Source organism: Magallana gigas, chromosome 8 (genome assembly GCF_963853765.1).
Source record: "Magallana gigas chromosome 8, xbMagGiga1.1, whole genome shotgun sequence".
Classification (NCBI taxonomy): Eukaryota; Metazoa; Mollusca; class Bivalvia; order Ostreida; family Ostreidae; genus Magallana; species Magallana gigas.
In genome coordinates this window covers 24801145-25089502 of record NC_088860.1, presented here as the reverse complement: position 1 = coordinate 25089502, position 288358 = coordinate 24801145, and the positions used below count along the sequence as shown (strand labels likewise).

The 288358-nt window shown below is 33.9% G+C and overlaps 13 protein-coding genes, 2 long non-coding RNA genes and 3 other non-coding genes across 39 annotated transcripts; 11 read left to right on the top strand and 7 right to left on the bottom strand.

Moving 5' to 3' along the window:
• Positions 1–11204: 11204 nt before the first annotated feature.
• Positions 11205–23081, bottom strand: LOC105344237 (uncharacterized). Of its 4 annotated transcripts, none has more exons than XM_011451957.4 (12): positions 22830–23081; positions 22115–22498; positions 21218–21365; positions 20687–20786; positions 19837–19956; positions 19323–19379; positions 18890–19057; positions 17320–17635; positions 14467–16222; positions 13686–14367; positions 13126–13355; positions 11205–11808 (listed from the first exon to the last, which is right to left on the bottom strand). In XM_011451957.4, exons 2-12 carry the CDS (start codon positions 22473–22475, stop codon positions 11784–11786), a joined length of 3963 nt encoding a protein of 1320 aa, XP_011450259.3. In that variant the 5' UTR covers positions 22476–22498; positions 22830–23081; the 3' UTR covers positions 11205–11783. The 4 variants fall into 4 exon arrangements, with proteins under 4 accessions (XP_011450259.3, XP_065924212.1, XP_065924214.1 ...); XM_066068140.1 differs by having other exon boundaries at positions 13200–13355; positions 22830–23080; XM_066068142.1 differs by having other exon boundaries at positions 13200–13355; positions 17359–17635; positions 22830–23080.
• A 286-nt stretch (positions 23082–23367) lies between these two features.
• LOC105344236 (DNA-directed RNA polymerase II subunit RPB1) lies at positions 23368–35769 on the top strand. Its single transcript, XM_011451956.4, has 25 exons — positions 23368–23541; positions 24190–24459; positions 24573–24737; positions 25893–26174; positions 26417–26578; positions 26730–26950; positions 27074–27206; positions 27432–27556; positions 27756–27966; positions 28156–28365; positions 28542–28790; positions 28915–29004; positions 29126–29254; positions 29441–29663; positions 29819–30029; positions 30157–30407; positions 30497–30702; positions 30821–31045; positions 31289–31535; positions 31629–31729; positions 31835–31939; positions 32053–32235; positions 32430–32633; positions 32979–33165; positions 33260–35769. Exons 1-25 carry the CDS (start codon positions 23461–23463, stop codon positions 34573–34575), a joined length of 5787 nt encoding a protein of 1928 aa, XP_011450258.1. The 5' UTR covers positions 23368–23460; the 3' UTR covers positions 34576–35769.
• A 1113-nt stretch (positions 35770–36882) lies between these two features.
• Positions 36883–41272, top strand: LOC105344235 (serine/Arginine-related protein 53). Its single transcript, XM_034473819.2, has 9 exons — positions 36883–37028; positions 37185–37258; positions 37950–38276; positions 38404–38457; positions 38786–38810; positions 39286–39337; positions 39753–39904; positions 40253–40381; positions 40766–41272. The coding sequence occupies exons 2-9, from the start codon at positions 37188–37190 to the stop codon at positions 40856–40858; spliced, it is 903 nt and encodes a 300-aa protein (XP_034329710.2). The 5' UTR covers positions 36883–37028; positions 37185–37187; the 3' UTR covers positions 40859–41272.
• A 4778-nt stretch (positions 41273–46050) lies between these two features.
• On the top strand, positions 46051–61279 carry LOC105344234 (DNA ligase 1). Its single transcript, XM_066068139.1, has 15 exons — positions 46051–46075; positions 46210–46270; positions 46481–46586; positions 46909–46961; positions 52289–52723; positions 52945–53037; positions 56224–56337; positions 56573–56710; positions 57075–57121; positions 57252–57267; positions 57602–59155; positions 59304–59397; positions 59773–59817; positions 59966–60002; positions 60945–61279. The coding sequence occupies exons 2-15, from the start codon at positions 46226–46228 to the stop codon at positions 61186–61188; spliced, it is 3021 nt and encodes a 1006-aa protein (XP_065924211.1). The 5' UTR covers positions 46051–46075; positions 46210–46225; the 3' UTR covers positions 61189–61279.
• A 1169-nt stretch (positions 61280–62448) lies between these two features.
• On the top strand, positions 62449–77682 carry LOC105344252 (TBC1 domain family member 12). Its single transcript, XM_066068138.1, has 13 exons — positions 62449–62587; positions 62717–63899; positions 64174–64386; positions 64824–64906; positions 68024–68141; positions 72894–73000; positions 73341–73421; positions 73783–73880; positions 74433–74504; positions 75809–75937; positions 76294–76403; positions 76679–76782; positions 77205–77682. The coding sequence occupies exons 2-13, from the start codon at positions 62821–62823 to the stop codon at positions 77402–77404; spliced, it is 2394 nt and encodes a 797-aa protein (XP_065924210.1). The 5' UTR covers positions 62449–62587; positions 62717–62820; the 3' UTR covers positions 77405–77682.
• Positions 77683–79772: 2090 nt separating this feature from the next.
• LOC105344232 (fibronectin type 3 and ankyrin repeat domains 1 protein) lies at positions 79773–100215 on the bottom strand. Of its 2 annotated transcripts, XM_034473822.2 has the most exons (11): positions 100068–100215; positions 97504–97669; positions 94813–94937; positions 91624–91705; positions 84851–84925; positions 84289–84309; positions 82619–82684; positions 81584–81798; positions 81077–81249; positions 80561–80605; positions 79773–80238 (listed from the first exon to the last, which is right to left on the bottom strand). In XM_034473822.2, the coding sequence occupies exons 1-11, from the start codon at positions 100072–100074 to the stop codon at positions 80167–80169; spliced, it is 1047 nt and encodes a 348-aa protein (XP_034329713.2). In that variant the 5' UTR covers positions 100075–100215; the 3' UTR covers positions 79773–80166. The 2 variants fall into 2 exon arrangements, with proteins under 2 accessions (XP_034329713.2, XP_034329715.2); XM_034473824.2 differs by lacking the exon at positions 84289–84309.
• Positions 100216–104376: 4161 nt separating this feature from the next.
• On the top strand, positions 104377–181392 carry LOC105344231 (peripheral plasma membrane protein CASK). Of its 12 annotated transcripts, none has more exons than XM_066069931.1 (25): positions 104377–104517; positions 107528–107602; positions 122938–123050; positions 124089–124194; positions 133276–133353; positions 133718–133893; positions 134425–134481; positions 137626–137801; positions 139449–139568; positions 141034–141114; positions 143228–143324; positions 143699–143820; positions 160153–160230; positions 161935–162021; positions 167872–168075; positions 168260–168338; positions 172929–173014; positions 174031–174123; positions 174596–174694; positions 175077–175224; positions 175695–175835; positions 176225–176305; positions 177252–177454; positions 179614–179715; positions 180524–181392. In XM_066069931.1, the coding sequence occupies exons 2-25, from the start codon at positions 107544–107546 to the stop codon at positions 180698–180700; spliced, it is 2763 nt and encodes a 920-aa protein (XP_065926003.1). In that variant the 5' UTR covers positions 104377–104517; positions 107528–107543; the 3' UTR covers positions 180701–181392. The 12 variants fall into 12 exon arrangements, with proteins under 12 accessions (XP_065926003.1, XP_065926005.1, XP_065926004.1 ...); XM_066069933.1 differs by having other exon boundaries at positions 104435–104455; XM_066069932.1 differs by lacking the exon at positions 104377–104517 and adding an exon at positions 107123–107193.
• LOC136270927 (uncharacterized) lies at positions 144861–146031 on the bottom strand. Of its 2 annotated transcripts, none has more exons than XR_010708795.1 (3): positions 145685–146031; positions 145379–145506; positions 144861–144959 (listed from the first exon to the last, which is right to left on the bottom strand). It is a non-coding gene; the product is annotated as an uncharacterized lncRNA (long non-coding RNA). The 2 variants fall into 2 exon arrangements; XR_010708794.1 differs by having other exon boundaries at positions 145379–145494.
• Positions 181393–187368: 5976 nt separating the features above from the next.
• Positions 187369–197593, top strand: LOC105344229 (suppressor of fused homolog). Of its 2 annotated transcripts, none has more exons than XM_011451932.4 (9): positions 187369–187738; positions 194324–194458; positions 194644–194792; positions 195043–195344; positions 195517–195700; positions 195825–195903; positions 196060–196333; positions 196568–196636; positions 196827–197593. In XM_011451932.4, exons 1-9 carry the CDS (start codon positions 187530–187532, stop codon positions 196896–196898), a joined length of 1473 nt encoding a protein of 490 aa, XP_011450234.2. In that variant the 5' UTR covers positions 187369–187529; the 3' UTR covers positions 196899–197593. The 2 variants fall into 2 exon arrangements, with proteins under 2 accessions (XP_011450234.2, XP_011450235.1); XM_011451933.4 differs by lacking the exon at positions 187369–187738 and adding an exon at positions 193524–193681.
• A 7069-nt stretch (positions 197594–204662) lies between these two features.
• On the top strand, positions 204663–216589 carry LOC105344228 (uncharacterized). 2 transcript variants are annotated; one of them, XM_066068827.1, is made up of 10 exons: positions 204663–204682; positions 207596–207677; positions 210050–210294; positions 212517–212856; positions 213113–213220; positions 213494–213734; positions 213832–214016; positions 214172–214285; positions 214735–214920; positions 215191–216589. In XM_066068827.1, the coding sequence occupies exons 2-10, from the start codon at positions 207605–207607 to the stop codon at positions 215223–215225; spliced, it is 1527 nt and encodes a 508-aa protein (XP_065924899.1). In that variant the 5' UTR covers positions 204663–204682; positions 207596–207604; the 3' UTR covers positions 215226–216589. The 2 variants fall into 2 exon arrangements, with proteins under 2 accessions (XP_065924899.1, XP_011450232.3); XM_011451930.4 differs by lacking the exon at positions 204663–204682 and adding an exon at positions 205958–206058.
• Positions 216590–220383: 3794 nt separating this feature from the next.
• Positions 220384–228104, top strand: LOC105344227 (uncharacterized). 2 transcript variants are annotated; one of them, XM_020073686.3, is made up of 3 exons: positions 220384–220441; positions 220631–220719; positions 226909–228104. In XM_020073686.3, the coding sequence occupies exon 3, from the start codon at positions 226910–226912 to the stop codon at positions 227876–227878; it is 969 nt and encodes a 322-aa protein (XP_019929245.3). In that variant the 5' UTR covers positions 220384–220441; positions 220631–220719; position 226909; the 3' UTR covers positions 227879–228104. The 2 variants fall into 2 exon arrangements, with proteins under 2 accessions (XP_019929245.3, XP_065924898.1); XM_066068826.1 differs by lacking the exons at positions 220384–220441; positions 220631–220719 and adding an exon at positions 220881–221011.
• Positions 228105–231656: 3552 nt separating this feature from the next.
• On the top strand, positions 231657–241181 carry LOC105344226 (uncharacterized). Its single transcript, XR_010708386.1, has 3 exons — positions 231657–231866; positions 234705–234836; positions 240246–241181. It is a non-coding gene; the product is annotated as an uncharacterized lncRNA (long non-coding RNA).
• Positions 241182–243348: 2167 nt separating this feature from the next.
• On the bottom strand, positions 243349–251969 carry LOC105344225 (uncharacterized). The gene is made up of 5 exons (XM_011451922.4): positions 251799–251969; positions 250597–250751; positions 246677–246823; positions 243871–244113; positions 243349–243473 (listed from the first exon to the last, which is right to left on the bottom strand). Exons 2-5 carry the CDS (start codon positions 250745–250747, stop codon positions 243451–243453), a joined length of 564 nt encoding a protein of 187 aa, XP_011450224.1. The 5' UTR covers positions 250748–250751; positions 251799–251969; the 3' UTR covers positions 243349–243450.
• Positions 251970–256250: 4281 nt separating this feature from the next.
• On the top strand, positions 256251–267110 carry LOC105344224 (ras-related C3 botulinum toxin substrate 2). Its single transcript, XM_011451921.4, has 6 exons — positions 256251–256390; positions 262104–262249; positions 264241–264355; positions 265416–265533; positions 266220–266380; positions 266895–267110. Exons 2-6 carry the CDS (start codon positions 262134–262136, stop codon positions 266970–266972), a joined length of 588 nt encoding a protein of 195 aa, XP_011450223.1. The 5' UTR covers positions 256251–256390; positions 262104–262133; the 3' UTR covers positions 266973–267110.
• A 4838-nt stretch (positions 267111–271948) lies between these two features.
• Positions 271949–286686, top strand: LOC105345866 (arylacetamide deacetylase). 3 transcript variants are annotated; one of them, XM_034473842.2, is made up of 7 exons: positions 271949–271999; positions 283699–283853; positions 284134–284229; positions 284595–284718; positions 284988–285051; positions 285392–285513; positions 285950–286686. In XM_034473842.2, the coding sequence occupies exons 1-7, from the start codon at positions 271954–271956 to the stop codon at positions 286615–286617; spliced, it is 1275 nt and encodes a 424-aa protein (XP_034329733.2). In that variant the 5' UTR covers positions 271949–271953; the 3' UTR covers positions 286618–286686. The 3 variants fall into 3 exon arrangements, with proteins under 3 accessions (XP_034329733.2, XP_065924692.1, XP_065924693.1); XM_066068620.1 differs by lacking the exon at positions 271949–271999 and adding an exon at positions 282332–282458; XM_066068621.1 differs by lacking the exon at positions 271949–271999 and adding an exon at positions 282486–282651.
• Trnaf-gaa (transfer RNA phenylalanine (anticodon GAA)) lies at positions 272807–272879 on the bottom strand. Its single transcript has one exon. It is a non-coding gene; the product is annotated as a tRNA-Phe (tRNA).
• Trnat-ugu (transfer RNA threonine (anticodon UGU)) lies at positions 276595–276667 on the bottom strand. The gene has a single exon. It is a non-coding gene; the product is annotated as a tRNA-Thr (tRNA).
• On the bottom strand, positions 281053–281142 carry Trnay-gua (transfer RNA tyrosine (anticodon GUA)). The gene is given in 2 exon segments: positions 281053–281088; positions 281106–281142. It is a non-coding gene; the product is annotated as a tRNA-Tyr (tRNA).
• Positions 286687–288358: the final 1672 nt, after the last annotated feature.

The following is a 288358-nucleotide window of genomic DNA, read 5'->3' as shown; positions in this document are numbered from 1 at the left end:
TACGCCACTAGTCCGCACAGTCCACGCTTCGCGTCATTTGAAATGTTTCTAAAACTAAATAGATCGGTCTTGATATAAACTTTTAAAATTATCAACCTTATATATTTTGTTTGCATTTGAATAAATAGTCGAATAATTACCAAGGAAATTTATATGTGTTTTCATGACTGTCTTAACTGACAGGTGTTTATTTTGTTCGTCCAGGTGATTTGGTGCGTTTGTTGTTGTGTGTTGATGCGGGGGAGTTGTACGTACAATTTGCAGGTATCAGAATGGTTGGATTCTGTGTTTGTTATTGGCTTTTTTTTCTTGAGAGGACTCGGTGGTCGTGGAAATTTTTAGACTGAATTGCTCTCTTTACGAAGAAGAGCTCCACATAAAATTATAGAAAAAACCCTAATTCTAAAGATAAGATATATGTATTTTTACTACTTAATAGTTTAAAGCAAAACAAGGGGTAATTCAAATAACAAATTAAAATAATCAAACAAAATTGCTTTTCTTAGGTTATTGAACCATCTGCATGTTCATATGCTTCTGTCAGCAGTGTATTCCTGCGGCATTAATCTTCTCATGCAAATATATACTTATAGTACATGGAATATTTATGTAAGTGACAACGCCATGTATTTATCACCTCCCATAATCATTTAATTATAGATGCGATACAGTTATGTTTATGGTAGTTTTATGGCTGAACAATTCTCCTTAGGCCAAGAGCGGTCAGCAAAACATATCTCGTCCTAGAAGAGGAGAGCATTGATTGTACGCACGGTCTGTCATCTAATGAAGAATTTCGTTTGATCCTCTTTGTACCACCTAGATCTGGTTTGTTTTGGTTTTTTCGAAAACATTATATAATTAACAACTGTTGCTGTCTGTCTCGACAAACGGACATTGTAATTTTTAAAAATTATTGCTTACAGTGTCACCAGTTACGTCACGGCGACATAAGGAATCATTAGAGGTGTTTATAAACTTGCTAGGAACGGTGTCTCTTTAGCTATGTTGGTTTTTCAGTTCCAGTTAGATCTTCTTCGTAGGGGGAGTAACGCAGGGTGAGGCACTTTCTCCATTCTTGTTCACTTAACATATAAATGGTTCGAATGTGATCTTTTTCTAAGTGTACATTAACCTATGCCTATATACACGATTGCACTGACATATATCTAGTTGTTTCTTTTGACGCATGCAGACAATATACTGTTCCATTGCGTAAACCAAAGGCATCTTTCTAAGTCAAGGGTAAGGAGTGTCTTCAAAACACTCCATGTAATTTGCAAGTTTACTGTAGATGGAATACTAGTATCAATGTTAATTATTACTAGTAGGTGGCTTAAACAATTTGTTTATCTCGCAAAAAAATATGAGGAAAATGGTTTTATGGAGAAGTTCAACATGTCAATAGCTCTAATTATATAGTTATGACTTTGACTTTCAATGGTACTAACACAAAAATATTAGTTCAGCAACAGTAAGATGGTAAATGCATAACATGCAAAGATACCTTTTAAATATGGGGGTCAAAATTAAAAGTTTTTGACATGTATGCTGCATTTGCTCTCAATTACGGGGTTTTAATTTATGAAAAAGTGTTGAGCAGGATTGTATTTGCGGTTTTTGTAAATTGACACTGGGAAATTTCGGCTAATACGAGTTTATTTATAACATATGTATAGATTATTATTTTGTTTTTATAGATAAAGTTGAAGATGGATTTCATTTTTTCTAAGAATGACCAAATCATTTGATTCATTTGCGCTTTATGTAATTATATCAACAAGACTTAGTATTGTTGGCCAGGAACAGAAAGATGTACAACCTGCGTATTATTCTGGGAAATGACATTTCGTTTGTGTTGATTGTAATGCAGCTATAATTTATGCTTATGAATTTTATTTGTAAAAATGCATATGTTCAGCAATGTATTGTCTATATATAGTAAACATGTCTGTCTGTTTGTATTTAAAGGCTGTGTTTGTACACAAATTATGTGTTTACATGTATTTATACTTTGCCTGTAAAGGTCTAGTAAGATTAAAATGATTACATGTAACTAAGAAAAGTTATATGTTATTTTTGTAATCAATGTTCAGGTTTGACAGTTAGGTCGCGCAAACCATTAACTGCATACATATTATATACATGTACACACATAGTGAATGCTGAAAGGTATTGAAATATGGGGGACAGTCTGTCCGACTTGTTTTAGAAATAAACATTCGTTATCTTTTTTTTTATTTTTTGGGGGGTCATATAGTTTAAAGTTGAATTAAGTTTACAAAATTTGGAAACATTGGTGACATACAGTATCGTCTATACATGTATATACACCGGCGATTTAGGTATTGCATTGCAAAATAAGTGACATGTGTCCTTAATTACAAAATTTGCACAAACTCTTTTATCGAGTGAGATTTTGTACCAAAATGCAAAACAAGAAATCATATTGACGCAAGCGTCAAATGGGCCGCAAAAAAATAACTGTTGTATGAATCATTGGTTGTTTACATAAAACACACCACAAAAAAGAAAATAAAAGTTGATTGTACTAATTTTTATGGTAAATTCTAATATACTTTCAGCAACTTGTTTTGAAGTTTGACATTTTACTATTATCATAAAAAATCGAGTTCATTACTGTATGAAGTAATGGAGAACACATTGATTTGTACATTACTGTAATACAATAAATTCAAATTTTCCAGTCAATTCAAATTTTCATTTCTGTCATATTTTTGCGTAAATAATTGATATGGATATAATTTCATGATAATTTCTACCACATTTTACATGGAAATATAATAATTACACAAACAAAGTAATTTTATTTGAAACGGCACATAAAAATTCTAATATATCATTTATATTAAATTTAATGACATTCAGGTCTTTAGTATTTCGGGTCTATAGTATGTCCCGCATACCGATCCCGATGCATTGTTTTGAAAAGAATGAAGAACTCCGAAATTTTCCGAATAGATTATAGTCTCGATAAAAACGCGCCAAACACGACAGTCTACTAAGTATGATCTATTTTTCATTTACGAGTAAAACCAAAAATATGTGATATTTTTTATAAGGCATAAAATATATTTCTACATGCAAATTTACTTTCAATTCATAAAAAGAAGCAAAATATTAATTCTATTAAAAAAAAACTATCCCGCAGAAACGCAGTAACACTATTTAAATGTATATCAAATAACGGACCGCCTTCCGGCGGCCCGTAATAACGGTTCATATTCTCCAAATTGCACAGAACAAGGAAGCATCTTTTTTAATTGCTGACCGAAAGAAAATTAATTGTGAATCGCGTATCCATCATTACAGCTAGAGGGTCAACGTATTTGCTGGCTAAATACTGCAGAATTTTAAAATTCTAAAACGGTGAAAGTATTTTGATTATAATGTCTTCTATTTCATTTTATTTCATTCCCAACTACTACTGAAATAATTTAGAACCATTTTAACAAGACCTTGGATTTTCGGTAGGACGTCACTATCTATTTCTTGCATCAAAACAGGTTAAAAATGACGCTACTTTCAAGTGAAATACATGTATGCTTAGATTGCGTAGTGTAAGATCAAAAGCTAGAGAAATCTTGTTATATATAGTTTGAAAGAGCCGTGGCTGAGTTGCCAGCAATGAAATAGACAGGCCTACGTCACATTACTATTTAACACAACAACCCCAAAGTCCAAGCTCTTATAAAATGGTTCTTTTTTAATAGTGGCTGTATTTCAATATTGGTTATATACGCCTATAAATGTTAATACTATAAGTGTACAGAGTGGAGATGCCAGGGAATTGGCGTGACTTGTTTATGGAGATTATTATTTGGTACACAACACGGGAATGTAAACACACCCACACCAATCGAACAGATAATAGTCAACGTATAATACCATAAAGAAGATGGAGGACAGAAATATCCTATATAATGCATTAATGGCTTAATATTTTATTACACATGTTGGGTAATATTTCCTGCGTCTTTTGAATCGTAAAATTTAAAAGATATTTTTAAATCATATCAACTTCTCATGTAAATCTTTTGCAAGCTGTTCCGGCTCAAAAGGGCTGAGTAGTCGAGGCCATTCTGAGACTATATACAGCTGTATATTTTATGTTTTCTACAAGAAGAGCTACAAGGAGCTATAAGGAATTAAGGATATCAGGAAATGTTCAAATCTTAGGGCTTAAAGCTAACATATGACTAAAACTATCATATTTAAATTTTAGGGTAGAGCTGATGGGTTATTTGTTGACTATCAAGCCTCCTTAATGAAATCAATATTTTTATGAATGTGGATGAGCATGGCAGATAAATCCCTCAAAAATGACATTTTCTCGTTTTACATGTACTTTCAAAGATGATTTTATGCATGTTAAACAAAAACAATAAGAAGAGAAGGATCGGCCTAAATATATTTTTTTTGTTTTTTTCTTAATAAGCGCGATTAACCCATTTGTTTAAAATCAATACACGTACAATGTATGTATTTTTTTCAGTTCCAAATGTTCTTGTAAATAGAATATAAGTGATATAAAATGCAATGTGTGCCAGACGAAAATCATGCATCATGCAGGTATAGGTTTTTTGCCACTCTCTTGACAACCCAAATGATATTGTCTTGACATTCCATATCATAATAATACATAGCGGTCTATGAAATCGACGATGAAATTAATCATTTTTTTTCGTACATAGAAAAAAAGAATACGTTATAGAACTGCGTTTTTCCTAATCGATTACAAACTATCAATAGAGAATCTTATCTATTGCAAACATTCACTTTCTACGAACAATTATGATTGAAACTTTATATGTACAATATCCTTCTACAATGTAATATTTTTAAAATTATAAATTGTTCTAATTTACCAATTTTGAGCTAACTTAATCATGTACATTTAAATATTCAAGCATATCTTCTACAACACACACCACAGCATAGCATATCATTTAAATCTCATACCATAGCATACAAACGCTTACCATAGCATACAAATCTCATATCATAGCATACAAATCTCATACCATAGCATACAAATCTCATACCACAACATACAAATCTCATACGATAACATACAGATCTCATACCATAGCATACAAATCTCATACCAAAGCATACAAATCTCATACCATAGCATACAAATCTCATACCATAGCAGACAAATCTCATACCAAAGCATACAAATCTCCGTCTCATACTATAGCATACAAATCCCATACCATAGCATACAAATCTCATACCATAGCATACAAATCTCATTTGTTCTAGCGTACCATGAAGCTTATTATAAAAATTGCATACCATAGCATAATATAAAATTGCAAAAGATATATGCATGAAATGTACATGTGTGTATTTGATCAAACGATTTCCATGCGATGTGTACGTCTAATCAAAGTGTATATGCTACTGCTATAATAATTTTTCTCCCCTACAACTGAAATATTAACTTGAGATTTACTCAAATTATTTAAAGGCGAGAGGTGCCGTAATGGCATCAATCGGTAGAATGGCTAGATGTACATACATATCTAATATAGTAAAAATTCTAGTTATGGATAATTATGTACTTTGAAGATAAAATTGTTATATATTTTTCTTCACTCTACACGAAAGGGTTTTAGAAAATAGACACAATAACATATGGAAAACAGTTTACCACATTTATTAGTGGTCATAGGTGTTGGGCCAGTAATCCGCGGGTTCAAGCCCCGCATTGGTTACTTGATATTGTGTCCACAAAGAAGGCATGTAATTAATCTAAATTATCTCAGTCCATCCAGCTAAAATTGAGTTCTGACGGCTTACGATGCATTGGGGGGGGGGGGGGGGGTAACCTGCGTTGGACTGGTGTCCCATCCAGCATCAGAATCAGAAATCAAGCATAGTGTTGCATATTATATATAATATCAACACTTCAAGTAATCTATATACCCAGTGATTTAGCACAATACATGTTTTAGCAATCAGTGTGAGTGGATCTTAAGATTTGATTTTTCATTTACATTGTACATTAAAAATTTAAAAACAAAACTAAAACCACAGAAAACCAAAAACACAAAAAAAACAAACTAAAACAAATGATTTCTTCTCTGTTCAGTCTGATATTTGACAATGTTTTACACCAAGGGTTTGCGTAAATTTCGCGGTAAAACGCAAAACAATTACTTTTTGGTATACCAAAATTATTGTTATGTCAAACAAGTACTTTTGTCAAGAACAGTGATTGTAGACGTGATCAATTTTATAACTATTTTTGTTTATTTATCATATCGATTAAAAAGATTTGGTGTTTGTTTTCCTTTACGAAGATATAGACCTAAACATTAAATCAGAAGCTTTCTATGTCAGTAAATAATACGCATGTAATATTTTGCGTTTTCCTTTGATTTCCATACTGTACGTGATCCTCCAGTGAATTTTCTTCTTCTTTTTTCCTATATATTTACATCTACCGATTATGATTTCCTCTATTTTTGTTTGCGAAAAATTTTCAATTCATAGCTCCATAGAAACAATCCAGCTACAAGCTCCGTTTATCGATTGGTCGAAACCTACACGCCATCACGGACTGCACAAAATAAACATTATGATGTCAGACTCAAAATTCCCATAGGAGACGTACGATTTGGTGTATATCAACAGTAATTTAGTTAATTTAACTAACTTTTTACAATTAATTTATTAATTTGTAAAAAAGAATATGTAAATATAAACAATAAAATGTTTTCTTTGGTGATTCATGTAGGTTATGAAGGTAGGGATCATTGCAAACGCGGGTTATGTATTTTTTCTGCATCGTCGCCACCTTCATATCCCGCATGAATCACCAAATAAAGCATTTTGTTGTTTAAGTGTTTCATGTTATTTTTAAAATGGGTTAAGTGTAAGGAACGTTCATATAAAAACAGCATGGGGGTGGCGGGGGATTATAAGAAAATAAGAAATTGAACAATGAATTGAAGTTATAGGTGCACTACTCTACCACCCTCACCCCCCCCCCCCCACCCCACACTTTTTTTTTTGCTTGTCAAGACGTCTTGGATGAGTCTGCTCCCTTTCAAAAACGATGCTACTGCTACGTGCCTGAACAAGTTTTTTAGAGTAACAAAAAGCAACATTCAAAGTAGTATAACCGCGGATCGAGATTTGTACGGCGCTAGGCAAATCTTCTGGAACTGCATCCGTCGTGCACAGTATAAACAGGGTCACCCCTGCGAATGTGTTTGGAATGTTTTCTATATCGTTGCTAAGTACGTAACAAATCCAGAGGTGCTCGAATGAAAGTTCACGAGACTTCACCGAGATTTGTTTAGTTCCTGTGAAATTTCGAGCGGAAGTATAAGTGTTCGGATAATATTCTCAAAATACGTAAGTACTGGTCATTTTTCATAACATATTCTACTTTGATTTTCGTTAAAACATGAAAATCTATTGAGATCTATTTCTTATTTCATTTATTAGAGAATATTTACACTAAACGATGATATTTAGAACAGAGTTATTGTTCGTGTTCAACCACTCTACACGTTGAAAGTATGAACGTTGGGTTGCTTAATGAAATCATAGCCATGTTTGAAGCTTTTGGCATGCAATACCATGCTTTTTGGAAAAAAAGAATGGGTATCTGTTTTATATAAAAACTTAGTATATCGAGTTATTTTAAAGAACATTCTGCATAAAATATTATCGTCTGTTTCGCTTTTGATGCTAATACTAGGTCAGGCGCGGATCAACAATTAATTCTAAAGGGGGTTCGCTACTAAGCATGTTAATTGTTGCAATAGCCGAAAAAAAAGAACTTATTGTATCCACCAATTAATGAAGATAAAGTTTGAAATCCATAAACGTCTAGATTTTATATTTGACTACAAGTATCTAGATTCTAAGAAATAGACTATAAACACGAGGCACGATTTTTACCGCGAAACTGAAAGGGTCAAATAAAACCACGTGGTCTAAATTTAAATGACAATTACATGAGCAGGGGTGAGGGTGAGGGAATGTTGGCGTAGAAGGTACAAGGTATAAGGTTGAGGCGCGCTGTGGGCCGTAAGGTATGAACGAAGGGAAGGTGTGCCGTATTTCCGAGGGTCCACCAAAATGCAATTCCAGGGAAAATAAAAGACAATTGATGCAGGATTCCAAATTTATTTGACCAGACTCAACGATGGCAACATTACAACAATTTCACAGACAGACTTGTTACAAACAAGTCGGATATGGTCAGTAGTGGCCTCCGGACCCAAGACTCTGGGTGAATCGGACGTTGCCGAGGCTGGCCGCCGTATTCCAGACTACCGATTGACAATTGTACATAACTATATGTAAGAATCTGAACAATGAATGATGACATTAAGTAAGCTGAGTAAACAGTTCACAGATTCAGGTTGAATTCGCGAAATTTTGCGTAATATAGCATATTATATATTTTTGTATAAAACGCTACGAATATGAGCTTTCATATGCAAAGATAAATACACGATAGAAAAACACTTTTTTGTTTTATAAATGCATATATATGTTAACAAGAGGTAAAATAAAGCATGTTTTGCGTTTTGGGAGGAATTTTCAGCAAAGCAGCAAAATGCGTGCCAAACTAATACTTACTGCCTGCTCAATACCAGCGAAACGATGAAGAAATAAACATTACGAAGCATTTTTTCAATGCATTTCCAGATATTGAAACACGTGTTAAAATTACATGTACATTTCTTTTATCACGGTGAATGTTTTGGGTTATCTGAGGAGAGGAAACACATGCAGTCTAAACCACAATGATGACAAAGTCCGTGCCATAGTGTCAAAGTTGTGACCTCTGGTCAATGTATATCATGATTTTTTTTTACTCTGTATTAACTTATGGAGACATTTATCGCAATGGCTTCAAACTCGTGGTAAATGGACGAAACGCAGTGACACTAATTAAAGCTTATGCATTGTCTGGAAAAAGTAGAAGGAACCCCTTGCATGTAGCTCCATGCCTCATATCCCTAAGTATTTTTTTTTCTGCGACAGAGTTTGCTTCATTTGAACAAGAAAATGTTTTCTTTGGCGATTCATGCGGGTATGAAGGTAGCGACATTGCAGTAAAAATACGTAACTGCGTCTGGAGTTGTTTTTAAAAAGTTCAAAGAATGCATGCATATAAATTGTTTGAAATACTAATAAGCAAGATTGTGATTTGGTTTCGTCTGTAGCTGTATTAAGGTCAGACGACACGTCCCTCGGTTTAAGATAACTTTATCTAGGAATTTGTTATTGATTTACTACAACTTTGACAAGCTTTCTTGCAAAAAAAAGGGTACCTCACCATGCATTTGCGCAAGATACTAGAGAATTCAATTGCTTATAAAATCTTTTTGAAAATGCACTTGAATTGCGGATATAGAACTTTTTGGTATAAACATACATATTTTTAAAATTTTAATCATTTTTAAAATGATAATGAATAATATTTGTATTTGGTATATTATCAGGCAGTTGAAAAATTGAAAAATAAATATCTATTTTTTTTTTTTAGGAACGCGTCGTCTGACATAAAAAAAAAAATAGCCTCTGAATCCGCGCTTGAGATATTAATGCAAACCTAATTATGTGATGATATTGACAGGTTTTATGTACAAGATCTAACTAAACTTTATAGTTTATAGAACCATCGAAAACTCCAGCTCAAAAAAGAAATCACGGACTGCATGTTATGATCATGATGACATTCGACTCACAATCTTAGAGAAGAAGCCTTGGCTAATTCTTTATTTAACGTACTGATTATAAATAATTTTCTTTTAAGATGTAAATATAAACGATAAAATGCTATCTTTGATAATTTATGTGGGCTATAAATGTAGCGATCATTACAGGAAACAAGAGGACCATGGGCCACATCGCTCACCTGAGCAACAATAGGCATGATAAAATCAGCGTCATTGAGTCACAATACATTATCCTTAATTTTCACAACTTTGAATCCCCTTAGTCTAAGGATGCTTTGTGCCAAGTTTGGTTTAAATTGGCGCAGTGGTTCTTGAGAAGATGTTGAAAATGTGAAAAGTTTACAGACAGACAGACAGACGGAGGACAGACAAAATGTAATCAGAATAGCTCACTTGAGCTTTTAGCTTCAGGTGAGCTAAAAAAACCTTACAATATCGTACCATATCATATGATAAAATATTGTGTTGAATCATATGATACAATATTGTGTTGCATCATATGATATACAATATTGTGTCATGATTCAAAACAATAATGTATGTAATATAATACGATACTGTATCATACCATACAATACGATAATGTATCATGATTACAATATTGTATTATTTCATGATAAGATACTTTACCATACGATACAATATGATACTGTGCATGATGCAGTATCATCAAAATAGGAATTATATGATATATCATATATCAACAATCATGTTCATCAAGCAAGCTTGAGTGAGGCAAGATCAGGTTTTCTTAGCATCTTTGATAATGATGATCAGGAGCCGTATCTTATGCTAGCCTTCTGTCTCCAATTCAAAGTTACATGAACCATGGAAGTTGTCAGGACAGCGTTTTTTTCCAACATTCAAACCTATTTTGAACTTCTCAGAACACAGCACCTGCCCCACTCTCTGTATCTAAAGTAGTCCGTGATTCGTTTACATAGGTAAATCTAAGTTTTACCAAGAACCATCATTTATCTATATATCTAGGAGTAGTAATAACTTAGATACAGGTCTATACAGGAATTTAACCAAGTATGGGCGCAGACGCTAAAGGGTATAGCATAAGCTCTCCCTTAGTGGTGTAAAATGAAAAAGAACGAGAGAAAATTCTGCTGCATCTGCTTAGTCTTTTTCTTTAACTCATCACAATTCAGGCATTATTTTTCCAAAAATATAAGGCTCTCTAGAATGAGGATCAATATATCTATAATTTAGATTCCCCATCTCCAACAAATGTTGCGTTCCAAACTTGTTTCAGAATTTTTAAGTAGTGATGTGCAAATGCTAATGCATGGCTGTCCAGACAAAAAAGACAAATCGTATTATAAATTATGGATAAGGATTAAGGACTGATGAAAAAGGCCACCTGAGTTGCTCAGGTTACCTCATTATATGTACATGTGTGGGGTCGTCTATGCAGCAATCAGTTGGCATTTGATCATAAACTGAAACATAATTAGAATATCAGGATTTTCACCTCTTTCCCTACAGGAACTTTTATTCTCTGCAATATATCTGCAATGTAATGACATATCATTCGCCTCATAATTTCCTCCCTAACTGTCCATCATAATAAACAGTAACAATTTATCCACTGGTGCAAACATTTATTGATCAACAATTGCTTGTAAGTTTCTAACATGTACATAAAATAAAAAACAATTAATACTAAGGGAATTCCTTCTCATTTTTTTGTCTCTAAAATTACAGCACTATCTCTTCACTTGACTCACATAACTACACAACTTAAGTATGAAAAGAAAACATAAAAAAAAAATGGACATAAATTTAAAACACTGAAACAATTTCAGAAATTGGAAATCTAAAGCATGTTGGACTACATGTAAATCAAACAATATTTGCAAAGATGTCCCCCAAAAGCATGTTGGTGTCTAGGCGTAAATCATGCAATGTCTGCAAAGGTGTCATCCTTCAGAATGAGCTGGAACAGATCCGGACGCTCCCTCCTTGGACAGTTCTGGCAGGTCATACAGTACATCCGGATCACCTGCATCAGCTGTTTGACGCCCCACTTCTTGTCCTTTATCGCCGACACAACCTCCTCAAGCTGGTAAAACAAAGCAATTTAGACCTTTTATTCACAAAACAATGTACTGTGGAGTACCTAAATGTGCAGGAGTCAATTATTGATGGATTATCAATGCTTAAAAAGGTTTATTGGGACGCAATTATATTGATCCATGTATAATGAATAGAATGTTTTACATACTTAATGTGGGATGCTAGTTTGTAAATTATAATTCTTGATACTTTTCAAAAGGCCATTCCTTTCATAAATTTTATCCAGTGATGTATGCTGAAAATGTATGCACATTTCAATTACATGCACATAATGTAAAATTAGTTGCTTATATACATGTACATTGTACATGTACTTATGGAAAATCATTATACTATAAAATTTTACACGAGTGTTTAATAGACATTGTACTTGAAATATTTTTTTATCACATATGCGATGGATATCACTCATGTAATAAATTTTTGATATTACACTGTGTGTTCTTATGCCACATGACCTCATATTATAAAACATTATGTAGCTTTAGGCAGATGATTGATGTAATGTAGAATGAAAAAGTAACAAAATAATTTAGTTGAAAAGTGTAGAAATATAATTGTGAAGCATTCTTATTTTTTCATTAATTGACAAAAATATGTTAGAAGAAATGATTCTTTAATCTTCAAGGAACTTTTTTCTCTGTGTATTGTTGTTGACATCTTGTAGTTAACATGTGCTGTGCAGCTCACAATGATAATGTTTGCAGAAAAGCTGAGGTTTTACAAAAGTTGTGGTAAAACATGTGATAAGAAGAATCCCTCATGATTTGCGATGGTATATAATATTTATCCAACTCGTTGTGTGTTTTCTATCCCTTCGTCAAGGCTCGGGGATGGAAAACTCACAACTCGTTGGATAAAAATCATATACCATCGCAAATCCTGAGAGATCCTATTTAAATCTTTATTCAACATGAAATATAACCTGTATGATAGCCTTATTATGAAATAAGAAGAAATACTTCTCCAACCTGATTTGATCCATTCTACTTCAATAAGATCTGTGTGATTAAATGTAGTGAAACATCCGTCTTTCTAACCTATGCATACATGTATCTTGTAATGAAATCTAGAGAAATCTCTCTTAGGTTCTATGATTTTTTTTGTGACTAAATGTCCATCTTACCCCTAATGATGAAACTTGATGAAATGTCTGTTTAACCTGTGTGATATTCATGTCATATGTGTAGTAGAAAAGAAAAGAAATGTTATCATCCTCTTGATGATGAAGAATCTGTGATGAAATGTGGTAAAATGTCAGTCTCACCATACGAAATCCTCGTGATGAAATGTATAATCTCACCTGTATGAGTTCCTCGTGATGAAATGTATAATCTCACCTGTATGAGTTCCTCGTGATGAAATGTATAATCTCACCTGTATGAGTTCCTCGTGATGAAATGTGTAGTAGATAAGGTGAGGTACACCTGCGTAGGAGGCGGCCACCCACTGTAGTAAACACTTCAGATGGACATCCCCCCTGAAAGCTCCACAACCCCAGTTCCCTGTGGCAATAGGGCTGCCACTGTCTTTCTGTAAATAAATAAAACCCTAACGCTTTATTGGTGTATATCTAAAATGCCTTCTTTTTGTTCTTTATGGACATTCCATTATAACTGATACCAATTTAAAATACAATATCATGTTTTTATTTTGGCTTTTTTTTCCAAATTAAAAAGTCTGTTTTTATACATGCACTGTCACATGTAAACAAGTTTCTAATTTAAACATTTGTAAGTTTTAGAAATATGCTTCAATCCTTCAAAAGTTTTTCTTTGCATAAATCTTTAAGAAAAACATAAAGTTATGCTGTTGGGCCTTTAATATCAAAATCAAACTGCACATACAACAAATTATCACTACCTTTTTGAAGCATTCCATTTCTCTAATGATGAACTTCACTGCAGTCTCCAGAACCCTCTTGGCCACCTCGTCGGCAAACTCCTCAACTTTGTGGCATTGCACATCCAAAGCATCACTGTATTCCTCTGTAGAGCAGGACTCGGTGTCTGATGAAATCTCCGCACGTTGTCGACTTCTGATTTTGTCAGACACCGCAGACATGGCTTCCTCGAGGAATAGACTAGACAGGCGATCAGCCAGATTGAGGAGATCATTTGGAATAGGGGATGATGTTGTGAATGGTGCATCTCTTGGTGAAAATCTGGAATCCAGCGAGCCTCTTAACACGGTTTCTATCGACTCAAGGACGATGCCTTGAGCAAGTCTGTCGGCGAAATCTGACACAGTTTCCTGGAACATCTCTGTGAAATACATGGACTGTTGGACCCTTCCTGCAGATGTTACTCTACTTCCTGTGCTTTTCTTTCTCTTCTGCTTGATACTGGAACTTTTGGTGGAAGACCTACCAAAACTTGTGGACAGGAGCTCTTCTTCAAAGCTTGAAAGCATCGGGTCCTTAAATCCACTTTTACTACTGTGGAATGATGTGGATGACCCGCTAAGACTGCGGTTTGATGTTGAGGACATTGGAATATGTAGTGTTGGGATTTTGCACTCAGTTTTCATCAGTTCTTCAGCAAATCTGGCAAAAAAATACATATACATATATTACCCTTACCTGCACATTAACTACCGTAAACATGCGTTTAAGCAAGAAAAAAATATTCTTTAATTAATCTACCTGGAGAGTGTCGGATCTTTGAATCCACATGATCCTTTCCTTTCCCGCAAATCTTCAATAGCCCATCTTCTATCGAACTCTCTGACATAATCAACAAGATCATCTTCTGTACAGCTTTTGGATTTCTCTGTGTAACGGCGGACCCCCTGTTGGTTGTCTTCCACCAGCTGTCTGGCTGCCTGGTTGGACAACTTCATAGGTTCGCTGCTGCGTCTGGCGTAGCTGGAACCATTGGGGACTCCAGAGCTCTGCTGGACCTCAATGAATGCATTGGTGAGTAGGTCTCTGGGTAGGGAAGAGGCGCAGCAGTTAATATCACTGGGACTTGATATGTCTTCATAGGATTCTCCGCGCAAAATCTCGCCGGGATGAATCAAATTATTCCCTTTCACAATTAGGGTCTTCTCTGGCTGATACCCTGATGCACTGAACTTTAGTGCAGAACCTTCAAACGTCTCACCAGTTTCTTTCTGAAGATCTTTTAAAGCATCTGCAAACCCAGACAACACAATGTTCTCTGCAATATGACTATAAGCACCACTGAGATTGTTAATTTGTGAGACATCATCTGTCACAAGTAAGGTTGGTACAGAAAATGAGTCCTGGCTGTTGGATGATTCTGACATGGCCCTTGCAACAATGTCATGATCATTTTTGTTCAAAATAACGGTGTCATGGAACTGCACATTTTTGGGAGATTTGGAAGGACTTGAGGACAGCTCCCATCGCTTACCAAGACTGTTGCTCAAAAGAGACATGTTATCGTCTTTTTCGCTGGAGGAGTCTGTGACACCATTGGACAAGTTGAGTTCTTCGTCTCCTATCGTTCTGCTCTGGGATTGAGGAGGAGTCCGCCTCCCCTGCACTATTTGTACAGCACTATGTATGGCAGAGTCCACTAGATTGACCGCAGCGATTCTCAATTCTGCTTCATCCACCAGTGGATAATTATCTTCAACGATGCTCCCTGGGTAAAAGCCGCCCATATATGTATCACAATTGTTCATATCACAGTTTTCATCGGAATCAGAGTCAACAGATTCTGCTCTATCCAGTGGAATGTCTAGAAGTGAAGATTTCTGCTTGGGGCATTTTTCAGAAGTCAAATTGGAAAGTGTAGAGAAAGCCGAGGGAAATAATTTACTGATGAAATTGTCTGCAAATTTTTGAGCAGCCAACTCCAAAACAGTGGATGTAGAATAATTGGTCCTTTGTGTGCTGTCTTCCATGTCTGGTTTATAGGCAATTGGCCTCATAATGCAAACTTGTGGTAGCCCATCGTTGAAGTTCTGAACAGCACTGTGGGCAGCCAAGGCAGTGCTTTCTTGTATAAGCAATGTGGCTAAACTATTGGCGAAATCACAAATAAATGGACATCCCTCCTCTTCTGCAATAGTCTTCCGTATAATCGATTGGTCCCTTCGTTGATAATTATCATAATACTCTTCCAGCTCTGAGCTAAAATCAGAACTGTACCTCGTGCTACAACTGCTACGCCTGGATCCGATGTCACTCAAGTTTGAGCTCCGCCTCCTGAATCGGCTCAACCAATCCTGGCAGTCCAGGTCCGCTTGTTCTAGGCTCTCATCAAGCTCCTCTTGTCTCTGTGAAGTGGATGAGGCGGATGAGGTCGGATCATCCAAAGTAGATCGGCTGTCGGATCTCTCGTATCCATGGCTGCTGCATACTTCCTGTATGGCTGAGTACAGAATCCTGGTCACCAGACCATCCACCATTTTATAAATCTCGGGCATCTCTGTCAAAGAAAAACACACCACTTTATCATATAATGTTCACATAAATAGTTAGGCACAATGCAAATGATTTATAAATTATATGCTTTGATGATTATGTCAAAGTGATCCAATCATTTCTCAATTCAACTATCTGTTTTGAACAAGAATTATAAGTCATAAATCCATACAACTCTTTTCTACTTTGTTACTGTTAGTATACATGCTAATAAATTACAGCTATGGGCGACAACAGTCAGTTAATACATGTGTATAATACTATATAGTAACAAGGATAATTTCATACACATTATAGTGGTTCAGAAATCAATGAGGTTCTCTCACCAAAATGAACAGAGGAGTTCAGCTGAGTTCAGTAAAATAAACAGGTATACATGTATCTACTGGTACTACTGGTCAAATAATTGAAAGGTTGGTGGGAATGAAAGGGGGGGGGGCTCATTCAAAATATACTAGTATTTACATATTTAAAAAATTTCTTAACATTACACACCAATATTACTAGAATTGGTCAAGTGTTCGGTTAATACGATTATATCATGAGTAGTAACTCAAGCAAGATGTTAACTATATTTCCATGGATATTTGTTAGTACTTAGTCTTTACTTAAAGGGGCATGTTCATGATTTTGGTCAAATTCTATTTTTATTATTTACAATGCTTTAGGAATGCATTTCTTATGATCAAATGAAATTTGAGAGTCAGTCGTAGATACACAATTCTTTATCATGTAGACATGTTTTTGTTTACATAGGTTCAATATACCTGTAAAAAAAATCTTTATCAAGCTGATTAATCTATCTTCTTATTCATTTTAAGCATAAATAAACAATTCCTAACGTTTAATACATTCATCTTAGGTCTAAAACTGGAATTTTTACTCAACACTCAAAATGTGTTTACATAGCAAAGAATTGTAAGCTCTGTAACTCGCTTATAACTCAACGAATGACACTCAAATTTTGGTTGCCTATTAAAAAATGCCTTACTGAAGCATTGTAAACATCGAAATCCAAAAAATAAAATTTGACCAAAATCATGACTATGTTCCTTTAATAAGCATAGTTTTCTCTATTTACTAAAAGTTACAAATAACTACCTGATGCACAGTTTACAACATCACTGTTTCCATCTTCACCTTCTGAGGCTGTAATGTACTCCTCACTGTCAGCCCTCAGCAAATCAACAGGCCCGTTACAACCAAACTCTGTCCCACTGTAAGAATGTTTCGACTCCTCTGATTGGTGTCTTGTCGTTGCAGAGCTTTTCTTGACCTTTGCACTGAAGCCTACAAAGGCTTTGTTGAGGTCTCGCAGGAAGTGGCTGTCCTGGTACTGTTTGGAGGGGGAACCACGCCGGTAGGAAAGAGCATCAATGGCACATAAAGTGTTCTCTAATACTCCATTTTCATCAAACTGTAAAGCAAAGCTTATTACTTTACTATATTTTGAATTAATTTGATACAATTCTGAATTTTTATGATAAGATGAAGTATCTTACTCTATGAAATATCTGGATTATATGCAATAGCTAATTGATGACATTTTTTTCGTTCTTTTTAATAATAAAATCTAGGGGATTTTTTTAACAAAAGTTAGAAAAAGTTTATTTTTAAGGCAAAGGATTCCTTAGATAAAGCCATTTCTCATTTTGCATTCTGTAAATTATAATCTTGTAAAGACACACAAAAAAGAAAAAGATTTCAAAAGAAAAGTGTGGGTCTGAAAGCTAGTCAATGAGTAGAATGTCTACAAACTTTAGGTTACCTTCTTGCACCTGTCGAAGGATTAATACTTTTACATGTACTATAAAGCTGAGTTACCCAAACTTTTTATAAGAAACATCTAAGAATTCAGAATGAGGTACAATAAATGTTAGAATCCCACAACTACTCTAGCATTCACTATCTCACCATGGGCAAACTCACTGAACTTCTCTAGGTTTCATGAATATTCAAATATTTTTATTCCACCAATGAGAAAGTTATATTCTTTTCTTTATGGCAGTATGAATTAGAGACTATATCATGAAATCAAAATGTTTTTCTTTCATGTCTTAGCATTTGCTGAATTGGTGAAAACTCACAAAGTAAAAAGAGGAATATTTTTGGACATTAAATATTCTTGAAAACTGAGAAGAGTTCACCAAGTTGGCAGATGATCACGAAGTGTACGCTAGACTGGCCCTGGGCTTCTGACAATGCTGCATTTCTTTATTGTGTTTTATAGGCATAACTTCATTTTATATGATAACCTTATTGTAAGACAACTTTTCTGGAGGTATACAGTAATTAACTTTGAGGGTTTTAACATAACTATGATCAGCTAAAACCCTATTAGTCAAGATTTTAAGAGACTTTTGTTGAAATTATGGTGAAATAGAAAATTAAATGTTAGATGAAATTGACATCAGTTCTATTTCAGACAACAACCATGTATATTACTTCTTAGTAAGACTTCATAGAATTGTACACATACTGTACATGTATTCAATACTTACTAAGTACATCCATATCTCTAGAACAATTGATATTTAATTTGTAAGCTTTTAGGTAATTTATGAGGACAAAATGCACTCAATATATTTAGTATATTTTTCAAAATTCATTCTCCAAGAGAGAGAAAAAGAGTGTTCGTTAGGGAATGTTAAAAACAAATTCTTCTTATTACCTGAGCCATATCCTTATAATCTCCAACGTAGGTCAAACTTTCTCCATAACCACTGGTCTCCGAGAACTGCTCATAGCCCTGTACGATGATGGCCTCGTTGTCGTCCATACACTCCATAAACAACATGGCAGCTATCAGCTCCGGACACACGGTGAACCGGATTTCCTCCTGAACCAGAAATAAGACACAATTTATGGGGAGCGGAATGGACTGAAGAAACCCTTGGCTAGCGAAGATGTCAAAAGGAAAAAAAAAGAGAAAACATTGGCAGTCTTCTCAATTGTTTCATACTAGGAAGATCTACTGGAATCCTTCAAATTGGTTGGTTTGTTTGTTTGTTTGGGGGTTCGGGGGATCGGGGTGGGGGTTCTATTACTGAGTCAATACAAACTGTTATAATTATACAGCAGTTGGTTGTCTATTCATTTCTTACCTGAACTCTTCCCCTTCCTAGCACACCTCCACCTATGAATCTGTTAGCAAAATCCACCTAAAATATATCAGTCATGGCAATGAAAACTTTGTACGTGTAATTGCAGCTCTTCTTCTGCTAATTGCAATCAGCAGAAACATTTCTGTTGCCATTTTCACAACAAATTTTAAGAAAATTTGTGGAAAGCTTTTTCAATTAACATAAGAATCCTGTTGTGGGAACTGATCTCTGAGCTAATTTCCATTGAAAATTAACAAATATGTCCATGCAATGTTCACATGCCCATATATTCCTACAAACTGACTAGCCCAATAGTATTTTTGAATTCATCTTTGATTAATGTGACACTTTACCATGCCATGCAAATTAATTTCCTGATCTGCTGGTCAATAGAAAACCTGACAAAAATTCTACACATTTTTACTTTTGCAAGTGACCATTTTAAAGTACCATATAAAATTTCAAAAGCTATGCTTATTTAATATTCCTGTAACATCTGTGCATTAATTCTTACCTCAATTGCCTCTGGCACTGAGTCTTCAATCTGCCCTTCATATCGTGTATAAAAAGGGCAAAGTTCACAGTCACTGTTAAGCCATGTATCAAGGGTTGGTAACTCATCATAAGCTACCACCTATTCAACCAAAAAGAAAAGAAGTTTATTTAAGCCAAGATACTTGTAAACAGTAACTTCAAAGTTAATTTAAGCCAAGATACTTGGCTTAAGTGTGTAGTGTTATTATTTTAGAACATGTTCTGTTTATTTAAAGGTCTAATAATCACAAAAGAAATATATTTTACATATGAAGAAAAATCTATTTCTTATACAGCATTTTGAATATCTACATGAAAACGGTTTTGTTCCAGGTCGCTTTTGTCATCTATGGTAAAAGTTAATTATCATAATGATTGTTGATAGAAAAACCTTGACTTATAAATTTTTATAGTTGTCTGTAATAGGAGTTAGGGGTACCCGGTACATATTGCTGAGGGATGATAAGCAAAAAACACTGTTTTAGCAGAGGATTTTCCTTATGTCTATCCATTTCAAAGATGCATGTCTTTCATTTAAAATCAATTTTTTTTAAAGATTAAGTGATGAATACAAGAACTGTCATAAAATTCTTGCTAAAGTACATAGAGGCTATGACCATTTTGACTCTGTGATATATATACCTGTATTTATGGATTACCTAAAAAAAAGCCCATGTGTACATTATAATCTTGGAAAAGTAAAGCCTTCTCCCTGTTGCTTACTTGAATTTCCAATTTTTCCCCCCCTTTTTACTGTTTAAAGTATTGACAGTTTTACAGCAGTAAATTGAACTGTAATTGATTGAATGCCAATGTAAATACCAACAAACCTGACGATAAAACCGAATGTTTCCTTTATTACTGCTTGGATTGTTCCCAATTCTTTCAAAATAGTTGAGGAAACACAGAAGCTTGGCATTTTGTGATGGACTACAGAAAAAAATAAGAGCACAGATTATCCAAAAATAAACCATTCTAATCAATTTCTTCTTATCATTTATACTGAAAAAAAGGTTAAATCAGAGAGTCATAAAATGCCTTGCATTCAGAAATGTTTTGCTGAAGCATGGAAATCCCATTAAAATAAAAGTCATATGATTGAAAAAAAAAATTAACAATTCAATTGTTAAATAAAAAAATACTTTTTCACTCTTGATTAATATTTATAAACTAGCACAATGTCGACAATCTTGGACCTTCTTTGAAAATGCTGACAACAATTTTTCTGGTATTAAACTGTGAAAATTAAAGTTGAACAGGCAAAGCAAATACAAAACAGCATATGTTATCTCACCAACCAATAGCTGTAAAATGTTAAAATTTTCTGGAAGAATATAACAAAGGTAATACTGATAGAATACCTTGGAAGATGATAGAAAAATCTGGAGAAATTAATGCTGTTCAGGTTTGTGTTGGTGTATTGCGTTGTCCTGCGTCCCTCAAACAAACACAAAAACGCTGATGCCAAAATTGATCCAACAAATTGACGACTCAGTACGAATTCCCTTCCTGATAAAAGAGAAATGACAAATCCTTTATTTAATCATTTTTGTGTATTGTCAAATGTATCTTGGGGATCGCACTTGGAAACCATGGAAATAACACTATATTAAAAACATAAAATTAAAACTACGGTAAGCCATAAATGTCTTTTAATTCCTCAATCCCCCCCCCCCCCCCCCCCAAAAAAAAACCCTTTTCATTACAATTCAAATGTAATTTCATGCTAGGATCCAGAAAAATTTTCCTGGGAAGGGGAAGGGAAGTGTCAAGGGATACTGTACAGTATCGTCCAGGCATAACTGAACACCAAAGCAGACCCCAAAAACTAACCCCTGGTCTGCATTGTGTCTGCTTATGGTCTGCTTTTTAAAATTTGCATCTGCTTTGAGTCTGCTGTAAGTTTACATGCTTTAAGCTCTTGTGGTCTGCTTTACATGGTGAAATGTGAAGCAGACTCATTTATTTTCTTACTGCCTGTAATCCCACCCCTTGTATATTCCAAGTTATGTGTATAGACATTTGGTCATTTTTCAGTAGTGTTTTAAGGGTCTGCTTCTGTAATGTTTCTTTATAAGCAAAGGGGCTCCAAGGCTATTTTTAGTAAGATTGCTATGTGAATTTAACAAGATAATTTTATGAATTCCCCGTTCCCTTAAGTTCTGCACATGAACTGAAGGTTGCATTAACTCCATAGACTGAAATTTAATTTCTTTCTTTATCATTTCTTACCCGAAATGCATTTCAATCAATTATACCTTGTTGTTGAGCACTTATTTGAAGAATGTCCTCATCAGTTGCATACTTTTCAATCTCTAAAGCTAGGTTAATAATCTTTGGTAAAGTTGACTGAAGAATATGCAATCTTTCAACCTCTGATGCATCTTGTTGAAGAAACTTTATAAAACCGTAAAAAGTGGTGTTTTTAAAAGCAACTTCTCTGGGCTCTGTATCATCCCACGCAAGAATGTCCACAATCCGTTGATGAATCAAGGCTAATTCACAAAGATCACATGATTCTTGATTTGACAGGTCTTGTAATTCTTTCAGGTGATTCTGGATGTCAGGCCAGCAGGACTTCTGAGACGGAAATACAATGCATTCAAAATCATCATTCATGGTCCCTCAAACATCACTCATCCCTAAAAAAGAAAGTACACATACAGTAAAAGATCCAAGGTATAGTGACCTAATATGAAAGTAGTTGTAAAAAAAAAATTCATAGCTCAACATATATTTCAATGTAAATTCTTATCAACCAAATATCAAGCTCTGTGGGTTTATTGGATTCAAAGAGAAACCACAAAAATAACTTTTGCTATATCTCAACATGTTCAACAATTTAAACAGAAAATAGTCGATTGGTTTTCGAATTAATGCAATGCCATCCTGTAAAGATTGCTCGAGCATTTCGCGCTTAGATGCTTAGATGATCGAATAGATCATGTTTTGATAAATACACGTGTGATTTACCTCTAAATGTTGTAATTCAGTTGCTTCATACTTGCAGAGGATATTGTAATTTTCCAGTTAGTTCGTTCTTGAAATACTAAATATACTGCATACATTTTGATAACGAAATGTGCTTGCAGTGATGAACATCATCTTAATCTGATAAGTACAATTCTGAAATTATTTCATATCATATTTTTTAATGAAGAATACAGAAATTCAGTAACACGAAGAATTTTACTTTCGGAATTGATCTGTGTGCATCCATCGATAGAGATAAACTCCGATGAAATCCGAAAGTAAATTATGAATTGATTTTAGATGAATTTTAAAAGAAAATGCGTTGGGGTTTTTTTCATACAAGTAAAATAAACATTTGATGTTTTTAATAATTTTCAATACTTTATAATTTAAATCTGTGTTAATTAAACTCAAAAATAAATAACCTTTTTTTCCGAATAGAAAAACATACAAATGACTCAGAAAGTTGTGAATGTGACGTCAATCCCGTGCACCTATATCTGTAAACCCCGGATATTGTAAAAAGTATAAATAGCGAGCAGATTTTTCAGTAAAATCCACAGCTGTGGTTCGCCATACTGTTTTGGCGAAAAGGAAATCGCGCGTAATAGTTTTACGCCGATTGTAAACAATGGCATATACGGCTGATTCCAACGCACCTTTAAGAGATGTTAAGAAAGTACAGTTTGGGATATTAAGCCCAGATGAAATTGTACGTTTGTATAAACATAGATTTTTCACTCGGTTTAAATGTGACATAATCATGATAATAATAAAGACGTAAGAATTATAAATAACGTAAAGCTTAGCAGTCAGTGATAATACGTGATATTGTATGTTATAACAAATTATGAAGGAAAAAAATGCTATATATATATATATACGAAAATCGAAAATATACATATAATATATATATACATATATACTATTTAATTGTTCATATCTGTCTTAGCTCTTTCAATCATCCAGCTCTTTCCCTCTTGTATATGTTTATTGAATGTTTTATGTTCATTGGTTGTTGTATGTCAACAGTCTTCATGTTGCCCCTTGAGGGCCCTTAATTGGTTAATAAAGAAATTGAAATTGAAATTATAATATTAAATTCAATGATTTCAAGGAGAGTCGTCATAGTTAATTATTTAGTTTATGAAACACATGCCAATGAACTGTGTTGTAGATTTCATTATGACCAGTCCACAGTATGACATATCGGATAAACTAACCTGAAAAATGATTTAAAAAGATGTTGTTCTCGTAAATGGTTAATAATCAAACTGTCAACCCTACTTTTTTGACTGGTCATATTTTTATCCTGGTATAAGCATCGATTAAAAAAAAAATGATTAATTTTATATCATAGCGGCGCATGTCAGTTACTGATGGAGGGATCAGGTACTCTGAAGTCACAGAAGGTGGTCGGCCAAAGCTTGGGGGACTCATGGACCCCCGCCAAGGCACCATAGATAGGTCGGCCCGATGTCAGACTTGTGCTGGAAACATCTCGGAGTGCCCTGGACATTTTGGACACATAGAGCTGGCCAAGCCAGTCTTTCACATTGGTTTTCTGGTGAAAACCATCAAAATTCTTCGATGTGTTTGTTTCTTCTGCTCAAAGCTGCTGGTTGACCCGGTTTGTACTTTTGTGCAGTGTGGAAACTTTTGCATTTTGTATACAGCCATTAATTTATATACCTCTCTATGAATATCGGTTAGAAAAGTTATATTCTTAAAAAATCATTGCAGACCAATCCAAAGATCAAAGAAATATTGTCAAAGTCCAAAGCCTACCCACGTAAGAGATTGGTCGCAGTGTATGATCTGTGCAAATCTCGAAAAGTGTGTGAAGGTGGTGATGAGATGGACAATGCTAAACTTGGAGAAGAAACCCAGGAAGGAGATCAAAAGAAGGTATGGTGTATAGGAATGTATAAGATCATAAGTATTATGATCAACTGAATGTAAGCCTTTTTGTAAGTAAGATATTTACATTTATATCAATTTTATACAAAAATGAAAAGCATTTCCTTCTTTAGTTTCGGACAATTTTAGATGATTTTCTAGACTAAAGTTTATAGAAGTGAATAGTGCTGAAACGAATACCATAAATCAGTATTCGAATATTCGTTAGTACTATTCGATTCGTATTCGAATATTCGTAGACGTCATAGACAATGTATTAAGCATACTAGTATATGATAGTTTGTATTACGAAGTGGGTGTATGTGTAGACTGCTTAAACATGTCAGTTCGAAGTTGACACTTAATGCATGAGTATCCATTGAATTGGGTGCGCATTTAATTTTTAAGCAAATAATAATATACTGATTTTTAAAAAATTTCCATCAACTACAATCAAAAGATTTATTACTTCTTTAATAATATACTGCAGTCCTGACTCCTGGATGAGACCGATACGTAACTTCGTAAGTCAGTCCAAATATTTCCGCCATGTTTGATATAGTATTAAACAGAAAACTGATAACGCTCATATCTCTGGAAATGTTTTGTTTATTTAAAAAAAAAAAAAACTAATTATATCGAGGTATCTTTTAGAAAAAACTTTCGGTGTACCTTTCGATATTAACTCTCCGTAGCTCACATTCGTTCAAACAGTTAAGCAATTTTTTTCCTCAGCGTCTGACATGAATTGAACAATCCAGAATGTTTGTCTCCGTTCGATGTAAACCCTGCTTTTACTTTCAAGGTAAACAAGCATGGCGGAAGAGTCTATTACTGGGTTAAGTAATAGACTCTACCAAGCATAGCAGTCATAGATGGCTTTATATTTACTTTCGTTCCGAGTAAAATGAAATAACACGATGTTGCATAGTTTACAGTGCTTGATATGGGTGTTTAACATGTGATCAAATATTCGAATGCTAAATATACATTGGAATATTAGAAATTTACTATTCATTCGCGAATATTCGAACATTCGTTTCAGCACTAGAAGTGAACATCATAGAGCTTAAGATTTGTTCTTTAAAAATTTCAGTTTATTAGTAGTGAGGTATTGATTAATCATATTGCTTTTGCATGTAATAGAATGATATTTTTTTGTAGGGGCATGGAGGATGTGGTAGATACCAGCCCAAAATCAAAAGAACAGGCCTAGAGTTGATTGCTGAATGGAAAGATACAAATGAGGATTCCCAGGAAAAGAAAATTGTCTTGACGGCCGACAGGGTGCACGAAATCTTCAAGAGAATTTCTGATGATGAATGCCAGGTGTTGGGAATGGATCATAGATACTCCCGTCCTGATTGGATGATTGTCACAGTGATGCCTGTGCCACCATTGGCAGTCCGTCCCGCTGTTGTGATGTTTGGCTCGGCCAGAAATCAGGTAAAACGGTCATGTCATTATTTCGAAAAATTTTACCTAAATGTATTTCAAATCACTTTGCTTATATGTGTCAAAGACATATCAATTCAGGAATCAAAATTGGAAAATTGAAGTCTTTCTAAAATATTTTGTCCTTGGTTGGTCTCTTCAAAACTTAAAAGATGACTAAGGTTCAAATTTTGTGTAATCAAATACCATTTGTTACCTACATGTACTGTATCAATTTTCTTTCTTGCTGACAGGATGACTTGACACACAAACTGGCAGACATTATAAAAGCTAATAACCAGTTACGACGGAATGAACAAAATGGGGCTGCCTCGCACATCATCTCAGAGGATATGAAGATGCTGCAGTACCATGTAGCAACTTTTACAGATAATGAACTTCCGGGTCTACCAAAGGTAAGAGAGCATCATTTGTGCATTAGAGTTTGGCTAAGATTTTGCAGTACTTTTAACCATCCTGTATTTTCTATAAGGTGTTAAACAAACATATTTGAATTCAAATGTATTAACAGATATTTTGGCTTACTTTGTGAAATTTGTTTTTTAGGCTGTACAAAAATCTGGCCGTCCACTGAAATCTGTCAAACAGAGATTGAAAGGGAAAGAAGGTCGTGTCAGAGGCAATTTGATGGGAAAGCGTGTTGATTTCTCGGCCAGAACTGTCATTACTCCAGACCCCAATCTAAGAATTGATCAGGTTGGAGTGCCTCGCTCCATTGCACAGAATATGACATTTCCAGAACTTGTCACACCATTCAACATTGACAGGTTTGTTGAATTGATAAAGATGTACAAAAGTATATGAAATGTTAAAGTAATAGAAATTGTATATTAAGCTTACAGCAAACTGATAAGGCTGAAATTCATTTTACATGTACGATTTTCACATAGAATGCAAGAGCTTGTTAGGAGGGGAGCCAATCAGTACCCCGGGGCCAAATACATCATTCGTGACAATGGTGAAAGGATTGATCTGAGGTTTCACCCCAAAGCTAGTGATCTTCATTTGCAGATTGGTTACAAGGTTGGCATTTGTTTGAAAACAATAAACAGCTATAGTTCATGTGTAGTAACGGAGATTAATATATTGTTTGACTCCAGTCTTGTCAGTTGAGTATTGATGTTATTGTCATGTTTCTTGTAAAACAGTTATCGAATGCTTCCAAGCTAATTTATATTATATCAACATTAATATAAATATTTAAAGGTATATTGATATCATTTATGGACATTGATGTTTTTTTATCAGGTGGAGAGACACATGCAGGACAATGACTACATTGTGTTCAACAGACAGCCTACCCTCCACAAAATGAGTATGATGTGTCACAAGGTCAAGGTTCTTCCTTGGTCCACATTCAGGCTCAATCTCAGGTAAGCACAGAATGCTGAGAGATGTTGTTGGCTAATGCAAGAGGTGTTGTAGTTTTGGCTGAAATTTGATTGGAGGAATGGAATCCTTTTATGAGATTCTTTTATTTATTTTGAAATAGATTAAATGAACTATTGTAAATTCAATCTGATAGTTAGAAGACCAAGAGTTCTAACGCCATCATGTCCCTTCATTTCATAGTGTAACCACTCCATACAATGCTGACTTTGATGGAGATGAGATGAACCTCCACTTGCCCCAGTCCTTGGAAACCAAGGCTGAGATCTCTAACCTGGCCCTGGTACCCAGGATGATCATCACCCCTCAGGCCAACAGGCCTGTCATGGGTATTGTACAGGACACCCTGACAGCTGTCAGGAAAATGACCAAGAGGGATGTCTTCTTGGACAGGGTAAGTTGGAAATGCTGGTGGGGGTTGGGGAGAATGGTCATTGTTTTATTTTTCCTTAGGAAGTATTATTTTCTCGAGTAAATTTAAAGCTTTGTCATATGCAAAGAGAAAAATTGCAATTTAAACTTTGAAATACAGTTGTCTCTTTGAAGCATTGAATTTATCATGATCTCAATCTTTCATTTTTAGGGTCAAGTCATGAACCTGTTGATGTTCTTGCCCAGATGGGATGGTCATGTTCCTCAGCCAGCCATTCTGAAGCCTAAACCTCTGTGGACAGGGAAGCAGTTGTTCTCGTTAGTCATTCCCGGACGAACCAACTGTATCAGAACCCACAGCACCCACCCAGACGAAGAGGACAAGGGGCCGTACAAGTGGATCTCCCCAGGAGACACCAAGGTAAAGTTCTATTTAACAGTCAGATTGTTATGTGTTTTCAGAGACACCATCTTATCTACTAAAACAGTAGCAATTACATAACGCATGCCATGAAAAGTATTTATCGAACTCCTCCATAATGTGTGATAAAAAAAATAATTTAGTTTTGTAACTTTACATTTGGAACTCTTTATTAGGTTCTGATTGAAGATGGTATGCTGATCAGTGGCATTCTGTGTAAGAAGACCCTGGGTACTTCCAGCGGCTCCCTGGCCCATGTGGTGTTCATGGAGTACGGCTGGGTGATCGCCGGCGAAATGTACGGTCACATCCAGACCTTGGTCAACAACTGGCTGCTGTTGGAGGGACACAGTATTGGTATTGGGGACACCATTGCCGACCCCCAGACCTACATTGATATCCAGGACACTATCAAAAAGGCTAAGGTAATTTACCCAAAAAAAGACGTCACAGTCCTTAGGATGAAGTTTATGTAACCTTCATTCTAAAATTTTGATGTATTATAGGTTAAGATCTCACTGACAGTTTGTTTTTGTTGCATCTTCGTAGCATGATGTGATAGAAGTCATTGAGAAAGCCCACAATGATGATCTGGAACCAACTCCTGGTAACACACTGAGGCAGACCTTTGAGAACATGGTAAATAGAACGTACAATTTGTTTGACATAGTTAAAGGGCTAATTTGCTATTTGTATTTTATCTTTTTAGAGTTAAGCTATGTTACAATACATAATTGTTTTGAAACTGTTTCTTTAACAGGTGAACAGAATCCTAAACGATGCCAGAGACAAGACAGGAAGTAAAGCTCAGAAATCTCTGTCCGACTACAACAACTTCAAAGCTATGGTGGTGGCAGGATCCAAGGGATCCAAGATTAACATCTCTCAGGTCGGTCTACAGAAGTTTTTTCCTAACTATTATCTTGTGCAAAGATTTAAGCAGATCAGCTTGTAATGGAAATACATGTGACAGTGAAGTGTGCTTTATTAACTTTTACATGTGTATCACTATTAGGTAATGCTTATAATTTTTTAAATGAAATAAATATTTAGAAATGGTCTGGCTCTTTCTTAGGTTATTGCCTGTGTGGGGCAACAGAACGTAGAAGGAAAGCGAATTCCCTTTGGTTTCCGTCACAGAACTCTGCCTCACTTTATCAAGGATGATTACGGTCCAGAGTCTAGAGGGTTTGTTGAGAACTCGTACCTGGCTGGTCTTACACCCTCAGAGTTCTACTTCCACGCCATGGGAGGTCGTGAAGGGTTGATCGATACTGCTGTCAAAACAGCAGAAACAGGTAGGCTGATTCTGTTTACAGTCTCTGTAAACTGGTTTAACACATTTACATGCAGTTTATTTTGTTAGACTGACTTTAGGAAAACATAAGAGCACATAAGAATAAAATTGCATATTCTTTTGCTAAAAACTGAAAAAATCTTTTGGCTATCCCAGGTTACATTCAGAGAAGATTGATCAAAGCTATGGAAAGTGTGATGGTGAAATACGATGGAACAGTGCGTAATCAGGTTGAACAGTTGGTTCAGCTGCGTTACGGAGAGGACGGACTTGATGCAACGCATGTGGAATTCCAGACAATGCCCACTCTGAAACCGTCCAACAGAGCTTTTGAGAGGCAGTTTAAATTTGATGCAACAAATGAAAGGTATGGATAAAAAATGTGTCTTTTAAGTATTAGTTTTTTCCCTCCCCATTTTTTTCTCCCCATTAATTTGGATCATTTGTATAGAAATGTAAAGATTGGATCTACAATGTCTTGTCAATGGTTTTAGGAACATGAAAAAGTGTTTGTCAGAGGAAGTGATCAAGGACTTGATGGGAGATGCTTTGGCGGTCTCCCAACTGGATCGCGAGTGGGAGCAGTTGAGGGAGGATCGAGATATTCTGCGTTCCATATTCCCAACGGGAGACAGCAAAGTGGTGCTGCCCTGTAATTTACAGAGAATGATCTGGAATGCTCAGAAGATATTCCGTATTGACACTCATAAACCTACTGATCTGCATCCTATTAAAGTTGTCGAAGGTAATATATAGGATATTAATCAGGCTTTTCAATGTAAGATATATGTGTGTATACGACACTGTTGACCAAGAATTCTTATGATATTGTAGGAGTTGAGGATTTATGTAAGCGACTGATAGTGGTGGCTGGAGGGGACAGACTCAGTATCCAGGCCAATGCTAATGCTACTCTGCTCTTCAAGTGTTTGATAAGATCTACCCTGTGTGCCAAGCGTGTTACGGAGGAGTTCCGTCTCAGTTCAGAAGCATTCGAGTGGCTCATTGGAGAAGTGGAATCTAGATTCCAACAAGCTCAGGTAAATTATAAAAAAAAGATATTAGCATCATTTTCATATGCCCAAACTTTTTGACTTTTGTAGCTATTAATCATCTGAAGTTTCTTGGAACCTTTTGAAATATTTAACATCTTTGCAGGCTCATCCTGGTGAAATGGTGGGAGCTCTTGCCGCCCAGTCTCTGGGAGAACCTGCCACACAGATGACATTGAACACTTTCCATTATGCTGGTGTGTCTGCCAAGAACGTAACCCTTGGTGTGCCCCGTCTGAAGGAAATCATCAACATCTCCAAGAAACCAAAAACACCATCTCTGACTGTTTACTTGATTGGACAAGCTGCAAGAGATGCTGAAAAGGCCAAGGTAAAAAATAATAATTCAGGATTACTTTTTTTAAAAAATCGGTAGAAAACTTTACACTTAAGGAACATAATGCTATTTTATGCAAATCTTGTTTAAAAGTGTGTATGTGTTTTATGTTTTAATTTAAAATGAGACAGGTAGCTTTGAAAATCTTAACAAAGGTATTAGGATTTTGGTCTCTTAAATTGATGCTTAAGAAAGTTGAAGATAGGTACTTGTAATAAAATGTTTTTCTTTTTAAAGGATGTACTGTGTAGATTAGAACACACCACTCTGCGTAAAGTGACGGCCAACACTGCTATCTACTACGACCCTGACCCACAGAATACAGTGATCTCTGAGGACCAGGAGTGGGTAAATGTGTATTACGAAATGCCTGACTTTGATGTGTCCAAAATATCCGCTTGGCTACTCAGAATAGAACTGGACCGAAAAAGAATGACAGACAAAAAACTTACCATGGAACAGATCTCTGAAAAAATTACAGCCGGTAAGGAGTTAGCTTTAAGAAGAAGCTGTAATTGTTGCGTTTTGGTGTCTTATTTTAATTAGATCATAATCTGCATGATGTTTTATCCTGTAGGATTTGGTGATGACTTGAACTGCATCTTCAATGATGACAATGCTGAAAAACTTGTCCTCCGAATCAGGATCATGAACTCTGACGAAAGCAAAATGCAGAATGTGAGTCATTCTTTTGTAGAGTAAATTTTCTTCTGAATTTTCTCACAAATCCAAAATAAAGAGAAAAGAATACATTTAAAAAAAAAAAAAACAATCATTTTACAGGAGGAAGAAATTGTTGACAAGATGGAAGATGATGTGTTCTTGCGTTGTATTGAGGCAAACCTGTTGTCAGATATGACCCTTCAAGGAATTGAAGCAATTGCCAAGGTTTGTACATTGATACAACTTTTAGTTTATTTGTTTTTGTTAAAAATTGTTTAAAATTTAAAAATTGCATGACATCAAATGGCATGTGTAGTGATATCTGTATGGTTATGTAGGTGTACATGCACTTGCCCAATACAGAGGACAAGAAGAGGATCTCCATTACAGAGGAGGGCGAGTTTAAGGCTGTAGCCGAGTGGATTCTGGAAACTGATGGTACAGCTCTGATGAAGGTTCTCAGTCAGAGAGACGTCGATCCAATCCGAACAACAACCAATGACATCGTAGAAGTCTTCTCGGTAGGTGGTCGAGAAATGGTTCATTGCTTTTATAGAATTTAAAACAGAAAATTGTGTAGCCTTTTCTAGATCAGGATGGTTGCTTTTGAAAAATAGCCAGATCAAGAATTGCAATAAATGTCCTTATTTGGTTGCTGACTGATTATATTGTAATGTCAAAAGAATGTATATATCATGTATTTTGTTATTTACAGATACTTGGGATAGAGGCTGTAAGAAAGTCTATAGAAAAGGAAATGAACCACGTCATTTCCTTTGACGGCTCCTATGTCAATTACAGACATTTGTCACTGTTGTGCGACTCCATGACAGCAAAGGGTCACTTGATGGCCATCACAAGACACGGAATCAACAGGCAGGAAACAGGAGCTCTGGCTCGTTGCTCCTTTGAGGAAACGGTAAGCTCAAATCTCCCTTTGACCTTGTTCAAGAGGAAAAATTTTACTTTTTGTTTACTGTCGATTCCTAATTAACCGAGAAGAATTAATATCCGCGTAAAATCGCGAGAAGCACCCCTCGCGGGTTTTAAAATCCCGCTATTATTTTCTATAATAGCGAGATTCTGCTATTTTTTTTATTTTAAGAGTTGAAAACTGTAAGAAATAAGGATGGTAATTCCGTGTTCGCGATTTTATATTCTCGCGATTTGATCCTAAACTGCTAGATCACGGAATTAAGTACTCACGTAATATAAGGAATAAACAGTATTAGATTTTATTGAAAACTAACTTCTCTTCTGTTAGGTGGACATTTTGATGGAGGCTGCCTCTCATGGAGAAATGGACCCAATGAAGGGTGTCTCTGAGTGTATTATTGTAGGCCAGCTGGCTAGAATTGGAACAGGTTGCTTTGATCTCTTGTTGGATGCTGAAAAGTGTAAATATGGAATGGAGATTCCAACTGCTATTGGAGCAGGAATGCCAGGCGGAAGTATGTATTGCAAAGGATGGATTTTGATCAACTTCTCAATATCTCTGCTCTATAACTAACAGTTTACTAATTGTTGAATTATTTGTTGTTTCAGTTGGCACTGGTTTGTTCTTTGGAGCTGGAGCCAGTCCTGCTGCTGGAATGTCACCTCAAATGACCCCATGGCAGCAGGGAGCTACACCAGCATATGCCAGTGCCTGGTCACCCGGAGTTGGCAGTGGAATGACCCCCGGAGCTGCAGGCTTCTCACCATCTGCTGCTAGTGAGAGTGGGTACAGCCCTGGCTACAGTCCTGCCTGGTCACCCCAGCCAGGTTCCCCGGGACCTGCCAGTCCATACATTCCTAGCCCAGTAGGGGGAGGCATGTCTCCTAGCTACTCTCCAGCATCGCCTTCTTATGTGCCGTCATCTCCTGCTGGTACACCACAGAGTCCAGGGTATTCTCCCACAAGCCCTTCATACAGTCCAACAAGTCCTGGGTATTCTCCAACTTCTCCAAATTACAGCCCGACAAGTCCATCTTATTCTCCGACAAGTCCGAGTTACAGTCCGACGTCACCCTCGTACAGTCCAACCAGCCCCTCCTACTCTCCAACTAGTCCGAGCTACAGTCCAACTTCACCATCATACAGTCCAACAAGCCCATCTTATTCCCCAACAAGTCCATCATATTCCCCAACCAGTCCATCATACAGCCCAACAAGTCCTTCTTACTCCCCTACCAGCCCCTCTTACTCGCCTACATCCCCTTCATATTCTCCTACAAGCCCCTCTTATTCTCCCACATCTCCTAGTTACAGTCCAACTTCCCCCAGCTACTCTCCAACTTCCCCGAGTTATTCACCAACAAGCCCAAGTTACTCCCCCACTTCTCCAAGCTATTCTCCAACAAGTCCTTCATACAGTCCTTCTAGTCCATCATACAGCCCGAGCTCTCCAAGCTACTCTCCAACTAGCCCCAGTTACAGCCCAACAAGTCCAAGTTATTCTCCGAGCAGTCCAAAGTACAGCCCCACAAGTCCTTCCTACTCCCCAACTAGCCCCTCTTATTCCCCCAGCTCACCACAGTACTCCCCATCATCTCCCAAATATTCCCCCTCAAGTCCTTCTTACTCCCCAAGCAGCCCAAAATACACCCCCAACTCTCCCTCTTATTCTCCCTCTTCTCCTAACTACAGCCCTACTTCACCTGAGTACAGTCCAAGTTCTCCAAGGTACAGCCCCAGTCCAAAGTATTCCCCTACATCTCCAACCTATTCCCCCACCAGCCCGAGACACTCTCCAGCTAGTCCTTCATATTCCCCTTCGAGTCCACAGTACACCCCCACTAGCCCCACATACACCCCAACGTCTCCCCAGTATACCCCAACCAGCTCACGCTATTCTCCTGACACACCAGGGTCACAGTAAATTCAGACAGGGAAAGAGAAATGCTGCAAAGACATTTTATATATGTTAATACCGTACTTTGGAAGCAGGAAGTTTGTGTAATGTTGGAACAATTTTTTCACATTCAAATGCTTCTGTGAAGTGCTTTTGATTGTTGAGTGGACAGAATTGTCTTTTTCATTTTCTCATGTGTAAATAACATTCATTCTGACAAATTGACAGGATTTGTTAACATTTTTTAATTGTTACCATTGGAAAAAAAATCATCCATGTTTAAAAAATATATTGTTGATCATAAGAGCTTTATCTTTCATTGTATATATTAACATTGAAACTGGTATTTTTATATCCAAATGAAGAGAAATGTTGCAGACTATTTATTGTGTATGTATATTATATCAAGGTTGATAAGTTACTGCTATTGTATAAAAAAAAAGTTGTGTACATTATTCTGTGTGAGTTGTTGGCTGCATTATGGATTTTTAAAAATCTTTTTGTAATTAAATTGTGTTCAGGAAGGACTTGAGTATGTTGCAATGATGTTGAAATCTTTATATTGTAAATAGGCAGTTTTTGTACATATAAAGAAAACAAAACTTGTACAGCTATCATGCTTGTCATGCAATTACAGTAATTATTCATTTGATTAATACATGATGGTTAATTATGAATATAAGTAATCTCATTTTTGTAAAATTTGGTGCATTGTTTTTATTTCATTAAAATTCATTTGTCTTGCATATATTTTGCACAGTTTGTCTAAAAAAAAATAAAAACTTGCGGATTTATAGTTGTTTATTGCTGTATGATAGCATTGAATGTGTTTGAACATGTATATTTTTTTGCTTTAAAAAACAAAAGTTTGACATACCTATAAAACAGTTTAGTTCATGTGATCTACTGGACTTTGGAAATGTTAGCAATTTTTTCTAAGCTACATGTACATGCATGTTTACTGGTATGTTCAGTACTTTGATATTGCACACAAGTTTTGTTTTTGAATTACAACAAATCTTTAGTTACAAATCTGATGCATTATTGAGTTTTGATCATTTTGTATGATTTTATAAGAACATGTGAACAAAACTAAGATGTAAATTGCTTGGAATTCATAAAACAGATACATGTATTTACTGTATTATCTTTCAACAAAGTGTTAAATTTGATTTGAATTTCAATAAAAAAATGTTTAAACACGCATATTGATTTCTCATTTCTTTGTGTTTTCTTTTATCGATGCTGTATATATGATATATTGTTGGACTATAAACATCATTTTGAAAATGAAATTCTATTTGAAAAGGATTGACACTCTCCCATTATCAACATGGAAAACTTTTTTAAAATCATTGGAACTGCAACATATCACATGTAACAAGAGGCCCTTGGGCCAAAATGCTCACCTTTAAATCTGAACACCGCTCGTAAATGAGAACCGTCACACAGATACCTGGTATATAAACCCTTTGATATGTTACATCTGTAACGGGATGGGAGAAATAATGACGGACCAGACCGGGTTTTGAACCCGGGCCCCCTGAATCTCCAGTCAGGTGCTCTACCAACTGAGCTTTCTGGCGCCAGTATTCGAACCGGTCTGACCGTCACATTCTTCCCCCCTTAAATGATCTTCGTCCCCGAAGATCACCCCAGGCTCTTCCCCTGGCAGGAGTTCACCTGTCAGTTCCAGGGGTTGGTCACGGCACCAAATGTAACGGGATGGGAGAAATAATGACGGACCAGACCGGGTTTCGAACCCGGGCCCCCTGAATCTCTAGTCAGGTGCTCTACCAACTGAGCTATCTGGCGCCGGTATTCGAACCGGTCTGACCGTCACACACCCAATTGCACTCCTGAAACTTGTGGCCGACATGTACCGGTAATATTCCTTTCATGTTCTTTCGATTTTATGCATTCATTTCTTATTCTGTATGCATATTCTGTTTGTAAATTATGCATTGACCAACTTATTTGATGTTGGTACTTACCTGGCTTGAAAAAAGTGCGTAAAAGTTTCATCGCAACCGAGTAACACAGCTCTTTCGAATCTTATATGTTTATAGATTATGACTCAATGCAAACTAAGATTTTGCTGAACTTCATCAAAGAGGAACGTAAATTCATTAAATATATTTCTATAAGCTCTATTGAACAAATATTTGATGTGTTGACCAGTGTGAAATTTACAGCCTCTGGAGCCATTGACATCATCATTGTGACCAAGGTTCACGACTTTACATAACAGTAGAGACATAAATAACTATAAATATTTATGCCTCTCATAACAGTCTTGAAAAATGATATTTAAAAAATGTGTAACAAAACTGCTCTACCATTTTAGAAAATTGTCTCAGTATTCCCTACATGAGAATCGAATACATCTACGTATAGCTTAACTAACACCGGTAAAAACAAACATGGCAGTGCAAGAGGAAAATGCAGATTGGTTGTAGCATTTTTTCTTTGTTTACGTGGTGAGTTTAATTACCAAACAGTTTATCTTCATTTAATGGCAAGCAAACAATATGATGTATTGTAAAGAAGTTTAGTTACAGCCCAGGTTTGTGGGAATGACTCATAATTTTTCGACAAGTTGAGGAAATTCGAACTATTAAAGAATTTTGTTGTAGACGATGCCTCGCTACGACAGTGATGAGGAAAAAAAGAAACGAAAGAAGAAGAAAAAGAAGCGTTCCAGGTCGAGGTTTGTATTTAAATCAAACAAAAATTAAACTATACTATTTGCCTATTTAATTCCTCCAATATTTTAAAATGCATTTTCAATTTTCTAACTCACACACTGTTAATGAATTAAGATAGTTAAATAATATTCAAGCCATACTGGCAAAGAGCCATTTCTCACCAATGATGCATTGTTATGTCATTTTATCAACACATAAAATTATATGTGAAAAATGACGTATCAATGCACTGGCGAGAATTGGTACTCAGCGAGAGTTGGTCGCACAGCAGTATGTATCTTATGTGTAACCAATATCACTATGTTGCATAGCAGTTAACGTTATAGACCCCCACCCATGGACTGAACACTAGTCTATATCGCATAGTAATTACCGTTAACCGTTTGAGCTTTTGAAGCAAGACAAGGCCTCGTCCAAGAACACACCCCATAGCATCAAAGTTATTGACCTATGTCATCTGACAATTAGGCCATGTAATTCTTAAACAATTTGATTTGATGTTCACATTGTTCACATCATCCAGTCCTTAAATTCTTCTATACTTTCACAAGTCAAACTTGTTTGCTAAAATTGATCAAATCAAATATTTCAAAGAAAAGAGAATTGTTTTGAAAGTTATTCTAGATTAATTGAGTGGCAAAAACTGCATTTCCATGCAAAAAAAATGTATATCATGAAATTCATTTTATTCAGGTCTGTAAGTAGTGGAGACAGCAGATTGTCATCAAAGCATAAAAAATCAAAGAAGTCAAAGCATCATCGACGTTCACCATCATTGTCTCCAGAGAGGTCAAGACGAAGATCAAGATCAAGGAGCAGGAGAAGGTCACCTAGCTTAGAGAGAGGGAGATATAGGTCAAGGTCAAGATCTCGCAGCAGAGATCGTTATTCAAGACGGAGATCTAGAAGTCATGACCGAAGATCCAGAAGTTACGACAGAAGATCACGATCATCCAGTCGCAGCAGGCGAAGATCTCGTTATTCAAGGTCATTAAGCAGAGACAGGCAAAGGTCAAAAAGGTATGATATTAACATGAATAATGATCAATATTTTGAAAGATATGAATTTTCTAGAAATATTAATTTTATAGTTAATTCATTTTGAGTTTACTGTTTTTAAAAATGAAAGTTTTGTTTATTCTTTTAGATCCCGTTCAAAAGAGAGACGTAGGGATAAAAGTCCCAAAAATAAGGCAACAGAGTAAGCTCTTTTACACATACAATTCAAATATTAATATGAAGATTACAGTATATCTGTTTGAATTTATGAATTGAAAATATATTTTGTGATTTTGTTATTGAAGTTGAAGAAAATTGTATATGATACACTGTCATATATATTTTTTATGATAAAAATGTAAAACTGTCATAAAATGTTGTAAAGATTTATGTAATGAATATCCAACCTGAAGACTTAAGTGATCTTTGATTTCTAATTTTACTAAAATAAAATCTCTGACCAAATTGTTGTGCTTGTAATTTATTGAGCAACACTTATTATCTTTTTCATTTGTATTTTGTATTAACAGGGATATTCCTGGCTTTGCCGACATGGTAAGTTTTTGAAGTTTAGTATGATTCTTTTTAACTACATATTATCGCCTTGTTTAACTAATGGATATTGCATACAATGTCAGTTTGGAGAGCAATTGTTTTTTATTAATGCATGTAGTTCACTTGAGCAGAATTCTCAATAGAGCCTTTCTGATCCAAATTTATCCAGAGTCTTCAATCGGCATTGTTGTTGTTCATGTCTTTAACTTTTCATATTTTTTATATTCTTCTCGAGAACCACTAAACCAATTTCAAGCAAACCTAAAAGGCATCTTTGCATTATACAAATCATGCTAATTATATACCATTAAATTTTGTTTTTCTACATTTCTTCGAGAAAAAAAAAGTATGCACTCTGGACATTCAGATTGATTTCCTTGTACATGTATTTTAAATGATAAAAACTTTCCTTTTGCTCTCTTGCTGTTCAGTGTATTCCAGTCTTATAAATTTCTCCTCATTTTGTCACTCACAGACACCAGCAGAGCAGGCACAGGCCAGAATGCATATGGCCCTCAAAGCTGCAGGTATGCAAATAGTAAAAGCATGTACAAGTACACCCTGTACTACAGTAAAACATGTTTACAGCAAGTACACTTATAATGAATTCACATTAAATTGTATTGAGGTCAGTTTCATTCCTATAGCCTCAAAATGTTTTATAAATGTATCAAATATAACAAGTTATGTATACATGTACAGGTACAAACGAATTAAAACAAAACTGTGCCTGGAACTTCACTATAAACATAGTTTTACACATCTTCACTAGCCATGGGTGACGATCGGTGGTGTTTCTCTATTCACCATGGATTGTCACCCCTGGCTTGTGAAGATGAGTTTTACAGTTTGTGTTATCAGTCTGAATCAGGAAATTAATTTGCTTCTGGTCTTCTAAGAATTTCAGTCTGTTGAAAAAAATATTTTTAAATTTTTTTAAAGCTGCAGCAGATGAAAAGATCAAAGAGCAGCTGACTGGTTCAGGGGCAGGGACAGGAAGTAAAACCCACCAGGAACAGCTGCAGTTCTCCAACGCCATCAAGGACATTGAGAGCTCCTCCTTCATCCAATCTTCATTTGTCTCCAACAGATATGTAAGGGGTTTTGCTTCAATATTTTCTCAAAAAAAGTGGGTTTGCTTTTATAAAGATTACCATCTTGAACCAACTCTGTTAAAACACTTGTCATTACAAATTTTTTTTCACTGTGAACCTGTCTTAACACACCTTTAATGGATTTGAAACTAAAGCTTAACTTCAATATCTCAAACACTCGAATACAATGGATATGTAAGTTTGATTTTTAAGTCCCAATCACACAATTTTTAAGTATTTTTACCCTCGATATCTCAAAGTTTTAACAAGTCCTATCTAATTTGAGATAACAAAGTTTGACTGTATCTAGGCTCAATCACATGTCTTTAAAAAAAATTATTCCTACAGGATAAAGAAAAGACAGGATCTAAAAAGGAAGAAGAGTTTTCTTTTGGCACTGCTGCTGAGTTTAAGCCTGACATGGCAGTGAAGAAGATTCTGGAGGTGGATGATTTGTCTAAACTAGCTCATTCCAATGTAAGTCCTTTTATGTTATTGTGGTCTGTCTTTTATTGTGAAAGAATTAAGCAGAACAATATCTGGGGTTATCAATATTATTCTTTTCTTTTTCTCACCAATAATGGCAATTGTTGGATTCAATGTTTGAAATTCAGTACCAAAAGATTTCTAGACATAGTTGACATTGTAGACTTAAAGTAATGTTACATTTATTGCCCAATGACAAACTAAATGAGAAGAAAAAAAGAAATGTATACTGATATTACTGTATACCTAAATGATTCTACATTCTTTAATCTATACTATCACACCATTATTATGGAGACTTATGCATTAATAATTACTATATAAAGTGTTTTTGAACAAACCAGTATGTTTGAAATCATTTTCTATTCATTGTAGCTGTGTGTTGATCCTGAAGTCAAAATGGACCAATGGGTTGAGCGACTGAAGTCACTGAGGCAGAAAAAATTGGAGGGTGAAGTCATCAAATGAAAAATGAACTTCTACATGTTCTAGTACATGTACATGAACTTTGAAGAGAATTGTTAATGAGTGGAACTCCTGTTTCAGTTGTTACATGTTCATCAGAAACCTAACCATCAACAATCGTGTTCTCCAGAAGACCTAAAACTCTGTTGAATTTGAAAGTTGTACTTTGTCAAGTGCTATGGTGATTTGAAGAAAATTGATATATATCATATATCATAGGACATATGTCCTACAAAAGTTGTGTTTCATTAGTCTTAGAAATGGACATGTTCATGTAAACACTTGGTTCAACATTTTTTGTATATTTTACTTACCATATTTTGTCCACTTTTCATCACAATTCATACAGCTTAATAGGATAAGAAGAGAAAAATAAAATACCACGATAGTTAATTAAAATTTTTAAAAATATCAAAATGTGTTTTTCTACAATACTAGGTAAAAAGATGTTCAATATGCTGTAAAAGAAATTTGATTGTAATCTGAAAGAACTTGACTGTGACAGAGCATATTTCTGCTTTTCTAGGGTTCGGTCTTCTAAAATATGAAATTAACCATGCATTTAGCACATCAGTACTTTATAAGAGGAATTACAATTCAAGACAAAGACTTACATATTGTCAATTTCCAGAGAATTTACTTTTTAGCTCACCTGAGCTGAAAGCTCAAGTGAGCTATTCTGATCACATTTTGTCTGTCGTCCGTCTGTCTGTAAACTTTTCACATTTTCAACATCTTCTCAAGAACAACTGGGCCAATTTCAACCAAACTTGGCACAAAGCATCCTTAGCTTAAGGGGATTCAAAGTTGTGAAAATTAAGGACCACGCCCTTTTGCAAAGGGAGATAATTAGGAATTTATGAAAAATTTTGAGAATTTTTCAAAAATCTTCTTCTCATGAACCATAAGACCAGGAAAGCTGAAACTTGTGTGGAAGCATCCTCAGGCAGTGTAGATACAAAATTGTGAAATTCATGACCCCCGGGGGTAGGGTGGGGCCACAATGGGGGGTCGAAGTTTAACATATGAATATATAGAGTATATATTTAAAAATCTTCTTCTCAGAAACTAATCAGCCTGGAAAGCTGAAACTTGTTTGAAAGCATTATCAGGTAGTGTAAATTCAAAGTTGTGAAAATCATGGCCCCCGTATATATTATGTATAATTGTACATTATTCAGATAGTTTGTATTATGACTCCATTAAGCTGATTTTATCATACCTCATGTTTCTCAGGTGAGCGATGTGGCCCATGGGCCTCTTGTTTGGTTTTTACCAGTGCTGGAATACCTGCATTGAAGTTAATAACATTTGCTTACACTACCCAATGAAAATTCAAGTTATAGCATAATTGATGCAGCAAATATAATAAAGCACCACTAGACAAATTATTAACTGAGAGAGTTCTCTAAAATACTGGCTTTTTTTCTTTTATGTGTACAAAACACCAAGGGTTATACCATGATGGAGACTAAATTCTGAATATGTTTTATGATATTAATACATCAACATATACTTATATTTGAGTACTACAGACTTGTGCCAGTGTGATTTAGATGCAATAATGTAACCTTCCACAATTTTTTATTAATCACCAGGTAACCCCCCCCCCCCCCCTCCAACTTCAACCCACTCCACTGCTCTCAAACAAGTGAGCTGATTTATTACAGAGTATATGTTCTATCCCTGTTCAAGAGAGATTTCTGTTGATTTGATCCAAACAGCTATTAAATTTACATATATACAGAAAAATTACATGAATTCTGAACGTATTGCTTGTCCCCTTTTTTTCATTGCATGTTAAATTATTTTGGTAGGACTGTCCCCTTTTTAAAATGATATTATGCGCCTGATATTAAAAGTAATTTATTCAAAGTAAACATGAAATTAATTGAAGGGTTAAAGGGGCATGGTCACGATTTTGGTCAAATTTTATTTTTCTGTTTTTATTATTTACAATGCTTTATGAATGCATTTCAAATAATCAAATGAAATTTGGGTGCCCGTCGATGGGTTTTAAGCAAAGTACAGGGCTCACAATTCTTCGTCATGTAAACAAGGCTCGTGCCCTGTTTTTGTTTACATAGGTTCAATATACCTAAATCTTTTCCAAGATGATTTGTCTATATTCGTATTATTTTTAACAATGAATAAACAGTTCCTAAGGCCAGCATTTTTTTATTTTTAGGTTTACAAACCCGCCGCTGGGTTTTCAGAGTTTTTAGAAAAAAAATAAAATTACAAAAAAGATCTTTTTTTTCTCCCCGACAGCAAATTTTTCCTAGTAGGAAAAGTGTATCGTCATTGTTATCACAGAGGCATGAAATCTGCTCTTTTTGTGTCATGATAGCCTAAAAATTTCTTACGCATCTTTTTCTCGTGCTACATTCTTCAGAGAAGCTTCTACAAACACTCTGCTGTAAGTTTCATACTTTGAAGTTTTACCGACAGTGTTGACCAGTGGCTAGACGAGATAGTCACACCTCACTGAACCTGGCTTCGATAGTTACCTGTGTAGCTGTTTTCAAGTACATCACTGTAAAATGAGTTCCTTTCTTTTTGTGTTGAATTGGCATACACGTATTCATTGGCCTTTTTGAAAATTTATTTTACAGAGAGAGAGAGAGAGAGAGAGATGTATTAGATATATTATAAATTTCTGCAGTAACTATCTCATGAACACATTTTAAAGTGACTTGCCTAGTGAATTAAAAAAAAATATCATATTATTGTTTGTGCATTTTCCGTTATTTTCAATTAAAATTTACCATTACACAATTAATTGCATAGTTGTACTTTGTACATGGAAATTCAACAGGATAAAATACATGCACACATATAGTTGCAGTGATTTTATAGAGTCTGTTCACATTCACAATGTTATGTTTGAGTTTTCTCACATATAAACACCCAAACCAATTTGGAAATAAAATGTGAGAGATCAATGAAGTTGAATATTTTTTAACTGCAGAAAACATGAAAGTAATAAATATTTTGTGTATTAATAATTATATACTAGTACATGTATCAAACAGGAGAAAACATTATGACTTTAAAATAAAATTTAGGGTTTTTTTTTAAATGAAATGTTGACATGTCCGACAATAGTCTGACTAGTAACTTTGAATCTTGGGCTAGTAACTTTGTGGCCAAATTTTGTAATTGCACACCCCTGACATTGCTATATGTACATGTAATATCAAAGCTGTATGTCTAATATTCTATTGTACTATTTCAGTGATATGTTACACAGATGATATACTTTTCACATGCTACACTTGATGCAGTTACACACCACTATCATGAAGTTGTCATTCATTATATTATTAGAGTAAAGATGATGTCATCAAAGGTTTTTTTTTCTCCTACAGAACTTTACAATTTTGTGGTTCGTAAACCTAAAAATAAAAAAATTGTAGGTCAAAAGAGGTTTTTATTTTTTTTTTTATTTCCTCCTCCTACGGAACTTTATCATTTTGTTGTTTGTAAACCTAAAAATAAAAAAATGCTGGCCTAAGGATTAACACATTCATTTTAGGTCTAAAACTGGAATTTTCACTTCATCATTGAAAATGTAAACAAAAGCTTTGTTTACATAGCGAGGAATTGTAAGCTCTGTAACTCGCTTACAACTCAACAAATGACACCCAAATTTTGGTTGCCTATTAAAAATGCCTTACTGAAGCATTATAAACATTAAAATCGAAAAAATAATTTTTGACCAAAATTGTGACCATGCCCCTTTAATTCAAGAATAATATCACGTGAAGCGCAACGCCCTTCTCATAGGCGCTGTATTCTAAAAAAAATATATCAAAATATGCACAATCATGGTTTAAATTTGCATTCAATTCTTTAATTTCGTTGAATATAGAAGTGAAATTTTACAAATTTAATATCGCCTTATAAGTCTAGTTCGACCTTTTTATTTCACAGTACAGTAAAACACGCGTAGAGTAAACACGCTTATGATGAATTGACGTTTATAATGAAGTGATTTGAATTCCTTGTGGGTTTAAAACATATTGCGAAGCTAGCGGATAAAATGAATTATGATTATAACGAAGTGAAATCGTCTGTCCCTGGCCCTTTGTTATAATTAAGCATGATTTACTGTAACTTGAAATTACACGTTAACGATTAATAAAAAAAAAAGTTCCAAACAAAAATATTTGTATAACAGATTTAGCATGAATCTTTTCTACAACCGATGTTAAAATTTTGAGGATGTTACGATTAATTTTAATAACACAGCGTTAGACTGATACCCCACACTCTATATTTGTTATGCTATCTTCAGAAGCATTCAACTAATTAATAGTGATTTTGTGCTGAATATTTCAGATCTGAATTAAAATATGTATATAGGTATTATCATGTGACTAGTATATCAAACTGCGAATTTTTGTCCCTTGCAACGCCAAATTTTCATATACTCAGTGCACATGCATCTATGGCATTATACTTTGGATCAACCCTCGTATGAATTCAGTCACCATCCAACAATGTTATTAAAACATTCACATCGATATTTCAAAACCTTTCTTATGAAATACTGATCCACGATTCGAGAGCCAATCTATTAAACTGAAAGGTTGAAATAGAAGCTTTCCGTGTAATAAATTTACATTGTCAGAAAAAGGAAGAGGGGAATGCTGGAGTTCTGCGCGGATCTAGAAGGGGTCAGGAGGACCAGATCCCACTGCAAAATTCAAATTTCTTAAATTTAAATTATAAATACCAAAGATATGCCTCTGCAACCCCCCCCCCCCAACCCCCCCACCCCCGACAAATTCAAATACCCCCCCCCCCCCGAAAAAAAATTATGGATCCGCGCATGAAATTTATATTTAAAGGAGATCCAGATATGCAAAAAGTGGTATCTGTTCATATTATTCCAATATTTTGATTTATACACATCGACACTGCGGTAATTACCCCTTAAAGGGAAGAGGGCAAATTCTTTCCGGAAATTCAAACAACATTTTGGGGTTTTAACTTTACGTATCTCCCGCCATTTTTTAACCAATGTTTTGAGAAAGATACGTGGAAGCCTCCGAAGATATTTTTATCAGTGTGTGTTTGGTGTTTAAGACGTAACGTATTTAAATAAGTAAGTTTGTTCTCAAAAATTTGATTATTTTCAGTTAATATATCTACCAGGTTCTTTTTATTTTCATTTTTATCGGGCGAGGAAATTCGGTCGAATAAAACAATTTCGTATGTCACTTTTATTAACGTATTGTCTCCATGATTCATTGATTGTCAAAGTTTCAGTGTCATGTCAGGCATACACTAATGATTTTTAAGTTATCTTACATATGCTTTCCTCTATTTGCTTATTATTATTACAGGTCAGGGTTCGATGAAATGGAGAACAGGCAGCGGAATCATGAAAGAAAAGCTAGACAAAAGGTTTGGTCCTATTTTATTTTCGTATACATTTTATTCCTATGTGTAGAGGAGTATCAAAATATCTAGACAGATGTCTTTTTACCAAACTGCCTACATCTAGAACAGAATTATTCAAACAAATGTTAAATGGGCATATTTAATTATTCTTTCATTCATGTAAGATAGAAATGTTCCCACTTTTAATTTTGATATCTGATTTTTTCCTGATAGACCTTGACAGCAAATGAAGATGAAGAGGACTTTTTATCACTTCAACGGAATTACAAAATTCCAAAAGTCTCAGCAGAAGAAAGAGAATGCAGACAGATGTTGAAGGGTATAAAATAGTTTCAAGAAAACTCAATTTCTAAAAAAAAACATATACCGGTACATGAATTTGATCAAACAAAATATTACCATATACATGTAGCCGCTTTATTTTTATTTGCAATATTCTTTCCTTTTATGAACCCAGTAGTTTACAAACAAGTAAAACCTTTATGTTTTATTATGCATATGGTATAATCTTATTTGTGTATGTTCAAATACCTGTAGACATGGTAAATGTCAGTGACAATTTTATAGATTTTGTGGTTTTTGACAGTTCATGAGATGATTTTTTTTATGAAGTAACATTATTTTATTTGTGTCTATAACAGATAGTGGATTTGATACAAAAGGGATGACAAAAGAGGAAATGTTTGAAATTGTGGTGAGTGTAAATCAAATATGTTCTTCATATTTTTAACAGAGTCTTAACCCTTTGTGTGCGGCGACCCAACATATTGGGTATGGAATAGCCGACCTTACCGTGCGGCAACCCAACATGTTGGGTTTGAGAAAGAAATCAGCACTTAGTTACTTTAGCCTAAAATAAAATAAAAACGGTCGAGTGTTTTTCTTGTGAATCAATAAATTTAAAGACAATAAATTATTTCTGTTTAAAAGATGAAAAATATAAGCCTATTTTTAAAAGAATATAGCTTAAAAGACGAATTTAAATTCGACATCTAATTTTGGAAATGGGGAAATTCCGCGCCATTACTAATCTCTAAAACAATCGGTCAATCTAAAACTGTAACAAAGAAAACAAAATTAATAACATATATAATCAAGAAAAAAACTATAATTTTGATAGAAAAGTAAAAGATTACTTAAGTTAATGTATAAAAAAGAAAGAAGAAGAGGAAATTTGGAGACTTTCTTAACATTGACCTTAACCTTGCGTATTTCTTCCGGTTAAAAGTTGCAGGTTGTTTTTGTTCATTCGTGATATTTTCTCTAAAAATGATTACACCAATGTGATTAATTGTTTTTCGGACTGTGTGTACATTTGATTGTTTCATCCTTGCTGTAAGTACGACATATGCCTTCATGGTAATTATATAAACACGTTCGAAAACGCACGAGATATCTCCAAACAGAAAACGCGAGTTATTTACATGTTATCAGTGTTTCAAAATAAAAGTTAAACCACAATCCTTTCATCAGCTGTTCATCGTTTGTCCTTATTATTTGTACTCTTTTTCAGTGAAAAGTTATTATTCATGAAAATATTATTTAAACCTAGTATGAACACAGCAAAAATCATGGAAAATGTAGCTATAATGAATGTTGCAATGCATACGTCAACAACAGCACTCGGGTGCCAAAAGTATGTCAATTTTTTTCCTTTTCATTATATATTTCATTGAAAGCCAACACTCTTCAAAGAATCATTAAAAAGTAACCCCTTGACCGATTTTGAAAAGACCCGGATTGATTAATTCAGAATTTCTTTAGCTTTTTTGCATCATATTTAAAAAATTTTTCCAATCTTTTGTTTCTGAGATTTGGAGTTACATGTAATAATCCAAAGGCTTGCATATTGCAAAAGATACAATGTATATAGTAGAGCTCTTAAAAAATATCTTTGTGTTGTGTTTGAAATATCAAATTTTACAAATGAGTCATCAAAAAAATATTTCAATGAATGTCAAAATTTGCGAATTCAATCTACTTTAATCAATATAAATTTCTGGCAAAAAATAACAACAGAACACTTTTTTAAAATAAGTCTTGTTTTCCATGAAATATAGAGGGAAAAAAAAAAATTGACATACTTTTGACACGCAAGTGTACATGTAAATACTTATCTTCTGAGTGTACTAAGCAGAAGATAATTTAATGGCAACAGCAAGGAGTATTGATTTTGAAGCATTTTTGAATGAGTTTGCAGCAGAGGACTGTAATTTTGAATTTGACGATTTTGATTTGTGAGTAGATCTACTGAAAACTTAGAAAATTTTATAGATTCAGACAACTGGGTGGCAGGAGAGGGGGAGCCCCTATCCCTTGACTAGGAAAAAACTCCTGGCTTAATACAAGCAATTAACAACAAAGGTTCACCTCAAGAATATTTAAATCATTTTTCAATTACAGTGTTTTTGAATTTCTTGCACAACAGACATATCTGTATGCACAGCAATTCTTGAGCTCTGCTCAATTGACAACATGTAGTAGGTTTCACAAACAGTATGAAACAAATTCCTCAGATATGAAGTAATTCATATCACTTCTCATGCTGGTGGGACTTCTGCATCAACTAGACATCATGAAGTACTGGAAAACAGACCTGCTGACTGCAACACCCTTTTTTCCAAGTGTCATGTCAAGGGACAGGTGTTTGTCTTTGATGGCTGTTTTATCATCTCAATGACAACTCCGATTATGTGCCACATGGGGAAGATGGCTATGATTCTCTCTTTAAACTGGGTCCATTGTATCAAAAGATTTTGGAGGGGTAAAGAAAATGTAATGCATGTAAAAAGTCTGATGATATAGAACTTTATTTATTATGATACCAACCTGAAATGGAATTTAGGGGGTTTTAGAATCACCTTGTCTGTCTGTATATTTGTCAGAGGACATGATTTGTGCAGACCACTTCGATATTCTGTCCCAAGTTTCTACTACCACTATTTTTTGCTTAATATTTAGATAATCAAACAAATATGTTTGTGCCCTTCTGGTAGATAGAGATGGATACAATATGTAAGATTTACCCATTATAAATCCTTGTAAGAAACATCAAATGTTGTGGAGCACGTATATGTAGCTACGTGGTCAAAAGTATTGTATCAGTAACCGAATGGTCATTAGTTCAAAACCCTTTGGTCAAACTTGACCTGAGGATGCATCATGTCCCTAATCCGAGTTATTGATCAAGTCATGGTCACATCACAATCAAAATTCAATTTCACAGAGTGTGTTAGTCCGTTTCTTTAAGATATATACTTTAAAAATGGTCAATTAAAAGAATTTGTTTACTGAAATAAATACTGATTCTGTGAATATATTTCTGTTAACTTGATTCTTTCAAGGTTCGACATTGCATGTGTATCAGCCCCATCAAAATTTATGCATAGATAAAGCCATGGTCCCTTGGAGAGGAAATCTACATTTCCGAGTGTACAGTCCAGATAATTGAGCCAGACAAATATGGGTTTAAAGCTTACATACTTTGTGATGCAGAAAATGGGTATTGTTTGAAAATGAAGTTGCACACAGGGAAATCTTCAGACCCCCCCCCCAGTGACAAAGGTGAAACTTACGACTTGGTTATGTCACTTTTATGAAACCACTATGCTTTTGGACACATTCTATACTGTGACAATTACATGTATTATTCAAGTCCACAACTATTCATGGATCTATGGTGTCTCGTAATGGGTGCTACTAGCTGGCACAGTCCGTTCTTATTGACGTGGGATACCCTAAGAGGTTTCCAAACTATTTTCAGATAGTCATTGCAGCATTCTACTTTCCTATTTTGCATTTGCTATAAACATTTATTTTGTGCTCTGTTGATCTGAAATGTTTTCAACATAAACCAAACTTTACCAAAAATATAGTTTATTGATAAGTAGTTTTAAAATGCATGAATTGTAATCACTTTCCAACCATGCATGTGGAAAGTAGAATGTATTTATTAGGACTCTTGAATTAAATTGATCTTTGCTTGCAGTGAAAACTTAAATGGTGGAAAAAAGTATTTTTTCACATTTTGACCCTCATCATTTTAAATACTTATGTCCTTTACAAGGAAAATTGTGAAGAAATCATAGGCTTTTTCAAAGAAAACTGATCGATAAGCTCCTGAGCAACTCTGGTGGTAATATTTAATGTGTGGTAAAAAAGGAGGAATGAGCATATAAATACAATTAAAATCTATGGTTGGACAAGGAATCGAACCTGGGACCCCTGCAACTCTAGTCAGGAGCCTACCATTGAGCTATCAATGCCAGTATCCACTCTCATATCATATAGCCCCAACTACTACATTCCTCTCTCCTTAAATAGTCTTCGACCCCGAAGACGCAACACAAGTTCACCTTGTCAAGACTTAAATTTATATTGCCTGAACAAGGAAGGTCACAACATCATCTGTAGTAGGAAAGGAGGAATAAGCATATAAATACAATGAAAATCTATGGCTTGACCTGGCAACATGTGTTTGACTTCAGGTTGTGTTCAAGTTAAATATGTTTTAATAGCATCAAATAATGGAGTATAAACAAATAATCATTAAGTATAAGGATGTAACGATGACATAGGTATGCCATTTCATAATAAACAAAACCAGTTTTCCTACAAACGCATTAAAATGCATACAAATAATATAATAATAAATTTAGCTACATTTATATGATATAGCTTTATCATACATGTTTGGCCATTTAATCAGGTGCCAAAAGATGGGCTTTGGTCAAAAAGAAATACTGTAGATTCCTTTTTTTACGCGAGTACTTAATTCCGCGATTCAACGATTTACCATCAAATCGCGAATGCCGAAATCTTATCTTAGATTCATGTTGTTTACATGTGTTCCAAAATAAAAGCGAGATTCTAAAATTCGCGAGATGGGCTTCTCGCGATTTTACGCGGATATAAATTCCTCGCGTTTAATTAGGAATTTACAGTATTTAAAATGAAAAGTAACCTTTAATTATCTAAAAGCGTGTTAACAAAATAATTAACAGGCTCCTTGCCTCTTGGTTCCCACCATAATAAAAACATAAAATATAATAGAGTTTCACACAAAAGTAGCAGGCAGACCAGCAACTGGCAAGTCATGGAGTCAGGCATAGTGGTCCCACTTTTTAAGAAAAATTGTTGTGACCAAGACTGTCTGCAGACTGTTTTGTATATGCAGCAACGCGTGCAGATGAGTGGAAGGAAGAAAAAGGCCAGGAATTAGGCAGACGTACTTTATATGAATGTAGCCAATGCAATGTGGCATCGTGCATAGAGCCATGTTTTGCGATATACCACACCAAGCAAGACTATGTTCTAGCTTATAAGAGGCCATTAGGCCAGCCCACTGAGAGCTGGTGAACTCACGTCACTATTTAACTGTCCACATTTTATCGGAATTTATAATTTATTGACATTAATTGACATTTGATATTCATTCATTTAATGCATGCATTGAAATGAATTTTTTGAATTGATTTCTGATAATTTTGCCAGCAAATCTTTTTATTTTCTTGATTTAATTTCTCAAAAGTACTTGTATTAATTTTTTTTTCATTTAATTATGGGAAGTTTGATGTTATCCCCATAATAAAACATTGAATATCAAAAAATCTTCATTTTACTTAATTTTTGTTGCCATGGTTACCGAAAAAATGGGCATAAATGTAAAAATCCATCTTGATTAATTTGTGTCAGAGAGAGCTGATATTAAACAGTATCTGTGACAAATTTCAACAGCGTAAGCTGACAATTACTAAAATTACTTCATGTTAAATATGATATGCTACTAAATTTGCTGATGTTCTTAAACAACTCAGTACTGGGACATAAGTTGCCGTAAAACAAGTCAGCACACAAAGGGTTAAATGAAACAACACAGAGTCTAGAATGCCACAACAGAACGGTAAAGGGGTGGGGTGCTGTTGGCATACTTGTATATACTAAAAGCGTTAACCCTGTCATGAATGAGCTTTTCAATTTTGTTATTTTGAGTGCATTCTCAATATTCACAATGTATTTCAGCAAGCAATAAGACTCTCTAAGGAAGACGCACCAGGGAGAGGCACAAAAAACCCATATGATATGGACACACAGATAGATCACAATTCTCAGGCAGAGTCAGGTTATCCAGAAAACAACCAATCAGGACACACATCACAGGAATTTGGCCAATCAGGAGAAAGAGAGGAGACTGTTGCAGCAGCATTAAGCCAATCAGATGCAGAGAGTATTGCTGTGGAAAATGAGGAAGAAGATGAAGAGGATCTTTTCAAAGAACAGAGGGGAAGACGGAGGTCAGCAGGAAGAATAAGTTTTCGACTGTCACCTCCAGATGTGGAAGAGGAATTGCTGGAAGATGTTCATGCTAAGACTGATAAAAAAGAGAGCACTATAAAGGAGGAGAGATCTAGAAAATTGTCAGAGGCATTCAAAGATTCTGATAGCATATTTGGCAAGGTATTACTTTCAAATTGTTTCAGTACTTTTTTTTGTTTTTGAGTTTCAAGCATTGAAAGATATACCAGTAAATGTGTTTGCTTGGTTTTGACCCCACAATTTTGAACCAATTTGTTAATGAACATCCTAAACTTCTTTAATATTACAAATGTTTATTATTTTTCACTTGTATTTGAACAGTTTATCCATTGTCTCATATTATTTTTTTCATTTTGATAAAGGTAGTAAAGACATGCAAAAAAGCAGCTGCATTTTTGTCACCTGGGAGAAAGACAACTGAAAGTCCTGTCATCATTCCAGATTCCCCAGAACATGTGAGCTACTGGGATTTAATGGCATTTGTTTTTCAGCATCACATCAAGCATTATCTATATGATATTGAAACAGCACCTTGTATGTCCTTCCAAAACCACTTATCTGAATTTAAAATTCCTGGACTTCACTGGTTCAGACACTACCCATAGCCTGATAGAGTTCTTTTAGCCAAAGAATGTGCAGTTACAATTCCCAAATTCTGTGAATGGTCAAGTTCAACAAAAAATAAGGTTAAACCCATGAATAAGGCAGTTTCCAGATTAAGGTCAAAGCAGATCTTTAAATAAAATTATAATTTCTCTCTCCTTGGACTCAGCTAGCTTAAATAAAGAGTATTTTGTAGGTATAAATTTTATAAAGCCAAAAGTTGTCCTTTCCTTAAATTGTAGCAGTTGGTAAGGCTACTGGTAATCGCAGTATACAAAATATCAAGGCATATTTTGGGTTGCTATTTTTGTTGGTAGTTTACTATCAGAGATGTACATGTATCTTTCACTTTAGTTCAAAATTTAACTTTTATTAGCTCACCTGAGCTGAAAGCTCAAGTGAGCTATTCTGATCACATTTTGTCTGTCGTCCGTCTGTCCGTCCGTCCGTCCGTAAACTTTTCACATTTTCAACATCTTCTCAAGAACTGCTAGGCCAATTTCAACCAAACTTGGCACAAATCATCCTTAGGCAAAGGGGATTCAAAGTTGTGAACATTAAGGGTCACACCCGTTTTCAAGGGGAGATAATTAGAAATTAATGAAAAATTTCGAGAAATTTTCAAAAATCTTCTTCTCAAGAACCAGAAAGCCAGGAAAGCTGAAACTTGTGTGGAAGCATCCTCAGGTAGTGTAGATTCAAAGTTGTGAAATTCATGACCTCCGGGGGTAGGGTGGGGCCACAATGGGGGGTCGAAGTTTTACATAGGAATATATAGAGTAAATCTTTAAAAATCTTCTTCTCAGAAACTAAACAGCCAGGAAAGCTGAAACTTGTGTGGAATCATCCTCAGGTAGTGTAGATTCAAAGTTGTGAAAATCATGACCCCCGGGGGTAGGGTGGGGCGACAATGGGGGGTCAAAGTTTTACATAGGAATATATAGAGTAAATCTTTAAAAATCTTCTTCTCAGAAACTAAACAGCCAGGAAAGCTGAAACTTGTGTGGAAGCATCCTCAGGTAGTGTAGATTCAAAGTTGTGAAAATCATGACCCCCGGGGGTAGGGTGGGGCCACAATGGGTGGTCGAAGTTTTACATAGATATATATTGTAAATCTTTAAAAATCTTCTTCTCAGAAACTAATCAGCCAGGAAAGCTGAAACTTGTGTGGAAGCATCCTCAGTTAGTGTAGAATCAAAGTTGTGAAAATCATGACCCCTGGGGTTAGGTTGGGGCCACAATGGGGGGTCAAAGTTTTACATAGGAATATATAGAGTAAATCTTTAAAAATCTTCTTCTCAGAAACTAATCAGCCAGGAAAGCTGAAACTTTTGTGGAAGCATCCTCAGGTAGTGTAGAATCTAAGTTGTGAAAATCATGACCCCCAGGGTTAGGTTGGGGCCACAATGGGGGGTCGAAGTTTTACATAGGAATATATAGAGTAAATCTTTAAAAATCTTCTTCTCAGAAACTAAACAGCCAGGAAAGCTGAAACTTGTGTGGAAGCATCCTCAGTTAGTGTAGATTCAAAGTTGTGAAAATCATGACCCCCAGGGTTAGGTTGGGGCCACAGTGGGGGGTCGAAGTTTTACATAGGAATATATAGAGTAAATCTTTAAAAATCTTCTTCTCAGAAACTAATCAGCCAGGAAAGCTGAAACTTGTGTGGAAGCATCCTCAGGTAGTGTAGATTCAAAGTTGTGAAAATCATGATCCCTAGGGGTAGGGTGAGGCCACATTGGGGGGGGGGTGTTAAAATTTTACATAGGAATATATAGAGTAAATCTTTAAAAATCTTCTTCTCAGAAACTAATCAGCCAGGAAAGCTGAAACTTGTGGGAAGTATCTTCAGGTAGTGTAGATTCAAAGTTGTGAAAATCATGACCCCTGGGGGTAGGGTGAGGCCACATGGGGGGGGGGGGGGTGTTAAAGTTTTACATAGGAATAAAGAGTAAATCTTTAAAAATCTTCTTCTCAGAAACTAATCAGCAAGATGATTCTTTATAATTGTTAAGACTTTGGCTCCAGGACAATTCTTCGGCCTCACAAGAAGGTTCAGAGTTTGATGTAGCGAAATATCCCATATATAAACAATTGTAAAGGATCTTTTTGAGAACTGCAATACTCAACATGTGATATGACTATAAAATTGAAGCAGGCAGCTATTTTTTCAGTAGAATCTTTTTGTATTACTGTTTTGGGTTATTGCCCTTGATTTATTGATTCTTGATTATTTTAATTAATGCATCCACTGTTAACCAATTATTGTGATGATTATTTTTATACAATAATAAATATTCAATGTATATAAGTTGTTTTGCATAAGTAGTTTTGGGTTAGGCTGGATTAGTTTGTTTATTTTTGATTTCCAATTTTTAGATACTATGAATTATTTTAGGCCGGCACATATATAGGGACAGTGTCTATTGCTTTGTACCGAGTGACTGTTTGGGGTTAAACTTGAACAGGTACGGAGAGGTTGAGGGTGTTAACATCCCTGGTCTATCTAATCTTAGTGTTTTTCTAACCAACGATACAGGAATGTGTGGTCATTTCTGCCCTGTATCGCATTAATACAAGTGTGCGGTCATACCTGCTTGTATTGGTGGTGATTGCGGCGCCTGCGTTAGGTTGAGCTGTTGGCGCAAGTGTGCGGTCATCCCTGCTTGCGTTAACGTTGGTACCTGTTGAGTTGCGTAGGTGTGCGGTCATCCCTGCCTGCGTAACGTTGAGTCCCTATATATGTGCAGGAGCGGTGATTAAAGTCTGCTCTTGTAAATATTGGCAGCAATCAGGGCTATCCGAGTTCCAAGGGGGAAAAATGGATTTTATTTATACAGGATCTACATGTATTAATGTACATTGTCCAGATTGTATTATGACTCCATTTAGCTGACTTTATCATACCTGTTGTTCCTCAGGTGAGCGATGTGGCCCATGGGCCTCTTGTTTTATCTTACTTATGTGTCTCAGCATCTAATAATACAAAAATTCTGGGTTTTCTTTTGGAAGATGTACATTTACATTGAATATTGTAGGAAGTTCAAAATAATCCTAAACAAGAATCAAAAGTGAAGAAGACATCTCATAAAAGAAACATTATTGAGAGCAGCGATGATGAAGACCCGGACTTTGTCCCAGAAAAACCAAAGGTACAAGGTCATACCATGAGAAAAATAAAGTGATTTTTAGAAATGTTTAACATGAAAATTGTATGATACATGTATATTTTTCATTAAAACGACTTTCTTTAAAATTAAATTCTGTAACTTTTTCATTGTGCACGTTGTACCAATTATGGGAGAAAATTTTTGTTGTTGAAAAAGTTGAATTTACACTGATTTCATAATGTGCACAATTAAATTTGGTTTAATTTTCAATGCGCAGAATACCCCTACCTTCAAAAGAATGAAACTGATGACCAGCACCAAAACCAGGGAAGATAAGATGGACACTGAATGCCCAAAGGATGAAGGTCCAAGGTCATTGTCTCGGGCCGAGATTGAGCTGCAGTATTTCAGAGAGGTATTTTACATCAACTTTTATATAATTTGTAGTAAACACAAATGTATCAACATTTTATTTTGTCCTTTCAAGATTACTGTAGTTTTCTAATTACATTGTATATGCAAGGAAGCAATATCTACCAGGAACATGATTTTACTAAAAGTCTCATTTGGGATTCTAAAATCTTGCTGTAATTTTTCTGACATTTGTTAACTGTTTAAAATTTTCTATGATGATAAATATTCAGCATTCACAGTTTTATATTATATTCTCTGCAATGAGCTAGCGAATTCAGTACTCCCATTAATAAGGAATCTACAGTATTTCAAAAGAAGGTTTGAAATAGTGCAATTTCACAAAATCTTTCTTCTGCAATTTTTAGGACCTCGAAGATAAAAAGAAATGCCAGTCATTTGATGCAGATAACAGGTAACCTATGTAGATTTTCTCTATTATGACTGAAAATATGAAGCAACTTGAATATTGTACCTCTAACAAATTTGTGTCTGAATTTTTATATTAAAGGCATGTTTTTTCTTCTTTTTATGAATATTTATAGAAAAGCCAAAAGTTGGGTAAGTTAACACTAAAAACTTCTCTTTAATTTTTATATTAAAGTCAACGGCTAACTTATCTAAATGAGTCATATATGAAGAATCACAATGAGACACTAATTTCACAAAAAATGTTAAAAAATTCAAATTGATAAATGTGAGCTAATATAAAAAAAATTGTCTTTTAACATCAATTAGTCATCTTCCATTGACCCAATATAATCAATTTTAGGACGATGCTGTAAAATATGTAGTTTGATTAGTGGTGTATGTTTTACAAGAAGTTGAAATATGTAATGTTATTGTGAATATTTTCATTATTGAGAATGTGTGATACACTTTCTATGTTTTACAGAATGGCAGACGTAAAACCCAGACCTGTCTATTTGCACCAGACATTGCACAGGTAGAAGGCTACACCAAAGTGATCCTGCAAGCCTTTGAGATTTACTACAGAAAGCTCTATCTACTGCAGTCCAAGTCGAGGAGGTTTGTGAAGACAGGAGAACCAGTCAAGCCAGGGCGGCACATGGACAATACGATCGACGTGAAGCGACGAGGAGACAGAGATAAGGCCGTAGCCGGTTCTGTCGATGATGAAGATCTTCATGCAGAGGATGATAGACACAGTCAGCATTCTTCCATCCATGAAAATAATGTGGATTTCATAGATGAGGGAGCCAGAGAGATGAAACCAGAACCAGAAAAGAAAGTACCGGTAACAGTACAAAGACCTCTTAGACTGACGAAATCAAGGAGAAAGGTTAATAATAAAGTGCAGGAAGCTGAGAAGGAAACGTTGATTAATAATGAAAAGGAGGAGGATGACGATGAGATGGTGGAGGTGTCTGATAAAAGTAGCCAGGTGGAAGATGTGGATGTGGAGTTGGCGGAATACTTTGTGGGGCAAGATAAAGAAAATCATTCAGCGGTTGAGCATAGGGAAACACCTGAAGAACAATTCATTCTAAACAGATATTCTCCTGATATATTAATGGATGAAGACACTTTCCTGAAACTTGAGAAGAAACCTGCCCCTAAACACCATGGAAAAAAAGAAAAACAGTTAGAGTTCAACATGAAAGCACTTAGAAATAAGGCCAATAAAAAAGACATCATTGAAACTGATCTATTTGAAAGAAACCCAATTAAAATACCTTCTTCAAAGACCAAATTCAGAAGACATCCCAGTAACATCAGCACTGCCAGTTCAGATTCAACATCAAGAATGGAGGAGGACTTTATCCAAGAATTAGCTAAAAAAGACAGAGTGTTGAAGATGATGAGGTCAAAACCTGCAGGAAATGAGGATATATTGTTCAATCCGCATGGAGATGTGTATGCTACGCAAATGTGTGCAATGGAAGAAAAGCATTCTAAAGAATTTGAGGGCAATGAGGAAATTCCAAATACGCAAATGACCGAGAATTATTTTGATATGGAAGTGGAAGAGGGTAAAACTAAAGAAGAAAAGAAATCAGTTGATGGTTCAAAGTGTATTGAAGAGTTAGAAAATTCTATTGATTTTGCTTCTGGTAAGATCAATTCTGTTGATGAGGTCGTAATAGACGACTCTGATAAGGAAGTAAACTTCAATACAAAGCGCAAATTGAAAGAAAACAGCCCAAACCAACAAACAACAAGCATAAATAACCAAGAAGGAGAGGTCAAACTCAACATTAAGAGAAGATATGGTCTGGGCAAAGCTAGGAAAATCCAGAATATAGTTCCAAAGGACGGTGCCATAGATTTCATGTCCACTGATTTCGAGGACCAAAAAGACGTCAAAACCGAGTCGGATGATGATTGGCTTTCAGCCAGGAATTGGAAAAAGGAAAAGCAGACTGTAAAGACATACTCCAAAAGAAAGAAAGCAGCTGCAGATAATACCAGCCCACCTCCAGCGCAGGTACTCACTGCACTTTTTTTCATGTTTTAAATGTGGAAATTTTTTCGCATAGATATACCAACATCCAATTTAACATATAACCATAGAAACATTCTTGTGTTTGATTTTCAATTACTGGCTTCAAACAATCTTTTTTAATAATTCTCAGGTGTCTGAAAAGGTACCTTGTCCGATGTGTTACCAAACGTTTGATGCCGAACATATAGAAACGCATGCAGCAGAGTGCCAGGGAGAAATTGAGGGTAAGGAACATATTAAGATTCACTAGCCTTACTCATGCATAATTTCATTTTTTATGAAATTTACTTAATTTAAAATTTGTATTAATATATTTCAATAAAAGTGGAATCTTGACCATAATTGTGTATAATTTCAGGATATACATGTAATTTTTAGCAAGAAATGATCATTAAATATTTAAGAAAGGACATCCACAATTAAATGAATACATGTATATTCACAGTAAAAATAAATTCATGTATTGATTAATTAAAAACAATCATACTAAAACCTCTGCATTATTGGCATTTATTACCTATAAAAACCATTGACTTTAATCCCATTTTTACACGGATGAGTATAAAGTACATGTAAAATGACCTGATAAACTTTTGTAGATGCTGATGGAGGGAATGAGACTCCAGAGGAGGAAAATATCCAAGGTACTGGTACCTTAAAAACATGTTTATTCTTATGCAACATAATGTACATGTACATACTTTATATATAAAAATTTACTGGTAATGTTGATTGATTTAGTTTGTCTTTCTCCTGCATTTCTTAAACTCGGTTTATTTTATTGTCTTTCAGAACCTTCATCACCATCACCTGTGAAGCCTGTGAAAAGGTATAAACTGTTATTTATTACTATCATACTAGATTTGCAAGATGAAGATCTTAATGTCCTTAAATGTTTAAGGCTACGGATGCATACTAAATACTCTAAAATGTAAATGTAGCTTTGATGCTGTTAACTTTTTATTTTGAAAGAATTTGCATTGCATTTCCAAAGGAAAAATCCGGTTATTAAAATGGTGAAAATGGCGGGCGGGCGGGCGGCTGCCAAAAAGGTACCCTCATTGTACGGATAACTCCTCCTACAGTTTTCAAGATAGGAAGTTGTTCTTTTGCATATCAATTGTACATATATCAGAGGTGTGCATATTGCTAGGATTTTGATTTCGGATAATTTATGAAAAAAATACCAGCTTTTGAACTTAGTCATTTTTTGGCAAAATATTGCATACAGGGTACCCTCATTGTACGGATAACTCCTCCTACAGTTTTCAAGATAGGAAGTTGTTCTTTTGCAGATCAATTGTACATATATCAGAGGTGTGCATATTGCTAGGATTTTGATTTCGGATAATTTATGAAAAAAATACCAGCTTTTGAACTTAGTCATTTTTTGGCAAAATATTGCATATAGGGTACCCACATTGTACGGATAACTCCTCCTACAGTTTTCAAGATAGGAAGTTGTTCTTTTGCAGATCAATTGTACATATATCAGAGGTGTGCATATTGCCAGAATTTTGATTTCCGATAATTTATGAAAAAAATACCAGCTTTTGAACTTAGTCATTTTTTGGCAAAATATTGCATATAGGGTACTCCATTTCACTGGATATGGGTTGACATGGATTATGGATACAGTTCACATAAAAGAAAACCCGGTTTGCTGTCACATTGACAGCTTTTCACTTGTTGAAAAATATTACTAAAAAGAGCCAAGAGTCATGATATTGGAGTCTTTGATCTAGCTGTATATTTTCTCTTTTGTCTTCAGGTCTGTAAAGCTTTGTATATTATGTGAGAAGCCGTTGCCTCGTGGATATGAACAGTTTGCCCACCCTCATTGTTTGGAGGAAGCCACCCAGGCCCAGCACATGGCTGACAAAGGTTTACAGAATACAGAGGAAGAATTCGAGCCTCCGCGCAAAACTAGGTTAAGGGGGAGGTCTCAAAATTCAAAATCTGCCACCAGTCAGAACCCTGAAAGATCGGAAATGTTTGTGTTGGATGATGATTGACAGAGCTGTTTTAATGTTACAGTGTATGAAATATCATTGTTATGATTGATTTCTTGTTGATATTTTGTATAAAAATTAAATCAAATTAGAATTTCTTTGTATTTTATTCAGAATATGAACAAAAAGTAAATGCAAATGAATGGTACTTATCTCAAATCAACAGAGGGCAAAGAATAGAGAAATATATGCAAGGCATTCAAGGAGATAATTTGAATATGTAATAAAAAAAAATATTTTGATGTAAAAAGAAAAAATAAGATAATCTTTATTCTAGTGAATAAAACTATAAATTAAGTGCATTGACCATCAAGGGTAAAGGCAAACTAAAATGATGAATGTTAATTTATGGAGCATTTATGTTAATAAAAACAAAAAACTGAGGAATGTTTTTAAAGCATGAAGAAAAGGGTATGAATAAACATTTGACTACTATTAGTATCCCATAGCTAAAATGGGTTTTGTGAGAAGGGATTTTAACTTATCCCAATGAAGGTACTTTGGAAATGTTGTTTATCACACTATAATAATTTCGGCTATATTGACCATAACATCGGCCTGGGTAGCTCAGTGTTAGAGCTCCTGACTAGAGTTGTAGGGGTCCTGGGTTCAATTCTCTTTCCTGCCATGTTTATTCTTAAGGTGGCTCTCTATACCATGATTTAGTTTCTCAAACCAGCAGAAAACAACTGGTAATGAAATATAGCATGGTGCATAAGAAGGAGTACAGGAGTCAAATTGGCAAAAAGTACATGTATAAGCAATTCTGGAGGTGGGGGGGTTAGGACCTCAGGTGGATTTAAACTCGGTATCTGTGGTTCCCAAGCCCAATACTTTATCATTGAGCAATGATGTTATTCAATCGAATTAATCCATATAAATAATTTCACAGAACAATTAATTCACCAGCTTATGACAATTGTGCCATATGTCATAAATATGAAGTATAGCTTTGATGTATTGAGCTACCTTCAGCTCATTCCTCCTATACAGTACTATCAGTTAGCCAAATAATAAGTATTTTAAACTGGTCGATTTTAATATAGTAGAATAAGAAGAAAAATAGTTGTGGTATTCATGGTATTTGTCCATTGTTGCCCAAAGGGTATTTTATTTCCATCGGGTTCGAGAAACAGATAATTGGCAATTCTTCGAGTAATATTTCTGAATTTTTGGTTGTATTTCCAATTTTTAACGTATTTCAATTCCTACACGGTGTTATTTCTGTCATAATGATTAAGATTCAACCTTTATTTAGGACATCATTGATGAATTATAATATAGGTCGCACTCGTTATTCAACAATGATACGCCCCCTCATTAGCATACAATTTTAAGATGGCGGAAGGGAGAGACGTCGATAAAGAAATATAAACAAACATGAGTATTTTTAGATACTAAGGTGAGTGTGGAATTTACTACCTGTTGCGTAGAAGATAATATAAATGTAAGAAATTGGGTTACTGTGTGAAATTTATAACTTGAAACCGAAATCTGAGGCTTGGCGTCATTTATTTTTTGACATTTTTAGATGTCAAATGGCTGCGGGCTTTGTGACCAAAGGTGAAAAATACAAACACCAGTCGTCCGAAAGTGTGAAAAGGACGTTAATTTAAATTAAAGTAATGATCCACAATGAGATTAGATATGTGTGACAGTTTACCGCCTACCTCCTTTATCACTACAAGTGGGAATCTACTGGAGGGGAACCACGAGACTGATATTTCACTTTTAAAGTCAAGAGTCAGAAAGTGCAATTTTGATGAAGATTCTCAAAAACCATGCTTTTCTAGTGACATTCCATCATCCCCTGAGAGCATTTCTGAACACGACCTGTGTTCATCGAAATACCTTGATCGGGAAATGTGTTCACAGTCTGGGGAGGTTAATAATGAATGTTCGCAACTGAAAAAGTCAAACAGTGAAAATGGAGTATCCACCTCTGAGAAACACTGTGATATTGGGGAAGAGAATCTCAAACACAATGGAACATCCTCATCACTAGGTGCATTGGAGCAATCTGGGATAAAAAGAGTGAATTCTAAAGAATTAAAGGCTGGTCTTTTGATATCTCCACTTTCACTCACTCAAGATTTACCCATAAGCGTTGGAGAAGATGATAACCGCCTCTCCTCTGTGCTTGAGAATATTCCCACCCCTCTTGTTTACTTGCCCAACACCCGCCAACTGGTCACCGAAACATCCAAAGAAAGCAGTGACTCCAAGAGTGTGTCTAGTTGTGATGTAAATAACTTAGTTTCAGAGTCGAGTCAAAATGAGGGAAGTGATGAAGATACTGTCAGTATATGTGACAAATGGAAACTGGTGAATTTACACGACACATCCAGTATTGGAGAAACGGACTCCCTGCTCAGACTCAAAGATCCAGACCAGCTCACCTGCAATAGTTTTGACTTGGATGGATCTTTGCACCGAGTCCAGACCGGAGACTCCTTGTTGAGGACTTTCAATGATGCTTCCAGTCTGTCGAGTATGAGCACCTGCACAGATTTTTCTGTGTCTGCAATTTCCATGGGAGATGATGCTAGTGATGGGACAGGAATGTGTTTAGACACTGGTGATGGAAATTTTATTGAAGTGAATCTCCACACGAGAAACTCATTCGAGCGAAGCAAAAACAACTCTGCAGATAGTGGAATCGAGGATCAGGGAGCCAAGCCGAAGAGAAGGGGCATCTCAGGTTTTTTGTCAAGGTAACAATATTATAGATTATTCTTTAATACCTGAGTTGTGCGAAATTCACCTGTGTAAATGTAGTGTGATAAAAACACTTAAAAATTTTTGTTACAACTTACTTCTGTAAAAGCAAGAATGAGCAGGAAATATTAAATATAAAGGATATAATATATACTTCACCTTAGCCAACCTAGACAGTATTCATTGTAATAACAACCTGTAACAGTGTAAGGTGTTGAATCGATGTGACTGAGTGATGAATGACTATATTGAAAATTTTGATGCACACAGGGGCTTGTTTTCCCGCAAATCTAAGGAAGAGGAGGAGGACCAGGGATGGAAGCTCTTTGGGCGTGTCCCTCCCAAACAGGGTGTGGCCAAACCCCCTCAACAGATCTCACATGAATACCAACAACGAAACGCCCTCCAGAACAACAACCGCCCCAAAAAATCCGATATAGAAGTCATGTCCACCACAGCGCTCATCCTTGAAAATCGACCACAGTAAGTATTGCTGAATTTCAAATTCTATATAGAAATGGAAATATTGATCTTGACTTCGGAGTGCATTTAAGTACGACGTGAAATCTGCTATAGCTGGTGTGACTGAGTACACATCGAAAAAAAGCTTTCATTAAGCTTCAATTCTTTTTCTTTCAAGTATTTTGGGGAAGCTTTTTTCCTGGCTACTTTTTGTAATGCTTATAAAAAAAACTATTTGGTTAATCAGTTTGATCATCAAACACCAATTTTTGTGGAGTTCCATTTTGATTTGCTCCTCATAATCAAAAGTTCATTGAAGTAAGATATGGGAATATATATATCAATGAAAAACACATGTCATGCTAGAATACATACTCTTTACTTTGCTATATGATGATTTATAGAAACTAACTTCCATATGAACTATAAACTTAATTGTGCTCATTTTCACTACCCAGAAATTTGCCTACAAAAGATCCAGAGGAAGCAGAGAGACACAGACTACAGTACGAGGCTATGATAGAGGCTGCCAAAAAGAAAGGTACTTATAGAAATCAATGGCTCTTTTTTAGCTCTTTATTGGAGTATCATCAAACCTCTTTATTGGAGTATCATCAACGTGATAGTTAGTTTTACAAACATTTGTTAAAAAATCTGTGCAAAAATTGGTGACACCAGTCACCACCAAAAAAGAAAAGGGGGGCTATGAACTCAAACAATGGCTAAGATTTTAAGATATATTGTAGAATTTTACACTGCCTTTATTATTTTAAACAAACAACAAAATAAACTCATGGTTATCACAAGTAATTGTGTTGGAGAGGAAGATGGGGGTCAAAGGGTTCATCCGCGACAGACACAGGTGAAATGTAAAACATGGTTATAAATTTGGGAGGAGAGATGTAAGCAAGTTCATGGAGGTCTACTTGGACTTTGACATGCAACACTTTTGTGTCGCTTTTAAAAATTAAGCTGCAATGAAGCATGAAATCCTGACTCGCCGTTCGCCGGTCTTACATTGATAATGACACGACATCGTGGTTAGTTACAAGGATAATGACACAATTTGTGGGTACACAATCAAGGACTCTTGAGTTGAAATGATGTGGGTATGCTAAGATAATGTCAAGCAGGAAGTCTTCTATTTAAAGTGTGTAGGGGGGGGGGGGCTGTTTTACATATAGGTATGTAAATAACAGGAAGACAGTTGTAATGCTATCTAAAAAGTCATCAGCTCAAATAGTTCCTGTGAGTGTATTGAATTGGTGCACACGGACTGTGTATGTAAACATTTATACATGTGTATACATACATATTCAATGCCTTTGTCCGGAATTGAGGTCAATTAGAACTGAAATTAAAGAATGAATTCAATGGCTATGAATTCCATGACGTGAATAATACCTTTCATCGATTTTCTGTTTCATTTTTTATTGTCAATGTGTATTCAAAAATGAAAATGAGGTTGTTTAATTTACCTCAATGTGGTATGAAATTTTAAGATACCTGTAAAGCTCCACTCAAAATGAGTAATTAATGCCTAAGTGGTTGCAATGCAAAGAGGAAAAAAGTAGAATGTAAAGATTGCCAGAATAAATAGCCTATTTGTTATTTGATACAGGTGTCTCTTAGAGATTGTATTTGTTTTAATTCACTTGCCGAGGGAATCAATGCCGCTAGTTGTAATTTGAGGATGTGTTACGTCAACATAGAAAACGAATTTTGAATTTCAGCCCATATTAATACATACCAGCATCACTGCCTAATACATTTTGTATTGACAATGTTGTAATTGTCATCCAGTTTGCTATGCTATGTATAAATACATGTATATGTATGCCAAATATGTAATATCAAAGGTTTTGATAACCTTGTATTTTGAGGTTTTGATTTGCGAAGAGTGCCGGGAGATATGTCTGGCTATGATCATGATAATAGTCATACATTGCGTTCTTAGCAAGCTGTTACACCTGCTGCTCCAAGTGTAGGTGGGTTAATGGTTTCCATTAATCGTGTAACTGAGCTGAGACATGGCATCGGTGTATGATTCTAAATAGGATTTTGTCTCTCTATATTGAGCAGTGTACAAATCTATATTTGTAACATTAGACTTTAGACCACATGCACAGCTAATGATGAAATAAGGATAGAATTAGATATTTTATGTCTAATTTTTAAGTCAAAATCAGAATTCTGTCCATATTTGTAGAGAAGATTTGATTCAGTGTATTGAAGTTTATGGAACATTACTGCGTTATTCAATAAAATATGAATGATCTTTTATACAATGAAAAACTCTTGACCATTTTTAGGAAATTCATTCCTTTTATATATAAGTACTGGTTCTGTGCCTGTGGTTTTAGTTAATAAACAGGGTACCTGTTCTAAGCTATAACTCATTTAGGAGAACCTTGACAGACCTGAAATAGCAATTTTCTTTTCTTGAATTGGAAACTGGTCACATTCTTTTCTTGATTTACAACGCAGTTTCGTATGTTGTTGAACCAAGGTGTATGCCAAAAAATCAATAGCTACCCAGCTATTCTAAAAATTCAATGCAGCTCCATTCAGTTTTATTTCAGTATTGCCATGCACTTTGAAAAATGATTTAAACCCATGAAGGGCCTAAGAAATGAATCTTTACAATGCCAGTTTGTATGTCTATTTAAGACTGTGTCAGGTACATTAAATTTTATTTAAGATTTTGAGATTTAAACAATTATAGGGCTATCAGTCCCTCACCATGTCAAACTTTTGTAGTATATAGGCCAGTTTGCTAGAAGGTGTTCACACTGTTAAATGTATGTGTATTGTGGTTTGGAGGTCAATAAGAAATGAACGGTTCATATTGATTTATATCATAGCTGTTCAGTATGGGTATCTGCAGATACTTAAAGCCGACTTATGGTTTAGTGAAGATTTCTCATTGCACAGAGACTGCTAAAAGCTGCATGTTGTAGTGTGGGGTGGGGGTGGGGTTGGGTACATTTTGTTCAATTGGGTTGTGTATGGTAAGGGGAAAAGATATCACCGATGTTCTTGTAGTCTTTCATAATTTCCATTTTTAAAACCAAGATTGAAGCAACTAAGATGTTTATTTTATTAAATCTTTTTATTTTCTCAAATACTTAATTTTGAAATTTCAACATAAAAATTTTACTTTCAAGTACTGTACCTAGCAGTATGAAAAAAAAAATTCTTCACTTATTGTACCAAGTTGTTTAAAGCATTGACTTTGCACCTACTACATGTGATATATGACACACACTTCACTTCCCTAATTGATCTAATGTTTATACACTTCATCTCATGGCCATCAATCGCTTAATGTACTGTACATGCAAAAAACAAACAAACAAACAAACATTCTGTATGTAGAAATATATAACAGAATTTCTTTTTAAAAAAATTTGATGCATAAAGTTTTAAAAGAAATTTCAATCCTATATATAAAAACAGCAACCTCTCTGGATTTTGCAGAATTTTTGTCAATATCACAATAATTTGGGGGTTGGGGTTGTCCTCTAGATGATGGTATCTGTGTATGCATAATTATCATTATTAAACTTATTTTGCAATATAAGGTTTGAGAAAGAGGAATTTCAATTCATTCAATTTCATTAAACACAAATTCTAATTACATATTTATCATTCGTAGAACAAAGAGATCTAAAGATGAAGAAGAAACACATGCAACAGCAGCTAAAACAAGAAGACCAGATGTTGCAGCTGTCCAAACGCTGGGCTAACGACATCCTACCCAACTGGGAACTCACGTAAGTCATTAAAATACATTTCTAAACGCCACTTCAAGAAGTTTCTGTAGAGTCTTTTTTAAAAGGGGTTTATTGGCTCAAAGTGATATGGCATTTAAAAATGACCAAGAAGTTGTTAAGATTTAGATGGTCCGAGGAGCCTAAGGGGCAAATGTAAGAAATCATAGTGGTAGGGATTTAAACAATACCAATTTGCTTTTCGGTTCAGTTGACTAATGAAGATAGTTTTCCAGATTAATTGGAGAGTAGAACTTTGCATTTCCCCCCAAAAAATAGAACACGGGTGTTTCAATAAGCTTAGGTTGCCTTGGGGTTCTGTCAGAATAGCTCCATAAAATTATCAATTAGGCTTATGAGCCTGTGCATTCAAATAAACCTAAGTTGCTGTGCAGTAAAATTCACTTACTGCAAAGTGTAAAGAACAAACTGCTTTAATTCATTATTTATAAATGCATTTTTGCTATATATCTGTTATGTTTAAAGTATGTTTTAAGACTTGGGATAGTGAATTTGAAGCATGCTCTCTGTAGTTGTGCCTTTCTGTATACAATGGACAAAAGAGGTTTGAGCTTGATCAGTTATCGAAACGAAAGTTCAGCTGAAGTCAGCAATTGCCTCAATCGCATCATTTGATGGTACATGTATTGCAAATGCTTACAAAACTTACAAGTGATTTTGACTTATGAGAAGGCTCATTTGCATGATCAGCTTGCTATATGAGTACCAGTATATTACTGTATTAAGTACCTGTCTGTTACAGAGGATTAGGTAGAATAAGCATCTGGTCAATGAACACATGATCTGGTCAACGTTCGATTACTATCGGCTTCAGCTTCCTGTGACTAATTAGAGGAGGTTTACATCTGTTCTAACTGGTCATCAAACTCCCCAAAAAACTAGTGATCCAAAATGTTTATAATTTACTAAGTTAATACACCAGTAATGCTGTAAAAGTGGTTATTTACACTGGTGGTTAAGTATGCCTTTTCTATTGTCAAACAAGTATTAAATACGCAGATGCATGAATTAACGCACTTAAGTTTGGATTTTTTTTACCATACGTGCAGGCATATTTTATGCGGTTTTATGCTTTCTGCGAAACTTTGTACCTGTGTAAATTTCCCCATGTGTAATTAACCATTTTACAGTATCAATACTTTCTTTAGATATGGATTTTAATCTGAGACAAAATATTCAAAGATTGGATTTCTACCACCCTCTCTTTCATTCAACAAAACAAAATCTCAGGAATGTGGGAGGGATGAGTTTGATCATGCATTATTAAACGTGTTTGTATTGCCCATTGCCTGAGGATTTATTTCCATTTCATCATCATAAAAGTTAATTACATGTCGCTGTAAACTAACGTGTTGATGACTGGAATGACAGCAGAAACCTCAAATGCTGGTAGTGTCACTAGTAAACAGAGCCAGTGATGAATGACAGTTTACTATTTTTCAATGTATCTTAGACATGCTGGTACAAAAGTCATGCTTTTCGTGTGAGAGCAGGATTGTTTGAAGTGTATTCAAGGCCCCTCGTGTTGTTGTTGTGGTCATTCGACTCTAATTTTTTCGGGTTCTGACAGAATATGTATTGCCACTGTAAATATTGACTAGGAGTTTTAAGAGATAACAAGAATGTTCAAACTAGGGGGATCTCTGTTTGCATAGCAAGCTAGAGTTGAAATGTCTGTCATGACGGGAAAAGTTGCTGTTTAAAAAAAAATGTCGCAGAAATTTATTAAAAGTTGCTTGTTTGAAAAAAATGTTGCAAAAATGTTTGGAATGTCATTTTATCTGTTGTTAATTAAAGTAAAAGAAATGAAATAGTTCACATAGAAAAATAGGTTCCCTTGTCAATTTTCATATTGGTTGTCTCTACATTCTGAAAAAACACAGCTTTGAAGGGCTTCTGGATAAATCTGACACAACTCAAGTGGTCACATTTTTAGCTCACCTGAACCGAAGGTTCAAGTGAGCTTTTCTGATCACCCGTTGTCCGTCGTCCGTCCGTCCGTCCGTCCGTCTGTCTGTCTGTCCGTCCGTCTGTAAACTTTTCACATTTTCAACTTCTTCTCAAAAACCACTGGGCCAAATTTAACCAAATTTGGTACAAAGCATCCTTATGGAAAGGGGGTTATAAATTGTAAAAATAAAGGGCACAGCCCTTTTCAAAAGGGAGATAATTGCGAAACAGTAAGTATAGGGTGCATGTCTTTAAAAATCTTCTTCTCAAGAACCACTGCACCAGAAATGCCAATATTTACACAAAAGCTTGTATATATAGTGAAGATTCTAAATTGTAAAAATCGTGACCCTCGGACCAAAACTGGGGCCCCAGGCGGGGTTCAAAGTTTAACATAAAAATACATAGGAAAATGTTTTAAAAATCTTCTTCTCAAGAACCACTGCACCAAAAATGCCAATATTTACACAAAAACTTGTATATATAGTGAAGATTCTAAATTGTTAAAATCGTGACCCTCGGACCAAAACTGGGGCCCCAGGCGGGGTTCAAATTTAACATAGAGATACCTTAGGAAAATGTTTAAAAATCTTCTTCTCAAGAACCACTGCACCAGAAATGCCAATATTTACACAAAAGCTTGTATATATAGTGAAGATTCTAAATTGTAACAATCGTGACCCTCGGACCAAAACTGGGGCCCCAGACGGGGTTCAAAGTTTAACATAGATATACCTTAGGAAAATGTTTAAAAAATTTTCTTCTCAAGAACCACTGCACCAGAAATGCCAATATTTACACAAAAGCTTGTATGTATAATGAAGATTAGAAATCGTGACCCTCAAATCAAAACTGCAGCCCCAGGCGGGGTTCAAAGTTTAACATAGAACTACATATGAAAAATGTTTAAAAAAATTTCTTCTCAAAAACCACTTCACCAAAAATGCCAATACATACACAAACGGTTGTATATATAGTGAAGATTGTAAAAATCGTGACCCCTGAACAAAAAGTGGGGCCCCAGTAGGGGTTTAGATTTTAACATATATAGGAAAATGTTTTAAAATCTTCTTCTCAAGAACTATAGTGCAACTGTTTGGGATATTACTATGCATACATGTACATCCTTAAATAATGTAGATTCAAAAAATTGTAACTCCTGGACAATTGATGGGCACCAAGAGGGGTTCAAAATTTAAACATTTTAAATAACATAAAGGAAAAGTTTAAAAATTTTCTTCTCAAGAACTACAATGTTTTAGTTTGTGGAATTTCTATGCCTTCGCTCATGTAGATTCCTTAAATTGGTAAAATCTTGACCCCCGGACCAATACTGGGGCCCCAAGATGGGGTCAAAGTTTATTATAGAAATATAAAGGTAACGTTAAAATATCTTCTCCTCGAGAACTACAATGCCTCAATTTGTGAGATTACTATCATGCATACAACCTTGGATAATGAAGGTTCGACAGTTTTAAAATAGTGACCCCTGGACTAATACTAGGGACCCAAGATGGGTTTAAAGTTAAATGTAGAAGTGCCGGTATATATGGAAAATGTTTAAAAATCTTCTTTTCGAGAACTACAATGCATCAATTTGTCAGATAACTACGTAAGCACCCTCAAATAGTGTAGATTCGAAATTATAAAAGCTGTGACCTCAATCTAATACTGGGGCCCCAAGAGGTGTTTAAAGTTTAGCATAGAAATATAGAGGGAAAATGTTGAAAAATCTTTTTCTAGGGAACTATAATGCTTCAGCTTGTGAGATAACTATGCAAGCATCCTTAAATAATGTAGATTCCAAATATTTAAAACTTTAGCCCTGGACTAATACTGTGGCCCCAAGAGGGGTTCAAAGTTTAACATAGAAAGATATATTGAAAATGTTTTTAAAAAGTTTTTCTCGAGAACTATAATGCTACAGTTTGTGAGATTATTATGCAAAGATCCTCAAATTGTGTAAACTCTAATGTAGTGGAACCAAGAGTTATCTTTCTTGATGTTCTGTACAGTCTGAGAGTTATTTCTCTTGAAGTGGAACTCTGCTACGTTCAGTTTTTCAGGTTACAGTGCTACACATTTTCATTCCTATGTTACTGTTTATGTTGTTCAAGCCAACCATAAACCTCGGACCATAACTGGGTCCCCAGAAAGGGGTTCAATGTTTAAAATAGAAAAAGCATATGCTACGAAATGTAATGTTACAAGGAACTGCTGTTCAGGTGAGCGATGTGGCCCATGGGCCTCTTGTTAGGTTATTTAATAATCAGAATAGGGTTTTTACAGTAAGTCAGATTGGCTAGATTATGGCCAGGTTGTGTAATTAAGCTTATGATGTTTCACAGACTGGTCTCTGTTTGCTGTGTACATCTAGACGTGACCTGAAATATTATACATATTTTCTGTTTATTGGTCTTATGTCTCTTTTAATCCATGAAATCAATGACCTTTGTTGGCAAGTGTCATGTGGCAAGCTCCTTAACCCGACACCAGTGTTTTGCCATTGATATATTTACATTTGAAAGTATCTTTCCTTATACACATATCAACTTACTAAAGAGCAAAAAAAATCTATTTCTGTGTGAACTTTTTAAAAGGTCAAAAGTTCATGAATATAGTGTCAAAATGATCATCGCATAAGCATATGGTTTGACTCTTGCATTAGAACCTTGCCAGGCTTCACAGTATTTAATGACATGACCATTTAAGTTCATGCCTCGATGAACCATTCAACATTGTAATTTGTTTCTTAAGTAACTATACTTCCTGTGTAAATTGTAGGAAAAGGACAAAGAAGACGCGGGACATGTGGTGGCAGGGACTCCCCACCAATGTCAGGGGCAAAGTCTGGAAGTTGGCCATTGGCAACGATCTCAATCTGACTCCAGGTTTGTACCCACACTTTTACACACACACCTTTACATCTACCTGTACCTGTATGCCAAGACTAACTTACATATGATTTCTTCCCTCTTTCTATTAAACACTTTTCTTCCCCGTCCTGCAGTGTTCATTTTAGGCTAGCCCTGATAACTATATAATTATTGTCATATGCCATATTCCCCAACCTATCCACACTCCAAAAAATTCAGTAAAACCAGAAAACGTACCAATAGTAGTTTGACATTATTTTACAAGATATTTTAAAAGCACTGTACCAGTGTTTTGTGAGTGTGGTTTGTGGTAGTTTACTCATCATGTGTATATGTATTTTGTTGTTGTTTGCAGAGCTGTACGAGATTTGTGCTTGTCGGGCGGAGGACAGAATCAAGCAGACGTGTGACTCAGACACAGCATCCATCTCGGACTGTAAGTCGCATGATGCGTCAGTGTGCGATATCAAAACCACTGACTAATACCTGCATCATTGTATTATTTTTGTATAGATATATCCGCAAAGTGCAGCTATAATGCCCTGATAAGGAATGATACAGTACAGTAATTCACTTTGTCCTGTGTGGAGCCATTTTCATTTTCTGAATTAATTCAGTAAAAAAAAAATTATTGTAATAGCCTTCAGATTGTTTGCATAATTGTAACAAAAGATAATTTTCTTGTGCTATCCCACAGATTCTAATTATGAGTAGATTGCATCCTTGCATGCATTGCTGCATTTTGTTGTGTGTATGTACCAATTATACCAATACATTGTATTGATTGATTTGAACAGGTTCTCCGGAGGTGTCTACCAGCAATCGTGAGGCCAGTGTAGAGCTCATCAAGTTAGACATTTCCCGGACATTTCCACAGTTGTGTATTTTTCAAAAGGTAATGTTCTTGATACAAAAGAAGATCCATACTTTGTAAATTTAGCCTGTCATATAAGTTTCAGATTTGGTACCTGTGCCTGTTTTTTAAGGCCAAAGAAAAAATTAAATAATTTGTTTCCTACGTTGTATTCCCACCTGCGAAAAATAGTGTTTGTAAATGAAGATTCGAAAAATATTTTATTTCGATATTTTATTGCCTGATCAAGAGAACAGGAAGGTTCGTAAGAGGGTTGAATGGTTATCTCTATTTTAAGACTTTATTAATCTCCTTTAGAAAGAGAGCTTTTGTATAAAGATTAAAGAAAAAAGTCAAATTTAAGCAAAGATATTATCTTATATATATAATCTTTCTTTAATAAATGTTTGAAAATTAAGATCTGATTGGTAATTTGTTGACAATCCAGCATACTCGAAAGTAAAACATAAAATAATGGTTTCTCGGATAGAAAAATTTACAGTCACCATATATGAATAAGGATTGGTGCAAGGAGCCAGAAACACACACTGTATACTCATTGGCCTAATGTTGTGGCTGTTTCATCTTTTGCAGGGGGGACCATATCATGACCTCCTCCACAGTTTACTGGGTGCTTATGCCTGCTACAGACCAGATGTTGGTTATGTAAGTACATGTATCACTTTTCTAATTATTCCTGCTTAGCTGTGTTTAAATGTTTCTGTTTAAGAGCAGAAAACGTAGGCAATTTTAGCCGTGTTTGAACATTTCTTTTATGAGCAGAAAACAAAGAGCAATTTGTAATGTGAGCAATCAAATTAAGTTATTATAATTGCTCTGAAAACTTATAGATTTACATGTGATTGATTAAATAATGATTACAACTAATTGAAAATCTCTTTGTTTTAAAGTTTCTGTTGATTATTTACAATAAGTAATTATTATTATTACTCGATTTCAATTACATTTTACCTTTGGCATAAGCACAAATGCTGATAGATAATCATCAAACTTAGGTAATCTGATAGCAAAAGTATTTTTGTTGAAAGTTGAATTGTATAACAATAAGGAAATGGAACTTTTCAATACAGGAAATGTGGATTGAATTTTTCCTTATTATTCCTATCTAAACAGATAATTCGAAGAAAAAAATTATATAAACTTTCAATTTGGTTTAATTAATATAGGATTCAAGAAACAAAGGAAATGAATATTGATTTTTTTTAGATGACATGAAGTACCTGCAGTATTATGAATTAATGCTATAAACTGGATAATGATAATGGCTAAGAGACTGATGATATTTAATAGATTCAGCTATTCATGCCATATCATTAATTCAACATATAAAGTTATTGATAATCTGCTTGGCTCATTGTCTGAGGTTCTGGTATCACAATTTTTAGTTGACTTTACACAGCCAAATCTTATCATACCTACTGTGATGAATTTTTTATTTTCCTATATTAATTATGTTGAGATTTAAGAAAAAAAATGGACATTTATCATCCCAATTTCATCAGGGATTAGCCCCAAATTATCAAATATATCGAAATTTATTTGCAGAGAAAAAATAAAGTGATGCTTCGTTGAGTTCGTTCATAAATTCGGAGTAAAATGCCAAATCGGTCGAGTTTTTACAATACCGATAAAACTGATGTTATAATAGCTAATTTAGCATTTGCCTCAAATAAGCTGTGCAAAGTCATGGGCACCCAATGTAGACTTGGTTAAGTTAAGAGTCACAGATTTTTTTCTGTCTATTTAGACTGGGTATTTGTCCTTATATCACTTTATTTTGAACAATTTCAATAAATAGTATACAATTTTTGAAGAAGTAAAAAAAATTTCAAACTTTTTCTATCCATAGGTAAACTACAGATTTAAAATTCCTTCTTAATATTGTTTCATACCTCTTTCATAAGTAAATTGTGGTTAATTTCATGGGTTTTTTTTTGGTTTATTTCCAGGTGCAGGGTATGTCTTTCATTGCTGCTGTTTTGTTGTTAAACATGGACGTGGCCGACGCCTTCATCTGCTTCGCTAACTTGCTGAACAGACCCTGTCAGGTCGCCTTCTTCAGAATAGACGAAGCTATGGTGTGTTTTTCTCTTGAATTTCTTACATAGAAATTGATGATATGTTGCATTCTAGGGATAGAAAGAAATTGGATTTCGACCAATTTGAATACTCATAGACAACAAAATACATGTATCATCAACTGATAATACTATTTTAGAAAATGAACAGTTGAAATTATGAAGAAAAATGTGCCTTTCTGGATAAAGATTATTGATCGTTGAAAATTTACATTCTAGATAATGGACAGTTAAAATTTAAACTTATGAAGATTACTTATACCTTTCTAGATAATGGATACGGTAGTTGAACATTTCAACATATGAAGATTCAAGAAGATGTCTTTAAATGTGATCTTCATTCATTTTCATTTCAGATGAAATTTTACTTTCAAACCTATGAAGAATTCTTCAAAGAAAACATGCCAACGTTGTACCGTCACTTCAGCAAGACTAATGTCACTCCAGACATATACCTAATAGATTGGTATGTACAAATGTAAAAATTTTTGTCACGACCAAAATTTACCATGAGTGAATTCCCTGTTAAATATTACTAGGACTGTTTCACTTGTAGTTTTAAATAAAATATATAAAAATTACATGTATAAAAGAACAATCTGATAACATTCTGGGAATAAACCTTTGCCTCTATAATTCATGAAAATTCTTCCCCACAAACTTGTGATTCTTCAGCAATTTTTCTTGGCTGAATACGGTAACTAGCACAAATTTAATTCTATAATTAATTCTCTTTTTCAGGATCTTTTCCTTGTACAGTAAATCTCTACCATTGGATATTGCGTGTCGGGTGTGGGACATCTTCTGTAGAGATGGGGAGGAGTTCCTGTTCCGAACAGCTTTAGGTAATTACAGAGCCAGGCTTCTGCAGGCCTTGTCATAATGAATAATGGATAGAGATAATAAATGTCCTCTGTTGCAGAGTAAAGAATAAATTTACCATCAAATGGTAAAGTGTAGGAAAATGGATCTGTTTAATATAGGAAAAGTATGCATCTTGGTTATACGTACAATTTTTCTGATGTGACCTTTATGCGTGGAATAACTTCAAAAATCCAAGATGCGGATATTCCAAAAACTTTAGCTTACCAAGTAGGGCATCATATGAATAAAAATTGCTCTTTAAGAATTGTTATTAAGAAAAAAAGTTTTTAATTATTTATCAAAGGGAGAGTTATCTTTCTTTATGGAGGAATATTGTACCTGAATTTGCTTCTGAAGTACTTGAAAGCCATAAATAATGCTTATTTTTTGGTTTACTTTGCAGGAATCTTGAAGCTTTATGAGGACATTCTGATCCATCAAGAGTTCATTCTCCTGGCACAGTTCCTAACCAAACTGCCGGAGAACATATCCAGTGACAGTCTATTCAAATCTATAGAACTGATCAATATGAACATTGATAAGAAGAAATTCAGTCAAATACTGGCCAGTAAAAAAGAGCAGGGAAAGATGGAGATGACTTAGTTGGAGGGGCAAATACTGGCCAGTAAAAAAGAGTAGGGAAAGATGGAGATGACTTAGTTGGAGGGGGGGTTTATCCCTGGTCCTCGTACAACGATGTGTGGTTGAACTCTTTTCTGGCTTCAGATGATCTGAAGGATTGTCTGCTTCCTGTGTTGTCAATAGTGGAATACTCAAAATCATGTATAAACAGTTTTAATTCATTGTCATGCAATCTAGTCAAGAGGAAGACTAGTAAAAAAATATTTTGTGATATTTTTGCATAAATTATCATTTTGTTACTTTTTGAGTCATCTTTTTTTTGATAAAGCATTTACAAGATTATTTTCCCTTGATTTGCTGAAAAGGACTCAAGTTGGATATTTGGCTTATATTGTTAAAGTTGTCAATCAAATACCATATCTTTTTCTAAATGAATGGAAAATATAAAACTTATCTGAAAATAACTTTTCTGCCCACACCTGCAAGTTTAAAAAAAAAAAATTCAAGAAAATTGATTGCCTGAAAATTTCAAGTGATTGTATTGAAAGTATAAAATAGTACATATTTTTCCATTTTACCCTCAGGTCTTCATAAAACAACTCAATTTCTGTTGCTAACTCTTGAACTCTGTCTCTGAAGCTCTATATGAAAGCATCTTTTGAAGCAAAAGACAGCTAAATATTTTGTACTGAAGGTTAAATATTTACTCAACTCCAAGAACACACTATCAGTCGAAAGGTATTTAAACCATAGGTTGTCCATGCAACACATATCTTCATAGAACCCCAGCACTATTGAAACTTGGTATGCTTTTAATGACCAGTGGACAAACTTCATTGATTATCAGGTCAAAGGTTATAAGGTGTGCAGCAATAATCACATCTAGTATAAATTTGCTGTTTTCTTCAAGAACACTTTGCTTGTAAGTCATCATATTCCACACTCGCAAGTTGGCTGATCTACTGGACAATCAAGAGCTATTGATTTCCAGGTCAACAGGTTATCATATGCAGCGATATATTATTACGGTATATCAAATATAATCTGACTACTATCTCCAAGAACTATAGTTGGCTGTCATTATTTGGTCCAGTCCTTAATATCTACTGATTTCTGGGTCAAAAGGTGACCTAGTTTACCTCTGTGACCATCTTTAAAAATATTGTTTTCATAACGTAACATTTTAGTAACAAATATTGATACACACAGTTCAAATAAGTGAACAACGGAATTTTCTTGATTTCTTGATATAAAACACAAATGCTAAAAATGAGTGTCTAATTTATTTGATTAAACATTTTACATATAAGTTATTAAAATAATATCTCTGCAAATACTTACCATAACAAAAATAAATGATCACAACTTGACCTCTGGTATCTAGAATCAGTCTAAGATCACGAGATTAATTACACTTTTAAACAAAGGGGGAAAACAAGGCAAAATACGTGTATAAAGCACTGTTTGACATATTGAAAATCTGTAGCTGTAAAAGAAAGCACAATCTTTAAAGCACTTTAATTTTGATTTAAAAGACAGTGTTATTTTCAAATTGGTTCCTTAAAAAAATGCATAACAATTTTCTAGGTTAAAATCTTCAAAAACGGAGAGAAAAATCCAGTCTTAAAGCAGAAAATAAATTCTATGCAAAACAATAAAATAATTAAGACTTGGGTTTGGATGTTATAATGCATATGACAAGGGTGTAAATATATGAACTCGCTTTCGACAGTAAAGAAATTGGACGGAGGAAAGTGACTACATATGATTATGCGAGTTCATAAGTTTTTATAGTATAAATGGACGGAAAAAATAAATATTTCATGAAAATTAAAACCATTTTCTACCTGAATGTGGTTGCAGGTTGGAATTCAGGATGTAACATAATGATAATGACCAGTACAACTGTAAGACGGGTGAATTGCACAATGACGAACATTACAATGCAATCGACAACAAACTAAGTCAAACATTCCGTCTAAATTACAAAATGACAATCTATTGATATTGCATCACATTTATAATATATCTTGCATATGTGGAATAAGTTTTTTTGAATCTGTGTGCATCAAAGTATTTGCATATTGCTTCATATAAAAGTGTTATAACAAAATTTAAACTTTAAAAGATAACAAAATTTAAACTTTAAAAGATGTTCTTATTTTTTTTTTTTAATGAAAAAAGGTTGAGTGTCTTAATCAATTCTTTAATGAACAAAAATTACTAATCTTGCAGTTGAAATTTACATATAAGTGTATAATACATGTAATTGGATGTGAAAATTGCCTGCATTTCAGAATTTGACACACAGACAAAGAGATTTTGCTTCTTGTGAACACAAAGTGCATATCATATCAAATGACAAAGTGTTGGGGTTTTTTTTCTTAAAAAAAAAAAGCTAATGGTATTATCTGGTACTATGTTAATAATTAACACATACATGTACTTGGTTTTCAAAACAAACAAACTACCAACAGACAGAATCTTTAAATTTTGTTTCTCACACAAAATCTCATTCATATTTTCAAACACTTAACAATTATTTATAACAGTCTAATTATATTTTATATCATAACTTAAAAATTATCTTAAACGTCAAAACTCTCTTCTGTGCTTGTGTATCACATCTAAGATAAACTGAAATCTAAGGCTACGTCAGACAACGACTCCATTCTCTGTTAAACTCAATCCTCTCTGTAATATCCGGCTTGGCTTTTTTTCTCCATAATTGGTATAATGTGTGGTGTGTACATCTACATCTGCAACATCAGTTTCGCTGACCATTACGCTAAAATGGCTCCTTTCACCTTAATGCCTTTGCTCTGTACGTAGTCTTCGATTGTGCGCGCGATTTTCTGCAATATATTAAAGAGCCATGGCTATAAAGGGAATCGAATATTGATTTCTAGTCGAATTAACCCCTCTGTACTGATTATATTTCATCACAAAAGATTCTGTTGAGCAGCTTTTTCCAATAACACCTTTGATGAGAAATCCCATCATAGAGCACAGATTGTGTTTGGCAATTAATTTCAGATAATGTACAAAACATGACAAATTGATAGGAAATGGGCTTGATAAGAATATTAACGACAAAGCCATTGCCATCACTATAGTTGTTTTCCCCAGGGAAAATGCATTGTTTCAGATGATTTAGAGCTTAATTTATTCTCTTACCCTTCGTTCCATGGAATGGGCCATTTCATAGGCAGTTTTACCATACTAGAAATGAAAACAGGAGTTTTAAGAGACGTTATTAATTCATAAAATAGTAGGTAATAATCAAGATTTGACTATATAATGACTAATTCCTTACTTTCGAACTCAAAAATAAAAAAAAAATACATCATTACACAAGCCTTAAATCCTAAATTGTCGAATTTATCATATGCATATAAAATTGATGGCTACATGAATCAATTCAATTTCTTATGATTTTATTTTCTTACATTATGGCACATAATATAATTTGCCCTCATAAATAGATTAAAGTTGGATGAAATTCAAATTTTATATCAAGCAAACCGATTTTCCTTTTGACACTTGCAATTGAGAAAAGCAATACTTGTATTATACATGAACTAAATTTATATTTTAAAACATTTTTATCAATAATAAAAAAGCTTGTAGCAATTAGAATAAAAAAAAATTTAAATAAATTTGGTAATATGCTGAAACTTTTTAAGAACCGACCAGGTTTTTGACAGTGATATCTGCGTTCTTCTGTAGCAACAGCTCCACCAGTTCCTGATGCCCGTTAATGATGGCTACCATTAGTGCCGTCTTTCCGTCCTTATCCTGGACATTGACCAGGGCTCCACATACCAGAAGGGTCAAGGCCACATTACGATTACCATTCACTGAAGCTGTAAAGATATCACAAATAGATATCTATAATTCAGCTGTAAATTATTTTTAAAAATGTCCACTATTTTAAATGTAGTGTTTGCAGTTTGATAAGCTATATTAATATGCTTATAATTTCCACATTCTAAACCGGTCCCACAAAATCCACCTCACCTCACGTTATCCACGTGTGATTATAATTATCATTTCATTGCGATAGAATACTATCGTATTTAATTCAAACTTAGCTCCAACCATCAAATAAAAAATTCCAAATAATGTACTAAAATCTAAATACTGGGGCACCCACCACACCTACCGGTAATGAGATGTTATTAATACTAAGACACCCACCACATCTAATGAGAGGGGTCCACCCGTGGGAGTGGTCCCTCAGGTTGACATCAGCACCGTCCTTGATGATCCACTCAATGAGGCGGACATTGCCCCCGTCCACCGCCCAGTGTATGGGGGTGGAGCCCCCGCGGTCATAGTCGTCGTACCTCGCCCCGTGGCTCCGAAGAAGCTTCACTGCGTCAAACTGACCCGCAAAACAGGCCAGCATCAACCTGTTCAATGTGTAACAATACATAATGATAATGATTGTACTGTATGCAGAGTTTTAACTCCCTTACTGTCAGAGGGTGATTTAAAATCAAAGGTAGAGTTGTCTCTGCTTTAATGCAAATGTGTCAGATAGGATTTAAAGTCAGGGAAAATCTTTTACATGATAGCTGCATGGATAAAAACTTTACACAAGCAGAATTAGTGGCATGAAATTAAGAATTATAGCATGAAAATGGTGGGTTTTTTTAAAGGTTAATCTTTTGAAAATGATATAATAAGATCTGCTGTATTCTAATTGACAATGTGTATATTTATAAGCATGCATGATACATATAATTATTTTCACAGAGCAATTGAACGTATGATGTATAATTAACATGCAGGATTTCATGTGTTCATAAAAACAGTCCTTAAAGGGAAGGGCTGAACTACAGATCACATCACAATAATAAAATTGGTAAATTTAATTTCAGTTGGATATGGAAAGTGCACACGCATTTTGATTATGAACTGTACTCTAAAAAAAACCTTCTTTTTAAAAAATGGATTGCACTGCGCATTATCAGCCAGGATAATTAGATAAAATGGAATGGTCATATGATATGTGGGCGCTGTTAGCCTGTTAATGATATATATTAATCTCGGTCTTTTAAAAAGAAATTCTTCTGGCCTTTAAAAACTGAATGATCATTGATTACAATGCATAAGAGTGCAATGCAATAGTGTCGCTTCTCTCTTCAGGGCTTTTTTTCTTGATGTTATTTAATTCGGTGTCTTTTATGTCATTCGATTTCTTGTCTTTTTTACGTAATATGCACTTACGCTGTTTTGCCTGAATCATTTTTTGCATTGACGTCTGCACCATGTCTGATAAGAATCTCCATAATGCTGAAATATAAGATGATAAATTATATAAAACGATAAAAAAAAATCTGATACTCAATAGCTGTATTCATAAATGTGGCCACATTTCACAGTAGCCAGAATTTCCTAGCCACTTTTATATATCTTTAAATACTATGAGGCTTAAAAAAAAGAGTTGTTACATAACTTTTTGCCTGTAAACCCAATATTTAACATTAAATAATTCATGTTTCTATAAACTTTCACGCTATAAGCACTATAAGGCAGTCTGAATCATGCACCCAAGTCAGAGGTTTCAAGCACCAAAATGTCATCAAACAGATTCAAATAGATTGATGTATTCAAAGTCATTTTGACTTAATCTTAGTTTACACAAAGGCAGGCATGCAACTGACAAGTGCTTACATTTCTGCCACCCAAATACTGTCGCGTACCTGCATACCTGATTTAATACCAGTATTTTAACCTGCGCACAATGAAAAGTACCAATGTGTGTGTGTGTGTGTGTCTATATATATATATATATTTATATATATATATATATATATATATATATATATATACCAGTATTTTAACCTGCGCACAATGAAAAGTACCAATGTGTGTGTGTGTCTATATATATATATATATATATATATATATATATATATATATATATATATATATATATATATATATATATATATATATATATATATATATATACACACACATATATATATATATATATATATATATATATATATATATATATATATATATATATATATATATATAAAACTTTTTATTTTATTTGGATATCTAAATTATATATATATATATATACACACACACTATTACTGTTACATACAGAAAACAGGGCTAAATTCATCAATACAGACACTGATTATTAATATATAATTTTCATTCCAGTTTAATGTCATTTTGATTGTTATATGTACAACATACCCAGTAATATCATTTTGTTCCATATATATATATATGTATAATTCGGAGAAAAGTTATTGGGCCTTTGGAATAACCCAGTAATTTGCTAGATAATGTTTCATGTACAGTTTAATACAGAGTAAATTCTCATCACCTCAACATAACACCAAGATGAAAAAGTAAACTGTACCAATAAAAGCATACAAAATCTTCCTTAGCTCCCTCAAACACAGTACTTTCCACCAGTCCATATACCAGCTAAGTACAAAATTAACCTCATTTACCTGGTTCTTCAGTCTTATAAACCCTCATTACCAGTATCCAAAAAGACAACCATAAAACAACTACCGATATGTACAAAATCTAACTCATTTGCTCCTATCATGAATACCCAATAGCCAGACTAACATGTACATTGTATGTGTTTTAATACATGTACCTTGAACAAACCATCTTTAAAAAACCTGATACCCTGAGACAGTCAGTAACATTTTTTGTACCGGTACTATTTCTACCTTAATCACCTCAGACATATTTTCAAGTCAATTTAACCCAATACTTTTCTAATGAAGGCAGACAAGCACTGTTTTATGTATGTACAAAATATACCTCATTCTCCTCACCAAGTTGACATGTGACACAAATTGTACATTGCAAATGCAGGAAGCTTGCTTGCTAAGAAAGACATGACCAAAATTTACCTTTCTGCTCCGAAATCTTTCCTGTGACAGAATCACCAGATGCTCATACATGTAATGATTCTTATATCATAGCCATAGAATTACCAATTGGTTAGCAATTAGTTATTATATTTATATGAAGTGACTGAATATATTTCTGCCTTTAAACATACATAATTTTTTATCATACAGTCAAAAAATACTGAACATCGCCTTCTTCTTTATATAATCAAAATTACTGGTACATGTATTTGTTTCTTAATTAAATTATTTTATCAAACTGAAAAAAAGAATATAAAAACCACCCCATATTGCAATTTTCTAAGAGACCTTAGTGCTTAATACAGAGAATATAAGGTATGTATTTTATTCTTTCAGTAAATTTGAACACAAACATAAAAGAAAGAAAAACCTCTTTTTGGCATGGTTCATGCTATGTAACAATGAAACACAATGAGAGAGGGTAATTAAATAATCATAAGATGCAATACAGGTACCTTGTTGTGGATTCATAGAATTGGGAAATGGGAGGGGATGGTGTTAAAAATTATTTAAAACCATAAGGCATATGCAACAGACATACTCTGTATATCCTTTCTGAGAGGCCTGCATGAGTCCAGTAAAGCCATATTTGTCTGGAACATCAATGGGAACATCTCTGAAATATGAAAACAAGGCACATCAAAATCTGAACAATTGACATTATACATGTAAATAAAGAAGAACAGTGCTAAAATATTCATCACCATTATAATTCAATCCTTCTGACAGTTTAGAATTTGTGCATGAAACAAAATATTGATTATAAGAATTGTATTCATTAATTAGCTATATAGCCCGCCATTCCCATTCTGATGATTTCCCTGACCAACAGAGCGGGATTGAGTTCTTTTGCCGTTTTTATGACCATAAAATATCAGACTGAGTTTTCAATTACTAATGCCCTGCTGAGAGGAGCCTAGCTATGTTTAATAAATTAGGTCCAGAGTCTGATTCAAAAACTAATAAACTATTTATTTAATGAATATCTTAAAGTGTCATTTATTTTGCTGATACCGGTAATTGAAAATCATCTTTGTCAGTTAAACATTTGTCAATAAAAAGTTTTTTGTCTGCAGGACAAAAGTCGTGTTTCTGGAGAGGAAAAAATTCAGACTAATTTCAGTTTTAATGGTGAAAATTATTTGGTCCACATGAAGTTCTAGAATAAACTCCCAAATATAGATCCTAGACTTTTACCAAAATAAATTTCAATAACTTTGATCAATAATATTAATATTTTCTAATGCAGTATTTATACCTCTGAATGAATCTATTACCGGTATAAAACTGAGTACTGAAACAAATTATCATATTATACATAACAGGAATTTTAATTAGCATTATATGCATTTTTATTGATAATTAATATACATTAAAAAAAAAACAATAATAAAGGTTCTGATTTGAAGTTGGAATTAAAAGACACATATAAAGTGACACAATTTATTTATTTATTTTTTTTTTTGGGGGGGGGGGGAGGTGGTTCAGTTGAAATATTCATGCAAATCATGGCAATATACCAGTTGACGAATATACATGTATTACCAACTACTGTAAATATCATATTTGATGCAAAGTGGTAACTATGGTAGCCATCTAGAATCTGATATTTAGCACTAAAATTTAAGGTAATACAATTTTCTATGTAGCCTATAGGTTAGAGTCAATCAAAATCGCAGAGCCAAGGCTACACAGGTGCAACCATCTTGAACCCAGCCATCCCGGATTTTGCTTATTTTATTACCTGCATGTTCAACTCAAAGTACCTAAATGCACCAGGCAGGTGGGGGTTTTTTTGTGATGCCTTTAACATAATATGAAAAAAGAAAATAAACTTTTATATGAGATAAATATTTCATTAAAGTGCCATCACACGGTTGTCACCCAATACCAGAATTAACGTTTTATTCCTTTGGCCTTAACTCCCTGTGTGTTATTGCATTTCCTGCTTGGATAGAGAATCATCTGGATTATTTACAACACACAAGTTTTTCTCTCTTTCCCTAGCATCTATGTAGTATTGATTCGCCTCTGTACGCAATGAATTTTACTGACACCTATCAATAATTGATATTCGTATACCAATCTTTCCACATCATGAAATAGATATTTTTTTTAAAGACAGGGCTTATTATAAGGCATATTAAAAGAAATATGCATGTACATATAAATGGGTAAATTCCCATAGTAGACCAAGTTTGCTTTAACTGGGTGTAAAAGGAGAAATGCAAAGGTCGTCGTCGGGAGCCCCGGGTTTGAAGATGGAATTAAACAAGGTGTTGAATAGGTAAACAAAGAGGAGCTGAATACCTGTAAAGATCAAACTATCTGTGCAAACATATTAATCCCGTTTACCAATCAACAATGGTAAAAAAGAGGGTGATTATAGGGTAGCCCGTAATTTGACGCGGCACTAAATTCTGGACCTGCCGATTATTGATATAGTTATGAGATTCATAGAATAAACAGCCTTGATGTATGGATAAAGACATTTCAATACACAATCACGAAAAATGAAAAAAGTAAACGTGGATCTGAGTGAAGTCTCAACAATGGGAGACAGAAATTCAATGGCGGTATTGTCATACATTTCAAAACTGGCAATTGACATGAATATATGATTTTTTCCTATATGAATGATAAGCAATATCTAACATGATAATCTATATTCGCTTCTCTTATTCCACTAACCAATAATAATTTCATATTAAAATCATTCAGCATATCATGTATACTAGGATACTAAGATTTTAATCGTACAGCTGGAACTCATATCATTCAGTGCATTTATAATTTGGTGGTACGTTTTGGCTATTTGAATTTCAAAGGTTGTTAGTTCAAACGCTTAAAGAAGAACAATTCATTTTGCCATTCAATTAGTGCAGTCACATGCTTCTTACTTAAGAGTAATCAATTCCAATGTCAATAAAAGCTGTTGCTAAGTTTTATGCAGCATGTTTCATTGGTGTCTATGATAAGTGTGCATGGCAAACATACATGTATCTTAATTAACTTTCTTCATACGTGTTACATAACATTCAACAGGAAAACTTCATTAGTTTAGGACAATATTATAATAGTTAAGTCCTCTTTAATCTATTGATTCAAAGCCCATTACTTCTTTGTATACCAGGTACCATTTTAAAATGTTTAGAATAACTGAAACTTATCAAATGATTTGTGCTATTATTATTAGTTTTCTTAATAAAATCTAAATTATACCAGTTATTGAAATTCACATCTTTCAGACGACATTGATGGACAAAATTGGACAGAAATTGCCTCAAACAGGACCATTTTGTAAAGGATCGATAGTGCATATAGTTTATACCAGTAAGAGTTGTTTTTTTTGTAAGACGGGTATTGCACCTCAAAATATCTTCTTTTAATAAATAAAGTTTTCTAATTACATGTATCAATTGAAAACCTTTAAATCACATTTTCCTTGCTTGCATAAGATTAAGCTCATAGTCAAAAATACATGATACCAAGTTGGGCTCAGAAAATCAATTAACTTTTTGAACTTCTTGGGCTTAAATAAAGTAGAAATGTAAATATCTTGTGTCATCATTACAGAGCAATCATTAATTGAGGTGCTTTTGAAGTTTCGAAATTTCCTTTATCTATTTATATAGTTCTATCCGTAATACATATAACTTTTATTTGCAAACCTTGATGTAAATCAACACTGACCAGAAGGAAGGTATTTAAGAACAATGATCTTTTTTTTTTTTTGGTTGTCCAAATATCTTCTATTCATAAAAGACAGCCAAATTGATAGGGCCTAAAATACAGCATGGGTAAATACAATACAGGCAACTTTACAGCTGTGTTCAATTAATGTGCGTGATGACGTCAAATATTTCAATTAGAAATTGATTTTGAACACCTAGAATTTGATATCCATTATGAAAGACTAGGAATAACCATCTGGGAATGAAATACATTCAATAGTTCCATGGAATTTGCTTTTCAGAAATCTATATCCTGTTAAGCATCCCCAGAAAAAGAAAACTGAAAGCACTGTTTATTTGGATACATGGTGTTTGTTCTCTGGGACAATTGAAAAGAAAGAGGATGTCATCTCTTTTAAAAAAAATGTGAATGATGCAAACACATTAAGTATGGACCTGGATCTATTCTAACGGATGATTTTTTTTATTAATCAACATATTGTCGGATAGTGTCTCTCAGAGAGAAAAAGAGAGAGAGAGAGATTCCTAGCTCTAATAAAATTATCAAGCTTGAATCACTGACATAGAAATCAAATTTTAAAGATATATATTTGTATACCCTAATTTCTCTTTTGTGAGGAAGCTAGGGTATGTACAAACTAAATAGAGTTATAATGTATACGGTCTTATATATCACCAATTCATCATGCACACAATACATCAAACTGGTACAGAAAAGTTAATGAACAATGGCCCGAATAGAATTCTGAATTGGGGGGATATATCTGAAATACAAATCATTTAAAAAACCGTTATGTGTTACTTTTTTTTGAAAAATGAACACTCCATGCACAACATATTAAGGTCACTTATGGTGATAAGAGATTGGGGTTACCATTTGAAAACTCATTCGACCCCGGTGGATTTTTAAACACAATTTAATACAAGGTTTTATAGCCTGTCCCAGCCTTGTTAAATGTAGATGTGTAAATGAGCAGTTATATTCAGTTGACTAGCCAACCACACAGGGTTAAATGCAAACAAATTATACTGGTCAGTCGACCAGTTTAGGCTAGTATCAAACAATCAGCTGTGGACTTACTTAGGCATAAGTCTGAAAGGAAAGCAAATCTCTGATCATTAGGATATGAAATCGATACATTTGTAAATATCAGTGCATTGTTAAAGATAAATATGGGTATAGTGTCAAATTTCAAGATTAATTTACCTACTCTGTACAGTATAAACAGAAAAAAGAAAGGTTTTCAAGCAAGCCATATATCAACTTATTATTTTCCTAAAATATTAACATTTTTCAAAATTTATATGAAAGGTTTTTTTAAAAAATAAACAAAAATAAGCAAAACATCTGAATTCAGGCCATGAAGAGAAATTCTCTTTAAATTGATTCACAGAAAGAGAATATTTTGATGTGGATATCAGGTAAATTTATACCTGATAAAACTACAACGCAGTTTGTTATGCATGTAATTTTAAAGTAACATAACATAGGTAATTACGTTTCATTCTGTTGCAATTATACCAGTAAACCAAAAAAAACTGTTGAATGTCAAATTCTGACAAATCATTATGCTAAATCTATTGAATTCTTAAGAAGTTTGTTTGTTGGTTTTGATAAATATTCTCTCCAAGAAACTTTAAACAATCAGGTATTCTCTAACAATCATGCAATCTCTATAATTAGATTTTGCAATTCAACACGTCTTTTGAAATTCTAAATTAATGCAGCACCATTTGCTTGTATACCCAGCTTAGCATGGGGAAAAATCAATGGGTAAAAAACATGCAATGCACCAAAAAACACACCCATCTTAGAGAAAAAAAAAACCTTAAGTAAACTTCACCTTTTATTGCCCTGTAAAATTCATTATAATATTTGAGCATTAATCAATAGCCGAGAATTGTTTTACATGAATATTAGCATCCATATTCAAAGTCACATAAAAGGAAAACAAATATTTTACTACCACTTGAGCTAACATGGACCATATATTCATCATAAATCAACATTTTCCAAATTATGTGCACCACGGCGGGACCTAATCTCGTAAAAATTCCAAATTTATCGCCTATCGGACACCAAATATATCAAATCTTGGACAAATCAAACCCTTGGTTCTGTCGTATATCCGGCTAACTTAAATGGCTTTCAGATAAAGCTCAATTTGCTGTTATAAGGTCAATGGGATACTATATACAGATTGTAATGAAGGGCCGGTAATCTCTAAGGCAAATAAAGTTGAAATGTTACTTTAATATATTAACAAAAGGAACGAGAAAATTTGATGATCAAATCAACAGTTGTTCCAAGGCAATATAGCACCAGATTTTAAATGTGATAAAGTGTCAGGAAAATGAATAACATGAGAGTTTTGTGTCATCTGATCACTTGCACCTTTTAAACATTTCTTTTCACCCTCTTGGTGAACTTGTCTCTGTGTGGTTGTGGTTACTGTCAATATTGCTCATTGCAGACTTTGGTGCAAACTTTCCAAATTGGCAAACAAGCTTACAAATTCTCTAGAAACTGCCTTGGGAGATCAATTATAGCTAATAGTTATTTCTTTTTATGTTTCCAATTTCTAATTCTATAAATCTGAAGATGAGAACCCTCAAAATACATACTTTAATTAAGTACAATTCAGACAAAAAAGCTGCACGCCAGATTTCAACTTCACCCCTAAACTAACACCGAAAAAAGAATTTTCATACAGCGATTCTAGAATTTAATACAAAACTTGATATACCATGTTTTAATTGACTCGGTTTTACTCATCAAAAAACATGAGGGTTAAAAAAATAAAATGGAAGAGAAAATAAAATCTGCATACAGCATCTCCTCTATATATCGTTGTGTGACTGAGCCTTGTATTGTATTGACTGAGCCTTGTGTTGTTTTGACTAAGCCTTGTGTTGTATTGACTGAGCCTTGTGTTGTATTGACTGAGCCTTGTGTTGCATTGACTGAGCCTTGTGTTGTATTGACTAAGCTTTGTATTGTATTGACTGAGCCTTGTGTTGTATTGACTGAGCCTTGTGTTGCATTGACTAAGCCTTGTGTTGTATTGACTGAGCCTTGTGTTGTATTGACTGAGCCTTGTGTTGCATTGACTGAGCCTTGTGTTGTATTGACTAAGCTTTGTGTTGTATTGACTGAGCCTTGTGTTGTATTGACTGAGCCTTGAGTTGTACTGACTGAGCCTTGTGTTGTATTGACTGAGCCTTGAGTTGTACTGACTGAGCCTTGTGTTGTATTGACTGCACCTTGTGTTGTATTGACTGAGCCTTGTGTTGTATTGACTAAGCTTTGTGTTGTATTGACTGAGCCTTGTGTTGTATTGACTGAGTCTTGAGTTGTACTGACTGAGCCTTGTGTTGTATTGACTGAGCCTTGTGTTGTATTGACTGAGCCTTGTGTTGTACTGAATGAGCCTTGTGTTGTATTGACTGAGCCTTGTGTTGTATTGACTGAGCCTTGAGTTGTACTGACTGAGCCTTGTGTTGTATTGACTGAGCCTTGAGTTGTACTGACTGAGCCTTGTGTTGTATTGACTGCGCCTTGTGTTGTATTGACTGAGCCTTGTATTGTATTGACTGAGCCCTGTGTTGTATTACTCACCCTGTGTCCAGTATCCTCTCTATCTCCATCAGATCCTCCCTGATGATGGCTCGGTGTAGATGTTCACCATTCAATGGCTCCTCTACAAAATCACTCTTATTGTAGAAACAAACACATTTTCAAAAACAACAATTATGAAAAAAAAAAATGATTTTCCATTAAACCTGAGGGATTAATATTCGTGTTAAATCGCCAAAAGCACATCTCACAGATTTTAAAAATCTTGCTTTTATTTTTCAAATAGGTGTAAAATTACCGGTAATGAATCTTTGAAAAAAATTTGGCATTCGAAATTTTTTATTCTCGCAATTTGACAAAAAAGGTTTAATCGCAGAATTAGGTACTCGCATTAAGTAAGGAATTTACAGTAAATGAACAAAACCATTCTGATTACCAATTACCTCAAACTTCTAATAGACTTGATATATAATGCAGTTTAAAAAGTTTATCTAATAAGGAACAAAAAATCATTCATTCAGTATTATGAGGTCTGGGTGATCAAAAGATTTGATCATGCCTGACCGTATTTGATCATCTCATAATATTCAAAGAAAGATTCCTTATTACTTACGTATCTATATCATTTTCAGCAACAGTACAAATATATAATTAAAAAAATCAATGATGAAATGTATCGAACTATGCATTACAATCAATCACAGAAAAGACTGGAAAATGTAAAAATATAAATTATTAAAGCCTATCATTTCGGCCAGTGTTCCTGAGATTGCTGTAGTACTTTGTGGTGGTGAAGACTGTTAGATGTTAGTAGTGTTGTGGTACTTACTCAGGGTTGTCTCTAAGACCCGGGAGGCGGGGAATTTCCCCGCCTAAAGTGACGTAATTACCCGGCTATTATTGCATTTCAAACACAATCTAGCTATAAGCTAGACCCCCTGAACCCCTTCTACTTTTTTATTTCTCCCTTCTACTTCAATTTTTAGAGACAACCCTGCTTACTAGTGGTGAAGACTGTTAAATGTTAGTAGTGTTGTGGTACTTACTAGTGGTGAAGACTGTTAAATGTTAGTAGTGTTGTGGTACTTACTAGTGGTGAAGACTGTTAAATGTTAGTAGTGTTGTGGTACTTACTAGTGGTGAAGACTGTTAAATGTTAGTAGTGTTGTGGTACTTACTAGTGGTGAAGACTTTTAAATGTTAGTACATTGTATATAGTGTTATAGTACTTACTGGTGGTGAAGACTGTTAAATGTTAGTAGTGTTGTAGTACTTACTAGTGGTGAAGACTGTTAAATGTTAGTAGTGTTGTGGTACTTACTAGTGGTGAAGACTGTTAAATGTTAGTAGTGTTGTGGTACTTACTAGTGGTGAAGACTTTTAAATGTTAGTACATTGTATATAGTGTTATAGTACTTACTGGTGGTGAAGACTGTTAAATGTTAGTAGTGTTGTAGTACTTACTAGTGGTGAAGACTGTTAAATGTTAGTAGGGTTGTAGTACTTACTAGTGGTGAAGACTGTTAAATGTTAGTGTATTGTGTTATAGTACTTACTAGTGGTGAAGACTGTTAAATGTTCGTAGTGTTGTAGTACTTACTGGTGGTGAAGACTGTTAAATGTTAGTGTATAGTGTTATAGTACTTACTAGTGGTGAAGACTTTTAAATGTTAGTAGTGTTATAGTACTTACTAGTGGTGAAGACTGTTAAATGTTCGTAGTGTTGTAGTACTTACTGGTGGTGAAGACTGTTAAATGTTAGTGTTATAGTACTTACTAGTGGTGAAGACTTTTAAATGTTAGTAGTGTTATAGTACTTACTAGTGGTGAAGACTGTTAAATGTTAGTAGGGTTGTAGTACTTACTAGTGGTGAAGACTGTTAAATGTTAGTATATAGTGTTATAGTACTTACTAGTGGTGAAGACTGTTAAATGTTCGTAGTGTTGTAGTACTTACTAGTGGTGAAGACTGTTAAATGTTAGTATATAGTGTTATAGTACTTACTAGTGGTGAAGACTGTTAAATGTTAGTATGTAGTGTTATAGTGCTTACTAGTGGTGAAGACTGTTAAATGTTCGTAGTGTTGTAGTACTTACTAGTGGTGAAGACTGTTAAATGTTAGTGTATAGTGTTATAGTACTTACTAGTGGTGAAGACTTTTAAATGTTAGTAGTGTTATAGTACTTACTAGTGGTGAAGACTGTTAAATGTTAGTAGTGTTATAGTACTTACTAGTGGTGAAGACTGTTAAATGTTAGTAGGGTTGTAGTACTTACTAGTGGTGAAGACTGTTAAATGTTTAGTACTTACTAGTGGTGAAGACTGTTAAATGTTCGTAGTGTTGTAGTACTTACTAGTGGTGAAGACTGTTAAATGTTAGTGTATTGTGTTATAGTACTTACTAGTGGTGAAGACTTTTAAATGTTAGTAGTGTTATAGTACTTACTAGTGGTGAAGACTGTTAAATGTTAGTAGTGTTGTAATACTTACTAGTGGTGAAGACTGTTAAATGTTCGTAGTGTTGTAGTACTTACTAGTGGTGAAGACTGTTAAATGTTAGTATATAGTGTTATAGTACTTACTAGTGGTGAAGACTGTTAAATGTTAGTATATAGTGTTATAGTGCTTACTAGTGGTGAAGAATGTTAAATGTTAGTAGTATTGTAGTACTTACTGGTGGTGAAGACTGTTAAATGTTAGTATATAGTGTTATAGTACTTACTAGTGGTGAAGAATGTTAAATGTTAGTAGTATTGTAGTACTTACTAGTGGTGAAGACTGTTAAATGTTAGTATATAGTGTTATAGTACTTACTGGTGGTGAAGACTGTTAAATGTTAGTATATAGTGTTATAGTACTTACTAGTGGTGAAGAATGTTAAATGTTAGTATATAGTGTTATAGTACTTACTGGTGGTGAAGACTGTTAAATGTTAGTAGGGTTGTAGTACTTACTAGTGGTGAAGACTGTTAAATGTTAGTATATAGTGTTATAGTACTTACTAGTGGTGAAGACTGTTAAATGTTAGTAGTGTTATAGTACTTATTAGTGGTGAAGACTGTTAAATGTTAGTATATAGTGTTATAGTACTTACTAGTGGTGAAGACTGTTAAATGTTAGTATATAGTGTTATAGTACTTACTAGTGGTGAAGACTGTTAAATGTTAGTAGTGTTGTAGTTCTTACTAGTGGTGAAGACTGTTAAATGTTAGTAGTGCTATAGTACTTACTAGTGGTGGACACTGTTAGATGTGGGCCCCATTCACTGTTTTCTGCATTGGACATAAAGCGTATTCTGTATTTGTATGTAGTCTGGGGGTCCGCCCCTGTGACTGTGTGTGAATGTGCATAGCCCCTAAAACAAAAAAAACAACAACAACACATCAGTATATATATGATTGGATGATATCAGATATAAAAATTCTCTATGATTATTTATCTGAAGATACACATCATTCGACTTCCTAACAAAATGCACAGCTAGTGCAGTACTTCAATCAGCGATTATCTTTGCAGCATGCCTGAACATATTTTTTTCCAGAGATGTACCACTTGCTGGTGAGTTTAACACCATGCATGCACATGTTATAATTTGACAAACATACATGTGCAAGAAATTGAATGACACACAGATTTAGATAATTATGGACTTTCTCTCATTCAGTTCATATGAGGAGAACAATAATGTAGGAACACAACAAGCTCTAAACATCATCAAAGTACTAATAAGCTGAAAAGAATGAACTAACACTGGGGAGTAAAGCTGTATTATATAATAAAAGACCAACAAGCAGCACTCAGTAACACCTGAAAGCTGTACATGTACTAGTACATGTACCATTTGATTGTTACGCAATAGTTTATGTCAATTCAATAAAATATCAATTTGTCTATTTCAGTGTACCTGTAGTTCAAATATCTACAGACAAGGAGCTACCTAAAGTACAACCTCCACCTTATCAACACAGCTCATTTGCAAAAATGTCAGCTAATCATGCTATCGGTAATAATCTGGCAACAAATATCAAATGAGAAAATTAGTATCCATACTTTTGAATTGTCAACACTGATCAAACAGTCAGCTCAAACATTGTGTAATTTCATTGACCAGTGACTGGCAATGATCGGATCCATCAATGCCATTCCAAGAGTACACCTGTATACAGGTAACACACACAGACTCAGCTGGATGCCGGGCAGATCAAAGATGGTGTATCCGATAGGGAAAAGGGAAAAGAAAACACTTATAGTACCCACAAATTAAATGTGCTACTAAGACAAATAGTAAACAAATAATAGAATCTCTCTCTCTCTCTCTCTCTCTCTCTCTCTCTCTCTCTCTCTCTCTCTCTCTCTCCCTCTCTCTCTCTCTCTTTCACGCCTCCTCTTGTCATAATGGCACATAAATTGTTAAACTTTGATCAATTGGAAAATGCATAACAATGATATATATTGTACAAGGCCAAATAGAATGCTATCAGCTGTCATGTCCAATTACTAGGCTATATACAGCCATTCAAAATCACATAAACTCTTCATTAAACCTCAGTGTTATCTTAATTCAATGCTGTAAAACTGTACATGTGTATTTTAATAGGACAACCTCATTAAAAAAAGGAGGTCTAAGATTCGATAAATTTTTTCCACAGTAATTTCTTGTATCTACATATCACAAATGAACATTAATAATACCCATACATGTATAGTAAACAAGTCAACCTGAAAGCATTTAAAATGCATTTCATTTCCTATTTACCAGCTAGTATACTGGCATTTGACAGAGTCTCATGCAGTTATTTATCACACATACCATTACCAACTACGCAAAATCCTTTTTTTTTTTTGTTACTTTAAAAGTATTGTCTTAAGATATCACAATGCATGAGATCGGTAAGGTTTTGTAACATTCCATTAAAATGATTTACAGAAAAGATCCAAAGGACAAATTCAAAGAGTGGTCTATTAGAAGGGGGGGGGGAAATACTTTTATTCCAAATTTCTTTAAACCTCCAAGTCTAACAAATACATGCAAAGTACTTGAAAATAAATCCCTGGATTTACCTTTACGCCTTTCAAAAGTGAGGACATGACTATAGGGATGGCAATGGGGTATTGGGTTATCATAATAACAGTGTTCAGATTTATTTATCATGGGGCAAGATGATGTCATTGTTAGCCTTGGCTTGGTTAGTCAAATCCTTCCGTGTGTATGCTAGTGCAGCTAGCTAGGGCCTTACACAAAGAGACGCCAATTTTGAAGACCAAATAATTCATCTTTGTGAAAACAGTGAAATATGGTTATACTGTTTACACTTTTAACAAATTTGTGCTTATATTGAAATCAGTTATTTGACAGTTGTGATGGAGCTTTATGCATTTACAACAAAACTTTGGCACTCACAAATTTTATATATATTCTTGCATTTTGATACAAAAAGATGGGATCATGGAATTAAGTATTTTTGTACATGTTGCCCCATGAGTTGTGTCTGTCCTGTATAATCTATACTTACGTGTACACGTTGCCCCATGAGTTGTGTCTGTCCTGTATAATCTATACTTACGTGTACACGTTGCCCCATGAGTTGTGTCTGTCCTGTATAATCAATACTTACGTGTACCCGTTGCCCCATGAGTTGTGTCTGTCCTGTATAATCTATACTTACGTGTACACGTTGCCCCATGAGTTGTGTCTGTCCTGTATAATCTATACTTACGTGTACACGTTGCCCCATGAGTTGTGTCTGTCCTGTATAATCTATACTTACGTGTACACGTTGCCCCATGAGTTGTGTCTGTCCTGTATAATCTATACTTACGTGTACACGTTGCCCCATGAGTTGTGTCTGTCCTGTATAATCAATACTTACGTGTACACGTTGCCCCATGAGTTGTGTCTGTCCTGTATAATTGATACTTACGTGTACACGTTGCCCCATGAGTTGTGTCTGTCCTGCTCCTGTAGACACACCTTCACCATCTCCTTCCCCCCAGCCTCCTCTTTAGCTTTGTCCAGTGCCTCATTCCAGAACAACTCTATACTGTAATGGGTGACCTTTCCTACCACTGGGGGAGGGGGACGAGACACTGTAAAAGATAGATATGAGACACGTAATCTGTGATCAACACTGTAACAGAGAGATATATTACACGTAATCGGTAATCAACACTGCAATGGTCAATGGATAGATATATTACATGCATACGTAATTAACACTGCAACGGATAGATACATGTATATGTAATCTGTGATCAACACTGTGATATATTACACATATTATATGACACTGTAACAGAGAGATCTATCTCTTGTCGGTGATTTTCTTACAGGTCCGAATTTCAGCCCTTTGCCCTAGCTTACATATCGATACCGGTATTTTAAAAAAAATTCTAATTGAACCTGTAATTTTAACGCAATATAAATCTTTTTGATAAAAAAAAATTACTTTAAAGTGTGGAAAAGGAGAACACCAACAATAGTACAGTGTACAAAAATCACTCAATTTTTTATTCCTTATTTTAGAGCCATAAGCCTCTTTTTAAAAGCAAGAGAAAAATATCTGCACCTGATTATATAATCTGTGATCAATGTATTTGTTAGTCTTTATTAACCTGACAAAAATTTCAAATTGATACAAGAAAAAAAATTAAGTGCTGCCACAAGATCAAAGGCATACTAAAACGCATTCTGATCACCCGTTGATACTTGGAATGAAGTGTGAAATCTTTCCTTATTTAAATGTCATCTTATGAGTTTAAAGTTTGGTGTTTACCAAATCAAACATAGGAAAACTGTTCAACCAATACATTGTACTTGAAATGGAAAATCAAAGACGATACAATATATGTATAAATCTATTTACTTCTTATTAATAGCAACTTTCATCAATCTGGTAATTTAGTTTCGGTAAAAACAATATCAAATTTAATGAAAGTAATATCGAGCACTTATTCAATGTATGATTGTAGCTATACAAATCAATTATTAATTCAACATGAATTCTTAATTTCCTATAATCATAATACATGTAAAAGCAAAAAAAACATGTCAATGCAAGAGTGCCTTTATCGTCCCAAGGACAATGCTTGAACTAATTGAACGGCAGACGGCACTGATAGGATCTCCTCATTTGTAGCGGAAATGATCGCAATCACTGGTTATCTCCAAAAACAAATGCATGGATACCCGGCACCTTGATTCCAGTATCTTAATGTCAGCTCTTATCAGCGGCTTGTTTCCCATGATTGTGTGTTTATCCTCTTATTTTGAGACTCCAGACTTTTGAATCGTGATTGATCTGTTGGTCCAATTCAATAAAATAAATTGGTTGTTTTGCTGAACTGATCAACTACGCATTTTTTAACTGCAAGTTTGGTGGGGTTTTTTAGGGGTGTGCAATACAAAGCGTAAAGTTTTTGGCTGATTGAGTGGCTTTCAGTTTTTTTAATATACATGTATATCTGCACCAGTTGACAGGGCACTGAACTCTATATACATTAATGTCCTGCTATTTAAATTGTATTCATAAATAAATTCTACTGTCTGATGTCAACTTGGGTTCGTGATTGTTCGGTAAATAATGAATAATTATCTAGATACATATTAGATTGTTATTCAAATGATAAACAGATCTTCTTTCTTAGAAAAAAGTACTGGTATGATCTACCAGTACATGTATTAGTTTTCATGACATTTAAGTTCATTATTTTAAGTTAATTTTCAATTTCTTTCTTTTCTTAATTTAATCAAACAATAGACAATCATCATTTTACCATCTGGCATTGCTTATTTTGAAGGTTCTTAAGGAAAGAGTTAGTCTTAATTCACTTAAAAATCAAACTTAACATAAAAATTCTATAATAAACTTCATAGAAGTGTATTATAACGGGATCCATTATCCCAACGAATAATAATATAAATCTAATTATAAAAACCTTATAATATAATAACCTAATATAATGTAATAACCTGTTTGCAATATAAGACCCCATATACTGATATAGGAATGCATCATGTGTAAGCATACAACAAATATTTTTAAACATTTTTTAATTTATAAATGTATCATATTGCACTATTATTTTGCAATTGATCCTAACTTTTAAATTGTTTCATCTATAAAATAAGCAATAAAATAATCATTCTTGAAATCCATTGACTCGGGGAAAGCAAATATGAATGAAAATGGGGGATGGTTGGGGGGGGGGGGGGGGGGGTAACTGTCTAGTTTGTTTGGTTAGACCATCGGTCCATTACAGCATAATGTCAAGTAAACATGTCATAAGAAATACGTTAATTCATATTTACAGCACAAAAAGGTAAGATATACAAGAAAAGAAGAAATGTCATAAAAACGTGTTTACTATAAGAATTTGATCAGAGCAGAACTTCCTGTCAACAGTAAACAAATCTTAATTTATCGTCTGTGCTCCAATAAATTGACGTAAAATTTCAAACAACATAATCGTGTCTATCTAAACTTACGTGGCATTGGAAATTAAATTCCTCAAGAAGAAATACAAACTTCACACAAACTTATCCAGAGTTGGAATGTTGTCGTCAGTAAGCGGTCTTTCCACTCTAATGCTCTCTTATAAATGGAGATAATTTTTAGTACTTACGAAATTCAAACAACTCGTACATAGAATGCATTCGTACATAGAATGATTTGGAAATTAAATTCCTCAAGAAGAAATACAAACTTCACACAAACTTATCCAGAGTTGGAATGTTGTCGTCAGTAAGCGGTCTTTCCACTCTAATGCTCTCTTATAAATGGAGATAATTTTTAGTACTTACGAAATTCAAACAACTCGTACATAGAATGCATTCCCCCCCCCCCCCTCCCCAATTACAAAGCGCCTTTCGTCCTTATTTATCACCATATAAAATGAAGAGATGTCATTTTCAAATATTCTTCATTAAAATTCAGAAGTATTTAAAAACATTCTTTAAACAGAAAGAAACCTGTTTAGTATGGAGGCCTCTTTGTGTCAAAATCACTTTTATATTTAAGGCGTGCGGTAAAACACTTTGTTTTCGCGATTAAACGAGTAATTCACGCAATATTACACACACAAAAATCAAACAAACACATAAATTTCGCGACATGTTGTGAAAACGTTCACGAATTTACCCTAATCTTTTGTACTTATATAATGTATGAAGCATAAACTATACGAGTCGTTTGTCCTGATCAACGTAAAATGAATGTTTTTAAGTTATGTAATTAAATTAATTTGTCCAATTACTGGAGTGGAACTCGCTGTAACCCGAGTTCGGTCCCCATGATTTACAGCGGTTGTATGTGACAGGGGACGGCGGTCCCCCGCTTTAATACGTGAGTTCTCTCGGGGTACTCTGGCTTCCTCCCACATCAATGATCCCTGGATTTTATTGATTTGAACTGGCGTATGCGTATAGCAACATTTTCAAAAAGTACATGTATCACTTTTTTTTTTTTTTTTTTTTTTAGATTTTAATGTCTTTCTTTTTATAGAGTGGGCCTGTGCTTCGTATATTTGTCAAAGTCTATTTGAAAACGAACCAGTTTCAATTAACAAATATTTTGAGTGATGAACCACTACACATTGGAAATACCGTTACATGTATATTATCAATTGAATTTTTTTGTAAGAACTTGTTTCCAATCCTTTTGTGTAATTTACACAATAAGATATGTTCAAATCAATTAATTATTTTCTCACTCGTTTCACTCCTCCGAAAATAAATCTTTTCTTGTCTAATTTGAAAAAGAATAACGAAATGAAATAGGTTATATAGGTGCGGTCGTTACCAGATCGCATTTAATAACACTATTAAACAAAACGTATATATAAAATAATCACATAGTGATACCATATAGACAAATATGTAATTATGCAGTGCAATGTATAATGCGGGCATGGAGGGTTACTATCAACTCCTAACAATCTTGTAACGAACGTCGCAATGACCAAAATAACACATGGAAAACTATTTGTACTACGCGTCAAGTCACTCGTGCGTGACGAAACTACTAAGAATAGAATATAGATTCCCGTAATGTCGTAAAATCATAAACGTTAATAAATCCATTGTTATAGGAAAAGTTAAGTCCGTAATCTCGGGGCCAAAGTCACATATATCCTTTACACTTACTATTTTGTTGCATTCGTGGATCAGTGATTAGAGCACCAGACCTGAAATTATATATTCAATTACATGTATATCATATATGACGTTAAAGAACTATGCTTGAGTAAAATTTCTAACAATAACCACTGTGTATATTAAGTGTTCCTTTTTTCACATTTCATAGAATCTGTTGTTCGTTGGATTTTTGTTCCCAAGGGTATTCTTTTGCATAATTTTATAACTATATAACTGGAGACTGTTTGATAAAACAGTTACAAAACGGGCGATGCCTGGTCTCACGCAAGATTTATTTCGAAGAAATTTCAAATCAACCAAAGAAATATGAGAATTTTAGTGACATCATTATTAAAAGAAAAGTAGTTTTTCTCCGATCTTTTATGTGGAAAATTATCAAATGATCTTACTTTCATTTGAACCACAATTTACAAATTTTGACCAAATATTGTTTAGTTTATACGAATTCTAAATGATATCAGATATTCTGGAACACCCTGTATATCAAATATTACATTTAAGCCATTTATAGTATTATAATTTAATCTCTTAGAACCATTATAACAAGACCTTGGACTTTCGGTTGGACGAAGCTATCTATTTCCTGCGTCAAAAACAAGTTAAAAAATGACGCGGTTTCAAGCGAAATATGCACCATTTGCGTATAGTCTTGGCTCAAAAGTAAGACAAATCTTGTTGATTTCAATGAGCAATGGCTGAGTGGCCAGCAATGAAATAGACAGGCCTACATCACATTGCTGTTTGACACAACTACCCAAAGTTCAAGCTCTTGTTAAAATGGTTCTAAATGTACATAGATAGATATGATAGACATATACAAGCGGAAAGAACAGTCCTGTTTTAAATATATAAAAAAGAAAAGATAATTTATCACTGCAAAAAAGTCCCGAAAGAAAACCAATCCACGGTCATGGAAAAAAAGCTAAAACCAATTCTTTTTCATTTTTTGTCCTTGGCAATGGTCCCTGTTTGATTAAACATATTATTTATATTTTAGTGGTTAATTATTTTTCGAGAAAGTTTTGTATTAAAAATTACGTTTTGGGCGATTTTCTTTTCCTTTTTTTCGGGATGGGTTGGGGGGGGGGGGGGGGTATGTTGGTGTTAATATAATTCTTAAAAGTCACGACATTAAGTGCCAATCCATGCACAATCATACCCCACTTCATATTTTTTAGTATATGTATTCAATTGCATGAATCAATGTATGTATAAAAAGAATCAGACAAGAAGAAAACCACAGGGACCAAGCCCGTTTTAACATTAATTTCAATGTAACCATAACATTGAAATTAATGTTAAAACGGGCTTGGCCCCTGTGAAGAAAACGGAGAAGTAACGGACGGCAATACAAGTGTGACCCCAGCCAGTTATGTAAAGTGTTGTTAACATTTTATCTTGTTCTTTGTTTGTTTGGGTGGTTTTTTTAGGGAAAGGACTATATATGATAAGGGCCTAAAATGGCCCCCTAAAATGAACATCATCATTTTACTATCATTCTTTGTTTTCTTAGTACAGATATGTATGTGATGTGTTTACATAATATTCATTTTGGTTCAAGTGCCCAAAATTTAGAAATATGACATTGTAAAGACAACCTTTTCCCGCCAATTTTGCATTTTTAGCCTAAAACAGCTTGTTTTCAAGCAGTTTTTCCTTCCGAAAACATAGAGCACATTCTTGAACAAATAAAATATTTTAATCAGAGATGTATCTAGCCAAGACTAATAAGTGACAAAAAAATGTTCCTTGTTCAAGCATGCGCTCTACATTTCCCATTCGTAAATAGATAAAAAAAAATGTCAATTTTTGGTTGATTTTGATTGAATTATAGAAATGGCGTCACTTCTGACGTCATATACTGCCGGTAAATGCAAATAAATCAAATAAATAGATGAAAAATATATTTTATATCAACTCTTCTAAAAAATTAGTTAACATTTTACTGTACCCGAAACACTTAAAAAATGGCGAATTATGGGGGCCAAATTTAACTCTTATCATATATAGTTCTTTGTTAGAAACATTTTGACTCAATTAATACCACATATATTAAATCGCCATTGTCGTAAAAGCTACCATCCTTATACCAATTAAATGGACACGCAAAGTACATGGGGTGTGGCAACAGCTGATCGAACTAACCTAGGTTGGCAGGGTGGTCAAAAAAATTAACTAAATCATGTTCAGGTTGGGGGGAGGGTTGTCAACAAGGGACACCAATGGCGTAGGGGGGGGGGTAGAGGTTCATCATGAAAATAAATAAGAGATAATTGAATTATGAAGTTTTACTGTTCTATCTTTATAATAGTGTAAGGAAATTCATTACTAATGAAAAAATTGTTATTAGATTTATACAACTACAAGGAAACCACAGATGGATTATCATATTTTCTGTTGGTGGTGTTCTTAGAATTGTTCTGACGGGAAGGTTCGGAGAGTAAATTTATGTTCCGTCTAGCGCACCTTAACTTTATCAATATGATAAAACGTTTTGTAATAGACATTTTTAATTATTTCTATTGAAATATATTTGTAATGCTGTAGATTTTTATATCATTTTTATTTTTCGTGTGGTTACATTCAAATTTTCTGATTGATAAAATCAGAAAAACAGAAACCGGTTAAACGAATCGTTTAACGATCAAATTGTCTAAATTTGAAATGTCAACAGAGGTTTTTGAAAAAGTTTAATTAGGCTTAAAGTACCGTGTTTTATGGTAAGACCAAGACCAATCATGCAATATTAAGCAATGGCAATATAAAGAACGGTCCGATTGAGGTAATTACGATTTGTATTGGCTATTTATCTCTGTTTAAACCAAAAGTGGCAAAAAGTTTAATGTTGGAGTTTGACCCAATTTGTCAGCATGTTAATGATGTTGCTTATCTCTTTTTCCAGTAATATTACTAACAATTCAGAAATATAGGATATCGCTCCATTAAACATACTCTGTCGACCTTTATTCTTGGAAGTCTGTAGAAAAAATGTAAACAAATACTGTTATCTTTTTACACGCCTATTTTAATCACGACCGAATTTTCTCTTGTTTTTTTTACGTAAAAATGTTTGAACTTGGGTTATTATTATGATAACTACTTTTTTTTCAAAACAATGTTATTGGTTATTTTCATTGATTTTAGTTTATTTACTTTATTTGTATGTACACATTACAATATTGGAATCTAATGTTCTCCACGACTAAATGATTTGACAATGAATATTGATAATGGCATTTAACATTAATGATAGTCTCTGTGTGTCATTGAGTAACGAATAAAAATCAAACCAAACTATTAAGTGACAATATACATTACAATGATAGACAACATAAACTACCAGTGATACAATCAAAGTCCTGCTGATGATGAATGCTCAAGGCATGACTAGGGAAAGAACATATGATAAACATCACTCTATTCAACTCTTTTATGATAAAAAGTAAGCATTGTTGTGGAGATGTTTATCATAGTTTGATACACTACTAACTATTTTGTTTACTTTGAATAATTTGGGATACATGTATTACCTTCATTAACCCTAATGGGCAGACCTACATGTACATTATGTACCATATCCAAACATGTCATTATTTAATCAGAGAAAAAAACCCATATCAATTAATGGATAATCCACGACAATTTTGAACAGTGATTTTTCTTAAGCAAATTTAGGTTTAAATTTTGACCCATCCCCTTGCAAACATAATGATTTTTCCCCAATTGAGTCTCTACCCCCATGTTTTTAGGCCCATGCCTTGATCCCCCATAAAAAAAACATCCAAACACCCTAAAAGAATTGTTTATGATTTTAAAGAGTAAAGGAGAAGAACTCTGAAAAACTAATACAATTTATAAAAAAAAAGCTTTTTGAAAATAATCAATTTAATTTAGAATGATGCCAGTTTTCCCTATTTTCATAACCAAGATGATTTTTCCTAATTCACAAGCCAGAAGCTCCTTTTGATAAACAGAGAAAATTGTTAATGCCGGTAGAGTTATCTGTGGTAAAATTTCTTCGCAATTTATTTTACACTGAGTAATGTGTACTGACTTTTCCGACCAACAGATGCTCTTGGACTTTGTAATGTTTGTCATTTAAAGAGATAAAGCTTAAAGCATATGTAATTCTGAATCATCTTTTCCCACTCATCACCTGATGTTTCAGAGTATGTTTATCCAGAAAATGAAAAGAGATATTTATGTACATGTATAAGCTTAATCAACCTGACATAAATGAATATTATGCCACAGAACTTTTGTATTTATTTCTGAAATTCTTGATATTACTTGTCTTCATAACTACTGGTATATACATTTTTGATACAGGTGTATATCTGCTAAATTTTGATACTGTTTACAGGGTTTATTTTACCCTGTGTTTTATTTTTGCCCTTTTTCACCTGCAAATGACTGTGCGCTCGTCTTGAATTTGCTTAGCCAAAGTTGTGTTTAAAGAGAGATAATTTGAGATATATGAATTTGCTCAGTCCTCAATTCGCCCGCTGACAAAAAGGAGCAAAAATAAAATGGGGACGAATATTTCCCTGTATACAGTTTGTTCTAATAACAAAGTGTTTAAATGTAGACAGTTATGCATAAATTGAATACTTTGAGACTTAAATTCTTAATCTTGACTCTACTTAAAAATGAACGAGACCTTTGGACTAAAAAGTTCTTTAGTCTTTCATCAATCTCTCTAGATATGTACAGGGCTAGTAACAACAAAATGTGTTGCGTATCGGGGACTATTATCAGTCACCTGTTGCACCCTAGAACAAAAATATCAATGAAGACCGAGTTATTTGGGGTTAATCATCAGATAGGATAGTGAGCGAGGTCAATAAAACAGCTATATTGCTGATTGATTTTTATCACACTCTGCAATATGTGAATTTAACTTTTAGGCATTACAGTTTAGTGTTGTCTGTAACATTTAAAAAAACCCACCAAATGTTAATAGGCAAGCCGAAAGTCAGAATTTTTATAGCCATGCAGGGCTAAACTCAGTTTCAAGGTATCCTCGCACTACCTGGTACATTTTTGCTTAATTATTTGATATCTATAAATACTTCTGTGTTTAAACAAAGTTCATTCAATAATTTTAAAAATCTCAAGATTTCTTCCTTGAAACGCACCCTCTAGCTTGTCAGGTTAAAAAGTGAGGGAATCGGTAACCTGGGACAGAATATAGGAAAGATGAGATTGGAAGTGTTTTATAAAATGCTTTTCCTGTTGCATTCAATACACATTTGAGCAGTATAAAAATTCTCTTCCTGATTTGTCTTTTCTAAGTACTGATACTTGTACTTTTGTGTGGAAAGTAGTCTTGTTTTAGTCAGAATAATTTATTCGTAAGCATGTACGCACTTATTGTTCCTCGTTGAATGTGTTACATTATGTAAAACACGGCAATCACATGGTGTATTTCTCTCTGGGCTGGTGATACAGGTACCGGGTAATTATTACCCCCAGTGGTTTGTTATTTCTCTCGCTAATCAATAATTTTCCACACTAGAAATAAAATAATAGAAGGAGTGGGTTACAAACCTAGGAATATTATAAATGTAATGTTTTGTATTTGTCAGTGGGAAAAGCTGATTTCAATTTCAATCCATTTTTTATAATCTTAATATGTTGATTTTTATTTTGTTTACAATGAACATGGAGCTGAAAAAAATCTGTCCATGCAAAAAGTCAACACTTGATTTCTGCATACAAAAATTTATGAACGTATATTAAATTACTTTTAAATGCAGCCGTAATAATTGTTGTTGTTTTTTTTTTTGTAGATTCCAGTGATCCAAGATGTCGGATGAAGAAGTGCTATTTGATGATGTTTATGACATCTGGGAGACCATTGGCAAGTAAGTTAAGGCGAGTTGCCACACACTCTGTCTGTGTGTTTGTCCATCCATCTGTTGTAGAAGTTTAACATCTGCTTAGGTGTATCTCTCCCCTCCACTTCTGTTTGCTAAGCAGGTCATGTACCTTAAATTAATTATATTAAATTTTAGCAATCATCAAAATTTATAGCACATACTGTGCTAGATCTTGTCTGCTATAATTTCGAATTGCTGTTGCCTGATTCAGAAACCCAATACTTTATGATTGTAACATAAACATATTTAAAATCATATCCGAAGTCTCTTCCTTAGTATGTAATAGAAAACACTTTCAAAAACTTTTCCGACAAAGTTGCTAGTTTTCATCAGTCATGTTTATTAAAGATAGCAAATTCATAGCTTATGGTTTTGATAATGTCGATTATCTAAAGAATTTAATTACGTTAAGTACTCTTAATTTTTGTGTGCTAATTAATGTACATTTAGAGCATGTGCATGATGTGTAAGGCTCATGATGTGGAAAGTGTATATGCTACCGTTCTTTATGATCCACCCCGCTCTTGTAGAGGAGTTGAGTGGATCATAAACCCTTGGCTAGCGAATTCTTTATATAAGGTGATTTTTTGTCAAATCTTATTTTACAAGATTTGGTCCTAGATGTTTTCAATTTGCCCCGACAGAGTTGTATACATGAAGAAAGAGAACTCTCTATTGAATTAGCCCTGTATTAATTTTGTCCATTAATTGTGTCCCAAGTTTCTTTTTTCTATACTTTTATTTTACTTTTCAATTATCATAAATATCATGGTACCCAAACTAGATTCATTCACTAAAATGATTTCTGTTTTAGAACACCCATTTATCTTCATTGCTTATAAATAGAAAGTCTACATGGATTTTGCATTGGAAACAACTTGAAAGTACCTGAATAGTAATGCTTATAAATGAATTGTGGAAGATTTCATAAGAAATTCTGAATTAACTCCAAAAAAATTCCCATTATAAATCCCTATAAAATTTTTTTTAATTTAGATAAAATACGGGATATATCAATGAAGAAATCCTTACGTAGATTTTGCTGTTCTTTTCTGATAGGCATGCATACATATTTTTAAAATAGTCAAAAAGTGATAGAAAGGAGACCCTGGGTTATTATGGCAGAATGCAGCTCATGTTAAATGGGAACATTAAAATGAATGTGTACAGTACTGTAGAATCATTAAAATTTAAATTTTTGGGGGCCGATTTTCTTGGTTTGTGGGTTTTTTGCTTATTCATGGGGATGTATTTTCATGAGTGCGTTGGTTTTCAGTTTCAGTTAAAAAGATCTATAACTCTCTCTAAACTTGATTTGAGGACATACATTAATGGGGGAGTGCTACCCACGAATATATGTACCACAAAAATCAAGCCACAATGAATTTGAATGAATCCACAGTAATACATGTAGATTTTAAAAATTTTAATCCTATAGTTGTCTAGAAAAATATTATTAGTTATGACTGACTACAAAAATATAGCGGGTTGATCAATCTCATAGATGGGGAGGCTTCACCATATTTATCTCACCAGACAGACATAGAGATGGCAGTCACATGTCGTGTTTAAACCAATGAAAGTGTGACATTTCAGTCTGAGGGAAAAGAAATATATATTAACTGCCATTTTTTCTAATAACCAGGTCCATCATATCGGATACATAGATGCCAGACATGTAAAAGTTACCTCCCTTATTTATTAGAGCTCACAAAAAATATATGACCCCTAGAGTTGACCAATTAAGCCCTCTATCCCCCTTATATAGTTATCTACTTAAATAGCCTTTGCTTGAAAATGGCTCATTTTCTTCATTATTTGTGAAATCCATATATCACCAATATTCAATTAGCAGATGCTTATCAGTGATATTATATAGTGGAACCGAGAAAATGGCAGAGTATTGATAATTCAGATTATAATGATAATACACAATCAGGATGGAGTTCCACAGGGTTTTTTTCCCCTTATATTTCTGGCTAACCAGGATGATTTAAATGAAAAATGCATTGCTGCCATTTCTCAATAGAAAAAGGAAAAATTAAGATAAAATTCCCACACATTTACCGGGTATGCAGGTGCATTAAAGCTGCAGACAAGATTGAAATGTGATAGAAGCAGGATAATGTATAAGGAGAATGTATCCCAGAAAAAATCACTTACCTATTAAAGTGAAGATTTTTTTATGCTATACATGTTTTAATGGCCTCTAAATAAGGAAACAGTATTGAAATGTGTATGAATAAAATTATATGTCCTTTCTTAAGTAACCAAGTTTGCATGTTGATTACCATAATTTGCCGAATATAATATGCACTAGTGTATAATAGGGACCTCTCTTTTTGGGCCCCAACATTAGACCCCTTTACAATGGTTGTAAAGGGGTTTAATTATTGGACCCAAATATTAAAAGATTGCCAACAATACTCCCCCAATAAAGAACTACCCCTTTTCTTCCTTTATATCAGTATTATGTCCCCAGAATCCTTGTCACATGACTTTACACCCCTCCCTTCCAAACCTACCACTTTCCACTGCTAACACCATCAGAGATACCAAACCATCAGGTTAGACAATTGCTGCAGGTCTGTCTGAGATTCTGAGAGAACTATGACAGTGATGCTACACAATGACAATATTGTTATTCGTAATACTCTGAACCAAGTTTGAAGTTAATGATAGATACTACTGCAATGGATATCTGGAAACTTACCGAGTAATCTATTTATTGCTGCATACCAGTGTTTTTTTTCTGTGTGAATTGAATAAAAATGACTACTTTAGTATTTGTTTGCGGAAATTCAATGTTGCAGATATTTGGCGTCATTGAGCCATTTGCAAATTAAAAAAAAAGGTTTTGAAAACTTATTAGCACTATAGATTTAGTAGCAGTTGTGACGATTTCTAGTTTCGAACATGTTTTAGAGAAGCTGAATGGTCAACAAATTAACTATAAGATCTATGTTAAATTTTTAAGATATGATTTGTTTAGCTATAAACTATTATTTAGTAAAATAAAATCCATTTATTTCGCCTTTTGATTTTTGGGATTTTCGTATATTTTTATATAGAGCTTTTCTTTTAAAGGAGATCATGACAGTCTAAAAAAAAAAAAAGCCACAACCATTGCGCCCTCTTAAATCTGGTTTTCTGATATAGGCCAAAAAATAGAGGTGCAATAATGCTTTATATTTTTGTGTTCCATTTTGATTATCTCTCAAGCAAGATAAATTCAATACCTGCTGAGATATTGTGTGTGTCCTTAAATAAAAAAAATGTCTTAAAATGTGATAAAGTGACAATTTGCCACAAGTGTCTCAAAGGGGTGGAAAGAGAAGCACATGTACATACTCATAATTTTAAAAATGTTAAGGGTAAAAAAAAAAAGGGATTGGAGATCTGTATTTGCTCATTCTCAACAAGATTAGCCAGGTTGAATGAGTTCATTAGTGAAGGAATGGTGCAGTAATCACAGAATAAGAGGGAGAGGGAGAGAAAGAGATGGGTATATTACGGGAAGATGTGGTCCTTGGCCAACATCAACATTACAAATAACTGATATTGATAAACTTATGGCGTGTGTCTCAATCAAAGGAAGCCCCCTGCAAGTCGATCTGACTTTGTAAAACTAACTGATCATTGATGCTGAAGACTCTCTTATTGGGCGATCACAGATAATGATTGCTAATCTGTAATCCTATGATCTTGATTCCATGCAATGGATATAGGTATTCATAATTAATTACTTCTGCCTTGTTCGTATCTATGCTACATTGCATGTCCTCTATCATACAGCTATCAGCCGCAAAATCTGTATTTAAAAAGTGTCCGTCTTCAAAAACCTGTGGAGTGAGAAAGAGAGAAAAGGGAAAAAAATTAAAGAAGCCTGCCTAAAGATACCGGTAGTTGAATGCCTTCTCCATAAAATAGATTACAAGCTTTGTTCTTGTTGGTCATTATGGCTGAGTGTCTCATGTTAAGTCCAGAAAGCTCATGCTGATCGAGAAGGAGGAGAGAAAAAAAGCCTGATGTGGATAGGTATCTGTTGGATTTGAGTGGTAAAGCTATAAGATGGCCAACCATTTCTACCATATTTGTGACTATACAGTTCATGCTGAATTGGATTAATTATCAACTGTTAACTGTGGTAGAAAAAAGATCACATTTCTCAACAGTTTGTAAATTAAGAAGTGCAGCATGATGTCGAGCCAATTTAAAAGAGTGCTGTAGAAACGGTTCACTAGTGAAAGAATTTGGTCAGTGAAAAAATATCCTGGAGAAGTTGATTTAAAAATTAGTGAAAGTTGTAACATGCTGTTGAGATATATAGACATTACTTGATTGAAAAACTTACCATTATCAAAAGACTCAGGAGGGATATTGATTTAGCTCGTAGAGGCACGTACATTATTCCCTCATTATCTACACTGCTGGAGAAAATTGTCATAGTTCAATTATTTCATAAATATTTGATCACTGTTCCTTTATTTTTTTTCTTTTCAATGAAAAGGTTGTATGTATGTATTTATATATATGTATTCCTTGTGAAGGAATGGCTTTCTGGAGAGACATCGATCATCACAGAATGAGATCCAGCAGGGAAAAACACCATTACATGCACTGCTTGGTGCAAATTAATTCATCAAAAAGTGCCCAAATATCGCCTTCTTAATGGAAATTTTTACCAGATTGTGGGGGAACTGATTCGTAGTACTTTTAGTAAAAGTGGTGCTGATATTTATTTTTTTTTGGTCGGCCCTGAGGAAATACAAAAATATAAGCACACCGAAAACATATGGACTTGCTGGACCATATAAGTTTTTCAATTTGAATTTGTTGACATTAGTGATTTACTGTGTGTGAAGTGAATTTTTATGAAACTTCGAAGACCAGGGATTATGGTACTGGATTGGTTCTCAAACCTGCCCAGTCTTCAATTTATTTCCCCACCCCCCTGTAGCTGTTCGGAGCACTTGCATTACTCCCTCGGGTAAGTTCTGATCAGTATTTCACTTTTAAAAAGCTAGTCTAACAGTTCATGTACTGCCTTGGCTGGCTGGGAGAAAACGTCAATGAGAAATTAAACTTTTTTATTACTGGTTATATTTTATTCGATCAATTGCAGTTGAATGATATTTGTTTAGGAAGTAGGATTTTTCTTGTTAGTAGGATCACAAGAATACAAAGGTTTATTATAGCCACAGTACACACAAGACTTTGAAGATAATTTGTATTCATTGGGTTTTTAAAAAGCATTGTACATTGTAAAACAGCAAATATTGTGAAGAATCATTTTAATGTGCAGTGAATGCACGTTAACTTGCAATGAAAGAATCTGGATCTTTTGTAAAGGGGTGTGAAGAAATGGTGCCGTTGTTGGGACTATATTTACCCTCTCCATGCAGCTCTCTCATCTCCTATGTAAACAGGCGGTAGTGATACGAGTCTGAATCTCTCTAGAGCCGTCCATATGTTATTATTATGTTGTTTTTTTGTATTTTTTGTGTTCTGTTTGTATAAGGGAGAAAAAATCATTCCAATCTGACACTCTTAGTGTGACTAATCCTAAGTCAGATAAAGAAAATAATGTTGTAAGGGAGAGTAGGATGTAAGATTAAAAAAAAGAAAAGGAATTTCATGTACTTCTAAGACTTTGAATCAATAAGTAACAAATGTCTGTGAAAGTTCTGACAGACAGTCATGGGTATACCAATCTAATAAAGTCTCAATATTTTGATTTTATTACCGTTCAGTAATAAGAATTGCACAATTATAGAAATTGGTCAAGATGGATTGATTCATTGATTTCTTTGGAATTTTTAATTTTTCAGTTATTACCTCTGAATGGTTTGGGTAATATAGATATGCTCTATATACGACAATGATAGGGGAAATGAAGTTGAATTTGAGTATGTACTTTTATACTTATATTCAGTGGAAGGTATTGTCATTGCTGTAGTAAATGCAATGGATTTAAATAAAATGGTCTTTTCTTTCAATTAATCAGAAAAACAGTTGCAGAAAGTATTTTAAGTCTATTTGAAAGACTTACTTTTCCTTTCCTTTTTTATTACAATTTTTGTTCACAGTACTTATCCTTATTGAATTGCTTCTGCAAATGACTTTAATGTTAACAAATATAAAACATAATACCCAGTTACGGTACATGCTCCAGCGGTAACTATATGTTTTTGCTATTTTTCTAAGTCTCCACCCCCCCACTCCTCCCCCTCTCTCTCTCTCTCTCTCTCTCTCTCTCTCTCTCTCTCTCTCTCTCTCTCTCTCTCTCTCTCTCTCTCTCTCTCTCTCTCTGATATCCATCAAATGATAGACAAATTTGGAGGATCTGGTATGTGTTGAATTTTAAAGAAATAACTTTACTGTGCTTAAAAAGAAAGAAAAGGACAGGAACTGGGTTAATAAAAGGTCACATTTGAAAATTTCAATCCAATATGGATCTGCATTTAATGTCTCCAAGAACACTGTATTGTTCAGCTTTCCATGTTCTGTCTTGGAGTGATGGCCATAAAACAGTTTTAATGATAGGAGAACAGTTTCAATCTGCTGAAACATTCAGTCTCTCAGCACTGCAGGGTCAAACATTAGTGACTTCTGTGCATCAGGGCAAATCGTTGGGGAAAAAAACCACTGCTTGCTAAAAGGGATAAAGAAGCATGTTTTGTTTTTCTTTTTTTTTACATTGCCATTTGTAATTTCCCATGCAACTGAACACTCTTAGAGCCATCACTTTAATGTCACATCATTTTTATATGACTTAAATATGCTCACACAAATATCCTTAATACCAGAGCTAGTATCTCTTGATTTTGAAGATAAAAGAAAATAACAATTCCACAGATTGCATTCTTTTTGTGAAGGCCAGCAAATCAATTTGTAAAATGCTGAAATAGTTATATCTTCTTTCCTATTGATACAAAGTGTGCCAGAAGCATATTGTCGGAAAATGGAAGGTCATATGTCCATGTAAATTTGCAGTTGGCTGGCTGAACGGTGTCTGGTCGTCTAAGGGGAAAAAAAAATGTCTGCAGCAATATGGAATGGAAATATTATAAATACATTTCTCTAATGGCAGACCCCTTCTCATATCTTTTTCCCAGTCCTCTGGCTCATGCTCTCTCAATATTGTGTGGGTAGCCATCACTGATGGCCATTTGTGTAAATGTCTGGTCTGATGAACAAAATGTTCCACTGGCATTTGGTTGGCAAATGGATGTGACAATCAGAAATCAGAACTAAAGGACATATCACCATCGATGACCTGAGATATTGCATCATGGGAAACAAGTGTGGGTTTAATTTTTTTTCTTCACCATAGTTATACAGTTTGCTCCGTTAAGGTGGTATGGGACATCTGTCAATATTAATGTGGATTAAAGTACATTATAAATGGAATACTTTCACCATTTTAGAATTTTCAAATTTTACAATACATGTATTTAACCAAAAAATAGCTTTTAAAAGTATTTGGAGAGGTAAAAATTGTAAAATGCCGAGCTGGATTTGAACTCATATGAATTACAGTTTCATAGTAAACCCTCTGACCCACTGCGCTATGCTGTTAGGTGACAATAATGGGAAAGAAACTACTTTAAAATATTTAATTACACTTCATTTTATTGTTTACATTGTATTTCGATAAACAATACGTCACATCATGGAAGTCTACCATACCACCTCAAATGTAATGTAGAAATTTTTTTATGCCTACATTTTACTCTTGATTGGCAAATGTACTTTCAAATTTATCAAATTTATAAGGCCACAAGCCTATGTACACACATATAACAACCATCCCCCCTCTCCAAGTTTTTTCTGTCTGAATTTTTTTTTTTTTATCTGAAATCCTTATTTTATCTTTTATAGCCATGTTAAAACAACAGTGACAAAGACCTTTTCTGGGAGAGATCAAAAGTTCATTGTTTGATCACGTCCAAGATGAATCTTGACGGAATTAATGATTCCTGTGTAAGGCTAATTTTGTGTGCCAATGACCATCTTACCATTGATTGGGTTAGCCCTGAATTATTGTCTTTCCTGAACGTCATCTCCAGATGGTAATTGTTTATAGCAATTTATGCCCTCCTTGTAATTGTTTGGGAGTCAAAAAGAAAACAGCTGAAAACAAAACAGAAAAAAAACTCGTCAAGTGGTTTTCTCCAGAGAGCCAAACTTCTCTCGTCTTATAATCATGTACGATACTTTTGTCACTTAGGGACAACTATCACTTTGTAAAATAGATTTTATTTTGTCTAGCCAAAGTTTCTAAAGGATCTTAGCAAATAAAACAAAAAAAGTCATGAAACTGATGCTAGACATTAATTTGGGAGTAATGGACCAGACTCCAGGTTTGGCTCTATTAAACCATGTCAATACAGTTACAAATTGCTGCTTTGCAAGTCAAATAAAGTACAATTTTGTAATCTGGCGTTGCAAACAACAGTGAAAATTTAGCTGCATAGCAAGTGAAATTCAATATAAGGCTAATTTGCAATTCACTTCAGGAAATACGGTTTCACAGACTACCAGCAATAATTTTTAAACTAATGGAGTTTCCATAGAGAATTGATTCGCCCATGCATGTGTGTATTGAAATGATGTACCGGTAGAATTTAATAGAGATTAGTCTCAGATAGAATTCAAACCAGGATCTGCATGTCTCTAATTCAAGACAGCTTAAGAAAATAATTCTGCATGTTGTGTATATACAAACATAAAAAGATGGACATAGAGTTCTGGCGTTGTATAAAGTTAATGAAACATTCCTGGTATCTGGTTTGCAGATTTTAATTACTGGAATGTTTGGAAGTTGGCTATTAAACTAACCAGCAATGAAATTTGACAAAGTCTTTAAAAAATCTGCCCTTGGTTTTCTATGTTTACTAAAACTAAACCTATCATATAGGTCATATTGGTAGTATGATTGGCTTTGTTGTGACAAAGGGGAAAATGTCAACAAATTATAGCTTTGAATTTCTCATTCCAAGTTAGAACTGAGATTGCATCAAAACTAATAAAAAACCAGTGTTTTCTGCTTTAAAAAAAAATTTATAAACCGATAGCGCATCCTCATGTTTTCCACTTAAAATAGTTAAATATGCACTTTGATTATTGTTTGAAAACTGATGATTAAAGATTTATAAATTTACAAGAACTCTTACATGAAGAGCATTTTTGTGCTGCTAAAGCGATTCTGTTCTTTGATATAAGATATGATATAAACTGCTTACTGTAGTTTTTGAAATATTTTGTCTCCAAATTGATATGTCAAAGACCAAGAAAAAATAATTGAATACTTTGTTTGCAAGTATTCTCCCTCATTTTAGTAATTTAAAGAGAATTTTTGATTATCTTTGAATGTTTTCCTTAGGTTATATTACTCAAAATGTACAAATAAATGCAAAGTGATTTTTCTGCATGTCCAAAAAAATATTTTTCCTTGATGTTAAGAGGATCCTCAAATGATGGCATTGGAACATGTTTATAATAATGATGAATAAATTCTAGCTGATTGCATCATATCACTGTTGCTTTGTGACCAAAAACATTTATTCTAAAGTATGAAACCAACATTATTCACGTGCATTGATCATCATAGTGCCATGTTCGTGAGTGCCATGAATATTATATTTTCATTATTTCTAGACTAGTGTATGATTCCTCTGTGAGGGGAAAAATGGCAGAACTCCAGTCTTTCTCATGCTCTTGATTATTAATTGATAACTGGAATGCAACAGCCAAGAAACAATACAGTCCTGGCACAAACAGCCCTCATACATGATACTGTGGTTTCATCAATATTCGTTGAATACCAATTTTCGTGGATTTCGTTGTTAAGTTGATCCACGAAATTAAATGTTCATTGAAGTTCAATTTCAACTAACATGTTGTATTGATTGGATCATTGGCCACGAAATTACGTATCCTTGAAAATGTGGTTTTCAGAGAATCCACGAAAATTGATACCCACGAAAATTAATGAAACCACAGTACGTCAGTTAATATCTTATGATTATTTGTTTGAAAAAAATGGAGGAAGCTGCATTTGCTATCTCAGCCTCAATGAACTGTCATATTTCTGTATTTTGAGATTAAAGGGAAGAGAGGCTCTGAAGTCTTTGAAAAATTTTTTCTTAAATCTTTTTGGTTTCTGTTGGCAGACAAGAATATTTAATACTTTAATTTAAACCTGCATGTACAAGTTTTGTGTAGAAGTTAACAAATTCTTTCACATATATTGGTCACATAACATATTTTAAAAATATATATGTATGTACTTGTATTGATTTTTGGGAATTTTAGAAATGCAATTCAAGTGCTTCAAATTTATAAATCCTGTATGGCAACAAAATATTAGAAGTGAATTTGATCCATGATCAATGGAAGAGATAATTAGCCTGAAATAAGGATACAACAATTTTGGCAAAACTTGGTACATGTGCAGATTTAAATCTAGTACAATATTCTCCAATTTTTGTTTAAATTTTCTAAAGGAAAATATAGTTTTAAAATGTGTTCAGGAGGTGGCACAGCTGAACATGATGTAATTTTTGAAATATTTTTATCATGATTTTTATCTTGGATTACTGAACTACGGTATTAACATTTCTAAATAGGTGAACATGGCATAGAGTTCTCCTATAAGGGACATCAACCAGCTCTAAATTGTTCATTAGATAATTACCTAGGAGAATTCTCCTTCGCATTTCTGGTCAGGGATTGTGGGTACTTGTTACCGCATATGACATGTTAAGAGGACCAGCCAGCAGAGAAAGCTGGAGTATATATCTACCGTAGTAATATTCCCAACAGAATATGCATTTTGTAGAATTACGGGGATGTATATGCAAAAAAAAAACCCATTCAAAGCTGATATTGGTTTTCAAAGACAAAGGCATTTGATTATTAATATAAAAATGAGGAGTTGAATGCACTGTTAAGAAGGAAATTGTTCATGTTAGTCATTTTGCACTGGTTGCATAATGAAATTACTTACAGCTCAAGAGACCTCAGGGCTGCCATTCCAATGGTATAAAGTGTTTGCAGACACGGCCCATACTGTTATTAGATCAATGTTATTATTTACGCCCCATTACAAAGAATAAAAAAAAGCCATGGATCGGCCCTGCTGCCGCCCAGGAAGCAGCTTGGTCAGTTTGAGGGATTGTGGGAAGCTTCCCAGCCCCTGTCCTTGCTCAAGGCATCTTGGAAATTTGTTTGGGTTAGTATGTGTTATGTTTTTTTGTTCTGTCTCCTGATTTAGTGCTTGGATTATTTAAGTCCTATGGGACTCTGAAACAGTGGGAGAGTTTAACATGTTGGAAAATTTGACTGTGTTTCGGAAAAGCTTGGTTGATTTTCAGTCGAATGCTCAAGGGGTAGGAAATATATGTGTTATTTCAAACCTAGCTCTCAACAATTTTATTGATGTGGCTTTATTGTGAGGCATTTCTTTGTGGTGTATTCTACAAACATCTTGATATTGCATTAAACATGATAATCTGTCAATGCCTCAAATCGGGAGACTGAAAGGTTTTCAAGTTTTATGCAGTTATAATGATTACATGACTGTTTGTGTCGATCGGTTTCATGTGTGAAGATCCCATCCTTGGGTAATATTAAGGGTATTCGACCTTGGAACTCTTGTCAAGGTGGGAATTCATACCAGCCGAACAGGGAAATTTATTATCATTTTTGCCTTTCCCAAAAATTGCAAGGGCTTTGTCCAGTTTTTGGGTTTTAAAAATCTGAATTCAATGGATTGTTGTAATTAATGGCATGCCAAATATTTTAAGTTTTCATGAATTGTAATATTTGAAAAGTCTTTTCATTCAAGGACAGGATTGAAAACTCTATAAATCTATGATACCCATTATCCATGAAAAAAGGCTTGTGATGGTAAAGACCGAATCCTCACTTCACCATAAAGTTTCGGCCTTAGTAATTTTTTATCAGCTGACAGCTTTTGATTGAAGCAATTATCCATGCTGGCACAAAAATGGACCAGGAAATGGTCTATTGGATAAAGCTCCAGTGAAAAATGGACTTTTAGTTGCTGAAAATCTAATGTGTCAGCCAGGTGGTCTCTTGATGGCAAAAAGATGTCAGCATCAGTTTTGCTTCACCATTAATAAATCACATTGGCTGTTCAGTGTTGGGGATAATGAAGAGACATAGTGTCAAAGCGGAAGAACCCTAGCCAATATATGGTTCAATAAGTTACCATCAGTTTACCCCCTACGTCTAAGTTACTGTTTTATGGAGTCCAAACAATTTTATAGATTACAAAAGAGACTTATGAATTGATTTCCATTTTTAAGGTCTGTTCAGTTGTACAATTGTCAAAAACATGTTCAAAGTCAAAACCCCCCAAAACTAATTTGTACCTCAAAATTGATTTATTATAATAAGATATTGTTAATCTGAGTAACATTTGATATCTTGGATACTGCAAGATCTTGAGTCTTGATCGTCAATTTAAGCCTTTCCTTGCTAGTTTTAGTGATTGTTCTTTCATTAGATTGTATTTCTGTATGTGATTTCTAAATTGTCCATATGCCTCTTCCATATGAATGTGATTTACAACATCCAATATTGTGGAATCTTGGAGATATCCATTTTTCTGATGCTCTTTATTTTGGTTTTGCACAATGCAGATGGAAAACATCAAATTTTGTTGAATCGCAACGCTTGCAAGTTTTTAGACAGTCATCTATTTGTTAGATTGATCTGCATCTTTTTTGTGAACTAATTCAATCAAAATATCCACAATTCTTCTTGTACATTGACAGCATACAATCCTGTTGAATTTATTCCTTTTTTAAACTTGCTTGTTTTAGGGATAGTCCATCTGTCAGACACTCTTCCTTTTATAGCTTTAGAGAATTGACAAATTGAGTATATAGATCCAATCTTGTAAAATCAGAACTATATACTGAAAGTCCATTTGTCACACTGCCTTTCCTTGGTCTCGAGATCTCAGTATGCATTAAGCTCGTCCCTCCAAAACTGTCAGGTACAATTCAAATCGCAAACCTTTGCTAAGGGAAATCCTCTAAATCTGGAAGCAGATGAGATGCGGCAAAGTTTTGGGAATGGCCAACATGTAGTGATTGATTAGCCAGTAATTGAAAACAACTGATGATCGAGTTTTAGTCGATCAGTTGTAACGATGAACACAGTCTTGTGTCATTGGTATATCATTGTGTTTTAAGGTATTATCCTGTAGGTGTAATGCTGGTAGGTCCAAAATGAAGGATGTTGCTAATTTTGGATTCAAGTTTCACCCTTGAAAACTATTGGGTAATACAATGTATATTTATTGGCATGTGGTTCTTATCGAGAAGGTGAATTCATTTTAAAAAAGGAGTTTGTGATACATATGCATTGATCTGCATATATATATATTTTGGCAAATTTTCCTAATTGAAACAAACCAGAAAAGTCATTCATGTCCATCATCAGAAACCAACAGTTGGTCTTGAGAATGAACATAGGTTTTCATTCAGAAGAAACATTTGAAATGTTGGAAGATTTTTTAAAATACAATAATTCTTAATACATGTATCGGTACTTGTATTCACAATGCATAAAAAAAGATACCTGGTAATCAATTTTTGCTCCGACAGATATTTAGTATGAGATGACAATACTATGTGACTTAGTGGGGGAGTTTGAGCACTTAATGTAAATTAAGGGATACATGTTATATAGTACATTTACCCCAATTTATTGAAATGCCTCAGATGGGAATGTATAAGTTGATTATTAAGGAATATCTATCGAGTGGATTGACTTTACTATTGCTGCATTAAAAGACATATAGTAAGTCTGTCGAGTTATTGCTCTGTTAACTATACACAAACCTAAGGAGGACTGGGAGCTCTATGGTCATTTGATGCCTGCCTCAGTGAATGGGTACTTTGGTAATGCCACAGTGATATTGTTGACCTTAGCACTCATCTCTATTAATTAACACGCAGCTGATGAGAAGGAATGCTCCATTACATCTGAGGGACTTTGAGTAACAGCCTCCGTGCCTTATTGCAGGATCAATACATGTGGTTAGGTTAAGGCCTATTTCACTCTATGTTTTTGGGTACCATAATAAAAACAGATGCAGCAGATGTTTTGTATTTATGGTGTGAATGAAATTAATTTGATTTCATCAATTAAAGAGCAAGTAATACATGTACCAGTACTGAACTGAATTTGGTGTATAATTATTTATTGCTCTTCAATTAATAAAAAAACCTGATAAGACATTGTGAGCTGGTAAATACCTTCTTATAACATTGTGTTCTTCTACTCAACATCCTATGTTTGTTAATACTGGTACTTAAAAAACCTGCACTTATTCATAAATTATTTCAATTTTCATTTGCCCCAAACCAATAAAACTGGATTGAACTCAAGGTTTTCTTTGCATGCGTCTGCCTGTCTGTCACTAGGTCCCAATTTTGATTCCACATTTCAATGCACTTTTGGGAAATGGCCTGGGCCTAGTGTTACCCCTATATATCTTTCTTTCACAACTGAATTCAAGAATCATTGTAGCTATGCAGATCTAGACATGAGCAGACTTTTGATGTGTACATAATATTGCTTTATATTGATGGTTGTTTATGGATCAATTTTTGCCAAAATTTGCCCACTGCTAGCAAAGTTATGACCCTTTGAATTTTGAAACTAATCATTTATTATCTATCAAACACATCAGATTTCCGTTAAGGTTAATTCTATACTTGCTTGGTATCTTCTCAGTGACAAGCTGATACTGTAGATCAAGGTTGACTAAAAACAGGTGTTCAAATTAATCAGTTTCAATGCTTTTTGTTGTTTTTTATGATGGGATTTATGCAATACTTAATCAATATAAACATTAGAGTTTATAATCATCATACCAATAGGGAACTTGTACCCATTACACCATACTCTTGAAATTCTTGGATGGCTAGTTACCGGTACTACATAGGAATTCTGAAATTTAAAGAATCATGGTGTATAAATCTACCTTGAGTCAATGGTTTAAAAATTTCCCTGAAATAATTCTATAAGATTATGAAACTTGGTAATACTGGTCCCATGCATGTATTGATACATGAACAGGTTCAACAAATACAGCCACTACAAACAATTCAATTTCTCAATGGAAGGTGCATGAGGAATTGATTAAGTTCATCTTGAATGGACATATATAGTGAAATAACTTAATTTGTTATCAAGTTTTGCAGTAGAACCAGTGTTTTGATAGTTCCATGTATGGCTATACTCATTTAAAATCTCTTATCATTCCATTACAGAGGTCCATTCAGCGTAGTCAAGCGATGCATTCACCGGGAGACAAAGCAGCAGTTTGCTGTGAAGATTGTAGATGTTGCCAAATTCACCTCAAGTCCTGGCCTCAGTACAGAGGGTAAGTAAGGACCTCACAAAATCAGGGCAGTAAACACTAAACAGAGGCGTAAGGTACCAACCTAGTGTTCATACCTCAGTACAAAGGGTAAGTAAGGACCTCACAAAACCAGGGCAATGAACATTAAACAGAGGTGTAAGGTACCAACCTAGTGTTCATACCTCAGTACAGAGGGTAAGGAAGGACCACACAAAATCAGGGCAGTAAACACTAAACAGAGGTGTAAGGTACCAACCTATTGTTCATGCCTCATTACAGAGGGTAAGTAAGGACCTCACAAAATCAGGGCAATAAACACTAAACAGAGGTGTAAGGTACCAGCCCAGTGTTCATACCTCAGTACACAGGGTAAGTAAGGACCACACAAAATCAGGGCAGTAAACACTAAACAGAGGTGTAAGGTACCGACCTAGTGTTCATACCTCAGTACAGAGGGTAAGTAAGGACCTCATAAAACCAGGGCAATTAACACTAAACAGAGGTTGTAAGGTAACCACCTAGTGTTCATACCTCAGTACAGAGGGTAAGTAAGGACCTCACAAATACAGGGCAGTAAACACTAAACAGAGGTGTAAGGTAACCACCTAGTGTTCATACCTCAGTACAGAGAGAAAGTAAGGACCTCACAAAATCAGAGCAGTAAACACTTAGCAGAGGTTGTAAGGTAACCACCTAGTGTTCATACCTCAGTACAGAGGGTAAGGAAGGAAAATACAAAACAAAGTGAACATAAGTGCAAGTTAATCTCCTATGTTCAGTGTTCACACCTCATTATTATAAAGAGAGTAGGTAAATACTTACAAGTTAAAAGCACAGTAAATAGAGGGGGAAATTGATCTCCTAATGTTCACACCTCATTATAGAGGTTAAGTAAGGAACACACAGTCACAAGAATTAAGGCATGAACAGAAGTGTACAGTAATCTGACAGGCCATGCAAATTAATGCTCATTTATGTAAATGATCAGTTTTAGATATTCTCCATTAAAAATATAAAGAACATGTATTTGAAAATTATTATTTTTTATCATTGTTCTAGACCTGAAGAGGGAAGCCAGTATATGCCACATGCTGAAGCATCCTCATATTGTGGAACTACTGGAAACCTACAGCTCAGATGGCATGCTGTACATGGTGTTTGAATAGTAAGTTCAGAGCACCAGAGACTTTCATTGCAAAAATAGGGGTACATTGCAAACAGCTTGTCCATCTGTCTATCTGCCATGCCATCTGTTTGAAGAACAGAGCTTTGTTTTTGAAAATAACCATTTTGTTCCCCATAGGCTTTTAGCTCACATGAACCAAAGATTCAAGTGTTGTCCGTCGTCTGTCTGTCTGTCCGTCTGTATGTAAACTTTTCACATTTTTGACTTCTTTTCTAGAACCACTGGGTCAAATGTAACCAAACTTGGTACAAAACATTTTAATGGAAAGGGGAACCTTAATTGTTGAAATAAAAGGCAAAACCCTTTTGACAAGGGAGATAATTGCGAAACAGTAAAAAAGGGCGTGTGTCTTGAAAAATCTTCTGAAGAACCACTTCATCAGAAATGCTAATATATACACCAAAGCTTGTATACAAAGTGATGATTCTAAATTGTTAAATTCGTGACCCTTAGTACCCATGGACTGATACCAAGGCCCCGAGAGGGGTTCAAAGTTTAACATTGAAGTATAGAGGGAAAATGTTTAAAAATCTTCTCAACAACTACAATGCTACAACTTGTTTGATTATTATGCAAGTATTCTAAGATAGTGTAGATTCTTAATTGTTGAAATATTGAGGGAAAATGTAAAAAAAAAAAAAAAACTGAAATAGAATGATACCAGGAATTTTTGTTCAGGTGAGTAATGTGGCCCATGGGCCTCATGTTTATTTTAGATTCTTCACATGAATTTTGATTGTAAATTTCTTAATTTCCATAAGCAATCAAGCCAAATAAACCAATAAATATGATAAACTTTTTCAGATCACCATTAATATTTAGCTTTACATAGCAGTATTACCCTTTTTGAAAACTAATTTAGGATGCTGTGAAAATGTGGCCTAATTTTAAAAAAAAATCTTTTACATTCATGAATGTTATAGCTGCTAATTTAAAAAAAATGATATATATGTATTTATAAATGGTACTAATACAAAACCATAGTCTTAGATATGTTTTTCTTATGAAATCATTATGATATTACTTCTAACCAATAAGTGAGCTAGATGCAGCTATGATGAATGCATTGAATGGAACGTTACGTTACTATACGGACAGCTTTGCTTCTCACTTGATCTAATGATCTGCACACATCAAGCTGATGGGGTCCGGATCTGGTTACTTTAGTAATAATCATGTATTTATTCCCTCTGCGGCGTAAATGATCCTTTTCATTACATGTAATGTGTATTGATGCCAAGGAGAACAAGGGGATTGTGCAATTCTTTTGTGTTGGGTTTATTTTATTTGATCACTGACAAATGAAAGCCGAGATAACAAAGATTCAGATATTTGTTACATTTTCTTTTTTTTTAATCAGAGTTCACTTAAGCATATTTGTGTAACAGTTTTTTTATACCAAGCTTGTACCCATCAAAAGGGCTAATCACAGGGATCCACAGTTAGAGTCTCGTAAAAATTACATGAGTAACATCTAATAACTGATGATTAACTATTCCAAGGACTTCTGACTTCTCATTGGCTTTGGTAGAAATAACAGGGAGATGAATCAAAGTCAAACTTCAAAAGACTCCCACGAAACGATCACATCGCATGTTCTGTATTTTGTTGAAGAAGGTAATTAAGAACCATAGATGTTGAATCAAGAAAAGTAACTCTGTCTTCTTCATCCACTGAGAAGGGTTGTCCTTCTTTTCAAAGCCAAGACACTCAAATAAACATTGCCTTACAGAACTTTCATTGTTTTGTTGTACCCTATTATATCTTTGTATTAGTTAATAACCAAACCATAGGACTGTGAATATTTATGACTTTATCATATTAAGTTCTTTTGTAAAATGCAGCCAAAGGGTTTCCATTTTTCTTAGAGTCTGTCTGCAACTTTGAACTAAAGCTTGCATGCACGTAATCTTCTGATTTGAAAGGAGAACAAGAGATGCATGCACTTTATTTTTGGTTGAAAGGTCTATATTATTAGGGTTCTGGTCAATTACGGTATGCTTGCCAAATTTGCTTACAAGGGACGTTTTCACTGTTGCATATAAAACACCTTTTAAAAAACATTTCTAGTTTTGTTGGATCATGATCAATTGAAATTAAGTTGAAATACCAATGTATGAAACAATACAATTATATATATCCAAGATTTGGATAAAAAAAAATGCTACCAGTAACCACTGATTAAGCACTGGTAGACATAAAGGCTTGTTGGAACATGAATGATGCTGAAATGAATTCCTCTTAAATGATGCATATCATAATTACATAACATTGATATTTGATAATCTCATAAATTCATTTCTCTCTTGACAGTTTTGAATTTAATGATTTAAAAAAAAAATTGAAGGGACTTGAAAATCTCATTTATTGAATAGAGATTGAAATGAAACAAATGGTGTGGATAATTTTTGTAACCGAAAGTCGTCTTTTATTATAATTTTCAACTTGCAAAATTGAAGTAGGAGGTTGATTTTGTTACTCTGTTACAAATATGAATTGTCTTCATTGGATATTGACAAATTGCAATATCATTATGGTTTCTGAGATCAAGAAATAATTATATACACAACTACCATATACCTCAGTTAATGAAGCTAGGAGTGAAGAGAGAAGACAATCTTATTTGTTTCCGCTGATCTCTTTAGGTTTGATTCCATAGTGTGTAATTTCGGTGAATTGAAGCATATTTACGTATAACAGAACAACCTGGAGCTCATTAAGCTCTAGTGGCAGAGATTATAGAGTCATGAAGCGACAATTTGCCTCTGCTTTATGCATTATGAATGTGAAGCCGCAAAACACATCCCAGTATTACACAATAACTGTTCTTCACAAGACGCGGCTTTTTATCTCGCAATTCGTGTTTGTCAAAATGTTTTAGAAAGTTAATTTCATTTGAAAAATTAATGTTAATGTAATTTGCAAAAGGGCATCAGTAGGCCGGAGTTTTAATAGACTTGATGTTTCTGCGAGCCAAACTGTTTGGCATTCATGCATTATGTACACATTGCATCTAATGAAAAGCGAGAGGGTGAAAAAAATGAATTAATCAAACATCAAAAAAGCTATGTTCTCTCGATTTATTTATTTTTATTTGTTAATACGGTTATTTTCTATGTTAATTATCTACCTGTCGATTTGTGGGTCATTGTCATGGAATCAACGAAGCAGTTGATCACTTAGTTTTACATTAGCTAAATCAATTTGATCTCATTGCAAAAACTCAGGTCTTTCAAATAAATAACATGCTATAGGAAGTAGATGCCTCAGATGTTGTCTTCCAGCTGACAGATACTAATTTATTTATGGTAACTGGGAAATTGCAGAAGCAATTAAAGTAAATAGCAAGCAATTAAAAGAAATACTGAAGAAAACATTCCATTTTAAAATGAACGTTAGTTTTGTTCTATCCTTAGAAACTAGAAATTCTAATAAGGTGACGTAACTCACTTGTTAACAGATTTAATAATTGAATAAAGGTTTTAGCTTTAATTATCATCAGAAGCAACCTCTGGCTTTCTAACTAAAACCATGATGAATTATCATTTGAAAATAAACTCTGATACTATATGATCCATCATGATCCACAAGCACTTTTAATTACATAATGGTCTTTCTCTTGAGGGTTAATGCTTAGTAAAAAGGTGGATTAGGTACACGATAAACAAGCATATAACATATTATCTCCCCTCTACTGATAAGGATAGCATTGTTATTGATTCGCTGCATGCTCAGGTTTTTGTTATAATATTAGAATCCTTGGTGGTATTTGCCAATGAGGTAGGGAAGCATAATTCCATATTAAAATCTTAAAGGTTAAAAGTGAGTTCTCAGCACTCTACTTCCTGCAGTTATAAGTAAAGGAATCCCCATCTGACACTAACTTTAACTTTTCTCATGAAGAAGCCAAACCCTAGATACAGTGACTGTGTGTTTGAGATTTCATCAAATAAAGGTCAAGGTCACAAGATGGACTCCATGTCAAGGTCAAATTAACCATCAAAGTTTTCTTTGGATCTTTTCAAATGTTTATTGTAAATGTGATGTAGGGCTAGGCATGTATTGCTTTTCAGTTTATGAATTATTTTTTAATCCTCTACGGAATGAAATGAAAGAACCTCTTTCATGCAGTTTTCTTGGGTCAATAAAAAACACATTCTGTGTTTATCAAGTTTTTGCAGATGTTTTACTAGTAACTAAATCAGAAGGTAAAATATGTGACATACATTGTTTGCAATCTGGAATCTGTCTTTGTCCTTTAGATCAATATGTTTAAATAAATATCCATCTGCAGCCATCAACCGTGTGCCTTCATGAAAAGTTAAAAGGGGTGAAACATTGATGTTGCTACATTGCACAGTGTTGTTGTGTACACTTTGAGGATGTTTGAGGATGCTTATGTGCAATGAGAAGACAATGATGCAGAGGGTGGGGTCATTTTCTTTGTGATCACTGATGGGAAGTTTATTTACGAACTCCCTTGTCGTTTCGTGAACAATATGGAAACCGTTAGTCAAGCAAGAATGGGATCTTATCATGGAAAAAATGAGAATAGTAATTGGAAAAATGTTGAGCCTGATTTAACATTCATAAGCTGTCTATCCCCCTGATGCTTTTTTTGGAGGTAAGCCCAAAGAGTTTGGACAAAGTTGAAAAAAAAGAAATTTCGTTATCTACTGCAATTGTGTTATATCTCGAGATCTGCATGGACCATTAAGTGTCATTAGAAAAAAAATAAATCATACATAATTGAAAGACTTTAAGAAAAGTAAGAGAAAATCAATCGAACAATTGGGATGCACTAATTAATTTAGGAGGTGTGCAGCAGGACATGTCTGTATGCTTTGATTCATCGGAGGAAGTGTTAAGTTTCATGGGACAGGGAAGAGCTACTAATCAGTCTCCGTGAGTTCTGGGGGGAATACGCAAAATTAGATTTTCCAAGGAGTTTAGGAGGAGGAGAAAGAGGCGATCATAGTACAACAGCTAGAGCCATGCATACACAAGACTATGGTATCATCTTCCTGCAGCCTAAGCATTTATAGTTTGTTGTGGTGATGATTGAGATCCTCCTCTTAAAAATGTTTTTTTGAGTTGTTGGAAGTGAACCCCGTTCAAGTGTCCCTGGTACATGCTGAAGACAAACTGACTGCTTTGGAACGTGGTGAAATCAATGCGACAGAGTGATGAGGAGACCTCCCTGTGTCTTTTTTTTTATTTCCGTTTTTTTATTTTTTATTTGGCACATCTCTATTGTTCTTCACTAAGCGCTGAGTAATCAAACTGATAACATGGATTTATCTAATCTCTCATAATTAGGAGGTGGGTATTATTTATTTTTTACTTTTCTTTTGTTTTTGTATTTTTTTTTGGCCACAAACCAATCTTTGTTACCTGTTCTTTCAAAAGATAAAAATCATGTTTGTGCATGCAATAATGTACATATAAAACTACTTATATATTTATGTCTTTTTTAACTTTAAATTTTTAATTTTTCTTTTTGAATTTTGAATATTGTATCATACAGGATGATTTTCCTTATCTTCTATTTGACCTATATTTTTTTCAATGTTTGACCTATTTTAACTCAAGATCTGGTGGTTTATATAATGATTTTTAGCTCACCTTCCATAAATTGGGGGGGGGGGGGGGGGGTGGGGGGGGGGGGGTGAAAATTCCTCTACTCCAGCAACAAGAATTAAGTTGATTATGATGATTATGATGATGAAAAATAAATAGCTAATAGGGCTTTTTTATATGTTAGATGTAGACGGTTTAAAAACTTAATCCTCTCTTTAGAGCTTTGATCCTCAAAGCAATTCACTTGTAATGTTCATGCAGGTAGATCTAATTGAAAGCAGAGCATATTAATTTATTAGGGCTCTTCATAATTTGTCTGATTGAAGGAATTTTCTGTATCTTGAATTAATTTAACAGTTGCAGTATCAAGACTTTCCTGTAGTGCCATATTGCTGTTTTGTTTTCTTGGTCGTTTTTTTTCTTTTTTATCTCGAATAGGCAAGCTGCTTTTCATTATTTTGTTGTAACTTCAGTGTCAATGTCATAATCATATAAAAGTCACATAACTGTTTGATCTCACAAGAATATAATATATAAAAAAGTTTTGAAAAGATAAAAGATCAATAAAATAAGACAGGTTATGCAAAAGAGAGAAATATTTTTTATACACGTAAGTAAAGACAGTTGTGTTTTGTATGAGTGTGGGTAGAATTTATTCTTGCTAATTGTGTCATAAAAAAGGTCGACTCACACGCGTAGTGATAATGCTAAAAGTGGTAATGACTAAATCAATAATAATTTGGTGGCAACCCGTGAAGACACACTATATATGACAGTCTATGCTTTTAATTTGTGGAATAAAGAAAAATCAATTATAGGTCTCTAGAGGGGAAAAACAATTACAAAGTCAGCTGATATCATCTCTTTCTTGCACTCTTCCACATGTTGTTTCATTTGATGTCAGTTTTCAAAAAAAAAAATATTTTTCAAAATACGAAATTAATCTTTAATCAATTATTGTACTTTGAAAAATTCAATTCTAGGTGACCCAGCTAAAAGCTTTTTTTTTTAACAATTTTAAAGTACAACACTTTAATACCCGTTGTGCTTAAAACTGCAATGCCAATTTGTGCAGTAAATTTTCTAAGAGATGTTGTGCCGGCTGAGATAATGTCATCTTCTGGCTGTAACATCCCTAAGGTGTCTTTGCATGAGTCTGTTTCTGGATGAAGAACCCTCTTTGTATGGAGACATAGGTTGTAAAGAGAAGGGGGGAATCAACTTTAAATTATTTACACTTTTCCATGTATCATTATCATGGGACTTGGGCATCTGAGGAATTTATAGCATCACATCTCATAAAATGTTGAACATGACTGTTTTTGAATAAAAATACTGCTACTGTGAGTCAAAACTTAAGCTCTTTCACCATCTATTATTCAGCGTCATATACTACGGCTGTCAATAATATTTAACGGGGAGTCGCAGACTGATAAATTGAATTGCATCAGTAATTATTTCATGCAAAAACAATTTAAGTAATGGTGAAGAAATTTGTCTTATTTCTGATGGACTAGAAAAAATCGGTATCATATCATTTAACAATTTATCAAGTGTTATACTGTTGAATCTTCATGAATTTCTTTTGACACCACTAACTGACCACCATTTTACATCATGATCTTGGCATATGCATAAGCATGTACATGAAAGCTTAGACTTTTCTTATGTGGTCACCCACAAACTGGTAAATTTTTCACTAATTCACAAAAATTACAACAACTAAACACCACCCACCACCACCAAATAAATGATTCCCTTAGTAGTCTACCACTTATTCATAGATGTGTTAGAAAAAGAATTGATGATGGAAATATTGCAGTATTATAGTGTCAATAAGATGCCTTTATACAGATTGTGATAGAGCCTCAAACTACATTTTTTGGACATTTTACCGCAAAACGCCAACACTTTGGATTGATTCTGTGAGTGATATGGATCAGTCCTGGGGGTAATTGGTGGACACTGAACACATAAGCATGGAAGTGCTTAGGACTATTGTCTGTTCAGTCCTTGCCCAGCTATACCATAATGATTTCCTCCCTGCTGAGCTGTCAGTCTCCGTACAAACTCCTCTTCTATAGCAACATGAGCTTTTTATGATTCCTTCTCATATCGCTGGCTTGTCATGTAATCAGAACCAAAAAACCCAATATCTGGAGAATTATGTGCAGGAGATGGCTAATAAGTGATAAAGAAGTGGGATCAGAGTTAATAAACAAGCCTTTATCACCTTCCTATTGCTATTGTAAAAATTTCTTGGTATATTTTTGGCAGATAAATATAAATTTTTGTTCAACACATGAAAGTGATCTTAGTTCAGATTTTTGGCAATTTAAGGAGTCGTGTGAATTGCACCTCTGATTTAAACATTGTCAAAATTACAGGTACCCCAAGTATTTATTTTGACCCAATGGCCATAGAAAATTTGATCAGTTTATGATTATCAAGTGAAAAGTTTTAGTACAGAGGCATGTTCAGCAGAGCAAGGTGCTCGCAATGGATCCCCAAAAGCCCTTATTCCTACAATACAATTTTGGCGAGCGCTTGCAAGCACCTGCTCTGCTAAACAAGTCTTAGGTAAATAATTTACATGATACGTTTGACAATAGAACTAAAATCAGATGCAGTGTCTCGATGATAAAACTCCTTTGCCAATTGTTGTCAGGTGTTAAAGCAGCTTTGTCATTTGTCAGTGTAAAAAATAGCAATCTCATTTGCCAGTGATTAAACAGCTTTACCATTAACTATTTTGTGTTGAATTAAAACACTTTTATCATTTGTCAATGATTAAAAACACCTTGCTATTTGTCACTGACTGAAAAACCTATGTCAATTGTCAGTGAATACAACTCTCCGGAGGGGACTATAGCTTTCCTCTGCATCCATCAGTCCATCCGTCCGTCTGTCTGTCTGTCTGTCTATCCCACTTCAGTTTTCCACACTTTTTTTTTTATGCGTTTGAGAAATAATATGAAATTTGCTGAACAGCTTCAAAATGTCAAACAGATCAAGTTTACACTTTTGAGTGTCTGATTGACATATTTTCGAGAAAATTAATTTTTTATATTCCAATTTTTTAATGTTTGGGTTCTTTATCGGGTTCGGTGTGTATTGAAAAGTATGTAGTCAGTAATAATATTGTGCATTACTTGGACCATTCCTTTTATTGTTTCTAACAAACAAATAAATTCTGTAATTTAGTGTCAAGCATTGTGTTGTAAATTTAATCTACAGGATTTTTTGTATAATTACAATCGGGTTCGTTATTGGGTTGGTCTGTTGATTCGAGGTATAGAAGACGGCAAAAAATGATATTCTGCTTAACAGTGCACTGTTCTCACAAATTTCTACAAACTGGTAGGGGACGTGTATTGCTTATGCAATACTCTCAGAATGCTTGTTTGTCAGTGATAATATCACCTGTGTCATTTTCCAGTGATTACAACAACTTTCACATGCATCCCTTTTATGTTACAGTATGGATGGAGCTGATCTGTGCTTTGAGATTGTCAAGAGAGCCTCAATGGGCTTTGTTTACAGTGAAGCTGTGGCCAGGTACAGTATTCATTGCTTATAAAAGTCTTCAGCACCAAATGGTGATTATAAAATTTCCTGATTACATGCAATTTTCTCTTAAAAAATTAAAGCTAAAAAGCTTATGACATGAAAGGATGGGAGGGGTCTACTTAATAGTTTTAAGTTTAGGAAAGTGAAAAAAGTGAAAAGGCTGATAATAAAGATATGGAATAATGATTTTCCAACTATGTTATTTGTATGATCTTAACTTCATAGTAAAGCTACAATTATTTTTTGTCAAACCTTCCAGTCCATTGATTAGAAATATTCACATAATGGACATGTTTCATAGGTCATGTTCATCCTTGCATACCTCATATCTGACAAGTAATGTTTCTTGCAGCCATTACCTGAGACAAATCTTGGATGCGTTGAGATACTGCCATACCAATGATATCATTCACAGAGACCTCAAGCCCCACTGCGTGTTGCTTGCGAGCAAGGAGAACTCCGCCCCCGTCAAACTCGGGGGATTCGGTGTGGCCACTCAGGTTCCTGAGGGTGGCCTGATTTCTGGAGGTTTGTCTCAATCTGCTCAGATATCTCACTTTGTATTTGTTGTCAATAGTCTCAAAAATTGTTTCATTTCAATCCGCCTGTAAAACTTTCTCTTGTCTTGCATGACTAAGATAATATATTTAAGTCCATAGTGACTTAAGACCCTGATAAACATTTTCAATTTTGGAGATCACTGAAGAAGAAAATTAACAGCATTCAATTTTCATGATCCAATTCTTATGACTTTTGTTACTCTGTAAAGAGGAACCTTTTTTTTAAGGAAAAAAAATTATGTATGCCTTGTGTGTATGTGTATCAAATTGATATCATATCATTACTAATAACTGAAAAAAATATATGCTATATTTCTTAACTGAAAATGTCTCACCTAGATCAGTAATCATGTACACATTTTATTATACCCTGAAGTACCGTATATATTTTGTAACAACACCCTTGTTTTTGATTGTCACTATTTGCTAACATATATACAGTGTAACCTGAATGTTGTGCCCACCCCTCTATTGATGTTGTTTGCCTATGACATTACAGATGAGGAAATAATGCATGGGTTGGAACCCTGGTTTGATCTGAGAAATGATGTAGTCGGTGAGCTCTCTCTCTCTCTCTCTCTGTGTACTTCTGTATTACTACACCGCTGTGTGGCAAGTGATGGTAGCGGCTACTAACACTCAACACTCCTTACAAAACCTCACCATAGCTGTATATTGGTAGACCAGTCAAAAAAGACCAATTGTTTTGCTCATACACCAGTCTGAGTCACACTATTACTGCTCATTCATTCAAAAGTCTCTTCTTTGGAAAATAATGAAGCTGTAAAATGTGGATAATTGAAAAATATCATCAAAAGATTTTGATAGTTTGTACTGTATCCTTCTCTCATCTGTGAGTTCATTTCCTAAGGCAATGATATATGATTGAAATATAATATTTGAGAGATGACAGAAGTCATTCAGAGACTATGATATTATTTACAATAAAAAATTAGATTTTGCACCGTTGTAAAAATTCAAAGAAGAAAGAAAAAGATAAAATTAAAGTTACAAACAAAAACATACTCATGTTTATATAACTTGAAGATATATCCGCACTGAATAGAGACCAACCTTTAAGCACAGCACTAGTGGATTTTTTTTTTAAGTTTAATTTTTTTCATAGTTTTCTGTTTTCTAGAATCTGCATTATTTAAGAATATTCAATTCATATGAAAAGGAGTTATTGAATCATCAAACTTTGTTGAATACCGCAATGCTAAAATTTGTAAAATGTGAAAAAATGTACAGATTGGTTAGTCAGTAACACAATATGTAGTACGTAAAACTGTACTGTACTTTGAGGGCATGAGGATATGGTCAATCAATGAGAATTTTATTGCCTGAATGAATCTAGTTTTACGAAGTCTTGATTAGGTCCATTAGATTGGCCTCGTAGATGAATGAAGAAAATTTGAATACAGTAATATGTGGAGTCAATCATTTATTTCCTGAGGTAGGGGATAATAAATAGTCACTGTAATGGCCTGGAGCTCATTTTCGGTATAGTACAATATTGATGCTTGATGTGCTGTTAACCACTTAAAAATTCTCACTGGAAGTTGCAAGCCAGGATGCCAATTAAGGCTGTGAATTCATTTAGATTCTCGGGGCTAATTTTCATAAACAACAATTTTTAAACAGGTTTTTGAAACATTATTCCTTTGATGCATTCATATAACTGGTACATGTAGATATAAAATTAATATAGATCAAATTTCATCATTATTTGTTGACAACATTGGTATTAAGGGGCACCCGCACAATCCATGAAAAGTGAGCCACTATGAATATACACGACTCCACATCCAAAGATAATTTAAAATTTTTCAATATTGAAGATATAGTATGGCTGTACAACAATTGAAGGTTTGATAACAGAGGGCTACATTAACAAACAGCCAAATAAACTTTCAGATCTGTAAGAGATAAGTAACATTTTAAGATAAGGGTTTCACAATAAGTACTGGTAGATAAAATTACCCTACCAAAAGCACTGCCACATTCAAACTCATACCTTCAGCTTACATATCCACTAAGGTATTAAAACTAATTACAGTATTTCCAAGGACAAACTGTTTAATCTATAGCATAAAAGCATTACTTGAAAAAGTCAAGGGATATTGATAGGGGAAACCACTGCCTTTATAATATTACGGTATTTCCAAGGACAAACTGTTTAATCTATAGCATAACAGCATTATTTGAAAAAATCAAGGGATATTAATAGGGGAAATCACTGCCTTTATAATCCAAGCTACTTTTTTTTTAATAAGGTCTTACCAGGTTCCATACATCTTTATTTGTATCTAACTGTGTCTTTGCCTTTGATAACTAAAAGATCTAGCATAAGGGAACTGGTAAGTCGAGGAATGTTGATAGGGGAAACCATGTACTGCCTATATAATCTTAGTTACAGACATTTTTAATTAGGATCGTACCAGGTTCCCATGCTTCTTTACTTGTGTACCTAATTGTGTCTTTGCTTTAAATAACATTTGTAGTGCTTTAGAGAGAACTTTTTAATTTGCTGTTTCATTACTTTTCCCTTTTTTTTATCTCACCTAAGCCACACAAGTGAACTGAGATTATCTGATCAAATGGGAGCTGTCAATAGTTTTGGTCATACAGTTCATTTTCGAATATCTTTCAATATTTAGATATTTCATTTACATGCATTTTGGTGCAATGAAAGATTACAACCAACAGTATAGAAGACTTAGAGTGCAAAGAGAGTCTGTTAAACCTGACGGAATGTCAATACATTTTACTTGTGCTTCATTTAAATATTGCTTTGTGATTAGTTCTCTTTGGTAGGATATTTGCAAAAAAAGTTTTATTTTACCTTTAAAATAAGTTATCTTAAAAAAGGAAGTGATTTTATATTTCATCATTGTCTAGCCATTTTCTCTGAAAATCCACTTCATTTCTTTTCTTATCATGACCGATGAAGACGTCTACTCAAAAGTGCTACCATTGCTTATGTGAGCAATGTGGCCCACAGGCCTCTTGTTTGATTGTTCTGCGATCGCTTACCACATTTCAACTTAATGCTTTCATTGTATGCTTATCAGGCCTGTCTATTGCCATTGATCCTCATAGCTTGGGTGTTATTTCTGTGTATATATGCAGCTCTCCAGTATGATAAATATCATTTATCTACTAACCCGTGCTTCCCCTGATGTGCAACACAACTAAAAATCCTATGTATCATATTGACAGAGAAACCATTGTGTTAGATCCCACAAAATGATGTCGAATGTTAATGTTCCAGTCTTTAATTCAGAAAAAAATATCCCCATAGAGTAACTGCCATATGAAATTAAAACTTATTTGTTTGTTTTAGATATTTTTTAATTCTAGAATTTGAATTTTTGTAAAATAGATATTTTAAAAGATCTTTTGACTTTCATTTTTTGTTAAAAATGTTTTTTTTCAGATTTTTAATTTCCTTACCTATGGATTCCAAGTTGATATATTTTTATGTATACACCTATAGATAATATTTTTAGAATAGTATATTTATAGATTTTACAATTTAATGAAAACTTTTTTGTAAGTTTTGATATGTAGTTTAGGTTATAAATAATGTAACTTCACCAGTTGGCTCTATATAATGTGAGAGATAAGAAGATACAGTGGAAAATCTTGTGTCTCTAGCTCTTCCACTGTCCATGTAAACATAACACAATCGTTTCAGGTCGTATCGGTACACCGCAGTACATGGCTCCTGAGGTGGTGCAGCGGCAGCCCTACGGTAAACCAGTGGACATGTGGGGCTGTGGTGTGATGCTGTTCATCCTCCTGGGAGGCTACCCACCGTTTGTCGGCACCAAGGACCACCTGTTTGAACAAATTGTCAAAGGCAGCTATCATGTAAGTATCGATATCATTTCTCATCTACCGTTAAATGCATGTACTATGTTGAGTAAAATTATTTGAACCACGACATGTGTGTAAGTAAGGTTCTTGAGCTCCTTGAGCTTTATGAATTGCGAAGCCAAATTTGAAGGAAAAGAAAAACTATCTTTTATGTGTGTGATAAACAGAAATTGGTCTTTTTATCATGACAAAAGAGAAGGACAAGTATATTGAGCCATGATGACATGTATATAAAACGTTGTAATAGCTACTATTTTATTAATGTATTTTCAAGATATATTCATGATATGATGATACTGAAAGTTAAACATTTGTAAAATTTTTGGGCAGATATTAGACCTTGTCAAATATAGTTACTATTATAGATTATTATGGTTTGAATAAATAATTGATTTTGATTATGTGTGGGAAAACTTCAAAGTCACTGTGACAATACATGTTCTGTGTATATATTATGTTTATATTGACATGGAGCAGGGCTTTATCATTTCTTTTGGGTGGGTTTACTTTGAAGTATGAAAAAATACTATGGTTAGTTAATTGAAATGATAATGCATTGTTTGTCAGAAATATGGCTGTGTTAGAGAAGCCATGGTGTTTTCATGTTCAATGTGGAAAAAAAATTCACAATGGAAGGCAAGTACAAAACCACCTTATATACCACAATTAATTGAAATGTCTTTTTTTAGTTGAATTAGTATCTTAAATGTTTTTTCCCTCTGATATACAAAAAAGTTCCTGTGTATCCCAACTTGGGTAGGTCATTGCCTGTAAATTTATTGAAGTACCAAAGCAGTGATCCTTGATAAAAAGCATCTATTGGTCACACATAAATATTTGATGAGTTTTAAGTTAATTAATCTGAAAGCTAGTACATTTAATATTGAAGCTTTTACTATTGGTGTCCCTATTGATCAGTTTCCTAATGAACGATGTGGAATATTGACAAGAGTATTTCTGTTTGCATGTTCCATACTACTTGGGTATATAACAACAAATACCAATGATAATAAATGAGATTTGTGGGCTCATGATGAGGAAATATACAATTTATATCAGTTATTAATTTTCATAACTTTTCCCAAGGTTGGCATAAAATTTTAGCTCCCAGCTAGTTTAGTCAGTTCACATGGTCAAATTGATTATTTGGATCCAACACTTGGAAAAATATTAGATAAGATTTATTATAATTTAGTAAATTAATTAGTCAAGGTTGGGTATTTTATTTTACTCATACAATGATGCAATACTGTAGAATGAAATTGCAGCATCTGGTCAGGTTCAATAATATTTTTTTTTTAAATTCCACGTTTGCTTGATGTCTTTCTTTCTTTATCTTATTAGTTTAATAATTTATTAATAAGATAGATTACATTCCGGGTATATAATATGCTGTTTGATCAAGGATAAAATATAAGAAAAATGCATCTTTTCATTGTCAGTATGATAGCAAGCTGATGTTATAAAAATTTCTGTCATAGCAAAGACTGAGGTCACCGAGTGTAGGTCTATATCCAAATCAAGCCATGGCATTACCACCAACCCCAACCCTCTGCTTTTGGGGGCCTCTTTATATGGGTGAAAAATTTTGAAGAGTACAGGTAATTGAAATAATTAATCAATCAATCATCATATTTGTAGATGAGAAAACAGTGGCTCAATATATCTAACTATGCAAAAGATTTAGTCAGCCGGATGCTGGAGGTGGATCCAGAGAAACGGATAACAGTGGAGGAAGCTTTACAACATCCGTGGGTCAAGGTACAATCTAATGCAAAAAAGTGTAATTACTTTCTGTAAAACTTATTTTCTTCAAATCAGTTTTTCAATGTCTTTTATCATGTAAATTTATATTTGCATGAGTTAATATTTTGTTTATGTATGAACATATCCAAAGAAATATATGCAAGTTCATATTTGGCCTACTGCTTGTTTGACCCTCAATTCTTTTTCACTTGTTTTATTTTGTTTCAACAATAGATCTAAAGGTGTGAGTAATGTCGGTTTATAATTTTACTTATTTTCTTGACTTTTTTGAAAAGGAAATCTAATTTGTTTCCAGAAAAGATAACCTTTTTCCTCACTCTTTTAAAAATTTAACATTCAGTGTATCATTGTTATGATCTGAAATGAAAATTCAAGATCTAGTTTTAACTGACAACAAAACTGAGTCCTTTCTAATGCTGTTCTTTTTTTTTAAATTTTTGCATTTTAAAAAGTTTAAGAAAAAATGTTAATTTTTTAAAGGAAAGTTTGTTCCTTGTACGAAAGAGCGCAGGTAGCATGTACACACTATAAGACATCAGGACATACACGTTACAGGTGTAACAAACAGGCCATACAGGTGTAATAATTAGTATGATGACAGTTTCTGGAAATCTTGCCAAGCTTTGTTAATATACATTATATTTTATGATTCTTAAATAAACTGTTAGGAAAACTGTCTGAAAAATGAAGCTGTTTAATAAAGGGACTGAAATTGGGGGAATTTAGTAATTCAAGCTAATTTTTAATTTTTTCCTTTTGTTACCAAACTTTAACTTTTGCATTGTCTCAATGATTAATGAAAGGCAGTTAGATTTTAGTTAAATATGAATGCCTGCGTAACTTAATTCTCTTAATTTATTGCTGTGTTTCTACAAATTGGTAAGTGTGATGTTTGAAGGGCTACCACTTTGTGATTCTTTTGATCATGTTTATTTATACATTTCTCTTGCATCTTTGTGTGCATGATGAGAACATGTCTTTTAGTTCCCAGGACCAACTAGGCCTTTGAGTGAACTATGAGAGGGGGAAAATATCAATACTTTCCCTTGTATCTTCTTCATTTATCTGTCAAAAGTGCATCAGCATTAATTAGAAATGTGCATGTGTATGTAAATTAACAAAATCAGATTAATGAAAGGTTGAAACAATGAAGGAAGGATGGAAGAAAATGAAAAGTCACAGACTATATAGATGTATAGATGTGGATTCAGCTCTGTTTGTTTTGAAGCAAAATTTGTGTCTAGAAAAGTTTAGGTTGCTGATGAAATTAAACCACATAATAACAAGTATACAAATGTCAGGCGACCATGGATGTACAATTTGATACATGTACTTAGTTTTATAGTGATCCATTTATAGACAGGATTTGTTAAACTGTGAACAGATGCAAGTGCAAGCTAATAACAAGGAATCCTTTGGAATCTTCTTTTTTTTTTTACCTTTTGCATCTATTTTGTAGGAAAGAGGAAAAATCCCCAAAGTTCATCTGCAGGAAACGGTAGAAGAACTGAAGAAATTTAATTCCAGGCGGAAATTGAAGGTAATTCAAGATACAAGACAGCTTTATGAGGGGGGAAAATTAGACTCATTGGATACCAATCACGGCAATGAATGTGATATCATGGATATGATTGCAAACTGTGCTTCTTGAGAGTTTTTACCAATTTCTGTGTAACAAGTACAACTCATTTGCACACCACAAAGTAACGCGAAGCAAATGATAGGATTTGGCCATATTAGAAAGTTTCTTTTGGGAATGAGGGGTAGTGAGGTTGGTATAAATAAGATAAGGTCTACATGCAGTTATTTTTGTCCTTTCAATTTTGCCTAATTTTTCTCCATTCAAAAATCAGTTGTGTTTATAAAGCTTTGCCAATTTGTTTTAGCCTTGTTTTCAATTTGCTAAATGACAGTAAGAGCAAATAGGTTAAAATTTCCTTGTATATAGTACTTGTTAATTCAGAGTTTCACTCTTGAACACATGGTCCATAGGTGTGCACATATCAGTACTGACAAATGCCATGGTAACCAAACTGAGGAGAGGTTCTAGATTGCTCTTTGATTGGGAATAATAATTTCAATGAATACTTCCATCATATGGTATAATAAGCCAGTAATGGCTACTGTTGTAAGGCTAAGGTTGGTATTGTACTTCATTACGTTGTCAAATTCAGGAAATGTCTGTCAAGAAGATTTCTATTGAATGATGATTTTCGTTGATGTTGGCTGGTCATCTGTAATTTGCAGCAGAAAAGTCACTGACTTCAGAGACACTGTTCTTAGATGTCCCAAATTAAGTCATAAATATGTGCATTGGTGAAATATGAAGGATTATCTTTTATCTTTGTTCATAATAAACCTTTTGAAGTACAGTAATTCATATAATAGTTAGAGGTTTAAAGATATTCATGTTACAATCAACTTTTCCATATTCCTAGAACTCAAGAATAATTGGTTATAAGTACGTTTTTATACCCCATCCAACAAAGTTTGAGGGGTATAATGTTTTTTTGCAAGTCCATCAGTCCGTCCGTCAGTCAGTCCATCTGTCAAACCTGTTCTTTTGTAATTAGCACAACTCCTCTTAAACCACTGCACAGAATTTCTTGAAACTTTGTAGGTACATGTATTTAGGACATTATGTGTAGATGTTCATATTATTATAATATTAGGATATTTTGATTTCATTATTTTCTGGGATTTTTTGCCCTTTTGAACATAGAATTTTGGCCATATGTTGAATATGATAATGAACAGTTGGTAAGCTCAACTCCTTTTTAACTACAGCATGGAATTTAGGGAAACTTTGTTTAGAGCGCAATGTGTCGATCGATGTGCATATTACCAGAAAATTCCGAATCCATTATTTTTCTGGGAATTTTGCAAGTTACATGTAATGCCCTATATCAGTTTAATGCATACCTTGCCATTCAATATGGGTAGCATTGTCAAATAATAGGGGGGTGTCAGTATGTTAGCTTGCTCACTTTTTCTTATTAATTGCCCATTGTTTCTAAAGTTTGTCTGTGAATAAAACATGCAACCAAAACCTTTTACTTTAGATGAAATTTATGATAATAACATTATTCAAATTTTACTGTGAGTTTAATGTTCAGTACAGTTTCATTAGAGTGTAGTTTACAGTTCACTGTTATTGTGAACTGTGTATATCACTCCGCCATCTTACAATAAGTTTATTAATTGAATACCAGGTGAAAGGTTCCATAAATGTTGTGAGTCAGCTACTGGTTTTTCTCAGACTTTTGGTTCTTAATTATTTAAATTTTTGAGAAGCACTTAATTTTTGAAGACCTTGTGTTTCTCAAATGTTAAAAAAAATTAAAGAATGCAAGTTTGAGAAAAACCAGCAACTAACTAAATCTATTTCATTTCTGATTGATTGTTCCTCTACCTCTTCAGAACTCCTAAACTCTTTGTTTTCTTTTCTACACCATTGATATATAACATCAGAATATAAAGCACTCAGCATCATTACATTTATATATATATATCAGTACATCTGAAGTGATTTTAAATGTGTTTTATTGCATTGTAATCAATGGAAGTTAAAAGGAAAAAAAAACTTACAATTTAATTTCTTTGATGAAATAACTAAAGTTCATTGTGTTATTTAGTAAATTTTTCTGTTACAGGGTGCAATCATGGCAGCAGTTTCAAGTTCCAAGTGGAATACATTTTACAATGATCCAGTGGTTCCGGATATAAATGAAGAGGAGGTAACTTCTGCTGGTGAGTTATCTCCCTCAGTATGTAATTATATAAATATTTTGCAAAATTAAAGCATGTGAACACATTGGGTTTTTTTTGACACAGTATTAATGTTTAAAAATAAATGTAAACATAATGAATGATTTGTGTATGCTTCTAAATGAGACTAAATGATATGCATTCAAGTAAATATGCTTTATAGCAAGGTGGCAGAAATAACAACTAGTTTTGATTTGTTCTAAACTTAATTTGTTGAACCATTTTTATAATAGATTTTAATACTAGAGTGGGGAACAAAACTGACTTTGCTGTAAGCATGTATTTGTTGCAAGCATGTTTGTGTTTTACTGTACATATTATACGAGGTATTTTGAGGTGAGTTTTTTTTCCACAAGGAGCTGTGTCCCAGGTGCTGGACTCGCTGGAGGAGATGCAGTGTCTGACCGACTGTACCGGCGAGGAGAAGGACCTGATAGAGAAAGTCTTCCAAGATACCAAGCTCCACGCCCTCCTACTGGTATGTCTCAAAAGTCACTGTTGATACTGTAAACCAACTTAAGTTACTGAAGACTTTATTTCAGGATTTACAAGTGGTGATCTGGTTGGCTGCAACTAATTATATAAATAATAATTATCATAAACCAGGCTATGTTAAGAATTTCAAGCTAAAACAAAAAGATATTTAAGGAACTGTTTGTGATCACAAAAGGTTCTTGCATATCTTGCAAAATTTGATCACTCACAATTAAATAAAAGTTGGTTTAAAGTATTTGGTGTTGCTATATATAGAAGAATTGGTAACTTCAACAAGTTTGCGGGTGATTTAGAACAACAATAATTGCATGAACAGCCCCAGTCCCCAACTCAATTGTTCAACCACCAACCAACCCCCGGCCCCTCCCAAAAGAAAATGGTTGATGAAAGAGAAAAATGAACCTATAGATGACTGACGTGAATACCTTACACCATTTTCAGATATCAAACATAGCCTTGTTTTTACAGCATTTATCATCCAGTTGAAAAGGAATGAATATCTAAGAACTTCTCAAATAGTTCAAATGTTTTCTAATTAAAAAAAAACAAAAAACTAATGAATGTGTTTTGAATATACAGTACTGTTAATTTAATATATAAGATTTATACTATATGGTATAAAATAGTTTTATAAGAATGTAGCATTGCATTCAGTGAGCGGTTGCGGCTGGATATTCAAAGGTGCATAACTCTAAGATATCCATACTCCCATTTACTGAAGAATTTATTCAAGGGACTAATGCTTTGCTTACATCTGAATCAAGATGCTTATGTTAAGGTGGATCTCTACACCAAATAAGTGTAGGAGATTTTTGTTGCATGCATTTGTTACCAATACTAGGCACAGTATTCAACAATAATAGACCTCAAAATACAATACACTATTTTCTAGAGAATTTTTAAAATATCAGTCTGGTTCCAGATAACCCCTTATTTATCAAATTTTTAAACATTTCTGCTTTAAAATTCTTATGAAAGTGAAATGTTATTAAGTTTAGAAATGAAAAACAAAAAAATCATGAATGAAGTTTGTATGATTTTTATTGGAATCCACATAAATCTGAAACTAAAATATAAAAAAATTCTTTTAAGGCAAACTGCTGGACAAAATCCCACAAAAACCTGAAAATATAAACAATGTTCGTTGGTGAATGGGATGAAGAAAAGAAATTGAATGAAATTGAAAAAGTAAAGGAAATACTTAATTATTGCAAAAATCTTGGTATAAAAGATCCTGTTTAAGAGTTGTCTTTCTTTATTTTACATGGTCTCAAATATCTTGGGATCAATTTTTTAATTAATAAAAATCTCGAAGAAAAATTAAAAAAGAAACAAGTATATGCTAAATAGGTAGATATAAGATAAGTAGTGCTTATGATAATGTTTGAAGCTGAAAAATTATATTATTGATGAATGCATTATATATATTTAACTCTTCAGAACAAAATATTAGTAGTTTAAAATTATATTATAAATTGCCTTTTACTTTTTTATATACAATAGCAATTATAAACAACAACCATATGCATATTAATACATACATTAGATGTCCATAGTGATACACATGCATGTGTGGAAATGAAAAACATGCTCCTTTTCAGAATTCTGTCTTTCCCTCATTTGGCTTGCAAATCCGGGCTTCCACTGCTATTGCTACCTATAGCTGTATCTATTTTAATCAAAATACATTAGTTTAATGTCAAAGTTTCAGTGAAAGTCTTTTACTGCAAATGTTTTTTTTAATTTGGAAAGTTAATTAGGATCAATTCAAGAGATCGTACTACGGTACTTTCGTTTTATATTCATCATACATATAAAGTATAAATGAAAATTTGACATCTGCTTACCTATATCGATAATCCGCCACATATGTATGATCGTCTGTTGCAGATGACATGACAAAAATGTATTGCCAATAGCAGCAGAGCAGGGAAACGGTATATTATTTAGATTCCACGTTTTCCGTACAAAACAGCTGATAATCAATGTTAGTTAAAAGCTTTAAACAGAAAGAAAATTGACTTATTTTCTAAGCGTTTTGGTGATTCATTCCTATCTCATCTCCTTAGTTAGAAGAGTTCAATTAATCGGTGTATAGCTATTTTGTACCACGACATAATGTTATCAATCCGGAACACAATGGCGTTTCGAACGGAAGTCAGACATGTTGTGACGATGTAGCCTTCCACCTTAAAACGTTTGTATGAATTAAAGGAAAGGAAAATGAATGCCTAATACCCCCCCCCCCCCCCCTTAAAAAAAATGAATACTGTTTGACATTGGGTAACACTTTTTGCAAAAGGTTGAAAAAAAATGTTAATCAAAGGATATTACTTGTTACCATTTGGAGTTGTATTTCTTTGCTTATGATGCAAGTCTTTGTTTTAAAAATCATTATAAAGTCATGAACAATAGAGAGGTTGAGATTTAAAACGTGTACGGGTACGCGTATGTGTATTAAAACTACACGTACACGTTTTTGTAATTTATGAATTGAGATTTCTTAACTTGCAGGATACAAATGTGTATGTAAATCGATGCAGTTTTGTGACATGAATTTATTTAGTTAATTCCAAATAAATGGTAAATTTCTTATCAATTTTCATGCAAATGAAGTTGAAAAATCTATATAATGTATCACAAGAATACATTCACTAATCAATAAGATTTTATTTGTTGTAAAAAGCTACACGTTTGTACCTACGTGTAGACGACACTCTACAAGTTTAGAGAACGTGTACAAACCATGTCGTCACAAAAACTGATGACGTAATACGCGAAGAATTTAGGTGATTCCCCTAGTTCACGTACACGTACCCGTACACGTTTGAAACCTCAACCTCTCTATTAGAAGAAAAAAAACATCTTTTAACTAAATTTTTTTTATCACCAGTAAAAAAGATTTATTTTAAATCCACAAAGTATAAGATTCATGTAAAAGGGAATCTTGTCATCCTTGCCCTTTTATCCTGTTTATGATTATTTTACATAGATATACCTCCGAAAAGGTTTTTGTAGGTAATTTCTAACTCACCTGATCAAAATTTGTCTGATATCAAATACCATTAAATTGATTTGAACCAAACTTGGCACAAAAGCATTGATGGGTTACAGGCCAATGAGTTTCTTGAATTGAAAGACCAGAGGCCTGTTCTATAGAGTGAGTGATGGCAACACTTGTTAAAATTTCTTATACCTGTTACACAAATTTTCGATGGCCTTTTTTCAGTGGAAGATAAATAGAAAATTATGAAACAAAGGTGGTGTGTTAAAAATCTTTTCCACAACCAATTCTACATTGAATTAAATAGAAAATATTCCTTCTAAAGATATTGAAAGCTATAACATGCGAAATTGATATAAAAGCAAGCTATTTAGGGCACAGAAATTTTAAGGACTTTCAATCATATTGATGGGGGGGGGGGGGGGGGGGGGTGGATGGGGGTGTTCTAATTCAGAAAGGAAATATGCAAATATAAAACGCTTTAGTTTATCGAAATATATTTACAAGCTTACCGGTATTCATGTCATAACCCCTGGGTTTCAGAGAGAGGCTACCATTTACCATTGGATGGGATCCAATTCCCCCCCCCCCCCCCCCCCTCCAAAAAAAAAAAAAAAACATAGAAAATTTTTTTTAAATGAAGGCAGTCATTTTTTTTTAATAAAAGAGAGGTATTGTAGTCCAAATGTGTATTTACAGATACATTGAAAATTTCTATAGCAAAATATGATGACTGGGTTTTTTTTGTAGAATTGAACAGAATTTAAAGCAAGCTAGTATAATTTAATTAACCTTCAAGTATTATTATATCATAAATCATTATGTTTAGTTAATGTTCAGACCATTCTTTAAACAAACATTTTAAAGTGATGAAGCACTACATCCAAACCCAACATGTTGGATTGCTACACAAAAGTGTTGGTCTTACCAAACCTAATGTGTTAATTAGGTTGCCACACACAAAGGGTGAAATTCTTCACTGATGAACTGTTTAAGTTTATATACAAATTACAAATCCCTGTATTGTATGACACTTAATCATTGCCTTTGATTAAAGAAATGCATTGTTACATGTACAAAAAGCAGAACACCAAATATATTGCACGAATTCATGTTCCTTAGAATAGCAATTTACATGACAACATTTGGTTATAGCATTCCTGGCCGAACAAAGTCGAAGGAGAGGCGCGTTAGTATAGGGATCAATCATTATTATGCTTTCGACAATTTCCCTTTGAAATCCATATTTTTGTACGAATGAAACGGTTGGCATCCAAAGAGTTTTTATGTTTTCCTCTTGATGCAGAAAGCTCGTGTGCGACTGGCATTGTCAGATTTGGACATAAAGAGGACATATTTATGTCCCCTGATTTTATGTGTTTCCAATTTTTCTGATTTGAGAGTCTAGTCGAGAAACACTTTTTTCTCTATATATCTACTCTCAGATTATTGTGTAGTATATACACAGAGAGTGATATCCTTCCGTGTGACCTCAAACAATAAAAAATTGCAAGAGACATAAAGGCCTGCCAATATGTGTTATCTGGCTACTATATTTATGTAGGCTTTCTTTGGAGGCCTTCACTCCTCTGAAACTAAAAATGTCTGGATATTGTGTCTATGTGCCCTCCGTAAATGTCAGTTACTTTAAGATGACGCTACTGAATAAAACAGGGATGATAATACAATGCTAAAATTATTGAATCTTTATAGTATTACTACAGGATACTGGAATAAAGAAGGTGCCTATTCACTGCTTTTATCAATAGTAATCTGCTGCATTATGGGCAAGTTTAATGCAATTTAGGTTTTTAGCTGTCGAAGATAATTGTTCATTACAAATATAAACATCACATATGATTACATCATATGCTTGAATTTTCGTGTTTAGTTTGAAATGCCATCTTTTTTGCCAGTCAGTTTGAAATATGACTTTTTTCCAAAAGATTTCTGTACAACAAATGACAGAAGACAAGATTTTGGTGGATATTTTACCCCAGTATCCATCAATATCTGAATAAAAGCAAAGCGTTTTCTTCTAATCTCTAGCTGTTCAATTTTTTTTATATAAATGTATTTTCAATGGTAAATTTCAATGGGGTAGCTAAGTAACTGACTTAATCTACATGTGCAGGTATTTTTATTTTTTTTTACATATTTCTGTCTGATTTTCATTTGTAGGTTTCGGGTTTTAATAAATCTGTTTTTCTACACCGGTACATGTGAATCTCATTTCTATATTTATGTGCAAAAACAAATTAGATTAGTCAGTTCTTTAATAAGTTAGAACTTGTTAAATTAGTTTTAACGCAATTCAATTTGTGTATTGATTTCTACTGTAGTCTGCAATTGGAACTATATAAAGATCTAAAGTGAGCTTAACAATTACTGGATTTGTATATAATCAAGGACTGATACCTTATAACAACATAAAAATGTGGCTTGATTCATTAACAAACAATTAAAAGGGTCCCTTTCTTTGATAGTCATTTCCTCAATGGGGGAAAAAAATCATTTCATGTGGATGAAAGGAAGATTACATAGAGAGTACTATGAGGTCCTGGCATCAGACTCTATTTGCATAGGAAAGATATTAGTGGCCTTGCCCATACTTTCCCTTCATTCCTGACTGCCCAAATACACACAGATGAAAACCTCTAATGAGAGTTACAATCTATGGGTAGTATACATTTAATGCCAACTGCTGTATTTGTTACTCTGTGCATCAATAATGTTATTGGGCATTCCTGGTCCCACCGGAAGAGTTTTGCTGGTATAACCCTGGCCTTCTGACCTTCTGATTAAACTTGTGCTCACCCCTCCCCACGGTGGTACAGAGTATAGAGGAGCCGGCTAGTGATTTCTGATAGGGATAGAAATAAAAACATCTCATGTGCATATAATCATTAATGATACACCTGATACTTATTCCTCAAATTAAGATTTATGAGAGGGGAAAAAGGAAAAAAAGTGCATTTGTTGCGAACTGTTTATAGTCAAATTACAAAGGAGGGAGAGATGCTTCAATGACTTTATTTGCATGGAGATGCATTACTCTGGTGCTTTTGGGTGCAGCTAGTGAATGGATTCTTAAATAATATCGAGGCTGGATGCAGAATTTGAAAAAATCATCCCTTTGATGCTGTTTAAATGAAGTATTATAAAAATCTGTAACGGCGCTTTATGAGTTTGTGATATATGGTCAAGAGTCAAACATAAAAGAACTGTGTGAGGAACTATTGACGGAACAAACAGCTTGGGATGTGATAGAAAAAAATGATTTCCCATTTAAATCTCATCAAAAGCTTTTAATTAACGTTTACATCACAATGTCATCGGCGGTTCTTTCTGACGAGCCAGGGCATTGTGTAGTGTGGAGGCTCGCTATTAAAATATCCTCTGCAGAAGTTTGTGTCCGTCCCGGATCTTCAAATTTTGTTTAAACAGATCTCTCTCTCTCTCTCTCTCTCCCTGTCATATGGGATTCGATGATGATTGACTTCTAAGTGCAGGCAAAGTTTGCAGGAGATTTGAAACTTTGCCGATTTTAGTGGGTGTTTTTTTTTAATTCTTTCTTTTTCTTTCTCGGAAGAATCTCTTATCTTTGGCCAACAGTGGTGCAAAACACTTGCATCATCGCTTTGCCAGTAATTTGTTGTGATAGAAATTTTGTAAAAAAAAAAAAAAAAAAAATTCTCTCGCATTAAAAGTCATCCAATCTACATTTTGACAGGGTATGGGGGATGCTTCCAATGTCTAATAAGTGTGAACTCATCCTCAAACGAAAATCAGGAATACTTCTCTGCAACGTGATGCTTGGAGATTTAATGAAATGTTAATTTGTTTTCCAGTGAAGTTTTAGGATATAAGTTTCTCATGAGCTTGGAATTTTTTTGATTGAAATGGACAAGAAATTTATTTTGTTTTCCGTCTTTTCTGAGCATTGTGATTCTAATTGCAATCTAATGATTACCGAAGCCTATTTTTCGCGGGATGGAATTTTCTTGAATTATTAATTGCAAGGACTCTTTTTCCCTCCAGTCTTATCCAACTTTTCAATCTTCCAGAAGGAAATGCTAGTATATACCTATTCTTACCTGTTAATCTGAGAGGCTAATATATACCTGTACATGGTTTCCATGGATACGAGAAAAATGAAACAATATATGTTTCATTCCATGAATTTTTTTTTCACAGACTGTGTTAACTCTTCTTTTTTTTTGTCGTTGATAAAAATGAAGTGCATTAACGGAATGGGAGAAAGAAAATATTAAATGAAATGGAGCACAGCTTTACATCAAGCGAAGAATGTTGACAATTAATAAAAAATACTTTCCTGTGATCAGTGACTTTCGTCAGATAAAGTGGAAGGCAGTATTGAGATAAGGACTTAGTGTTTGGTCAGGAGCCTCGGCATTATGGCTCCCAGGAATTGATTCAGGTAATTCTAATTGATCTGACAGAACTTCGGGGTGAAGGGTGTGGGGGAAGGAAACAAAGAGCAGAAGAATGACCAACAGTGTCTGTAGGAACAGCATCACCCCTTTGCCGGACACCGCCACCAAGGTGTCCACCCTCTTCAAGTTTCAGCGTATTCTGAAACTGTCCTCGGCTGCAGCGGTGGCAGCAAGGTCTGGATCAAAGGCCAAAGTCAAGAGTTCTCGCAAACGCGGCCATGTAAGCTTAGAGGAGGACTTAAATTCCCTCAATGAGTTGTTAAAAAAGTGGGCATTTCCTAACAATCCCCGCCGAAATTATTGCTATGGAGATCATGACTGGGAATGCTGGGTAAGATTTTTTGGGATTCAAATTTCACTTAAATGGAAATTGGATTAGCGCTGCATTATGTTCTTGACAATTGGAATAGATTCATTTCATTGGGGTTTTTAGTGTGTTATATCATACAAAATGTATATATTGATTAGATTTTGGAACCCTCAGTCTGCCTGTACTTAGTTGTTTGATGTTTGCTTTTATGCTTATGAATTTGTATTATATTGACAGTTAAAAAAATGTGAAATGGTTAAATGTTTGTCTTAATTGTTAAATTGGATATTTTTTTTAAAAAATTGGGAAAAAAAATTTATTCAATAACAACATTTGTTATCAATGCATTTTAAGACCAAAGAATTGATTGATACAGACTCAGTATTTGTGAGTCCATTGGTAAACTATAGCAGCAGTTGAATTTTGTATCAACTATAAGGGTCTGCATCTCCAGACCTGCTTATACATAGACTTCTGGTCAATGATGAAGGTTGTTAGCATTTTTGTTCATCTAAAAATACAATCTATGTTATTATCAAAAAATTATCAAGGGTTGGTACAACACAATCAGTTAAAATTTTAAAGATCAAGGATATTTCATAACATGCAGCGTATCTTGATTTTCAAAGATGTTACTTTGAGGTGAATTGAACATATAAAAGTAAAATTTTATAAGATATTAAGTTTGTTAAAGAAGCAACAAAAAAAAAGAGGCAGCAGTTTTAAAGGTGATAATTCAATGTCGGTTATCATATTTTAAGTTTGACAGAGAAACAAAAAGAAATTAACTGAAATGTTAAAGTTGTTTGCATACTTGCATGTCCTGTTATAATGGGCCATTTTTCTCTGTCATAATCATTTACAACTGTTTGCAGTACAAATTTTCAGATAATGATGAACAGAATTTGCATTCTGCATTTTTCAAACAAACCATTACTCTCAACCATTTTTGTGAAACTTTGAATCCTAGCTAATTCATGGAGGGTTCTTTGAATGAAACATGAAGTGCCAGAATAATGTACTTCACAGTTTGGGAGAGCTCTGAATGCATTAGAACAACAGTATTGTCTGCTGGCATCATTGAATCAATACCATAAATTGAAGTTTGATGGAGTTTGTGCCAACAATTCTAAACTTGGTGCAGTATGTACCAAAGGCAGTCTTATGACCCTTTTATACCAGTCATAATCCAATAAATTTCCTGACTGCTGGCTAGCTATGGCTAGGAAAGTACATAGCCCTGCAACAGCCTTGTGGGGAATTTTAGCTGGCTGGCTTACTTTTTGGAGGCAGGAATTCTGTATATGATCTGGCACTGTATAAATCATGATTAAGTCTAAATATGGGAGAATATACAGGCATGTTATTGAAGTTGTTCTCAATTCATTCCTTGCTGAAGACCAATATGTACTCTTCATGTATATTGATATATAGAGAAAAATTTCAGCCCTCTTCTCAAATGCAAAATTGAATTAATCCATCATACCTTTTTGTTTGTAGGTTACCTCTCACAAGTGTGCCATATTAAGGAGTCTCGGTGGTTAACAAATTAACCATCAGATCTACCTGAAATTTTAAGATATTTGTTTACCTATAAACTAAAGGAAAAAATCCTGAATTTTTACTTTTAATTTGGGTATTTTCCTATATTTTTAAATAGAACTCTTCTTCTAAAGGAGATCAATATAATCTAAAAATGGCCATGACCATCTAGCTCTCTTAATTAACATTCATAAATACATGTATCCTGATTAATACATTACTGAGCTTACATGTCATCATGATATTTTGGTGTAGTTTCATGATATTTTGTTATAGTTTCAAGCTTCAAATAAAAAAACCAGCCATTAGCATTTTATTTACTATCTACAAAAATTTGGTTCACACCCCCCCCCCCCCCAATATTGTTTGTTCTTTTGAATACATGTACATGACAATCAGGAATTTCTCAGAACTGTAGTTAAACTTTAAACCTATGATAAAAGTGTATATATAAAAAATACTGGGGTATGTTTTCCCAAATTAATTGAATTTCAGGACAACTGATCCAGATTTTTCAGAATTCAGACACCCGATAACAGATTCCAGTACTCAAGTTTTGCTAAAAGTTTCCTTTAATAAGTCTTTATTTTGTATGTCGTTTATTGCAGACTATCGATTTGACCCGACCCTACTTCTTGTAAATTGACCCAATCACTGTCTTTTCACCAGTCACCATGTCAATTTTAATACAACGGACATAAACCGAGGCAGTGGACAGATCCAGCAAACTTACTGTCGGAGTAACCTCGTTGTTTACCAATTTTTGATTTCCTTGCTATATGGTGCCGTTATTTGTGTATTGCACACAAATTTATTGTAGGAGTAGTTCATGTTATTATACTGTAGAAGCACATATTTTCGTAGAGTCAAAATTTCATTGTTTTCAAACCAAATAAAATTTTATTGGTATTTAAATTTTTTTTCATATCGTAATCTCTAAAATGTATTATGTATCAACTCTGTATTTATTGATTCTTCAGTTAAAAATTCATCATGAATTTAATTTTGTTGATTTATACTGCCAAAGAAAATAATGAATTTAAATCCTCAATGAACATTTCTGCTTCTACAGTATTTTATGAATTTGGGGAAAAAGGTATTGTAGTATTTTAGGTGTCAGTATCAATGACAAGGAATGTGTATTTTCTGAGAGGCTGCTAGATACTTGTCTTTGCCAAATGCATATAAGCTGTGTTTTTTTTAAATGCATGGTAATATCTGTTCAAAAAATACTTTAAATATTTGCCATGTAAAATATTTGGTGGAAAGTTGTTTTTGAACAAGTTGGCGTGGATTTGTTTTAGAGTATTTTTGAATGTTCCTATTCATTTACATGTGTGCATAGGATTTAACGATGTACTTGATTAAGCAGAAGTTGCATTCCGCAAAAATCGCTAATTAGAATACACAGCCAAATGTAATTCGTTTACAGTAATTCTTAGAAGCAACAGAGGACTTAATTTCTCAAGTCTCAAAGGTATATGCTATTATCTGCCTTCTTCGCAACACAAGTCCAAGAAAATTTAATACGAATCATGAAATAGTTCATGCATGTTTATTGATGAAGAGGCGGCAGTTAATGAAAAACAGTACATGTAATGATGAAAGATTCTAGTTGAATCAGATTGGAAGACTCACTCAGTGCAATTGTAGAAAGATTGAGAGAAGGAAGCAATGCAAATCAAGATACAATATCAGTATCAAGGAGTCATTTCTTGGGAGTACATACAGTTGAGATCATTAGCTCTGAAAGCAGCACTGTGCCATTAAAACCATTTTGCCAAGTCTCGTTTTGATTCAGAGAGCAGAGGTATATATAGAGACCTTACTTCTGAAGCAGAAGACACAACTCATAAAGGCAAATGAAGTGTAGGAGATTGAAAGAACGACATCAGTAAATCAATGGCTTCCAGAGAGGGAGAGTTAGTTTTCCTGAAGTGACGAGACTCCTGTGAAGTTGTTTGTAACTGAGATAGTACTGCCTCAAATGGAATCATTAATGGGACAAAAACACATGCAAACCATGTGGTTGAAATAATAGGGCTGTTTTGCTGTAGTGGTCAATAAAACATGGTCCAAATTTGAATGCCAGAACTATTAACCCAGGTTTACAATGTATCTTATCTTGACTTTAAAATTTAATGAATTTCAAAAATAACAAATAAATACATGTAATGGATTTCAAAAATATAAAATAAAGAATGTAACTGAGATGTTACTTAGATGCTTTCAATATTTTTCATAGACTATACTGGGAAACTTGAAGACATCCAGTAATTAAATGACAGATTTTGTTGATACTTTTGTGCTATGTACCGTGTACATAGATGCTAAATTTTGCAGAGAGAAGAATAATATGACATAACAAAAAAATGATTGCTTTTACAAACGGATTTTCAGTATAGTTGCAGTGAGCAGTGATGTGGTTTCTATCACACATGGTGTGTTTACAATAGAATAATTAATGCACTAAAAGCTTAAAGGCATATTGCCGAAAAATACAGTTGCTAGAATTTTGGTCAACTGCCATCTGTGATTGCAACAGTCATGCATATAAAGATAGACAACTTCTAATGCTAGTGTAATTTATTCATCTTTGAGACTGTATTTTGGGTGGAAGTTTGTTTTTTTTTTAATTTAAAAAATTTTTAATATGTAGGGATGACATTGAAATGCAGAATTGCCTATAAAGCTATTGGTTACCTGCTTGTTGGTGATCATTAAACTGGTGACCGGGGTAGTTGTATCAATAAACAGAAATCTAAAGAACGCATTGTATATTCTCTAAAATTTATGTTCAAATTGGCAATACTATTTGAAATACATTTCATTAGGCATGATTTGTTACTATAATGAGGCAAAAAATCTCCCCATTTTGTCTCCTTTTCAAAGGTATAACTTATACTACATGGTATACATAATATTAAATTTTTTTTTTACAATGAAATGAATAATTAATATAAACTTCACAAAATAATTTAATGTAATGAATACAATATGTAGGGTGTTCTTGATTGCTTACTACAAAAGTCAACTTATCAAGTTGAAAACAAAATTATAGTTAATCAAATCATGAATAATCATTGATTTGTGAAAATTATCCTCTATCATGAAAATAGGCCAAATATAGATGCTGTGGAATTAATTTTGCCAAGGTTGCCCCTCACAAAAAAACCAAATAAGCTGTATTGTGTTTTAGTTCTAATTTTAAAGGAAATCCCAGATGCACACTAACATATATGTATGATCCAATATTAAAGTAGAATTTGTAGGCATAAATGTAGAAGTTTCCATGTTAGCAGTTTAAATATAATTTTTGAAAAATCTGCTGTATTTGGGATTGCATGTGATTTTTAGTTGGATGATCATATTATACCAGATTTTCTGTCGAGGAAAAATTGTGTATTTCAAACAAAAACGAGCTGAGTGTGAATTTTATTTGGTTCATTTAATGGTAAATTACCATTTTAAAGTCATAAAAGGGCCTCTAATAGGTAAAGCCTTTCATTTGAATCATTGGATTGGCAACACAGAATTGAAATCACTTCAAAAATCCCTGCACTGCAATCTTCCCTGGGAAACGGTGATTGTTATTGGAGAAAATGGCGCTTAAAACCTCACTGTCATATAAGAGACATTGAAAAGGGATTCCAATACATGAAGGCTAGCTATCCTATAGTGCGAGATTTTTTTTGAGTCGGAATCAATTGGATTAATCTGACACTATGTATGACATTGGCAGCTCCTGCATTAATCATGATCTATATGTGTTTCCGATGCTGGAAATATATGGACCTTGGTTAGTGAATCTCAGCAAAAAGTTGCTAGGCTTTTAACTGGTTTGGTTTATCTAGACTAAATGGACACAGACTTGACTTATTAGAATCAAAAGCGGAGGTGTAAAAGATTTTAGCACCTGCATCTTGCTTTTCTCATACCTTAAAGTTTGGGAATTTCAGAAGTGAAGATGTGTTTCCAAAATTCTGTAATTGCTTGACTTTTGTGCTATGTTGATGTGCTCAGCCATGATATGTGCAGCTCTTCATCACCTGATAGTCTGTGATAAGAATGGTGATATATTTGACAAGTTTCCCCTTCTATAATTTGCAATGCGCCAGTGGGGAGGAGAGTTTCTCGGCAAACTTCGTTCCTTTTTTGCCCAGAGTGTCTTTTGTTGCCGAAGGAATGCTTTTTTGGAGTCGCACAATTATAGTATGAGTTCCTCTAGTGCTGTGGAATCATATTTCAATAACCGCCATGAGAGGTCTATGGTGCGACTGTGTGCTTTACTGTGGGTTTTGAAAATTCAGGACGAGAGATACAGCAATCAGCAGATGCAATCAACAACAACAACAACCACTGAGTCCACTCAGCAAAGTGAGCCCCACTCATCTGAGATCACAGGAGTTGTAAGCTCAAAGCAGACAGTAGTAAGTGCAAAATGTTGATTGGACCAATTAGCCAATTGCAATTAAAGCTTTATTTACTTGTCACCCTTGTTTTCTATGTCTGTCAGCTCGCTACTTTATTGAGGTCCTTTTAAAAGATTTTCAATGATTCAATTATACAGTGGGGACACTTGTCTTTGGCAGACAACAGACAAGCTTATAATCAAAACAGAAACAACTTTAGAAGATGCAAAGCTCCACCACAACGTTGCATAAATTTCTAAGCAGATCAGAGCTAGCCTTTATGATTTTTCTATATACAGATTACTGAGGAATTGTATGAAAAATCACCACTTGCCAAGAACAATTTATCATTTTAATGGAAGGTTTTCTTGCATGTAGTGAATAACTCGATAGTGTCAGAAATGCTCAGCAGTTGTAAGAAGCATGCAGAAGGTCATGCCAATACAATGGCCTATCAAACACAATAAACCAAATTAAGACCACCTCTTGTTTCATGCATTAACTTTTATTGAATTAATTGTTGACAGTCTTGGAAGTCAAAAGCATACAGATCTTGGCATGCGAACCCCAATCATTGATTTTGCCATGAGCGATTCCCAAGCTCAATCTCCACAGTATTTTTTTTTTTATTTTGTTGGAAACTATGACAAATAAGAAATAGCCTTGTCACAACACGCAATAAGTCTGATCAATCAATCAGAGAAGATCCCAGAGCGTTTTCTACCTTAAGGTTGTTGTTGAATTTAAAAAGGGTTGGGGGGGGGGGGGGGGATTGTTGTCATCAAAGAGAAGTGACACCATGACAGATCATATCTAAATGATGAGTATGTTATAAGTGTGCGCCAGGTTTTCTAATTGCAGATTGTCTTGTAGAAGGAAGCTGCATGGTTTAGTAAGATGCAAGATGAAGAAAATGCAATAATGTATCATTTAAAGTCTTATTTTCCTTATTTTCCTTTTCTTTCTTTTTATTGGGAAGGGGGAGGGGAGTCTGTTATTGGTGGTTATGAAATCTTGATGTCTTTAGTTCAAGATCAATCATTACTGTTTATTTTTTCAATGGTACATATACTGTAGACATGTACTGAAAAATTCTTGACGACGTTTTTGTGCAAAATGTATGTTACTTTCAATTAACTTCTTGGAAGCACAAAACTCAATATCAGGTCAAAATCCGTTCAGAGGAAATGTTTGAAAAAAGAAAGAAATACAATTGAAAGCACTAGATGTAGCAGGACTTGAGTATTGATTAAGGAGTTTCTTTGTGTGTCCTGTCTTTTCTATGTGAATTGACTTCCATTAGAAGTGATATTTAGTTGTGAGCTTAGACTTTCTGGCCATGGGAATGCTGAATGAACTATGATCATTGCTCATTACTTTGATTTTCTGTATGCAATGGGACTAAATAAGACCTCTTATTGCTCTATTGTCAAGCCTTGATTAGTTTGTATTCAGCTGGTTTGTGCAGATAACTAATTTAGTTGAACTGCATTCAAACTTCATTATTTTCAAATTTAGGGACATTCTTGTTTGGTAAACTAGTTTATGTGTATACATTTTTAGTTTATTGAGGAAATTATGTAGAAATTTTCACACAATTAGCCTCTAAACTGCAGTAAACTCACTATTAGGGCAATAAAAACCTTTTAGAAGCATATATTTGTTGTATTATTCATTTCCTGTTGCCTGTACAATGAATAAGTAATGAGTAAGGCCAGGTATTGTCGTAAAAAGATACCCATTAGTCTAAGTCAACACTTTAAGTGAGAAAAATCCTGATTTTGTTCTTCAGCCCTCTAGAGATTCTGACAGGTTGCTCTATGGTGGATATTTTTTTGTTGTTGGTGCCATTAACATGCAAGAAGTTTAATTGTTTAACAAACTCTCATGGCTTTTGTTTCCTTTTGTTTCTTCTTAAAAATGGTTGTTGTTGTTGTTAAAGTAGAAAAAACAATACAGACTCCTTTGGGTGCAATGTTCATGCAGAAAAAAATTATTTGCATTATATTCTTTCATCTGTGCATCTGTTTGATTATTGGAAATCTACCAATATTGAATTTTGTCCTATCCTTTTGTCGCAAAACTTAATGCTTTTCTTAATAAATTACCAGTCATAACTTTTATGTAAAGAGCCCCAGAGATAAAATATTAACAATTTTGGTAGAGGTCTCATAACTATTTTGGAGGCCATGCAGGGAATAGCAGTGCTTATAATTGGTCAAAGATAGCATAACAAAAAATTGCCCAATGACATCAGATATCAGTATAGCCCCAAATAATCCCATTGTCTCTCTGTGTTTAATTTGAAATGTAAACCATTTTCTTAGCATTTACTCTACAAAATGACTTTCTCTATAGTTCCAAAGATTGTGAATGTGAGTATTTATGCAAATCTATGTGATGACTTAAGATTTGCTTTATATCGGTACCAGGTGTTATTAGACAAATACCAGTACTTTTAAATTCAATAGTACTTGTACCAATATATGCTTTTATAAGCTCTGCATATTAAATGATTCTGTAACAAAATTATAGTCCTTTTTGGTTGAGTTCTCTCTGAAATATTCACTAGAAGTATTTCTGCTTGTAGTTGTATGACAAGATCAACACCCAGACGGCCGCTCCTGTCCAACCTCCACCTTCTGATGCTGTGGATAGAGCTAGAGAGGTAAATTTATTCCTTATAGTGCTTATTTAGGCAATGTGGTAGATAGTTTCAGATGCTTTAGAGAGAGCTAGAGAGGAGCTTACAATCCCTAGAGGCAATAGATAGTTTTGGATGCTTTGAAAAGAGCCAGAGAGGTACTTATAATGCTTAGAGGCAATAGATAGTATTTGATGCTATGGAAAGAGAGAGCTACTTGTAATGCTCATTATGCTTAAAAATCTCAAGCCTCTATCAATAGAGACATCAAGGATTTCAAGCCAGATCTCAGGCCTCTTTAAATAGAGATATCAAGCCTCTATCAATAGAGATCTCAAGCATCTGTCAATAAAGATCTCAAGCCTCTTCAAACAGAGATCTCAAACATTTGTCAATAGATCTCAAGTCTCTATCAATAGAGACATCAAGGATTTCAACCCTCTATCAATAGAGATCTCAAGCATCTGTCAATAGAGATCTCAGGCCTCTATGACTAGAGTTCTCAAGCTCTAGCAATCGAGAGATCTCATGCATTTGTCAATAGAGATCTCAAGCCTCTTTAAATAAAGATCTCAAGCATTTATCAATAGAAACCTCAATTTACAACATGACACCTCTATCAATGGAGATATCAAGGATTTCAAGCCTCTATCAATAGAGATCTCAAGCCTTTGTGGATAGAATTATAAGAGAAGCCGCTACTAATAGAGATCTTAAGCTTCCATCAATTATTATCTCAAGCCACTATCAATAAAGAACTCTCAAGCCTCCATAAGTATATATCATCTTACTTCACTTGAATCTTAGATCTCAAGTTTTAATCACTTTGCCAACTGAGCTATAAGAAAGTACATTAAAATTTAACTTGCCCATCCCTCATATCTTAACATACAACCATTTTAACTAGAGCTTGGATTTTGGGTAGTTGTGTCAAGAGCAATGTGATGTAGGCCTGTCTATTTCATTGCTATCCACTTAGCAAAGGCTCTTTGAAATCAACAAGAGTTGTCTGGCTTTTTATCTAGACTACCCAATCTATGGATATTTTACTTGATACCAGGGTCATTTTTAACTTGTTTTGATGGGAGAAATAGATATATACATCCTACCAAAAGCCCAAGGTCTTGTTGAAATGGTTCTATTTAAGTTAAGATGAACATTCATGATTCAGCTTTGTTTCAATTTTGAAGAATATCTTTTTTTTTTACTGTGGATTTACCATTGAATTCAAAGTTAAAGAAGAATTTACATCCAAAATATTTTTTATTCCTGTGTCATAGTTTCAGTCATTTGCAGTACATGCACATGTTTATGACATCATATTTGATATGATAATTTTTGAAATTCTATCAAAATGTTATCAAATGGTTCATATTTTGGATAGTTAAAACAAAGGTTACAGTTTTGACCAAGCAAATTTTGCAATTCTTTATATTGTTTATATTTGAGCTTTCATTTTGTGTTATCTGGAAGGAAGCAATTTCATGCTTTATACAGAAAAATGGAAATTAATATAGTGTCATCTTTATGAGGTCATATACCAGTATCTATAAGACAGACATTTTACTCAAGTTGAAAACAATGCTCAAGTTAGTGCAAAGTGAGTAAATACAGTCAAATCTAGGAATTTGCATCCCCTATCATCCCTATCATATTACATGTAATTCGTTTGATTTAAAATGTTATAGATGTATTAAGTATAATGTATATTTTTGCATTTGCGTTAAGGTTCACAATGATATGAAGAGATGTCCTCAAGAATACATGACAGTATGCCAGGAGCTGGAACAAATTCTGACCAAACCCCACGTAATGGTGAGTTTATCAATTAATATGATGGTGAATCAATTTGGTCATCTTGTAAAATGAATGGAATACATGTAGATCCAGTGATCAGTGTGATTTAGTTTCTTTAAATAAGTATGAGCAATACTGTAAGAGTTGAATTTAAGGGAAGTACATTTGAGATTGAAAAGATTAAAAAGTTGATTAGCTCATGTTACCATACATTCACATGATTGGTCAGATTTCCTCAAGAAAATCCAAAGGAGCCAATCAGAACAGGGCAAGAAGTAGAGCATTTATAAAATGAAGAAAATCAAGGAAAGTTATATGGGCAGGTACATGTCTGTGCTGCTGTGCGTGGTCAATAAGCCTATTTGAGACAGGAAGTGAGTTTCCACAGATGATAATCTAGTGGGGTCTTAATACTGCACTTTTTAACTGGGTTTTCCCAAGGAAAAATAATATTGAAATGGTGAAAATGGCGGGCAGCTGCCAAAAGGGTACCTGTGTTGTTCGGATAACTCCTCCTACGGTTTTCCAGCTAGGAAGCTGGGGTTGGTTTTTTTTTTCAGATCAATGGTACATATTTATTAGAGATGTGCATATTACTTGGATTTTGATATTTGATAACTTATGATAAAAATACCAGCTGTTGAACTTAGTCATTTTTTCTCATGATATTGCATATAGGTACTCCTATTGTACGGATAACTCCCCCTATAGTTTTCAAGAGGGGAAGTTGTTGTTTTGCAGATCAATTGTACATATGTCAGAAATGTGCATATTATTTGGATTTTGATTTTTGATAATTTTATGAAAAAAATGCCAGATGTCAAACTGAGTTATTTTTTGGCAAAATATTGCATATAGAGTACCCCATTTCTCTGGGTGGTTGACAAATGGATTATGGTTACTGTTCACACAAAAAGAAAACCTGGTTTGCTGTCACACTAAAAGCTTTTCTCTTATTCACTTTTCTTTTGTTGAAACAAAAATGAACATTCCTCGTCTAGATGTCTCAGATGAGATTTACAGCATAACATTTTTGCTGTGAACAACATATGAATAAGATTTCCTCTGGGAGTCAAGTTTTCTCATGTATCCCTTGATTCAAGGAAAGGCAAGCTGTTTAGCTGCCTCATTTGGGAATCACGGAAGTCTGTAATATTTCAGCCCAAATTCAGGCCGAGCGCAAGCCATTCCGAGAGTTTCTTGCAAATCAGATAAAAAATACAGCCAGGAGAGAACACAATTATCTACATGGATTTATCTGCCGGAAAACCTAATTTGTTGCAAACTCTCAGACATATTATGCAACGATACCTCAAAGGGCCATAGCTGTCTTTGTAAACAAGTAAAACTATTCTGACCCAAAGTTGCGATGATATGTTGCAATATGCTGCACACAACGCCTTATGTAAAATGATATTTTGATTTCATTACGACATCATTTCTGTTTTTGGTAATGTTGATCTAAATAAGGATTTAGAACAAAGGCCCTAAAGAAACCCCCAAAACTACATATTTATTCTTTATGTTGCATGACACAAATATCCTGCATAAAATGTTACAACTAGTTTTTTTGAAGTGATGCTATTTTTCTTATATTAATAAGGACCCTGCTAACTATTCCCCAATATTGATAAGCTTTTCTTTTTTAAATTAAACAGTCCTTGATTCCATTAACTAATTAAAAAATTTTGCCTTTGACATGCAGTTCATTAATTAATTACACCAGTCCTAGTTCCATATACAGTAAAACTCGTTTAGTACGAACACGGATATAGCATATTCTCAGATATAGGGAAGTTTTTTTGAGTCCCCGATATAATTCTTAACAAATCTTTGCAAAATTTAACGGTTATAACGAATTCGGATATAATGAATTTACAGATATAGCAAGCTCATTTTGAGTCCTGTAAAGGTGAATAATGACGAAATTTAACATTTTTATTATGAATTTCTTTAAAGTTTAAAAAGTTTGCACTACCATTTATCAAAAAAGTTTGAATGAATTTATTTTCGTAAATATTTTTCAATTCACAAACCGATTATTAAAGGTATCAACGTAACATATTTTTATTTTAAGCCTCAATTAACAAAAATTATAGTCTGGTGAAAGAAAATATGTATATAGGTAATTCACTATAGTTATTATTACAAATTTGTTATGATATAACGAATTACGGATATAACGAAGTAAATCCATTGGTCCCTCGGACTTCGCTATAGCAGAGTTTTACTGTATATATGTTTTAATTGCAATGTAATTTTTTAATATGCAAAGAACAGACAAGCTGTATCATATTCCAATCTGTGGCAGCGTGATAAATTACACCATTTTTCAGACTGAATTTGTTGCTGCTCCGAGCCCAACTCTTTCCAAGGGTGATGGCAATCTTCTGTACTCGTCCCCAATCAATTAGAATCCATTGAGTCCTGTATTCTAATAATCAGTGTTATGCAACAACAAATTCATTTACCATAAGTGCCATGTCTGTGCCCTCCACGGGATCTATCCAATGTCGATAGAGCTGGCTGCTGAAAATGTAGTGATTTCATCAAACATTGATAGACAGGCATCCAGCTTGATAGCACATAAATATGATTATTTTTCCATCAATAATTGTTTTATTACTCAGCAGTCAGTCAATTGCTGTTAGGGCATATACATGCCCAAAGTTGTTTCTCCCCTCCTCCCAGCGTATTGCTCTCACATATTTTTTTTTTCCACTGCAAATTCTTCACCCTTCCATATTTATTTCTTTCCTCATCATTGTCGGGGGAAAGATTGCAATTGTATTTCACTTCTCCGTACTATTGTCGGCTGTGCAGGGGTTTGATCATCCCCAATCAAGTGTGAAATTTGGGCCTCCATTATCATATCCATGCAGATAATATAAGGGAGGAAAGTGAAACATTTCATTGAGAAAGTGAGTCCACAGCAAAGATAAAGGGACATTTATTGATTTAGAAGGGCACTTACGAATCTGTCCAAACTATTGGGTGGTGTAGTTCAAAGTCTTGTGTCTTCAAGGTAAGGAAGTTTTTTTGTTGTTGTTATCCGTTGTTTAAATGTCAGCATACATCCCACAATTGTCTTTATCGTGGGTCAATAATTCTCAGACACTGATAAGGTTATTGAAAATTGTACGTGTCATTTGTGTCTGAATAACTGTAAATATATAGACCCTCCCTGAAAAGCAATCTTTTGTTTTAAAAAAAAAAGTGGTTTACTGAAGCACATGGTTTTCAGTTGATAAAGTTTTAATTTTAATGCAAGCTGTTGTAATTCTTTTTTTTAAAAGCAAAATTCTAAGGGGATTTAACTTGTATATATGTTTAATGAGACTGATTCTTTCTGTATCAGAAGACAAGCCAATCTATATTTATATTCATGTATTATCTAACATCAATTTGATGAAGGCCCTGTGTACAAGTGGGTAATGTGCAGGTTGCAGCTTGTGTATCACACCCCTCTATAAATATCCCTGATAGTGCATAGATCAGCAGTCATAACAGCGTATCTGTCAGCCCGTTAAGACAGCAGTGTCTTATGTTTGCTAGCTGATAGGTCCCGATAATAACAGGAAACTATTTCTGAATGTCCCAGATCAGATGGATAATGCATTTTAAAAGATTGAAGTTTTTTTTTTTTTTTAACTTTTTATCATATGTAAAATCATATGTTACTCAATACATTTATATACTTGCTTAAAGGAAGTATTGATCCAGTCACCATGCAATATAATTACATTGTCTGTTTTACAAGAATGGATACAAACTCCCAGTATATAATAATTTTATTTTTTTTGGGGGGGGGGGGTGGGGGGGGGGGGTGGGGGGTTAAAAATAGAATTGAATTGCGTATGTTTTAATGCTACTAATGGCTTTTCTCCTTATTGAGAACCAAAGATGCAGCTAATAGTTGTTGGGGCTTCAGTCATCTGAACAACAATAAAGACATTTCCAGAAGACCAAATAATGCCCACTTTCCCGCTTTTCCTATCTTTTCCATGCTCTCTGATCATCTCAGATAAGTCTATTGTATCTGCAGGAAGGGTTTTTTTTTTTGGCTGTATTAAGCAGTAAAAGTTCCTTCAATTACCCAGTTCTGATGAGGCAAGGAATCCAGTTTTAGGCTTGGAGTAATCTACTTTTGCTTTTGAGGGACATTAAATGTAATAAAAGCAAACTGCCATCAGCAGACCTGCCAGGGTAGGTCTCCATTAAAGCAGCATTCGGTGTCAGTACAAGGAAACCAATCGTGAATCATTGGCAGATACAGGAGGGGCTCTTGCCTAACTAATGTAGAGAAATAAATTCATATCAATGTCAAATGTCTGGAACTCTGCAGATACCAAGATACCATTTCACGCAGCTCTATATTTAGACTTATTATGGCAAATATTCTTGTCCAACCATCTCTTGTTTATGGGTTGTTTTTCCCCCCCAAGGTGAAGATGAGGTCGAAGTGAAGGCTTGCTGTTTTTGGTATCTCTTTGTGTCTTGTTGAATTCATCTGCCTCTAAAATGATCTTTTTATGTGCAACAATTTACAACGAAAACCAATAGGTGAAATGTCAAGGCTTTATTTCAGGTCAAGGTCATTTGATTTTCTAAATGGTGGACGTGTGTTATTTTTAGCCAACCTCTGATTGTTTAATGTTGAGTCATATAAACCCAACATACAAGCGTCAAATGTTTGGTCATAATTGGGTGCAACATTACTCTTATTTCGCCATTCTAAGGGTTTTTTTTTTTACATATACATGTATTCTTCGGCTGAAAGGCCAAAGAGTTTTGACTTTATTTTATTTTAAATTGCTGCCTAAGGATTTGATTTAATGTTCTGTATTCAGCAACTATTGTAGTTTGATGTTGGTCTTACATCTTCAATTTAATTCAAATGAGCTGCAAGTTTGACTTCTTTTCTTATCAAGACAAAGTGACTTTCAATTTTGAAAATCATTTTTAATCATTTGAAGTTTCTTCTAAATTTCTTTTTCCACATTTGTAGACATTATGCTCTGCTAGTTAATTTTTAAAAAATGAAACTGATACTAATTAGATTTTCATATGGTTTATTTTTAGTTATAATGCAAAAGACTTGTACATATACACCCATATATTTCTAGTGTATCTTGGTATGACATTTCGAGGTGTGTTCCCAAGCATTATTTCTCCATTAACATCATTTTCCTCTTCCCAAATTGCTGATCGGGAGCAGAAATGCCATGTAGAATGCAAAAAATTGAAAGTGGTTTATTGACATTCACTGTGTTTGAAATGCTACGGAAGACAAAAAAAAAAAAACCTTTACAGTTGATGGGGAAATCAGAGAAAGCGCAAATAAATGAATGAATGAATGGAAAGCATGTTGCAGCAAAGGTGGAAGAAACTTCAAAGCTGTCTGTTGGCACAATTGATTGGTCACATCTGTAACAGATGTCATCTCTCTGTATCCGTTGTATTCATTGCTTCTTTGTTCCTAATGGCCCCTTTCATTCACATTCATAATTGGGAGCAATTCAAGAAGGAGTTTTTTTTTTATAATGTTCTCGACTAGATTCACTTCTGTCAATTTGCTCATTTTCTCCCCAAAAAAATCAATGCATGAAATGTTTGCTCTTCATGCTAATATTGCAGGTTATAGGATTTTATGACAGATTTCATATCCCGCCAGCAGTACAACTCAGAATATGAACTAAAATACTTAATTACGGAGAGAGTAGCCTATAATGATGCTAAAAGCTAGTAATTATCAGTGCTGCAACTCCCATTATAATCTTCTCAACTTGTAGTAACAGAGATAAGTTGAATTTAACTTTCATGTAATTATTCATAATATTTTTTTTTCTTCCCTTTCTTAATTTGTAGGCCTTATTACAAGCACATGATGTAGTAGCTCACGAGGTGTATAGTGAAGATGCAGTGCGAGTCACTCCGCCTCCGATTCAGACATTTGTCAACATAAACGGTGATACCTCACAACCTCCCAGTCCAGAAGTCGAGATGGATCCCGGGTGTAAAATCAATCGAGTCCGACTCGTTCAGTTCCACAAAAACAAGGATGAGCCTATGGTGAGATATATTATTTCAGATTTAACATTAGTTAAATGGGAACCTTTCAGTATATAAAAATCCTGTCCAAAAAATACTAAACCGACTCATTGATTTGGGAACATCATGATAAAAAAAAAAGCTTGTAAAAAGATTTCACGAACTGTTGTTGTGTTTATTATGTTAAGTTTTTCGCTTTTTGTAGGGAATTACTCTAAAGGTCAATGATATTGGTCAATGTAAGGTGGCTCGGATAATGCATGGAGGAATGATCCACAGACAAGGTAAGAAAGACGGATTCCTCCTCGGATTTGATTGACAGCTAGGAACTCAGTATAGATATTACTGGCTGGTTACCATTTCAAACTTCTGATAAAAAAAATATTGTAGCAAATCATTAAGTTTTAAATGATGTAGATAATTTTGGTTGAATTCTGCCAAAATGAAAGTACAGTGGAGCCTCAGATATCCGGACGCCAGATATCCGGACGCTTCACTTACCGGTCGATTTTTATTGGGAACGGAATTTTTACACAATAATTTGTCTCGTTTATCCGGAATTCCGCGTTCCGGATCCGGACGGTCAAATTTTACCACATAATACAGTTTTCCTTTAAATTTTACCTCATTTAACCGGACGGTCACATTTAAGTGTTCGGGGGCACAAAAGTTTTTTATGCGCAAGTGCAAATTGGTGAAAAAACATCTGACACTGGTTGTTGGTTTTAAACAATGCCTTCGTCCGGTAATCGGGGTCACCTGTGTCACGCTATGTACTCGCCCGAGGATATTACGATAACCATGGATGCGACATGTTTAATTGTCGCCATTTAACTTATGAACTGTTATTGTTTGATTAAAATGTCATGAAAATTGTTTAATTTGTGTTTAAAAAAGTCATCTATTGATTGAATTAAAATTCTATTAATCGTAGTGTGATTAGATCGTTCGTACGCCTATTCATTTTAAAACGTAATTGAAATGAAATATTTGATAATTTGAGTTCTGTTTACGATAGTTATTAAGACCGCTTGGGATGTTCAGGGTATCGACATTAATTTTATAGCGTGTGTTCAATAAACAGTGTAATAATAATTTATGCCAAACATGGCGTGGATGAGTGTTCACGCTACTTGTAAAAATCGCTTGGGTGCAATTAACTCTATAGAAAGATGGATACGTAAAATTAGCTTGGGTAAGTTCTGTCAATGAAAAAATAGCTTGGACAATTATCAATTAGGGAATATATACAGATTTTCACCCATTTTCAATCATCAAATGTTGAGCAGCTTCAAACATGTCAACACCACCGGCCAAGAGAGCGAGAGTTGCGATCACCGCTAGCTTGAAGAAAAAGATTTGTCAGCGTAAAGTGGAACACCGACTTTCTTCTCTTTGCTTTGTTATGCGAATGTAATTAAATTATCGGTTTAATACAGTGATTGTTATGTACATGTACATGTACATGTGTTGCATTGAAGAATGTAGTGCTAAGTTTCCTGTGGAAAAAACATACCTTAAATAATGTTTTCAACAATATTTTGTTTTGTTAATTTAAAAAAAATCTAAACTTTTTTTGTAGTGCAAATGGCTATCAAAATAAAATATTTAATTGTATAATTAATTTATGAGTTATGTTTCCATAAATATTAAAGGTAAATATCACAATTCAGATATCCGGACGCTTCACCTATCCGGACGATTTGGCCTGGGGACAAAAGTGTCCGGATAAGTGAGGCTCCACTGTATTCCCTTTCAGTTAATAAATTATACACCAGAAAAACAGTTATCCCCAGATTTTACAATTTAGGCTAACCATTGATATGAATGCATGTATGTTTGCATTTTAAAAAGATGAACCAATCTTTGTCTCCATCATGCTGCTAGCATTGACTAGTGAAGGGCATTACTTCTGGGTGTGTTATATTGATCAAACTGTCTGTCTGCCTCTTATTTCATTTGTGCCATGTATTTTTCCTCCTCTTTGACAAGTTGGGCGCAAACTTCATCCATACAGTGTTAATGAGGAAAGGGTTTGTAGTGACCTTGAAAATTTTTTGTATCAAAGCTCAAGGTCAGAAACCTCTCTTAAGTTTGTAAAGTCCTTGTCCAAGCATATTTTTTTTCCCCTTCTGCCAAGTAGAATTTTAATTTCATAGAGTCTCTGCGGGTAAAGGATGTGCAGAGTTCTTGAACTAGTTTTTCTCTGTCTAATTTCATTTTTCCACAGCATATTTTCCATTCCCCTTGGTCAATTTTGAGAACAAAGGCTATATGGTCAAAAAACCTCTTTGAATAAAAATCCTTGTTAGAACTACAAATGTACTACTTTTTACAAGGAAATATTTACCCGCATATCGCCCCTTTCACCCTAATTGTCAATGGGGGAATTTAAGATTGGGCAAATTCTATATAACAAATTTTTAATTACTGTAAATAAGAAAGAATATCTAACACACAACTGTGTCTTGGCGAATTCAAGATGGAGTGAAACCGGTTACAGATGAAGAAAGGCAGAGAAAAGATGGAGCAAAAATAACCATGTATAATGTCCTTTGCTAAAGAAGGCTGTGTTTTTTGAGATGGTCATCATCTTAGCAATGTCTAGTTCGACTTCATCCTTTTAACAGCTAGGAAATGTCCAAATGGAAATACTGAACCTCTCCAAAGATTTTTTCCTGATTCTTTCTTTTATATCTTGATAATTGCAGATCCTATGATGACTCAGATGAGACTTTGCATTACGGAGCAAAAGTTAATGATTCCATGTTATTTTATCCATAAAAATTGTGTTTCAAGCAAACTTCCATTAGAGTGTCAAAGTTAAAACTACTGAAAACTAGGATTACAGGAAATAAATGGACTTTCAGATAATTAGAATCATCAGAGAGGAGAACAGAGGGTTTGGTGATACATTGTATAAATATTTTACTAGTTACTTAATTGATCCTCACATCGTAATTTTACTGGTTCTTGGGTGATATCTATTGCGTATTCAGTATTGCGTATTGAGTGATCAATTTTATTACAGCTCAACTTTTTTAAATGGGAACTTGATTTTTTTTTTTTACATACTGGTATACCAATATATTGGCTATATTATACATTGATATTGAAAATCTGTTGAAATTTTATAGTTATGTCAAACATACCGGGGGGTATATGTGTACGTGTATTTAGAAAAGTAAAAAGAGTTGTGAAATAAGTTCCACCAATGGTAGGTTTAAAAAACAAAAATTTCTGGATTGTTATGGAAGCAATTTCACCAAGCTATTATTTGTTGCCTATATTAAAATCGAGACAAATTGTCCCCAGCTGCTTGATTTCATGTTGAGCTACATGTATTCCCTCTGTCAACTGTTTGCGTAATTTCTTATAATAACCCCATACATGTGAAAAATACTAATGTAGGCAGCCTGTTTGGTTATCCACTAGCTATAGAATCACAATATGATAGACTTAATGATCTCCAACCCTCAACCACGTTCTTTAGCTCTAAATTATCCGGATTTTTTTTATTCGTAACATAAATCTGCCTTAAATATGGAAAAATTTACCATAATTAGTTTTATAGTGTTATTATTAGGATCAGTTACTAAACAAAATACTCGGCTCAGTGGTTACACGGAGATCTACTACATATAGGCAAAGGGGTTCGAGCCACAGCTGCAACGGTAGAACCTTTTTTTTTTAATTTGACCTCAACTTGTATATTTATTCCATTATAGCCATCGAAATACCTTGAAATTTGCTATAAACTAGTTTTGTTGTAATCAGAACTTCCTAGAAAAATAGCTTTCTTCATATTATGATTGCATGTACATTACAATGCAGTTACATGTAATACAGATGAACAAGTTGTTAGATTAGCAAAAACCTTTTATTACATATTTGCGATGATATCACCCATATGTACCGGTAATAAAATATAGATATTACCGGTACATTACAATGATATCACAAAGGATTTTTACTTGTACATACAATGTATTTACTATTGAAATGATGCTAGGACATAATATATATAAAAAAAATCCATAAAATGGGGATTTAAACATTTAAACAAGGTTAAAACAGGATAACATATGTACCTATTTACTGGCTATGAGGATGATAGCAAGTTTATTGTCCCTTAAGACAGCAACTTTTTCACAAGACAAAGCCAAGAGAAGTAGTTGCTGTCGAGGGGGACAATAAACTTGCTATTGTCCAAATATTCAGAAAATAGGTATTTTATTATACGGAAGAAAACTTCATTTTTTCTGCAATGAAGATAAACAAATTAGTGTTGTCATACTTTAAATTTAATGTAGCGACTCGGATTACATCAGAGTTGTTCCGAAATCGAATGCCGCTGGTGAATAGTTTCGATAACTATTCACCATGTGCAGATAGCATGGTTTCATGGTTAGATAGAGTAGCATGCTTATTTGTTGTAATTTTACATAAAAAATATTCACAGAAGTACTAGTATAATAAAAAAGAATATCTCATGATTAAATTTTATGAAATCATCAGATAAAAATAATGTTCCATTAAATTAATCATTAAAAATCTTAATATCTGTGTTAATAGCAGATTTAATTGTTAGAGTTAAATAAATTTAGATACTGTTTATTGGGGGAATAAAAAACTCTGGAATTGATTTTATTAATTGACAGACAAAAATTATTGACTAGATATCAAAGCTCTCCTGGTCTAGCTTGCCTGAAATAAGGAAACATCCTTGAGAGAGTTCCATTATGAGGCTGAAATTGGAGTTTTTGTGTCCATGTTTACATTGTGAGTGGTATTTACACGGAGCTCTGGGGCCACTCAAGTGTTCACAAGTTACAATCCCATCCATTTATTGTCTGAATCTTTTGTTTGAACAGGAACTCTTCACGTTGGAGATGAAATCAAAGAAATTAACGAGGTCAGCGTGGTCAACCAGACAGTGGATAACTTACAGAAAATGCTGGTAAATCATCGTAGACGTTCTATAGATTCCTAATTAAATGTGGGAAATTAATATCTGCTTTAAATTGCGACTAGCAACCCTCGCAGTTTTTAAAATCTTGCTCTTATTTTTCTAATCAGGTGTAAATTTAATGAAACGATAATGAATAGTAGGCATTCACGATTTTATATTCTCACGATCTGATGCAAATTGGTTTGAACGTGGAATTAAGTACATCATGTAAAATAAGGAATCTACAGTAGTCTTACTTATTTGGGCTGCCGCTGCTTGTATGAGTATCAAAGATTTTAACTTTTAAAAAGCTTAAAAAGATTGAAGGACATTTGAACATTTTTAATTAGAAAATGAAAATGATGGGGGGAAAACTTAAATGTAAAAAGAAATCTTTCGGTTACAAGTATAATCTTTAAAGACAATGTGATTGGTGATTAAAATTTCAAATCTGTTGAGTGTTGATTTAGAAAAAGCTAACGCAAAAGGTGCTGATTTGAAATGCAAAGATTATATGAATAGTTTACTTGGTTGTATAAGATTGCACATTATGGTCTTCTTATAATGGATTACTGCTGTCCACCTCATAAGTACAGATATGATATATAGGAATACTTGTCCAATTTTACCACCCAAGACATTTTCAATGCCATTTCTCCCTTGGGATGGTCTCCAACATTTATACACACCGTGAATTGCACAGAGTGTTAAATATGGCATTTATGTTTAAATGAGGCATCCTCACCAGCCAAGTAGGGCAAATGGTTTTGTCAATAAATCTTTAACATCAGTCAGAAGAAATTTTTTATCGCAGTTGATTGAAATAAACAGATATTGACAGCTGATATTCCCCTACCGCTTTTTTTCTTGAGAACATTGATTTTATGCAAATATGGCAAACCAAGAGACACAGATAAAAAAAAAATGTGTTTAGCAGAGAAAGATAGTTTTGTCACTTGATGTTGCAAAAGGCTTCAATGAGATATCAATTTTAATTGACTTGGTTTTATTTTTTTTCCTTCTAGAAATCATTAAGTGGCAATGTTACCTTCAAAATTGTTCCTCAGCCATCGGGCAACATTCATAAAGAACGGAACGAGAACGGAACCCACAAAGAGGTATACAGCAATGAATGTTCTAATACAGTACTTTGAAAAGTAAAAAGAAATATTTTCCATGATTTCTCTATCATAAGAATATACATGTAGTTAAGAAGATGATTTTTATATAGATAAAGATCATGTTAAGTTATAGGCAACAACATGAATTAGTCACTCAGATACATACATTACATATACAGTAAAACACAGTTATAGCGAACACGCTTATAATGAATTGATGCTTACAGCGAAGTGATTTTCATTCCTCGTGACTTTATTACATGTTGTTTACTTGCCAGAAATAACAAATTAAGCTTATAACGAAGCAAAATCTCTCATCCCTGGCACTTTGTTATAAGTGTAGATTCTAAGTTTCTTTTGGCTGCATTTTGAAGGATTCCAAAATTTCCTCTAACATTGAATATGAAGTTTGGTAGATATAAGAGGCCTAGTAAAAGTTAATCGATATGGTGTATGTCTGTTACTACAGATCTTTGTGAGGGCGCTGTTTGATTACAACCCTGAGGATGATGATATGATTCCCTGTCCCCAGGCTGGGGTGTCCTTCAGAGTGGGGGACGTGTTACGGGTGAGTACTGTTTTATCAACCTATTACACTGATATGCCTTAATTAATCAATCAAGGATTGTGTTGTTCATTAGTAACCTTATCTTATGGGTGTATGGTAACTCATAGAATTTTAGTTCCGAATGAATGTAAAAAATAAGCCTTCAACTATGAACTAATTAGATTTTTTCAATGACAAACTTCATTTTGGCCTTTGCCTATAAGTAATTATTTTTCAAAAATATACATGTAAATGTATATGTAAAATCTCTATTCCTTGATGGCATACAATGAATTGTGAACACAGCTGTGAATTTTTTAGATGAAAATTGTTTAAAGCAACTTCAGTTGTGAAAACTCTTGCTTATGTAAAAAAGAATTCTTTCTGTATTTCCATGTGATAGATAATAAACAAAGAAGACTCCAATTGGTGGCAGGCCAAGTTATGGGGGGTGGGCCCCACCACCCCCGCTGGTCTCATTCCCTCCCCCGAACTACAGGAGTGGCGGACCTCCCAGTCCTCACGGGAGAAGGCGCGCCATGAACACGCAGGTACAGTGTTTACTTTATGACCATCAAAAGTTGTCCTTCCTTCCATCGTTATCATTTGATAGCTGTTGTTCTTCATTTCTCATGAATTGATAATTGCTGGTGGTTGTTTACTGTTGTTATGAATGTTGTATATTTTCCATTTGTTTCATTTTTGGCACAAAAAAACATTAAATTTCTGTAAGAAGCTAACCTTTGTACATTCTTCATAAACTGTTGTCCAACAGATTTCTCTTAGACGCAAAATGTACAAAAACACAAATTATGATTTTAATTTCTTCTATATAATTACTCCAAAGGAAAGCTAAGATTGACGCATACTTTACTTCGTCAGAATTTCCAGCAAGTGGACAAGCTGAAAAAATCCCAAATTAAAGTGAAAGACCAGCATTTGAGCTGTCTCTTGTATTGGAATGTTGCAAGACCTTAATTATAAGATTGGTATCAATAACCTCCCTTTTGAACAATTTCAGCCCACTGTTCATGGTTTGGGAGGAAGAAGAAAGATAAATACTTGGCCAAACACAACTCTATTTTTGACCAATTAGATCTCAATACATACGAGGAAGTCGTGAGTCTCCCAGCCTTTATGAGGAAGACCCTGGTATTATTAGGTAAAGTCAATGACTTTGTGAACAGATATGTAGTGATAATTAGTCTCTAATTATATGATGATTATTATCATTATCGTCATTGGAATTTGATTTTATGCTAATTTTAAAAACTGTACAGTATTAAAGATAAATCCTAAAAAAAATATTCATGTTTGTAACTAAAGTTAAAGATAACACACACAAATAGTTAAGCTCTCGAAAAATTTATTTACCATATTGTACTAAATTTTGAAGTGATGAAATTATACAACGTAAGTTTTGATTGAAAAAAAAATTTATCTGATGTTTTTGAATTGGTAAAAAACAACAACAACAAAATTTACATTTATAATAATCTGATCAAGTGTTAACCACTTTGTGATAAGTGAACTGTTGACGATTTTTTCCAGGGGCCCATGGTGTCGGGAGGAGGCATATTAAGAACACCCTCATCACGAGTCATCCAGATAGATTTGCTTATCCCATTCCACGTGAGTAAACAGAAAGAAAACGGATCTATTAAAAGGCAGGGAAGAGTAATTAAGCTCGAAAGCCTTATCATAATTTTTTTAATTACTTGATGAAAAGACCCAAGGAAGTGGAATAAATTGAAAAACTTTGTTTAAACTTAAAAAAAAAAAAAAAAAAAAAAAGAAAAGAGAGAAAGAGGGAGAAAAATTAAAATGGAATTGCAGCTTTTATGTTTAGAATGGAATACTTATAACATGAATCTAAGTTCACTTACACATACAACATACAGTGTATTTGCATTCTAAAAATTGATTATGCATTGAATCTTTGATTTAAATTTGTAAAATACTGGTCATCAATAAGCAGACAGTTGATCCCATCATTTCTTCAGACTTTTGGAGCACAGTCAATTCACTCATTTCAGGCTTATAACTACCTATTTCATGTAGAATGTGTACTGCATTAATGAAATACACTCAATAGACAAAACTTTTGCTTGTGTATAAAAAATCTGCAAATAGATGTACATGTACTTTGATCTGCAACCATGTACAGTCAATCTTCGTTATCTCAAACTAAATTGGACTGTTTAAAAACTTCAAGATGTCTCAGTATTTGAGATATAGAAGGTAAAAAACTTAAAAAATAAGTGGTTGGCACTTAAAATTCACTTCGATATATCCATTGTATTCGAGATATCAGTGTTTGAGATATTGAAGTTCAAGTGTATATCATACTACTTGATACAGTTAAACACGGTTAAAGCTAACATATAATGAACATTTACAACAAAGTCATTTTCATTCCCTTTCAAAATCTAAAATATATTACTAAAAACTTATCAGATTAAATGAGTTACATGAATAAAAATTGTCCCAGACTTGGCTGTAAGAGTGTTGTTCCTGGCACTTCAATATTTTCTACTGTACAAGTACCATTCAACGAATTCTTGCTCGATATTTCCAGATACGACGCGGCCGCCTCGAGAAGGGGAAATGAATGGAAAGAACTATTACTTCGTCGGACAGGAAGAAATGATGAAAGACATTGCTGCCAACGAGTATTTGGAGTATGGAACGCACGAGGAAGCCATGTATGGAACCAAGTTAGAAACAATCCGCCAGATTCATTCCAAAGGTCTCATAGCTATTCTGGATGTGGAACCACAGGTATTATCATACGCAGTACATATGTAACTATACTGTACCACGAAAACTCAAAAATTTGTCGAGATTTACCAATATTTTTTTCATAGATTACAAAGGGATGTCATAGATAGCAAATGTTACAAAAAACGATATTGTAAGATTTTTATAAATAGAGAAAGTAAGATGTAATATTAGGGTGTTATTATACCCCCCGCAAACGAAGTTTGGGGGGGTATATAGGAATCACCTTGTCCGTCCGTCCGTCCGTCCGTCCGTCCGTCCGTCCGTCCGTCCGTCTGTCTGTTCGATTCGTGTCCGGTCCATATCTTTCTTATGGAGAAACATTAGAAGTTCTTACTTCACACAAAGATTGCTAATGACCTAAGGGTGTGTCATGACCTTGAACCAAGGTCATTTGGGCAAGGTCAAGGTCACTGGCAGAAAAAGTGCAAAATTCATGTCCGGTCAATATCTTTCTTATGGAGAAACATTAGAAGTTCTTACTTCACACAAAGAATGCTTATGACCTAAGAGTGTGTCATGACCTTGAACCAAGGTCATTTGGGCAAGGTCAAGGTCACTGGCAGAAAAAGTGCAAAATTCGTGTCCGGTCCATATTTTTCTTCTGGAGAAACATTGGAAGTTCTCAGTTCACACAAAGATTGCTTATAAGCTAAGGGTTTGTCATGACCTTGACCCAATGTCATTTGGGCAAGGGCAAGGTCACTTGCAGAAAAGTATAAAACTCGTGTCCAGTCCATATCTTTCTAATGGACAAATATTGGAAGTTCTTAATTCATATCTAGAATGCTTATAACTTGAGAGTATGTCATGACCTTGACCAAAGGTCAATTGAGGAAGTTCAAGGTCATTGTTAAAAAAAATCGGGCTCAGTATACCAATAATTCAAAATATTTATATTAAGTGGCTGCTTGACATGTGGAATTTCGTTTGATTCGAGTCATGTTTGTTAACATAAGGATGCAAATGTCCTCATGCATTAACAGTTAACTTGAACTAAAATGGAATTTAAAGAATAGAAATTGGTTTGTGTACTCATATAAGCATTAACAGTTTTAAAAAATAGAGCAGTTGTTATTTATAGAAAATGGACGATGAAATAGATTCATTCAATATTTTCTATAATAGAAAAAATACAAGAGTTATGATCTTTCTTAGCGGGGGGTATCAATTGTGAGCTTGCTCACAGTACCTCTAGTTTCTATAAAAACTTTTACTTTCACAGTATAATACAAGATTGATTCATGATGAGCTAGTAGAAATTTTAGTTTTGCAATTGAGAATGGTTCTACCAAATGATGAGATTTTTTATTTATTCATTTTCAGCTCAACACTTGGGTATCATTCAGTGATGATTAGTGAAATTATAGACAAAAAATTAATAATTGTATATAGTATTTCATGTTTGTTATGTCTCAGTTATAATACTAATAGCATAATTATTAAACCATATGATTTTAGAGAACAGTTAATATTAATGTACGATTAAGGTATATGGAAAGTCTTTAGATCGAGATGAAACATATAATTTGTGGATTGACTATGAATATAAACCATGGAAAAATGTTGAAGATGAAACATTGAATTTTTCTAATTATGTACAATTATGGAAAACGTGCAAAAGATTATGAATTAATTTTTTTTGTGGAGTAACTGTATGATTAAGACGTATTTGACTGACCGTTGTGTTGCAGGCTATCCGTGTACTGCGGAATGGGGAGTACGCCCCTTACATAGTATTCATTGCAGCTCCAACTATAGCCACCCTGCAGGAGGTACACCGTGTCTCTGCCCCCCTGTATCAGTGTTGTCTGTGTCTCTATATATTCAGTGACCCCCTGGGCTGAGCATTTTCTTTGAATAGCAATTCTTGTTTTGTTTTGAGGCTAATTTTAGGGTGTCTAGCTTCAAGATTCTTGCTGCTGTTGAAATTTTTTTTAAAAAGTTGGTACAAACATATTTTATCTAAACCTGTTTAGAGTTTACTTCTACTCAAGGATAGAAATATACTCAGCCCAGGGGATTTTTTTATATTTTATTATACTACATGTATATACTCTTTTGTTTTCAGTGGCTCTCTATGTGTATATATGTTATTATTTTAGTTTTTGAACCACTGCATGGCATTTTTTGGTTTTTCATATTATTTGAATTTTCAGGCACTGAAAGTTTTACGCACTGCTGATTACGCACCCTATGTAGTATTTATAGCAGCTCCCCGCTTCAATGACCATCTACTACGAAAAACAAAGGATATGAATGTAAGTTAGGATATAGGCAAGAACCCGTGTTGAGATCATGCTTCAAAGATATTCATCTTATAACAACCAGTTAATTAAATCCTATACAGCTCTATGTATCAATATATATTTCATGAGTGCTTTTAGGATGAACGATTTTGTGATTTATACTGTGATAACTTGCATGTATGATTGTATGGATTTTGGCACACCTACCGTATACTTTTTAAGTACAATCTTTTGAAAGAAATAATCTGCACCTTGGATAATATTTCTCTTATATATTTCTTTACAATTTTTTTTTTCATATTTAGTGTTGTTTCCTTATGTGTTTTTGCTCAACGCCTTTTAAAAAAAAATTTTATTTTGACTTTGATTATTTATTATTTTGGGGTGATCGATTTATACCTCTAGATTTCATGCCTTATAAGTATGATTACTTTAAAGTGTGGCTTCATCTTTCCTACAATATATAGCTGTTTTAATTTTCAACTATTTGACTACCCAGATCCATGTTTTGATCAATATACCAGTTTCCAATATTTTATTCAACCCAAGCTTGAAATTTTTAAATTTATTGTTTAGACTAGTGAATTCTTATTATAGTACAGTGGCCTCTTAAAAAATGTGCAACTGTATAGGAATTTTTTTTTTAATTTGAAACCATTTAGATATAAGTGATGTCCATTAAATAAATCAGTTCATTGATAGATTAAATGTGTAAAAGATGATTATCTACCTTATTAATGCTGAATATTTTTGGGTTAAATAAAGAAATGATTAAAATACAGCACAAATGATTTCACAAGACTTCTCTCTCATTCAACAGGACATTAGTTTGGAAAGATTAGCTACAGAGAGTGAACTCCTGGAGAAAGCTTATGGACACTACTTTGACTTGAAAATTGTGAACAATGATATTGATGAAACTATCAGGAAATTAGAGCAGGCAATTGACCAAGTCAGTACCACATCCCAGTGGGTGCCTGTCAGTTGGGTGTATTGAGAAGTCTGTGATGGACGGCTGGAAAAAAAACCTTATTGGCCCTGAAAAGGCATACATGTTTTCCTGTATCAGATGGTGGCCCTGCTGAGGACTAAGGAAGAGGATGAGAATGCCAAAGTGTATTATGGGAGATAGTTGTTGCTCCATCACATTTATCACTAACTCATGTGTTCTCTGTCCACAAACAGATTCAGATAATGGAATTTCTAAACTCACCTTTAAACTGTAACTTGTTGGGTTTTTTTTAACCTAACTGTATGTGTTTTGCATTGGCATATTATGTATAGAAGATGCAAAGAATGAGGTTAGTGTACACAATTGTAGACTGTGATGTTGAACCTTATAAAAGGAAAAATATTTAATGTCAAATTCTTTTTATGAATAAGATATGGCATAATCATACTCATAGTTGTAACTGATGAGACCAGTAGGTTGAATAGTTTTATAAGTACAGAAAAACTATAGGTTGGTGGAGTGCTTTAAATCTTGGTTATAACATAAAGGTTAATAACAACTTTCGGTATGTATATGTTACTAATTGATTGTAAAACCTTTGAAGACTACAGTGTAAGAATGGGTTGCAAATGTGTCATATACCGGTATATATAATATGAATACCTGAAACTGGGAAGACTTTAAAGGGTAGAGATCTTGTCTCAGATTATGTGTATGTAACAAAGGTTGAATTTTTTTTTTTTTTTTTTTTTTTTTGTGTGCAATTTATATCATTTGCCTATTTGTATTTTCATTTTTATTTTATATCAATCAAGTATTAAATATTATTGCCAACATTAATCAAATTTGTTGAAAGAGAAAGAGCTGGTATTTAGTTGTATGGTTATATTACTTTATTTAGATGGTGCTTATCAATTTGTTGTTGAATTTGACCAAATGCTCTCAAGTGCTGATCTTATTCTGTTGGATTTTTTTGTCATCATATATATGTTATTAATATAAACATTAAAAGTGGATGTTAACAATGGAACATACTAACAATATGGTTTTACTCACTATACTATTTATACAATATACAATCAATCAAACCTTGATATCTTAAGCTTTATTTGATGAGCAGAAAAACTTCTATCTATTTGAGGATTCCAGATAGTAGGGGTTGATAGCTAGACAGTGTTAAGAGATAGTGATTCGGACTTCAACATCACTTCAGTATACGCATGGTTTTCGGGATATCTATGTTAGATATACTCAAGTTCAACTGTAGATATTTATGTAGAAATGGTATTAGTATCTTCTTTCACTGTTTGCACCACTAGGGGGTTTTCTCAGAAAAAAAGTTGTAGAGGAATGATAAATAGATACAGTAAAACACGGTTATAACGAAGCGCCAGGGACGGGCGATTTTGCTTCGTTATAAGCGTAGTTCGTTATATCCGTCAAGTCTACAACATATAATATAGTCACGGGGAATGAAAATCACTTCGCTGTAAGCGTCAATTCATTATAAACGTGTTCGCTATAACCGTGTTTTACTGTAAATTTTTTCATACCATTGTTTTAAAGATTGATTTGTGAATGTTTTTCAATATTTATTGCAAATAATTTCAAGAAATATTGATGTCAGATGAATATATACTGTTAGCGAACAACTGATAGAGAAAAAATGTGTGAATGAAAGTTATGTGTATTTATTATTAAAGTATCTGAACACTGAATGCACGTTCTGTAAAATTAAGAAAATATCAGATTAAATGGCTTTATTGACTACCGGTATTAGCAAAAATTCCCACAGCCAGATTGCAATACATGTATATGTAACAGAGTGAATTGTTAAATGCAAGTAAAATATATTGTTAAGTGTCATATTGTTCCCAGTTGGACACTGATTTGGCGTTATTTGTATGAATAATGATTATCATTTCTTCATTAAGATAAATCCTCATTTTCTTTCCAAAGTTTATAAAATAACGCATTTAGTTAAAAAATTTTGACAGGTACTGTATGTATGGTGATGATTTATTGAAGATTTTTACATAGAGTTTTCTTTATATAAGATTAATTGCGATTGGTATATGGTATTTATGAGGAAACAGATTGTAGTAATGAAGACAGACTCCAGCTAGTCTTAATCTTAATTCTCTGCTAGTTGGTTGTTCTTTTCTTCGATCATCACAGTATTGCAGTTGCAGTGTATATTGACAAGTAAATAGGTCATGAGTCTGTTCGATAGGAAATTCTTTGAATTGAAGTCGTCTTTTTTTTTCTTTGCCCACAAAATCTTGCAGTGAAGTTAGTAAAGGCGTATAAAGACTGCTAGGTTGTTCTTATTTCATCTCTAAATAATGAGCATTAATTATTTCAACACAGTTGAATTTAATTTTCTTTCATCAATAACAACTTTTTTTTTCTTTTGTCATACCATAACATTATATGCCATAAATAATTATATTTTACCTGATTTAGCACATTGATTATTTAGTTATATTATAGAGACTTTTATTTTATTTCTGTTATGAGGGATTTAAATGTTTAGTGTACTAATGGTTGTATGTCTTTTAAGTTCTTATTGATGACAGCAGATTATGTATACATGTATTAATTATTCTAATGAGGAATGAAATTCAAATTGTATTATATACAAATGTTACTGGTACAAATAAAATCACAGAATCTTGCCTCAGTTGTTTTCCTGCACTAATCAAATAAGGACATTTTGTAAATAATTTCATAAATAATTTAAATGTTGAATTAGGCTTTATGTATATATATAGTTTTACAATATTTTTTAAAGAGATTGTTGGTATGTGCTAGTAAATATACAAGGCTGCTCTAGACAAAACAGAACGAGTTATATTTATTGTCATTGTAAATTTTAACTAAGGAAATCAAGGTTTCAATGGTTGAAGTCTGGTTGTCCCAAAATAATTACATGAATAGTACATGTACAAAATTTACTATAAGAACTGCATTCACATTGTTTCACATTTCCCTGGAAACTTTCAAAAATTGTTCATATTTCAATAAATCACGAAAATAACCCTTATTCTATAAACAAATATATCATTTTACAACATTTACATTTACTGAGTATTTTTTTTTTTTACTTATTCTAAAAAAAATATTTATTTGTGTTCATACAGTTACTGAAAGAAAAAATCCCAATCATGATCCCACCATTTCAAAGCAATTTGTTCGCTGATGAATATATGAATTTATAGGTATTTGGACGTTTCACAATTGCCTTGGCACGCTTTATTTAGCAGTATGTATGTAGATCATTGGATGACAGCGGTGTTGCAACGCCCTTTTAGAAATTATACACTGAATTAAAATTTTCAAAGTACGTAATTTTTTTTCCAAAGTATAGCCGGTGATCCAAATCAAGCACATATTCGATTAGTGACCAATGTATTTCATGACACTATATACATACACGTATCATGTATGACTATAGTCAGGTAAAATTAACTTCTTTGTTTTGATCTCTTTTGGTATTAAATGATAAGTTGTTATTTTATAATGAAAGTTTGATGGTCAATGCTATTTAAACAATGAAATGCTTTCTGTGGTGATTCATGCGGGATATGAAGGTGACGACATTGCAGAAAGAATAGTTTTTACCGGCATAACCCGCGTTAGTGGGTTTTATGGAAATTTCTGTGTAATAATCGCTACCTTCATAACCCGCATGAATCATCAAAGAAAGTATTTTCTTGTTAATATTTACATCTTTCGTTTAACAAATTATTAAATTGGTTGTATATGGTAAGAAAAATTCACTGAAGTACTGTTAATTTACTTAATTATATCAATACATTCATTTTAAAATAACAGCCCAAATCGTCTACTATGGGAATTTGAGTCTGACATCATCGTGAATTTTTCGTGCAGTCCGTGATTTTTCTTAGATGATAAACGGGGGTTGTAGATTTCAGTCTGGCTCTTTCTATAGTATGGTGGCATAGATCTGCCACCACTTGTCAGATAATTATGTTAACTTCTTATTATATAAATAGTGCCTGTTTGGGAGGGTATTTTTCAAATGATATTGTTATACTTTCATGTTAAATACTGAAATCTGATTGGTTAAGACGCAGTTAATAATATTTACTATTACCCTCAGCGTTAGCAACGCACTTGGCAACGGGTAACATTAAAAAATGTTACATGCGCGAAAATTATGCGCGTACGGTTCGCTGTAGAATTCACGTTATTCCTATATAAAAGCAGTAAAATTTTCTTAAAAATTTTAAAAAAGACATTCAGTATAACAAAATAAATAGTGCCTGTTTGGGAGGATAACAGTTGAAATTGACACCCCTCGAAAACCATTGTCAACCTCCGCTTCGCGTCGGTTGACAATGGTTTTCTCGGGGTGTCAATTTCAACTGTTACCCTCCCAAACAGGCACTATTTATATAATGTCGACTTGTCAGATATTTATGTTAACTTGTCAGATCTTTATGTTGACTTGTCAGAAAATAACCATAGTGACTTTAGAGACTCAACATTTTGTTGTCAAAGCGTGTTAGTGCCACTAACTGCCATTTACTTGTCATCATAATACCATATAATTCGACATAAATATCTGACAAGTTTACATAATCATCTGACAAGTCGACATAAAGATCTGACTAGTTAACATAATTATCTGTCAAGTTGACATAAAGATCTGACAGGTTAACATAATTATATGACAGAAAAAATAATATAGCCACTAGTTTAAAGAAAATTATCATTCATATTGTAAGTCAACTTGTCAGATAATGATGTTGTCTTGTCAGATGTTATGTCGTCTTGTCAAATAATTATGTCGACTTGTCAGATAATTATGTCGACTTGTCAAAAAATATTATTTCAAATGGATGGCACAAATTGGGCGTGGAAAGGTTAAAGTGTTGAATTCTTAACCACGTGAATAAGTGACAAGTCGACTTTAAGTAAAGAACTGACAAGTGAACATAATTATCTGACATGTCGACATCAAGATCTGACAAGTCGACATAATTATCTGACAAGTGGTGGCAGATCTATGCCACCATACTATAGAGCTATGAATTAACTTTAACTTTCCGTAAGAAATAGAGGGAATCATACTCGGTAGATGTATTTTTATTTATTTATTTATTCGTTTATTCGAATGTATTATGTAACTGTTAAATTTCCATTGCATAATGTGAATAGACATGTATTTGTTGCTTGGTGGGAGACATCGAGTGTTTGAAAACCTTTGATCTTCAAATGACAAGCATCAATGTTTCTGTAGCCGTTAACCAATAAGAAATCGGGAACTATTATTTTGATCATCATAGGAAGTTTGTGTCTTTTACTTATTAACATGATTAATTATAGTTGGTGAAATACATGCGTAAGAAAATGCGCTAATTGGCTATATGGAATTTAGAAACAAGTTTTACCACCCCAAAGTTTCATAATTATAAAAGTGATTAGTATTATTATTTAGGCCTATATCTTGATAAACGACGTCATGCAATCAATTTATGTAATATACGTGGCCATTTTAAGACTGCGTTATATATCCTTTGTAGGAAGAACTCTATACAAAAATATAGGGAAACACCTAAATTTGAAATGGTAAAACATATGGAACAATAAACACTAAACAACACTAGATAACACTAATTAACACTAAATAATAGTTTACAACTATACAAATCATATCTTTTTTCTTTTTTTTTAGGTAGATCTGATGGTTAATGTGTTGACCATCCAGCCTCCTTAATTACAATCAGCACCGGGTACAGGCCATGCAGTGTTCGCCTGGGGTCATTGTTTTAACAATTGAAAATTCAAAATTGGTCACGGTTTAAATAACAATTTATAATCTTCATTACTCTGTAGATTTCTGGTGCAGTCGGGTTCTTTTAAAGACATACACCCTATATTCACTGTTTTGTGATTTTCTCCCGTATAAAATGGGGTTGGGCCTTTATTTTAACAATTTAAAATCTTCTTCTAATAAGGATGATTTGTACCAAGATTGATTGCATTTGGTCCAGTGCAGTTGTTCTAGAGAAGAAATAAAAAATGTGAAATTTTTACAGACTGAGACGGTGTGACGGACGACGGACAACAGGTAATCAGAAAAGCTCACTTAGACATTCAGTTCAGTACTGCCTGACAACCCCCTTCCCCCCTCCTCAATACTACGTATATGTCAAAGACGTAGTACGGGCAATTAATTTCAAAACAAGAAACTTCTTATATTTCATTAGATATTCCAAAGACGTTAATATTTAGGCCCAATATGGTTTTTGTTTTTAAAATCATTCGTTCAAAATAATTGTAGAATTAAATAGCTAAAAATCGTTACAAGACAAACTTCATAAAATGTCACTTATCCAACTATCATTAAAAATGGTAAATTAAGAGGTGTGTCCTTTCGTGATAATCATTTAAGAGCGGCAGGAACATCCCACTTGATCCGCCCATAGTATATTAACGAGATCATGCGAGATTTCATGGGTGGTCTTTGCTGGTTCTCCGTAACGAATTTTCTGAAACAAAGGTTGCTATAAATACAAAGTTATTTTTAAAATGCTCAGACATAACAATATTGATATTGGACATACTTATTTGTTTTTACTTTCTTTAAACTTGCTTATAAAATTTCTTTCGAATAAAATTTACTAAAACTTAATATATTATAACAGTTCATTCCACAGTGCTCCTTTGCGTGTATTAGCCAAAAATTTACGAGGACCAGTTTATGAGATTCGGGAATGTCGAACTTCTGAAAAGGAGAGACCGTCCTTTATTTTCCTTGGAAAAACTGGGATACAGATCCAGCTTTAATGGAAATATGTGACCAATAATACTAGATTAGAAGATTACATATTTATTTAAACCTATGAGAGGCCAAAGTAATTGGGATTGTGTTGGACAGCCGAACGACAACATGGACGATCGACACGATCGGGAAAGTGTATACTCTTCCAACTACTCACAATCCTCTATCCCCGTCACGCCGCCGGGGTTAGAGGCCATATACAATGCATGTCGCCGGACGTACCCCGATCAACCTAACCCTTTGCAAGTCACCGCTTTGGTCAAATATTGGTAAATATATTTTTTTTATGTGAAATTTTAAGAATGCCATTGATTCAATATGGCAGATATGTTTACAAACTAATGCACATGTCATTTAAAATAAAAAGAAATATCTTTAATCAAATTCATATAAAACTCACGAATTAACATTTAATACCGTAACAGAAAGATGCTTAGGTTATGTCGGTGTCAATAACTATTAATGAGGGCACTTTTAGTATAGAGCCATGGGAAAAATTAAAACTCATTGACAATTTTTTATGATGAAATATATATTATAACAATAGCACAATCGAAATGTCAAAGAACATTAAGAATGATTTTCTGATTGAAATTACTGAGAAAGATTTAAGAAACCATCTGTTATCCTGTAGTCCAAACCCACAGGTTTGTCACACTACTAATACTACTTTGTTCCGACTATGCTGTCATCGGATCCTATAGTACTTGGTTACGTAGAAAGACTTTCTGAAGAGAGAAATAGTTTTCCATGCTGGATGTTTGATTGCTTAGAGTTATGTTGGCCTGTTTGTTATAATATTTAATCAAGTTTCATAACAAAGTCATAACTTAACTTATCATTTTAAATAAACTACATTTTGAATTTGCTGAATTGCTCAGTGACAAAGTAGGGCTAATACGGACATTGATGTAGACATTGACATGAAATCAGAGTTGAATTTCACTGCTAGAGTTGTCATTGATGAACAATTCATATTGATATAAAGTTGGATCATTAAAAGTATTGAATGATGTATCAATACACTAAAACACAGTTACAGAGACAAAGCTACAACCTTTAAACAAATTCATATACTTACAGTGAGGTCAAATTCATTACTCTTACCTTAACCTAAAGGAATTCACTTCCAGTCAAAATCCATTCATCCTATATTCAATTGTGATGGCTTATTAGCTTTACCAATATTGTCAACTAAATTAATATTAACCTTGGACAATACTTCATTTTTATGATTAATTTATGAAACACAAATTAAGAAACATATTTTAAGTAAGAAATGTATTCATATTGTATAAGAACAATTTGCATCAGCAATGCATTGATACATGATGTTTATCAAATCTATCAATGACAGCTCATGAGTGTCTAGTTGGTAAAGATCTTTTGAAGTGTTACAAGCATTAATTACAATTAAATTGGTTGATTTGGTGTAGACATGAAATTTTTTTTAAAGAAAACTGATTAGTTTTGTTACAGTGTTTTTGTTTTTTTGGCATAGTAGAAGACTGCTACGTTTAAAAAAAATTGACGTAATCATTGGAGCCTGAATTAACTTGTAAAGTGCATTTTCATATTTAAGATTTACAATAAGCACTACATGTATTAACAAATTTGATTGAGCTGCATGCACATTGCCAAAATGAATTTTTACTGTGCAATTCAGTAGCTTTGATTTTAATTTTAGATTTTGATGAGTATGTCCTTCTCAATGTCATTTTTTACAAGAAAAAGAAAAGTTGACTAATTCAGTGGCTTTGATTTTAATTTTAGATTTTGATGAGTATGTCCTTTTCAATGTCATTCCTTTTTTTACAAGAAAAAGAAGGGTTGACTATTAGACTTTGAAAAAATCAAATATTAACAAGTCCCCCCATTTATTGATTGTTAAATGCTAGCAGGCACCGGTTCGATGAGGACCATTCTGACATGGATTTTTGAACCTGGACTTTTGCCATTCAGTATACCGTAGATAATATTTTTTGGCATTCACTGTGTGACCCTTGATTTTGACACATTAAATCGATTTGAATACACATGATTCAGATTGATTTGCTCTTGTTCTAGAGCTATGAAAGTGAGGACAGTCAAATCCGATTGCCCAGAAATATTTAATGTTTTAAGAATTATTTGAACTTTCCCACTTACCGTACATGATTTGCCTTTTGAACAGTATCAATTTGTAGAGAAATCTACAGTATCGTCCTATAAATAAAGGACACTACAAATGTGTAACATTATTATACCCTTAAAGAATTCAAGGCCATGTCAGTTTGTTATCATTTTTTCATTCAAATTATGAACTTGAGAGATACAGTGTACTTGTAACAGCAGATTTTCATGTTAGTGCTGGAATACTACATGTATTATGTTCTGATGTCAACTAGGCCTGTTATCCTTGGGCACCAGATTAACTTTAAGTATGATGGGGAATGGTTGACATCTGGGTACTTCTGGGCTCTGAAAGGCTGTCATGAATATCTTTGAAAATACGGTATGGTCATGATGATGATAGGGTTAAATTTTAGACATGATATTTTCCACTTCCAATGGAGAAAAGGGACCAAAAAAGTTGACAACAATTTTGAAATTGTTCTTAATAAGAAATGAAATACTTTCTTTGGCATGTTTGGTGGTTAATGCAGGTATGAAGGTACATAAATTATGTAGTTTCTACTATCATTGCAGAAAAAAATTACTACAGTTTTTTCTGCACTGATCATCACCTTCATAGTGCAAATGAATCACCCAAAAAAAAGCATTTCATTGTTAATATTTACACCTACGAATCTCTTCAGTTATCCATAGAAAGTAAGATCACTGAAGTCTGTCTGTTGTTCAATCACAATGCAGCCAATTTTTGTAGATTACAAAAATCTAAATGCATGGTCAACCAAATAATACACCATTTTTACAATGGATGTACATATTACTTATCATAGGGTTTCGGTTCTTTGGTTTTTTTCCTGGCACTTGATGAACTGAACACTCCTAAATAAACATTTGAAGGCAGATTTTAAAAACTTGAAGGATGCATATGTTCATTGGTGGACAATTGCAAATTGATTGAAACTGGTTCGATTGTGATTTGGTTTTGCCATATTTAATGTGGTATGAACACAATTGGAATTCCAAAAAAAAAAAATTAAAAAGAAAGAATGCAGTAGACATAAATATATATAAATCCTAGTATTAATGGCATAAGATCATATAGACCACGATTCAGTGATGTAAATTATCATACAAAAGTAAAATACCAGTCAGATATGTTTGGAGCTTTTGAACAATGAGATGACAGGGACATGAGGTATACAAACAGCTGATAATCTGATACGTCTTTGACGTCAATATGAATTCAGGTTGAAATTGAATATGCCGCAATTATGAATCATAGACAATGGTGCTCTCGCTCGGCGAAGAAACTTCTGTTCCAAGATCAGTGACACAAGATTTTGTAAGACATTCACTTTTAAACTGCTAACTTTTTTTTCTTTTGTATGTAACATGTCTATTTAGATTACTGGTAGATTTGTCGTAATTCAGTGTGAAATATGTGTTTGATGTTTTTTTTTAAACGTAGGAACATCTGTTGAGCGGAAAATAATAAAAAATGATTGCAGAGATAGTTTTATTGACCTGTATCTACGTAATAAAGTTACTTCCTTACACCACCTACATATATATCTATTTGTGATTGAAAATTTAGACAGGTACCTTGGTACAAATGGTTCATTATTAATTATTATAGATGTTATTACGGCTTTGATGCTGCTGTGGAACGCTGCCCACATTTATTGACTTGAAGGTGATTCTTTAGTAATCGTTTCTTAATTAGCTCTCCAACTGTTGATGAAATATATTATAAAACTTTACAGCGATAAACACGACACTTACAAACCCCCGAAGGTCACTTCTCAGACCCACCCGTCCCCCTCTGACGCAAATTAACTGTCTATCTACGTGAGGAAAACTTGTTAATATATATAGACGTCGTAAATCATATTTTAATAATACGTGTGTATATATATATACATATATATGTTCATCTCTTTGTTGTGCTATTGAACCCCACGGAGAGTTTCCTTTCACGTACTAGGTAATCTGTAGTTCACATGTATACCTCAGACTCATTAAAACAATTAGATCTTTAATTATATTGGATACCACACGCATTCATAAGTGAATATAATTATCAGCTTTGAGAATCTTACTTGGAAGGTGGCATCAACTATGAAAATCTTGCAAGAAAGGTGGTGGGATGAATTTCAGGCAATGGTTTACAGATACATGAATACAATCAAATTTAAAAACTGAAAATTATAGTCACTTTATATTTTTCTCATACACTGTAGATCCTACTTTTTTGTTCAATTATAAAAAAAAAAAGATTTTTCTTAAATTTAGCTGATAGGGACTGTAATGAAAATTATATACTACATGTATACATGTACTGGTGTATTATCTCATGCCCTTAGAAGTACGATAAGTTGAAGTATAGAATTGGTTCTAACAGTAGCGGTTTTATAAATGTGAACTATCCTACTTTATGCTTGTTAGAAGCAGTCAATGTTTACAGGTTCTTGTATTTCTATCCATTTCACCCTCATTAATTTAAATTGGGGCCCCCAATTCAAAGATAGAGTTATCTCTCTTTATATACAACTGTTACAATGTACCTCTCTTTAATTAAATACAACTGAAGATGGCCAGTAATTAATGGTTATTAAAAGGGGGTAAAATATTAATATTCATGTGCGATTGGGCAAAAATGAAATTATTGGCAGTTTTAAAGAACTTGTATACAGTGAAATATATGAATTTTACAATAAAAAAAAATCTTTAGCAAATCTTTTTATGGTTTGATATTATTTGGAGGCCATTGTTATTTATATTCATTTGAATTTTCTATGCAGTAATTTTAATTTAAAAATTGATAGACTTAAAATGTTTGCACATATTACAGAGTATTCTCATACAGTTTTGTATATTTCATCACACTCTTATATTTACATTTGCAAATATGTTTCCTTATATGAACCTATAGAATAACGAAAAAACGTTCAATTTTGTATGAATTTTTTCGTGACGTCACAATGATCATAGCACGCACTTATCGCTTGTCGCTTGGATTATTATAAGCATAAAATCTAGATAATATTAATAGTTCTGAACGATTTCTCTTTCTCAAACATAAATATAAGTAATAAACTGTAATGTTAAAAAGTTCACCTGGTGAACTTTTCAAATTGCTGTTTATTCTTAAATCAATGGATTCATCAAAGACATTGTCAGGTACATGTACATGTATTTTGTGGGCTATACATGAACCGATATATCCAATAACATTATGTGTTGAAGTCGGAGTTTGTACCATCATATCTGAATAATCCACTGGTGTATTCAAATCTATGGAATTTAATAATCTGCACAAACATCTCGCGTGTTTCATTCTATTCATAGACAAGTTGTCCCTGCAGTCAAACAAAATATTTATTGGGGTTCTCGTCTGTAGTAGTTCGACACTTCAACAAAATAGACCGTAGTTTTCCGTCCACAGCAAGGGGGTAAGAAATGGTAATAAACCTCGTATTGTTAATGTCCAAAAAAATGAATTACATTCCTCTGAATGGCGGTGTCACAAGTGCTTTCATCCCATAAAGTGTTTTAGAGCAATCCACATTGAAGTCAATTATAGGAATAAATCTCTCCGCAGATAATGCTTTGTCAATTTAAGGCGAGGAATAGACTGAGTTAGAGATAGCTGTTCATGACCGGCGTGTGGTTTGGGACCACCACTGGGTTTGTTTTCTCACCGTAAGGGAGGTGGTCTCGATGGGGGCCCCTTTATTGATCCGGCTCGGATCGCCTGTGTAAACGCTCAGGTATTCGAGCGTTTACCTACGTATGAATGTTATCGATGCAATCACCACAACTAAGCAGCCGTAGGGGGTCTTTAATCATTGGTAGGTGTTGGCCACTTGGGAGATGGTGTATTGAAAATGTTGACATTTAAATTTTTGGTGGGGGTGACCTACTTTCAATGTTGACGCTGGAGAGGGAATATTTTTCATTTTGTGGAATAGAAAGCAGACGCACAGCATGTTGCTGTTAGACGGGACTTATATTTTAATGCATTTAATCTAATATCTTCATTTGAGTGGACTTTTCTCTTTGGGAAAACACATCATGAAACAACCATATCTAGTCGCAAGGTATTTGCAAGTGGTTTTCTACATTTCTTTGAAAAAGGAAAAAAAAAATTTTTGAATGAAATTAATATGGAAGTGATTTAGATTGACATTAATGGAGATTTAGCGGTCTGTTATTTTTAGTATAAATTGTTAATTTGTTTACCAATATCTTTCTTTTTTTATTCAAGTAAATTTTGATTTTTTTGCCATAATTAAATTTTTTTTTTTACGAACTCAATTTTTTGTCATTCGCTTCGAGTAGCTGGAATTTTGACCACAATTTGGTAAAATGTCAAATTTGACCAAACAAGACTTGTACTTGCGTGAAATTTTAAAATGTAGATTAAAAAACTGCATTGCGCATAGAATATTCTTGAACATGTTGTAAGCAAATATTAAATTATATAATATGGTTATTGATTCACTTTGGTTATATGTTTGGTATCATAATTAAATTGACCTTTTCCCATTCTAAGGGAAAAATGAAGCATTTTCTTTGCATTCTTATCTACCGTATGAAATACTAAGTTGGTTTATTCTAATTTTAAAAAAAAAAATGTAGGCAACTTGGATGCATTTGATTTTCCTAAAAATGAAAAAATGAAATAAAAACTCCCATATTTTTATCTGATTTTCTTCATTATTTGTTGTTTTCTTCCACAGGTTGGGTGGGCCGGACCCCCTTGATTACATTTCTATGTATGCCAACCCTGGGGACGAGAACCGGGGCATTCCCCCTCACTGGCATTACATCAGCTACGGTCTGTCTGATCTCCATGGTGATGGACGTGTCCATGAGTAAGTACAATCTCTCTCTCTCTCTCTCTCTCTCTCTCTCTCTCTCTCATGATTGCAGTTTAAAATTTCATAAGTGTCTGATGTTATACTTTATGGGTTTTTTTTATTTCATATTTTAAATAGTTGGTGTTCTAAAGTATAGTTCATTTTAAAAAATTCAATTATAACTTTTTTTGTTCTTTCAGCCATAACTTTAGGTGCAATACTAACGAAGGTCCAAGTGGGTTTGGATTTGAACTGACATTTAGACTGAAGCGGGAGAGTGGGGAGACAAACCCCCCTACCTGGCCAGCTACCCTCATGCAAGCGCTGGCCAGATATGTATTCCAAACAGGTAAATATCAGATATTTAATAAATTCATGGTCTCAAGTCTATTTTTTGACAAAATGAGCAATGTCTATCGTTTTTCATGTTTATCAAAAACTAAATAATGAACTAACATCATCATAGAGTGCTTCCTTTCATATGGAGTCTTTTCCCAATATGTTTCTTTCAACCTAAACTTAACTAAGCTAAGAATTGTCAACAAAAGACTTTACTCTATCTTGACTCTTACTGACTCCCTCTTTTCCCTGTGACACAGAGAACATCCTATACAGTGGTGACCATGTCCCCTGGCACATGCCCCTGGACGGGAGCGAGTCGCGGATCCAGCACATGCTGATGGCTGAGGACGCCCAACTCCTGCCCATCACTACGCCCTTTGGAGTCGTCAACTTTGTCCAGATCATCGGCGTTTGTGAGGAGGAGTTAAGGGCTGCCCAGCACTGGAATGGCCCCGGGGTCATTGAGTTAATCAGGTCACAGGGTTGTGCAGGAGGGCCCTGGCTTATCACAGACATGAGGCGAGGGGAAACAATTTTTGAAGTAGAACCTCATTTGCAGGTAAAAACTTTTTTTTTTTAAATCAATCAATCTTCAGCGTATAGTATATACACAGCAACTGTAATGTGAAGTATTTTAATCTAAGCAAAAAAAAAGAGATAAACGGAGCGCTGAAATAAATGTAGGAGTAACAATTTATCTGTTTATTTACTGATTTGAATGTGATTTACAGGACCAAGTGGAACAAGGAATTGAAACTGAAGGCTCAAACCTGAGTGGAGTCAACAGTCGGTGTTCTTGGGAAGAGCCAGGCGAAAACGGTGACGATTATTACAATGAGGATATGAAGGACAACAGGACAGTTGATGAGCGAAGGAACAGCAATGAAATAGACAGACCCAGAATTTCCGATTTTGGTAATACAACGTGATAGAAAACTTTGCTTTCTAATTTATGAGCCAAATAGGCAGTTTGCTTATTCATTAGCCTTAAATCTGAAATTTATTCAAATTTGATAATGTATTTTTCCTTTTTATTCAGAATCAGAACAAATAAAAGCAACCCTTCAAAAGGGACTACAGTTTCCACGACGAGATTCACGGGAGTTTGAATATGACAAGTAAGTTGAATTTTGTTCTTTTACTTTCTTGATTAAAGCAAGTAAAAAACGGAATTTCTTTAAAGTTCCAACAGGGCTTGAAATGAGTCTGCTTTAATGTTCTCAAAATGAAAAAAATGAAAATGTTAATCAGAATTTTTATTTCTTTTACACCAGTACTAGAAGAAAACAGTCCTTTGACAGCATAGGAAGCAGTGAGGGACCAACAGAACTGCTCAGGACACGAACACTGGACTTTGTCCACTTGAAGTTTAATTTGGAGGCTGGATCTCTTCTTCCCCTAGCTCTGAAGGGGAGGCTTCGCCACGGCCGACATTTCACGTTCATGAGTGCGCTGAATGACACAGCGGTCACTCTGGTCTCAACGAGTGTGAACGGATCTATAGCTGACGAGAACCACCCCTTTGCTGCACATGGTCCTTGGTTACAGGTACGTGTAAACAATCATGTTCTAAAAATAGACCTTACTCAACAACTTCACTTCCCCTCCTTTGATTTTCAAACTTTAAAAGAACTTTTATTCTACAGTAATGTATTTTGTCTATTGGAACTGGTCATGGTGCAAATATTTAGGACAAGAATGACTTGAGTGTAATTATTTAGGACATTTGGTATTTTAGTTTGGAAGTTTGAATTACCCCCCCTTCACTGTTTATTTTCACAGGTGCTGTTGACGGATGATTTCATTGAAGAAATGATTGTAGACACAGAGGAACTTGTACATCCAGATGAGGTAAGACAAAAAAAAAAGAAAATTCAGTTCATCAAAAAAAAATTATTCCATATTCTAAACTTCTATAGTGTTAAACATTATGCAATATGGCCTTTGTCACAATTGACTTAAGATGTTGATCTTGTGTTAAACACAAGATACTATAGTGATGGATCAGTTTAATATCACTGGATTTGTTTGTTTTTCATAGATCATGTGTCCAAAAACCTACAGCTGGCCAGAGAGGCGTCTGATGATCACCATCCTCCCGGACGAGGTGTGAACATTGAGGACGAGGCGTGAACTTTTGAACTTTGAGGATGAGGTGTGAATTTTGAGGAAGGCTACAGGGTTCGATACCTCCAAGATGACTTCTCACGTACCATATCATCTGAGATTACTGACTGTGTTCTATTACTCAGTATTAACATGTGCCACAAGGGCAAACCTTGCCCAGAGAAGGAAAAAACAAAATAACGTGACATGCTGTCAAAGATATTTGAACAGAAATAGGCAGTCCGATAATACAGTGTATTAAGTGATTGTATCCAGTCAATGTTTTTTACGCAACCTGTCCTGTCTTGTGGAGAGACCGTTCTTATTCACAAGTGTTGTTGGGTACCTTGGATATATTGTGAAGTGGGTACTTTTGTGTGGGTGGGGCAAGAGCTGTGGGTGGAATGGTGTGGGAGGCCGGTATAAGACGTGGTGTGACTGTCGTAACATTCGGTATGTGTGAAATTCAGGACTGGAATTTGAAACTTTGAAAACTATTTTATCTTAAGGTTGTGAAACTGTGAATCAGAAATTTTTTCTGTACAAACTGATGGAAGATTGGATGGCTAGTTTAGATATTTGACAAGCATACCAATTAGAGTAGTGCTAAAAGTCTTATTGGGACAATTAGCCTGTCCATGATCAGCATGGCCTGTTTGTTCAGAAGCACGGTCAACTTTGACGTACCTCATCATTTGATTTTTGAATTTTTTTTAAAAAGAATTAAAATCCTGCATCTCCCTTTCCCCATGTGCAAAGAATATTGTTCTTTTCTTAAATATTGTTGTAGAAATTGGGGTTTTTTTCTGTTAAAAGTTGTGAAATTTTGGTTGTACAAATTGGATCAACTGCCAAATAGATGTTTTATAACATTTCATTCAGTGGAAGAGACATTTCTGTTTTTGATGAAACTTGTACCAAGTTGTTAATAGTATTTTTTTTTTACCGGTATACATGATCAATTGAAATCAATAATTTGGTCCTGATCTTTTTTCTTATCATTTTACTTTCCATGGAAGTCTGTAAAGTATGTTGATGTACATGCTTTTATTTGGCTGTAGTGTTTTACAGAGTGGTTTTAAACCACCCATTTTGTATTTATTATTATTATTTTATTATTAACTTAATTTTCAGTTTACAGTCCATGTTGTATTTTTCGTTTCATTAACTCCTTGGTTTTGGAGATCCACCTCATTCTGAGTTTCTTTATGGGCGGTCAGATTTTCGCAGAGCCTGATTTCGGTTCATTTTTGGAGCAGGGCTTCTATCATCTTCAGACATTGCTTTCTATAATTGCATCATTTTCCAACTTATTTGCATATTGATGTTATGAAAGGTGATTGCCAAAAAATGTTATCTTTTTTTTTTTCATTTACAATTAAAGTTCATTTAGGGTGTGTTTACAGTGGTTTAGTCATTTCACGAGAAACCTTTTGTTTTAATGAGTTGTTATGATTTGAATATTTTTTTTTGTTATTTAATAATGTAAGAATGAACTCTGAGGTAAAGTGATGTCGTGATTTTAATATAGAAGCAATTCAGCAATTTTGTTTAAGCTAGATTCATTTCAGCTTCTGTGTACGTCTAGTTGTTCAACAAATAGTGTCTTATGTTAATCATTTTGTTATATATTGTAATACTCTTCATTCAGTTAATAAAATGTCATTAATTTACTTAAAGTGCTTGTGTTTTTTGTTTAACAATAGCCAAACAGTTTTTGCAAAGGGCTGTCCGATAAGTTTTCCGTTTTCCATTGATGATACCATTTTCACTGTGGTTTTAATATCATTCTTGAGTTTTTTTTCAACTTTAAATGTAGTGAAAAAAATCAAACGTCTGTAATGATTTCCCTCTTAGAATACTGTGGAATCATTAATTTTCGTGGGGGTCAATTTTCGTGGATTGCTAGAATTTTACAGGCTCGTGGGGACGTAATTTCGTGTATTCTCTTATATCTACAAAAGGAAACATGACTTTATTACTTCAATTTATTAGTTCGTGGAGGATGTAAATTCGTGGATAAAAGGTACCCACGAATTCCATGAAAATTGAGCCACCACGAAATCTAATGATTCCACAGAATAAAGAGATGATTAGTTATGTCCACTCCTTGCATATGGTTGCTGGTCCAGAGCTCAATGAGCCCTAGCGTTTTGGTCCACTTCAATTTGTAACTTTGGATATCTTCTCCTGTGTTACTTCATTCTGTTTAAAGTACAACATTTATGAAAGATAAAGATTTGTACTGTCAGCATTGATAGTTTGATTCTTTAATTCTGATGAAATTCTATATACCGGTACTGGTACTTGTAATGGAATCCAACTGTTAAATCAGTATGAGGGTGATCCATAATTTTAGCACTGCTGAATCAATCACTGCCCTGATGATTTTTAAGAGGACACATGCAATTATCATTTTTAAATTATTCCATTTTATTCTCTGTGCAATAATTAACTCTAACAATCCTGAATACATGAACCTTTATGTTATGTACAGTTCTAAAAAAAAAAAAATTAAAGATGTAAAAATAGTAGTCTCTGAACTAAAAACAGAATTATTAGCGAACTTGAATCATTTTAACGGTATCACTTTATCACAGTGTTTTGGTAGAAATTTTATTTCAAAGGCATAACTGAAATCCTACAGGGATGAGGGTATCAAAGAACTTTTTATGATTCACACCTCCTACTCCTATGATATAGTGGATTACAGTGTGAATATTCTTTAGAACATGAAACCATTCTGATTACTCTAGGTGAAGAGACAGTTGCTATCATTATAAAAAAAAAAAATGAGTCAGCTGTTGCCAGGCGTTGAACTTACGACCTTCCACACATAGAGCAAGTGGTCCACTTGCTTGACTGCATTTCCAGCTTTCAATGTAGATAAACTTCTAATTAAAAGTACATGCAAGTCAAATCACATTTGATACCAATAATGATCAAAGAAGAAAAAATCACTGGTGCCATATTTATCGTAGAGAAAGCTTAAGATTTACGTTTTTGAGCAGATATAATTGTTCTTTAAATGAAGATTTTTTTTCTAGAATATCCTGTGGATTTGAAAAGAAAAACAAACAGATAAATGAACCTCTTGCTCTGTAGTCTGATGATTTTATAACTGGCATTCCAATAATGACTTTATAAATCTCAACAATTCACATCAACATTTTTTTGAAGGTGTTAGATTAGGCTAGGACAGAGCAGGGAAAGACAACTTATAAATTCCTTTCTTTCCATCCTAAACATTGTTCGGAGTTATGTTTCTTTGCATCTTTGCAAGTTTTTAAATATTCTTTTGCACTTTAAAAAACCTTTAATCTTGCTTGACTTTAAAAAAAGCCAAACAAAATATTGATTTAGTCAATGGAAGACTGCACTATAAAAACATTATGTAAACGCTACATTGCTTGTCAATTCGAAGAAGTTGGCCACCTGTTGCAACAGACAACGAGTCAAAGAAATCAGCTGCCACAATGGGGGTGAAAACTTTGTCATATTTCCATAAGTTGGCTGTCCATGGGGCTTATCTAGGATAAAGGAAACCTCCGAGGGGGTTCATTTTCTCGCCACTCTCAAGCCTAAATCACAGATCGACATTTCATTCCAGATTTTAACAATGAAACAGATTTTTAATTTTACAATGTGAAATGTCTCTTTTGTACCTGATTAGGGATCAAAGTAAACAAAGTGTTTTTCCACTTCTGTGGTATGTCTTGTGGTGTGGGGTACATTCTTTCGGTGTTGTGTTTGAATAGAACGTGAGACAGCAGAAATCTAAATTACGGAAATTACATGTCGGTTAAAACATTTTCTAGTGTCCGTCTTCAATGGGGATGGAAATTTGCACTAATATGTGAAAATAATAATGTAATGATTTTAATAAAACTAGAAACTTGATAGTCATCACCCAAGGTCTGGTCCATTACATTTGGGCGGAGAGCTTTTTAACATAAGAATTTAAATCACACAATTAGTTAATTACTTTTTTAATCTTTTTAAATATATAATAACAGTGCATTATATCCATGCAATAATTTAGGTTTATGCCGAGGTAAGAGTAACTGGAGAGAGAGAGAGCCAAGGTAATAGTAACTGGAGAGAGAGAGAGCCAAGGTAATAGTAACTGGAGAGAGAGAGAACCAAGGTGAGAGAGAGAGAGAGAGAGAGAGAGAGAGAGAGAGAGAGAGAGCATATTGTACCACCTTATTGACACATCTTCCAATAATAAGCAATCTTTGTGTAAAGATTTTGGGACATCTACTGATCTTCTGACAACAAGTTATGGACCAAATTACACACCTTTTACACACTACTTATGACCTTGTCCAAATGACCTTAGGTTAAGGTCACACTGGGGTGAGTAGCAATCACCACATGAAGTCAGAATTTCAAACAATTCTCCATTTAATACTACAAAAATGGTTCAGATAAGATTGCAAGAATAGAATAGATGGATTGACAGCTGTACAGACGGACCATGCGATTCTTCTACAGGTATACCCCACAAAACTTTGTTTGCAGGGGGTCCATTATATATATATTACATAACCAGCAAGTTTGACAGTCAATAAGGAATTGCATAAATTCTCATGCCCATGCATTTCCCATAAAGAAACTTTATTCTGATTAACAATGCCATTATTCTTTTCTGATACTAATTAACATGCTTCATAAGCATGCATTGCACATGTTTTGCTATGAATGAATAAATGATACCCATAGACTTTGTCCATATTTTGACAAATAAATTTGTATTTTACACATTTGTTTGTCTCAGGTTCATATAAAATTTGAATTGCAATACATTTTCATGGTCTATATTATTTTTGTTATATTATTATTACTGTGTCTATGACATAACAAATATGCCCAGTGATACAATGAGCTTACTTTAATGGATAGATTTATGCTATATATAGTGATTTGAAGTGCTTTTACGTCATTCATATGGACACCAAATCAAAAGTTGGATTTGTAGCATGCAAGCATAAATCTCAAGGAATTAATGTTTCTCTTTTTTTATTTCATGAATGAAGAAATGTAGAAAACTCTGAATTGCATGGGCTCAAAATCATCCATTAAAGTGATAAAACTTCCTTTTTTTATTCTGACATCATTTTTTTTATTACAAAAATACATGTATCCAAGTATGGTACAGTGTTTTATTCATAACTTTCAACATTCTGAAACTTGAATTGATTTTTTTATTATTTGAGGGGGGGGGGGGTTGAATTAGTGCTCTTACTGCCATTTAAGACCCTTAAATGGCTCTTAATTGTCGTAAAGTGTCCTTTTCAAATTTCTTAAGAATGGTGAAGTGTAAATTCATTTCTTAATAAACACAATGACTTTATATGGAGGGCATCAGTCAAGGCTTACATTGTCAAAACAATCTCCTAATCTCTGGATTAAAGCTCAGAGTAAGAGACCTAAAAACGGATTTAGTCCCAGAAGCCTATAAGCAGCGTGCTAATTTCACACTCGATCAAAAAGTTTCCGAATAAATTATCTTAAAAGAATATGGATATTAAATAATTAATCTGGCCGAGTGGTTTTGATAAGAAATCAGGATTGTGTTAATCCTATTAACCTTGAGAAGCTCTTATAGGGAGCACACGGAGGAGATATATTTCGTACAGAAGGTGTTAAGACAGGTATTTCATTTGTATAGACTGTCATACTGTGAAAGTCTTAAAGTCTGCATCGTTGACAACTTTTACCCTATCCCTTTTTCATCATTTGTAAAGAAAACCGGGCACCATGACGCTATTCTTAGCCTACTAAAACAGTAGGCGACCGTTCTCGGATAAATAAGACGGAATGAGCTTTCGGGAGAATGTGTTTACTTTTAAATGGAGCGCGAAAAATATTTGTCAACCTGGGTATAGGGGGTGAATTTGATAAATAATCAACATTGAAAAGAATTAGGATGGCACATGACTTTAGGATGACTTTTTTCAATTTGATAAATACCCCTTTTCTGCATTTTATTGATAGACACCTCTTGGCTTAAATTCAATGAGCTTTTTTGTAAGTGGATTATTCAAGAAGTCATTTCATTTTTATTTGCTGGGTATAGAATTCGGAGGGCTATTTTGGCAAATGAAAACAAAACGCAGTTGGATGGTCCCATTTGATATCTATCAAACTGTCAAAAGATACATCAAACACTGGCCTGTTAAGGAAGCCAGTGAGCTCTTTAATTCCTCCCTCCACAAAAGAAGAGTTCCAAACACTTAACCCTCTCCTATTTGTTAAATGTGTGATGATTGAAATATAAAGATTCGCTAAGTCTCCTGGCATTTAAAAGGGCAAATTGATTTATTGCCATGTACGTCATTTAAAAAATGTTGAAAAAATGAAAGTTTTCACAAATAAATAAAATTTAAATTGACCTCTGCCTCATCATTTAATGTCCCAAAGAAGCTTCTTCCTGTCCCTTTTCCAAAATATGTAAATTGTAGAATTTTACATAAAATGCAAATAAAAATGCGAGACATCCTTATGATTGAATTAGAAGAGGTTGAAAGGTGATTCTTCCGGAGATATCAGGTTTAATAATCTATCTTGATGTGCCTTCTGCTGCATTGAATTATGTTTGTCATGCTTCAGATACCCAAGGGTGTTTCATTCATACTTTTATGATTTGTAGGTATATCACTGACACTATCATTTAACTCATCCCATCAGTTCATTTAAACTTCAACTTTTCAAAATATTATCATGGTTGGCCTTCAATTCATATTTTAGTATGTTGATTTTTGGTTTTGTTTTTTTTAAATATGAGTGCAAAGAAATATATTTATAATTTAATACATGTTTATATATATGCATATGTTGAAGGATAAAAAACCCATGCAAGTACAGTCTCCTTATTATGTATTCTGAATCAAAGAATTATGGAATTTTATCTCGATCATTATTTATGAGCACGCAAAACACATTATGGAAAAGTTCTAAAGAATGAAGTTTTTCTCCAGCCATAAAATTTATATGCATGCCAATGGGAATAATTCAAGAATTTTCTTCATCTTAAAAGCCCAAAGAGACATTTTCAATAATCCATAAATATAAAATTACATTTCTGTTACAATAATTATTCATTAAATGACTTCAGAAGATTCTAATCATTTCCAAACATCATGGTTCCTCTCTCTCTCTCTCTCTCTCTCTCTCTCTCTCTCATTCTCTCTCTCTTTCTCTCTCTGTCTCCCTCATTCTCTCTTTCTCTCTCTGCCTTGCTGATTAACCTGCTATTTTGCTTCATGTTTTTCTAATGAAAGACACAAAAAGCCACACAACCTTTTCAGCCTGTCTTATATAATGACAGTGAGCTATGCCGCCTCACACTGGGTTCTTCTTTTATCTTTTCCACAGAATACCCTGATAAATTGAGCCTAATATTCACCAAATGCCTCCCCCATTAACTCTGGTCACTTACTGCTTCTGTAAGCATTGCTCTTCTCCAGGTACATTCAAGGACAAGAAGTTTGGCTCAACGAATGCTGCATGCTTTTCTAAATGCTGCATGCTGCATCTTTTTTTGGTGTTATATACATGCATATGCTACATTAAAGTGAAAACTTTCAAACAAGACCCAATTCAATAATACTTCAGGCCTTATGGATGGATGTGTATAGTTATGGAATCGTAATTTAAAAATACCCGGTAAGCAGCAAAAATTCAGCTTGTGAGCAGAGTGAGGATTTCTTGATAAGCTAACTTCCAAAGCTTTAGCCAACTCATCAAATTAAAAGGATTAATTATAAGGTCAGACTTGATTGAAAAGTAAGTATTTCATTTCTATATTTTTCTCAGGTTCATTAAAATGTCTCCTATAATTCAATTTTTATGTAAGAATATTTTGTTTAAATCCAAAAGATGTTAGAGCAAATGGAATTTACATTATTTAATTAAATTATAGAAACTGTTTCTGTGAATCTTTAAAAACCCTGATATACTTCACTTGTTTTAATTAAGCCTTGGCTCTCTTCCCCCCTCAAAAATTGAATGAAATAAAATGACACTTGGTAAACAATACCTTTGTAATTTAGCTTCATAAAAGCTAATTTCAGCAAACACACTTTAAACTTATTGACTTAAAGGATACAAAATCAAGATAATCTAGAGGTTTGACATGAAATATTGATAATGTTATTTTTGTCTTTAATGGGGCTCCGCTACATTAACCAAATTCAGATAATGTCTGCTTCACTAAATCTTACAAAAAACCTCTTTTTTATTTTTGCACGTCAACATGTATTAATTAATTAACGCAATCTGATTGAATGTGCCTAATAAATCCTTGCGCATTGATTCCAAATATGATGATAATTATGAGATATGACAGCAATTACAAGAGCCCATTGTATTGATTCATAATAAGTTTACATCACCACTGAACATGAAGTATTCATAAACCGATGGTAAATTATAAGTGTTTGAGAAGAAGTCGGCTGAGCGTGAAGAACGGGTGGCCCGGCCTTAACTGTCTGCTACTTATCATTGGAACATTGGTGCGGACCCTTTAACTAGCCATAAACACTTTTGACAGAATTCTGTCTTCTGCCAGATATTTGATTTTTTGTTCCTTCCTTCTTTTCATCCCCATTCTTGTAGTGGGTCATTAGAGCAGACATGATGAAGATATCATCCAATTTGGAACCATTACATTTATTGACCACAATTGTCTCCAGCCTAATTTGAAGGACAATTTTTGTGTGGAGTATTTTTTTGGGGGAGACTGTTGACAGGAAGAAAGAGATAGAGACAGAGACAGAGACTTAAAGAAAAGGGTGTAGATTGCTATCACAATGGTGATAAGTTGTTCCTCTGTGTACTGCTGTAATATTCTGACAAGGCGAGTTTAAATGCTAGCGTTATATGAGACAACCTGCATTCAGTTCTAGCATTTAAACGGAGATGATCAGCTTTTGATTTTTTGACTTGTTCCGAGACTGCTAGAGTTTCTCCATTCATTTATATATACACTTAGTCTAAATAATTACCTATTGGAAGGAATTATACTCGTATTGTGGTGCGCGGTTCTTAAATACCCCCTATTGCATGGATTAACATTCAACTTGATTTAGCCGTGACTTTCTGATGCTCACTGGGATTTATATGTGCAAAGATTTTCTGCTTGAGAGGCAAATTTTTCTCAGGTAATATATATAATCAAGAGGATCTTTAATATCATATTTTTAAAAAGATTTTCATAACTGACTTTTAATATCAAAATTGAATATTTGAAATTAAGGGGGTTAATTGCCAAAATATTTCAATGAATGCTTATTTAAGGTCTGACTTTCTTTTCAAGCTTTTAATGATGTTAATTGTTTTATTTAATATGGTTGATCTTTGGATGTTTTTGTCAATTTGATATTTGATTTACTAATAGGAATTTTACAAATACAAATGTTGAACCTCTTCAGTCTGTTTAATATCCAATTCTGAATCCTTTTAACTCCAAACATACACTGATTCATGTGTTTATAGAAAGTCAATACTGTTTGCCGAGATATTTTTTCCCGAACTTATTCATCAATCAAAAAGGAGAATAAAAAAAACAACACACATTTTGGAACACACCGAAAGTTTCTTTTTGAGATTTTGTCTGTCTAGTGTATGAATGGATTCCCCGCACAAAAAAAGTACACGTCTTTTGAAAATAAGACGAGGCTCAATATCCCAATAATGATAGGGATCTTACAGATCATTGAAAATATTGAATTAACTAATCATAGTTTGGGAAATTTGGATGACCAATTTGTAGATTTTATCGCAGATTAAAATTCTAAAGGAAAATTATAAAGAAGTTTGGAAAGAGTTTAAAAATCTGAACTTGGGAGAAGTTTGTTCAGAGCCCCAAAATCCAATGGCAAATATTTTGATTGGAATAATCATTCTCCTGAATTTTAATTCCCCCTCAAATCTAAAGAATTAAATTTAAGAAAAATAAAAGTTTAAAGGTGAAAACCAAAATAAGTCCAGGTATCCATTGTTATTTCTTTGGGTGAAGTAGGATTTACAGAATTTTGTCTACTGAATAACTGTTATCCTATTTTGTCAAGTGTATTGGCATAATCGGTGCTTGATAGGGTTAAGATTCTAACACCATTAAACATCCTGATAAGTTTTATGGCCTTTACTTGATTTACACTTTTCAGCAGCTTGCTTGAAACTTTAACTATCCCCGTGCTTGCAGGAGAATTTATAATTTATTATTAGCTGCAACCAGTAAGAAATAAGGCCTACCTTAACCTTTCTGTTGCGACATTTGCAATTACCGAAAATTTATCACCCTGCAATATGATCACCAAATTGTAAACATATTCATTCCATACATTCATTACGGAAATAAATTTATTTCTGGAGATTTTACACGTTTTCAACAGGTGCATGCGAGAGTTATAGTTGAAAAAAAAATTTCATACCCAATTAAAAAAGGGAATTATCCTCTTAACTCTTTGGCTATCTCAAAGCTCTCTTGAAATAATTTCAAGAATATTTCTAAACAAATTACAAAGAGGGAATGGCTTTTGTGTATTTAATCTCCCAAAATTTTTGGGGGGGAATTTCATTATGTTGTTACGTCTGATTTATGATGCCCAGGCATTTTTTCTTCTCTCTGCTTCTGAGGAGAGAAAAAACATCTCCAGATAATTCTTGATGTAACGTCTAATTGCTTGGATTTGACAGATAAAGAAGATGACATCACCTCCGCAGTACCTGATCCTCGTTTTGTGTGCAGTGGTTGGCAGAACCCATCTCCAGGAAACAGGTAAGCAATGATTCAGTATGACAAGTAACACCTCTACTGCATCACAATGCAGACTGCATCGTGTCTGGAATGAACACTTGGAGGGTTATATGGGGAGTTAAGGAAAGGAGGAACATTTGTAGCTGTGGTGTTATATCCGATGTACGGATTAAATTTAATGCAGAGAGTTATTTAGTTACATGTAATATTAGATGCATGCTGAAATCTTAAGTTTAACATGCTTTTTCAAGTTCTTGAATTTCTTACCGGTAATTGAAAAAAAAAGACAAAAAAAAAAAAGAATTGTAATGAAACTTGAAACAAGATAAGAGTATCCGACCTTTTTTCATATGGGAATTTTTTTGGGTGTTACATCAATTTATTATATTCTCTTAATTGATTTAACTGAAACCAGGATATTGTATGAAGAATTATGGGTATAGAGGATTAATTGCATGTTCACTCTGTCCACAATGTGATACAGATATTACATGTTTTCTGACGTTAGAAACCAGTAGGTCAGTTTTGTATGAGATGACATATTACAAGAACTAATGTAATACTGGGATTTATTAGGGATCATAAAGGTGGAATTCACAGAGACGTCCAAGGGAGATAATCAATAGCTGTTAGTCTGGGGTGTTGAAACTCTTGACTTTCAACGAGTTAGTGACATAATTATCTATAGAAGGTGTCAGGTAGAACTTTTTCAAAACCCCTTAATGGCTTTTTTAGCTTAGGCGTGGGCTCCATAGCGAGAAAGACTAAATGAGGTTTGTGTAGCTACACGGATTAACAAGGCATCTGAAGATGACAAAGGGGAGTTAATTATGACTTTTATACTTTTGTGACACGTACCCCACTTTAGTATATCATTCTGTGTACTGTCATAAAATTAATCCCATATATGTAGATTGCTTTTCCCCTTTGTTTGAGTATACTTTAGGAATGAATAGACTAACAATTTTCCACTTTTAGACTGTAAATGATACAAAGATTTAAAAATATCAGTTACATGAAAATTTGGACATTTCTAGGTCAATGTTTTATTAGGTATACACATCTCCTCTCCAAAAATGAAGAATAGCCATGTCTCTCTAAATCTAGATCTCCAAGGTTGAATTCCACTTTTTCTTACATATCTATGTCAGTTGTGAACTTCCAGGAGGATCAAGAGCGAAAAAAAAAATATACAACCACTGCGAGCCGCAAGGGTGGAATAACATTTGTATCAAAAATCGGAACTCCCTCATAAAAGAAATTTCTTATCTTTTGATCCATTTTGTTTCTAGGTACACCGTGTTTATTTTAAATGTGTAAGATGGCAACATCAAAGTTCCCATAACATTGATTGTGTTTGTTCATATAAATTTTTATTGACGGGAGGTCGACCCTCTTCGCTTCAAATGGGGGAGGCAGGTGCAAATTGAATACTCCGTTTACTGAGATATATATTGACACAGTATATGTACATTTAAATATAGTTAATTCAACATGGCATCTGCCTTTTCTGATAATAATTTAATAAGGAAAGTTGCTTTGGTCGATCTTAAGGTGGGTTTGTCATCTTTAATGAAATAAAATGACATTTTTGAACAAATGATGCCCCCTTGCTCTCTATCTGAGTGGATAATTGCATCTTTCATCTTAGAGCTCTAAAAGGATTCCCCAATTTATAAATCCAAATTAATTTGTCAAAGCAAAAGAAGGAACAGAAAAATCTTTGGACGTGTACCCCACTTACTGAAGCCATTCCTGATTTCTTCCCACTTCTTCTTTAAAACTGCATGTTTCAAAGAATTAAAATTCTTTTTTTTTCCCTTTTCATCTCTCTTTGTACAGAGTGCTAAAAAATTCACAATGAGATTTTAATTGAGTGAAAAATTTTATATGTCAAAGTCTATTAGCTACAAAGAAATTTAACAACAACTGAAATCTTTTTAGAGATCATTTCTTTACATCATCATATTAAATTTCCCTCTCTGATATGCATCTACCGGTATTTTTTTTTTGAACAGTTTGAAGCATTTCTTTTTCAAAGTTCAAAATATGTTTATTTGGTATAGATTTGGTTTTAAGTTTTGCATCTATCGTTTTTTAAGGATATGCACCATTAAACACCGTTTCATCTCATAAATATTCTGTTTTCTTTTGCACCACCTCATAATGTTTGAAAACATTTGGAATTTATTTGTGTCTATTTGCATATAATCTTTTTTTTTTCTTTGGATACAGATGAATATCTGAGAGAGAGAGAGAGAGAGAGAGAGAGAGAGAGAGAGAGAGAGAGAGAGGGGGGGGGGGCTAAAAGTAAAAAAGAGGAAAGAACAGGAGAGTGACTAAGAGAAAAAGAGAGAACTTAAAAATTGAATTCTTTTCAATAACTGTTGAAGGTTGCTCCGGAAATGGAAAAATTATCAAAGAAAATCAGCTATCCATCTGTAAAGGATCATGGTCAGGGCACATAAGTAATTCCAGTCACCTATGCGCCCCGGGATGGGGTGTGTGTTCACACAAGGAACAGCATTTACTGAGTTTGATCCATTGGAAGCAAGCCACCGCCATTAGAGGATGTTACGCAATCAACGCGGCCCAAGATGGGGGTAGATGCAGGGAATGTAGGGATACTATGGATACGGTAAATATGGTTTACAAAATATTTTATTCAATAAAAAAATATATATCATTGAGCAGTAGGCTCAGATGTCATAACACCCCCTCCTTGTATATGGGGGTTGTTTTTATCATAAATATTGATGAGCTACCTTAAATTAACCTGAGAAGTACAAGGTATTTATGCTTGCAGAAATTAGTTTCTAATTCATATGTCACAATCCTTAGATTTATGAAAAAAATGTGATTTACTACAAAAAGGAAAAAAATATTAAATCAGTTTTCAAGCTGCATGGTACCATGACATATGTACTGTTAGTAGCATTGTTGCTACCCCACATGATTAGTATTGTGTTTTATAACTGTATACATTATTAAATTATATGTTCTCTTTCATATAAAAATGTCCGACTCCTCTGATTATATATTCATAAACAAGTACAGGTGGCCTAAAGATAAATTACAATATACCTATTATACTTGTATCCTGTCATATAAACTGGTATCAAGTTTTTGTAAAACAATTTTTTTTCGCTGTATAAATTATGACGATAGCGTAAATATTAAACGAGTTTATAGCAGTCCACATTTTCACCATATAGTTTTCAAAATTCAATTTTCCAAATATCCTTGAATTTTAATCCCCTTTAATTCTGACTTGAACTGAAGTCATTTAATTTGACGAATACTTGTCATAAATATAGATCCCTCCCCGAATTACATCATAGAGTGAAGTCATTAGCACTTTACGGATTTTGCTTAGTAATTGTGAGGGAGTAGACCAGATGGAGGCTTGATAAAATACAATTTGTAAAAAATATAACCCTGAATAGTTTATCACCCGATAACATTATCCAAATAGACGTCAAGTTGCGATTGAACAAAACACTTGTGTACATTCCACGACTGAACATCAGTTATTCTGCACTGTAATGCCTCAAATTACTTAGATTCTAATTGTTCAAAGGCATAAAAGAAAAAAAACATAGAGAATAAAAATCGTCGAAAAGTGCTTTACCACAAATTGACCAAACCAGACAAAAGAAGCAAATTAAAACACTGCGACATTCTTCCGAGTATTTAACTTGTGCACTGATAACATGCCTAAGAGGCCAGTTTTTGTACGCTTTCGGCTGTCAGTCAGTACAAAATTTTTATGCCACTGTTGCCATTTTTCTGTGGAATTTCATGACCCACTCAGCACACCCAGGGAGCTTTATTAGGATTCCGATGGGACCAAATTTCCTGAATTTCTCCTGCTACAAGAGATAGGTCCAGAGGTTTTGTGGCCATTTTATGACCCAGGGTCCAGTAATAAATCTAAATAGCTCTAATGCAATCCCTCGAGTTTACATAGTGACTGTAACTCCGACATTAAAATGAAGGCATCTAGACCCGTGGTATATTTTATCATCTGGTGTTATGAAGATAACGGGTTCAAACAAATTTTTATCCAATAACACTGGTAACATGATTTTGGAGAAATCTTCAGGGACAGATGTTTTATGTTTGTATATTTCATTGAGATGTCAGTGGATAATTAGTTTTTGTTCTGATTGTCAGTTGAAGTCTACCTTCATTCATAAATAGAAAACTCTGATATAAGTACTGAAAACAACTTGAATTGAATCATTAATCTGAGGAGGACAAAAAAGCACACACACAACCCCCCCCCCCCCCCCCCCCCCCCTTCCCAAATTTAAAATGTTTTTTCAAAAATTGACCTTTTTGATTCACATTGAATTTCTTTTTGAGCTATCTCAAATATGCACAGGCACCTGCATGTTGATATGACCGGTATATGTATTTATCTAAATGATAAAAATATATACCCTATTAGGTAGTAGAATACACTTTTTTCATGAGAAAATATAAAACATCAAATATCTTTGTATATGGCACAAGCCTATTAGGATTTTTTCTTCCTAAATTTATATACAAGTACATTTATATGTACAGTGCAGCCCTATCAATTTAGGTGCAACATCCTTTGGGTGCCATTAATCAAGAATTTCCATTCCCAGTACAATTTTAACTTAGATGTAATGAACCACAAAATTATAATGCAATCATTAAGAATTAAGCACATCAAAATCTAAGAGAAACATGAACCATGACTTCATTTGAAATATAGTGGAAAAGATGATTTTCTGCAGTCTTTTTTGAAAGAAAACTTTTTTATACCATGGAACAACTAAATATTTCAGAACATGTACTGTACTTTCATTCTATTAATTTTATTTGTAGGATGATCTAGCTGGGATTGGTAAAGATTGTCCGCACAGAAATGTCGGCCAGACATCCTGTATCCGTGGAGGCCGTATTGACGCAAGCTGCTGTGTAGATGCTTACTTCCATACAGCGTGTCATCAAACTAGTGACATCACGGGTGTCGTCTGCTGTAAGGTCAAAGGGCAGAAACCACAGATCTTGGTGCGACCAAGAGAAAAGTTAGTAGAGAGTGAAAGGAATGTTTTTCTGCTGAGCTGTCAATCATCTGGATCTCCCCCACCCGCTATTCACTGGTACAGGAATGGGAGACAGATAACGGCCACAGGAAAAGGAAGAGTGTCCATTATATCTACAGGTTTGGCAGAATTTTGTTTGTGACTATAATATGCTGTAATTTTTTTGCAACTTGGTATGTGCTCCAATTTTACCATTGACAGCAATGATGTTTTACTTTTTGATATGCAAATCTACAATTTAATATTAAGATGAATATTTATTAACATTAACACCAATTCACATGTACACTTATATATTCCATCTCTAACTCAAAGTAGAGAAATCTATGAGAGTTACTTCCCTTTTTTATATGTTTTATATTTTTCTGATTACAGGAGATTTACTATTTACACTACCAAAGAAATCCGACACAGGTCTATACAGCTGTGAAGTTGTCAATGAACATGGAATGGACATGGCAAGCACTAAAGTCGTCATAAAAGGTATAATATAAAGTTGGCAGCTAAATTGATAGTAAGATGAATGACGTTTATCCTTGGTTTTATTCACTGGCATTAGAGTATTGCGATAGGACAGTTTGATTTTTTAATCATTGAGAATTTTTCAACCAAAGTTTGAAATATTCAGGTCAGTTGATATTAAAAAAAATACAAGGTATTGCAAAAGAATGGTAAGGATTAGAAGATAATTTCATTGTAGATTAGAGAAACAATACATATTTTTTGAATGCTTATTGAGTGGGTTCAAACTTTCAGGCTCCTATTCCGGATGCAGAGATGGGTCGACGGAAGGTTTCGCCGATCATAAGGATGTACATGCCTGTAAAGGAAAGTGGGAGGGGCATGTCAAAAAGGGACGGAGCTTGTGTCAGAGAGGGTGGCGAGTTTGTAGTCCCCGAGACCAGGCAAGCTTGAGATACATTTCATGGATAGATATTTTTGATCTGCAAGGATGCTACGCCTATAATGCAGAGAACACAAGAGGCAAATGTAAAAGGTAAAGGAGGCTCAAATTGGTCACTCCATCAATAAGCATGAAAAAAAATTATTCTTTATATTGGAATACCGTACAAAAAATGATTGTGTTACTTCAGATGTACCAATGGGAAAATGGCAGGAGTTGGTCGACAATGTGACAGAATGAGACACTCCAAGTCTTCATGCCTTGCTTCGGGGAGAATGGATGTATTCAAATCAAAGGACAACAACAATGGCTGCTCCTACAAAGAGGGGGTCACCACAGGGGTATTATGCTGCCGGAAAAAGGGCCACAAACAGGGTGGGTAAAAATGAAGTTTTCAAGCCCCAAAAAACAGAGAGTACAACAGCTAATGAATTCTTCAAGTGTTATTAAATTTTATATTTAAAGAAAACTGAAAAATTGATATGTTGCACTGTACTTATTAATATTTGACAACTTTTATGTCTGTATAGTTGACAATCAGAAGACAGCTGTTTGTGCAGCTAAATGTGAGAATGGAGGGACCTGTATTAAACCCAATGTTTGTGGGTGTCCGCCGGGCTACAAAGGGGCCACCTGTCACATTGGTAAGCCACATCCTGTACACATAAACCTATACGGTGAAACACGCTTCCAGCATACATTCATACATTAAGGTTCATTCTAACAATATTCATTATATCCTGTAAGGCTATTATATCACTTATGACCTTAAGGTTGAATACATTTTAAGTGTGTTCTCTGTAACCATAAGCATGTTCAACAAAGCGAGAGTTGCCAAAATTTTGTGTTGCAGGTATGGGGAAATTTGGCGAGCACTCGCTAGCACTCGCTTTGCTGAATAGGCCTTACATTATAAGCGTGTTCTCTCTAACTGTGTTTGACCGAACCTGTGTAAATCATTCCAAATGAGATTTGAGTACAAAATTCTGCAAATCTGATGATACAAAGTTTTGGTTTCAATATACCTGGTACACCAAAAGTAGAATATACAATTCTTAATTTTTTTTTTACCAATATCTTATTTTCATTGCAGCAATTTGTGAAGGGGGGTGTGGTCCATTTGCAACATGCGTCAAACCTGGAAGATGCAAGTGCAAGAAAGGTTATGTTGGCAAAAAATGCCGCAAGAAAGTGAAACACGAATGTCTCCGATATTGTATGAAAAGTTGTCCCTCAGGAAATTGTACCTGCCCTAAATATGGAAAATCATGTGAAAAAGGTAAATATTGTTTTCAAAAGTGAATTAGAATTGAAAACAAAAGTCTTTAAACTTGAATTTACCATGTTATTGGTGTTATTTTTTTGAGAAAAGTTTAATGTTAAAGAAAAAAAAATCATTTGATATTCTCTTTTGAAAATCATAGTAATCTAGTATTATCTTTCTGATTTTGTCAATTCTGGGCATAAAGTTTCAGTGTTTGTCTAAAAAAAAACCCAACTCTTTCACCTGTTGTAAATATAGAGAAAAAAACTCCAATTTATTTTACAGTATTATGGACACACAGAAATAGGTTGAAGTCATGAAACGAGTAAAAGCAGAAAGAAGAGGGAATTGTTGGTATCTTTTAACCATTCCTGTCAGATGGATTTGAGTGTGAAGACATTCCAAGTGAAACACAGTCACTCAATGTATAACTTGGGCTAAGCACACTACTAAGAAAAATAGAAATGCCTGTGGTCAAGATTGGTTTAAAAAAGGACACTGCAAAATGTGATATGATACTTTTTTTCTCTAATTGAGGGATACCTTTCTATAGAACTTTCACCATCATTGGGCTATCTGTAACTGTCTCTATTAAAACAGCAAATATATCTATATAATATCCCCTTTATTTAAATATGAAACTGAAATGCAACAAAACAATCATATACATGTATCAGATTTCAGCTTAAATCTCTTTGATTTGTATCATCTACATTTTTTTTTATCCCACTCATTTATAATAGCAGTTTTTCATTGACAGTAATGTATTTCTCATTAAAAACCGAAATCAAGCATAATATTCATATTTATATTTCTCAAAACACAACAGTTCACTTAGAGGCAATCTTGAAATATGTATCTACCTCATCCATGTATAAAACATCTTGTATTTGTTTTTGATATTAATGCATAATGTCTCCCATACATTTTGTTGTATCTTATTGATATAATTTTGTCAGAAATTCCAACTGTTGATATTTACTTGTTTTAGATGAAGTAGATTTATGAGATAGTTAGCTAAATATTTTTGTAAAAAGTTGATTTTTTAAAGCATTTACCATAATATTGAAGTTCTTATTGGCTTTACAATACAAAATACTGACATATGCATTCTACAAATAAAACTATGGACAATAAAAGAATTATTGGCTTAGTGAAATTTCTTACCAATATCTATTCCATTTAAATATCAATTTATACCAAAAAATGAAGTCTTGTTTACAGCTTAACCAAGTTTTAAACAAATGAAGAAAAAATATTATCTTTAGAGAATGTAAAGTTATCAACAGTGAACACACTATGTGAATGTCAGTATTTTCAGTACTTTGATTTTAAGAATCAAATTTTGCCATGGTATCATTGTATATTCATAATTATTATCAACCTATATACTGCCTTTAGATTTGGTCATGTTTCATACTTCAGCATAATATTAATATTGGAAGCAGAATAAGAGCCAGTATAAATCATAGCATTGTGAAGTTGTCAAGTTGTTGCATCATTTTTTGTTGTTGTTAAAGTTGTTGTTTGAATTTCTTGGTATTCTTGTTGTGATATATAATTGTCATTGAAATCGATTTGAATAATAATGAATATTCATCAGTATTGTACAATTTTTGTATTCCAAAAATTGTACCTTTTGAAATAAAAATAGTAAGATGTAATATTGTAGATATTACATTTATATGATGTTTTGTTTGTTTACATATAATGATGGAATGCGTGTTAATCTTTTTTCAATCAAATCTATTAAAATATTCTAATGATAATTTTGATGATGCAACCCCTCCCCCCAAAATAAATCACAATTTTACTGTAGAGTTAAAGTGAGTATTGCATTATCACAATATATTAGATCATTTAAAATAAATAATCACTCTATCACATGTAGTTACAGCTTTCCATCTTTATTAATTAATTCATTTAAAATGAATAACATTTTTAATTATGTTTATAAAGATATTAATTAATTCACATAACAGTTTTTGAGACTGTCTTACATGCATAAATTATTAATAAAATATTGAACAACTTACCATTTTTCTGTATGTTTTCATATAAGTACCGGTATGTCAAAGGTCTGTCCTATATTACTTCTTTTTCTAGACGGCCAAGGCTTGAAAAATTAAATGATATGGTTATATGGAGCTGTAAAAATGTTACATCAATATTCACAAAGTTTGAAAAATATATTCCCCCCCCCCTCCCCCCGGTCCCACACCCACCCCCTCCCCTTCTTATGATGTTGCGTCAGATGTAAAAGGGGATTAAAATAACGACCGAGAAATTAGATTTATGGTAATTTAATGTATGCAAAAATAATATGCCTTTAAAAAATTACAGACAATATCGGTTTAGGGAAAAAATCGTTTACCTATCATATATCGGCATGTCATTTGCTGGAGATGCTGCAGAAGTTATATTTCTTTGCGCATGCGTAATAGTAAAAGGCGTGGAGAGTAATTCATCGTTGGAATCTTGTAAAAATGTGTACCGTTGGAGAATGCATGAGATCGTTCTCATTTTTGCAAAGAGAATTCTAAAAAAAGTTTGCGTAAATGACTCATTATTATACATGCACAGTACCCGATAATTCCTAACGACTTTTCTAGTCAACTTTAACAAAAGTTTATACATCATAAAAGTATGACAAAATTCATTAATAAAATTATGAAAATAATAAATTGTAAAAAAAAAAAAATCGTTTCCTCAATTGATTTTCAGTTTCATAAAAATATGCTTCACAAATAGTTTTTGGTTTTAGTTTTGGTTCAGTTTTCAAAAAATTTCGTCACAAATAATGTTTGGTTCAAACTTATTAATATCCTAACAATTTGTAATCACATTAAAAAGTATTACAAATGAAACGTACACAATTTCTTTTTACACTTCAGAAAAAATACTGCTTTTAATAGTGTTTGGTTCAAACTAATAAATTTATATCGTTAACTTGGAATCGGAAGAAAAAATCTGAGACAGAATACGAGTTAAGGTTCAAGAAAGACAACCCATATCTGAATCATACCTCTTTCAGACTTTCAGTCGCTTATAAATATTTACGTTTGTAAAATATACAGAACTTGATGATTTGTTATATCTTTAAAATATTTATATTAAGATAAACTTTGATAAAATACTTATAACACTGTGTCGGTTATGTGCAGAAGTGAAAGGCAGTTTCAAAAAACCCAAATAGCCTATGGCAGATCAATATAGTGTACATTTACTATTGCATAAAAAGCTTGTATAAATATGATATATTTAACCTGCTGGGCGAGAATTTAACCTTTATTATTTAATTACCTAAGTGGAAATTATAATTTATGCAGGACAACCAAAAATCATGTTGAAAGTGAGTAACCCACCTGTCAGGTGAGACACAAAAAAAAAAATGAAATAAAAACAGTTATATTCTCTCTAAAAAATGGTCTATCTGCCTGTCGTTTATAGATTCTAGGAGACTGCGCCCCTAAACGCGAGACACTGGCGTCAGTATCAGGTGCAGTGTAATAACAGTTAACAGTAGAACTCGGTTCTAGCGAAGTCCTAGGGACCAGTGAATTTACTTCGCTATATCCGTAATTCGTAACGTTACATCAGTATAACAAATTCGTAATACATGTAATCAGTATATCGAATACATGTGTTACATTAAAAGTTTAAAATCGAAGATTTCTAAACTTATCTATAACATTATTATAGGTAAGTTTAGAAATCTTCGATTTTAAACTTTTAATATAACATTGTTATAGATAAGTTTAGAAATCTTCGATTTTAAACTTTTAATGTAGCACATGTACGTGTATGCGATACATGGCGAATATAGACATTTCGAACCAAGAAGCTAAGATGATTCGATAATCCAGAAAAACGTCATGTAATCGTTTTATACAGATAATAATTGTGCAAGTGGGGAGGGGGGGGGGGTGCGTAAAATGATCATTTGGTAAAGTAATAAAGGAAAACACAGTAATTATGCATATGTGTGGGGATACCCTACGGCCCCCATAAAACACAGTATTGTTTGAAGAAATACCATAGATCTATAGTCTGAAACATTTTCCCAATTGGTTACATGAGACATGTATTTTTGAAATAACTTCATAACTACCTTTTGTTGGATATCAGTTCTGAAAAAGTCTGATATCAAAATTAGAATGTAGGACTGCTAAATTTGTCTATAAAAGTAAATCTTTAGACAGCAAGAAAAAGGAATGAAGTCAGATATAGCAGTGTTGAAGAATAGTTTTACACTTTAGTACAATTTACACCTTAATAGTTCGATATCGCAAAGATCACCGCATGCGCTTATGATTTGACGGTTGAATTATTATAGAATATAAAAACACAATTATTCATATAATTCTGAACGAAGTAATAAACGGCAATGTTTAAAAGGTTCACCGGGATACATGTATGAATTTGGTTGGTACGTGATCAAATCTGCTGAGAAGCCCTTCTGTCTTCACATGATCTAATCACGTGACCAACTAAGTTCATGTCCCGGTGAACTTTTTAACTTGCTGTTTATTTCTGTAGAACTAATTCTTCGTATAAACCTTATGGATGTAAAAAAAACAAAGACTGTACAGAACGCAATCCGTTTGTTTCTTATTGATGGAAGTCGCCTTTAAGCACAATATCTATGAATTTTTGCCCGACAATTTATATCTATTTTGTACAAGAAAGGAAAATCAAAACCGATTGATTTTAACCTTTTAATATAATCATGTAAAACTATCATACTTTTTAAGGGGAAGGGAAGGGGGAGGAGGTCGGTCAATATTTCTTACAATAAAGACCTCATCTGTTCTTTGAAATTTATCTTTAAAATTGCGTCTGTTTTTTTATTGGAGAAACATATTATTTGTAAACAAATTAATAGTACAGTATAGCATATTGTGCGCATCTATCAGAGTTCATGACTATGATTCACTATACATATAACTTTGTTGTCTGGGAATAATAAAGTCGATCAAAACAAGATTGATATCCGTTGAATGGCCGTGCAATCGATTAAATTATATTTGGCTAAAGAAGAAAATTTTCCTTTGAAGAAGTAAGGCAATGACTCCATTTTGTGTATCCGAAAACGCCGGACTTAAACTTCTAAAGTATTTTTTTTCATCGAGATGATAGGAAAGTTGAAAGCTGATAATGACAAACAGGCATGTGAAAGATAATCTGTTTATATATAGATGTACACAATGTAAGACGTAGATGTGTCCAGAAAGGGGTATATAATGTATGCGATATCTACTGACTGTCCATGTATCATAACATGTTTAGTTCGAGAATATCGGTTGTTTATTGACGTACATTGCTTCACGTGATGTTTGCTAACCGGTTTAACGGTACGAGAGAGAGAGAGAGAGAGAGAGAGAGAGAGAGAGAGAGAGAGTCTGAATCTTTGTTTTTCCGTTTAATATATCTGATACTACACATCATGAATGTGATTTTCAGACAAAATTTTCTTAGTATAAAATACAGAGATATTATTCTTTTATTAAAAATGCCCAAAAGTCTTCAAGAAAAGGTAGGGATTTAAACTCATATCTAACAATTGTTTTTCAATCATTAGCACAATAGATCGTTATGATAGGTTATTTTGATTGATTTAACCTTGGCTGGGTGTGTATTGGGAACGGGTAAAAGACAATGGCACCGTTTGTTACAAGAGTGATTACATCGGCAATTATTTTAATAGATATTTTGATTATTGCAGAACGTGCCATGGATTCGATATGGCCCTCGCTGCCCTCTAGAGTTTACGTAGCTACCGCTCTCATTGAGGTGGGGCTTCGCATGAAACAGGTAAGGTTGCCAACTAATTATTGTTTGTTATTATCTAGAGAAATTAATAACACGTACTTTTCAATAAAAGATGTTCCTGTATATGCTAGTATTATAGGCCAAAGCCTTCAACATTCAATGTTCATACATGTATTCATCTAAAAAAAATTGCAATAAGTAAGTATCAATTTCGCCAAAAGACCTTTGCAGACGGAATGGAGGCATCGCGTATACGGTGCCAATTGTCAACAGGACTGGCGTGTGGTCTGATGAAGATTAGATCATCTATATACTTCTATCGTTAGAAGTACATGTACGTAATGTTAAATTGTCTGAGGCACTTGGCCAAGACAACGCCTACACATTTCATGTTGTTACGCGTAGAATTACATGTATTTGAACTTGCTAACTTCATGATGACCATGGTCAAGTAGATGCACACTTAAGAGGGTTCAATTGCCCTGGCCATTTTTTGACTGTTTTGATCTCCTTCAGAAGAAGAGTTCTAAATAAAAATATAGAAAATACTCAAATTTAAAATGTGAAATAGATGGATTGCTCCTTTATACTATAATATTTACATTTTCCAGTGTCTTTGCCTGTGATAACACTACGTATCGATTTTGTACTATATAACCCATAATACAAATGACGCCAAATTGAGGCGCCAGCGGGGTTTGCTTATTTATATCTAAATACTTAATCGTACGATGGCTTAAAATAATATAAATATAAGTAATAAGGAATCATTTTTTGAATATTATGAGGTGATAATTTCGGTCGGGGCGTGATCAAATATATCTAAAGCCCTTCGGGCTTTATTGGATTGGATCACGCCCCGACCAAAATTATCACCTCATAATACTTAAAGAATGATTCCTTATTCCTTATTTATAGTTTACTGCTTAATAAATCATATCTTGATAATAAAAATAACACCTTTTTAGGTAGATCTGGTTATTAATTAGTTGACCATCTTGCCTTATTAAAGTTTATTAATACTACTTACTTTTGTGAAATTTTGCTTTATAATGGAAAAAAAACCATTTCAGCAAGAAATCAATTTTTAGCCGACCTGACGAAACCAAACATGACTGAAATCAGTAAAACAAGACTTTGTGTGAATCAAGTGTGTAAAGCGCCCATAGAAGGGCGGATTAGAAAGTGAAAGATCGAAACCACAAATACTCATATCCTATATTTCATGAGAAAATTTGTTCCTAATTACTATAGTACTAGTATATGATTCATAAGAAAATTGACTTTAAGTACAGTAATAAGTCAAATTGACTGAAACGGGTGTATCTCTTGTAAAATCTGAAGTGTCGTGATTTTAATCTCATTTTAAATGCCATTTTATCTAATGAATTGATCTTCCTATCCTTTTTGCTAGTTAACATTTCAATAACATTTCAAGAGTGATTTAAATGTAAAATAAAAATGATTTTAAAAGTGGAGTAATTACGATATATAATATTATATAATAGTTTATGATAGATTTGACCACGCTCTGACTGAAATTATCACCTCATAATATTCAAAGAACGATTCCTTATATTCATATTTTAAATTTGTACACTTTTAAACTACTATTTTTTCATGTAGCACATGCTATGTATTACTACGCGACGCAGCCAATACCGTTTTTTAGTTTCACGCCCAGTTTGTGTCACTCATGTTTTATGAAGTTATTGGGTTTTAGGGTTCAAAATTGATTCGTAGTGTTATCACAGACAAAGACAGTTGAAAATGTAAACATATACAAGTAAAACATTTCAAACTAGCGGTTGAATGACTTGAGTGGTCGATACGTTATGTACACATCATAACATACAAGAAAATTAGGGTTTACAGGTTCATAATACATGTATTGTATACAGGGCTATATTCGAACATGTTTTCCCCCCGCTTCTTTCGCCCTCTTTGTCAGCGGTCGAATTCAAGACTGAGCGAATTCAAAACGATTTTTAAATTACTGTGTTATTTAGATAGGGTATCTATCATTATTTCTAATGACTGAACGAATTCAAGACCGGGCGAAACCGTTTACAAGTGTAAATGGGCGAAATAAACAACAGGCGAAAATAACCCTCTATATTGTGTTTCAACACAAAAAGCAAAATTGTGTGCTGCAGTCAATATTTGCTACGAAATATTCAGTGACTAAAAAAAATGATTGTTCGAAAATGCTTTTCTACAATCATAGTGGCTGTTTTTCGTCTTATTACTCTTCACTCAAGCTCTGTATGAAGAAATTAAGTAAAATCTAAAAGTCTGTGCATGTACTTTGCTGTAGTCTACTGTAAAAACGAATGAAAAGATATTGCATTTTCAACCTCTTCATACCTTCACCAACAAATGAGATTTGAAAGCATTCTTAAGAACTAAGGGGGAAAAAATTAATTAACGATTCTACTTAAAGTTCAAGGTTTGAGTGTTTCTGGAGTTTGATTAAACTCTTTAATTAGAGTTTATACATTACTACCGACAGTCATACATAGTGGAAGCCCTCTCTAGATAAGAATGATTTTACATCCGGTTCCCAATTACCTTAAATTCTCTATACATTATTAAATCAAAGCAGCAAAAATTCGAAATTCTTTGAATATCTTGTATAAACATGTATATATTCTGTGTTCAGCATACCCGTATTCAACCACAACAAATCCCCCAACTAATACAAACGAGAAAAAAACAAACAAACAAACAAAATATACTAACTTGATAAGGTCTTTGAGTTCAGGTGTACTAGTATACATTGTACATACAATATACTTTACCAGGCTGAAGCTAGCAGCCACAAACAGCAGCCACTAAGCCCGTAGAAGCTAGCAGCCAATAAGGAAATTCATCAAAGTACTGAGAGTACTTGAACAGAAAAATTATATTTCACTTAATTATCGACATATTTTAATTAATATCAAAATGATTAATGCTCAATAATTTGTACGAGCATTGACGACTTCCAAAGCAGTAAAGCTCGCCTGGATAAGAGTTATAAATGCTTCTATGTTGGATAGAAATGAAATACGTCTAAACGGGTCATAAGTTATGAAAATAATGTTATCCTAGGTGTAGACTTATTGATACAAATAGAAAAACTATATGCATCGTATAAAGTGATATGCAAGCGTATTATGATATAAAAGAAATGATAAATTAAAGTAAATTAAAAGGCATAAAACGATACAAATACAATAAAAACCCAAAGCCAACTCAGTGTGGCAAGATAAATTGTTTACATCAAAGTTGAACATGTGCGTGTTTAAAAATTTATTCTCGGGCCTTTTTACTCCCACGGACACAACATCAATCGAAAATTAAAAAGACATCGTAATATTACGAATATGAGACAGTAGAACACCCAGCATTGTGATTTTATTCTCATAAGAAAATATTATATATCACAGTCAAAAACAGCGAAAATCATCAGGTAAAATTGGGATTATTTTGTCTCGGCCATGTTTTGACGTGAACCTTCGAATACAACATTCACAGTGAAAAGGGTCGGTTTAGCCCACCCGAACTTTGTCATATTTTAGCATTTCACAAAGATATAGGGGTTAAAAGTGGTCCATTATCTTCCTTATCTTTGAAGTGTGCATCAAACGAATAACAGGGTAGTGTAGGGGGCATATGGGGCTATTATTTCCCGGTCTCAAATTTGGGCTGTAGGGGTACCACCAAGTGGCTCCCAGGGGTTCTGGCTCATTTCAGGGGTTTATATCTCACTTGAGATTGACCACAAGAACTTAGTAACACTAGGATTAGGTAGAGGGCCTCAGGAGGTATTCATAATAAGCGTTAGAGGGCACCTATGACCCCTGCAAGGGTCCAGCTAGCTCACCCGAACTTTGTCATATTTTAGCATATATCATTGCGAAATGCTAAAATATGACAAAGTTCGGGTGAGCTAACTGGACCCTTGCAGGGGTCATAAGTGCCCTCTAACGCTTATTATGAATACCTCCCGAGGCCCTCTACCTAATCCTAGTGTTACCAAGTTCTTGTGGTCAATCTCAAGTGAGATATAAACCCCTGAAATGAGCCAGAACCCTTGGGAGCCACTTGGTGGTACCCCTACAGCCCAAATTTGAGACCGGGAAATAATAGCCCCATATGCCCCCTACACTACCCTGTTATTCGTTTGATGCACACTTCAAAGATAAAAGAGATAATGGTCCGCCTTTCACCCCTATATCATTGTGAAATGCTAAAATATGACAAAGTTCGGGTGAGCTAAACCGACCCTTTTCATTGTCATGGTTGTATTCTTCGAAGGTTCACGTCAAAACATGGCTGAGAAAAAATAATCCCAAATTCACCTGATGATTTTTGCTGTTTTTGTTTGCGACATATGATAATTTTTCATGGGAATAAAATCACAATGCTGGGTGTTCTATTGTCGCATATTCGTAATAATACGATGTCTTTTTAATTTTCGATTGATGTTGTTTCCGGGGGAGTGAAAGGCCCGAGGATAAATTTTTAAACACGCACATGTTCAAGTTCGATGTAAACAAATTATCCTGCAACACTGGATTGGCTTGTGGTTTTAATGTATTTGTATCGTTTTATGCGGCCTTTTAATTTACTTTAATTTATCATGGCTTTTATATCATAATACGCTTGCATATCACTTTATACGATGCATATAGTTTTTCTATTTCTATCAATAAGACAACACTTAGGATAACATTATTTTCAAAACTAAAACCCCGTATAGGCGTAATTCATTTCTATCCAACAAAGACGCATTTATGACTCTTATCCAGGCGAGCTTTACAGTACTGCTTCGGAAGTCGTCAATGCTCGTACAAATTATTGGGCATTAATCATTTTGATATTAATTAAAATATGTCGATAATCAATTAGAATATAATTTTCTGTTCGAGTACTCTCAGTACCTTGATGAATTCCTTATTGGCTGCTAGCTACAGGCTTAGTGGCTGCTGTTAGTGGCTGCTAGCTTCAGCCTGGTATATACTTTACACCGGGTGATTTTCGCCCTTGTTTGTTTTCGCTCATCTTTACTTGCAAACGGTTTGGCCCTGTCTTAAACTCGCCCAGACATAGTTGTGTTTAAAGAGAGATGATATAATACATTAGAATTCGCCCAGTCTTAAATTCGCCCGCAGACAACGAGGACCAAAGAGGCAAAAATAAAACGGGGGCGAATATTTCCCTGTTTCCAGTATTATAAGGTTGTCCATCATTTTAAAGGAACGCAATATTTTGACTACAACAATTCTAAAGTAAGATGCTTTCTAAAAAAGCGTTTGTCATACATGAGTTTTTGATGCGTGTGCAATTTGTTTCAATTTCTGTTAAATTACCGGTATGACAACACATAAACAACAGTCGGTAAGTTTAGATTTAAAAAGAGACAAATTCGTCAATCCTACGATGTAAATGGAATTATATCCCGTGACCTTGACTCTTGACTTCCTGTATGACATAAGTCCTTGACCTCTTTTAAACATTTGAAGTCGTCTCGGCCTATTTTTTTCTCAATAGGACGGGACAAGCGTAGGCGAATTTCGTGATGTGTGACGGCGCATTGAGAGTGCAGTCGGGATTAATTCAACTCTTGAAAGTTTAGCATCTCCGTTAATTACAAAACCATAATTACAGTATGCCAATAAAGCTGATCCCAGAACTAATCTGACAGGAACAGCGGCTTTTTCATTCAGTAAGCTTGTGATACAAGAATCAATTACAGCACCAACCATTCATACAGTGTGCGTAGGAACCGCTCAATGATTTAAATGAGATGCTGCACTCTTCCAGGGCGATGTCTATAAAGTTTGATTTAAAAGACTTCATTTAGTTAAAAGTATAGATGACAATGCTTAATTTGCTTCTTATGTAACTAGCAAATAAATTGTTTGTACTTAAAATGCTCGAAAGGGTAATTATGTACCATGGTTACAAAATTCTTGGTGATACCGGTATATGTATTATTTACATAAGTTTATGATGATGTCATGTCCTCTCGATTTACTTTCATAACTGACTGATATGATATATACAGATAATAATTTTCAAATGACGAGGTTTTAAGAGACTAAGTTTTAAAAAAGAAACAAACGAAGTTCAACATTTAACAAATATAAAGAAATAATTATAATTCTTCGAAATTATTGAACTGCATGTATGAATGACACTGTATGAATGTGCGGCACAGATTAATAATTTCGTTCAATGTAGAATGGGACTATGCTGCTGCAAGCCTGTAGTTGACCATGATGATCACCATGACGACAAGAAAAGCGTCCTTGAGCCTCCGGAAGTGGACGTTTCCTCCTCATCAATACACCCTAGCATTCTTTCCTCACAATCCATAACGAACCCCTGCCAGCTTACCTGGGTGACGGATGTCCCTGTCCATAATGTGGACGAAGATGAGATGCAGCGGGAATGTCGAGTAAGTGGGCTGTGTTGTCTTGACAACGGCCGAACTGTGGTACTGGACAGGAACAACCAAACAATTATGGTCTTTGACCCGGAATTCGAATACGCATACCGGCAGAAAATCAGAAAGCAGTTGATTTCCCTGACCCATTTTGAGTTCGACGACATCGCTATTCTCGAATCGGGTGCAATAGGATTTTTTAATATTTCAGGGAAATACGTCACACGACTTCCTAGAAGATTTCCCGTCTGTAAAAGTTCAAAGGCAATAACGTTTAATGGTACTTGGTTTGCTGTTCTCTATACAATAGACAATAAAAATCACATACAAATCTATTCTAAGACTGGAAGTGAATACAAAGACTTCTCTCTAAATATACAATTTACAAAAAGAAAATACAGATCAAACGTGATGGTACTGGACAAAACGGACGACTTTTTGTATGTTTCAAACATGTCCGAAAAGTGTGTATCGTGTGTGAATTTTCTGGGAGAAGTGATCTGGAATTCACTGGCCGTGGACCACATAACACACCCTTCCTGTCTCGTGGTGGAAGGAGGCTTCATCTATTGCTGTGATTGGATGAACAAAGGTGTCAATCTTCTCTCCGTAGACGGAAAGCGATCTAGTTCTATTTGTGTCGATGGCGCTAAAAAAGCCCGATTCATTGCCTATCAAAGGAAGAAAAGCCAGCTGATAATTTTTACAGACTTCAAATACAAACTGCGTATATTTGATGTTCATTTGCCTCCGGAAGAACCCTAAAACTTTAAAAATGGAGATGGGAATATTATCTGTAAATCATTTAATCAGGGCTTCGATAAGACGGGTCTACGTGGAAGGAGTTCTACTGTTTGTTCGTTTGAAGTCCGTTGACAGATCATTGTTAATTCTGCCTGTGAAAGCTACCGATTCCTCGACAGAATTGTCATTTGCGGATGCTCTTTTACACCGAAGCGATTTCCGTCAATAAAGAAATGCATCGATCTTGGTTTCTGTTTTTAGATTCTATTCGTCCTTTGTTTGTTTTTTCTTTAAACTCAGAGTGACTGACCGCTATATTAAGGTTTTTGTTTATTTTCCATCAAAAATATTATATGCGCGTACGTTGTTTCAACTTTGAGGCTTTTTGGTCAATTCTTCTCTTAATTAAAAAGATATGAAAAACTTAAGTATTAATATTAACAACATATACATGTACTTCTTTCGACAACTTTAGTCTTTGTTTTGTCCTTGAGATCTTGTCAAGTTTGGTTCTGTTTGAAAACAGACAATGATTTTTCCGAAAATATGATTAAATTTTGTTCTATAAAAGATTAGCTTTAGAACAGTGCTGGCAATTTCAACGTGACATTTTATGCGCCTGTCATCAACTATCCCGATTGCATCACTATCATGAGCAGCAATGACAACAGATTTTCCAGTCCTTGAGAGTAATCGGTTAATGTTGCTATGAACCTTGGGTATGTCGAGGACAATCTTTTTTTTCGGGGCTATGGAAATGTTACAATAATATAACGACCATATCCCCTTCCGTAGAGTTCTGATGGAAGTAAATGATAATCGTTGTAAATGTTATCGCGTATAGCTGGGCATGTTCGAGACAAGGATTATGGTCACTTCTGGAAGATTTTCAAAGAACGTTTTTTTTTATCAGACTTGTTTATTCCATGCCACCATACCTTAACCAATTTCAACCAAACGGAGTATTGACAGCGCTCTCGAGTAAATTACTTAAAAAAACGATCAAATAAAGGACCCAAATACATTCTTGGGGTAATAATAAAAAGAAGATGAAAACAGGGTAAGGTAATCTTTTATAAAAACCAATTGGCTACTGTTGTTTAAACATTTGTCACAGGGATACAATTGAATATAATTTAGTATTAAGTACATTGTAAATCATTTATTTACTCATTCATTCATCCATACATTTCATTATTAACTCATTCATGGTTTACTCGTGTTTGACTGGTATTCGTGTTCTGTCACATGATTGTATTATTTTGGAATGTGATTCACCAAATACGGTAATAGCTACAATATGTCTATATTTGGTAGTGGAAAAACAGGTTTTCATGGGTGTGTATGGTCAGTGCGCAAGTGTGAGTGATAACACTTAATTTATAATGTTTTGCACCATGATTTTAGAACATAACTCATTTACCAGCAGACAGCGACAGTTTTACGACTTGTCTGTTTAAATAGTTTGAGACTGTCATTAGTTTCATCCTATTACATTTAAGTTCCACTGAAGGCGAATTTGGTGAGAAATACTCTCTTTAATTGTTTTTATCTTAAAGTTAAAATATCTAAATATTATAAAAATGTATGCTTCAATTGTATGAATGTTTTCATTTCAGGTCACCTTCTCATCATCATTATTATTCACCATAATAAATTAATGTTGGAAAACTGAACCATGCATCCTTTTATTTATTTTGTACGAGGAGTAACGACCCCGTGACACATTTAAATAAGTTTTCCTACCCATTTTAAAAAATCTTGATAATGAAAGAAGAAATAATTGAGAAATCAATATAGAAGCTTGCTTATTAAGTTTAATATTAATACCACAAACCCCCGGGGGAGGTTGGAGTTGAGGAGAAAGATACCAGTAGATGGTCCAGGCTCATGGATAAATGGACTGAATGAACATTATTTGAAGAAATGGAAGCTTTTATTTAAAAAAATATCAATAAAGAAGCAAGCTTTTTCAATAATTTTCCTGTTTATTTTATTATTCTAACAATGGAGGTCCAAGAGGGGTCGAAAAGTGGGCATTTTTAATGAAAACATATACTATACACGTGGCATAATTATTTTTGTGCATGCGCATGTTTTTTAATGTCGAAATCAGTTGTTCAGCAATAAAATATATCTACTTAGTAATGTATATTAACAGCAATACACTCACATCGTCGGAAGAGCTGTGTTTGTGACCAATGGCATTATAAGAATGAGTTTACGTATAAACACAAAAGTAAATCAGAAAAAAAAATTGACGACGAAAAAGTATTTCTTTTGATAAAAATTTCGCCCCAACCTGATGAAAGCTTTCCACAAATCATTTGTATATATGTCTCTAGATTAAAATATTCCATTTTCTACTTTAACGATTCTAGGCACGCTAAATAATTGTCACTAATGGTAGCAAAAAGTATGAAACAAGTCTGCGCATTCCAGGCATTGATCAGTTGAAAGTGGTTTCTAATCTGGTAGAAACAGATACATGCCACCAAAGAAATTGGGCCTACTTAACAGAAAATTACCAGAGCGTAACCACCAACACGCAAAGCTTTTATTGTTTTCGTTCGTGTGATATTCTTACTTTCACTTTCCTCGTCTGGATACAAAAGCAGTCACTTCCGTTTTGGGGGAGTGGATAAGAAAAAAAGTAAATGGCCGTAAAATATAAAAACGGTATTGTACCGATACCCCCTTTTTCTGGATAAAGATAAAAAAAAAAATTAATCACTTTTTCAATTTTCAATTTCATATTTAGTAATTGAATAAAGATGAATTGTGGGAGGGTGTGAAAAGGTTGCTTTTTTGTTTCTCTTTTCTGGAAGACTATCAGAAACATCTTTCACAAGCCAATGGTTTTCAGTACACTTCGCTGAGGTGGGATGAAAACCTTTAGCTTGGAATGTTGTAAACAATAAGATTAAATCGGGACCTGCATTTTTGTTTTGCACAGAGAGCGACTTTATCCTATCATAAATAACATCACGCGATTCCAAAACGAATTCGTTGTTCACAACCTGAATTAAACAAACACATTTGAGGTAGTACAAAACATATATAAGCTGAAATTTTCCTATAGTTCAATTTTTTGGGGGAATTTTTTTATATTTTGTTTTATGAAATAAAATCTATAAATATGTAAAATTTGCCCACATCGCCTCAAACATACCTTATGAAACTCATTTCGGTGGAGAGTAAAATGAAATAGTCATTGACAGAATTTACAATGCGAGTAAGTTACTTTTTAAGATACTAGTATTACAAATGTTTGCACTGCTATTTGTATAGGAGCTGGGTACCTTTTTTAAAATTATGTTAACCTTTATACAAATTATTGAAATGCATTTCAGGATTAAACATAGAACAATTTGAAACTTTAAAAATCAGTGCATGAATGATGAACTTTCATTCACATTAAGATTTCAAAGTGTCCATTACGTCCTCAAAAGAATGCATTACCATAACAAATTAAAGTTGAAAAAAAAACACCAAAAAAAACAAGAAAATCACCTAAAAATCATAAAATGACAAGAAGATAAAAGGAATAAATTTTCTTTGGGAATACAATTGTAAGGCTATTGGGATGGATTCATAGACAGACTATAGGAGAAAAGACTACTAGTACTAGTATACTGCAAGATCCTTAATTACCATTGATTGTCAGAAAACTGGATCGAATGCTAATTCTCTATAACACGACATTAGCATATACATATTTATATACAACAACACCTCCGCCCTTGGCCGATAAAAATGAAAAATCCAGCCTCATTTTTTTCTCAGAATACTGATAAATGAACAAGAGCACTTGTTGAATCTGGCACCAATGATGGTACTGAGACTAACGTAGACTTGGAGCCGTACTTATAAAGTTTTAGCTGGTGATCCTGAGGACTAGTCCCCCTGAGTCGTTCTTGAAGCTCGTTATACAAGCATAACGTGATGTACAGGTGGGGATCTTTCTGATAAAGAGCGACTAGAGGAGACATTGATTAATCTAATTAAGGTAAGTTCATGTTTTTTAAAGCATTTTATGACCATCGTGTTTGAATATCTTTCAAAGGGGGAGTAGAAGCGGTTAGTTTTTTGTTGTAAATTAAAAAATAAATTGGTATCTCTATCCTTGCATCGGTTAACGTTTGCTTGTATAGTAGTTATTTATGATTGAGGCGCGTGGATATGGGTTGCAAGACACTTCCTTAGGAGCGAAAAATGATTTGTAAACGCTGCATTTTTTCATGCATAAAATTTTCTTTGCAACACCCACCTAGCCTTTGAAATATATTCCAAAACACATAATTTTTTTTAAATTCAGTTTCATGTATAATTTGAATTTTAATGCTAGCTTGAAAAGGGCAAATCGGATTTTGGAATGAAGTGATTTCTATTTACCGCATAATGAATAATTACCATACTAGTACTTATAAATGTAAAAGATACAGTTTCTGAATTAACTAATGCCGTTGCCATGTTGTAAATTTGAATTTACCTGGGGCAGTAAATACAAAATTAACAACATGACATTATCATTATGAAGAGAAGATTTTTGTGAAATAATGATTCGCGTACGAATGAAGGTAAAATACATATTAAACTAACTACAGTTGTATTCACATGTATATTCTTCAAGCAACTTTCAAAACAGATTGTATTCAGATATCTATATGGGAATCTTTCTTATTGTAAAATTTGCAAAATAGCATCGAGTAATCATTATTACAATATGATATACGTATGGTATAGGTATTGGTATAGTATTTCGTCCACTACATGTATAGTCCATGTACAACTATTCTTAAACTAAGGAAACTGAGACATAAAGCATTTAACACACCTTATCTCACAAACGAGAATCGCAGCGCAATTTGTACATGCAATGGCTTCGCTTGTAATATTTGATTTTCTCGATGAAGATCGCTATTAAGACTAAGTTATCAATGAGTTGATACATAATTTGCGTAGTGTGGGTAAATCGGCCCACTTTTTAATAGAGTCCTATATTAATTGTTCCGGTATTAATTTAGCATCAATACACAGAATAAAAATATTCCACTATGGACCAATTTGACATCAGAAAAGGGAATTTCTTTCATGTGCACTAGGGAATTCTTGACATATAAAAAACGTAATATAGAACCAATTATGAATGGCGTTGATACATGAATAACCTTAAACGAATGTGTTTTAATTTCGTACATTCTGTTCTAAGAATATACACACGTACCAAATACCAAGGTCGTAAAATGCAATCCCCTTTCCGTCTATAGCTATTTGATATTCTAAATATCATATCATATACGTCGGTGAGTTTAAGCGGCTAAGTGCTGAAGAGATCTTGACCTTGGAAATGGAGATCTTAAATCTCTTTTCATCTTTTACCGATCTTGCGATATTGTCCTTCCTTAATGGCGAATTCATTTGTTTGCAAGATGAAAATACACGTATTTCTATGGAATTAAAAAAAAAACCAAGAAAAGCAAGAGGCATTTGTTTTCATACTTTCGAGATATCATTGGCAGCTTTGTAATCTATATATTTTCCTTATTCACCAATTTCATTGTGGGTGGAAATAGTTGAGTATACTAAACATCACCGAGAAGTTAATCCATTGGTCAAGGAATACATTTTTTTTACATAGTTCTTTTTAATCTCAAAAGAAACTACAACCCCCCCCCCCCCCAAAAAAAAAAAAACCAACAACCCCGGCTTCCTTGCTATTGTTCATGTCATTACGTCGTAACTTAAATATTATAACTCGATTTGAAACATGTTCGAATATGTACATTATTTATCAAAATCGCATATGATGACATGTTAAAGACTTGAATATAAACTACATCTTGTGCGGAAATAAAATTCCCGGAACCGTTTGAAACCAGGGCTTGTCTGGTATGGTCATCTTGCAAATTCCGGTGCGTTATATTTTAAGGACTTTGCTTCCTATGTATTTGATTTCATTGTTTGAGGAATAATTCTGGGAAAACACAGTGTATCACGGCTTTGTTGAGACCAAACAGTAACAAGATGAACCGGTTTACTCCGATGAAAGATCTTGTATTTTTCAGTGGCAACTTCTCCATACTTTACCCATTTTGAAATTTTAATCATTTTACGATACATTGGAGAGGGGTAAAAGATATCGATATTATTCTTTGGTAAAAAAAAAAAAGTATAAAAAGTACAAGCATGTTTTTTTTTTAAATATCCCGAACAACGAACAAAACCCGATTTTGACAAAAACTGGGTTAAAGCTTCTTGCGTATAAATGTATTGACGAAAATACCGCTGATTATCAAAGATTAGAATACAGAGAGATGACTCTGATTTATGACGCAAAAATATTTAGAATAACGGGTTGCATTCGGTTAAAGCCATAGAAAAACTCGCCGTTTAATAGCTGTTTGATGAAGTTGCTATTAACAAAATTAACAAGAATAGCCCCAAAAAGTTTGCTTCCATGGCAACTAAAACTCAAAATGCACAGATTAAAGAAAAATCATAAATCGATTTTGATTATATAAAGAAAATGAATTTTTAAAAAAGTCAAGAAGCTTTTAAGGAAATACATTGGTTTGAACCGCCTTTTTCTGACCAAAGGCCAAACGCGTAGTAGTCGATGATCATACGCAGTCTTGCAAAATTTATGCGTTTAACTTTACTCAGTTTCTCGATTTAGTCATTTGTAGCTTGTTTTGGTGAGTTGGTCAACAAAAGTGCCCTATTTCTGTCCACTTGGTATGCCATCCCCCCAAACTTAACTGTGGTGATTGAATTTTCTGCACGCCCTGGAAGATTTATATGGGAAGCTATCCAGCTTTATTTACTGACGTAGCCACTGTCTTAGCTTCAGGTGAGTCGAGATAGCTACACGGGGAAACCGGCTCCTGACATGGTGACAATATAAAAAACCCCTAGAAAATACCCCAGAGAGAAGCAGTATTACTGAAAGAAACTGGACATAACGAAACCCATCGTTGTAAGTTTTATTTTTAATTCGAATTTTGAAAACTTTTCTTTTAAAAGAAATATTAATTTTTTGTGCTTGCTACTTTGAAAGCTATAAGCGTTTTTTTAAAATTCTATATGATGAAAATGAAATTCAGATAAAAATGAATACAATTGAATCCAGGCAAAAATGTCATAATATCAACGATCGGGGATTTTATGTCATTTTGGTTTAATATAGTAAAATTCAATCTCATTCGAAAATTCAGTCGAAAATTTAACTTTACAAATGTTTGATATGTTTTCGCATTTGACAAATTGAATGCACATAGAGTGATTAGTATACCATTTCTTTACTAAAAGGCGTTTTCTTGTCTTGATATACTAGTATTAGAGTATCCTTTGAATCAAATTCCGTTTCAATAAGAATGCTCTACGAGCAAAATTCTGTGTTTGCTATTGACTCTAATTAATGCTTAAGAAATATTGGATTCGTTCTCATATTCAATTAACATTTTAGAAATTTAATTAAGAAGGCGATGTGACTCTTTGATGCTTAGAAAAAGTGCCAAACTGATATTACATAATGTAATTTATTATTTAGAAAATGAAATTTAAAAGGTCTTTAGAATATCGTCAAGTTAATTTTCAATTGCTGTGCAAATGCCATTTCATATCGAAAGTTCCGCGGTTTAATAAAACAAAAATCAAGATGATATGATAGTAGTTTCACATTTTGGATAATGTTATTATATCTTCTATATACAGGTGTATAATTTTCGTGACAATCGATCTAATGGGTTTATAAGTATTTTACATGTACCTTCATATTCAGAATCCACTCAACCCCGTGAAACAGCTGTTTTCAGTTTGAGTTCTTTCATCTTAACTTTTTGGTTTAATTTTTTCAATTAGGTCTATGCACAACACAAATCTGGTTGCGTTTTTGTGCAATGACATTGTGGCCATCGAGTAGGTTTTTTATTCGTCACATGATATGCCCTGATTTTCATCTTCGTTCCTTAGGTATGAGTATTACCAAAATTTGATTTTCAGAAATATTGCCAATTTTAGTTTCACAATGGCCTCTGTTAATCAAATCTTTATCAAAAAAACGTTATTGTTTTCCTATTCAACCTCATTATAATGGTCATTAATAAAACAATATTTTTATCTCATAGTTCCATATGTTCTTTCACTAAATCATTAAATATTGCAATAATACAATGTAGGTAAAAAGATGAAAAAAGTTTTGAGGGATACTCTGTTTTCTTTGTATTTTTGAAGCATGCATGTTTTATGTACAAATTTTTAAAATGTACTTTTCAAGAAAACCTTCTTGATGGAAACACAAAGATAAATGTGATACATTCAGGGAAATAGGTTCATTCTCAATTCCTATCAACGCCAATATACGGTCTAGGCCTTCAATTATTTTTAATTTTAGCCCCAATGTTAACCTTATGATGATTTGGTTACGAGAAAAAAATATATATTGATTTTGATGAGATTTGTGTGGGGGTTTATAATATAGGCTCAAAAACAACAGCTAAGACTTTTTCTAGCATAGCCACCTTTTATAACTCCTATTGCGAGGAAATCGCCAGAAAGTATTGGGGAGTCGCCTCCGGTATATTGGGGAGTCGATTTTCTCCCCTTAATAGATCTATACGGTAATAAAAGCAGATCGCGGCTTTTGGCGACTCTCCAGTATTATAGAGGTTGTATAGGGGGTTAGTTGGAGATTTGGAATGGATTGGAGTTTGGGCCTTGTCCTGGCCACTACCGCACTTATACATTGGCAACCGATAAAAAACACTTTATAGATGATTGAATTTTAAATGAATATTAAATGAAACAGAAAGAGTTGAATATAGCCTATTGTTCGACTTTGGTACAGTCATGTTCCTTCTAACGTTAAACGAAGTATTAACAACCATTGTCAAATAGTATACTTGGTATGTCCTGGGCACTGATTTCTGTTTTTAAACACTCCAAACCGCTCCAAGAGTTTTGTTGATTTCTTGTTGATGACAATGAAAAGTCAACGTATGAATTGCCAAGATTATCCCATGATTTGAGATTCCGTTGCGTTTATGCCTTCCCAGATGACACATGTTCTTAGGACTGGATGAAAAGCAACTGCAGGATTAAACTACCCTAACAAAACATTACAGCACCAGTCCATAAGAAAACGCTGAATTTATGGTTATTTGAATTAAACTAGAGTGTAGTTAGTTGCTTTAAGCAATGTAAAAGATTATCACGTCGAACTTTTTCCATTTCCCAAAATAATGGCGTCCTTTGGAACCGGTTCCTTAAAACTAGTATGCATTGGTTTCACGGTTACTGGAAACGTCCAAGATTTGTTCTGCGACTGAGCTAATTTCTAAGCATAAAATGATTTGTCGGTTGCTTAGATCAGTCTCAGAATATGCACCGTAGTATATTTGTTACTTTCGTGGTTGCTGGGGTCGGTGATGTTATAAGCTTTAACTGTTTCTGAAACTGTCTCAGATGATTAAGGTCCTCTTTGGGATTAGGGTATTTAAAAAATATGATTGTGTAGTGTACTTTGCTTTCATGAAAGCTCGGGTCTGACCATGATATAGATATCATGATATAATGTTATTTTGGCTGCTGGTCAGTCTAAGACTAGGGATTATTTAATGGTTGCTTGGAGCAGATAAATTTACCTTGAGCTTACACTATTCAATATGTTGTATCAATGATTGTTGGGTTCAGTCACGAGGAATACGTTTTTTTTCATGGTTTCTTAAATCGTCCCAATTTTACCATAAAATATTATTCTTGTGTAGTTTCTCGTATCTTGCCATGGTATGAATATTGCTCTTGTGGTTGCTGTCATCAGTTCGGGTTGCGTGAAGCACAGTGTGGCATACAGGATCAGGCCTTCTAAAAGAGAGCTGAATGGCCGTGCCCATTTATAGGTTGTATTTAACTCCTTTGGAACAAGAGTTATGTATACAGTTATAAAAAGATAGTGAAAATTTAAGCTAAAATTAGCTAATTGAAAACATTTTTATTTTTTTTTATTTCACAACTATAACCATTTTAACAAGGACTTTCAGTAGGACGTAACTATCTATTTCTTGCGTCAAAAGAACGTTAAAATGACGCTGGTTTCAAGCGAAATATACACCGATTGCGTAGTCTTTGCTAAAAAGCCAGACACATCTTGTTGATTTCAAAGTGCCAAGACCGAGTGGTCAGCAATGAAATAGACAGGCCAACGTCACATTGCCGATTGACACAACTACCCAAAGTCCAAGCTCTTGTTAAAAATGGTTCTAAAATTAAGAAGATACGTATTGAAACCAGCCAAAACGTATTAATTATGCTATTGCACTTACATTGTATAATATACATATATGTGAAATGTTCGTAAATGTAGTGCATGTTAATTCCATTTTGATGGCAATCTTTAAGCTTGAAAGTAAAAGAAACGTGTAAAGAATTCTTGTAGGTGAAAAAAATACAATCTGTTTATATCTGAAATGAGTACACAAATGCAATGAAAAGTGTTATTTCATCATGATTATGTAAACACATCAACGAAAATAGGTTAATCTTTGCAATTTGTTGGATAATCGATGTTTTTCAACACATTTTTGTAACAAAAAAAGCTGCTTTCTGTTAACTGTTTTCCTTTTTCTGAATGATATTCCATGCTGTTTTGAGGATTTCTTGCGTGCTTTGTCTAATGACATCTTTCGCACTATATGAGTACATCGATAAACATTAAACGCTTAAAGTTCTGCTTTGCTACTCAGTAACCGCCTAAGTACAATTATAAAAGTTCCATATTTTCGAATTTTGTTTTGAGTTGATTTTTTAAATTTTGGATTTGAATTTACCTTCTGTCTGGATTGAGGGAAACATTTTGTTTGATTTACGGCTAACACATATATTTCTGCCGTCCAAAATTTGGAGCGAAAAAATTAGATGCTATTTTCAAAGTACTTTAAACACATTTTACTAAAATTAGTTTGCCCTAAAAATCAATCTTGACAAATGTCTTTAATTTCTTGGATGAAGTACTCTATATTTAAAAAAAAAACATACCCTGAGAGCCTTAAGAACTCCATTTGTAGTTTTTTCACATGAAGATCGATTTTTTTCCCTATTAAACAAATTAATGAGCAGTAAACTCTGATTCAAGACCTAATTAACTGGCAGCCATCATCATCATTAATCATTAATTTTCGTAAGACAACGACGTATAACTGTTGATTTTTAAAATCCAAGTCTGATACAGTTTCATTTATATCCAAATAGGCGTCGAGATTTTTCTATAAAACAAAGTGGAAAAAACCCCCATTAAAAATGAGATTTTTTTTTAAAATTTCAATTTTTATGCTGCAGATTGGGAAAGCAACTACCCATTTCTGCTTCAAACCAGAGCAAATTATAGTTTATGCTTTGATTAACACTTTTAAAATCTAAAATTGACGGAAGGCAAAGAAGTGAATTAAGCGGTCACACCTTAAAAGAAATCGTAAATATATGATTTTGATTGTCCGCCTTTATAATATTGTAGTTTTGGCTAATTAGGATCTACATGGATGTATTAGTAGTTCTGAGATGTTTTTGATGTTAATCATCAGGAAGATATTGGAAGAATTGGAGGATATTCGTACTTTTTAATAAATTCACTTTTTTCCCTCAAAAAATGCGTTCCTTCTTTTCTGCATGATACACTTGTACTGACATTATAATGATATTTTACTAATTTGGACAAGTCTTTGCTTCCTTTACCTTTAGAAATGTTGTAATTGATATGAAGCCAAACTGCCATGTTGAGATTCCTATAGTGACTGTGTATATTTTTTCAGGTCTATAATTTTTAGCGTTTCAATTCATTAACAAAGGAGTGAAAAGTTCTGATGAAATCCAATTTATGATGAATTATTTATTTTCCTTAAATCCAAAGGATTTAACTCTTAAGCTTAAGGCTGTTTTGTCTTTTGAATATGGTCAGAGTTCTTCGATATTGCCGATTACAAATAAAGGGGAGATGCATATTTAATCAGTCAATCCTTATTGTAAGCAATGAAGAGGCAGCTTCGCATATTGATAAGAGAACAGATACAATATGAAAAAGAAATATTTATTCCCCAAGTAAAAAATACCCCTGTGTGGTTACTCTATATAATTTACATCTGCGGCCAATGGAATGTATAATTTCGATTAAATCTGGACTGGAGACATTTGATATTTGTGCTTCGTTGGTGGAGCATTTGATATATTTTCTGTGAGTTTCTGTATTACAAAAATAGCTGATTTATTGCTGGTAAGACGGGACTTCCATTATTTTATGCATTTTGTTCTTGTCCTACAAGCTAAAAACGTTTATAAGTATTATTTATTTACTTAATATTCTCATTTTCTCTTTTAACATTTTTTCGAATTTTTTCAGAAATGGAGAAAATGCTGTTTGCTGTCCTACTTTGGATCTGTACCGGATCCGTGGTTTCCATCGAAGAATTTCCAAAATGGGGAATTCCACAAAACGACAACAAAATTCGAGACATTTTATCGAAAATTGCCGATGAGACTTTCCACAATGATCTCGCCAAAAACTCGGAACTCTTTGGTGAAGCTCGGCCCCCTCCAAACAACGCTGACGTCATTTTGTTAATCGGAAGTCTGATGGAGAAAAGACCGATGACTCTCTGTGGAATCTTGTGGAATACGAGGGATGATGACAGCTTGAACGAGTGTGTCGCGTTTCTCATGAAGCTGAGAAACGAAATGGTAGTGAGCAAAGAACAAAAGCGACAGAGCAGCTACAAGTTTAACTCGAGCGGATGGAGACGGAAAAAGCGGGACACCCATAGTGATGACGCCGGAAGCAACAATTTATCCAGAGAAGAAATTATGAATGTGATTCAACAAATTCTCAAAGTTAAGAAAAGGCGAAAATTTCAGGCCTCGGGGTGGTAAATGGAAATGAAATCGGTCTGACGTCCAGACTCTCAATTCCTTTGACCCAAGAACAGCTTGAAATAAAAACGGAATTTTACATTTTGAAGAAAAACTCGAAACTTTAAAAACTGGTGCAGATTTGAACTTGTTGGTGCATACTAGCATTAACGTTTGATTAGGATGCATTTGTCGACATAAAATTCTCTTTTTTTCTTCAGCATCTTATATAATATCCTTTACTGAACTTAGCTGTTTGCTACAGAAAAAAACAGTGCTTTCGGTGAATCCAAGCATTTGCCTTATCATAGGTTTAAAAATCAACAAACGATTTTTTTTAATTCTCTGAGTGTCTGTCTTCTTCTACACGTATTTAGCGATTCTGTGTTTTATATACTTTTCCATGTTTTCTTGCATTTGAATAATCAGATTTAATAAAGAGAGTTATTTTGCTTAACTTCAATATATTTATTATTTCTGAGGAGCGTTGAAGTACGGGGTGCGTATGGATACGTTTGAGAGACGGATGACGCCTAAAGCAGGTTTTCACTACTCTGTTAATTAAATTTCCTTAGTTTACCTTTGAGCTGAATACAAAAAATAGTACTATTATTTAATACTGTAAGTGTAAAACAAAGTTAGGAAACTCACCTGACGATTGACGCCAATACAAGGAGGATAACTGTACCAACAAGATGTCAAGAGTTTTAAATAGTCGAGATTTTTTTTTGCTTTCATTTTGGTCCATATATTCTTTTCTGAGTGAGGGTACCTCAGGGTAAGTACATATCAAATTTAGTTTAAAAAGTTTAATTCAAGATTTAATTTTTGACAGCTTTTCTCACATTTTTTTTCGCCGAATCAGACAGACAATTTTACCCACTATATACGTTAAGGATAGACGAGACGTTCCTCAGTTTTATATAATTTTCCTTTATATTTTATTCCTTGTTTATTAACAATTAAACCTGTTAATTTTTTTAAAATAGCACACAAAATGCATTTAAATGCTTATAAGTAAAGTCATACTATACATTTTTAATTGAACACTTTATATCTAAATAAAAAAAATCATATTTCATAAAAAAAAAATAATTATGAAATTACAAAGTGGAAATCTTCACATTAAACGGCAAATGCATGTAATTATAAGGTTTACAAAATTAGACTTCATGAAGCTTGGACAATTTTGTGGAATATACAGTATACCTTTTATATTAATGTCCATTTTTATAGCTTCAAATATTGTTTTGACGTGTGGTCATATATTTCTGTATTTTTCTCTCTCCAACAACAAGAGACCCGTGGGACTCATCGCCTACCTGAGCAGTAACGTTTAAAATCTTACCTTTCTCTGACACAGATAGCTTAGGATATTTATTACCCCAAAAAATAGATCGCAAAAACATATTAAAGAAGAGGCCAGTGGGACACATTGCTCACCTGAGTATCAATGTTAGAATATGATCTTACTTTAAATTAAGAACCTTCGGATATCGATTACAATAAAAAAAAACAAATTGTTGTATACACAATTTACAGCAAATATTTTTGTTTATACATGTATGTCTTTATATAAAACACTCAGATTATAACAACTTTTTGATGAAAATAGGTTAAAGTAAAATACTAGTAGACTTACGAGTAATATCAGTATAAGCTTGTGTAACACTTTGGCAAACAATAATTCATGATTGATTGCCTCTGTGTTCTTAAAAAAAAGATTTTTAACTCCCAAAATTGGAATAGCTCCTTACTGATTCGTTGTTCAAATGAAATACGCATAGATTGCGTAGTCTTACATGTAGCTCAAAGGCCAGACAAATCTTTCAAAGAGCCATGGTTGAGTGCCCAACGATGAAATAGACAGACCTACGTCACATTGCTGTTTGACACAACTACCCAAAGTCCAAGCTCATGTTAAAATTGTTCTATTGATGAATCCAAGCTTGTTTCAGCCATGAACCCTCAATGTCATTTTAAACTAAGAAAACTTAAACTCTTTCTTAATAATCTCCCCCAAGAAAGTTAGCTGACCCTTTATACGAATTAATTTATATTAAAGAGTGCTTTGAGCCAAGTTAAGTTGAAATTAGCCTAGTGATTCTAGAGGAAGATAAAAATGTTATTGTTACGACAACGACAATAATGACAAAAATTTAGATCCGAAAATCTCAGTGTATAAATATTGCCAACTCTTTGATTATAAAAAGTGACTGACTTTTTTTTTTTATTAAATCCAGATATCGTCTACCAAGCGTTCCTTCTGCTGTGTGATATTAATAACAACTCTTTAAAACGCATTAAAGTTTAACGTTAAAAGAACGTCTATTGAATTGCTGTATCCTTCTTCAGACTGCAATTCAGTTACATGGAGGATAATTCGAAGAAGTCAGACATATCCATCGGGAATTCATAAAACTTGACCATGTGTTTTCTTGGTTATATCTCTTTCTCTTCTGACCGTACATGTCAAACAAAAGATTTTATAATAAAAGATTCCTCAGCCAAAGATTTTTTTTCTTCATATGTATGCAATAAAATTTAAAATTTGACCTTCCTATCTACATTTGGCATTTATCGATAAATCGTAGCACTTGAAGTCGGTACTGGTTTATTTTCAAGCAATTTTTACAAACCACAAGCTACAGTATATGCAAAAGTTCAACCAGCGTCGGAATCCAAAGGTTCTCATCTCATCACATCACAACAGAAGAATATTCTGCAATATGAGTAAATAATAACAATTAGTCTCTTACTAGATTTAAATTATTGCAGAGAGAGAGAGAGAGAGAGAGAGAGAGAGAGAGAGAGAACCAATTTAACAAGACCTTGGACTTTTGGTAGGATGTAGCTATCTATTTCTTGCGTCAACAAAAGTTTAAAATAATGCTGGTTTCAAGAGAAATATACAAAGTTGTGTAGTTTTAGCTCAAAAGTCAGACAAATTGTGTCGATTTCAAAAAGCCATGGCTGCGTATCCAGCAATGAAATAGACAGGCATACGTCACATTGCAGTTTGACACAAATGCCCAAAGTCCAAGCTCTTGTTAAAATGGTTCTATGAATTCTCCTTTGAAACATAATGAAAGCAGACAAATGAATTACACTTTGAATACCTTTCCAGTTGAGTTTCCCGTCGCCGTTGATGTCCCCGGTCATATAGAACAGATCCACGGTTTCTGCGGCCTGTTTGGGGGTCATGCCGATGTTCATGGCGATCGTGAGCAGCTCGTCCCTGGACACCAGGCCGTCTCTGTTGGAGTCCTCCAGCTGGAACCACTCCTTGGCCTTGTTGAGGCTGTATGTAGGAGACAGAACCTCGGCCACGTAATCCGGAACAAAGTCGATGACCCCGTTACCTGTCCATTGTAAAGGGTTAACAAAAAATCATGACATTTTCACCGTTTAGGAATATGGTAATTCGGAACACCTCGGGCTTTTCATAGTTTCTGCCAAAGTCTCGAGGTTGAAAATGTTTCATAGATCGACTTTCAATTGAAAAAAAAAATGAAATAAGAAAAATCTAACATATAAATTAAATTCACTGATCGTTTAAGCACAGTTAAAGTGATATTGATGTCAACTGAATACATACATATTCGAAGAGATAAAAGTGTAAAAGTCGTTCTCTGTACAGTACAGTGTACATGGAAAATATAATATATTATTGATGTTGAATATTACGAAAGCCCATTGAGCTCATTTTCGTAGGTAAAAAAAATATTTTTTTCGCGAATAAACGCGAAACTTTCGCGAATAAACACTTAACTTTTGCGAATAAACGCGAAACTTTCGCGATATTACGCGTAACTTTCGCGATATAACGCGTTAGTTTCGCGAATAAACGCGAAACTTTCGCGATTTAACGCGTAACTTTCGCGAATAAACGCGTAACTTTTGCGAATAAACGCGAAACTTTCGCGTTATTACGCGTAACTTTCGCGAATAAACGCGAAACTTTCGCGATATAACGCGTTAGTTTTGCGAATAAACGCGAAACTTTCGTGAATAAACGCGAGACTTTCGCGATAAAACGCGTAAGTTTCGCGAATAAACGCGAAACTTTCGCGATAAAACGCGTAAGTTTCGCGAATAAACGCGAAACTTTCGCGATTTAACGCGTAACTTTCGCGAATAAACGCGTAACTTTTGCGAATAAACGCGAAACTTTCGCGTTATTACGCGTAACTTTCGCGAATAAACGCGAAACTTTCGCGATATAACGCGTTAGTTTTGCGAATAAACGCGAAACTTTCGTGAATAAACGCATAACTTTCGCGAATAAACGCGAAACTTTCGCGATAAAACGCGTTAGTTTCGCGAATAAACGCGAAACTTTCGCGATATAACGCGTTAGTTTCGCGAATAAACGCGAAACATTCGCGAATAAACGCGAAACTTTCGCGAATAAACGCAAAACTTTCGCGATTAAACGCGAAACTTAAATATAAATATTGTTATTTCATAGAAGAAACCCTATGAAGAATAATTACTGAAACAAATATATTAATCTAAATAAAAGAAAATAATATTATATAAAGATGTAAATGAAATAGATTTTACCTTATACAAATAAACATAAATTCAAACGTAGGAAATCTTTAAAATCTTAGTACTGATTTTCAAAGAACATAATGCATCGCGCTTCTCACATTCTAATGGGCGCTGTATTATTGAAAATGGGGCAGCAACATATTTTAATTAATACAATTTTAATTCGAATTAAACGTTTAATTAGGTATCATTTTAGAATTTAAAGGATATCATTGTTTAAAACGTTATAATATATATTATATCGCTGCAACATAACTTAAACGTCTAGTTTTATATCAGAAAGATGTGAATTGAAATTTTCAAGCTTTTGTTCAAATCTAGATGACGTAAATTCGTCCTCCAAATTTATCACATATGTCATTTAAAAATTAATACTAAGATTTAAAAGGTTTGTGACGGTTAAAAATTTATATCAATTTTATAAGAAAAAGATCATCAATGAATGCCTGTTCGAACACAGGGTCGGCGAACAACTGAAAATCGTAATATGATGCTCAAACTTATTATCTACTTTGGACATATAACATATAAAAATGTTATGATAAAGTTTTATCAGATTTATTAATATCTATATGCCAAAAAGATATTTTTGTCTTCATAAATCAACGTAACACGGATATTATAATAATAATGAATAATAAGTATTTATTATATTAAACTTTAAAATTTGTTTGTTTTCCATCGTTTTTCTTCATATGGGTTCTGTATGAAATGACAATATTTATATAATAGTTTCGCGTTATATCGCGAAAGTTTCGCGTTTGTTCGCGAAAGTTTCGCGTTTATTTGCGAAACTAATGCGTTATATCGCGAAAGTTTCGCGTTTATTCGCGAAAAAAAATATTTTTTTTACCTACGAAAATGAGCTCAATGGGCTTTCGTAGAATATAAATACTAATACCACGTTCATTTTACTGGTCTTTTACTAATTAACAATTTTTTATTGTCAATGAGTCCATGGACTCATTGACAATTAAAAATTGTTAATTGGTAAAAGACATACTTATTCTTATCTTAAGCAAATCAAACATTATCAATCTCAAACCAACTTGTAATATCTGGATAAAATTAAATGAATTCTTCTACAAAAGGACTTTTACTTTGTCCTCGTTACATTTTAAAGGAAAATGCTCAATACACCATATGCTGGTATCTTATCCCGTAGAGTTACATTGATAAAAATGAATATTTCAAATTCCAATTTTTAAAAAAATCAATAACAGGTGAAATCAGAAAAAGAATGTTTCCAATGCGCATGACATTAACAACAATAATATTTTAAAAAGAATTCACTTTCTTGAAAAAAATCATTGCTGGAGTTATGTTTCTTGGAAATAAGTTATTTATAGCCTTGCAGTTTTTCATCACCATTTACGTCCCGGCGAGCTATAAACCTCTCCACTTCTGAGTCTTTAATGACAGGGTTGTATTTGGCTAGATATCTCTTCACTTCCTCAAACGTAGCTTTCCCGTCTTGATTTTTGTCCACAGAGTCGTAAAATTGAGCCTGAAAAACTTAAATCAAGCAAAAGAACTTTCACAAAAGCATATTCATTTCCCCCTTCAGAATGTCATATCGTTACAAATGCAATTTCGGAAAGAAAATTGGTTTTAGAAATTTATTTTCATAAAAAAATGCTTAAAGAGGATTGAATTTTTTGCTTTAATGGAATGAGGAAGAAATCGCTGCTGTGAACTCAATTTCAAAAGAAATTCATGATTTTATTTCATCACTTGCTAACCTTGTCATAATTGTTTTACCTGTAATTTTTTGCATGTGAAATTATATTTTTGCATAAAATACGTCAATTTGATTCGTTTGAATTTGCTGAAATTTTATATCAGATAACAAGGTCATATACTTTATGTGACAATTAAAGTTTTGTTTCTATGCACATTTATATTCTGTCTACACAACCAGATCACTTACAAAAAACAAACAATCGTTAATAACACATTTGCGAAAACCTGCTTTCAAAAATTTATAATTGTTTATTGTTATTCAAGAACTTTATTTTTGCGGACTATTTTGGGGTCAATCGATCGATAGAGAAATTTGCACGGGCTGACGACAATTCTTTTGGCTATTTCGATATGATAACTTTCTAAACTGTATTGACGTAATTTTTTCGCTTCTTATTAATAACTTCATCATTAGAAAATAATCAATTAACCGTTGATGTTGCATGGTTATTTTTTTCCATGACGTCCCCGCTCCCTTTCGAGTATGTTTGAACCACCAAAGAAAGCGTTTTATGAATTACTAGTACCTGTATAAAACGGTACTCAAGCATGTAACTTTAATCTGCCTACGAACACTGCACAATTTTACGTGTTATTCATTTTCTAAAGGATTCTTTCTTTGAATTTTATGTAAGAAAAATAATTCTTTAAAAACTATTTTTTGGGGGTTTCGCACTTGATTGTAATGAGGTGTAAGTGTATCTAATGCAGATGCATCGATATCTATATTTTTTGTGCTAAAAGCGCATTTTTCAATGTGACGTCATCGTTGCCATCGATACTCACTTCATTTGGTACATGTAGTGGGTGGCCTTCATATTATTTTACATCTTAGAATGCGCTTAATCTAAATAGATTATGACCATTATTTTTTATTTAGGGGTAACGCCGGTTTTTGTATTTTTTCTGCAATGCTACAGAGAAAGCATTTATTAATCAAAGATGTAAAGTATATCTCGTTTCACTTTGACATGTTCCCTAACTCGATGATATAGTCATTCAAAAAAATAGTAAAGGAACAGATTTTTATTTTGGATATAAATACATGTAATCTACTGCTGATTATTTTAGATATAGTATATCTCTCTCACGATGTGGCTTTCCCCTTAATATTAATATTTTCCAGTGTATTTTTCTGTGATAAAACTACGAATCGACTTTTAATGTATAAAGCCCAATACATTTCATCATTGACTATTTTTATATTAAATGGTATAATTTCTGAAAATTATACAAAATGGGCCATTCTTTGAATATTATGAGGTGATCAATTTATACGGTAGGGCTTTGTTTGATTTAATTACCGAGCCGTATTTGATCAGCTCATAATACTAAGAATGATTCCTTATTCATTAAATATTCTATCGCAAAAGAGAAACAATTCATATTTTTTAAAACCATCTATACAAAAAAATCCCAATCCAAATTCAATGACATTTTTTTTATTGGTCATGATTTATTATTAGTCAAATAATAAATTTGTTGTTATTTTTTTGGTTTATATTCTAAAATTTTAAAAACATACAAATCTTTAATTTCTATTGATTATACAACACGTTATGAATATGAATTCTCGTAATTCGCAATCAAATGACGTACAATCAAATGACGTACACAATTATACATGTTCTCACAGATCACTTCTTAAAAAAGCAATTTCATATCAAGGAAATATTATCCACGCGCGTTGATTTGTTGTGGATTCGCGTAAATAATATATAACGGGAAATATTAATAGTATGATATAATACGAACATACGTAACAGATGGAAACTATATACATGTAGTCAGAGGTAACACGAGATAATTCCTAGCTGGAAAAGGTCAGATTCAGTTAATGAGAGAGTTTTTCTTGCATCATCCGGTTTGATTAAAAAAAAATCCGGTCAAATAAACCCATATCACCCAAAGCTCAACCAAACAATCTTAATCATATTTAACATCACAAGGGTTTTTTTTTTGGTTATACACAAGTGATGCTCTTTTCTATCATATCCACTTAAACGCAAGGAATTTATATACGCATATTTTCGCGAATTTTCGAACCTAACACCTTTATTTGTCTAACAGTGGTAAACTAAATTAAAGAAAGATAAAATTCTGACAGTGGTGAACTAAATTAAAGAAAGATAAAACTCTGACAGTAGTGAACTAAATTAAAGAAAGATAAAATTCTGACAGTGGTGAACTTAATTAAAGAAAGATAAGATTCTGACAGTGGTGAACTTAATTAAAGAAAGATAAAACTCGGCATTAGCGAGTTTTTACTGTCACGATTTGGTGCAAATGGTGGAATCGCGAAATTGGTATCTTCGTAAGCCAAGTGCTCATCTACCCAAAGGGTGGATGAGAATAACGAATCAGACACTTGAATTGGCTAGCGAAGATGCGAAATCAGGTATTCGAGTAAAATAAGGAATCTACAGTACAAGGCTGAACGCATCTATACATATGCAACCTACTTTGCAAAGAGTCATAAAACGTGCATATTCTGTGCAATTTTTACTAGATGACGTCACTGATGCCATTAGACAGGTGCTGCCTGGTTTCAACTTTGGTCTCTATAAGACGTTTTATAGATGCACGCATCCTTAAACGAAGAATCAATTTTGCCCCAATATATCTTATTAGTTCATTTCTCCATTAGAAAGACAAAGCGGGCCACTAATTGGTACAGACCTGTGGGGTAATTTCAGCAAATCTTGGAAACGATGCCTGCTGTCGTGTTTTTCTAAGGCATTTTATAATAACGATTGTCTGTGTTTCTTTCTCTTTCAAAGGAATAGTTATGAGTATATTGTAAAAATAGTATTACTCTTGAATTCTGTTTATGGAGAAATTTGTTTATGGTTTTTAGTCATGTTGTGAATCTTAAATTTCCTGGGTGGGTGTAAATACAAAATTTACAACATGACAACGTTGTCATGTTGTAAATTTTGTCTTTACACACACCCAGTAAATTCAAAATTTACAACATGACAGTTTTATGATTTGTTATATTATATATTCAAATATTAATTATAATATTTTCTTCTTTTAAAAAAAAAAAAAGTTTTGCATTCATTGTTATTTCTCATCATGGACGAAATATAAACAGCAATTTTCATGTCGGAGATTTTTATTGTAGAACAACTACATGCAGATTAATGTCAGAACAGCTACGATGAGGCTTGATAGTATTGTCGTCCTGTGCAAAATTAAGTTCAATATTTATTCTGTTACACGAATTGTACCTGCCATTCATTTACTTAATTGTTATGTACATCATAATAATTATCTTATTTACATCTCGTTTTAAGTTTAATACAATACTATGAAGCCGAAAAATACAGCTGATATTGCACTAACAGAAAATGTCTTAATCCTGGCGTTTCTCTCTTTTGTTCTATGCCAATAAATGGCGGCGTTAATTTCTCATTATTATGATATTTAATCTAATGTAATTCACGATGTCTGCATGTCTTCGATTTCTCCGGAACTCTGAAGACATTTACACGTAAATTAACGTTTAAGGCCATTGGCCGCCTGCGCCATTTGTTGATTACCTTCTAGCTGCTGAATGCTCGCACAACTCTCGTACGCCCCGTGATTTCGTTTCTTGAGGGACCTTGGGTTGTAAGCATTGTGGTTGGGGAAGGCGAGAAAGCATTTACAACTGCAGATGGTGGCGACAATCCAAATTAATATTTTCATCATGTTTCTAGAAGAAAAATGAGATAATCAGAATTTGTTAGATTCTAGTTCCTAGCAGTGCAATCCTTTTTTTGGTTAAAATCAATTATCTTTTTTTTATCCTTCTTCTAAATATGAATTACATGTATGGTTGTTTTGGTATAATTTGTGTTTTTGAAACTAGTTTCTTCATAAATATTTAAAAAATAATTTGAGAAAAACGAAAGAAAATAACGTTACCAAACCAAATGAACAGATAAAGAGCAATGAACAGATCCAAATGGTGAAATTGCCTTCATTGCAATTACAGATTCAACCATCAGGCAAATTACATGTATTTGCATTGCATACCAGTCTGTCCTGGATCCAAGAAAATGACGATTTGTAATCGCAAAGCCTTGATTTTAATCAAACTTTGTAGTGGTCGATTACCAGAAACATATTGCTTATCCATGTCGTTTTATAGGTTAGAGTACTCAAAGGAGAGTAAACATGTACTGATATTGTAATTATTTGTAATTATATGTAAAATCAAGAGAAAACATGTACTGATATTGTAATTACAATGTATATGAAATTATAATCAAGCACCCATTGAATTTTACAGTAACCATACAAAATCACGACTTTACAATTGTGAGGCATTGATTTTAATCCAACTTTGAATTGCCTGATTATCAGAAATATATTTGAAGTAACATAAGAATTCGTGTTTTTGAAGGATTTGGATACGAATAAATTATTGCCAGTTTCTTAACATATTTTAATACAGTATTTTATTTAGTTCATATTTCAACGATGTCTACTTCAATACAACTTGCAACAGAATAATGGGCACAGCTGTCGATTTTAAATATTATCGTTTGCTCGTTTACTTTCATTAAAAAGACATACAACGTCCTGATTATAAATGGAATATTTTTAACGTACACAAAAGTTTCCTAACAATGCTATTCAATTTATATGAGAAACAAAAATGTAGAGAAGCATTTTAATACAAAGGAAAAGAATAAAATTGCAAGCGCACATGTAAACGTGCCAATTGCATTGAAATGAAATGAGTTTTCAAACTTACCTCGCAATAGAATATGCAAAAGATTGTGCGACACTGCCTTTAATTACCCCCTGTCTCCTAACACAGGCTATTTCCAAGTAAATTGAAGACGTTTCCCCAGTCTCTATTTGTACATCTAGTCGTGAGAAGGTTTTATCCAATCCGAGTTGTCTGTTCGGCTCCCCACGTGTCGCAATCTAGCAGCTAATATAAAGCTTTGATTCAACTCGGAGCTTATAGCAAATTAATTAATATTTGGACTTTTCCTAGAAATCTAATCAGACAATCTTGCAGAATTCTCGACCGTTATCAAAAGTGTGAAACACTCATGCAGAATCGAAGTGAGAGAGAGAGAGATCGAGAGATCTGGTAAAATTAGGAAGAGCAGAGATATTGCCGCCCACATTTGCAAGTTTCTCCCGATATAGCTTAAATTCTATAAGTCAATTTACAACTTTAATGCTTTTTCCTTTTGACACGGTCAAATGAAGCCATATTTGTAACGAAGACAAAAAGGGTCTTCGAACGATTACCTCGGTAGATTCTGCAATTTTCCTAAATAAATCAAATTAGCGGAAAAAAAATAAAGCCATTATTTGGACTTGAATGCCTTCCGCGCGGTCTTCTACCGTCTTGTCCAGATTAATCTGAATTGGCATCACTATCACTCAAGCGTCCCGGAGGCAAGTCGCATAAAACACATACGTTCAAATTTACGTATGTTATGAACTTTATTTGCTTAGGTATGGAAACCAATGCAAAGGCATCATGGTTTAACATCAAGCAAATTGTGTTTTTAAACATCGGAAATTATTAGCACTCTTGAAATCATGGAGTGAATGAAACATTACTTTTCGTATATAATCTTATACATGTATTGTGAGCATTGCATCTTTTTTATCTCACTTCAACGAAGACGAAGGCAACGTTTACATCGAAACGATAATGGTACGCCCTTCTTTGAAATTATAGTTTTTTTTTAAGCTATGTAGACATAGTATATTACTGGTGAGCCAATTTTTTTTCTCATCAATCCACTTTTGCATGAAATGTCGTATTGCCGTTGGGCGTGTTCGTTTAATCCAATTTTAATCAGTTTTGTCAGGATTTTTAATACAGGGAAAATTTAGACAGTGGATATTAATTCAATTAAAAACGCAGTCGAGGTGAAATCATTCAAAACACTGTATTTTTTTAACTGAATTTCTTGGCACAATAAAATGTATTTAAAGATGAAATTACTTTGATAAACCGTCATAGATTCTTTACGATGTATCTTTTTTACATTGCTTCGGGAGTATTTTAATCCCCCAAATACCAAGAATGGGCTTTATTGACCAGAACTGACAGTCAAATGCATTTTATGTTCAGAGCCAGTGATTCGTTTCTTGACGGATGAAACGAAGAAAATTAAGTAACACCAAAGAAACAATGATTTCAGAGATACTTGAAAAGGTCAGAATTTGTTCCAAAAGTCGATTAAAGCAAATAAAGAAACGCATAAATCTCGGCAGAGGTCTCCCCGAGACGCTTGGTTATCAACGCTGAATCCCAGATAAGGAGTTACTTTATATGGATCAGATAGGTTTTATTTATTGAAGGCCTAGCTCTTCCCTCCTCCTGTAAAGAAGGCCGGGTGATAAGCAAATTACCCAACGGATCCACCTTAAATGTTTTAAAATGATTTGTTAAGCTATAAAGAAAGAAAACTAAAATTTAAAACGTTTCCCTCGAACTTTACACGGAACTCTTCTTCTTAAGGAGATTCATTTAGTCCAAAAATGTCCACGACCATCGAGCCCTCTTAATATATTTCAAAAATTGTTGGGTCGATATCAATACAAATAAGGGTCAAGGTCATTGATAAGAGGTGAAAGGTCAACGCCAGAGCATCCATCATTTATAAGTAGAACTATTACAGTTCTTTCTGTCTCTAATGAATGCCGCAATATACATGTACATACTAGTATATGTCAATGCTATTTTTCAACCCGCCGTAAGGAAGTTACTCGTTTGTATTGTAATAAGAGTTTGTATTACATAATATGCATGTAGAATTGAAAACAGAATTAATTCATTGATGTATAAAGGTTTTGAAACAGGTTTTTTTTTTATTGGTTTTAGAATTTACGACGTAAAGGCACATATTTCAAGATATAAAACATTAGCACGCAACATAGTTTGCCAACAACACAAAATTAGGTGAAGTCGTGGACCTACAAGGGCTACAGAACTCATTTGATTTCGTTTCTTTCTGATGATGATCTGATGTTACTGGAGTTCCTGAAATATTCGATCTTTTATATGCAAATTTTTACGCAAACGTTGGTATATTTTTTCTGTAATAGCAATGTTTACGACTTTACAAAACATAATGTGTGTGTCCAAAGAAAGCATTTTATTGTTTAATTTACACATATTTGCGTAAATGATTTTACATATATACATACCTTTTAATAGGGGTTGTGCGGCCATCTTGTACATTTAAGGATAAGGATGTAAACATTTCTTGAACTCGCTTGTTTCTTGCCGAAACTGACCAAAACTGTTGCCAAAAGATATAAAAGCAATAAATGTTGTTTTGTATGCAAATCATGCATATACCAGAACAGGACGATGAGTTTTTAAACACTTAAGGGGGGTGGGCAACCACTTTTGTACATTTGAGGATAAGAATGTAAACATTTCTTGAACTGGTTTGTTTTTGCCCGAAACTGGCCAAAAATGTTGCCAAAAGATATGAAAGCAATGAATATGAAGTCCTACGTGTCATTTAAAACTTTTTCTCAACAAACGGTGGTAGAGAGGAAATCAATAAACCCCCTTCATATTTTTTCAGATTTTTAAATCTTCAAAATAAGTCTGTAGCTGCGCAGTTCGTCAGCTGTTCTGAATGATTAAAAAGACATTGTCTTCAATCTGATTAAAATCAGTTCCTCGATCTGATTTTAATCAGATTGGCAATGTCTTGTTCTTGTTTGCAAACTATTCAAACAAAATGACATGTAGGACTGCATATGTATTGCTTTATATCTTTTTGCGACATATTTGGATCAAGAAAAAACATTAATACTTCGTGAAAATACATGTATAAGGGTGCATACTAGCATAAAAGAGAGTTAGCGGGTTTTTTTTTTCGAATTCAAGCATTATGCATGTTATCTATGGGGACAGGGAAATGCAACAAAGGGGTGTTGTGGTGTGGTGAGGGTGGTGGTGTGGTGGTGAAGAGAGAGAGAGAGAGAGAGAGAGAGAGAGAGAGAGAGAGAGAGAGAGAGGGGTGGGTTTGAGTTGTATATAGTGTTGTTCCGGTGAGTGATGTGGCACATGGACCTTTTGTTTCAATACCGGGGTAGTCAACCCATGATATGTAATCCAGATGATAGAAGCTTTTAAAACACCTTGGGTGTGAGAAATGGAGAAGTAACTGGAGTTTACTTACCGACATTGAGACATAGACGCGGGGGGGGGGGGGGGGGTTCTGTCGGCGCGGTATATACATGTATGTACATGCTCGATATTGGGGTAGCAGGCATATAGGTGAATACATTTTTCATGCATTCAAAGATAAACAAATTTTAAGAAATAGATTTCAAGCTCCTTCATTTGATATTTCTTAAAACTTCGATGCATTTAGTAGATTTTTTGGGAATTTTAACATTAAAAAATATAAACACATGCGCGGATCTAGAGGGGGGGTCGGGGGGGTCCCGACCCCCCCCCCCCCTGGAAAATGAAAATTTATTAAATTTACATAGTAAAATTATCGCGAAAATATGCCTCGGACCCCCCCTGGCAAACACAATTATCCTTCGGACCCCCCCTGGGAAAAATTTTCTGGATCCGCGCATGTAAACATGCAACTGCGGAACTCTGAATTCTCCCAACAATGAACAATTGGGCCTATTTTTTTTACAGTCACAATTAGGCCTATTTTTTTTTACAGTCATATTGTGTGAATTACAATCTCAAGACTGCTTGAAAATTATCAGTGAATTGTGTCCAAATTAACAATACTGTTTAATTGTTTGTCTATTTTCACTGATACAATAGGACATTTTGTGAAGGAGTAGTCGGTACACATTTTTCCTCATTTTTTTTTTTGGGGGGGGGGCTCTAAATTTGATTTGGGCGCCCCTGCCCTATCAAGAAAAAACACATTTATAGAATACACGCAGAAACAAACCATGAAGATTTTTATGAAACTGCATCAACAGCTGATAAGTTCTATCACCGCTGATAAAATAATTGTAAAATTTCAAAGATATTTATTTTTTAGGAAACGTGTTACGCAGATAAAAAAAAAAAGGTAGTTAATCATACTGAATGAACAGCATTTATTCAATAATAATTTTCTTGATACCGTAAGAATTTCGTGCTATAATACAATCTAACTCGAGGACACCCAACAGAAATAGCATTTTACCAAAAGCTATTTTTGTGTTGTACAATTTGATTGGTCGGCTAAAAATAGACAATCTTGCCGATTAATAAAAATGGCAACTGTCTGAAATCAGTGTGATGCGAATTTCTGTCCAAAATTTAAACAAGAAAGACTGCATGATAATGTTTATCTAGTTCTTCCAACTCAACATAACAAGAGGAACATATACGTAAGTATCACAGAGGTCTTTGATGGCGAAAATGGGTGAACGAACGTCCGTTTTCTTTGTGTGAAAGGATGGCGGGTGAGGCCAACCAAATTCTGTCGCTGAATCATACTTCATCACCAATACGTTTTACTTATGGGATTGCCTTGTAATATCTTCATCTTGATAAAACAGTTCTCAAGGAGTTTGTCCACTAATGAGGATTATAATTCTCTAACGGTCAGCGAGACGGGTGATGCTTTCAGAAATTTTTGCATGCTACGGAGGTTCGAATTTCCTCGGGTCATGTATTGATTTGCATATCAGTTTGACTGATCCGTTTAGAGCTCTCTGGTTGGCACCAGGGAGAAGGGTGGTGATTATAAAGGTTTTTATGTGTCATAGCAGTCAATTTCTTATTACTTTCATGTATGGAGTCTTGGGGAAACTTTGAAAGCTAAAAATATTTCTTGTTACAATATGTGGAACAGTTTGAGATTTTATTTTTTGCTTCTGTCCTTGTACACAAAGTTTGTGAAACAACTTTTTCAGTCAACAAGCAATGCTGTTAATGCAGATATAAGAAAATAAAGGCAAGCATGCCATGTATGATTTTGTAGGTAAATTATCATAGGAATAAATCGTAAATAATAACTTGTCCACTGCTTTTTTATTTAAAGCAAACAATTATTGAAATTAATGGAAGGAGGGCACTCCACTTAATTTGGAGTAAGATATCATGTGCTGCTTCTTTACAGAAACATTTCTATGACTAATCTAGCGATGTTATTGCGGTATAAAATGACCAGATGAAAATTGAAGAGATAGCACCCAAGGATAGAACTTTTTTTTTTTTTTTATCAAATTTCTATTTTTAGCTATTTTTCCATCCTAAAAACCATTCTGTTTATTATTTTATTTCTAATATGTAAAAGGTGTGACCATTGGGATGAGTGCTGATTTATTTAATTAAACACACAAGGCAGTACAGTTTGATTTTTGTAAAAGAGACAGTAGGATCTGACTGGCCACTCAAATCTAAAGCTAATGCTAACCCAAAAGTTGATTGCTCAGTCTACATTATGATGTCATGTTTCATACATAAAACATGTTTTATCTAAAAGTTTGAAAATATAGGCAAAGATAGGTACAAGATTCCGAGATTTTTTTTTTCTTTCTATGCTTACTATCAATTCCATTAATTGTGTTGCATCTGGGGTTAGAAGAGGGGTGGAGCAACTAAATGATGTAGTCAGCACTTGCATGTTTAGACGCAGAATATTGTAATTAGCAGCTGTTGTACAAATTGGTTACTATCACCAGACGGTAGTAGTCTGAAGTAGTCATCCAAGTGAAATACTGGTGTAATTCATGTACTTCAGAATGCTACCATAGCATGTATTACAATGCAAGAAATTATGGACCGCTCTATTCCATATAATTTTTTAGAGGGTTCCAGGTTCTAAGCAAGTCTTTTTTATGGTGCTTATGATAACAATATAACCTACAGTTTAGAGTTAATAGGTGTAAGTAGGCATGGTCCCCCTGACCATAACATCCCCCTCCCCCATGTATGAAATAAAAAAACCAATAGATGGAGAAGGAAATAGAATTGTAAATGTTAATTAGAAGGATTAAGTAAGACTGTCAAAGCTTTGAAATATATGATGATCATATGAAATACCTTAAAGGGGTATGGTCATGATTTTGGTCAAATTCTATTTTTCTGTTTTCAAGGACCAACCTAGGGGGCGACTTGGGCGAAATAGTCGCTTTTTGATCGGTAACTTCGCCGGAATTTCCTCGGAAAGAGAAGTTGAAGTCGCCCTGTATTATGAGTTCACAATCGTGTAAATTAATCCCCAAGGCAATAAAATGATAATTAACTAATTCTAAAGACGTTTTCACAGTCTTAGTTAACCCCTGTTGTGATTAATTACTCAAGACTGTCTTATCTTTAGGGGGTTATAAATACGGGTGATGCAACCACATACTGTGCAACCGATGTTTATTTCTTTTAGTGTCGATGTTACAATTAGTTGGTAACTTGTAATTAGTTAATAACTCTGCCAAAGTAATGCTAAAATAATCATAAAACCGTTTGTTTACAGTTATCTATTAAAATAAGACCATCTACAACGGGGCTTGGGGTAAAATGCTGACGATGGACCCTCCACTTTGGAGGGTCCATAGTGGAAGGGGTGGAGCTTGGTGTGTCATTCTTAATTCAGAGTCTGTTTGATCTGTCATTCCAATTTCATCATGCACCTAATAGCTAAAACATATGGGTTGTTTATTAGAAAAAAAAGAAGGAGAGGGAGGTCCTAACATTTAATGAATTTAGCAACTTCAAATGAACTTTATCAGGATACATAAATTACTCTATGTTTGTGTAACAATTATTCTGAGTCCAGTGAGACTGTGATACACGTTGAGAGAGATTTATCTTTTTTCCCCAGTAACAAATGTTAATATATTAATATTGATATATTAATAGTAAAAAAAATGCTATGGATGTGGACAAGTATTTACAGAAAAATTAAGAAAACCACCCAATGATCTTGTTCTCAAACAATATGATTATCGGAAATATATGAGTCCGAATTCCAAGTCACCAAGAGTGTCAGCTTTGTTGCAAAATACGTATTAACAATGCGTATTGTTGTCGGAGACAATGTCCGGTGTTTGAAATGTCTCGCCATTTCAAAGTACATTTAGAAATTTCAGCACAATTATATATGAACATTTAAAGGAAATGTAATATAAAATTATTATATAATTATTTTTACAAGACTTACACTTTTGTAGAATAAAATTCATAAGCTGTTATAAATTAAAAATTTTTTGTCCATTTCAGCAATAATGCAACTGTAATATTTTTATTATATAATTCTTGTGTAGAACTAATGGACAATATGTACTTTTAAAACACCCAGCACCTAAATGAAAGGGCCACCATTCTTCATCGTCAATTAGGGGAGAAAAGTTTTATGTGCTTGCGCTTAAAAGTCATATAAATAAAACAATGTGCCCCATTCTGTTTCTGATAACATAATTGGAATGACAGATCAAAGGACTCTGAATTAAGACTGACACACCAAGCTCCACCTCCTCCACTATGGACCCTCCAAAATGGAGGGTCCATCGTCAGCATTTTACCCCAAGCCTCTACAACGGTTGTAATTGGGTCAAAGGGTTAGACTAATACCTCCAAAATACACAGAAATACATAGACTGATTTTATTTGTCATTTAGCTAACACAATTACAACACATTTCATCTATAAAATGTATGAATACATCAAATAAATTAAATTTAATAAATTGGATAAGTTTTTTTTTAATTTTTAGAAGTTGTTTTATTTTTTATTGACTTCTAATCTAATTTAAATTATTAAAAGTTGAATCATAAGCATTATGCTGTTGTCAAGTAATGGAAGTCTCCCTGATTTCTCAAACTTCTCTCTATTTTTCTGTTAGGGAGAAGTGAAGTCTCCCTAAAATTTTGCTCTAGGTTGGTCCCTGGTTTTTATTATTCACAATTCTTTAGGAATGCATTTCCAATGACCAAATGAAATTGGAGAGTCAATAGTGAAGTGAAAAGCAAGATACAGAGCTCAAAATTCTTTGTCATGTAAACAAGGCTCGTGCCCTGTTTTTGTTTACATTAGTTCAATATACCAGTAAAAGTTCTTTTTCAAGCTGATTTTTGCATCTTCTTATTCATTTAAAGCATAAATAAACAGATCTTAATGCTTACCATTTTTGTTTTCGATCTAAAACTGGAGTTTTCACTTTAAAGTTCAAAGTGTAAACAAAGGATTTGATCTGTAACTCGCTTATAACTCAACGAGCGGCACTTAAATTTTGGTTGCCTATTAAAAATGCCTTATGGAAGCATTGTAAACATTAAAATCGGGAAAATAATTTTGACCAAAATCGTGACCATGCCCCTTTAACATTAAGGTAACTTATTCCTTAAATTGTTTACTCAATTAAACATAAGAACTTACAAAGTTTGGTTCAATAGGCAAAAATCTCAGTGTACATGTATATCTCCATTGAGTGTGGTTTATAATCAGTTGGTCACTAAGCCCCAGTTAGTTACTACCTAGGGTCAAGTGTTTGACCTATCTTGGAATGCATTTTGTCTTTTTCCCTTGAGAAAATGAATATGTGCTTGCAACTCAGCAGATATCTTCTTTGATCTCATAGTGGCAAATTTCTGCAAAGTGGTGTAAAAAGATATCTGCAGCAAAGATATGTGCACTGATGTTTCTGTACACATCAGCATTTCCTGGAAGTAACATGTATAGTTCTGTCCAGTGGGTATGCAAGAAATTCTGTTGAATTATGTCAAGCTTTATAATACTGTTCATGCAAAAATGGTACTGCCATTATCGCTTGCTCTGAAATTGTTTTGATATATGGATCACAGAATTAGGCTTTTCATCCTGTAATAGTATGAAATTCGACATTGTTTTGTAACAGCAGACTCAGTGGAAATTATCAATGTTTTTCTTCAAGTCAATCAAAAATAAGAAATAAACTGTAAATGCTGATACGACTTTCTAAAGTATGGTGTATATATGTAGTGGCTATTCAATATTGTCAAAACAAGTCACTGGTGATGAAAACTTGAAAGGCATGAAAAGTTAAAATTATTATGTGATATTTATATGTAGAGTACCATTAATTCTATTTTTAATAGAATTGTCTCTCTGTGATTTTACATGTACATGTATGCTAAGCTCTCACAATTATAGTCAGTGGCAAAACTGTAATTAAAACCCTTAATAAACCTATTTGATAGAAGGTTTGATATTTCTGGTACTTAAACTCAGTCTATGATATAATTTGATTTTTTTATACAAACTTCTACAATGAAACACATGAAATGACTACTACTAAACAACTTGTACGGGATCATGATTAAGTCTTCTTACTAGACAGGTGATTACATTAAAAGCCTTCTTCCCCAGAATGATTCATAACCCATCTGTGAATGACAGTTTTCAAATCATCAGAGAGTTTTTATTTCCTCAGAAGAAGCAGACACCATGTAGGTTGCAGGGGATAGGGTAAACTGGCGGCCTTATCTCTGTTCCTCCGAGATAAGCCCCCTGCACACATCTACATACTGTCCAGGTCAGGCGAGGGTTGGCTGCTACAGGCTCCTGCAAAAAATGGGTGCCAATTTTGAATTCAAAGGATGCTGGAATTTTTATGGATAATTTATTAAAGGACAAAAATTTACCATATGTTTTGATGGAGAAGCAAAAGCAGTGAAGTAACGGTGATATTTTGTAGTCGCAGGATTTATTAACTAGAGTGTGATCTGCCAGGCAATGCTAGAACAATGTGATTTAGAACATAGCCTGTACAGGGGAGGGAAAGAGCAGACATTTACCTATTAGAAATATTTGTTTGAGGGGCTTAGAAGTGTAGTAAGATCTGTCAAAACACAAGTATCTCACCAAAGCATCTGTTAATTTGTTTGTTGATGGTCACAATTCTATCACCATGTCTATGCATTAGTCGGCTCTCTCATATGCCTACTGTACACTACAGTTTCTGTATAATGAATAGTTGCAGACTGATGAAATATCTATACAACACTAGTATATGTATTTGCTCGACTTATGTGATAAACATGTGATAAGAAGCTAGATCTATTTAAAATTGTGGATCTATATATAATGATGGGGTTGTTTTAATTGCATTTATGTTTCTTTCAGGAAATCTCATCATTTGAGAAGTAGAGAGCCATGGCTCAGGGTCGGCCAATCAAATGTGTAGTTGTTGGGGATGGTACAGTGGGCAAGACGTGTATGCTGATCTCATATACCACAGACAGCTTCCCAGGGGAATATGTCCCTACAGTGTAAGTATGTCACAGACAGCTTCCCAGGGGAATATGTCCCTACAGTGTAAGTATGTCACAGACAGCTTCCCAGGGGAATATGTCCCTACAGTGTAAGTATGTCACAGACAGCTTCCCAGGGGAATATGTCCCTACTGTGTATGTATGTCACAGACAGCTTCCCAGGGGAATATGTCCCTACTGTGTATGTATGTCACAGACAGCTTCCCAGGGGAATGTGTCCCTACTGTGTATGTCACAGACAGCTTCCTAGGGGAATATATCCCTACTGTGTATGTCACAGACAGCTTCCTAGGGGAATATGTCCCTACTGTGTATGTCACAGACAGCTTCCTAGGGGAATATGTCCCTACATTGTCAGCTTTCCAGGGGAATATGTCCATACAGTGTAGGTATGTCAAAGAAATCTGTTGGGGGGGGGGGGGGAATGTCCTGGCAGTGAAGTATGAAACAACAGATTCCTGTGGGAATATGTTCCTACAGTGTAAGTATGTCATAGACAGCCTCATATGGGAATTATAATATGTCTCTTCTGTGTACATATGTACATGTAAGTGTGTCACAAAAAGCTTCCCATAGAGAAATGTGCCCCAACAGTGTAATTTCTGTCACAGAAAGCTTCCCATGGGAAATAAGTTCTTACGTTGTCTGATTGCCACATATATGAAAGGCTTTCCATGTGACAAATGTACTCACATTGTGGGTAAGTCACTGAAAGCTTCCATTGGGAGTATACCTTTAGAGTGTAAGTATTTCAAAGAAAGCTTCCCATTGGAATATGTACTTAAAATAAGTATGTCACAGAGAGAATCTATTTGGGAAATGTCTGTACAGTTGAAGTTTTTCTGAAAATTGTTAGGGGTATATTTACAGACAGCTTCCCATGGGAATATGTCTGTTTGTGTAAGTATGTCACAGAAAGCTTTCCATGCGGGAATATATCCCAACCGTGTACGAGTAAGTTTGTCACAGAAAGCTTTAAGCTTCCCATTGGAATATGTCCCTTCAGTGCAAGTATCTGACAGAAAGCTTCTCAGGAAAACGTCTTTGTTATAGGATAACTGTCATTGTAAATATTCACAGTGTATACCGATGTAAGTAAGTGTATGTACAAATGATGTAAACGATTGTTCCTATTATCAAACCGATAGTAGAACAGCATTCATTTATAATGTATTTTGTATAAATTAGAGGTCAGTATTGACTGCATTGCACTTTTGATAATATGATTAATAAATTTCACCACTTAGACATTGACAAAAACTGGCGTATGTGTAATTGGGGACATTTTTTTTAAGTGTTCAACTTCAACCAAAAAATGTATTATATATTCATTGTATATTCAAGGAAATGGTTTAATATATATGTAAATGTGTATATCTTTTAAAAACTGGTACTTTGAAGTTCATCAAAAAATATAGTCAATATTCATATAACATATTCTCCACTAAAGTTTTGTATGCTCAAGGAAATAATTAAAGAGAGTGAATTAATAGGTCAATAGTTATAAATTTATTAAACAAATATTGTGAATATTCATATGATGACACATTTTCCTTTTAAGAAATGTTTTTGATGTTTAATTACACTCTCAAGGAAGTAATTATCGAAAGAGCATTGAGTCATTGATATATGTAATATGTAAATTTACTTAATAGTGAACACTAAAAAATGTTGACAATATGTCACATGTTTAACTTTTTATATGAGTTAATTGTGATCAATGCTATTGAAATTGCTATCATTTTACTAAGATGTTTGTAAATATAAATTGATCATATCATGTTGTATCATTCATGTATATTATATTATTATTATTAATTGCAATTTTAGTACATAAGTCTCATTATATACTGGTATATATCAATGCATTATTATGAAGTCTATTAGTACACCCCTGCTAATATCTAATATGAAAAGAATAATTTGTGTACATCATGTATGTGTATCACTGAGTGTCAATTCTTACATTGCAACTGTTCTGTTAATAGATTTGATAATTACACAGCCAATATGATGGTGGACGGGGTTCCTGTTAGCCTTGGATTATGGGATACTGCTGGGCAGGAGGATTACGACAGATTACGTCCATTATCTTATCCACAAGTACGTAATACCGTCTTATGCGTATAATAATGACATGATTATCAGGCCTCACCTTTAATTAAAAAGGATTAGGGAATAATTTAGAACATACCGGTACTTTTATTTGTAACTGCAATATTATAGATAATTTCATTAAGAAAATTGTAAAGGGTAATGCCCCTGTATCTGTTGGTTTCTACATTCATAACTTAAATTTTCCCTGAATTAAGGTATGCTTGTTACATGTATAGGCTTTATTTGAGTCAAAAAATAATTTTGTAAGAAAATAAAGAGAAGGAATCTTTTTTAACAAAAAGTAGTCAATTCACAAGGTTGAATGTATTGAACAGAATCATTTGTATCATCTGCAATCTTGTCACTGGAAAAATCCACTATTTTATGGGGCATTGTTGATCATTCTATTGTTAATTATTGATGAAGACTGCTGGGAAGTATTTCTCATTATTTGTACATGACAATACTGTAATGAGTGCAATGATCCTGATTTTGGTTAAGAGTCATATGGAGCCATGGTTTGATTGACAGCTTTACTTGCATAGAAGAACTATTATACATGTTATATTACCTATAAGATAGAGATGCTGTGGCCATTTTCATCATTATATTGGATGTCAGTGTCATCTCTGGGTTTATTTACATCAGGCTTAAGCTGTAAGAAAGTTTTGTGTAAAAAAATGGTCTGAAACTTATTAAAAATCTTTATTTTTTTTTCATTTCTTGTTTTGTCATCTTAGCTCCAGGGAATTTTTTTCGTGGGCCATAAACTTAAAAAAGCTTAATTTTGAATCACCGATATTCAATGTTTAAAAAGGTTTATATACCGGTAGTTAAAAAATAAGACTAAAACCGCCATTTTGCAAATCGCATAAAAAAGGCATGTTTGAAACAAGGAAAACAGAATTATCCATGAGGTGTTAGTGAAAAATAATTTCAATTTACACTGTGGCCTTATATATACAGATAAATTAATATTGTGTCAGTTAAGATTTGTATGGAGTGCATATTACATGTACAGTTTTGTTTATTAATTTTGACTAATAACTCTTCTTTCTCTTTGCAGACAGATGTCTTCTTAATATGTTTTAGTGTAGTCAGTCCTTCATCATATGAAAATGTCACCACAAAATGGAACCCAGAGGTGAAACATCACTGTCCGGAAGCGCCCATACTTTTAGTGGGTAAGGAAGAGTACTGGTGCCAAAGGCACACAGAATACCTAAATGATACTGTAGAATACTGTATACAGGGAAATATTCACCCCCGTTTTATTTTTGCCCCTTTCGCCTTGGTTGGCAGTGGATGAATTTAAGACTGGGCGAATTCAAATGTCTCATATTATCTCTCTTTAAACACAACTGTGTCTTGGCGAATTCAAGATGGGGTGAAACTGTTTGCATGTGTAGAAGGACAAAAATTACACGAGATGAAAAATAACCCTGTTTACAGTAATTTTGTCCCTCAGCTACTGACAACTATGTCATTATTGTCAAGATGAATAATAACAGCTTTTAGAATTTCAATCAGTTGACTAAGGTTGTTGCCATGTTGTGTCTGCAGACTCTTCCAACTGAATTGAACAAACACTTGCAAACAGACTGAAGAAAGTCATTTTCCTTCGAAAACAATGTAGAATTGTAGTGTACGGGAGAAAAAAATGTTTTGTTTCTTGAGTTTTGTAAATAATGATTAGTCTCTTTCAATTTTCATTTTGCCAATTTGCACACAAAATACATTATTTTATTTACCAGTACATTTTAGTTAATGTTTGATTTCATCAGTGATGCAAATAAATACAGCTTGTCAACATTATACAATAAAATAGGGCTTGTCAACATTATTTCTAATGTAGCCACATTTGTTGTAGGTACGAAAATAGATCTTCGAGAAAATAAAGAGGCTATAGGACAACTAGCTTCCCAAGGTTTGTCACCTGTGAAACGTGAGCAAGGAATCAAGTTGGCCAATAAAATCCGTGCGGTCAAGTACATGGAGTGTTCAGCCCTTACCCAAAGAGGTCTTAAACAGGTACGTTGTGGCATATTGTCTCTAAAATAGTAATTACTGTAGAACCATTTAAGTTCATGGGAGCCAATTTTCCTGTATTGTAGGTTTTTTGCTTATATGTGGGGTAGTGGGGATGTAATTTTGTAGATGCATAGGTTTTCAGTTTCGGTGAAAAATAGATAAGTCTTACTAAATATGTTTTTGTCAGGGATGTAAATTTGGGGGAGGGCTACCCATGAATACCACCAAGTTGAGCCATTGTGTATTCTAATGATTCCAGTGTTCCACAGTAGATTGTTTGTCCACAACACCACTATTGCCATCTTTTTGCTTTCAATGATTTACCTTAAATTTAACAATCCTGAATCCTTAGCAATGTTTGATACTTTAATGCTCAAGCATACTAAATTATTTGTGTGTATCATAGACTTGGGATTAATATAGAAATTCTGAATTGTTTTGTAGTGTATGATTATATTGCACATCAGTATTTAACAAATGCTAATTAAGGACAATATTTTTTTTTGTTTTACAGGTTTTCGATGAGGCCTGTCGAGCCGTTTTGCAGCCTCAACCAATTAGAACAAAAAATCACAAATGCCAGCTTCTATGATGGCCGTGGCTGTCACCAGTTCATTGTTGTAGGAATCTTACGCCATCTTTGAACCATCATCTACCTGTGGTCACCCCGTGTGTGTATGGTGTTGTATAGCCTCTTTCTCGATAGCCTGGTCTTCATCATGTTTTTTAAGTGAAGACCCTTTGTAGTAATGTCATTGAAGGGTATGATGCTATTTATCATAACTAGATATAGGTTTTGTTTAAATCTGGAGTATTTTTTTCTTTTAAACTTATGTGATATTTGGGTTTTATTTTTTACTTACCTTATCCAAACCCACATGGTGATGATAAATTTATCATAGAAACCGTTACATGTATAAACCAAGTATTTCATTTAGTGCTCACTGAGCAGATAATTAAGATAAATGAAATATAAAATCAGTCTAATTAGTGTGACCGATTTAAATGTTGAATATCAAATGTTTGCTGCCATTAGTCACATTTTATGACAGCAATTTTCAAAACCCTTCATTTTATGTTTAGTTTTGAAATGGACTGTTTGTGTACAAATACAATTTATGTTGTACTTTGTTTAATTTGAAGGAGAAAATAATGGTTCTGGTGTGTCTTCATATATATGAACCACCATTAATTTTGATTCATATTGATGAACTTCAACCTCATTTATTTTTTCTTTTATAAAAATCCATTTATTGTACATTTTCTGTGAATGTTTGTTTTGGACATGTATTTTGTTTGAGTTGTCTACCTTAGATGATATCCATACTGAACACCTTATGATGCATTTAAATATTAAACATTTATATCATTATTTAAAGCAGAATTCTAAAATTATTTTTAGAGAGTTTTTTTTTTTTGGTCGACCAGAACTACAAAATAATTTTTATTTAAGCATTCTCTCTAGGATAGACAATCATATTGGTTTCATTTTGTTATGCAGGAGGTGTAGGAGTTCAGATTAGCAATAGCAAGCTTTCTTACTGTCCATTCTGTATGTATAAGGGGGAAAATTCTGCCACAGCTAGTAGTTTTAAGAATGCTTTAAATAAATGTATGGTCTCCAAGTCTTTATGATCTACATGTAGGTATTTTGGCAAGGAATGGTAATAAAAATAAAACCATATTTCAGTTCCGATAAAAACTGAAAGCCACATTGTGTGCCTTGGATAGTATACTAAGCTACTCTGAGATATTTACATGTATCAGACCATGCTCCCCTCCCCCCCTACACCTTGATGAAAATAAACTTTAAAGGATTTTTTAAATCATACAGGATACATAGAAAGACATGATTTTATCCAGAAGTGTGTGTGTTACATGCTTGAATTACCAGGGCTGCGTTTTATAAAAGAACTTACAACCTAGGACCAAGTTCTTGAATGCTATTAATTACAAATTAATCAATGTTTTATTCTATTGGTTGTAAAATATAGTAATTGAAAATCAAAATAGTTGTAAATAAATGGTTTTTATATAAAATAAAATTCTTTTCCTCAAAAGACTACTCCATAAGACTGAAAATATTTACCTTGTGGTACAGCTTTGAGTTCTTTTGTTAAACGTGGTCCAAGTTTTTGCCATCTCGATTCGTACTTAATTTTTTTTTAACTTTATAACTGTATATGTACATGATATAATAATGTAAATTTTTTTAAACATCATCTTCAGAGTTTCTTTTTTATGTATATGGTAATAACAGAATTTTTTTTAGTATTGTTGAATTTTTCCACTGGGTGGTATATTTGTATTTGCAATGGTTGTGATCCACCCCTGTCAATTTCATATTGTGTATGACTTCTCACTTACTTTGAACCCCTGTTGCCATGGATTTTACAAATCTCAAATCTTGGGAGAAAAAGGAAGTATTTTTTAATGAAAAAGTTGTTCTCAGATATCTAAATACTAGTTTATGTTGTAAAATAATTATAACTTTCAAGTAGATAAATAGATAATATGTTGTAATAATATTAAGAACATTTTACGACAAAACATGTACTGTGTACTTATTTGTAATTAAGACTGCTGGTCTAATATACAGGCTATTATAGCAGTCAAGTTATGATTAGATTTTTTATGCAAATCTTTAGAACGAGCACTGCTATAAAAATCATATTCTAGAAAACCCAAATTATATGTGTAAAATTTATAGATATATAAAGATCAATTTGTATCTTGGGGCACTCGAAATTACGACTTGATGTCAGAACTTGAAAAGAATTGCATTTGCCAAGTTTAAAAAGCAAACGAGATCCTGAAATATTAATGACCATCTTTCCTGAAGAAAGTAATGGAACACTGTATTGTCTGTTCCAAATGGTAGTAATTTCTAGTCATTTATTCACGTGTAGCTTTTTTTTTCTTTTCCCATTAATGCAGTTATATAATCATGAATTTATAAATAAAGGAGAGAAAAATAGAACGTTGAATTTGAACATGTTTTTGGTGCAGTAACTGTGTGTATTAATTCTGGTGGTTTTAAGTATTATCATCATTGCCATTATTACACTTGTATAACAATTATGCATGGAACTTTTTGACAACCATAACAGCTGTGAACTACTTGTTGTATGGTTGGTATGTATGTATAGCAGCTTTGGAGTTGTATGTTAATGCTGAAATAAAGAAATAGCTTCGTGAGTTGTTCAATTTGAATAAAGGCCATTGGAATGAAAAAAAAAATGCCACCCAGCATACAGAGTACATCAGGCTCTTGTCTTGTGTTTAATCCCCTTCATGTCTTTGGTGATCAATTATGTTTTCAGTGGATCAGCTTTTGCATTTATATTGTTTTGTTCTAGTCTCTACGTAATTCTCTCAATTTTATATGCACAAGACGAAATTAATGATTAATTGAAAACTTTTTGGGATTTTTTTTAATTAGCTTGGCATGTGGATGTATAAAAGTTCAGACAACAAGCAAATTTATTGAAACTATGGAATCAAATTGCATGAAGGTAAACCAACACATTGGTGTTGGATCGCCCTAGAGAAGTATTCTATTAAAGGACGCTAGGTGGCGCTCTCCGTTTGTGTTAGATGTAAACCATGATGTCTCCGTCTTCTGCTATGTATTTGTATCATAATTCATGTCACTTGTGCAATATAGAATAAACACGTACAGAGAATTGTTGTGGAGTTTTGTTTTGAATACATGCCTCTTTTTGTACATTTCGTCATCATAGATTCTTAGTCAACTGACGCAGTTGGTCACTATCTTCAATGCGACCCCAGTCGCTACACGTAGAACCATTTTGACAAGACCTTGGACTTTCGGTGTGACGTAGCAATCTATTTCTTGCGTCAAAACAAGTTAAAAATGACGCGGTTTCCAGTGGCCAGCAATGAAATGGACAGCCCTTCGTCACATTGCTGTTTGACACACTACACGAAGTTCAAGCTCTTGTTAAAATGGTTCTATGTGTATTTATGGATAAGGTAGCCTGCAAGAGAATGCAATAATATCTATGATTTGATTTGAACATATTTTTATTGTACAAAAATACAATTAGGATTGGGCACAAGTTCCATAACTTAGACCGCCCTCTCCCAATACAAAGATATAATACAATATATGTGTACACAACAGAAATAAAGGTCAGTGGACAGAATGGCAGTATACATATATGCAATTGACATGTATATAATTAACAACGGTGTACTAGTAGTTATAAGATCAGTTAAATCTTTCAGTATTTTTGATAAAATTATAAACTAATGTAAATTAATGCTTGTTTTCATTGTCACTTACTGCACTGTCACCCCAAAGTAAAACATGAGTACATGTATTGACAATGTTAAGATTTACAATTTGAAAAACGTCATTAAATAGAACATTTCTAGCATCTTTATATTTATTACATGTGAAAAAATAATGGTAAGTATACTGTCTATGTGTATGTAGTCCAGGTTTTGACACATACAAATCAAAAACTAAAATAAAATTACATTGTTTTGGGGTTTAGTTGTTGATAAATTATCTAAAATCTGTTGATGCGGTCGTCCAGAGCAAGCGGAAAGAAAAACCTCGGTTAAGGAAAATCTAGGTCAGTGCTGGTTCGTCACGAGTCTCTTGGATTTGTTAAACAGGCACGTAGGTCGTGTGTAATGTGTGGTTGCTGAGGAGAGAGAGGGGTACATTTGCCTTCTAGTTTCAATTCAGTCCATTTTCATATTCATCACAGAAAAAATGACTTTCATATTAGCATGTAAATCTGAGGGTTGATTTGCAATAAATAAATAATGGGGAGGGTTGTGTAAGACTGCAAGTCCCTTCCCACAGTTGCCCCATTTGTTAACGACAGACTTTCTACGCAGTTACATGTACAGTTTGAAGCTGCAGCCAATTGGAGTGGTGGTTTCTTCCTCAAAGATTTAATTTAAAATTAACCAATCATACTGTAGCATTCTTTTGCCATTTTAAGCGCCAAAGCAATCTTTTGCTATAAAATCTTGGAAGCTTCAACCAATCACGGGGCGCAGTGCATCTAAATCTTCATCGTGATGTAAGCAACTTCACAGCGTGGTCCTGTTCTCGTGCGGTCATCGACATTGCAGAATGCGACCGAAGAAGTGCGGCGGAGTTGGAACTCGAGGACGACTGAACCAGCCGCAGGATGCTCTGCATAAGTACCATGTTGTTTAGTAGGTAAGTATTGCAAAGGTTAGTTATTTGATGCTTTAATTTTCAATTGTTGCGCGTTTCAACTTGTTGTATAACTAGTATTTTTTGTGTGTCGCTGAATTCCATTTCATAATCAACTATCTAGTGTCTTTAATGAAGTTAAATCTACTTTAAGTCATTTTAGTGTTACAATACATGTATATACTAACTCAAAGTTTAATTTCACTGACTCCTCCAAGGTTTATTTGATGATAAATTGTTTCATGCGATACACAGGCAGCACTGCTTTTTCAGAGCGCGTTTCCTGACATTTAGGCGGCCGACTGCAGCCATTGTGTATTAGGTCACATGGGTCTCTCTGCAATCAACAGCCATCCATCACAGTGCCAGAATGTGGGCTCCATACCAGACATACGCTGAACACGGTCTTTTATCAAGTTAGTAGTGAAACTGAATACTTAGTATGATATTTGATTGCTTATTTGTCTGACCGCGCGTTGTCCATTTAATACTGCTTTGTCCGCTATATTACTGCTACGAAAATTTGGGCGCTCTCTGTTGATTAAAAAAGTTTGAATTCTACGTGCACGATTCCACGGGGGCTCACCACTATCTATTATTGACCACCCCTAGCAATATACTTTAAAACGTATAGGCCAGGGGTGGTCAAAAAGCAAGGTGACTAAGAGATAATGACGAGCCCTACGCATGTAAGTCTTCAGGTAATGAACTTTAAAAACATCTACAATTCTTTATCTTGTACATTACATTAATTGTAAGTAGTTCTTTTAGTGTTTTTTAAAGTTTTTAAAGCGAGGAATAAATAACTTTTATTTTAGCAATATATGAAGCTTTAGAATTATTAAGAGCTTTCTTATGATTGATATGGACCCCCCCCCCCCCCCCTTGCCCGCCACCTTCTGTTTCATTTACATTGGAGTCTTCATTGCATTGGCTTTTTGTCTCGAACTGAATATTAACCAGACTATATATTAGCCAAACCCAAATGATACCAAACCCAAAGATGTACATGTAATTTGTGAAAGTACTTCTGCTTGTTCCGTTTCTTAGTTGGAGTTGCGTGAAATCAAAATGTGTAAAATAAAATGAATCATCAACTGCGAATCCAAGGGACGATCCTACATGATAAAGAGGATTAACAAGGCAATTCGGTTTGGGAAAAGAAAAGGATTAGTTTTCTTTCAATAGGAAAAAATGTGGCTGTCAGCCGCCGGATTGTTCCGTGCCGGAACCCGGGATTGAACCGGGGGCCTTTAGATCTTCAGTCTAACGCTCTCCCAACTGAGCTATTCCGGCTGACAAGTACTTAGAGGACTAATGTCACTGATGAGGTTGTATTTGTACTAATTATTCACCCGGAAACCGGATATAAGAGGTCAAAATGCCCCACCGCACAGCTATAGACATACCGATAGTAATTTGCCATGTTTACATGTGTATTATCTGAAATATCACTATTGCATTGTATACGTCATTTACACGTGTCTTGTCTTACATACATCAATATCTGCCTTGTTTATGACATGTTACACAAAGTTATGCATGATCGATTTATCGATATAAGTTGTAGAGAGAGTCTAAGAGACTGAACAAGACTATAAGCATGTTGATCAGTAAACATATAGTTTAAATTGTGTAATTTTGTGTGTGTGTTGAGTGTGTGTGTCACGTTACATATGTTCGAGCGAGAGATAAAGATCATATCCGCTGTACTGAGTGTATGTTGTTTTGGGCCCTGTTTCACGTGTATCTGTTTATTGCTGCGAAAACCCTATGAAATAAAGACATGTTATTAACTTATGCTGAAAATATCACTCTTGTTTCCTATACATGTACTAAGAATTTACATACTATGAAATATCTATAGACTGTCCATAACGATATGATATCGGGTAGACTCAAGTTTTATGTCACAATTTCTTCAGCTTTCTTGTAACGCTTCCAGTCATTAGTCTGGTACCCGCCCCCGCCACTGCGTTTTCACTTCGTTTTGGGGTCAGGTAAAAGCTGGCGCCATTTTGAAAATGGCGACCTCCATGACTGGGATGAGGTAGGAATTTACCACCGAGGAAAAAAACATGAATATCTTCTTATGACTCTGAAAAATAATTCAACCAACCCATACCGAGTGTTAATGACAATCAGTTGTATCGAAAAATGTAGTTTTTTGAGTATGTCAGACCCCTTTTATTAATTTATCGCCGTTTTTTGCAATGTTTACATACCCCCCAAATTAATTATCGATCTATAATTATTTAACCAAGGATGGCTTAACTTTCTAAATGAGTTGACAAGTTTACCTAAGCTATACACTAATGGAAATCACCGAAAAATCGGCAGGGCCACGCTTATATGACTGGAAATGCAGGTGCTAGAGCTCGAATTTCCTCTGTTTTAGTTTTTGTTGGTAGGTCATACTAAAACACACTTGGTTGGTTGTGTTCTTTTGGATAATATACATTGGATAAAATCGGATAAATTAAAGTACGTTTTCATTTATTTCTTTTAAAGAAAAGGGCATGAATTTGAGGTAAAATCTTAAGACTTAAGGCTGAGTATTTACTTGAGGAAAGTTGATGACGACGGGGCCAGGCTACAAAGAACTGAGTTGTTATAATGGTTGATCATGTCCACAAAAAAGGTAAATTAACCAGGTTATTTTTTTTTACAAGATGATTAAAAGAGTCTATTTTATAAATTAGAGTGCTGAAGCATACAAGCTAAATGCATGTACTTGTATTTACCAAGATGCTGGCACATGGAATACGTGGATTCTTTCTTTTAATATGTAATACATTTTGCTGCACCTTTGATTTGTTTTTAAAAAAAACCCACTATATTAGATATCTTAATTGTGGCATTACATCTGCCGAGAGGCCTTCAGCTGATCCTCAACAAAGATGCCAGTTCGTTTGATTTCATTTATTTACTTCTGGATTATAAGTGTAACTCTATTTACATGTATATGTTTTTCTTTTCTTTCAAGAGTTCCTGATATTAGAGCAATATTTCCATGTCTCTTGAAATGTGTGACAAATGAGGCTGCATTTCAGTGGTATGGTGGTGTTGTCAATTTTTGCTGCATTTTTGTTGAGAATTTATACAGACCTGAGATAATCCAGATATCATTCTAATTCTTCTTTAGTATTGTAGAAGCAAAACCCAAAATGTAAAATTTATGGATTTTTACTTTACTAAATAATAGTCTATAGATACACAAATCATATCTGAAAGATTTTGGTAGGTCTATCTGATGATAAAGCTGATCATGGAGCCTTCTCAAGGACAAACTAACACTCATCAAGTATTAGTTTCACCATGTTAAACTTACCTGTAGGTCTGTGAATCTCATGGTCAGTTCATACACAAAATTAAATAGTAAAAAGGTGTTGTAAACAACTGGATTTTAATGTATAAAAAAAAATAAAAATCAATACACTGAATACAGGTATCTCGAGTCAGGAACATATGCCTTAGTCGGTAGGGATATATGGCAAACAAAGTTTTAAAGTTTACTTGACTTGTTACTGTGCAATGTACATATAATTATATACTGCTTGATATTCCAATACACTGCACTGTATTATCAAATACTCATCAACTTCAAATTTTACCCAGATTAGGATTTGAACCTAAATCCCTTGTGTCAAACAAGTGCTTTTCCATTAAGCTATCCAGGTTATTTTTAAATGACATTGATGAGTTTCATAATGCATGTATATCTTATATAATTTTTTTATACAGCTCATTTTTGTTCGGATTTCAGCGCTTACCCATTGCAAATATTTATACATTGAATTTTAAAGAGTAAGAATGAATTTTAAAGAGTAAAAGAAAAGATTAATTATACTTATAATATAATGCACAAATGATGGAATTAGAATATAGCTTACCAATAAAGACAATGACATTAGTTATTTGCAATTGACCAAATTTTAAAGTTTGATGATTTTTCCCAATTCAACAGCCAAGGACTCCCTTTTGAAAACGGAAAAAAATTCACTGAACTACATTTCTAGATCTAATGAAGAATTGTGACATTTAATTTAACTTACCTATGGAGGCTACTAGGGATGGTACTGAACTAGCGTTGACAAAAGGTGTTTGCTACTCAAGGGGGTTGATCATCTAAGGTGTACCAAGGAGTATATTGTGCCAGCTCTACTCCATACCCACACTGGTCACTGTAGCTTATGATAAACAACTGTAAAATGAAATTCTTCTGAGAATGAAACTAGCTGAAGTAATAGTGGCTTCAATACAAAGTTATATACCTCTTGCACAGAGTTATGACCATCTACTGATGGAATTCTCAGTCTTACAGATAAAGTTTTAACAATTTTGGGCAGCTGGTCAGAAAGGATTTCATTGTGATTTTCTGTATCAATAACTCTTGACAAATAATGTATATCATCATGCATGTCCTTATCAAACTATGCAAAAACTCCTTTTTAATGTATTCCGAGTTAAATCTAATATGATAATGTTAAATGATTGATATAGAGGAAATTCGAGCTCTAGCACCTACATTTCCAGTCATGTAAGCGTGGCTCTGCCGATTTTTCGGTGATTTCTATTAGTGTATAGCTTAGGTAAACTTGTCAACTCATTTAGAAAGTTAAGCCATCCTTGGTTAAATAATTATAGATCGATAATTAATTTGGGGGGTATGTAAACATTGCAAAAAAACGGCGATAAATTAATAAAAGGGGTCTGACATACTCAAAAAACTACATTTTTCGATACAACTGATTGTCATTAACACTCGGTATGGGTTGGTTGAATTATTTTTCAGAGTCATAAGAAGATATTCATGTTTTTTTCCTCGGTGGTAAATTCCTACCTCATCCCAGTCATGGAGGTCGCCATTTTCAAAATGGCGCCGGCTTTTACCTGACCCCAAAACGAAGTGAAAACGCAGTGGCGGGGGCGGGTACCAGACTATCCAGTCATGATATTTTGCAAATAAGAGGGTTAAATGAAAAAAAAAAAATATTAATTGCCCTTATAGAGCCCCCAGTGAGGATCGAACTCACGACCCCTGGTTTACAAGACCAGTGCTCTAACCACTGAGCTATGGAGGCTGTTAATGCATATTTGAATGACATTTTTAAATTTATCTTATCCCGTACACATGAATTGATTATACATGTACCTTTCCAGTGTCCACGTAGTAGATTTACCTATGCTTAAGTACAGTAGTGTATGTCAATTACCAAAGGCTAATTCCTGCTAACTCGTGCAATATAATTTCCTTGAAAACTTGAAAATTATACGAGTAAAGAAAAGTAAATTTCAAGTGATACGTACGTCATTTCAGAAACGTTTTGTAAAAGTACAAGTGTTTCGGAGCAAATCAGTGTTTAAACGGTCAGACCACAAAACAAAGTTCACATGAAACCTTTTCTAAACAATACATATCCATATACATACTTCAATTTAACAATGTTAGAACCACCAAAATCCGATTAAAAATATATTATTTGTTGAAATTCATTTAGCTTTTTGACAATTATCGATTGTAAAATATACCAGAAATTAAAAAATAGTATTGTGTTTTTCCAGTCATGATAAACCAAAGAAGGTTAGTGTATATCGAATTAACTTGGAATACCGTATTATCTTCAAATATAATGAATTACGAGTATCGTCATCTTCCCAAGTCAAGGGTTTCTGATCCGCTTCGCTATGTAGAGCGAAGCGGATCAGAAACCTTCGACTTGGGATCGAAAATGGAGTATCGTTGAATCAAATCTATTTCCAGTCATTTCATATAGCATATTCTATGTCATAAATATCATATATTAAACAGTCACCGTTTATTCAAGTTCAACTTCCTCAAATTGACCAATGAGTGAACGTACTACCACAAATTTATATCACAAATCCTTCAGAAATTATCAAAAATTTAATCCTATACATATAGTCGCAGTCAAACCAATCAATTACCTTGATTCTGCCACAATTCTTCCACAATATATTATGAGCCAATCAATTACCTTGATTCTACCACAAATATTCCACAATTTATCATCAATTACCTTGACTCTACCACAATTCTTCTACAATTTAACCCCAGCCAATCAATTACCTCAATTCAACCACAATTCTTCCACAATTTTGCCCCAGCCAATCAATAACCTTAATTCAACCACAATTCTTCCACAATTTAACCCCAGCCAATCAATTACCTTCATTCTACCACAATTCTTCCACAATTTAACAACAGCCAATCAGTTACCTTAATTTAACCACAATTCTTCCACAATTTAACAACAGCCAATCAGTTACCTTAACTCAACCACAATTCTTCCACAATATATTACGAGCCAATCAATTACCTTAATTCTACCACAATTCTTCCACAATTTAACCCCAGCCAATCAATTACCTTCATTCTACCACAATTCTTCCTCAATTTAACAACAGCCAATCAGTTACCTTAATTCAACCACAATCCTTCCACAATTTAACAACAGCCAATCAATTACCGTCATCCTTCCAAAATTCTTCCAAAAATCTAAGCTCAGCCAATCACTGTGCATAATTCTTCCACAAATCTACCACAATTCTCCCACAAATTATACATTGCTGAGAATTGAGTTATCTCTCTTTTTACATCCGAGTGTTAAAGACCGGGGTTGACCTAGTCGACTATCTACACTGACGGCAATTAAGAATATAGGATAGCAGGCCCAAACTCCAAACTGATAACAACTGCAGCGAGAAACTATTAATAGATTGCTGCACCCAGAAGAACATTTAGGGTCATAAAATCTACTAGGGGAAACCTATACGCAGGCACGTAGCATCGTTTTTGAAAGTGGGGGGGCCAGACCCATCCAAAAAATCTTGACAAGCAAAAAAAAAAAAAAAAAAATAAGGGAAATTTAAAGTTTCCAAAAATCTTCAAAATCCTAATCCGTGGGGGGGGGGGGGGGGGGGGGGGGGTAGACTCAACTATACTTCCCAAAAAAAAATTTCCCTACCAAAATTTTTTTCTCTCCAAATCATGAAATTCCTAATCCGTGGGGGGGGGGGGGGGGGGGGGGGGGGGGGGGGGGGGGGGGGGAGTACCTTCAATTTGACTACTCATTTCCTAATTTTCATATCAATTTTTTACTAACTTCCAAAAAAGTGGGGGGCCAACTCCATTATAATTCATCTTTTTATATGTAAATTTTACAAAATTCGTTGCTGCGAGAAAAGGTGGGGGGGGCCAGGCCCCCCCTGGCCCCCCCTGATGCTACGTGCCTGATACGTGCTGTCAGTCTGTTACACTGTCCAACTTCACAGTTTATTTTATTGATATGAAACATGTTTGTAGCTTTATCATGAGTAACTACGTATCAAGTTCGAGTTTTGTTAGGATTGACCAAATTGATTAATTTCTAAATAATTTGTTGCTTCCTGAAAAATGAATAATGACTTATTTAGGGAATACAACCAAGTAACTTTTACACCATGTTTATAGAGGTTATAATTTTTATTTACTCTTTAAATTATGGAATAATTTATAAGTATGTTAAAAAGATTTTTGAAAACACACCCGTTTGTATTGCGGATAGGCTTATGTTTTCCAATGGACATTTTTCATAATGTTTTAATAATCAATATGAATAAATTAAGATCTTTAAGTAAAACAGATAGGTGCGCAGAGTTTTTTCCTCACTGAGTGTCCACACAGTACAAATGTAGATTAAACAGCCCTGTTGTGTGTCAAAAGAAAAATGAATAACACAGCATTTAGCTAAATGTTAATTCTGATGAATTGATAATTTTTTTTCACAATTTCAATGCATGAGTGTAATTTAGACAAAAGCAAAAAAGTTAATTGATTCATTGTACGGCGTAATAAACAATCAGCGAAAAGAGTATATTGACCATGCATCTTGTGTACATCGAACCAATGTGGAATGCCGTGTTATCTTTGATTCTGAGCTTCTATTAGAACCGTTTTAACAAGGCCTTAGACTTTCAGTAGGACGCTTTTTCTTGTGTCAAAACAAGTTAAAAATGACGCTGATGTCGAGTTGAATATACACAGATTGCGTAGTCTTGGCTCAAATGATGATTTCAAAGAGCAATGGCTGAGTGGCCAGCAATGAAATAGACAGGCCTACGTCACATTGCTGTTTGACACCAACTACCCAAAATCCAAGCTCCTGTTAAAATGGTTCTATGTGTAACTGAATCACATGTACCATTTTAGATGTCTTTGTGCCGTGTAGAAAAAAACAGAAGATGACATTCCCCGTTCGATGTAATTACATAATGACTATGCAATCAATAAATTTATCTCTGTCAGTCTATGCCTAAAATCTTTCAGAAATCATCCAAAAGTTTTTTAAAAGAATTAATTCTTAAGTTATAAGCGAAGTCATTACTATTCTTATATTAGTTCTACCACAAACCTTCCATAAATCTTCCAAAAATCTAATCCTAGCCAGTCATTGAGCCTAATTAATTCTTTCACAAATCTTCCACAATTCTTCTGATCCACAAATTGGTCAATGAGCTGTGCTGTGTATATATAGAGTATGTACAAAGCTGAGTTATCTTTCCTATAATAAGTGCATATTCAGTTCTCTGAAGAGGAATAGTTCATTTCGGATGTTTTTGCCTTATTAGTCTCCGACCGGAAAGCTTTGTGAGACTCTCTGCCAGTCATTCTGTTCCGACTTTATTTAATTTATAGTTCAGGGAATTGTTTTGAAACTTGTCCCTTCTTTCATAATAAGAAACTACAAAGCCTGCCACAATTCTTCCAAAAATCCCATTCCAGCCAATCATTGAGCTAATTCTTCCACAATTCTTCCACAAATTGACCAATGAGCTGCGGTACTGCATAAATTTATCTAAGAATAATATATTCGAGTGACCTCGCTTTGGACAGTGTAGTTGAGAAACCGAGCGAGATGCACATTATCTCTGGACATGTGTGTGTACGTCAGTGACTGTCATTCTGTCTCTAATTTGTTTTCTACATTTTTTGTCGTTATAGTTCTTTATAGATAGGAGAATTGATTTGAATATTGCTGTGTTGCTTCATAATGAAAATCTACAACTCTCTGCAATGTTTTTTTTTTTTTACTACAGTGTACTTATTTCTCATCAGTGATGTATATCTAGCATATTGACGAGAATGTACACTGTGACTGAATGTTTTTTCACCCTTTTAATCCCACTTAAAAAGTCTTGAATTTAGTGATTTACAAGGTAAAGCTTTTCATCACAAGTGATTCTACAATATGTAAACAAGTCCTTAAGGCCATTTTTTCATTTCAAAACATTTACATCTTCACAGTTCACAAGTCTTATAGACCATATAAACGCAATGTTCTGTGTTTTCTTCTGATGGTTGTTTTAGTTTGTTTTTGTTAAAAAATATCAATTAAAATATTGATATTTAGAATTTAAAAAATAAATATAACTATATTTCAGAATACAAAAAGAAAAAAAATGAACATCCCGCGAGGCGGATTTGAACCACCGACCTAAGGATTACTAAGTATAGGCACTCTACAGTCCTCCGCTCTACCAACTGAGCTATCACGGGATAAGTAATGTGACGGTAAATGTTGTTTATCAATGTCACATGTTAAAGTATTTCTAATATTGATTTTTTCCTTCAGTCAAGCGTAACTGACAAAGGCTTCGTTCATTCATAGGAAGCAAGGCTTGCAATTATGTAAACTTGCAAAACAAGTAATACGTAAGCAATGCAAAGTGGCATTTATTATATATTATCATTATGGGTCATTAGATTACTGATAGACTGTTCTCTATGAGAAGGTTAATAGAAAACTATATACAAACTTTTGATTATTGTTGTGTCACCTATAGCTGTCAGTTGATTTATATACATACAGAGTTATCCATTTTGTTTGTAGAGTATTGTGTAATTTCCCTGTATGGTGTATAAAATATCATTAATATCCAAATTTTAAAAAAAAAACTCTCTCTCTCTCAGAGAGAGAGAGAGAGAGAGAGAGAGAGAGAGAGAGAGAGAGAGAGAGAATTCAAGCAGTCCTTTCTCTCAGTGTTAAGATTAGTTGTAATGGATATTTGAATAAAAATTGTTTCGATTCTGTTAAATAATTCATTTGAATGTACTTTAAGATATTGATCATTCAACCCCTTTAAAATTTTATTCAAATTATACATTTAAAAAATTTAAATTTTTATTTTCCGCAATTTGAATATTTTGAATTTTTAACCAAAATATGAGCTTCATATCGGAAAATTAATTGCCTTGAATTTATAATTAACTTCACTTTATTAATATTAAATATGCACCTTTTCTCTAGTTTCCAAGAACAATGCTCCCTGAAGAGAGCTATGACCATCGTTTGAGAAGATGCTTCAATTTATTGTTTTTAAACTTCACACTATATAACAATATTAAACTTACACAAAATGATAATTATTCAATTGAGTGATTATCTTACCAGAGCGTAAAAAAATCAAACAAGTGCCACAATATTGTATATAATATTTAAATGCAATTTGTAAAGTCTTATTTGATGTATCCATACAAGTTGTATGTGTCGGGTGCCTACACTCTCTCTCTATCACTTAAAATAAAATCACACTCATTCAAGTCTTCACAGTATTATTTTGACTTTGTTATCATTTTAATAATTTATGAAATGGTTTTGTCAAAATGACACTGGGTGGGTGTAAATTCAAAATTTATACAATATGACAGATTGAACGAAGTACTAGTATACGGAATAGATTACGCAATACTACTGACTAACTGAGTGTTCCAACTTTTTATTAACTGTTTACATTGCGAAGATGATAAAACTGTTGGCGTCGCCATTATAAAGTCTAAAGGGCATTATATAGGACGCAGCTACCCCCAGATAGGTAAGGACGTGTATTTTTGTTCCCCGGAGTGTAACTTTTACATACTGTACGTATTTCTGGTACTTCAACTACCGCGATCAAATCAGATAGTTTACAAGCATTCTCGTTGTACAAATTCCTAGAATTTCGATGTAAAATCCATAAGCCTCAACTGAATATTCACGGAGAAAGGGCTGGTTTGTGCAGGATACTAGTAAGTCACCAAAATTTCAGAACGTTATATTGAAATTTTCATTTTGGACCACTACATTGCACAAGAACAGCACTTTGAAGCAGGTCTGTTTAAAAGAATGAATTGTTCCGGGGATAATGTTCAATAAAAATATTTATAAATACAATGCCAAGAACACTTGAAAGGTGACAGATAACGGCTAAAAAGCGATGACGCTACAAGATTACACAAATCAGGCCACATGTACAGTACACAGTCTATTATATAATAATGGTTTACATGTTTATTCAATAGGTCAGGTCAGATTGTTATTGCATAAGAATAAAGTAAAAATAAGTTTTAAACGCAGCAGAGTAAGGGAACTAGTCAGGTTTTTTAGACCTTCTCTCGTTATAGCACGCCCCTTTCAGCTTCGTTCATTTCGCTTAACCATAAATTGATAACCGATTTGTGTCAAATTTTCAAATAAGCATTACTTTTGAAACTGTCCGAAAATAAAAGAAACTTTTCACTAGTATCACATGTTTGCATTACAAAATACATATACAGAATCATATGTAACCTTTTTAAAAGCTTTTGCAAACAATCGAGATGTTCATGATAAATAATTTGGCTTGAGTACTATAGTATAGTGTATTCTCTGCTTATGTTGGCTACTTTTTGCATAGTAACTATGCAAGCACCTGGACCAAAATTTAAAGAAAAATGCTCAATGGATGCAATTTATAAGGAAGCATTCTTTTGAGTATTATGAGGTGATAATTTCGGTCGGGGCGTCGTGATCAAATCCAAGGGCTTTACGATAAATTTGATCACGCATCGACCGAAATTATCACCTCATAATATTCAAAGAATGATTTCTTATTACATATATAATTTTAAACCATCGTACGATTAAATAATTAAATATAAATAAGCAAACCAGCTCGCGCCTCAACTAGGCTTCATTTGAAGTTATGGGTTTTATAGTACAAAATCGATACGTAGTGTTATCACAGGCAAAGACACTGGAAAATATGAATATATACAATTTATATTATTATGTGATGAATGTTCTTTGGGTTTTAGGCACCACAATGGGTAAATTGAAGACACTTGGTGTGATTCTATCGATAGTATTGGCAGTGTTGGCCTACTGCCTCTACACACCAATGCCACCGGAAGCGGAAGAGCCTTTCCAACAGATGAAATTCTTGGCCAAGTTCAAATCCATTATGGGATTTGTAAGTGTGATTTATTTTTTTCTACGGTTCTATGCATTCCAGTGCTTTGTACCATTTTACAACTTTTTAATATATTATAAACATGGTTAAAACACATAAGGTGAAGTATATCCACTTAAAACGCGGTTCTAAGCGCAATATTCTGGGTTGTATTGCTCTTGTGTACATTAGTGTGGACACCAAACTTTTTTTTGGACACCAAAACCGGTACCCAACAATCCGGACATCAGATATCAGAATCTTTCACTTCAAATCCCGACCAATTTCCCTTTTCTTTCAGGTATCTCTTTTGGACATGGTTGGTCTTGATGGTATGGACACTTTCAGAAAGTTACGCTCCGCCAATCCAGTCGTAGATCCCAACGACACCGTCACAGTACAGTGAATAACATTTCTATATGGACTTTCTCTATGTATACATTAATTATCTTTTGTATCAAATCATATTTTGGACATCAGTGCTTGAGTGATGGTGAAAAAAAATCCTTAAAAAAATTATTTTCAGACGCAAATCTTGACTATATGTAAATGAAGGAAAATGAGAATCCTTTTCATTAACATCTGTCAGTCATTATGAAATATACCGTTAAACTTGTAAAAATCTGGCAATCTGATAAAAAATATACCCTTCAGAAACATTGACTTTCGACGAGTGTAATGAGAAGAAAGGTGGTATTAATCAGACCTGCCGAAGCAATGTCGCCTTACTTTGGAAAATGAAATCTTCTTCGAATTTCTCAGTCTGTAGATGGGACATTTGACGGTGTCGACGTTCGGGTATATCGCCCCAAGGACCAGGGGAAGGACGAGATCCTCCCAGCCCTGGTGTTCTTCCACGGCGGGGGATGGGTGTTTGGCTCAAGAGGTACGTACTGCTAATCAACTGCGCCGCGAATATTTTGTCGCCACGAATCAGTTTGTCATGCAATCTAAATAAAATTAGAACTTCTGTCTGCTCCCCGCTTTTTTAAGGCAGATACAAGATATTTAATTAGATTGCCTGTGATGTCTCTTCTATTTGTTTTTAAAAAAAACCCAGTGATATTGTCGCAAAAATAAATAATGATGGTAAGTCTGATTTCATGTTTTGAATCCATTGAGGTTGCATTTGCGTTTTTGTTCAATTTTTTTCAGATTCCCACGATGTGTTGATGAGAAGATTTGTCAGAAAAAAGCGGATGGTAGTTGTATCTGTTGAGTATGTGCTTAATCTGGCATGTTACAGAACAGTTAGCCTCAAAGTATTATTGAGATCAAATAAAGTAAGAGGTATCTCCAAATTAACGTAAATACATGTACATATTCAAAAATAACCGTTATGTTTCTCCATAGAGTCAAAATGCATGATACATCCCAAGTGGTTTGTGGAAGAAAAGCTAATTTTGTTGTTGCAGTTTATAAGTTACATATACATGATTGTACATTGTTTAATTAATTAATTAATACGAGAAGGAGAATTCTGTTTGACTGAAAAGTGGAACTATTTTAAGTTTGTTCTAGTTTAAAGATTCTATTGAGAAGTAAATGTTTTTGAAAAGGTACAGATTAGCTCCTGAATTTCATTTCCCCGTCCCAGCAGAAGATTGCATTACCGCTACAAGGTACTTCCTTCGTCATTCCAAGAAATATCGAGCCGATCCTAAGAGAATTGGTGTCATGGGTAAGCTTAGAAAACAGTATTGTCTTACCATCTTCTTCCATTTTATGGCACACGTATCATACCTATGGTCACCTTGTTATCCCCTCACTACATTGCCAACAAGTACGCTTTTTGACAATTTCGGAAAATTTTTATACTTTGCGATTCAACCGTAGAAGCGGCAACTTGGGTTTCAAGCTTTTTTTCGAACAGCTTATTTTAAAACAGTAATATTAAAACAAAGATATGTTTGTCCACAAGTTAGTATGTTAAAGGGAATTAATCTGGCAAGGAAATTGGTTTCTTGTTGTTGTCTTTATGATAAGTTATGAGGGGATAATTATGATAGATGTTAAAGATGAGGAAAGGATCCGGAGCAATAGTATATCTTCTTGCATGATACTCGGTATTTAGAATGAGATTGAATGATACATTGCTATAACAAATGTTTTTACAGGTGACAGTGCTGGAGGAAACTTGGCAGCAGCCGTGTCACAGGCGCTGACAGGTCCGGATTTTACCGACCTCCCAAAACTCAAGGTCCAAGTCCTGATTTACCCGGCGCTGCAAGCGTTCCAGTTCCGGTCGCCGGCCTATGTTAAATACGCGGGGTCATCAGTTCCCGGGCTACTGAACGCGGAACGCATGTCGGAATTCTGGCTGCGGTATGCCTATGGACACGACTATCTAAAAGTGAACCACTTGGATTTATTGGCCGGAAAACATCTCACTGAGGAATGGCTGAATTCGAAGGAGGCTAGCTATGTTGATGTAAAGCATTTACCCCAAATGTTAAGAGAAGGGTACGCGGCCAGCGCAGATTCTGTACCAAATGTTACGCTGTCAAATTTCGTGAAAACAGTGTTTTTAAACCCACTGTTTTCTCCATTATTGGCTGATGGTGAGAAAATTAGAGGGTCTCCTAGCACATATATGTTGACAGCGGAGTTTGACCCTCTCCGTGACGACGGGTTCTACATGACTAAGAGATTGCGGGAAATGAATGTGGCGGTAGAGCACAGGCATTTCACGGGAATGGACCACGGGTTTTTGTCTGTATTCAGCTATCAAAATAGTGCCAAAGCCGTTACTGAAATTTGCAACTATTTAGATAAATCATTATAACGTTAAGATTGTTATTTATAATTGCAGTTGTTTTAATGAATAATAGTAGTAAATGAATAAATAAATATCCACGTGTGTTGTCTGACTTATCTTTGAAGACAAACGAAATTAAAGAATTAAACATTTACATGTATGGATCTACCGACAGTTCCAGTAAGCTCATGGCAACATATAAAAAGCGGACAGAATCTTGTACTTTTACTTGTTTTAAAACCAAAAAAAAAAATAGGTGACGAAACTGACGTTATATGGAGATGAGTAGATAAAGAAGTCACGTATTCATACCTCCTAGAAATAATCAAATATTTATTGAATGTAGCAAATTTACGCTTTAAAACCAGATATCGATACTACTATATTAAAATAATAGAGTCGAATTTTTTAGCTTTAATACCGATAGATCGGAAGAGTACTGTCTTTTGTTTTATATATTCTAAACATCATTGATACTTGAAGATTACCAATTTGTTTTTGTTTTTTCTCAATCAAGCTTCGCTAATTAATAATCAACGAAAATTCTTCAAACAATTCCGGAAATAATCTGAAATTTTTGGATTTTACAATATTGCGCATGCGCATTACATTCACGCTAAATCACGAGAGGCTCTTTATTTTATGTTTCCACAATATCACATTTGCATGGATAAACTCAGAGACGATAAAACAAATGCGTGTAAATTTTCATTGAAAATTTGTCATATTTATATTCTGTTCATCAAAGGAAATACGGGAGATTACGCTAACTCAGTGCATTTAATATGAAAAATCCCGATAGTTCCGAATGTCAACTCAAAGCGAGTGAAAAAGGTTGCTGGAGAAGGTGTTCAATTCTTCATTAATAATATTTATATTTTTAGATGAAAGGTATTTACAGCCTCAAAATGGTTTATTAATTTTCTCCAAAATCGTTTCGGGGCGATTCTGCAATTTTTGGCTACATTACGGGTATATGGGAGGCATTTTAACTGTGGTATAGGCCTGTCCCGAGACACACTTAGATAATTCTAACTAAGCAGAGTGTAGTGAAATTAATAGCATTATTGTAGGCTTAAAGCTTTATTATGTAAATGGCAACAATATGGTGTGTCGATGTATCTATTTCGTAAATTATGTCCGATATCATACATGTATACAATGTCAACCCGTGCACGTACGGGTCAAAGTCTAGTATGATTTTAAAAAAAAGTTGCTCACGTGCTTAATTCGCCACCAGGTGGTTCAAAATTCTATTTGACGTCACGACCTCTAGGGGTCTGTCATCAGTAAACGCTGAAGGTGCAAAAATTAAAAAATTTTGCAATCGATTCATCAATGTCATATATATGTTACTTCTAAATAAACAAATGGTTTTTTGCAACCTACAAAAGTTTTTCTTAAATAGTATTTTATAGCTAAGTGTATAATAACCGACGCAAATTTGTGTGTGGTTTTTCGTTTAGAAGGAATATGGAAGGGGGGGGGGTTGGTTGTGAAGGGGGATGGTTGTAATGATCAATTTGATTAAATAAGGTAGGTTATCATTGGGTAATAATCTAGTACAAAAAGATGGATTATCTATTTAGAACCATTTTAACAAGACCTTGGACTTTGGGTAGTAGTGTCAAACAGCAATGTGACGTAGGCATGTCTATTTCATTGCTGGCCACTCAAAAAGTGTAGTCATGTCAAGGAGGGGTAGAACGAGTTAACCATCCGATGTACCAAGGCGTTTTAGATTATGATTTTTTCATGCCATGAACTA

Coding starts and splice junctions, on each gene's coding strand:
- LOC105344237 (XM_066068140.1), bottom strand. CDS start 22,475: ATGAATGATGATTTTGAATGCATTGTATTTCCGTCTCAGAAGTCCTGC. Junction 19,957..20,686: donor ACATTCGGTTTTATCGTCAG/GTTTGTTGGTAT, acceptor TTGGTTGAATAG/GTGGTAGCTTATGATGAGTT. Junction 17,636..18,889: donor ATTATAAGGATATGGCTCAG/GTAATAAGAAGA, acceptor TTTGCTTTACAG/TTTGATGAAAATGGAGTATT.
- LOC105344236 (XM_011451956.4), top strand. CDS start 23,461: ATGGCATATACGGCTGATTCCAACGCACCTTTAAGAGATGTTAAGAAA. Junction 27,207..27,431: donor ATTTGCAGATTGGTTACAAG/GTTGGCATTTGT, acceptor TTTTTTTATCAG/GTGGAGAGACACATGCAGGA. Junction 32,236..32,429: donor ACATCGTAGAAGTCTTCTCG/GTAGGTGGTCGA, acceptor TGTTATTTACAG/ATACTTGGGATAGAGGCTGT.
- LOC105344235 (XM_034473819.2), top strand. CDS start 37,188: ATGCCTCGCTACGACAGTGATGAGGAAAAAAAGAAACGAAAGAAGAAG. Junction 38,811..39,285: donor TTCCTGGCTTTGCCGACATG/GTAAGTTTTTGA, acceptor TGTCACTCACAG/ACACCAGCAGAGCAGGCACA. Junction 40,382..40,765: donor CTAAACTAGCTCATTCCAAT/GTAAGTCCTTTT, acceptor TATTCATTGTAG/CTGTGTGTTGATCCTGAAGT.
- LOC105344234 (XM_066068139.1), top strand. CDS start 46,226: ATGGAGAACAGGCAGCGGAATCATGAAAGAAAAGCTAGACAAAAG. Junction 46,962..52,288: donor AGGAAATGTTTGAAATTGTG/GTGAGTGTAAAT, acceptor AATGTATTTCAG/CAAGCAATAAGACTCTCTAA. Junction 60,003..60,944: donor CCTGTGAAGCCTGTGAAAAG/GTATAAACTGTT, acceptor TTTTGTCTTCAG/GTCTGTAAAGCTTTGTATAT.
- LOC105344252 (XM_066068138.1), top strand. CDS start 62,821: ATGAGATTAGATATGTGTGACAGTTTACCGCCTACCTCCTTTATCACT. Junction 75,938..76,293: donor TCAGAATAGACGAAGCTATG/GTGTGTTTTTCT, acceptor TTTTCATTTCAG/ATGAAATTTTACTTTCAAAC. Junction 76,783..77,204: donor CCTGTTCCGAACAGCTTTAG/GTAATTACAGAG, acceptor TTTACTTTGCAG/GAATCTTGAAGCTTTATGAG.
- LOC105344232 (XM_034473822.2), bottom strand. Junction 81,250..81,583: donor GACCCCTCTCATTAGATGTG/GTGGGTGTCTTA, acceptor ATATCTTTACAG/CTTCAGTGAATGGTAATCGT. Junction 80,239..80,560: donor CCCATTCCATGGAACGAAGG/GTAAGAGAATAA, acceptor AATATATTGCAG/AAAATCGCGCGCACAATCGA.
- LOC105344231 (XM_011451934.4), top strand. CDS start 112,492: ATGAAACTTCGAAGACCAGGGATTATGGTACTGGATTGGTTCTCAAAC. Junction 141,115..143,227: donor ATTCCAGGCGGAAATTGAAG/GTAATTCAAGAT, acceptor TTTCTGTTACAG/GGTGCAATCATGGCAGCAGT. Junction 174,695..175,076: donor GAGTGGGGGACGTGTTACGG/GTGAGTACTGTT, acceptor TCCATGTGATAG/ATAATAAACAAAGAAGACTC.
- LOC105344229 (XM_011451932.4), top strand. CDS start 187,530: ATGAGAGGCCAAAGTAATTGGGATTGTGTTGGACAGCCGAACGACAAC. Junction 194,459..194,643: donor GGTGATGGACGTGTCCATGA/GTAAGTACAATC, acceptor TTGTTCTTTCAG/CCATAACTTTAGGTGCAATA. Junction 195,701..195,824: donor ACCCAGAATTTCCGATTTTG/GTAATACAACGT, acceptor CTTTTTATTCAG/AATCAGAACAAATAAAAGCA.
- LOC105344228 (XM_066068827.1), top strand. CDS start 207,605: ATGACATCACCTCCGCAGTACCTGATCCTCGTTTTGTGTGCAGTGGTT. Junction 214,286..214,734: donor AGGGGCCACCTGTCACATTG/GTAAGCCACATC, acceptor TTTTCATTGCAG/CAATTTGTGAAGGGGGGTGT. Junction 214,921..215,190: donor TGGAAAATCATGTGAAAAAG/GTAAATATTGTT, acceptor TTTATTTTACAG/TATTATGGACACACAGAAAT.
- LOC105344227 (XM_020073686.3), top strand. CDS start 226,910: ATGGGACTATGCTGCTGCAAGCCTGTAGTTGACCATGATGATCACCAT.
- LOC105344225 (XM_011451922.4), bottom strand. CDS start 250,747: ATGATGAAAATATTAATTTGGATTGTCGCCACCATCTGCAGTTGTAAA. Junction 244,114..246,676: donor AGCTCGCCGGGACGTAAATG/GTGATGAAAAAC, acceptor TACAATGGACAG/GTAACGGGGTCATCGACTTT. Junction 243,474..243,870: donor CGGGAAACTCAACTGGAAAG/GTATTCAAAGTG, acceptor CTCATATTGCAG/AATATTCTTCTGTTGTGATG.
- LOC105344224 (XM_011451921.4), top strand. CDS start 262,134: ATGGCTCAGGGTCGGCCAATCAAATGTGTAGTTGTTGGGGATGGTACA. Junction 262,250..264,240: donor GGGGAATATGTCCCTACAGT/GTAAGTATGTCA, acceptor TTCTGTTAATAG/ATTTGATAATTACACAGCCA. Junction 264,356..265,415: donor GTCCATTATCTTATCCACAA/GTACGTAATACC, acceptor TTCTCTTTGCAG/ACAGATGTCTTCTTAATATG.
- LOC105345866 (XM_034473842.2), top strand. CDS start 271,954: ATGTGGGCTCCATACCAGACATACGCTGAACACGGTCTTTTATCAA. Junction 284,719..284,987: donor ATGGGTGTTTGGCTCAAGAG/GTACGTACTGCT, acceptor AATTTTTTTCAG/ATTCCCACGATGTGTTGATG. Junction 285,052..285,391: donor ATGGTAGTTGTATCTGTTGA/GTATGTGCTTAA, acceptor GTTTTTGAAAAG/GTACAGATTAGCTCCTGAAT.